At 37.6% G+C, this 288,358-nt stretch overlaps 1 protein-coding gene across 4 annotated transcripts; it reads left to right on the top strand.

Annotated features, from left to right (window-relative positions):
• The first annotated feature begins 68,377 nt into the window (after positions 1-68,377).
• On the top strand, positions 68,378-279,252 carry mdga2a (MAM domain containing glycosylphosphatidylinositol anchor 2a). Of its 4 annotated transcripts, none has more exons than XM_088648092.1 (18): positions 68,378-69,433; positions 135,804-135,943; positions 149,583-149,757; positions 164,292-164,488; positions 166,604-166,736; positions 169,311-169,580; positions 183,809-184,138; positions 194,085-194,378; positions 210,859-211,128; positions 221,181-221,329; positions 248,379-248,556; positions 253,519-253,536; positions 261,481-261,501; positions 263,124-263,279; positions 266,921-267,079; positions 273,212-273,342; positions 275,994-276,093; positions 276,993-279,252. In XM_088648092.1, the coding sequence occupies exons 1-18, from the start codon at positions 69,361-69,363 to the stop codon at positions 277,079-277,081; spliced, it is 2,883 nt and encodes a 960-aa protein (XP_088504218.1). In that variant the 5' UTR covers positions 68,378-69,360; the 3' UTR covers positions 277,082-279,252. The 4 variants fall into 4 exon arrangements, with proteins under 4 accessions (XP_088504218.1, XP_088504217.1, XP_088504219.1 ...); XM_088648091.1 differs by having other exon boundaries at positions 221,181-221,338; XM_088648093.1 differs by lacking the exon at positions 253,519-253,536 and having other exon boundaries at positions 221,181-221,338.
• Positions 279,253-288,358: the final 9,106 nt, after the last annotated feature.

The following is a 288,358-nucleotide window of genomic DNA, read 5'->3' as shown; positions in this document are numbered from 1 at the left end:
CACAGCCAAAAGTAATAAAACAAGTTATTTTCCATCAAGGTGTCATTGCAGTTTGTTTTGAATTGTCTAAATAATTCTATCTGCTTTTCTGAATTTCTGTGTCTTTCATTACCACCGATAGGCCGTTGTGAGCCTCGGCTGCAGATGAAGGTAGTAGCCCTTGGGCTTGCCTGTGGACTCTCTGTGAATGGCATGGGCTAATGAAAACATTAGATCGAACAGCACGGTGAGAGGCTCGCCTTATCACCAACCTGCTTATAATTTTAACAAGAGCGTTATTAGCAAAAACAAGATGTGCTTTGAAAACTTCAAAGTCTCACAGCTCCAGTTACATGACAGGACCACATTCCTTTTAGCAGCTCAGTCCATTGATTAATTAGTAGGAGCCTGAAATCGGCATCCTGTCAGTAGAGTGAAGGGAAGGAGTGCAAGTGGTGCAATTAGCCCTCCCCACAGAGCCCTGCAAGTGACAGTGTGCTGCATGCTAGCGTCTACAGAGAATCCTGTGTGCTTCATTATGCAGCTTTCTGCGCTCCTTTCATTCAACTCTGCTGCTTCTATGAACTACCTTTATAATGTTTTAACAGTTTAGGACTTTCATTAATTAGTTCAGACACTTTTCAAATAGTGCAGAACAGAAAGACTTAATGCTTTTGAACAAGGACCCAGACCTTTAAACTTTTTTAATAAAAGGTTCGAGGTAAGAGCAAAGACAGAAAAAGAAAACAACTGATTTCTAGTCCATTTTTAGGCTGTGGCCTCAGTGTAAGATAAGGAAGAAAATAAAGCTTGAAATCATAAGGTGAAGCCTCAATAACAAACACAAAGTAATTGAACATCTTCGTGCATTTTTGCTCATGGTTGCTCAGTAAAGTAGGGCTGCATCATTAAATCCACACAATATGATTTCATCAAACCTTAACACAATTTCCCATAAGTTCTGCTCGATACCCTTAAGTCACAAAAAACAGAAACACAACAGCCGGCAGCCAGGAGAGGGGAAAATTGTATTTCTCTGCAACAGAAAAACTGTTTAAAGAATAACGAGAATTAAATGTAATCATGGGCACTCCTGAAAGGCGTTGTGTGTATGTTAGAAAACTGCTGTGGCATCTGTAAGAATCAGCTGATGAAGAGTAATGTAGATTTCAATGCATCATGTCCCAGGCTCCATGTCTCTTAGCCTTCTATAAATATTACATATACTGTATCTCTTTTAAAGCACTGGGTAAACGTCATAGTGCCAGCTTTTCTAAAATAAGTAGGGGACTTTTTAACCTCTAACAGGTAATTTAAAATGGGCTGAAATCCAATGAAATGAAAAGTTTGTCAATTTTTTGTTTAAATGAATATTATACACAGTGATCTACAGCAGAAACAGAAGCACATGATGTTTTGCTTTCTTTCTCCTGTCACTGCTTGATTTCACAGATTCATTCACTCATTTATTTCAGAGTTTATGTGCTATTTTATGTTGTCACGCCAGGTGTCTGAGGCCATTATAATAATAATAATAATAATAATTGCTTACACTTATATAGCGCTTTTTCTGGACACTCCACTCAAAGCGCTTTACATGTAATGGGGACTCTCCTCCACCACCACCAATGTGTAGCATCCACCTGGATGATGCGACGGCAGCCATAGTGCGCCAGAACGCTCACCACACATCAGCTATCAGTGGGGAGGAGAGCAGAGTAATGTAGCCAATTCATAGAGGGGGAGTATTAGGAGGCCATGATTGGTAAGGGCCAATTGGAAATTTTGGCCAGGACACCGGGGTTACACCCCTACTCTTTTCGAGAAGCGCCCTGGGATTTTTAATGACCACAGAGAGTCAGGACCTCGGTTTTACGTCTCATCCGAAGGACGGCGCCTGTTTACAGTATAGTGTCCCCATCACTATACTGGGGCATTAGGACCCACATGGACCACAGGGTGAGCGCCCCCTACTGGCCCCACTAACACCTCTTCCAGCAGCAACCTAGTTTTTCCCAGGAGGTCTCCCATCCAGGTACTGACCAGGCTCACACCTGCTTAGCTTCAGTGGGTTGCCAGTTGTGAGTTGCAGGGTGATATGGCTGCTGGCTAATTATGTCAATCAAAGTTTCCATGGTTTGTTTCTTTCAATAACATGTATTATCTAGAATAAGATATGTTTGGATTCATGGTGACTGTCTATAATATTAAGCACAAGAGTTTATGAAATACACGATGAAATAACATTAAATAAATTAAATTTGAAAGAACTGTTTTTTTCTTTAATTTGATAGCATCAGTGTATTATACAAAACAAAACACAAAATACCATTAATAGAAAATGAAAGCAGAAGTGTTTATATTTCAAGTGTAACTCCCTGGTGAGCAGATTGCATGTTGATTATTCAGCTGATAAGCAGAAATCAGCACATTGCATTTTTTCCATACTGTACGTGTCATGAACAAATTGCATTTTGGTTAATTTATTTTGCTCAAAGAGCAAAATGAGCTGTCTCAGCTCTCATTCAGTCATTGTTTTATTCATTTTAAAAGGAATACCATAAAATAAAAATGAGCATTCTGAGATGGAAATACTGATTTTACAGTTTTATTACCACTGGGTTTATAGTAATCTGAAGATTATTTGTTTGAATAACCGCAATAACTCTGGAATTAGCTGAAACATATACTGTAGCATACAGTAATATACATACATTGTTGTATGAATGACAAATAACTGAAAAATTACTTGAACATTATGAAAATTGTTAGCAAAATAAAAATTAGAGTTATTTTCCCTTAACAACAGTTCCCATACGTTCCTTGTACTTACAGTATATTTTATTGTGAGAAACATAAAATAATTATATTGAGCACACCACATTGACACACAAAAACTTGATTGACCACAAGCATGACTATGCTGAAAAATATTGGTTTTATTTTCACATTGGAGTGAATGACAGATCCCAAAATGTGGTGAATACAGTAAGTTTGTTCGGCAACATTATCTTCAACAGCAACGTTCAAATCCTAGATGATACAGTAACTGGGGTCACAAATAAGATACAGAAAAACTGATCAAGTTAAATGTTTATTCCATGCTGAAAAGAGAGGAGAGAAAACACAACGTTTTGGCTGTGGAGCCCTTTTCGGGTATCTTTTTTATCCTTCTCTGAAGTAAGGAACTGGTAGAACTTAGAGTTGAGGGATCTTATGAGATTTGTTATTAAGGGAAGATGGTGTGGAGCTATTAGCCATAAAAAATCTTAGCTTCTTTGATGTTGTTGTCAGAAAGGGTAATCTGTTGTTTGAGGGAGAAAATGGTAGGGAGCATTAGTTTCTGTGAACATTGTTGTAGAAGTCTCTGAGTGTTACTCTGGATGGTGTCAGAGTCAAAGGAAAAAGTGTTAAATTTCCAAGGAACCAAGGAACAGGAGGTTGTTAGAAAGCCTGGTCTTGGAACAGATCGCTGTGAAGAGACGGAATGCTGGTTTAGTGAGAGAAGGGGGCAAGTAGCCCAGGGAGGAAGAGAAGGAATGATGAAGAATCTAGAAAAAGATTTAGAGGAATAACACTTTCATAGTATTTTATTCAAATAGGTTACTTTTTATTATCCTGCATACATTACAATTAATCCATTGTGAAAACAATGGATGCATTTCAAAAACGTTTCAGTATATCTGTATAAACCATTGGATGAGCTAACAATCTGAGTAGGGCAATGTTTTCCTCTCATGGTTAATGTGTTCTTCATTTTCTTCCATCTCTGGAAATGGTGCGTCTGCAAGATGTTCAGGACTGGTTACATTTATTTTTTTCATTACTCATTAATACACAGATATTATTGTGCTCTTTCAATATCTGCTATGTTTAAAATGAAAATCTTTCAGGTGCAATGCATTCCTACTGCATGTGATAAATTTCTGTAACCAGTAACTGGACGAGTTAATTAAAGCTCAGGGAGATAACATGCAGTCTTGCTCATAAGTATTCAGTGATTCAACAATACCCAATATTGCAGGTATGAAATTCTACAAAAGGGAACTATGGAAGAGAACAAAAAAGAGCTTATCTTTTTAAAAACAACTCAGAACATAAGACAAAATCCAGTTAAAAAAACAAGGAGGGGAGGAGAGAACAATATCACATTTGCTGGATCCTAAGCGGTTTCATACAGGTGGCTTTAATGTGATTCTGCTTCACATATTTTGAAGATTAGGTTTGTCAAAGTCTTCAGGGAGCACAGAGGCAAATAGCAGCCTGGCAAGAGAAACAACACAAACAAGGTTTGAAATGATTCACTGCAGAGCAGCTCCAATAGGGGCAAGAAAATAGGGAGCACAACATCAGAGCTACATGGAATATGATAAGGGAATAATGAAGTGAAGAAAATGGAAACAGGAAAGTCATCAGTTATACCTCCATTTATTTTTTGATAAGGTCTGAAGCATCCTGTGTGCTGCAGGTGCACTGTGATGTTCGTTTTTCTGCTGATAAATTTTCATTTCTCACCTGAAATGTACAACAGGGGAGCTATGAATGTTGGTTAGCATTAAATGTAGACATATCGCTAAACAGCAATTTCTTGTTAGCATCAGGTCAACGTACTTACAGTAGAAATACCTCACAACTTGACTTTGTCTTACAATAAAGCTATTAAACTGTAACATGTTACCATAACTGAATATGAAATTATATGATGCAATATCAGATTTATGTAAGATTTTACAGAGCTGTCAGATGTGTCAGTTTTGCTAGAAATCACACACTGGAACAGATTTTCCTCTCCAAGATCTCAAATTAGGATTTGTGAAGATTTTCATTACTAATGAATGCCACAGCTATACCCATGGGTGGTAATCATGGGACAAATTTAAACTTCTGGTTATGCAAATTTAATTCTGCTAGCGTGTCTGGTATGATTTGTGTGTTATAAACAGGAAAAAATGTCATCTTTTAAAATACGTCCTATGTTTACAAAAGAGGTAATTTTCACATTACTGGCAGATGAGCCATGGGCATATAAATAATTTGTCTGAGCCTCTTACTTTTATCTGGACATTTTACAACATGCATGCTTATGACAATGATTTATATACTGTACTGTACGTCAGTCAAATAACATGCATTCCTGAGCAGCATTAAAATGGTCTTTGTGTTTTTTCAGGAAATGTAACAGTTAGTTATAAAACTGAAAACAAATTACACAGGTTTTGGATCTCTTATGCCTAGAAAGCTGAAAACAAGAATATCTCCTCCACAATGCTTCACTTTAAAGCTGTGGCGTAAAAAAACAATTTAGATTGCTTTTAAGGCAGTGTTCCTGCAGGTTTAGCATTTGAAACTGCATTATCCCTGGCATTCTCTTCTCAAAACAATTAACTGCCTTCCTGAATCAAAGTGTGCAATAAACCATATTCCTGTACATATTTCAAACATCTCCTTTTTAACTCAATGTATTTATTTTCTTAATCAAGAATATGGATTCTATCCAAAGCAGGACTGAATTGGCCAGACACTACATAAAGCATAATCTGAGGAAAGCTGTTTAGTAAGAGAGCTAAGCCACAAAACTACAGTAAAATAAATTGGTCTTCTGAAATTTGTGAGATTTTTTTTTCATTTAGCCTCATTTACAAACATCTTCAAACCATAAGATCTGTCAGGGGTATAAAAAAAACCCATACACACCCAACAGTTCAAAAAGCATATAAGGGAAAAGTTCTAGTAGATGGCTAATGAAGTTAAGCTGCATTTATTTGCACACTAGAACATATTTACAATGTAATTTAAGTAACATTTCTGGGTCTACACCAACAGAAATAAAAAGGAAATAAAACAAACACGCACAATAATGAAAATGAAATGGCCATTATACTTTAACTACAGGCTGCCACTTTGTGCATTGCTAATACTTCATTGCCATCCTTGCTCCACTTGTTTTAGAAGTGAAGACATGTTTCACAGAACTGTGGCCCTCTGACCTTTATGCCATTCAGGTATTATGTAGAGTACAGCCTGACAACTTTGATAAGGGCAAGAGAAAAATTCTGCAGCAGATAACCCTTACGTTCGGTTTTCTCTTTACCTGGATGTTGTATTTGTTTCCTTTGTGTCTGAAAAAGAACATCTGAATGTGAATGACCACCTGTAGCTCGGGTGTTTGAGTCAGCTCGTCCTTTTGTTCTGCTCAGGTTTTCTTGTGAATGTCGAGGTCTTAGGGGCACACATCTTACGAGCATGTACACGTAGCTTTGTTAAAGGTCATGTCTTGAAACAAATGCTACAATAGCACACCTCAGCAGCATTCGTAAACAAGAATACAACTTCAGTGTTTAGTGTTACTAAGAATGAAAGAAAAGCTCATGTGAAAGTACAAGTGAGTTCTAAAGCAAACAAATAATCCTTACTGTGGCATTACAGGGGGGTGTGTGGGGGCGGGGCCCTGGATGAAGGGCAACACCTTGCCTTAGTAGTCACAGCTGTTCCAGCTGCTTGGGGATGAGCCCCAGCTGTGAGGGCTCTATAAAAGCACACTGGACAGCCCTCAAAGGATGAGCAGGGTTACGCAGCAGCCATATCACTCTGCAACTCACAACTGGCAACCCACTGGAGCTCAAGCAGGTGTGAGCCTGGTCAGTACCTGGATGGGAGACCTCCTGGGAAAAACTAAGGTTGCTGCTGGAAGAGGTGTTAGTGGGGCCAGCAGGGGGCGCTCACCCTGAGGTCTATGTAGGTCCTAATGCCCCAGTATAATGATGGGGACACTGTACTCTAAACAGGCGCCGTTCTTCGGATGAGACATAAAACTGAGGTCCTGACTCTTTGTGGTCATTAAAAAGTCCAGGACGTTTCTCGAAAAGAGTCGGGGTGTAACCCTGGCATCCTGGCCAAATTTCCCATTGGCCTCCTAATAATCCCATCTATGAACTGGCTTCATCACTCTGCTCTCCTCCCCACTGAGAGCTGGTGTGTGATGACCGTTCTGGCGCACTATGGCTGCTGTCGCATCATCCAGGTGGGGCTGCACATTGGTGGTGGTGGAGGGGAGTCCCCATAACCTGTAAAGCGCTTTGAGTGGAGTGTAAGGAATTATTATTATTATTATTATTATTATTATTATTATTATTATTATTATTAATACCCCTGGAAAGGGAGGAATTTTCACTGGCAGTCCCGAGGGGATTGTACCCACGTAAGGCCGTCGTTATTTTTCTTTTTCTTTTTGTCTGTCCTGTTACATATCTCTATTGGGGCAGGCTTACCCTTTTCACATGTTAGGTTCTTATTTTGTTTTGGCCTTGTGCTCCCTGCTCCTCCAGACTGGACCCTGTTGAATAGGGTCCAGTCTGGTCACCGCTGTGCTAAGCAGTTGTTTTCCTTCCACTTCCCTCCACCACCACCCATACAGTATGTAGCCCTCACCTGGATGATGCAAGCCAAAGTGCACCAGTCTGCTCACCACACACCAGCTATTAGTGGGGAGGAGAAATGGGGATTCTTAGAAGGCCATGATTAGTAAAGGCCAAGGTGAAATTTGTCCTGGACTTTGGGATCAACATCCCTACTCTTGAAGGGATGAGAAACATCCTAGGATGCTCAATGACCTCAGTTTTACATCTCACCTGATTACATCTCGCCTTTTTACATTACAGTGTCCCTATCACTATAATGGGGCATTAGGACCACACACAGACTGCAGTGTTCCCTACTGGTCCCATTAACTCTTCTTCCAGCAGCAACCTCTGCTTTCTCAGGAGGTCTCCCATCCAGGTACTGGCCAGGCTCACACCCACTGAGCTTCAGTGGGTTGCCAGTTGTGAGTTGCATATAGCTGCTGGCAAGTAATCAATAACGTAGTGTTCTGAGTGCTCTGCTCCCCTGAGACCTTGGACCATGCTGTTACCTCCTGACCTGCTTCCTGGCAGCTTCCCCTGCCTCACTGTAACCTACATAAGGGGTGCTGCTAGCTTCCTTCCTCTTTTGACTGCACGGCAATCTACAGGAGGCTGTATTCCCCCTTTCAATTCAATTCAAGGTGCTTTATTAGCATGACCGATGGGTACAATCAGTGTTGCCAAAGCAAATAAAAATAATAAAATTAACATAGAACAAAACAAAAAATAGAAGTAAAATAAAATCTACAGACATGTTACAGACATTTACAACAAAGACATATTATATAATATCGACATATACTGTAGGCGGCTGGAGCATTATTGGGAGACGGACTCACTGTTCCTCAGGCTGTGACAGGAGATCACATACTGGGCTGCCAGATCAACTGAGTTCCCTCCTCCCTCTCCCAGTAGGATTGGGACCTGTTGTGGTTTTGGCAGGTGTGGGAACTCTGGGATTAGATTTCTGAATTTCGGGAAGAATGTTTCTCTAATCCCAGAGTATCTGTCACAGTGCAGCAGGAAGTGCACCTCTGTCTCTATTTCTCCCTGCTGGCAGTGGGAGCACAGCCTGTCCTCTCTGGGCAGCCAGGTCTGCCTGTGTCGCCCAGTTTCTATGGCCAGGTTGTGGTCACTGAGCCTGTACTTCGTCAGGGTCTGTTTCTGTTTGTTATTTTTTATTTTGGTCAAATATTCAGCTAGTGTGTATTGTCTGTTTAAGGTTCTGTAGCATTCCAGTTTATGTTGTGTTTGTGTGTGTGTGTCCCAGTGTGTGAGATATTGCTGTTTGATCTGTGCTGTGATGTGGTTGAGTCTGGGTTGTGGTGCTCTAGCAGTGCTGTCCTGAGGCTGGTTAGTGTTGGTGTGGCTCAGGTCGGTGAGCCTCAGGACCAGCTGGTTCAGGGGGCTCTGTTTTGGGCTCAGCTCTTGGCTGAGCAGGGCTTTGTGGTGGTAGGAATTTTGGTCACTGTTTTTTAGGTGTAGCCAATACTTTAATACTCTCTTCTGTATGTTTATCAATAGTGGGTACTGGCCTAATTCGGCCCTGCACCCGTTGTTAGGAGTTTTTCTCTGCACACGGAGGATGTTTCTACAGATCTCCATGTGCAGAGTTTCTGTGGGGTGTTTGTCCCATTGGGTGTAATCCTGGTCTGTGAGGGGACCCCAAACTTCACTGCCGTATAGGGCAATGGGTTGGATTACACTTTCAAATATTTGGAGCCAGATTCTTGTTGGTGGGTTGATGTTGAAGAGCCTCCTTCTTATTGCGTAGAAAGCCCTGAGTGCCTTCTCCCTCAGTGCCTTCACTGCCAGGTCAAAACTCCCGGAAGAGCTGATGGTGAGACCGAGATATGTGTAGCTGGATGTGTGCTCCAATGTGTTGTTGTTCAGTGTGAATTTGTACCTGTTTCCCTGAGGTCTGGCTTTCTTCTGGAAAACCATAACTCTGGTCTTGTCCAGATTGACTGTCAGTGCCCAGGTCTGACAGTACTGCTCCAGCAGTGCCAGGTTCTGCTGCAGCCCCTGTTCTGTGGGCGACAGCAGGACCAGGTCATCTGCGTAGAGCAGGAACTTGATTTCTGTGTCATGTAGTGTAAGACCAGGAGCTGCAGACTGCTCCAACATTCCTGCTAATTCATTGATATAGATATTGAACAGTGTTGGGCTCAGGCTGCAGCCCTGTCTCACCCCGCGGCCTTGGGTGAAGAATTTAGTCCTTTTGTTTCCAATTTTCACTGCACATTTGCTCTCTGAATACATTGATTTAATTATGTCGTACACTTTGCCCCCTATGCCACTTTGGAGTAGTTTATAAAACAATCTCTCATGCCAAATCGAGTCAAATGCTTTTTTGAAATCGACAAAGCAGGCAAAAATTTTTCCTTTGTGTTTTTGGTGGACGTGTTTGTCTATCAGTGTGTGTAGGGTGTAAATGTGATCAGATGTGCGGTGATCTGGCAAGAAGCCAATCTGACTTTTACTCAGGACATTGTGTTCGGTAAGGAAGGCCAGTATTCGTGTATTTAGGATACTGCAGAATACCTTCCCCAGGTTACTGTTCACACAGATGCCCCGGTAGTTGTTGGGATCGAGTTTATCTCCACTCTTATAGATGGGCGTGATCAGTCCTTGGTTCCAGGCCTCGGGGAAACATCCGGCTGTCATGATGAGATTGAGGAGTTTGAGCAGGGCTTGTTGCAACTTTGGGCTGCTGTGTCTCAGCATCTCATTTATGACTCCATCATGGCCACAGGCTTTGCGTGGTCTGAGGGCCTGGAGTTTGTCCAGTAGCTCCTGCTCAGTGATTGGGGAGTCTAAGGGGTTTTGGTTGTCTTTGATAGCCAATTCCAAAATTTTGAGTTTTTCATAAATGGTGTTTTGGTCTGATTGATTTGTATTTGGGAGCTTTTCATAGAGATTTTCAAAGTATGTTTGCCAGATTGTTCCATTTTGGATGGCCAATTCTTCTGGTTTTGATTTGTTTAAGTTGTTCCACTTCTCCCAGAAACAATTCTGATTTAGTGACTCCTCAATTTCTGCAAGTTGTTTGTCTATGTATGTGTTTCTTTTCTTTTTCAGCGTGTGTTTGTAAAGTTTTACCATGTCACAGTACCTGAGTCGCAGATCTGTGTTGTGTGGTTGTCTGTGTTTTTCATTTGAGACTTTTCGTAGTGCATTTCTGATGTTTTTGCACTCCGTATCAAACCACTTTTCTTTTGCTTTTGTTTTTTGGTAGTTTTTTGATGTAGTTGTTTTTAGCTTAGATTTTGATGCTAGTTTGTGGAATAGGTGATTTAGTTTTTGTGTGGCCAAGTTTATGCCTAATTTGTTGGTTTGATACGGAGTGTTTAGGAATGTGTCCATCAGTGTCTGAATTTCGTCATGGCCCAGTGCAGTTTGGTATCTGTCTAGGCTGTCTGTGTCCCATCTGTATGCCTGGTTGAGGTCATACAGCTGGCTGGGCTGTGTCAGTGTGTCTCTGTGCTGGTGTGTTCTCTTCATGTAGAGTGTGATCTGGCTGTGGTCGGAGAGGGGAGTTTGTGGCCTGACAGTGAAGGCACTGATACAGGAGGGGTCCAGGTCGGTGATGGCGTAGTCCACCACACTGCTGCCCAGAGCTGAGCTGTAGGTGAACCTGCCTAGAGAGTCCCCTCTAGTCCTGCCGTTGACGATGTACAGGCCCAGCCCTTGACAGAGCTGCAGCAGCTCGCGCCCGGTGCTGTTGACCGTGGTGTCATGGCTGCACCTGTGTGAGGTGACCGGTGTGTGGTACAGAGGTGATTGTCCAAATATGTGAGTATTTCCCTGTGTGCTGGTGAAGTCTGCCAGTGTGCCTGTTCGTGCGTTGAGGTCACCACAGAGCAGCACGTTTCCCTGGCCCTGGAAGTGACCGATCTCCGTGTGGAGACTGTGGAGAATTCCCTCACTGTAGTAGGGGGATTCTGAGGGCGGGATGTAGACAGCACACAGGAAAACCTCGTTTTCTGTACAGATGGTATTTCTTTTGATTTTAAGCCAAACTCGTGACTCTTCTTTCTTTACTAATTGTATGGAGTGACTGAGCTCCGCTCTGTACCACACAATGATCCCCCCAGAGTCTCTGCCCCGGGTGATTTGGGGTTTTTTGACAGAGGGCACCATGATCTCCTTGTAGCCTGGGGGACAGTGGGTAGCCAAGTCTCCCCGACACCATGTCTCCTGTAGGATCATGATGTCTGTCTCCTTTACATCCTTGATAAATTCAGGATCAGTGCTCTTCAGCCCAAATGCTGACGAGCCCAGACCCTGAATGTTCCACATACTTATCTTTAGAGATCTCATTGTTATCGTTTGAATTATCTTTGCAATTTGTTATTGTTTTCTGGAACTGTATCAAATTTGTGTCGGACATTTACATCATCAACAGAAACAAGTATTGTGCTGGGTTTTTGTCTGTCGCTGTGGGTGATGGAAGTTCAGCTCATAAGCCGGGTGCAGATGAGGTTCAGGAGCTGCCGGATTTCTCCCAGCTCCAAACCACTCGGGACTGCTGGTCTGGCCAGGGCTGCGGCGTAGCTGTGCAGGAGGGGCTCGGTCCGGCTCTGTTGTTGTGCTGGGTGGGGAGGGGTTGTGGTTCTGGTCCGGTTCAGCTGCTGGTCTGGGTGAGGGGCATGGGGTGGGGCGCTGGTTCTGGTCCTGTTCGGTCGTTGGTCTGGGTTGGAGGGCTGTAGGGTGGTGCTGGTTCTGTTCTTTGTGGGTTGAGCTGGTCTGGGTTGGGGGTGTGGGTGCTGGGGCGTTCCTCTGGTAGTCCTCCTGTTTCTCTCTGGGATGCTGTTTGGGTGTCTGCCCAGTGTGGTGTCTTTTAGAGTTTTTGTGAAGAGTCCAATGGTCTGTTTTTTGAGGTGTTTATGGTCGTGTAGATGCTGTGGTCCAAGGGTGGAGTGATGGGCCAGATAGACGTTTGGGAGCAGGGCGCAGCACCGTGAGATCTCGGCATTGATTCTCTGGATGGTGTGGTGCTGCTCGTCCTGTCTCGGCAGCAGGGTGGAGATGACAATTCGGGCGCGAGGGAACTCCTGTATGGCCCTCTCTGCCACTCTCCTGATGGACTGGGCCACCTGCTCCCTCTGGGTCCTCAAGTCGTTGGTGCCGGTGTGGATGATGATGTGCTGAGGGGCTCCCAGTACCGACCTGGACAGCAGCTGCAGGGCCTTCTCTGTCGTCGGACACCAGAGCTTTGCTGTTTGTAATCCCGGGAAGAGCCTGTGCTCATCGATGTACCTCCCGTTGGAGTCGATGAGAAGGGCTACTTCCATGCGTCTGCCTCTGGTGTCCAGTCTGCTGGAGGGGCGCTGTGCTGCCGGGCGGGGGGCTGCTTGGGGGGGTGCAGTGTGTGAGGTGGAGGAGTTGGGTGGGGCCGGGTGTGTGTGTGGGTCACCCTGAGTGTTCGGCAAGGTGGGTGTGCTTTTGGGCAGTAGAGTTGTAAGGGGATTTGGGGTGCCGGGGGGTGCAGTGGGTGTGGTGTTTGCTACGGTGGGGGTACTGGGTAAGTGGGAGTTGGTGGTGGGGGTTGTAGGGGTGTCAGGTTGTGTGGAGGTGGGTGTGTCTTTGCGGGTTGGTGGTGGGTGTTGTGAGTTGTGTGTTCTGGGTCTCAGGGCTGTTCTGTTGCAGTCAGGGCTGCAGTGGGAAGTAGTGAGTTTCCTCAACTGGTCTTTGAGAGTCTTGCTTGTCCTCTCCGCGAGCTGCAGCTCCTCTCTCAGCTCTGCTACTTCCGACTGCAGCTTACTGTTGTCCCGCAGCAGCTCCTCCATCTGTACCCTGAGCTGTTTGTTGGAGGTTTTACATTCGTTCCTGTGTTTGTTAACCTCGTCTCTTAGCTGTTGTGCTGTCTGCCCCTCTATGAGTCTCCCCAGCATCAGCTCCTTGAACTCAGTGAAGTCCAGCTCCAGAGCAGAGAGTTTCTCTCTCAGGAGGCGCACTGTGCTGTGGTCACAGGGGGGTTGGTGTGGGCTGTGTGTGTCCGGGTGGTGTGTTTCCGTGTTGCCGAGGGCTACACTTTTGCTGGGCTGTTCTGTGGCTGAGGCTGTGTTTGTGGGCTCTGAGTCAGGTGGAGCTGAACTCTCCGGTGTGGCGGGCATCAGGCTGCTGGGTCTCTCTCCTGTTTCTGGGGGAGGTTTCTCCAGGTCGGCCTGTGTTTTAAGGTCTGTGAACTTTTCCTCGAAAAGCTCCAGAGCGGCCTCACTGCCCTGTATCATCACTGTACCATTGTGGTAGGTGTTGACAGTCAGGACAGTGTCTTCTACCTCGCTGTCGCCCCCTATGGAGATTTGCCTGCCTTTGCTGATGCCCCTTCTGGTGGTGTTTGTATAATTCTTACACACAGCTGTGTGCCAGGCATTCGGATGCTCAGTAAAAAAGAGCAGGTTGGTTTTTATGTGCTTTTCTCCTGCCTGGCAGTAGTCAGCAATGAGGGTCTCTGGGTTTTCTTTCATCCAGGAGTCTTTGTACTGTTTCCTGGTCTTAACGGTTTTCACGTCCTCAGGGTACTGGAGTACTGTGCTGAGGGGGCAGGGCTGGTCCAGTGGGGCTGTGTTCTGCTCTGTACTCATCTTGCTCTTTTAAATACAATGGGCCCAGGTGAGAAGAGCAAACAGACGGCCTGGCTCGGGCGTTTTGAATACAATCAGCCCCCTGTTGCTTGGGAACAGGTTCTTCAACTTTGGCCTTTTGAGTGTAGTGGGCCCAAGTGGTATTTTGTTTAATTTAAACTTTAAGGTACCTTTTTCTAAAGACTTTAAACTTTTATCTACAAAACAGTTCAATTTTTTAGAGGCTTCTTCAAGAAAGGAGAAGAAAGAACAGGGCTTACCAGGTGTTTTTCGTGTTGATGGCTGAGTTCTTGGCTTCTCTTGATGCTGCTTGTATTTTCCCTTTCCTTCTTGTTTCCTTTGGTGTACTTTTTCTCTTTCTTTCTTTCTTGTCTTCTTATTCTTATATCCTTGTTTTAATGATTCCTTTTCTGTTTGTTCCTCTTCATCTCTTGGGGATTTTTCTTTTTGGAGTTTTTCCTCAGGTCCTTTATCCTCAGGTGTAGCTGTGTCTTATAGTTGATCTTCAGTTTTTTAGATGTTCGCTTTGTTGATTTTTTTTTTTCCAATGGCAAATTATTTCTTTACTTCTGTAGTTTTCTTTAGTTTTGTTAGATGTTGCCTTATTCCTAGACTATTTGTTCAGTCCTTTCTCTCTCTGTCTCTAGTCTCCCTCCTTATCTCTCCCAAGTGAAGCACACTTTTATAACCTAAGGGGCAATAAACTCTCTGCCTTGTGAAGCTGCATACATGCATTCTGCCTTGTCTATGTGGCGATCCTCCGCCAAACCAGGTTTGGGGCTGAATTGCCACAATAGCTAAACAAGTCAGATCATTTGGCAAAGAGTAATGAAGAGTCTTTTTATCTTTCTCTGTTCTCGTCTTGTACAGTATCTCCTTTTCTTAAAACGCCACTGTGATGTTTTTGTGTGCTTGCAATATTAATAATACTGATTTAGTTTTGTGGGAAGTGCAGACAGTATTCCAAAACTCTCACTGGAATGGCTTGAAGGAGTGTCGAAGGGAATTTAAGAAATGCAAATGATAATCATGGGAATGCAAACAATAATCTGCAGCTACTATAACTGTTTATACAGTAAAATCTCACCCACCACTTTTCCATTTGTCAATGGAAAATATAGGGTTGGGGGAAACACATTATTTTCTCTTCACATTTCTTACGTTAGAGTTCTTCACACTAGATTTCCTACCAATAGAAGATGTGCCTTCGCTCTTCACTAATTTATCCAACTGCAAAACTTTCTCAGGTAAAGACATAATTTTACTCTCCACTTCATTTTCCACCACTACCATTTTTACTCTAAGGGACAGATTTAAGAAAATAAAAGTTTTGTATGTGTTGCATTTCAAAGCAATTAATATTGATGCTACCCCAAAAGGGAAAGCAAATGCCTTTTGATAATGATTTTAAAACTGCCTACTCATTTTGGCCAAACAAAACCTAAGAGTCACCTCTTCTAACTCCTTGTTGAACATTTTCTAGTATCATGTGTTTAATTACCATATACTGTACAGGTACTTCACTTTCTTATATGTGTTGTGTGCCAAAATGTAAAAAGAAAAAAACAGGAGAAACAAAAACGATATGCACTAGCTTGAAACTATCGAGTCTCACCTTTGGATTGACACAGATTTGCTGATAATGCTTGAAGTGCAAGAAAAGAACCATAAAATGCATTGCTGGTAAGCTTATAGAAATATAATGGAACAGGTAAAGGATTATTTGAAGCTGAAAAGAAGAGAGACACACCTGAAGGCTCCACAGCAGAAACATTTTATCTCTTGTTTTCAGCATGGACTAAACCTTTACCTGTTCCCTTGTAACCTACGCATCCTGACGCAGCTACCTGCTTGATCTTCTTATAAAAATGTAGATACAGTATCTTACTATACACACGATGTTAATCTTATTAATTTGCCACTCATATGAAAATAATAAATGAAAAATGTTTTGTTAGTGAATCTATGGAAGCCTACTCTATATGGATGACATTTCAAACTGAGGTACAACTGCCTCACAAGAGATACAGTACTCTAACTAACATTTTTCTCAAATATATAATCCCCAAAGGTAAGGCAGCTACAGTACATTGCCTCTTTTCAGGTTGGTCTGAAGATGCCTATTTCTACAATGTGTTCTCCATCACTCCTTCTAGCTGAAATCAAGAAAGAAATCCCTGAGGCACATTTTCATTTCCATTAAAGGCAAAACCAAGATTTTGCTCAGTTTTATTAGACATCAGAATTATCCACAGGAAGCTGATCAAATTCCTCTGGTGCCTGAATACTACCCTTCCATTTCCTATAATGGGTAGAAGGGTACGTTCTAAAAACAGGGCTTTTAATTTTAAGAAATATATACCACAGCATGATGTTTTTCTTATGCATTATATACATACATAATTCAATTTAATGCATCTCCCTTTCAGACTACAAACCATTAGCATTAATCCTGCTAAAAAAGTACATTGAAAATGTGACTATTTTATCTTATTTACTCTTTGGCTTCCTCTTACTGCTGCCCTAACAAAAGAATGAATTGAACAAAATAGACAGTATATCAGACTGACAACCTGTTGTGAATTGAGAAGGATGAGCAGTGGTAGCTCGAAACCTAGCTTTAACGACTATTTTAAACAAAACAGAAAGGATAAATTTGTTTGAATTTATGTTTCAGTCTGGAGGAAGTAGCTGCCAAGGGAGAATCTATTTCACTACGATAAATAAACAAGTGTTTTAAAGGTTTTCACCTGACAAAAAACAACAATAAAGAAACCTTATATATCTATATCCAGGCTTACCAGTTAGCATTTGTTCTGAATGTTGTCCCTGAAACAAATTCTTAAACTGATCATGACTACCATATTACAAATGTGTTATATCTTTCAGGCACTGCTAATATTTTTTCAACAGGTTTCTGTGAAGTACTGTAATTGACAATTTAAAAAAAGCTGAGGTACTGTGAAGATACACTGCACTGTATAAATAAATAATGTTTGGTATTTGCACTTGTGCGCATTAACTATATTATGCAATAGGTGGTCCAACAGCACGTTGTTAAAATGATCATTGGAATGAAAACAGTGATTCCATCCATCCATTATCAAAAAGCTTGTTATTCCCAGTAGGTCTTGCTGCAATCTGGAGCCCTTCCAGGAAGCAAAGGGATAAAGTGGGATTGCACATTGGATGGGATACCAGGCCATCACAGGGCACACACATATACTGTAGTTTAGACACTGAGTCCTGAATTTCAAGACATAAGCTCAGTGACTCACAGTGACTTTCCTATGAATTAAATTTTTTTTGCATTTTATTCATTAAAATTGTAATCATTTTTAAGGTAATTCAAATGTGATTGATCTCAAATTGTGATTTGACGGTGCCAGGAGCCATAGTATAAAGAGCCTTTCATGGGTTCATGTTCAGTACTGTGGCGTCTGGCAATCAGAGCGGTTTTTGCAGGGAGTCACTGAGGATATATCTGCCTGTTGTGTCCCCAGAAGGTTCAAATCAGAAATATAAAAGTCCCATTTCTGGTTATATTTAATGACCTCTGTTGCCAAAGGGGACAAAAAAAACTAGAGTGAACCACACATGTGAGAGCATTTTTAAGTTAAAAACTGCTTAACTTACCAAGCATTAGAAATTAGCTCAAAATTGGAAGCACTAAGGTCACTTTTGCAGTCGTTAACAACATTCCATTTTTCTTTTACTTGATTGTGAACTGATGTATCCCTCTAGTGCATATGACCTTGAGTGCTGCTACTTCTATCTACAGCCGGCCTTGGCACTGAGCCATTACCAGCTTTTTAGCACTTATAACTTTGCCTCTTCTGTACAACACTGACTTGCTGAATATTTCGGCTTCTCTTCCATGTGCTTACTGCACTATGCCTGCTTCACTCGCCACTTTTACCATTTACAAGCCATGATAGATTAACAAAAAATGAACTAACCTCATTTATAAAACTTTGAACTGATACAGCACAGGTTATAGTTGGTACCTTAGCTGAAGGGATGTGATTTCCTGGAGGACAATGTACCTCAAATGGAAATACCTGAGGTGGGATTAGCAGCAGCAAGGGGAAGTGCCAATATTCACCAGTGCCAACGGCTCAACATGCTTTTTTGCAGAACATTTCTAGTTACAGGTATGACTTAATAAGATTATCGACTGCTATTTCAAAAAGCATAACTGTTGGAACGTTTTCTTCCTTATATCTAAAGTAAATCCTAGATCAAGGACCCAATTAAAGGGTTGGGTTTAAGAACCTTTAAGTTAAACATTGTAATATTAGTTTATTTTGAACAAAGTTGTGAAAAACAATACATTTGTCTGAGAGGTGGCATGGTGCCTCAGTGGTTAGCATTGCTGCCTCACAGCATTGAGGCCCTGGGTTCAATCTGGAGATGGACTGCTATCTGTGTGGAGTTTGTATGTTCTCCATACACTTGCACCTGTTTCCTCTGGGTGCTCCAGTGTCCTCCCACAATCCCAAAACATACTGTCCTTACTGTAAGTTAGTTGGCTCCAGGGAAAATTAGCCCTGGTGTATGTGTCTGTGGTCGCAGGGATCTACAGAGTGGAGATACAGAAAAGAATAGAATCATATAATTCAGTCGTGAAATATTTGTTATTTATAACATTAGATAATAAAACATTATTTAATTTATTTACAAATAAACACAAAAACATTCATGCTCCGTGTATATTATGTACACAGAAGGAGTGATCAAGAAAGAAAAGGTATTCTAGGCAGTCCAGATAATACAAATATTTTCATAATTCAATAATAATTTATTATTATTGTTTGCCCAGATACATTTGAAAACTACACTTCACTCAATCAGTCTTCATTAATTTCCCATTTAGATGCTTTAACAGAATACTTTATGGGCGGTGACTCAACCGTGTTAGAAACCACTACAGCAGTGTCTTCACACCATATTAACAGTTTTGATCATTTTATTTTTTCTTGGGTTGCCGAATATCTCTAAATGCCTGGCAGATGCATCATAAGAGCTCAGTGACCTATTGCTGAAGGGGATGAAAATCTAAGCTGAAACACAAAGAAAGAATGTAAGACTGTATATGAGTAAAACACACTGCTTAACTTACCAAGTACTGGAAATCAGCCCTGGGCTCAAACATAGGGAAAATAACCAAAACAATTTGATATTCAGAGAAGCATAACTCATCTGTTGACTACAAATTTGTTCAGTCCTGCTGTTCAGCAATAAAGAAAAGCAAAGTAGAAGAATGTGACATTACAGGTGCAGTTTTAACAGGTGTTCTACGGATATTTATGGTAAAAAATAGAAGCGTGTACGACCTTGAATGTCACCATGAATCAGAAAGCATTTGTATGTCTTTATTTCAAGCTTCCAGTGCTAGTGTGCCCATCATATTGTCAGCTTATATCTTCATTTCTTTTGTTGAATTTGCTTTCCCGTTGACAAAAGTCCTTTGTTCATATGTGAGATTTTTTTCATTTCATCACAATACAAACATTCTGCAGTTCCTTCCTCCATAGTACTTGCTATGGCAGCCTCTTCCTATCTGTCTCCAATTCAGAATTGTACATTAGAGAGCTAGCCCCTCAGGGTACAGGCCACCGATTGGGATGGGGCTAGATGAGGCTGAATATTTTTTTATCTGTACCTAAAGGCTTCCATGCAGCTGGGATTACATTTTGACAGCAACATTCTTTTTTTTTACAATTACGCAAAGTGATCAGTCCAAAAAAAACCCCAACAAACACAGAAAAACAGAAAACAAGCATAAACGTATCTATCCAGGGATCTACCTACACTCTAGCAGCAGAATATAATAACCACTACTCCCCCATGACTGAAATATGTGTAGAACGTAATTTGTTTCCATCCTCTGAGGGTGAATGACCAGTATAAAATTGCCCCGCTAAACTGTGCTTCAGGATTTTTCCCCAAGCTTCACAGTGTTCATCCATCTTTTGCTGTATTCTGCTGCTTGTAAAAGGAACCATATGACCAATTGATTGATGGAATTTCTATTTCATGTACTATATATAAAGAGACATGTGTACATGTAGATCTTCTAATGCCTAATACCACCAAAATTAAGAAATGTATTTTTTATAATTGCATGCGTGAAGTTTATTCAATGATTTCAATGAAATTCAACACATTGTGCAGTATATGTGCAGTCCTTGAAGAACACATGTTGATCAACCATAAATTCAGAAAAAAAGAATGTCTGTTCCAGTGATGCCTCAATCATGTACTGTAGTGATGAGTGCAATCAAGTGCTGAGAGTGCTTTTAACTGGAATGTCCCAACAAGCTGTTGCAGACTGCTTCAGATTTCACAAAAACGGCATTGGCGCACCTCTGAGATTTTAAAATACCAATCGTAATCTTCACTGATAGGCCGTATTTAGGGCATCCATATGTACTTTCACTGGTAAAAAAAAGAACAGTTGGGATCACACAGCTCCATATCTGCCTTCAGACAGCAGTAGTGACAGCCATCACACACATGGAATAGCCAGGCTGCAGATTCCAAGCAGTCATTGACATTAATGGTGGCCATACCAGTACTGCTTTTCCATTTGTATTTAGTCCCCATTTCATTTTGGCAGAGGTAAAGATGTTGAACATGGCTTGTATGATTGAACTGTGTATCCTGTTTTGGGAACACTTGATTTGGTATTGATTAATTGTTTTATTAGACATCTTATACTGTACCTCTAGCATTATCATCTTATCATCTGGTAGCAGGGTATATTATGTTTAAATAAACATATACATTAATATAATATTAAATTGCAAAGTAACAAGTAATAGGTAATAGTAAGCCGAAATGTGTTTTCTTTCTTCTCTTTTCAGCATGGAATAAACCTATTACTTGTTCTTTTGCAGCCTACGTGTCACGAATCTCCCTCACGCAGGCAAGCACTCCCGCATTCCCACGAGCACTCCCCGTATCAAACGTGCACGAGTCAATCAGTCCTCTACTTAAACCCTCACTTGTCCCCTGGTCATTGATCAAGATTGAGATTCTCTCCCGGAGCTACCCTACGAACTACGCCTTTGCCTTACGACGACTTCTCTCCTGGACTTTGACCCTGCTTTTCTGACTACCGCTTTCGCCGCTCGATTTAGTACCTACGCCTGTTTTACGCTCTCTCGGATCCTGACCCCAGCCAGTCTCTTCGTTTACGCCTCTGCCTGCCGATTCCACACTGACGCCTCTTCTACGCCTTACTGGACCCCGACCCCAGCCTGTTTCCTCGACTACGCCTTCGCCTGCTGATTCAGTGTCTACGCCTCTACGGTGCCTTCCCGGACTTGGACCCCAGCCTGTTTACTCTGACTACGCCTACGCCTAGCGCCAACCCTACCAAGGGCACCGCATTGGATCTCCATCCTCCACAGTCAGTTTCCTCCCTTCCTCAGCCTCTCGTTTCCTACCCTCCCATAAATCCCATTCAGCCACCAGTCTCTCTTGCCTTCCCTGCTCCTCCTTGCCCTCTGCTCAACAAATGGCCACTCTCTTTGTACAGCACGTTTTTCATCTCCACGGGATCCTGGAGGACATCGTCTCTGATCGAGGTCCACAGTTTATCTCCCACTTCTGGAAGCCCTTCTGTTCTGCTTTGGGCTCCAACGTTTCTCTTACCTCTGGCTATCATCCAGAATCAAACGGTCAGACCGAAAGGCTTAACCAGGACCTCCTTACTTACCTGCGGGCTTACGTCTCAGCCACTCAGGACGACTGGACCTCCCTACTCCCGTGGGCTGAGTACGCTCACAACGCTCTATACTCTTCGGCTACTGGCATGTCTCCCTTTCTATGTTCCCTGGGTTATCAACCTTCGCTCCTCCGGAAACCCCCTTCGGACTTGGACCTCCCCTCTGTTCAAATATATATCTCTGCCTTAAGGAAACTCTGGAAGACTGCCTGCCGCGCCCTCCTAAAGGCCTCACACCGCTATACTGTAAATCTTTCGTGGATCGGCACAGACGCCCTTTTCCTCGACTTCGCAGAAGGCAATTTGTCTGGCTCTCCACCCATAACCCGCAACATCTCCTTCCATTAACCCTTCCGCAAGTTGGGCCCACGATTTATTGGTCCCTTCCGGGTCATTTCTCAGCTCACTCCTGTCACTTACCGCTTGGCTCTCCCCCCCACTCTTCACATTCACCCCACCTTTCATGTCTCCCTTCTCAAACCTTACCACAGGTCACCCCCTCCAGACCACAACCTCTTCCGCCTCCACCTCATTCCATTGCTGGATCCACCACCTATACGGTCAATAAGCTCCTCAAATGTCATTGGCATAGGGGTTCGAGACAGTTTTTGGTCGACTGGCTCGGCTATGGTCCTGAGGAAAGAACCTGGGTCCCTAAGACCCTAATCTCGGACTTTCTTCACTCCCGTGCTCCTCCTCTATCTATGGCGTCAGGAGCCTCCCCTGAAGGGGGGGGTACTGTCACAAATCTCCCTCACGCAGGCAAGCGCTCCCGCATTCCCATGAGCACTCCCCGTACCAAACATGCACGCATCAATCAGTCCTCTACTTAAACCCTCACCTGTCCCCTGGTCATTGCTCACGATTGAGATTCTCTCCCAGAGCTACCCTACGAACTACGCCTTTGCCTTACGACAAATTCTCTCCTGGACCTCGACCCTGCTTTTCCGACTACCGCTTTTGCCGATTTAGTACCTACGCCTGTTTTACGCTCTCTCGGATCCTGACCCCAGCCAGTCTCTTCGTTTACGCCTCTGCCTGCCGATTCCACACCGACGTCACTTCTACGCCTTACCGGACCCTGACCCCAGCCTGTTTCCTCAACTGCGCCTTCGCCTGCCAATTCAGTGCCTATGCCTCTACAACTCCTTCCCGGACTCGGACCCCAGCCTGTTTACTCCGACTACGCCTACGCCTAGCGCCAACCCTACCAAGGGCACCAGATCTCCATCCTCCGCAGTCAGTCCCAGCTGTCACGCCCGACATCCCTCCCTAGAGGGCGCTCCACTGCTCCCATTATTGTTCGTGTGATTAAGCTCTCCAGGTGTACCCTTTTAGTGTTATTATTTAAAGACCAGCTCCTCCAGTCCTCGGGGCTCATCATTAGGGTAAGATGCCGCGAGGCCCGCCTAGCACCAGGAAACCCTACGTCCGTCTCCTGAGGGCATAGGCCTCATCCCCAACACCTCCCACTTCCTGAGCCCGGGGTCTGGAGGATCTCGCCCCATCACCCTTGGACCTCCATGTTTTGCTTGTCCGTGTGCTCCCCCCTCCCAGGAATTTTAACTTTGTCGCGTCCCAGGATGGATTCCTTGTTGATGGACTCTTGGACTGTGTTTTGACCTGCCCTTGGACCCGTTTGGATTTGGATGCCGTTTTGTCTTCCCCGTACACTGCCTCACGGACTGTCACCATTATTTTGTGCACTATTAAACCCTTGTGTGTTCCCTTTTTGCCACGCCTCCTGTTTTCTCCAGCTCTTACCGCATCGCATAGGGTCTTCTATAAGATCTGACACGGAAATTCAGTCCGTGTCCGTGACACCAGCGTGATACTACGCATGCTGATGCAGCTACCCACCTGAACTAAATATCGTATTGTTGGGACAGAATTAAGATGTGCTTTTCCTATGAGACTGTTTTAGTTAAATTAATATCCAAAATGCAAATACTGTATAAATGTATTAAGCTAAAATGACAATTGATGTACAAAAGTAATTCAAAGTCAGAGAACAGGCTTCAAGGAAATAAGGTTTTCCTATTGTATTTTCCTTCCTAATTCTTTTTTAAGATGGAGACACATTTTTTTCCTGTTTACTAATTACAGTATGTCCCAAACTGTAGAATAAGTGTAAATTCTTGGCGCTGTAGGTGCATTCTACAAGTACTTCAATGTGAATACATTTGTACACTGTGTAATTGTCCAATAGATTTTACAATATATAGTAGTTTGACCAAATGCCTCACTTTTTAGTAAAGGAAGTGTAATCTTTAGCAATTTTAATGACCTTTGTTTATTCCTCCAATTTGCTTTGTACAGTATATTACACCATATGATTGCCCTTAATGCATTTTCTTGAATTTATTTTAAAACTCCCAAACGTCTTGACTGTGCAAAAAGCTCTAGTGCTTACAGGGTTGAGACAGATGGTGCTCTGGTAACTAGTAAAAGTCAAGACAGATGGTACTCTCAGCAAACTAAAGCTGATGACACACCAAATTAGCTAGTGGAAAAGCAAGGTTACAAGGACTGGCACTACACCTTCAGCTACATCATTTTATTTGTCATCAAGTTGACCTTGAGGGTATTAAAAGGAACAGAATGCAGAACAAAAAAAATGACTACTGCTTCACCGTGTCCATTTATTTCAAAGTATGAGATGTATTTTTTTTTAAGAAGAAGCATTTGATGAATTTCAGTGGTAAAAGGCAAAGGCTGAATAGGTTCTAACATATTTTGTATTTAAACATATTTTATTGATGTTTCTGTCCTGATTCCACACCTTCTGAAGTTATTTCGAACATGACGTTGCTTTGTGCCACACATCATGCTTAATTAGAGAATGGGTATGAAGAAACCTAATAAGCTTATCTTCAGATTTAATTCCAGTGAAATGTTTCTGAAATATAATGGATTAATTGATAAAGAACAGAAGTGTTATAATCATGTAACTTATAGTTGCAACATTTTCGTTTTGTTATGCATTGATTTTATTGCAGAACAATGATATCCCTAATTAAGGTTCCAGAATTAATTGGCTCATACTTACTAGGGTATATGTTGATTTTGGTTGCTAACAAATTAGAATTAAGCCTATGAAAAGTCTCAAATAAACACAAATCAAGTCGGAAATCAGACCACTCTTGTAAGAACAGAACTTAAAACACTTAGTTTTTCTGACTCCACCTTTTAATTTAAAAATTCTCTGACAAATTACTGTAGATTCTCATGCCTGGAAAGGTCCTGAAGTCTGTCTCAGTTTCAGGTTTTCAGATGAAACACAGCCACAATGACAACATGGGTCACTGAGAATTACTCAAGCTCAAATATTCGCATCTCCTTACTTCCAGTAAAAAGCACTATAACCTGTCTAAAAGCTATACAACTCACAGCACCTTTCAATTCATATTCCCCACTAATTAGGGGCATAGTATTAATTTGCTGTATTGTTGGAAGACTTGCACCAATGTACAGTAAATAAGGAACAAGTACAGGTGAATTCCACACTGCAAAGCAAAAAGAAAGGCCCTAAATCCCTGTAGAGACAATCCAGAAGATAAGGCTTGCTAGCTAGACAATGTCCTCTCAACCAGTGAGAGATGGCCAAGTCTCTACCAGAATATTTTATAAATGTAAACAGTATAGACATCTTGTGAAATTTTAAAAAATTATAAACAACAAAGCAAAAATATGGAAAAATCTGAATTGAGATAGTTATTGCTTTTGTTAATTCCTTGCAAACGACAGCAAGCTTGTTCTAAGATGGAATGTTTGAAATTACTCTTGTATTTTTTTTCTCTACACACAGAAAATTGATTTTACATTTCTTCAAGGTGCAAATGCTGTTTGACATTTGGAAAGCAGCATTGCCTCTGTAATCTGAAATACAAAATGACTCGAAGCTAATTTAAGAGCAGATATGCAATTTTGCCTCATTAAGTCAAGGCACATACAGTACCTTTCTCTGAAATGATTCTGTGCATACAAGAATGTCTACTGTATATGACAGCGTTCTAAAGACATTTGTGTTCAATCAGGTTCAATGAATGAAGAGTTAAAAGGAACATAGTGGATTCCTTTAAAGTCATTTTACACTTTTTGTTCCTTTCACACAAAAACAAAATGAAAGAAGAATTTCATTTGTTATCTTAACAAATAGTTGTAGTAGGATCAACGGTTAAGGAATGGCTTAAATTATGAAGCACGTACTGTATGATCTAAAAGAATTATATTAGACCACTACATTTTCACATTGCTGGCTAGCTGGTTTAAGGTTATTATCACACTGTTTCATACAAAAAGCAATAATATGGCTCTACTGTCCTTTAAAATGAAATTTAATAATAATAATTGCTTACACATATATAGCGCTTTTCTGGACACTCTACTCAAAGTGCTTTACAGGTAATGGGGATCCCCTTCACCACCACCAATGTGCAGCCCCACCTGGATGATGCGACAGCAGCCATAGTGCGCCAGAATGCTCAACACACATCAGCTATCAGTGGGGAGGAGAGCAGAGTAATGAAGCCGATTCATAGATTGGGATTATTAGGAGGCCATGGTTGGTAAGGGCCAATGGGAATTTTGGCCAGGACACCGGGGTTACACCCCTACTCTTTTCGAGAAAAGCCCTGGGATTTTTAATGACCATAGAGAGTCTGGACCTCGGTTTTACGCCTCATCTGAAGGACGGCGCCTGTTTACAGTATAGTGTCCCCGTCACTATACTGGGGCATTAGGATCTACATGGACCGCAGCGTGAGTGGCCCCTGCTGGCCCCACTAACGACTCTTCCAGCAGCAACCTCAGTTTTTCCCAGGAGTCTTCTATCTAGGTACTGACCAGGCTCACACCTGCTTGTGCTTCAGGCTTGTGCCAGTTGTGAGTTGCAGAGTTAAAATATGGTTCATTGCAAGTGGCAAGATTGGCTTACATTCCATGTAAGTGCATGAAGTTCTGAGACCTTTGCAGCCCAGTTCCATTCCACTCTTTTTAGTAGTGTCGCTTTCAGCAGAGGTGCACATTCACATTGAGTTGCACATTCACTGGATCAAGATCAGGGGATTGATTTGACCAAGGAAGGAGGAGGATAGTCTGCCACTAAGAGAATGGACCTTTTTTGACAGGGGTTTTGTAAATTTGTACCTGATGAGTATATTTTCTATTAAAATCTAATCTCAGTTTTTCTCCCTTAATGGTTTTTGATTCCTTCTCATTGACAATAGTAAGAGAGAATGGCTGCTCCAAGTTTTTTTGTTATATAGTTGTAGTCCAAATCTCGATAGGTCAGCACTTGAGGCATATCAAATCAAACCAAATCAAACTTTATTTATCAAATGCACAACAATACAGCGTGCAGCAGAAGTTGCTGGCAATGAAATGCCTTATCTGCGAGCTCACAAAAATCACAAGAATATTGCAAATTATGCAGTGCTGGGCTCTAAACTATTGTTTTCATCCCGATAACTCTTTACATTTAAAATGTTCTTCAAGTTTTTAGATCGTCGTTTAATACATGAATAGCACAGGGGACTAGAAGTTCCCAAAGAATAGTGTAATGAGTATTGTCACCAAGTTATGAGTTGTCTCTCCCTATTAAAATTAAAGGAACCATTTCAACACCTACTGTATGCCCAAGCAGCTAGAGGCATGGTTTAATGGGCTGCTGTGAAGAAATTGGCAGAAAAGGTCAAGTGTACTACGCACACGCATCTGGTCTCCTTTAATGTATTTTTTTTTATTTATTGTGTTTTTTGAGCTGTAATCAAAAATATTTGTCTCCATTTGATTTTAAAGTACCATTGCATTTTACTGACATCCACTTGCCTGCTGAATGAGACCATAAAGTATAAAAGGGATGTATTTTCTCCTAGAGCCTTGTGGTTTTAATCTTTATGGCCCATCCCATCAGTCATTCAGAGAGAGATGGTTCAGTTTTATAGCAGCATCCAATCTCTTTTTGAATGCCTCTCAGCAAACCTCTCTCAAAACTCGAGAGCAACGCCATGTCTAGAGATACATGACAATGTTGAGGATAAATGTTTATACAATTCAATTACCAAGCATCACGTTTAAGTCATATCACAGACAAGAAGACATGCCTTTAGCATACAGCAAAGAATGATCAATTATATTTCCTTTGGCAACCTTGCTATTTTAGTATGCTGTAGTTTATAGACAAATTAACTACATATAAATAATTGAAGCACAGACAACAAATGTGGTAAGGGGAGATAACCTTCATGTTTACAAGAGAGATCCAAGTGTTTTTACACTAGTGTGAAAACATCCAAGTGTTTGCAATCTAGGTGGGTAAACCAAAGTGGGTCCCTTTCTATGCTTACAGTATTCTGCAATTCTTTGTAATGAAAAGCACTATGCTACGCAAGTGCATTGCTGCCACCAACGAAAAAAAAAATGCCCCCTTGCCTCGGAATTGTGAAAAAATAATCTCGTAATTACAAGATAGCAATGATTACTTCAGTGTACAGCATGTACGACCTGTTAACGTTGTGCACTGAACGCATCTAGAAGCTGCTGTGAAGTTCACTGGCACTTTCGGTTTAATGGTCGTTTCAGTGTCCAGTGCTGCAGAATTTGTACGGATTTACTTTCGATTGGGGTTTAGTCATAATTAAGTCTTGCAATTTTTAGCAAATATGAACAGAATCATTATATGCATATGGACCATTTTTTGTGGGATTTAGAGATCAAAGCAATTATGGTTCCGTTATTAACAGTTATACAGCACATGCAATCAGTCCCACTGCACATAGCGATATAGGCACTAAACAGTATGACAATTGTGCTATCGCGTGATCACATAAAGCACGTGAGAATTACTATCTCGTAATTATGAGATAATTTTCTCATAGTTACGAGATAAGGGTGAGGATTTTTTTTCCTTGGTGGCAGCTATGTGCTTCCGTACTATGCCATTACAGATTAAGGATTTGTACAACATAATGAACTATTATGAACTATTAATATTGTTGTTCTCGTACCCAAACAGTTCTTCTAGATATAATTAATAAATGAAAATAATCACCCATGACTAAGGTTTCGTATCACCTTTAAATATCATATTTTTAGCGTGCATTTTATTTTGTAGTATTTTATTCCTCACTGTTTCTGGAACAGGAGCAGAGTTGATGACTGAACAGATTAACCCTATTGAAGCTGAAGCTGCACGATACTCTATTTATTAACGACAGATTAAACAATTGCCTTATGATATTTCAGTTTTCTGCTGTCCAGTATCTTTTTAAACTAATCTTTATTCTTTGATAACTGGCTTCGTACAGTATGCTTCTGTATATAGCATTTGGTGAATCATGCTAAGACAACTTCCTTTTAAAAAGGAAAATTTAAATACTTCCCTTGAAAGCAAGATACAGTACATCTCTTTTTCTTTCATGTAAAAGAAAGTCTTATTGTCCCCGAATATAATCTGGTCTCCATTACAGTATTTTGCACTGGAATATTTTTTTCAGATAAGTCATTCATCATCTATTACAACTGCAGTCTTTTTTGGTTTTTGTTTTAGTTATAAAGTGAAACATCCTGTAATTCGTATATTACTTAATGGACAGTGACAGTGTTTAAAATCGATACAGAGTTTATCACTCCCAATTCCGTCAGTGTCTGCTCCTTAGCACTTTGTAGATTGAATCCGACTGGAAGAACTTATGACACCAGTATCACTGTCTGATGCTTACAGTCTTTTTTTTTTTAAGAGGCTGTACAAAAAGGTTCCTGGTATTTTATTTAATACTCAATACTCCTGTCAAGAACATGCCGCCCCCCACCCCCACCTTTTTTTCTTAAGTTGAACACAAACCAATACTTATGCAGGCATGTGTTCATATTATTTTACATCATTTATTTAATTTTATTAATTGATGTTTATTTTTAATGGCCTAGATTCTGGTATAGTTAATGAACTGGTGAAGTTTCCTGATGATTGCAAAATAAGAGGATTGGCTAATTAGGGGATTTTCGTGCAAAAGATGCATCCGGCTCAAATTAGTTTCTGGCCTCTGCTGCAATGCATTTTATGACAAACACTGTATTGTGGACGATTCTGAAGAGCTTAGAATCAAGACAGTAGACCCACTTGCCATTGACATACTATTGGTAAGCTGACTCTAAGAGACCCGCTCTGAGCAAGTTCTGCTGGGAGGCTGAAGAGCCTGGTATCTGAAGTACCTGAAGATGCGAAGCTTTCCTCAAAGAGCCTTCAGAAACTTAGTGGTTTTGAAATAGTCCCTGTGGTACAAGCAATTCTCTCTTCAGAGTTGACGGGAGGTGATTTTTTTGTTGACAATGCATAGAGTTACTTTTTCCAAATGTCACATCTACTGTAGTCATACTGAGAGCCAAAACATACCCTTGGATTTCTAAAGATCTTTCCTTTTTCTAACCCATTTTAAGAAAAACATAAATACTAGAACAGTATTTTCAGTACATCACTTTATGATATTGCTTATTGTCTCTTGAAGACCTGCTTAAATGTCTTTGCATGTCTGGGTTTGTTTGCATTTATTGTCATGTTTATTGCAGTATGATTATTATATAAATTAATCTTGCAGTGTGATTATTTCAATAAATAAATCTTGTAGCAAGGAAGTCTTGAATTCTTCTCTTCAAACTTCAACTTCAACTTCAAACAAAAAGTTTTACAATGGAAAATGTGGTATGGCCAGACAAAGAGAATTTGTATGTGGTTTGTGACACATTTCCATTGTATTTACTGTATGTCCAGAGCTTTAAGTCTTATGTAAAAAATGAAACTGAAATTCTTAAAGAATGGATCCCCAATCGTTTTCCTGGAGGACCTAAGACCTCCAGATTTTTGTTCCAGCTAAGCTCTTAGTTAGTTAACTTAGTTAACTAATTGAGTAATTTGAAATTTTGACTCTTTTCAGCTGTCATGTATGTCTTAGGTTTTAACTACTGCTTGTTGCAAGTTAAATAAAATCCCAAAATGTTTGAATAAGGAAAAAACCTTGCAACCCATTGTCTTAAATAAGGCTTCACTTACTGTATGTAATTAAGCTAGGCTGGTGTGAGCCCTCACACCGGAAGAAGGCTCCGCAGCGGAAACATAGTGTTTTCTTTTCAGCATGGAATAAACCTATTACTTGTTCATGTGTAAATAATGATTTGAACATACAGTCTAAACAGTCTTAAATAATAAAATCCTTAAAATTTGATAATTTAAACTTTGAAAACCACTTTTAACTTAATTATGTCAGAGAGCTGTTTTGAGCACTTGTAATTTATTAGGAAAATAATGTTTTTGTACAAAAAAGGTCAGCTTTTGTTTAATGACGGATTAAAGCAAATATTCAGAAAAAACAATAAAATGCATACTTGCTACGTTATCATTATAATAGCTTGTTGAGGAGTGTATAATTGGTACTCACAGGGATTATAGTTTGCAATCATCTCTCAAATCTTTTTCTTCGTGCTCTGAAATTTAAAACTGCTCCTTGCCCAAAATGTACTGTTGCAAATTATAATTATGCTGTCCCACTCATTACATTGCTGCTGCCATCCACTGAGCTGAGTTTTAAGAGCTTAGGAGCTCATCAGTTACAGGCACAGAACTGCATCATATTGATCAGAGAAAATGAGTGCAGGAAGGTTTCTGGAAACAACCCATCTTGTTTGAGGATATACAGTATGTTTACGCCATCTCAAGAATAAGAGCCTTTATTTCTTTTAATCCGTTCACCACTGTGTAACATTAAACAAGAATTCTTTACAAACAGCTGTTTGTGAATTGCTTATATGAGCTTAGAGAGTCAATATAGAAAAGAGCTTGAAATTTAAGCTCCTTGAATTTCTTCATCATCTTCATTCAAAGCGGTCTGCAAAGTATTTATAATTCTTCAAAATACTGCATGTCACATGGCACAATTATTGCAATTAAAATACAAATAGTTTTCTTACTGTGTTACAATCTTATTGTATTTTTGCGCAAGCATCATGTGATTCATAATTGCAGCTTTTGCAATCAAATTGTTTTTGAGCCTTGTTTTTAAAGCTACTGTTGTTACTGCCAACTTTTATGAAAAATAGTTAATTTCTGTTTTTCAAAAATATAACTGTTTTGCAATGAAAAATAATGTCATAAATATCTTCATTCCAAGACTGGATTGTATGATAAAACCTGTTCTTCATATTCTTCATACATATCTGCCTTCACCAAGTAGCACTGAATTCTGCAGCAGATGAGGGAACTGAAGGGAGATAATGGAAATTGGTAAATGGAGGAGTTACGTAACAATGAATATACTTCAACTGTGAATAATGATATGAAACCAAAATAGTTGTCCAGAATAGCAATAGTAAGGGGTATTAAGAATTATTATCATTTTTATATACAGGCTTGATGATAATATACCTTGCAATGCTCAAAACATTGCAGGGAATACTGAAAGCCCTTGAAGTAAACAGCACTAGAAAAAATATGCTCACGGTACACAGTAGGGAAAGCCTCTGAAGCCGTGCCTGGTATACTTGTATACAGTATGTGGCTTTTTTAAAGGATAGCAGTACAGGGGCTACTACTGCAACAATATTAAAACAATTGCTCTATGGTAAATGAAAACACAAGGAAAGGAAAGATCATAAATAGGAAAGTAAAACTTTTACTTAGAAATCAGTTCTATCGCTGTTTCAGAACCACTCGTCATCAATTAAAATTATCCTATAATACATGTAGAGATCATTCAAAGAGTGTCAATAACTTTGTGGTTACAGATCCTTATTCATGATACATATTATGGTTATTAACTGAGATTAATTATTTGTTATTTATCAATGGCTACTTCACTGCAACAACTGTGCTTGTTACGTACAAGAGCGGCCTTGCACTTTTTCCAATTTCAGTGTTTTTTGTGAATATTTGTATAAACTAAAAAATGAAACTTGTTACTTTTACCCAAGGCTGCTTCACAACACAAACCAGAATGAATGACAAAAGCGCTTTGGTAAGGATGAAACACATAAAAAGGAAAACTAACAACTGCAGCAGCACTCTGAACAGCTGCACTCTGTACAAACCTACACTGAGAGCTTTTTTTCCCCTTACTTGAAAAGCAGGAACAAAAGCAGCTCCAATTAGTGAAACAAAGGTCAAAAAATATGTTTGGCATCAAACCACTCTGGTAATTGGAACATTTGGCTGGGAAACAAGACAACAAAGCCAAGACAAGTCATCTGAGTGCTGTAAATTTGATGGTTGTTGCTATTGTTTGTATTTTATTTCTGGCACCAGATTAAAAAAAAAAATTATATCATATGAACATTCACCTTTTCACATACAATGCACATGTGTACTTATGTTATCTGCAGGCACAGAAAACAAAACCGGGGGCTTATTTTCTTTCCTCTTCTAGGCCATTTTTATAAAACATTTGCCACCACATTATATTTAAAACTATTTTTCCCTACGAAGGAAGCATATCATTGTGGTTGCAAGGAATCAAATCACAAAAGCCACATAGCCTAATACTACTTTTAGAGTCCCAGGTGTTTTATTTTTTGGCTTTGCAGTACTGAGAACTGGCTTTTCCAGTTATACAATTGGCTGTAAATACGGTGCTGTGGAAAATAATTGATGAATATACCTCCCTGCGTCCAGTGCCCATGGTAAACGTTTAAGAACCATAGGCCCAGTGGATGTGTTTTGATTTTGTACAAGATTAAGAAAATCACTCAACAGTAAACAAAATGCAGTGACAAAGGTTATCAAATTTTAAACTTTTCATTTCCCGATAGTGGTTGCTGCTTCACAATTAACCTTTGAGCTGCAAGCTGCAAGAGGAAAATGGACCAAGAAAATAATTTCAGCACAAAACAGAGAATCCAAACCAAAGAAGAGGTAGAATATTATTATTCTGAGATCCCGGACAACTGAAAGAATTGTGTGATATTTTGGGAAATCTGTCAGTAATTTGGAAAGTACTGTAGTTTTTTGTTTATTTAATCTGTACATCGTAAAGTGTTGAAATAAGAACCAGATTAAGCATACATTTATTTATGACTCTAGCACATCTAGCATATTATTTTGCAGAATGTTTATGTATTTCATCCATATTTATGCATACACACATTCATTTCATACTGTGACCTATCCATTAAGCTATGATATGATTGTTATTGCTTTGTATACAATGAACAAACAGTTCTATGAACTATCCATATTTTATATGGGGAACCAAGTGAACTTCACATAATATGCAAAGAATGCTTAATCATAGCCTTTTCTGAATACATTATCATTGTTCATTATAAAAACCATTTTCACTTTCTTACACTGAGGAAGCCCTTATATGAGGTTACATTTCAGCAGATGTAATTTCTTCCCTAGGTCTTAATACATTTTGTTATTACTATTTTTAAGCAATGTTCAATGTAGTATTGAAGAGTGTTCAAAAATACAAACTAAAAATGAATATATTTAGTATACTGTACATATTTGAGCATGTTTTTTAATTTAATTTACTCTTCCAAAGACTGAACATTACAAATGCTAATATATGCATTTAATGCATGTAAAAGAAATGTGCTATGTATGCTAATGTACACACTTTCCAGATTTATTTTAAAAAGGCAATCTTAGCTTTGGGTTTTTGAAATGGCACAGTGGTCATGAGTAATATTATTAATTAATAATCTTTTTGTCTGGTGTCTGGCTTGTGAAAGCCTAGGTAATTTTTATTCATGAATACACAGCTACTGTCCCTAACCTTTTTTAACACTCAGGCTGCTTTAAATTCATTGGGTTTGTAAGAGTTCACTCTGGAATTTTCCACAAAGAAAATGCATTTTCAATACTTAAACTTCCTTGTTGATCATTTACGTACTGTAGAAGAAAAGCATGTTTTGAAAACACAGTGAAATGGTAAGCAAGCAAATTAATTATTCAAAGTGTTATGCTGTATATGTTTTATGGTTAGAAATGCTTTTCTTAATAAATCCTTCAGTGTTTCTTCCAATGTGACAAAGATACCTTGTTTTCACTGCCAATTATTTTTCTCTTATCATTTATTTCTTCTATTAAATTAAAATATTTTTTCTTTAACACTGTAAAACACCAAGTATTTATTCTTAGTAGACTGGATCACACATTTCTATAAATATGAAATAATATTTCATAATCACAGAATACAATATACATTACAATATATTATTGACTTGCATATATTTTTCAGGGATTGATGATGCAAGATCTTCGGTACTTTATACAGAAGATATCTTACAAGAAGCACACTTCAGGCTTCTTGAAGAGTAACTTTTAAAGAGTAAGTAGTTGCTATTGATTATAGGTATGACAATTAATTAAACCATAACTCAGTGCCTATATGATGGAACCATATTCCATCTTTTGTAGTGATGATGGTCAGAAGTTACTCAAATGATTAAAAAAAGTAAATTCCTAGAGTACTTTATGGCTACTAGGAATCAATAATAACAAAATGTGACACATACTAATTAATTCAAAGACTACAATACACAATTTTTCTTACTTCATTAATAAAATGTACAAAAAAGCAATAGAAAAGTGAATCCGTGATACATGTATACATGATCTGCCATGATACATACAAATTTCTGCTCAAATATATTTAATTGCTGATTATATTTAAATAAATATTTAATTACTATAGTGAATTAATCTTTTTATCACACTGTTTAGATGTAACAGCTTAATTCTTGAGTGTTACCATGTAAACACTGAATGTATAGTCATTCAAAGTAGACTCTGTCCAGGCACTTTGAACTGAAGAGATTTAAAAGACCTGCACGGAGAAGGAATGCTGGATCCAGTCACAGTCTTGCACCCCAAAGCTGCTCCACTGTATATCCATTGATAAGATACGGTACGATACGATACGATTGGGGGCTCGTCCAAAACATCTCTTTTTGTAGAGTAAGTCTTGGGTTCTGGTTTATGCACAGTATCTCTCAATCCACCACTTACTGTATAAAAAGCGTAATTTTTAAATCAATCACATTGATTGGTGTGATTGGTTGAAAAGTCATCAGGTGACTTGTTCTTCCCCACCCAATTGTTCTTCAATGTTGGATTATCCTAGCCCTGTCACAGTGCATTAATGACAGGTAAGCTCCAGCATTTGAGTTCAGATGCATCCATCTTGGAATTCTAGACATAAAGGCAGTGATGTGGACACTACATCACTGTAGGTGTCAAAATTGACCCAGTTAAAGATGTCCTAGTTTGTGTCAGAATCCCAACACATTCTGCTTATTGGAGGGCCATCTGACCAACATTCTTAAGAAACGACTCAAAGGTGTCACCAATGCAGCACGTCATTTTTCATACTAGACAACAAATGTTCTCTTTCTGAACATTTTAATTCAATCACTCAGTCTTGTATCCTTTCTGTTACAAAGTCCAATTCTGGCTGTTGTGTTGTACACAGGGTTTAAATTATCAAAAAAATCACTTGTTACAGGATGTATGGGACAAATGTCCTACTTGAGAAAGAAATGGAACCAGTGCACTAAATATGTTGTTATTCAAAACATTTGAGGATTATGCCGTCATGTCAGAATGCACTAGAATTTTCATTCCCAAAGGTCATTCCTTTTCAATATATCTTTTTTCTAGTGTGCATTGCCTTTTTCTAGTGTCTGCTTCTTTTTCTGGTGATTGCCTCCTTTTTATAGTGTGCACTTCACTTCAGGGCCACCGTACTATTTGGCTACCAGAAGCCAATTCATGATTCTGGGCTGTTTTAAATGATAATGGTTATTGTATCACTTATTCAGGGTGTTCCACAGGGTTCTGTGATAGGACCTTTACTTATTTGAATTTACATGCTACTGTTTGGTCAGACACCACTATGAAGCTGGGTTTCAAAGCTATGATGATAAGACTCACATGCATCTGCAAACCAAGAGTGATGCTATTGATGCAGTTTCTGTACTTTATAGTTGTCAGCCTGCTATTAAGATATGGATTCAACAGAACTTTCTTTTGCATACACTATAATAAGACTTGAGGTTCTGCTCTTAGGTTCCCAACACCAGCTTTGCAAAGCTGGTGACATCAGTGTTGTTAGTATTGCTACCACTCAAATCAAACCTTTGAATGACATACTGTAGAATGCTTTATTTAAATTAGGATTAGCCTACTATAATGGGCTACTAAATAGAATATCTGCTCAAACATGCTGTACATCCAAAATCCAATGGCATTTGCGCAAATAAAAAATAATACTGTACATCATCATCTAACTGCCATCATCTGTAACCTGCACTGGTTCTCAGTGAATTTTAGAGTGGCTTTTGAGGATCTATTGCTCACATATAAACCACCAAATAAACTAGCTAAAATGAACATTTCAAGGGCGTGTTACATGAGTATAGTCCTACTTCTGAATAACAAATGTGATTTGCTGATTCAGACTCACACTTCACATTCTGCTGAAGACCAGGGTCCACACAATGGACGAAAACAGCCTTTCACGAGAAGAACTACAGTACAGTATGTCTGTGAAAAATGTTTGCCTAAATCTGTGATTGTCTATGTTTTTTTAAAAAAATTAAAACAGTTTCCTTTTTACTTTGAGTTGATTGCTTTTAAAAGCATCATATAATAAAGTTTATTAGTATTGTGAATATTACTACCAATGATCATGATGGTATAATTTATGACACAGAGTCAGTCTATGTACAGTAGGTCCCCTCCCAACTTTCTGTTTCTGTTTTGCATTTTATACTGTATGTGCTATTGTAAAGTACATTGCGTTTGTTGAAAAGCACTCATAAATAAATTATTATTATTATAATAATACTTTCTGATTTTCTTTTCTCTTCCTAGAGTGTTCCACAGATTTACGGCATCTAAGACTTCCTTTCATGCACTAAAATCTGACAGGAACAGATTCTGAAATGAAGTAGTGTAGTTTATGACTAGTGAATGGAAGCAAAGGACTAAGCAGTCATTTTATTAAGGCTTTCACATTTTAATAGAAGAGATTATTATAGTGGCCAGCATTCTGGGAAAAGAAGAAAGGGGCTTCAAAATAATATATAGTAATATTTTCAATATTTTCAATTACCTTGACTGTGGCACACTAAAGGACGAAACTGCTTCTTAGGAAAAATCTTCAGTCACAATTTATTTCAAGTGATAACTTTTAACTTTTATCAGCTTAACCTACACAGTTGGAGTCTAAAGCCGTCTTTTTCCAGAGTTCACAAAAATCCTTCTTTTTTAAGTGCTGTCACTTTGAGACAAGGAAAAGCTGTTAATTGTGAAAAAGTTCTCCCAGGCTTTTACCAGCTAAAATAAAGAATTTCTGCTTTATTTTGCGTGTTTCTGACTAGATGAGCAGTGATGAGATCACAAGATGAATGGCCTCAGGACCCATCTTTGAATTGTTTCGTTCATGTAGAAAAAAATTACCTGGTGCTTAGAATGTTATACTGTATACAAGGGAGTTTAATTGAATGACATGTAGCTATTTGTTATTTTTTTATTTGTTCATGGCTGTTATATCGCAAATAATAATTTGTCTTATCTTCAAATCCATTCACATTGTGTTATTAATTCCTTGTAATGTTGACCTTTTGAAGTGTCATTTTTTATTTTTCTCAAATCCAGGCCTATAAAGTACCAAAACCTTCTGGTGTTAAATACCAGTTGAGGGAGAAGCCTTCTAATACACTGCCTGCTAAAGACACAGGCCAAGGTGAACTGTTGAAGAATGGAATTCTGTAGCTGTAATTAAATGTGGGATTGAAACTTTGATTGAAAGTTCATATCTCACTTAGTGGGAACAAATGCAGAAGTGCTGTCCACATGACAGATATTATTGTATTTTTTTAAATAAATTTTGTAAAGGAACTCTTTAACTGATGGTGTGGTCAAAAGCATTTTTATTCTATTCCATGAACATTTCAGTAGGATGTTTGATTTGGTGCTTTGATGTCTTTGCCTTTTCATAAAAATAATAGGACTTGTAGAAATAGTGACTGTGTGACCACCAAATGCTGAGAATACCGCATCTTAAAAGTAAATGAATGACATTCTTATCCATCTTAAAATGAAAAGAAACACTGGCAAAAGTCTTTCTGTGATAGCACAAGGATGGAACAGCGACTGCATATGGGCCCATTAAAATGATTATTGTCATGCATGATGCTAACCAGTGTACAGTACATCTACTGGAGAAAACAATATCAATACAGTGGAGTATGGCTGTGGGATATTATCACTTCTTATCCCTTTTTTCTAACACAATTGAATTTAGTTTACTGCAGCACCACTGAGCACCTCTTATGTGAATTTTTGAATGAAGCTCACTTTATAAATAAATGTAAACTATGGTCTTCTTTTACAATATGTAGTATAAACTACATGATTAATGGTAGCATAGTCTGCATCAAAAGTGTTAGGACACCCCTCAGGTCCTACGCTACAACATTACAGTATGAAAATTAAAATGCCTCTTTATGACCTAATCAAGCTTTATCTGGTTAAAAATGTTTTTCAAGTTTTTTTTAATGAAATCTGAATATTCTTGTGATTCTGTTTTTACTTTGCACAGCCTTCCTATAGTATACTGTACCTTCAAGAATAACAGGATTCAGAGCTGGTAATGCTAATCATAAAACATCAAGGTTTCAAAAATAGGAATTAAAAATAACTTTCAATGAGACCAGTAAAGCTAAGCATCTCCCTGAACCTACAATTCTGCCTTTCAGTTCTGGTGGACCAACTAGTGCCTTCAGCAAGAATCAGATAACTACTCTGTTTGACTTAGGGGTCATTAGGGGGTCATGTAATTGCCTGAGGTTCAACCAAAGATCATGCAGAGTGTCTATAACCTCCTCCTTCTCCATGGCAAAGGACATTTTATTGCTATTGCAGTTTTGCATTACATCCCAGAGATATCATTACTTTTTTTTTTTACTTGATCCTTCAAGCGAATACTGGATAAATCAGGAGCGTTACAAAATTGTCTTAATCTTGCCATCTTTTTTTAAAAATATAAATTCAAAACCCTTCAGTGACATCGATTACAAGCTCGGCAAAGTAGGAAGGGATTTATGAATTTAATGACAATGTCACACCACTTTATGAAATCATAACACTGTAAGAAATGACATCTGGTAAATACGTGGTGCATGTAATCTACGCTGAGCTTCAGTGACTCCTTGTACTTCCATTGTTGGAATAATATATGTATGGCAAAGTGCCACTGGAAACACACAGGAGAGAGGTCTGACTGCCGGGGATTTCAGAGTGGCAAGAGTTGTGCTCTACTGAATAGCCGGACATCAAGAGAATTAGTTCTTAAATTATTATTCCCTCACTGAAAAAGTTTCTCCCGTTGAAATGTGAATAAAATACCTAAAGTGAGGCACTAAAAACAGAACAAAAGAGTTTTAGACCCAGTAGCATCTGTTGCATTTTTTAATGTCTCTCAGCGTGTTTTATTAAAGAAGACGTTGTGCATAGCGGCATCAAGACACAAACTCTCCTTTATCTCTCTATTTCCCTTTTTTACAGGGCTCAGTATTTATTTATAGTGTTAAAGGCATGACCTACAACTAAGTGTCAGAAAAGGTATTTTCCCAATTAAATTGGCATTGAGAGCAGTGGAAGGTTATCCTGTAATAAACATTTGAATCTGAAACTCTTGGACACCAAGTCTTCAGAGGAGAAAATACTGTATTAGTGTTATTTTTAGATTTAATGAGTAACTTGAGTCTCCCTCAGTTCCAAAGGATAAATTGGTTCAGAGAGCATATAAGTCAATACTGTATGTACTATATATGCAGTAGCTGATGTGGTTTTCCAAATGTATACATACTGTATGTAACAGGTGGTTAATAAAGGAGCTACAAAGTGTTAATAAAACAGATTGGTCATAAATAAAAATAGAGTACTCTTACTCTTATAAGTGTTTTAAGAAGTAATACTATATTATGTATTCATAATGCTTGATTGCTACATTATAACCTTAGTATCCATTACATTTGCATAAAACATTAATAAAATGATTTAAGCACGATTTAATGTTTTTAATATAAAGTGCTACTGGTACCCAGTATATTATATTTTCATTAAGTAACATCCCACAAAATCTTCATTGTCATAATGCTGGACTCACTTGGCAAACCCAAACTGGGCAGATACATTCAACCTTGGAGCAGCACCAGAGAACAGGGATATTACACTCTTTAGCTGTGAGCTACAACTCTTCCACAATGTACCACACAGATGGCAAAGGAGAGCCCCTCCACCCTCCTACTCTCAGCTGGATGTTTGAGGAGGAATAAAGGGGGCAATTGAATCAGGATTGAATCCCTTTTTCCTGCAGCTAAAACAACAGAGCTGGAAAATTAGTAATCAGCTGTTAAATGCATCCATGAGACAGGCACATTACTTCACAGGGCAGGCACATTACAGTTCTGCTACTGTACTGCCTCTCCCTTCTGAACCTCTGACATCTCTTTTAAACTACAGTTGGTTATAAAAGTCATGAGACCCACCACTTTTGTGAGTTTGATTGTATGTGAAATGAAAGTGTATTTCTAAAATCTCCAAAGGGACATTTTCTCCAAAACACACTTTGTAGTTTTAAAAAGTGTGCTGTTGGATATCATAATGATCAGAAGTTTTTGACTTTTTCTGATTTGCCCAATGTTCAGCCACCATCGATGGTCATTCCTAAGTTACTGCACCTTAAAAGCTAAAGGTATCCAGTTTACCAACTGGGATGCACTCCACTTGTGTTCTTGACAGAAGCCTTGCACGCTTAAAAAGGCCTTGGGGATTTCTCATTTTCTGCAAAGTTCTAAACTTTGCTGAAGTGTTTGCAAGCAGTTCGATAAAATCTGACAATGGAGCCTCATCAACGTAAGCCCAGATTTCTGTTTTCAACTACTCTGTACCCATTAAGACCAGTCAGCAAGCTGAAAAAAACCAAGTATGATTTTGTCAGCAGATAATTACAGTTTCCTGCTTTGTGGTACTGCACTGAATTCCATTGGGAGCAGCTACTGTACTGTACTGTAGGTACTGTAGATACTGCCTAGCAAAACCAGTGGGGTTCTGTTGATCTTTCTGTTCTGAGAGAATACCCATTTGCCTCTATGCATTCAGCACAGATCCAAACATACACAGTCTCCCCAGAGAGAGCATTACTATCTTTCCATTCCTCACAGACATAGATTTCAAAAAGGTCTTACACCTCCCTAGTTTGTAATAGAAACAGCAGCTAATCAGCACAATGGCTTATTTTTTTCTGCAATCTTATTAAATAGTTTGTCTATTGATTTTCCATTTGCACTTCTTAATTATAGACATTTAACATTTCTTAAAATTCAATAGCTTTACAATCAGTTGCCTTTGATTTTTATTTATTTTTTCTAGAGAGCTATTTATAAATATATTAATTGTAAATGGCAGAAATGCTGGCATATAATATTGCTGCAGTTTTTATTTCAGATTTTGAAATTCATACTGTATTAAAGTGCACATTATGTAATACAAATCCAGTTGTGCTTTATCCAATTTATGCTTACTAAAGGTCATTGTTATGGTTGCAAGTTTTAAATATTCAAACAGAATGTTAATTAACTTTAAAATTCAATTTAAATTGTATAATTGTATTGTATGTAGTTCACTGATTAAACTGACATCATATGCCATAAAATGCTGCTTGCTATCTAGTCCCCCGGTTAAATTAGATGTACGTTTTTATTTTATTTTAGTTCTGCCTCTGCCTCTTCGGACCTTAGAAACATAATTTCCATTATTTCCTCACTTACTTAAGAATGCCAGTGAGATACTGTAGTTTTGACTATATATATATTTACACCCATTTATACAGCTTGGGTATTTTACTGACAAACCAATGCTGTAAGTGATAATAAATTCAATGCAGATAATTTTAAGCATTTTAAGGTTCCTGTGTATAAGTATTCGAGTAGTCTCGAATTGACTACTGCAATGCTCTGCTCCCTGGGGTATCTAAATCTACTCTGAACAAGCTGCAGTATGTCCAAAATTCAGCAGCCAGAATCCTGACCAGGTCTAGTGCAAGTGTTCACATTACTCCTATCCTGGAGTCCTTGCACTGGCTTCCGGTCAAATTCCGCGTAGACTTTAAAATCCTCATGCTCACCTACAAGGCTTTACATGGCTTGGCACCTCAATACCTGTCTGAACTTTTATCGCCCTACTCCCCACCTCGCAACCTCCGCTCTTCAAATTCTGCCCTCCTTACTGTCCCCCAAGCCCGTCTACATTGTATGGGCGACACGGCCTTCTCCTGCTATGCCCCCAAGCTCTGGAACTCTTTGCCCAAGGATATTAGAGAGTCACCTTCTCTAAACTCCTTCAAATCCAGACTCAAAACCCTCCTTTTCAGAAAAGCCTTTACTTAACTGGTTCCATTCTTCACCCCTCTGCTCTTCTTAATACCATCTTCCACGGTCTCCTCTATTGTTATTGTTGTATTGTTGTAATTATAATTGTGTCCTGTCTTGTGAAATTTTCTTATTTATTGTTGTAGTCTTCTTATTTATTGTTATTGTCATCCTGTAAAGCGCTTTGAGAAGCCACCTTTAAAGGCGCTATATAAAATAAAGTTTATTATTATAAGTATTACAAACTGTTGGAAAGTAAAAAAAAGAGCGTATTCCTCTGGTTATTCGTGTTGTCACCGTGTTGGCATCGTACATCATAAATCATCATACCTGGAACTCATGTTTTTATTGTCTGTTTTGATCACATTTGTCAATGTATTTCTGGGAATCTGGGAGCTTGCCTGCATTTTGTGCTTTATGAAAATGTGGTATAAGATAATAATTAAGTCCTCTATTTTTTAGTCATCTAAATCATATTTTCAATCTATTATATAAACATACAATGCACATTACTAACAGATCAATAACAGCAACTCATTTATTTTTGATTCACTTTATCCTTAACTAACAGATCAAAAAAGAACCACTACCTAACTTACAGTATAACACTGTGTTATGACACAAGTTACAATATATCACATCTGTATGAACCAGACAGCTTAAAAAATTGACTTTCACTCCTGCTTTTGCCTTACATGCATTCCTAAAACAACCTACTTTCTTTTTTAAAACTATTTATTTTTTGTGTTAACACATAAATTACAACCACTCTTCGACACTGGCTTACATTGCACTCATTTTGAAAGTTATTGAATCCATATTTCATATAATATATACCTTCTAATGCATACTGTGCATTGTTAAACATGGTGAGGTTAGAAATGTACAGTATTTGCTATAAATGCATGTGTTTTGCAAATTAAAACTGAGTTATGCATTAATATATTGCCACTAAGTCTTTGTTTTTTATAAGACTTACATTCTGTACAAGACAAGGGTTAATACTATTTCTCAACCCTGTCAGTCTGCCATTCACTACAGGACTTTCAAATTGCAAATCCCTCCTCTCTAAAAGCTTCTCAATTAACCCACGGATCATAAACCCCCAAATATGCGATTGATCTCCTTAAGTATTCCTGATGTTCTGCAGTTTGTTGCATGGAATTCAAGTGGTAGTCTCTGTCTTCATTGTTTTTTTTTTATTCATCACGATTGTAAAGCAGAGCTTTGCATAGTCTGTGTTGACAGAGTGTACAATCTGATAGGAACACTAATAGACTGTGTATGCGTGCATTTTGCTGACATAACACACACATGGATGCAAACCATAAGATGAATGAACTGCTGCAACACATTTAGATGCAAGGTACATCTTCAAGAGCTGCTAAGAGGATGCATGCACAGCTGCTGAAGTGAAAGCTTTGCTGACAAAGGTACAGTGTAAGGGATTCCTATGTCTAAGCATTCTACTGGGCAGCAGTAGTAGCAAAAATTTAGCATTCAGTGATGTTTTATCTAGAGAACGCAGATGATGTATTCAGTACAGGTCTATATTTAAAGAACAATGGAACCAAGCCCATATCATCTGACTGGCTAAAGCATGGCAAAAGGTTATAGATTGTAAAACCACTAAAAATATTCCTGGAAAAGTCCAACAACAATACAGAAAGCAGTTAAGGTTTAATGTATAAAATCTAGGCAAATACAAATACTAGTTGTATTTTCCTCAGCAATGGTATGTAATGTTGTGCTTTATCAGTTATTTAAAGTTCTATAATTTATCACCATGTAACATGTTGACAAAGCATTTATTTGTGGTTCTTTGAAAAGTAAAAAGAAAAAATGTTAAAAAGTATTGTTATTTCAAATAATTTGCATACATAATATTTTTTCCAAGATAAAAGTCTTGATTTTTGGACATCAAGCCTGAAGGGGTCATTTATATTTAACAGTAATCATCTTGGATTACATTTGTGTTGGTTAATGAGCACCTCTGAACTTGACATTGAGCCCTCTAAATTCTGTGTCACATCGTCTCTATCGAATAAAAGAATTGACCAAATTACTTCCTTCCTTGCACATCTTCATTGGTATCTACTGATGTTTCACTTTCAATTTAAAGGACTATTACTCACTGCAGAGGTGATTGTTTAGCTGAATGTTTCACTATGCAATCGAATGCTTCACTTCTTCAGGGGTACTTGCATCCACAGGATGTACTGTTTGTGAAACTAGACACAAGACAGCAAAGCAAAACAAAAATTTCAAGCCCAATCAGAAGAACTGATTTCATTTTTGTGCTTCTGCTGAGAGTTCTTCACCAGTGTATGCTACAGTGCATTTACTCAGTCAGGTTTAAAGGAACACAGCTATGAATTGAGCATTCATGAGCGTGTCATTCAAAACCTTGAGGTGTACCTAAGATTCAGGCAGCATGTCCTTCGAGTTGGTTATCATTTGTTAAAAAGAGGATGAAGGTGTGAGAGAGGGGGAAATCACAGCATCCTTTCAAAAGAAAAAAATATGTTGTGTCTATAAATATTGTAAATAAACGGACGTCTTTCTACAAGCTCTGGACGTATACTGTATACCTCTTTCCTTTCTTCAGTGCAGTATCTTTTCTGTCTGGATTCCATTATATATATTTTCCTACAGTACATCTCAAACAACAAACTCCTTTTTTTTCAATCCACGGCTAACCAATGCCACAGCACAGGCTATGATACTTGTAAGTTACAGTACACAGCAATAATAGTTTTCTGAGGCTTTCATCACAATTACACAGAGCTTCACAATTCACATGCAACATTTCTTTAGCTACAGCCATGGTCAGATCTAAACGAAGCTGTTTAACAACAGTCCAAATTGAGTTACCCAGAAGCAGGATTGGTTTTGTTGTGATTTTTAGTGACAGTGACCATATTCTGGTGGGTAGTCTATTTGAAAGTCATCTCACTGCTTGATTTCATTTACCCCTCTATAATGCTCTCAGGAGTTCACAATAAAAACTATGGCAGCAAAATATGATGTTTATTCTATTTTAATTGATTCAATAAGACAGATAATAAAAACAGCTCATTTGTCTCTATGAAAGACATTCTGTAATCTAAGATTGTTTGATAAATCTCCATCATGGACACCAACCACCATATTTACCTTTGAATTTTATCAGTTAGTGAACTGAAAGGCAAATTCCAGATTCTGTGACAGTGGAAGCATGAGCCTCTTGCTGATGGATAAAGAAGTGCATGATCTTTAAATGTCGGGCTGGTTAAGGGTGAAACTTGCTGGGGATTAATCTCTCTGGAGTTGAGGTGCACACCAAATTATAACCATTCATGAATAAAACTGAAAAAGAAATGGTATTCTACTAGTAATAATATAGTTATTCATTCTGAAATTCCTGCCACATTGGAACAAGAACAAAAGATGTAGGACCTCTACAGTACTTTACAGTACTTTCATCCTTTCTTGAATCTATATATTACAGATAAAAAAATAAAAAAAAAACAAAACAGGTGGTGGGTTCATTATTGAGACAGGATAATGGGATGTCAGCTTTGCTTACAAATCCAGCATAAAGCAACCTGCCAGAATAATCAATCTGATTTGATTGGTGTGACCCCTCTGTCTGGATTTAGAAGAGTAAGCTTGTTCGCAGTTCTGACATGCCATTGTTCAGGAAGCGGACGGGGAATTTAATGGAATTCTAGGTTTTTTATATCATTACTCAGGGGGATTATTGCGGGAATATTTGTTGAATTTGTTACTACACTTTGTTAACCTATATTTCATCAAACATATGTTTAAGAGTGACAATATAAAATAAAATCATTTGTGCAACCTGAAAATGAGAGGCTCAGTTGGATAGCAAGCTGCATCATTTAATAGAAAACAAAATATGGAAAAATCACTGTTCTCTGCATTTGAATTTGAATATATATACTGTATTGTATTTTTAAAAATGCATTTGCAGCATGGAAACCTGAAAGAAATACAGTTTGCTGTGGATAAAGCTATTTAAATAAATTTAGTAAATTATGCACCTAAAGTAGCTGCAATCCATCTTGTTTTATTTTTATCTGGCATTACACAGAAAATTCTCTCCATGGTGCTCATTGTTCATGAAGATTTACTGTATATCAGCCCATTTTCTTGTCTTTGACTAAATAGAAGAGAATTACTTTAATGATTTAAGTACAGAGCAGTGTCAAATATACATCAGTCAATTCCTTTGCAGTGTTCTACTTTGAATCATTTTTATAAAAGCAAGAGAACAATGGTATTGTTAGGCTTTCCTTTTTTAAATGTTCACACTTTAAAACTTATTCTACACTGGCAATGTTTACCACAGACATGCTGTAGTAGCCAATTACAATAACGCGTTGAAGATTTTCTTCAAGATAAAATCTAAAAGCTATCCAGTGCTATTCAGCTGTAAGTAAATGTTCCCCATTAAAAAGAGTCACTGCAACATGATGGGGTTAGAGGTTAAATGGTCCAAGTGAAAATCAACAGTGTGCAGTCAATACAAATAGTATTTTCAGAGGACAAATGAAAACTTTGTGCTGTGAATCGCTATTTGTTAGGCAACAGCTGGGTGGCCAGTAAAGCACATACTGTATAACTAACAATCGCACCTTAAGGTCATCAGATCTACATTATCTTTATGAACAAGCGCATTTGTGCTTTATGCACTAGTGCCTAAAATCTTAGGAAGAAAATTAAGGTCGGCATAAAAGAATATGCATAGACCTACTGAGCCAAAGGCATGGACCATTAAAACAGGAAATTAGATTTTTGTAGTGTGCTTGAAGACAATGGAGTTATTTGAGTTATTAAATATAATAGCAAAACTTGTCTTTTTCTGGATTCCAGATTTGCTGCAGATGGCTCTGGTGAGGACTGCAGCATGTCTATTGTCTGCTAGCAAGCTCCCCTGTCCTGTCCTGTCCTGGTAGCCTTAATTACCTTTCATTAAGGTAAAGCCTTGAGTTTTGAAAACGTATCCACCGTATCCAGACATGACTGAGTACCTACAATTCTGAATTGGCTTGACCCTGGGTGGTTTTTGGAAAGTGGAGTGGAGCAGTGCACATTGTTTTACTCCTCCTATAAAACCTACAGTATAATCACAATTACTGGGGCAAATTGTACACTCTCGAACGTTACAGTGCTTTAGAGAAAGGAGGAACAGAAGTGCTCATCTTCTTCTCAAAGCCATTTCAAGCATACTGTAGATAACTATATATGGAGTCTAATGAGAATGAAAGTCAATAGAAACCAGTATCGAACGAATGTAGGACAAAAATGAAAGCTACCTAGTTTTAAACATCCATAAAAAAATAAAGTTTAGCTTCAAAGTCCTGTTGATGCCATTAAAAGGAAAATGGTTCACAACAGTGACAGGAAAACCGTTGAATTCTACATCAAATTGGAAATTATGCCTGATGATGGATGGATGATTTTGACAAATGAGAGAAATGAAAGCAGTTTGAGAGATTGTGTCCGGCCATTGGTCAGTTATTTGAAAAGCGCATACTCTATTTACTGTGTTCATTACAACATTTTATAGCATTGACAAATCCCTCTAGGGTCATATCAGGCACTAATCCTTACACTAATAATTAAGGAACTGCTCCTAACAGTTGGAGGTTCAAGACTGTGCAGGGATTAAATAACATTCCAATAAAATTCGAAGTAGGAACAAGGTTACTTCTCTGACTTAATAATCAATCAAATCCTTGTTAGTATAGGTGTGGCATGCGCATGACAGCAGTGAGTTCTACTACTCCAAAAGGCTGACCTTGAATCCAGTTTCCTAGGATTTTATAATCTTGTAAAATGCTCAAGGTTGTCACACAGTTTTTTTCAAGACAATATAACTATCTACAAGCTAATTTTCCTTCTCTAGTGTATGTTTTCTATATACATTTTTGTAGGTCTGTAAAATGAGATACTGTACATCTTAAAAATAATTCTCAGTGTCTCTTTAAAATATCAAATAGTTAAATGTTTTTCTGATTGATGCCCATAATTTTTAGAGCCAATTTTCACATGTAGCTATTTGAAATAAATTGAAAAGGCTCACAGCCACCCCTATTCATGTCACTTATATTTTACCCGACTGCATCCTTCAGTGATGTCTTCTTGTGGTTTATGAAATCATTCCAGCATTGGACGTAGGTAATCCATACACAGCAAAAATGAAATATGACATCTTTACCCTGGCAGATGAACATAAAAAGTAGCCATAAAGATACCTGAAGAAAGAAACCAACAGGCATCTATCATGTCTGAGGCCAGACCACTGTAAAGAAGCAAACTGTATGAGCTTAGTAATGCTGCCCTTTAATGCATTTCATTGTAATAAAGTTAATAGCGAACACCATAATGTAGAAGATAAGAAAGACAGTAATTAATACATTGCAAACAGACATCAGCATTGACCCTAAGCTCATGATTAGATGTGTTAGAACACAATAGTTGCAACAGGGCTGAGGAAAATTGACTTTATTTTTCCCAAAGACTAATGCTGTTCATTTGGCTTGCAGCTTTTACTCAAATGATTAACCTTTCTTCTAAAACCTACTCTTCATTAACATTCCCCTCCATATTAAACAGCAGGAATACCTAGTCTCATCTTATCTCTTTAAGTTCTCAGCTTTAAAATATTTGTGGCTGTAGTATTGCAAGCCCTTGCTATACTGGAGGTACAGAAAAGATATTTTATGAAGGGCTGGAAAGATTCTACACAAATACATTTTTTTTTCCTTTAAAAGTGATTGTGATTTTCCCTGTAGCTGTTAAAGGTTTGGAAAAAAGAAGGAAATGGCTGTTGACATTTAATAAGCAGAGCTCACATGGACTTAATAAGAGATTAGGAGAGGAAATTTTCAGCTGGAAGAAGCATGTAAAGTATGACTAGTATTCAAGGAGGTGTAGGACCAGTAATGTAATCAAATAAGTGAGGAACATGATGTGAACTGCTGTATGAGCATTATGAATAATTTGATAAAGTAAAGATTTAAGATGTGCGGCATTTTACAAGGAACATAATTGAATTTAAAACCATAATGAGCACTGTTTTAATTAAATTTGGCAGTTCATTCTTTAGTGGAAAAACACATTAAAAACAATCCACGGGCACTTTAAAAAGATCTGTAAACCCTTTATGTTTTTGCCTTGTACAAATGAGTGAGACCAAAACTGTGTTGTCACATTAAGAGTACTATAAAGTAGTGAATAGTAGACATACATGAGGATAGTCTCCACACACCGTGGATAGGAGATTTAGGAACATTCTTAATCTACATACAATATGTCAGTACAGGTGCAATTTTTTAGCCTGACCTCATCAGCTCTCAGAAGCTAGATGAAGCTGGGCCTGGTCAGTACTGGGGTTGATCCTGTTTCCAGGGCCCCGAGGATATTAACTTTACTGCTGGAAATTATGTTGATGAACCAGTAAAATGCACTTTTTCCTCTGGACCACAATTTGCAAACCAATACCATAGCATGATGACCGGGGAGACTGTGTTGTATGAGGTGCCATCCCCTGGATGAGATGTAAAACTGAGATCCTCACTACTTGATCTTTATGTATTCCATGGCACGTTTTGAAAGACTAGGGGGCATTAACCCCAGTGTCCTAATTAAAGTGCACTCTAGGTTTGTACAATCTGATCATCCTATGGGCCCTCCAGTAACTATCAAAATGGCTAGATTGGCCAAAAAGCCAATTTCACTTCTCTGTCTGATCTTCTGTGTCTTGGCATTGTTAATCTTGTAATTAGAATTGTAATTCTTCAACTACCCATATGGGTGCTGCATTTCCAGAGGTGGATAAAGCAGATCCCCTACAATGCGCAAAGCACCTTGTAAGGAGTCATTGCCTACCAGTTGCATCTGCAGCTGCAGCTGCAGCGACTGATCAGATGGTTAGGTTGGCCCAAAACATTAATAGCCAGGATTTATCATTAATGTGAAAGCACAGGTGAACTTGTGAAAACAGTGAATTAATGATAAACAGATGGAATATATTTTTAGGAGCCTTATAACTCTGATTGCAGATGAACAGATAGTTCTGTGTTTAGACAAAATTATGCAAAATGGGGGCTGTGTGTACTCAAATTAAAAAATCTGAGACAACGTACCTCACACAACTTACTTTTTAATTTTGGAAAGCGAACGAGTGAAAAATAAAAACCATTATCTGAAATGCATTACACTCCTTTCTCTTAATTTAACGTTTGTGCAACATGAATTAAAAAAACGCAGAACCAAACTGTGGCAAGACGCGGAGGCATCCCAGCTGTCCCGGCACCTAGAAGATGAGCCACAGCTGGGCAGGTCCTACAAAGGCACACTGGACACACCCCGAAAGGACGAGCAGGGATACTGTCGGAAGGGGGGTTGTTTTTTTGGTAAACCGACAGTCCCGGAGGGGATTGTACCCGCGTAAGGAGTGCGTTTTATTTGTGTCTGTCCCGTCACGTATTCTCACCGGGGCAGGCACACCTTTTTTTCCACACACTAAGTTTTAATTTTGTTTTTGCCTCACGTGCCCTGCTCTTCCAGACTGGACCTCGCTAAATAGGGTAAGTCCAGCCTGGTCACCGCTGTGCTAGTGGTTCTTCTTTTCCCCAGGCTGGACCCCGTTAACTAGGGTAAGCCCAGCCTGGAGGTCGCGATGCACAGCGGTATACCTTTCTTTTTGCCTTTTTGTTTCATTTTCACCCTTTGTTATTTTTGGTTCTAACCTCACACAGGTGCTTCTGTCCCTCAGGTAGGGGGGTTGGCTTTTTGCCGGTGCTCGCCGCAGCTCCTCCCACTGCCTCACTGTCACATTCTCCAGAAATATGTTGCAATGTAATTATTATGTAATTTAACATTGCCAAAACAAAAGTAGCTTTTAATAAGAGAATAAGAGGCCTAGAAGGTCAGACAAATTCGCTTTTGGCACTTTTATCAGACTATTCTGCATTCAGTTAGTTTGCAATAAGTCTGTTCTGTGACTTTAGGTGAACATTTTATTTGTTTTTAGCTCTGTATCCTCTTTCCAATCTTCTTTATCATGTCTGCACTACCTATTTTCCTATATTGGTTCCAGAGAGATGATATTTCATAGCTTAGCTAGAGAGAGGCGGGGATTAATGTCTCCACAAGACAATGGTGAGAGTCGTAATAACATACTACAATGCCATCTAGTTTGGTTAGCAATCCTGTGGGCAGTGGTACACTGTCAAGTCTAAAAAAACTTAGTAAACTAATGATGAAACATTGCAGTATTTTTAGCCCATAAAAAAAGGGCTAAAGGGGAAAGCCTGTTTCTTCAAAATGAGCTACAAGGCTATGTATTGTAGTAGTGGTGCAGAAAGTAATAAATCTGGTCAATAAAATGTCCCAAAAACATTTGCCCACTGAAACTAAGAGAGGCTTTAGAGAAAGTTATATTTCTGTCTTCAGCAATGGAAACTCTCAGGGCTTTGTGACATGTTATAAACCAGAAGGTTTATGCAGGCATTACACTGGAATAGATTACCTTTATTATCCCTCTTGTCTACCTATCTGAGACCTGAGGCCAGCACTCAACAATACTGTACATTACAGGGCACAAACACTTTGTTAGATATTGTTGTACTGCATGTACTAAAGTGTGCACAGTCTTTTAAATAACTTATGAATAATTTCACTTTTTCTCTTTCATTTCCATTGGATGCTTTGCTGTTTTTATCCTTACCCGACAGCTTGATTGATTCATGGCTTAGCTTTGGCAAGCTACTCCAATGTAAAGTCAATAATGAAAACAGCTGGAAAATGCTTAGTTAGGACCCAGCACATTTGCATTGCTACAGCAAAGATCCCCAAAACTAATGTTAATCTTTAATAGACACCATCGTCCCAGCCATTCACAAATCAGAAATTGTAGAATTCCATTTACACACACATCTCCACAAGTTGAGCTTTGCCAAAATCATGCCTATTATTTAATAAATTGTCAGGATTTTATTGTTTTGCTGCTAAAACAATTATATTCACAGTATTTTTAAAAATGTTATCTGATACCGTAGGTTTGTACAATATAAGTATAAAGTAACCAGTTGTGTTTATGCAGTTTTATTTGTGCGTATTTTGCAGGATTTAAACACGGAGCCAAATGTTGATGTTAAGAAGAAAATATTAATAATCCTGCTGACACTGTTGAAAGAAAAAAGACCTAGGTGGTGAAGATACTCAGCTGACATGAAAGTTTAATTCTGTGAGCAGGTGACAGGGCTGCAGGGGAGCAGAGGCATAGTGCTGTGTTTTACAGTGGTGAGCTGTCTTTATAGATGAGGGAAAACTGGTGCCACTGGTCAAGGTCAACACTGCTAGAGTGATTAAGCCTAGTAAGGGAGAAACAGCTGTGGACAGCTGCTAACTTTGGCTAATACAGTACATGCAAAAAGGGTGGAATGAGAAGTCATTAGACGGCTCTGTGTTCTGTAATGCTGTGCTTGGATGGAGAGCTCATTAATATTCATACCATATTGCATACATGGACTGTGAAATAAACAATAACATAATTCATATGTAAAGATTTATCAACCTTAGAACACTGTACTGTACTTGTATTAAGAAGTGTATTATTATTATTAACACTTGTTATTAGAAGTGTTTCTATGCATCCCAGTGTATTATTAACTGTGATGCATAGAAACAACTTCCATGGACCCAAAATAGTGCTGACCACTAAATGTTCTGTAACGTAATGCAATTAAAATCTCATTTATAAACAGCTAAGCAATATGTTTCAATTGACTACTACCAAAATGAATGCCATAATTACCTACACCATAACTACTACTAACTGCTGCTACTGCTAACAAACATAATAAACTGTAACTGTACTGATGGATTGATTAACTCTGTGCTTCAGTGGATTCAGATAAAATGCTGATTATATATATTATGTAGACATGCGTCTAAAAACTGAAAGCAGTCTATTATTTCTTTTTCTCGGCACTAACACCATAGTGGGTTAAAATCAAATCAGCAGTACACTGCACTGCATTCTTCATCACTTCACTTTACCCAAGCTTTTTGTTACAGCTGAGAAGAAAGAGATTACTGCTTCAATAATTACATTTGCTCAGTCCAACAGAGTAATTTCTTATATCTGTGCATATAACTAGAATATCTGCGTCATTTTAAGGCTATCTCATTTGAAAGCTAATCTGCTGATAAAGAATATTAGCTTTGATGTTAACTCTGAGGTTTCCATTCAGTTGCTCATCACATTGAAGCTCTTTATATTCAGTTCCTTCTTAAAATTAGTTTCCACATAAAGAGGCTTTAAAAAAAAACTACAGAATACTAAAAAGCTGTTGGGTCAAAGATTCAGCTGGTAGAGTCTTTTAACAAGTGTAATCACAATGGGTGTTTATACAAATGTCAACATTTTATCATATTAATGTGTACAGCATTTATTTTTCTCTACCAATTTCCATAATTTACAGCCACGTTTTGATTACCCTTGAGTTGGCTTCAGTACTTCATTGGCTTTTTTATGCATCCAAAATATACTCGACCAAGCTCAAACAACACTCAAAATGGGGGATAAATATACTGTCCATGTGTACTATGTTAGTCAGATTTCTTTTTAAGGAGAAAGAGCTTACAGAGAACATCACAGTAAACTGTGCACTGCTATTTATGTAAAAGTGATAAAATGATTAAAGTTGCAATATGACCATTTGAAACTGCTGATAAAAGATTTAAATATGCATAGAAAATCCTTTCAATTGTATGTGGTATAATTAAACTGTTTTAAGTGAAGCATAACGTTCCTATAACATGAACAGGCAGAGATACTGTATAGTCTTTTATTGAGTCATGCTGTAGTAAATGGTAATGTTTAATTGTTGTTTTGTCAGATTTAAACAGTGGTTTAATCTGACAAATACAAAACAACTGATGTCGCCTACTTTCTTTACAGTTTGTGAATACAATTTTAGTAATTAACTTAAATTGTAGCTCAAAGTTTGGAAACCCATGACCCGAACACAATAACTACCGCCACGCTATTTTTTGTCATGACAAGGAGATTTACAAATACACTAAAACCTATTTGGGAACCCTTATGTCTATAACTGGACCCCTGCCCACTGCTTTTTCTTAACTGTACATGTCAGATTTTCTGCAGGTAATGACTAGCATTAAAACTTTAGACTTAACTTTAGTTTCAAAACAGGAATTCAAAAGAAATAAAAGTTGTTTATATATCTGCCAAATTCAGAATTGTCAGCTGTTTTAAACTCTGCTTTCTGGTCATGACTTCTTTACTCGCATCTGGAAAAAGAGGACCTGCAGACATTCTTCTCCAACACATCTAAATATGGGAGCCATTTGTCTTTTAACACAGTACAAGCTCCACAGTACCTGACAGGAAAGCTAGAGCTAATTAGAGGAGTGGTATGCCTCTCACTGATATTGCTGCAAGCCTGCACATGCCCAGCAAGTGCCAGGAATCACTGTCCTGCTGAGGGCCAACAGCTGTCTGTTCCAATCGAACCTGGCAGAGATCTGTCAACTGTGCACCTGAGGAATCCCAGTCACAGCTGACTAGTTCAAGCCTGGTTCATGTTATTAATGACATCTGGGCCAAAGAATTCAATGTGTGCTCCAAGGAATAGCCTTTATTTGTTGAACCATTTGGGAATCCCACAGCACATTAATCTATAATCTCCCACATGCCTGGCAGTTTACAAAAATAGCTGTTGCTCATCAACCCTGACAGCCCACCTAACTCTCTCATGTTCTGCTTTTGATCAAACCTAGACTGGACCTGGTGCAACCTGCAGCCCAAACATGAGTCTTTAGTGGTTAAACTGCTTAAGAAACCCCTACCTCTAACCTCTTATCTTGTCTGTGATTGTTTCTAAAACAAATTAGCTTCTGCAGTACCTTCACATATTATTTGATATGCCAGTTTTTAATTATTTGTTATCATAAACAAGCCCAATCTGGAATTGGCAATTGCATTTAAGGCTCAGCACTCTGCCAATACCTCTTATACCCACTTGTGATAGTAATAAGATTTGTCAAGGTGCTCCACCAACAGTCCTACCTCCACAGCCAACCTTTCTAGCTCCTCAGTGTATAACATGAGTGTCACATTATCAATAAAGTCGAGTCACAGGAGCCGTTGAAGGAGTCAAAGAGAGCGTAATACCACTAATCCTCTGGCGCTGAGATAATTTTGCACTGATGCATGGGGAATCTTGCTTGGCCAGTGACCTGTCTCAGGCTAGCAATGGTTGGGACATGCTGTTGAGCACATACTGTGCTCCTTATAGCCCTCTTATACTAGCTAATCAACCTGGGAACCCATTGTCTTCATTCTTCCCAGTATATACCATCATTATATGAAGACATACTTCATTTTTTTCCATTTCTTGTGTTCTGTAATACTTGTGTGAAAAGGTACTCATTACCAGATTTGAACAGATGGCTTGCGAAGGTTTGGGAATTTAGTTGAAAAGAAAGCTGCCCTTTTATACTTTAGCCTACTTCTTTTTCAATAGGTGAAAAGAAAATAAGTAAGTTTTTCTTTGATGAGAAACCATGGTAACATATTGGCTGTGATTGTAGACTACCTTGATTTCTATTATTCCTTTTATACAGCCTAAAATGTTCGCAAGTCAATTCCACATTGGAGTCCATTTCTGAAACAACATATCTATATATCCATTTAATTTTAGAGTACTTTAATTTAAAAAATAATTACAGCAAAATAATAGGACAATACAGCCCACAGATAAAAATCCAATCTCTTAATCTATAAATAACTAAATATCAAATAAAGTGTCATCCTTCATATACGCTGCAAATTATGTACATTATCCACCACAGGAAGTGAGCAGGATTTCATCCCATTTTTTGCAAAATTCTTTTGGGGCTTGATTAGTATTATATTTTTATAGTCTATACTGCACTGCTCTTTAAGAAAGCATGAATGAATCAACACGCATATGCAGAAATCATTTTCTGTGTTTACATTGTGCTGTTATGTTTTGTTAGTTCTTATCTATATCACCCTTACCATATTTAAACATTTATATAACAAAAGTTAAATCAATTAAGCAAACTTTTATTCTGTCGCCAATATTGGCTGTATGTTATACTATTGTACTACATGCAGTGCTGAAGCAGCTAGTGTGGTATATTTGTTGATTCACACTCTTGAATTACTATACTATGTGTGTGTTAAACGAAGAGGCATTCACAGGAGAATGGTACAAATAGTGCAACACAACCAGAATTAAAATGATCTTATACAGTATGATCAAGAGTGACGGACTGATTCATGAGTATGTGTATGTCTTGACAGCATATATAGCACTGTAGGCATGATTCATGTCTCACTGGTGCTCTAGAATCAAGTCCAGACAAAAATAACCACACATCTGCCCAGCTCAAAGTAAGGTTCTACAATGTCAGGTAAAAAGAACATAATCTTTTTGGATTGGAGCCGATAAGACGATGAGCGGACCTGATTCAAGTATTCAAAATGATCAAAGGCACTTACAAACGTAACCTCTAAGAGATATTCCACATTAATAGTGAAAACCGCAACCCACTGTCATTCTCCAATATGGTAATATGCATCTATGCATGGTTTGTGCAACTGGACCTGCAATTGGGTGCATTAAGGATCTTGGTTGTGAAATAATACACCATCTACCTTATATTCTGTGTCTCATGCCATTGAATTTCCATGTGTTTGGCTGTGAGAAGAAAGGTTTATGTGACGTGGGCACATCAGTAATGACATTATGACCATGTGGCAGTGCAAGAATGGCTTAAGGACTTCTAAGTCATGACTTTGTGTGGGTTTATAAGGGGACACTGCTGAAACACTGAAACAGTCCCCTGGTAGGTAAATCCACAGAGTCACTACATTTAGTGACTTTGCCTTTGTAACCTTTCACATTCTTACTATTTATCCAGTCAACTAGATTAAATATTTTCAAAGTTTAATTTTCTTAATGCCCAGTATGCATTTTAAAATATGTACTACGAGATCATATTCTTTTAATGTGTTTTTAACTTATTTCTAATGAGATATGGTGCTGAAATGTTTTAGACAGATGTTACCTAAGGCTATTTATATCAAGAAGAGGATAGATTTCACAGGTTTACATATTTTTAGAGGAAGGTGTGCATCTGTACTGTATATATCATCTTCATTTTCATGCTGAAACCTGTTTTATGTAAAGACAAACAACAGCACTGCAGTTTGAATGCACATATATAACAAGATGACAGCAATTGTATGTGTAACAGAAATCTTCACCTAAATGGATGTAACTGGTAATGAATTATGTATAATTTAATCATTGTACATCAAACTATGGTCATCACTCTTTCACATCTATAACACTTCAGTTTCAAGGCTAAAATGATCATTTACATATGTGCAACAATGGTGCAATTAACACTGAATCAGATTATTAATGCATGCACAAGATTTGCACTGGATTAGGCAACAATACCGTTTTAGGGAAATATACAGTAGTTAGAAGCTGGCTGTATTATAAACTGTTGCCAATTTTTATTTTTCTCTCTATAAAACAAGGTTCTTTGATATTTAGTCCTTTAATTTTTTTAAACTACTAGGTTTTTCTTTCATGAGTCAAAAACGCACCTAGGACACTGAGTTTCTAACACAATGCAGTGCAACACTAAGATCCTAAAATTGATATTTTGTAAAATTAGGTTTTTGGTTTTACATGTTTATTTTACATATCCTTTTCAGTAAATGTCTTCAAAAAGCCCAAAATTTAACAGTTTTGTTGTTATTTGTATGTATTTATTTTCAGTTCCCATATCCTTATAACCACTAATGTTAGACGCATACACCACATGGATTTAGCTTTTTCAGAAAGTAAAGATGCACCCGCTATGATTAGAGTGGGAAACTCTGACAGCAGTTTAATCCCATGATCAAAACATGCTTCCTTGTGGTTTTCAGTATGAAATTTACTCTGCCTGTTTGTATTCCCTGTGTTACACATTTATTACATTTCTTCATAAAAAAAAACTCAATTAGGTTCAAGTTGTCAGGTAACAAAAAAAGGTCTTTAATTCCTGTTGATATGGTATGTATGGCGTAAATGTTGGATCAATATTTATTGCATCTCCTGGAGATAACCTGCACACTACCTCTAATCATCGCACTCCTGCCAGTGCTGCAGCACATCTTATTTCCAGATTAGCAGTTTACTTCTGTCTTCAGAGCTTGACCACTTTGATTTGCGATCATAAATGAAAACACTTTAAAAGCTTGTGCATGAGTTCCTTTCCACATTTCAATCCGTAATGGCTTTCAGCCATGTGGGGAAACAATTTCCAGCTGATGAACCAGCCTCTGCCGCAGAATGAAAAAGTTCTCGCACAAAAAATACCACTTGATAGAAATGGCTCACAGCACTGCCATTGACACATCTGTGTGACTTGAAAGAAAAAGTTGGAAGAATTCGGAACAGCACTGTTTTGACATGTGTGATTCTTTAAAATGGTGACCATTTTTAAAGTGTTACCAAAAATAGTAGCCAGATTCTGTCCGTGTTTTTCAGTTATGTGGTACAAAGTGTCATGCAAAATGGAATAACTGTCTGGTATAGCAGTCTTCCTGTGCAGCAAAAAGCCAAGTTGTCCAGACAACTCTTGAGGATGTGCTTTAAGATAGTGGGGCTGTCACTTGAGTGGAACTGCGTACATTAAGAGAATGTAGCGACTAGCTGTTAGTATCTCCTCTGATCCCTCACATGTTCAGCATGAAGAAGACCAAATGTTGCCTTCAAATAGACATTTAAGATTCACTCAATGCAGACATAAAAAAAAGAGGAATTTCTTTATCCCACATTCAGTAGAACTACTCGGTAAATGAATTCACAATAAAGCAGTACTGGTTTAAGGGCAAGGGAAATCAGTTGTTGTGTGCAAAATGAAGGGGTGTTGTGAAATCATATGGGCTTAGTGTGATTATGGAGGTCTCTGGTCTCTAGCTCTGGCTCTATTAAGTTGTGTGGGTTCCTGTAGGAGTGGTGCTTAAAGACTATGAATGGGTTGATGTCTTTTACGTTATGTTATATTAATTTTTAATTTAATGTTTAGATAGATAGATAATACTTTATTAATCCCATAGGGAAATTGATGTATTGATGTTTATTTGTACTGTATGTTTTTTGTCTCTCCAAGTAAAACACACCTGCTTGAAAGAACATTTCTAGGAATCAGACAGTATAGTTGTACTATATCACATAAGCAAAAAGGTTCATAAACGTACAAGAAAAACAGTTTAAAAACATAAGAAAGGTTACAAATGAGAGTTTCCCATTCTGCCCATCTCTAGACAGTTTAGCAGTTAGTAGCTAATTGATCCAAGGACCTCATCCAGCTGTTTCTTGAAGGAAGATCGTAAATTTAATTAATTATTTAAATTAAGCAATTTGTTTAAATTACTGATGCATTGTGCAAGAAAAAATGCAGTGCAACAGAATACAGCACACATATTCCGTGGTGTCGTAAAACAATGTGGAAACTATACAGTAAAGGCAGTTTAACAGGAAATCAAATGTTCTGAATATTTTGCAAGTGTTCAGCGAAGCTGTGGAGAAAAACCAAGCTGATTCTTTGTTGTAATCCTTGCATTTACTAACATCTTGCATTTCTGAAAAAATAAAAAATGTCCTTTGTATTACGATGTACAGTATACAATAGAATAATAACCCATCATTAACCCAGGCAACAGTAGATACCTTCAATAATAATAGAAATGAGGAAATATACCTGTGTTCTGTTAACTGATAGTTAGCAAATGACTCCAATAGAAATTGCCAATACCCATTAAAAATACACGGCTCTGCAGGAAAAAAAGAAATGGAGTTTATTGGCAGCTTCACTAGAATTAAATGTTCTCATGAAAAGGATAACATCTATTGTGACATTTCAAAGACAAACTGAAAGTGAAATGCGTGATTTCTCCCTTATCTACAGCAAGCATGCAGGCCATCTAGATTTGTTACCATCTCTAATTGGATATTTGTTATACATCGAGGAAAGGCTCACAGCAATTATGATGATTAGTTTGAAAAATCCTAAATAATCAAAGATTGGATTCTGACTTAATTAATTCCAGCCATGAACTGCGATGATATTTTGAACCCTTAAGGGAAGCTTAGCATTACAATTACCACATATTAAAGTATAAAGTTTGTTTCATATCTGGCCACAAGGCATTTATCCATCTTTAATATACAAAATGCCCTTCAGCATTCAAGGGTCTTGCCTATGACTACAATCCACAAATAATTAGGGAATAATTATTTATTTAAATTTCTTTATAGATATCCATTGTTGAATTTGTCGACAGTATCTCAAGGCTTTTTGTCAAAGACATGATTTTCTATGCTAAGCCCTGACAATTTAGCGTCTAGAAGGTCATGTTAAATATTCACTTAAAACGGAGAAATATGTTTTATAAGAAAATAACAATCAAGGATACTCACAGAAAAAAATGTATTTCAGAAACTAACCTTTCATGTTCTTTCTTCATATTTAATAAACAGATGAAGTGAAAGTAATAGTATACGTAATATGCTGTATAACATTTTCTAGCTAATTATACAGATACTGAGAACATTCACAGCACTGTGACAACCCGTACTGAATTCTTATTTACCCATCACCCATTACAAAGGCCATTACAAAAAATTAAATGACCGCCTGAAGAATACATTTGATCGGCATTTCTTTCAGTCGCTGAAAACTACAAGACAAATGCAGTATCTCTGGTGAGAGCTATGTAGAGAAATTCTAAACCCATCACAGTGTCACATCACTTGTCTTTGAACTTTCTGGGATGTCTGTCTCAAGCATGTCAAGACTATGCATTACAAGCAAGATAACATGGGTAATGATTGGGGCAGGGCTTGTCAGTGTTGTTTTTGGACGTTTTAAAATGTTCCCCTTTTCTGTGTTTAGTGTAAGGAAAGAAATATTAAATGTGGGGGGTGTTCATTCTTGCAGAATATTGTGTATTTATGATTATTTACTTGTTTAACTATTAATACATTTACCAAGAAATACAGTATGTTGGTGCTATGCTGGTCAAAGGAGTACTGCCAGGACTTCAGAGTGCCTCAAGTAGTAAAGGCACAAGTTGAGTTCTATGGCACAGATACTGTAGTGTGAGACAAGTCACTATCAACTGTGACCAGAACTCCCCAAGCAGTAGCACAGAAAGGGTGGTTTTGGGATGAGTAAATCATGGCTCTCTGGGCTTAGTGCAAACACAGTGACTCCTGGGGCTTCCTGGATGCCTGCCTACTGTATGTACAGTAATTGCAGTAACAACCCTGAGAGATGTGCTTCGCCTCCAAACAGTGCTTACACTGCTGAGTGTCAAAAGACTTGGTGGGTGGCTAGGTTAAAGAAGCCTGTCTGCCCTTCTGGAGTAGACATGAGTGCCCAAAACTTTACAAACCATGATACACCAACAAAAGCAGTTGCTATTAAATTCTGTAGCAATGCAAAGTGTCATTCAGGTTTCTACAAAATGGATGCTAGTTATAAATGAAATGCAGATCTGAAGCTGGATTGGGTGTTCATGAATTATGCCAAGTTTCAGTTCAATTGGTGAAGCAATTCCCAACAAGAAGAGTTTGAGAGGTGTTTTTTTTTTTGCATATCAATGGCATTACTGTATGTTGATTTCAAAATTGATCTCAACAGCATCTGCTGTACTGGAGCAGGAGTGGTTGTCAAGTGTCAAATAAATTAGTTCACTGGTTTTGAAAAACACTGCTGAGGCTCAGGCCATTTGGGGTGCTGCTGCAGCAATATTATTGTCATATGTCAAATTGGGCAGATGGGGAAAAATTGAAGTAGAGTAGTTATACAGTGTAGTGTAGTGTGAATGTTCCATAAGATGGGTGCAAATTTGAATCGAGTTCAATCAGATTCAGATTCAGAAACCGGTATCCGTCTTCTGATGTTAAGACTTACATACAGTATGAAGTCTTACAACCTGAACTATACCCGAACCTAAAATACAAAATACCCAAACAATTGGACTGTGCATTTACTAGTCGAATGCTATCAGAATCAAATACTACAATAAAACAGGAATTGCATTCTACTGTAATTAAAACAAGTTTTACAAAGAAAGAACTTTCCTTCAATAAACAAAGATATTGGAAACAAATCTTTCTAGATTTATTCTAAAGGTAGAATACTGAAGTCTAGATTCTGCATGTTCCTGCTGTATATAAATGTATATGTCAAAAGTTGCTGAATTGCAACCATCCTGCCAGCAGTCTTTAATAAATAGAGTGAGTACCAAGGACTAACACGCTTTATAGTAGCATTTGACTTGCAAGCTTTGACAGTTTCGCAAAACCCATGCCTTTGGAAGCAATATTGTTCTATTTGATTTAAATAATGAAAGAAGAAAGAAGCTACTTAACCCTTCAGGGCTTGCACAGCAGCATCTGTACATGATCATCTCATTATATACCCCCTATTGATTGCAGATGTGTGAAGATTTCTGTATGTGTACTGCAATTGACCCTGGGGCTTGCTGTCATTTAGTAATGCTATTTTGTTATCCGTGGGTGATCAAAATGCTTGTTTGAGGTCCCAAGCAGAAAAGGGGAATGAAGACAGTAAGGGATATCTCAGGAGACTGGCTCTCCTTCTACCAGGAGATTGAAAACTGTGCTGTCTAAGAATTTATCCCAACTGAAGCATTGTGAACAGCAGAAAGGGGCTATTAACAGTGTAAATCCCAAGAAGGTGTTTTTACATTTTTAGGGATTATATACAGCATGCTGTGCTGTGTTTCAAAGGTTTTAATTTCCATTTTCAGTTAAAATAAAACAAGCCTTTTCTGTTATGTAACATCATTGTCTTTCAAAATAATGAACTGGATATAATGTAAAATTACAAGATTCCGCAGCGTAAATGATTGACACTAGACTGCAGTGTAAGATGAATTCCTGAACTGCCAATGTATTTCCATGTCAATAAAAATGTGGTAATGATATACACCACCAGACCCAGCTGCTCAACGAGTATATTAATGCTTGGCAAAGCCTGGAGGATGTGAAAATCATGGAGCTGATTGGTCCATTTTGTATTTGAAGAGAGAATGCTAGAAAACATGCAAAGTACTCCAAAGCCAAGGTAATGTGATTTGTGATTCAGAGGGGCTGAATACTGTCACAGATCAATTCATACTCCTAGGGTGAAGATAGTAATGCATTGTGAAAACAGCTATGGTATACTGATGCACAGTCTTGGAATAGACTAAGATGCATCAAGAAGGCAAATGAAAACAAGGGAGGGGGATGGAAGTGTTTTCTTACATTAAGGCACCCAAGATCTAGAGGTACCCCTGTCTCAAATCAGTCCACTGATGGCCTATTGGGGGCCCTGTTGTCATTAAAATATGAGATATCTCTTTCTTTTCAAACCAACACTGCCATCAGATAGTATGTCTAGGCACTCATCTGCAAAGAGATGAAAAATGTTATTTCTAATGTCCCAAGGTTCCTCATATTGGGAAGTGAAAAAAGAATTAAAAGATAAAAACCAAAGAAAACAAAAAAATAATACAGTACATAATCCTGTCCTACTGCCAATACTTGATCTGTTCATACTGAATGCAGCTACTGAACAATTTTCTTGTTTCACTGCTATTAAAAACATTCATTTTCCTGCCAGAGAGATGGGGATTTTAATATTACTTCAAGCTGGAAATGCATACCTGAATTCTTCCAATAATAAAAATGTTGTCAAGTTGTACTTCTATGCAATTATTAGTGCTTTATGTGCAAAAACTTAAAGATTTGAATGTGCATCATAATTATTAAAAACGTGTAGTCTTTGTAATCTTTTGCCAAGAAGTGTTTTAAAAATCAAGCCTCACTAGGTTATACAGTATATTAACCTTTTAAAAACCATTACTGTATGTTTTCGAGTTTAATTCTGTGCAACAAAAATGGAGTTTATAAAGAAGGTTTGGAATGAATGACAACAGCCAAGTTCACTCCTGATGTCATTTCCTCACCTAGAATATAATGAATCTGGTACATTATCCCCTCCCCCCTTGCGTGCATCTTTCTGAACCCATCTCCACAGCTACAGCTCCTGCTTGGTCACTCCCCCTTTTTACATGGGGGTCGCTGACTCCTGGTCCCCTCACTAGGAGGTCAGCCCTCAGCCAAGCCAAATTCACTAAACACTTCATAACCCTTTCAGTGCACTTACATCTTGGGTGTTGTTAATCCTAGTGAACTATACAGGACTTCATCAAAATATTTAACCTGTTTAAATATTATACCTCAGATGCTAGGATTATTGATCATGCAAATATTTTCACTTATCAGTATTATATCTAGCATATATTACCTATTATGAATAACCCAATCAGATCAATAATAACTTAATACAGTATAGTGTAACAAGCCTACACAATTGCAGCATGTTCCTTTACCAGATAATTATACCTGACATTTTTCATATTTGCCAGTAGAGCGCGCTCCAACCACAACTGCTACGTACTCAGCAATACACATCGCACCGCTTTCTCCTAGTAATAAGAGAGAAACATATTTAATATGTACTGACTGTTGTGAGCAGTCCTGGAACTTAATTGTTCCTCTGTCTGATGGAAAAAGAAGAGAGCTGTACCTCTGGGTTTTATTTATTCAGGGAAATAAACTCGGCAAGATCATGTTGCTTTAAAAATATCCACCCTCCCACTCCCCAAGATATATTTGCATAATGAAAAAGGGGCGAATTCATCAGGAAAGATTGCATTGTGCATTAACGCACTTAGCAACTTTTTTTTTTGCTGCAACGGCACTGTATGCCTTTCTAGTTTTGTATGTCAGCCTTATTGTAATAATGTAAAATGAGTATTGATGCACAATAACATACTGTAATGCTAATTTAAAAAATGTAAAGTAAGCACAATCCCCTAAAATCCTCAATGCATGCAGTATGCTAAATGTAACGGCCCATGACCTTGACACTCCAGCAGCGAACGTTTGGTATACCTGCAAGAAAAAAGGCGTATTTTTTAGCTAGTTTTTTTTCTTTTGCAAAATTTCGCAAATCTTTAAAGAAAACGTACAGAAAAATTGTAAAGAGAGGTACATGTCTTCGGTCTGAAAATAGTCTGTTTACATGTGGTTTTTAATTTCAGATTTGCGGATCGGTTAAATTAGGGGGACCACATTTCGTAACCTTCCACGGGGTCACGACAATTAACGACTTCTTTGAAATACTCATGTACTGCGGGCTTTGCGCTCCCTGCTCTTGCGGTCTGGGAAGGCGCCACCTAGTGGTTGAACGACAACACGTCCGGCTGCAAACCACTATTCTAATGTCTCCTCTTCCCAGCAGTGTTGAAGGCAAAGCTGGGCTGAGCCTATGAAAACATGGGGTTTCAATATGCTATCACTGACCATTGACAAAGAGTTTTGTTTTGCTTTAAAATTATTGCTTCTGAAGCATAATTGAAAGACTACTTTTTAAGCCATGCTTCTTCTTTTGATGTTGAAATGGTAATGGAGAGGAGTCAACATTGTTAGACTGGCTGCCATTGAGTGTGTAAGAGCCTTGGAGTGCTGGAGAAGCATGCAGCGAAACAAGAGCTGCAAGAGAAGACAGTTTATGTGTGGGTCTGGAAGACGGAAGATACACTGGATGTGTAAGAAATATTAAAGCTTAACTTCTATGGAAAGATTTTTCCAATTAAACTTTTCTTAGATTTTATTAAAATACAGTATGTTGTACAGTAAATACAGTATGTTGGTTTTCCGATGTATATTATATGAGGTGACGACCCACAAGATGTTAATGAAATTGTATAGTACTGTGAGAGGGGGGAAAAAGGTTCATTTATTGAACTTGATATAAAAGTAATGACAAAAAGGGTTTTGCAATGATTTATAGATTTATCCTTTTTTTTTCATTAAACGCTTAGTATTTTTAAAATTAAAAATAGAAGATTAACCACAGCAGCACGGCATCTGTTGCATATCGAATTCAAATACAATACATGTAACTCATTATAATTAATGACACGGTGACTTGGTGTGTTTAAAATTATGAATCACCCTTTTGAAGCTCAGCACTTGCTGACAAAATAATTTTGCCAGCCTGGTGATGTGTAACACGTTTACACAGTCGCTTTGCGCAACCTGATTCTGGGACAGAGGGCTTCCTGTTTAACAATGATTAACAAGAAGACCGCATTTTTTTTAATCCACAATATGCTCCTAAAAGAAAGATTCAGAGAAAAACAGGGAAATTCTAGATTTAAAACAATATTTGCACAGGTCTGGCAACATTTTATGTCTTAAGAGAGGCTACACTTTAGAATGTAATTAATTTGGAAAATGTTTTAGAAATATGTTCTGGTAACTACAGTACATATAAATAACTAAAACAACCAATGTCAGGGCAGGGATTTGACAGATCCAAAACACGACTGTAAAATGGCACAGTCTTACATTATACCTAAGTGTAGCAAGTGCAGCAAGACATCTCAGATAACAAACGTGTCCCTGGCAGTCACTTTTAATTGGAACACCTGCTAATAGTCGGAGTGTAACAACTCTGTTGTCCCTTATATTGCCACCAGACACGAACCCCCACTGACCATGAATGAGCCGTCCTTCACCGATCCATACAGTATACGATATACTGTACTCTCTGATGCAAGTGAACAGTAGGAGGCTGTTTAATAAGATCAGATGACCTACCTCAACATAAATCGAGAAATTAACCGAATGCAGAGGCTACTGTGTTCAGTGCAGAAAGAGTCAAAACGGAAAAGTGGAAGAGAGAGAGAGTCTGTTAGTGTGTGGGGTGGAGGTCATGTTTAGCATGCATTAAATATCTCGAGCCTTTCAAGGCGGCAGCGACTGAACTACCCATAAAATCAGAATGGGCTGGTCGATCTGAGAATTAAGTACGAAACGACTCTGGTTTTATAGTGTTCCTGCACTGTCTTAAAAAAATGATAAAAATCATTTCTCCTGAATGATAAATTACAGCCTTTTTTATGTTTATTTTTTTTTTGCCCACTCTCCTTTCCAACAGTTGCATTTTCACATGGTCTGCTTGACGCTGCGTGTTGCTTCCCATACAGATGAGATCTGAAGAGTCACGCACTCCTTGACGTCGACTGGCTGCGGCTCCGCGCTCCAGCTCCACAGCACGTATTGGGCAACGTGACTGTTCATCCCCTCAACCAATCCATCCGTCTTTTAATACATTCTGTGTGGAGGTAAAAAAAAAATACCACAACCACAAAACTCACCTCCACCTCCTCCTCTTCCTCCTCCTCCTCTCCACTCTCGACAAGGAACCGGGGGTTTTGTAGGAAATCAGGTGCATACTCGGTTTCTGCGTTACTGGACCTGTCCTCATTCACTGGAGATGACTCGTTCCCAGTCTTTGGATGCAGCGGTGTTGTAGCGGGGAGCGCATCCCATCTCCTCGCTCCCTCGTCTCGGAACTCCCTTGCGTTCCCCGTCCGCCGAGTTGCCGTGAGCAACGAAAAATATTAAGGCAAGGCAAAAGTCAAGCTCTGTTATGTGAGAGTTCAGCGGATCTTAAGACGGACTAAGGCTTGCAGGATCTGGATGGTTTTGCAATAGCAATGGCAGCTGATGGAATTGGTGAACAGGGATGCCAGTGGATATTGCGGGACTGCAATCTAGCGTGTTTGTTGAATTATCCTCCGGGGCGCTTCTAGAGTTACTTTTAATGCATCTGAACGAAAAGACCTTGTTTTTTCCCCCTGTTTCGATCTGCATTAAAAAGCCCACTCAGCTCTGCGATTGGTGTGCCACCCGCAAAATATTTTTTTCACTGTGAATTCTTCGCTTCTTTGCGAGCACACCTGCTTTTTTGATCGTTTTAAACAATTCAGAAATCCAAATTTCAGTTGACATCGGTTGGTGAGCATAATACTTGTTTCTTTTGCTTTTTGTACGTCTTTTTTTTAAAAAAAATCCGTTTACCTCTCTGCAGACAGAACCTTGATTTATCAGCGGAAGCTCGTTGTGATATAAGCCGGGATTCGAGTTCTGTCTCGCAGCCTCTTGCCTCAGGAAGGTTCCGTCATCATCGAGCTGGATATGTTGACATTAACGTAAAGATGGATTTAGTTTTCGGTCTCTTGTGGCTGCTCACGGTGTTTCTGGAAGGCATTTATTGCCAAGGAGTATATGGTAAGTGGATGCACACGGAGATTTTTTTATAACATTTTAATAAAAATGATCATGACCTTGTAAACAAAGAAAGAATAAATCATGATGCATAGTCACATCCCTTTATTTCCATCAACAGTATGGAGCATAGCTACCTATATTTTACACGGCGTGATTATTACAAGGGATATATGCATGTCAGCCGGAAATTTATGAGACACTGAGTTTCCATAAAGCATAAGTAACAAGCACTTGGGTTATAAATATATGTTTTTCTGTCTCCTGTAGCATTTTAAGGTTTTCTTTTGGTATCAGCTTTGGAACATAAAAGCCTCTTGTGGAATGCACACATCTCGCACTGCATTTTAAAAACGCATTACAGTCACCTCATGTAGAAAATTATTTGCAAGGCATCTATCCCGCTGAACTCGAAGGGTGAACTGAACTGCAGCTCGTCCTTTAATGGTGAGAGGAAACGGAATGCCCTCTCATTGTTATATCCAAACATTGTTTTTTTATTTATATTGCAAACTTGTAACTACTAATGACTGCCTTCATAGCCCAATCCTCTTCTTTGGTGAGGTCGTGCTACATCCTTTGCACCAGCTAGTTTGTTTTAACTGTTTGTATTCCTTTCTCTGAGACAAGTGGGGGTTGTTTTACTGGTAAACGTGAGTTTTTGCTCACGATACTTCACCGCTCTTCCGTGTCCAAGCAAGTATTTATTAACCAAATAAACATGAACGAAAACCACTGAGTAACAAAATTCGACAACACTGAAAAAACTAGTTTGTTTCCCCTAGATGTCCAGATACAATACAGGTAAGTCAAATCCATATAATATATGGAGAAAGTTACGACTGATAAGAAATCAAGTATTCAAAATCAGACTGGGTGACTCTGAAAATTTGACCACATAAGGCTGTCTAACGCACGAATAGGGATAATGCATGCAACCGGTGGGATTCGTTTTATGTGGCAAATGTATGGGGTAAATTAAGCAGTTTTGCCCTTAGAGTTCCGTAGACGTTATTTGCGATAAAGATGCGGCTAAAACGAAGCCATACGAGGGACGTTTTAATCAGGCATTTGATTTGGTTCTATGTGCTATGGGCTACTGAGCCGATCAGACAGGTTTGCCATTCTCTCCTCTAGGTCAGGTTGTCTTATAAAATCTGATGTTTACCTTAGCATTAGGATCGCTCTGTTTGGAGAGCACAGAGACACGGACCGCCTGTCGATTTTGCATTGTAGTTATGGAGTGAATGTGTATCGGAGTGTCAGTTAAAGGATGAAGTCATATCGAGCCTTAAGAAATAGTCAACGAGCTCAGTGACGCAAACATGGTTAGTAGGTAGGAAAGAGTCTGTGGACTAAGCAAGCTGTTTGCATTATACAGCGCTCCAGAACACATACGGGACTGTATTTTAAAGAAAAGCAGTGAACAGAATACATTTATTATCTTTTATCGTCATTCACTCTCCCTTGTTTTCTGACGGTATTAGTATCCGTGAGTGTCCTTTTGAAGTACGCCTAGTTGTTTAGAGTTGATCTCGAATGTATCAACGTTTTGTACATAGTGTTCCGTCTTTTATTTAAACAATTTAATGTATAACAAGAAGAATAGTTAAACCAAATGAACAGTTTCAGTTTTTATTTTTTGAAAGTTATTCAGTATTTTTGAAAAAAAATATCAGAGAAGATTAAAAACGTGCTAGTGTGAAGACAGGAATTCAGAACATCATTGTAGTTTCACGTTTTTACACTGTAACGCTGGATAACATCAGATACTTTCTGAAAACGGTAGTGTTTCACACTGTATGGCAAACTGTGCTGAAATAAAGTAATGGAAATCTTAAAAAAAACACAGGATTATTTAGTATATGGCATTGTGTACCACGCACAAAATGGATGTGTAATGGATGATCACAAATAAAGTGGAAACTTTTGTAGTGACGTCTCACCAAATCTGCCGTTATTTGGAACTGAATTTTTCGCTAGTGCTCTTGTTAAAGAAACTTAATGATACAGTAGGTTCATTGATCTAAGGAAATATGAGGAACATAAACGCAAAATAAACAAGTGACCAGTTTTCTCTCAGGCTTGCTATTTGACACACAAACGAAATTAATCACCATTAAAACAGGCTTAATCAACAATCACAGCGAGTATAGGTGCAGTTTTTGTTGTAGGCCATTTCAAAGTTACACATTGTGTTGTTAAGAGAAGGTTATTTCTCCAACAGAGCTTTACTACGTTTAAATATTGTTTGAAAATGTTTTTCTTGTGTTGATAATCTATTTAAAAAATCAGAGGAACAACAGGATGTCATTTGCATAAGAGGTACACAAGGTTACAGTACTGTACTGTGTGTCAGTTAAAGCAGATTACAAGTATTACACCAGCATGATTTGTGGATACCATAAGACTTTTTCTATGATCTAAAATGCACATACTCAAGAAAGTGCAAAGTGTCTGACATACTGTAAGTATGCTAGTAAAAGCCATAGTGTACTGGCTGGTAGAAAGAGTGTCAAAATCGGATGAAAAGTGCAAGTTATTTCGAGACATGCTGAATTTATTGCAAAACATTAGAACAACTGTACTGGAAACTTTCAGATCTTTGCCTGTTCACAGAGTTAAATACCTGCATAACACAGATTCAATGATTAATTGAGATTATGAATATGAAATATTAAAATCATTTTCATAGCGGGCATTATTGGTTTTAGGAAGGGGCCACCAAAAACTTTTCTAAAGTTATCGGTCTGCCTTTATGTTTATAGATGGTGAACATATTCTTGAGCACTGCTGAATAAGCCTTACATATTGTGCTTGTTTGGGTTTGTTGCATCTCATTCTAATTAAAATGTCAGCAGCAGTATTTGGAATACATTTTTGTAAATGAAGAGGATTTGATTAAGAGTAACTTTTCCATTTATGAGAGCTGCCTGTCATTACTAATGTATTGATGAAAAGCTGGTACAGTATGTAAAAATCCAGCTTTGAAATCCTGCATCTATTTAATAATTGCAGAGATGCTTATGTGCTGTTGATCTTTACCACTGTGTGGATGTGAAATGTTACACATCACAGTATAATGATGTTGTAACTGTTTTTCTTAGATAACATAAATGCTATAGAAAGGATTTGCTAAGTATTAGTTGTCCAAAAATTATCATTATCGTTAAGTTGTTTTTTCTTATGGTTTGTACAGTAGGTCATATTACCACACAAATTTAAGCACATTTCAATCATAACCTATAACGCATTCTAACACCCTAAAAACGTATCACGTAAAGAATGTACTTTGTTTTGTCCTTTGTCTCACGTTAATATATCAGGTCCTCATTTTCACTGTTCCAAAATAAGCACACTGTCCTCTGGTGAATAGATGATAAGATTCTCCAGCAATTATAACAATGTATTCAAGTATGATAGAACATTATACCGTACTGTGTAATTTGTAGATTTGTAAATGTGTAATTTTTGTAGATTATGGGATCATTTCTGGAAAACAGCAGTCTTAATCTTCAATAAATCTTCAACAAAATATCAAGAAAGAGTCTGCATGACAATTAACAAAATAGATTTTAGATAACAGATCTACATACTTTATAGTCCTATATCTTCATTAATTGTATTCTGCAATGTTAATGCAAAATAGCTTTGATCCATTACTACAGTTTGACACTGAAGTTCTGTGGTGGATTATTGTTATAGTGAAGCTTTTTATACTCTTATGAATAGTTTGAACTTAAAAGAAAGCACCTGGTCTGGTTTTACTGAACGTTTTCTAGTTTATCTTTATTCACTTGTGATTAACCTCTGATCAACATTTTACGCTTTATCTTTTAGTGTTGTTTAATTCAAGATCAAATGAGGAAATGGAAAAAAAGAGTAGCTATTCTTCACTGAGGAAAGCAGCAAAATTAACATTCAGGTCAATATGCAGCTGTCAAAGAGATATATAGTTGGAGGCAATGTAAGAGTAGATTAAAAAGCAACATCATTTCCTTTTGTACTAAATGCTCTTCCATATACAGTATGTAGTTTTTTTAAACCTTTTTATACAGTATATACAATTTATTAGCCATTAAAATGGCTGTTTTAAAAGTGTTTTTTATAACAATATATGGTGAAAAACAGAAGATTAAGCTATGTAGAAAAAAGATTTGCCATGTGCAGTCATGCTTTGTTTAATTTGTGCCTTCAGTAAGCATCAGTTGAATTTTAACTGCACGATTGGAAGAAATTAAAGTGGAGATGCTGTGTAGTATTTAAGTCTTATAGACGGGTTGATCTTTTCACTTGTTTGTATATCTGAAGAATAATTTCTTTTTTTAAAGATTAAAAGTTTTAATTTAAAATAAATTTTGAAAAGTTCCCGCCATGTGTTGAGATTTCTGGGCTCTAATCCTCCCCATAGTTGCAGATATGTTCATTGGTGATTGCCCTACACTCCCAATTGTTTAAAGGGAGAGGAGTCCCCTTTAAACATTTTCAAAAAGGGTTAAATTCTTTGAAAAAGAATGGAAACACATGACAGGCACAGCACATCTTCCTAATGGGTTTGATGTGGTGATCAAGTGACAAGAATAGCTTGTATTCATTTGCCAGGTAAGTTATTATTCTGGACTTGTTAATGAAACTATCAGACAATCAGAATTCACTTGAAACAGGTTGCATTAGCTGTATAATTGATGTACATTGCTTTAAAGCCTGCGCAGCTCTTTTTTCTAATTAATTTTGAACTCGTAATTAAGAAAAGGGGAAATAAGTTATGTAGCTATCAAGGTGACATGCATTACTGCCTTTTCTGATTGTTTCTAAATACAGTATATTACTTTGTTTGCACCCTGAAGGATACACATACAAATTCCAGTCTGCTACATGGTATTGGATATTTGACTATTATTCATATAGAGACATTTTCTTTGGGTTTTAGACATACTGTATATTGTCAGGTAAATAAGTAAATATCAGATAATGAACAGGTAATCAGTTTATTCCATGCTGAAAAGAGAAGAAATAAAACATGTTTCGGCTGTGGAGCCTTCTTTGGGTACATGGTACATGTACTGTACATGGTAAAATGACATCTTGTGCTTCGTCTGAATGGAATTACTGTACAGGGTATGTGTCAAATAGCATTAAACTTACGGCGCTTAGTGTATTCCAATATCAGATAATGATAACATTTCTATTTTCCTAAACATCCGATTAGCTGCTTGCACTTTAAATTGGAGTTATTTTGTATTTTTTATATCATCTTCTATTACTAAATTTGAACATTCTCTTGCTATCATGGTATTGTCAGATTAGTTAAGTGGCATTCATGAACATCTTATTAGTGACATCTATCGACATGTTAGCACTCTGACTCTGGTTTAGAAATGAGAAATCTTACCTACAACAGTTGGACTGCTTGTTTTGTAACTATTATAGTTTTACTTCTAAGAAAGTTTATGCACAAGTTAAAATTTTTCCCCCTTCTAAATGATCTTACTATTTTTTTTCTAAATTGGAACTTGTTTTTTTTTTAGACATTGTTGATTATTGTTGACCCTTCTAGATTCAAGATTTCTTTATTTGCCATATACTGTACAACACGTGTATTGGAGTACTTACTTGCTCATCTGTACCCAGTGACATTAGAGAAAAAAAAATAGGTACAATTGACAAACAAACCTGGACAATAAATTTAGACAATCTACAGAACATAACAGCAATTTGTCTGGGTCTCTTTCACATTTTTTCAGATACTCAACTTGTAAATGAAGTGAAATCCATTTCTTCGTGCAAAGCTGAAGTCCTCACAGCTCCCTTTTACAATTTGTTCGGAATACAGGACTCTTCTTCACATCACACCATACCAATGTTTTATTACAGTGATTTATTATAACCACCTGTATTCTATTCCAAATGTTTCCACACATCACCTTAGTACAAGCGCTAAGCTGTGGCCACAACTGACTTGAGATGAAAGTAAAACATTAAAATTGAATCTTTTATCCCCTCAAAGGCAGTCTGTTCAGTTCTTCTAGTGTTGGCAGCTTAAAATCATCACTGAGCAGATTGCAGTTGACTGTCCTTTAAGCATCAACGCGTCTTAGTTACTTATGACCACAGGAAGATGAGGAATTCCATGTCCTGCTATTAAATCCTCTGAACAATATTTCTGGTTTCTTGTACAAGGTAAAATGAAATCTTGTGCTTTGTCTGAATGAAATTATTGTACAGGGTATGTGTCAAATAGCATTAATCTTACAGTGCATAGTGTATTCCAAATAAAATTTATGCTTTTTATTGTGTAACTGTTAATATTACTAAGCAGTAGAGGGTCTTCTAGTATAAGGTAGCTAAAATGCTCAAGTTCATTGCCTGGTTCTTAAATGGAGCAGGAGAATGTACTTTGGCGTACAGTACGTTAGAGACACATATTACAGGGTGACCATTTCAGAAGTAGCTGTACGAACTGTACCCTCAATTGTAGAATTCCAGAATTGGAAAAGCTTCTAGTTTCTCCAGGGAATCCAGTTTTTGCCTTTGGCACCAATTTACAACCCTCCGCTGGAGAGAGTGACATCATCGCAAGACCTACTGTATTTCTATAACAGAGTCAGAATGCTCAAATGCTTCTGTGCGCCACTTTAAATTGGTGGGCTCATTGGCTGTTGCAGCCTTCCAAAGTGCAGCTGGTCTTTTGAACGGTTGCTGGCGTGAACTGGCTCTCTCAGCTCCCTCTGATAGGAAGAGGGACTCTGTGAAGGCTAGTGAAGTAAATGGTATTATTTCACTGTCCACATTTTGAACGATGTATTAGGCAGCTGACAAGGCTAAAGTACGACGTGTGGTTTCAGAATACTGCTAGATATGATTTATGGAAAAGCAAAGGTTCTATTTTCGCCAGTAGTGAAGGCTTTGGATACAAACTAGCCCGCGTGTCACATTGATAAATATGGTGCTAGACAACCAGTCATCACTTTTTCACAGGTAGGAAAAGCAAGGTCTTTGATTGTTTGCCCCTTTCTGCTCCTTCAGCTATTTTGGTATAATTGTAAAGTGCATACTGTATAATAGCCATTGATCATTTATAAAAACATGGAAGTACCGCAGCTTCAGGGTGAAATCCCTGTTGCCATAAGAGTTTAGTGCCTCAGAAATGATGACATTTCAATGGACTTGCTGTTAAAATAGGTGGTAAAAGATTGTTAAAAAAGTGCTTTTCCATTAAAGTGGAGACTGGATGAGTTGTATGGTAATGCCAAAGAGCAATTCCTGATCCATTTCCAGGCTGATATATTGTACAGTAATAAAGCTGATTGGACAGTGAGTTTTTAGAATGTCAGGAATAAATTAAATGGGCCTCTGAGGCCTTTCTGTATTGTTTTTTTCTATATGCTTGTAGATGCTGTAACATACTGTAAGTATTCATGAAATTAAACAGCCATGATGGCCAGTAAAGTATTTAATGAGAGATCATTACAGCTACGTGTACACCATTGGCAGGAGGAGATAGGACCATGCGACTGTAAAGTATTCAACCAATTCGATATAGAACATTTCAGATATTACAGTTATAGTACACTTTGTATCACGTCCAAAAGTAGTCATTGCTTGAATTGATCATGCGTACAATGATACAATCTAGACATTGTATCTAGATTTTGAAATGGTTTGCGATCCTATCCATCCACCAAGTGATGGCATTAATGCTATTAAACTGGATTTTTACTATAGTATCAAAAAGTTAACAAAATACTTCTGATGATCTCCCACATCTGTTTCAAATTTGGTGGCTTCTGAATAAAGTTATCAGTTAAGCTGACCATGAGAAGCCCTCACAGCTGTAGTTAAGACACATCCTTTGGAGTGACACTTTTGTTGTCATGGTGACAGTGTAAGATTCACGGAGGCTTAACCTACCACCTTTCCAACTCATATCTCAAAAACAAACAAATTACAGAAAAATAAGAAAAAAAAATGTTTGGCTTCAACAGTACCAAGTCTGTTGTGGTAAACAACATGTGAAATTCTCCATAAATGTGCAGGTGAAACTGTGTGGAATGAATAAAAGAATAAAGGAAAGTACAGTACATGTGTTGATGTGTTAAGTAATATATACACAAACATTCTTTTCCTGAAACAACACAGGAAAGCCACGCATGTCTCAGATAAGCAGCTTTGACAGGGAAGAGCCAGGCTGAGGAAATGCCTTGACAGTGATGCTTTCAGAAGTCAGAAAGCTTTAAAATCGAATGCTAAAAAGCCCATACATAAAAGCCTGAATAAATAACTATTGTTGTAGTCAGATGATGGTAGGGCAGTACTCTCTTACTTCACTCACATGGAGATATTCAAACTGAAATGTTATGGTTGTGTGTTGTTGGTCTAATTGTTTTAATGTTTGTTTAGATTCCTATACTGTACAGTTGTCTAGTCCAGGTATGCTAAATCATTTTTATTATTTCATTTCTATTAAGCAGAACTGTTTTTTTTTTTCACATTTGTTCACTGAACGATCTCTTTGGTTTTGTTTCATGACCCAGTGAACATGACTTGGTGAAGTTTCAGGGGTGGGAAATATTGATTTTGTTTTCCTTTTCAGCTTCGTATTGAATTTGCAGTCCTCGGCAAACCTACAGTATAAATGATTTGCCCATTTTGAATTCTTCTGCACAAAACGTCAGTGCGATAAGTTCTACTAGTATGGATTGAGAACAAAAATACATTTACAGTATAACTGTTCAACAAAAAAAAAAACACTAGAAAAGACCCAGAGATGGGTTTCTTTGAAGAGATACTTTTTGAAGCTGGTGCCTTTATGGGCTACACAGCTTTGCTGATCCATGTAATTATATTAATGACCATGCGCTCATTAAAATCTAGAGGAAACAAAATAAGACTTAAGTCCTCTTATGATTTAATGAGTACACTTCTTTACCATACTGTCTGTACAAATTTTGATCCATAGATTTGCTTACATGAATGGAACCAGGTAGAGTCACTGAAGTTGCTGACACTTTGTTTTATATATTTGTTTGCATATAGTTACTTTTACATGCTTACAATCCATATTCTTTTGAGTTCTCTCTAGTCACAGTTCAGCCAGGATCCATAGGTTCTAGTTGCATTCAAGAAGACATTGGCATTCATGGGCGTTACTGCAAATCAGTCCTTTTGCATATTCGTATTATTTTTGTAACTGTATTTTGGTGCTTTAGAGCACTTTTCTCTATGAAGAATGAAGAATAGTAATTTCTTGAAACAAATTAAATATTCTGAGACTGTTAATTTAAGAGTACTAATGAAGAATGCTTTATTTTGCACTGTGCAGATTAAATAAATGTGACAAATAGAAAAGCTATGAGTTTTTTACTGCTTCAATATTCAATGGATCATTGACATTTTTAATTACATGTTATGAATAAGGTTTTCTGCCCTGCCTAGGATGTTGTGAGAGATAGGCTCAAGTTGCTGTGACTCTTTACGGGAAATAAAAGACCACGTAAGAATGGTTGGATGGATGAGAAGCGTTTATGGTTTTTGACATTAATGTTTTGTGTTTTACATTATTTTCTCCTGATACACTTTGTAGGGTACCTTGAGGAACTTCATCTGATTAAAAACACAAAAGACCTGTAAATTACTCTGAAAGTCAGTGTGACAGAATGTTGGGGCATGGAATATATTTTAAATGAAGAGTTTTGAGAAGCCAATATAAACCTACCTGGTAAAGTTTGTATTTTCTGACCTGTTCCTGTCCAGAAAGACATGAATTACTGTGTTGATTAATTTTGTTTTGCTGCTGCTGAAAGGAGAGCCTTTTGGATTTGAAAGTAAGTTAGGGTATCCACAGCTTCAAAGGTGGAGCCAGGTTTCATTGTGTCTGCCTTTTGTAGGAACTGGAAGTCTAAATAGAAACAAAGTAGGAAGAAATTTTGTGAGGCTAGTGTTTCCATGCTTGATCGAAAGACAGCACTGTAAGATCCCGGCCAGTGGTGATGTGGCACCCCAGACTGTCACAGCAGTTAATTGCTTTTAACTTCTTGTCTCTATAAAACGGCTCTACTTTATTTGTCATTTGAAGCTCACAGACGATACTGTTTGCTAGTCGCCAATCCTATCTTACACTTCATTATTCATTGTTCAGAAATTCGCTGTGGCTAGAGCCATGTGCATTGTTCACACATCCAAAATGCAAGGTTTAAAATGTTATAATAGATAGTTATAATATCATTTATTATAGATTTATTTATTAAAAAACAACACTTATTATGGTTGAAAGGGAAACATACAGTTGTAAAAAATAAATCCAGAAAAAAAATTGATTATAGAAATGTTTAACTTAATGCTTCTGTTGATAAAGTATAGTAATGCAAAGTGCATATAAAAATTAAATATTTCATCAAGCATAAGATTGCCAAACATCTCTTTCATCTGTAGGCAGAAGTTCTACAGAAGCTAATATTTGTAATTAGGAACAAGCGTATGGGCCTCATCTACAGTAAGTAATGCTCAGAATGTCTGGCAAGGAGATTTGAGTGTTATCTTTGAATAATGCATGACAGTTCTAATAATTGTTTAAAGTGTCAGTTTAAACTCTACGACTTAAATCTACATTTATCTCTGTATAATAAACTCTCTGAATTAAATCTACATTTATCTCTGTATTACTCTTCCTTTATTTTGCCTCAGCACTATAAATCATAATCCCTCATGCTCCCAATAAGAAAATGCTCATTAAAAAAAAGAAAGACTTATTCTTTTGCAGTTTTTTGCTGTGATTCACTACAAGATACTGTGAACTTACTAAAAGTGGATGTGTTTATTTAGAAACTTGTAATGGTAGTGGGCAGAGAACAATGTGAGTTGTTTCACTCTGACCTTATATCTGCCATCAGTTTGATTATGATTCAGTTTGATTATGATTATCTACTGCCTTTTCTCCAATCAGTTCCGGCTGTTGGTGAAGGTGCTTTTTACCCAACACTCTGTGACTGTGACAGGTGATTCTTAGAAATCATGCACACAAAGCTGAGGAAACACCGGTCAGTTGCATATGACAAGCTAATTCTTTTCTGCCGCTGAGCCAGGCCAATCTGAAAGTGAGCAACTGCAACAGACAGTGCAAAGAGCAGTTAACAGTTGCATATGACACACATTCTCATTATTCTTAGCTTATGTCAGTCACTGAGGCTCGGTCTTGGTCTGTCTGCATGAGGCATGCAAGGCTGGGAATGCTTTCATAATTTAAAGATTATATCTGGAACAGGGCTGGCTAGAAGGACAGTCACCACGATGGAATCCCATTTCGTACAAAGCTGGGATCGAAATGCTGCATTCTCAAATGGATTTTACATCTGGCTGGCTGTTTGGCCTTCCTTATCCTGTTTCCTGAAAATCAGTGATTGCTTTCATTATGCATAATATCCTCTCAGCAGCACCTGTGGTTCAGAAAACATGGTGAAAAGATTGTAATGAGTGGGAATCTGATAGGTAAACACCTTAGTAGAGGTGTTTATAAATATATGATATCAGTTGAATGACGGGATCATACTTTGTTAATAAGTGTAGAATGTGTTCGGTTTATTGACTTCTTTCTGATAAATCCAGGTCCTTTATGTTCCTAGCTGATATGACATTGACAAACTACCGTAGTTCAAAGACTACAACACAGTCAAAAAAGAAATAGAAAGGTTTGAACAGTGGCTAACCAATATCTACAGTATGTACAGCATATATGTGCATATACATGCCTCACATGTCTTATTTTATGTATCAGTAAAAGACAACCTGAAGAAAAAAAAAACAGGAAATCAGTTTTGAAAAATCCTCTATGAACTTTAAAAATATATAGAAAGAATGTTGTAGGTTTAAAATGTAAAACTGAGGAAAAGAATCAGTCAGGTTTATATACATTACATTCATGCTAAAATCCAATATCGCCCTCCCGCCCACACATGAAATCAGCTCAGCCTGTATAATCATACCAGTTTAATTGAATAGATTTCAATTGGATGCTCAATTCATTAGATGTTGTATGTAATGCCATGTGTAATGTCAAGTCAGTGATGACGGTTTGAGAGAGCGCGTTAAGAATTATTTACGTGCATTGTAAATGTATTCATGACACAAAGCTTTATATTCTTGTCAGAATTATTTTAATGTTTTATTTGCTTGATAAGAAATAGCAAAGTGCTTTGACAAATCAAGGATTATTTAATAAAACACTGTTACAATCCACAATTGTATACAATAAACACCACACTATCTTAGGAACTATCTTAGGAACTTTATAAGCAATGGAATAAAGGCACTTTACAATTACAAAAACATGTTTTTTTATGTCACTTCATCATAATAAAAAAAAATCTTAATTCACCCATTCTGAACTAAGACATTATGAATGATGAATAAAGCATTAACTGAAAATAATAAACAAGTACTCAATTGAACATTGTTATGAACTGTGTTGTAAAAAATCTAGCCTAAAGTTTAAGTAATTCTTATCATGTAATGCTTTATTAAGTTTTAATAAAATACATGTATCAAGCAGCAAGCAAATCATATTATGACCTCTAATGACCTTAATACAGATATTTTGAACCTAGTGTAATGAGGTTTTATTTTCAAAGGGTTCTGCTTCATTTTTTCCTCAGTTTGTACGCTGTTATGAAACGGCACTTCTGCATGAAAAACATAAATCAAATCAAATTTAGCCTCTAGCATAGAATGTTCTGAAGTCTTCTTTGTTTGATATTAATTCATACGTGGAAGAACTTTTACCAGAAAATGGTCATGAGAAGAAGCTTGCTGTTTCCAGCGACATATTGGATGATATCCAGGGTAACCACAAAATCCATTACAAAAGCACTCTACAATTGGATTTTACTCAATAATGCACTCCTAAAAATCACTGCACTCTCAAGTCCATCAACGGTTTATATGGTATATATGCAGGTCCCAAAAAATCAATCACCAACAGAAGACAGATTTGCTTTCTACACCAAAAAGAAAAACAGGAAACCAAAATAAAGTACATTGTACAAAAAAACACAAGTAATAGGTTTATTCCATGCTGAAAAAAAGAAGAAAGAAAACACAACGTTTCGGCCGTGGAGCCTTCTTCAGGTGTGTCAAAAAAACTCAATGTTTAAATGACTAAATGAGCATAACTACAGATAGAAAAAAAACACGCTAGGCAATAACTACAATATAATAACTAGACAGGTACTGTATAAGAATGAGCAATCATTAATGAGTTAGCTTCACAGAAGATTCCACAGTAAAATCAGCATGAAAGCAATTTGTACAATAGTACAAGAATGCATAAATACTGCAATTTTGGTCATCCTTAGCCGTCAGTAATTGGTCACTAACAGCAAACCCTAAACAATACTCTATGAAAATACAAACACATTTTTTTGTGTATTTGTACCCTGCTGCAGGCCCTACGGGTGGGTAGGAGGGTTGTAGCAGGGCCATGTGGTCCGGGCCTCACCTCAGCCAAGGGTGCATCTCCTCCACTTGAACCCTTTGGCTGTGTTTCTCAACTTGAGTCGAATTTGGAACTTTTACCATGCACTGTGTTTCTCCACTAAGGTTCACGGCTGTATAAAAAGGTCCCCCTTTCAGCGCTTTTTCCCCGCGGAGTATTGGGTGTCACACGCATACAATTATGTAACCAATATGTGTTTTTTTTCTTTGCATAACGCATTCTCAAAAAAAAAGTAAATTACATGCCATTCTTTATATTAAAATATTTTTTACCCCTCTTCCCAAACAATAAGGGGGCCTCAAATTGTGAAATGGCCTGGGCCTCATCTGAGCTCTCAGAGGGCCTACTGTACCTTGCAGACTGGTCACCTCTCTGCCTACTTAACAAAGTTTTATAAGTGCACAGTTAAAATTTATTTTGCTTTTCAAATGATTCCAAAAAATTACAACTGAAAAAAATTTAAACACATGTTCACATCACAGCTAGTTAGCCTCCATCATCCACAAATGTTCATTTTTGGATTTGGATGAAAGCGTGTCTGAAACTGCTGTCGGCTAAGGTATTCCCCTGGGCTTCCTTTTGCTTTCCCAGTTTTGTAGATGTTAAATATGCTACTGGACTCTTGGCTTTTTGATCCTTTGCTTGGACTATGTTTTTAGTAAAAAGTTGTTAGTTAGGAAAAATGTAGGTCCTGCTGGCCGACTCTCAAAGCGATTTATCACAATTTCCCCTTATAACATTCAGTTTGGTGCCAATTTTCTCAACATGTGTGAAAAATCTGTGGATTAACATACTTTATGAGATTGACTACCTTTAAAAAAAATATTTACAATTTTATCTGTAACATCTTAATGACATGGTTAGAAGGTCAATGTTTGCTTGCCGAGCACTTGCTTGCTGTATAGAACTATTTGCGCTGTTTGTTAGACGTGACTGCCTGATTAAGGCCTGGTGGTTTTTGTGAGTAGCAAGTCATTATTGATACTTAAACATTTAAATAAACCCATCAGGGATATGAAACACCTGTGCCATTTGCATTTTAAGTATGGACTTAACGCTATACCATTTCCCCATATTTATTTTTACTTGTGCTTTGCCATTTTCTGCTCTTTGATTTATCCTTATCAATGATCGTAATGACTGTGAAGCTGTAATGGGAAGAGCAAGTTATAAAAATAAAGGTGTTTTCATGTATCTGAGCAATACAAATCCTCCTTTGCTTCCCTCAGTTGTAGTTTCGGCAGCCAGAAAGGCTTTCAAAGCTGTTTAGCCTGAAGCCACTGCGTCTATCTGTGGGCGTCCCACATATACTGTACTCCTGGTAGCGTCATTAAATCCTTAGAGAAAGGCTTTAATGAACACTGCATGGAACACACGCATAGAAATGGATAGATTGTAATTCCAGATTTTGAGTGATGCTGTTATAAAAATAACTAGTTCTGAATTTGTATCTTGCCTTGCAGGCACATGGTATTCTGTGTAGCCTTTTCAGTCTCAAGTATTGTGCAACAAAATACTGCATGGTATCTGAAGGTTATTTCAATAAATCATGTCAAAAAAATAATGAGATAATTGCAGGTCAAATGTGCATCCCAAAAGGCACAGTGGCCATGTTGTTAGTTAAATGGTAGTGTCACCTGTATGAAATTAAATAGAATACCCAATGCATTATTGATTTTAATATGAATTTTTTAATAGTGAAACAGCAATAAATGCAACTGATTTGTTCATAGTTTTTCTTACTTTCAAAAATGTATTGCTAGAAGAACTGCAAGACATGTAATAGGGATCAAGGAACATTTTATATTTTTCTAAAATTGAAACACATCATTTAAAAGGTCAGTAAAAGCATTTTGTAACTTGCTATAAAGAAGCCTTTACCCTGGGAGTAAAGACTAGGGACTGCTTACTTTACACATGAGGATTGTAATGCATTGAACTGTAATATTTGAAACTCATGACTATGTGGGAAAATGCATTTTTGTTAATAGCTTGTCCAATTCTTTGTCTTCTAAGAGCTTTTCAGCTTCTTGCAAGCACTCACCTACAGCTGAAAAACGTAAGTGATCCTGACTAATGCACCCTTACGAGAAAATGGAGGCTTGAGCCGCCTTTTTTTCATACATGTTGCATGTTGATTTTCATGACTTCGGTTTTCCGTTACGTAAACCCAGTCTTGGTGGAAGAAAAAGTGTCTTCCTTTTCTGGCTTCCGTTGTACATTGTACAGTATCTAATACCTGCTTGGTGGAAAACTTCAGACATGTACTGTAAAATACTTTTGATCAAACTGGAGGCCATGGCCCCATTGAAAAGGGTACAGAGGGAAGAATTAATGTGTCTAATACTTACATAGCTGCTGTACAGTGAATATGTTATCCTCTCAACTGTGAGGCAAATGTGGAAGCTCTATGGAGTCAGCCTGCCTGTGTGGTTTGTCATTAACAAGCTTGTTTTCCTTTTATTAGTCCATTAGTTATAGAATAGATAGAGAGATGACATGTTGAGGAGGATGGTGATATAACCAATGTCTGCTTAGCCCATGGGGAAGCAGCTCTGTGGGTTAGTGGAAGTGGAGAAGTTGCTTCATTCACTGTTGTTGCACTGTTCGGATTTCTGGATGCTAACAAGTTTGGATTTCTAGTCTCTGTAATTGTGTTGTCCTCAACAGGTAGTTGTATCAGACAAAACTCTCCAGCAGAAACATAAAAGGAGGCCTGAGCATCCGTGCATTCAGCATTTTAAGAATAAGAGATCAGCTGGACCATGCATTTCTACCTGCCTGTATACAGTACAGTATATACTGTATATACCACAGCGTAAGATTCTCTACAATAACTTTAGATCGGAATCTTTTGTTTCCTTTAAAGAAAATTCAAATCACAACAATGATGCTCACGGCAAAGTTATCTTGGTCCCTGCTAACATTTTATTTATTTCTGTTAATGACATGCCTCAGGCAGCCTTTAAAACCAGCAGTGATTTGTTTACTGATTCTGTTTGAAAATCAATTATTTAGACTTGAGCACAGTTACAAATCGAACTGTCACAAGAAACTTGTGGTTCTGTGTTACTACTTGTTATCTCTAAAATTAAACAACATCATCATCACCATCATCATCTAAGGCTCTTAAATGTAAAACACAGCTGCTTGCAGCACAACAAAATAACACTTATCTTAGCTGTAAGGTAATCAAGACACAGCAGTGATCTAAGTGCATGTATTATCTAAAAATAATCCATACTACAGAGTCTAGGGTGGAGATTCCTTAATGCCTTATATAGTACAGAAGGTAACTTTAAAGGATTTAGTAGAGGAAGCTGTGCAGTACCATATTACAGTGCCATTATATTGTTGTTGTAGTTTTGAACTTATAAATTGTATTAACTTGTATTACCTTCATACAAGAAATTGTGCATTGACTCACTTTACAACAGGGTAGGATTGAAGTAATCAAGGTGACAGGATTTGGTCAAGGTCAGGTTATACAGCGGACAAATGAAAAGGAAAGGCTTGTGTGTTGGTCCCTCAGTGGAACGGTGTACCTCAAGAGCAATTACCCACTGAAAATGATGCTGCATGCTGATTACAAATATTTGATTGTCTTGCAGGAGTGCAGAACACAGCATCTTGTTAGAATGAATCAGAGATAACTTTATTATCCTCCTTTACGCTGAACAGGCCAATTACTCAGCTCTATGTCTGTATCGATAACATAGAATCAGTTTGCACTTCTCAGTGGATTTAATGATCACAATTAACATTGCCATATTTAAACAAATCAGACACTAAAGCAGTCTAGTAGGCAGAGTCTATATTATGCTAGGTGACAAATAAAAGGGGTTAATGTCAAATGCTTAAATGAGCGCTATCTGGAAGTAAAACTGCAAAGTAAGTAATCTAATGATTGAATGATCAGTAATTCTGAGTATTAGGGGTGTGGAGCTTTTGCTCTGTAAATACCCTTTATCCTTCAGTCCATAGCCTTCATCATGACTAGTGTGAGAATCATTTATGAGTGGGCACTGACACATACTGTATGTGCTGTTGAAAACATGCCCAATTAACGTGAATGTCTCGCAAGAGGAGGACTCATAAATCTCATCCACCGAGGTCTCTTTTGCTGTTTTCAGATGAGGAATTGTTACTGCTGTCCACAGACATTTTAAAATAACCTTAAAATACCCATTTTTTAAACTGAGCCAACATCCATCCGCCCATCTGTCCCTTTTCAGTTCTCTTCCCCTGATGAGTGTTTGTGGTCTAAGCCAGCATTGTTTTGTGAATCTTCATGAGGGCTGATTGCACCTGTTGCCTACACCAGTGACCCTTATGCCTTGTAAGTGTCTTTCTAGTTTCAGTGACTGTCTCAGTGTTATTGAAGGCAGAAGCATTGGGCATTGGCTAGGGTTTTGCACCAGGATGTCATGAATCAGATCCACTCAGAGTGGGACACTGCTGATATAACTTCATCATAGTCTTCTACAGACTGCTCCGGCAAATGTCCTGCTGCTTACATAGGTCTTCACAACTTCATTGTACTGTAAATGAGAATTTGCTCTCAATTGTCTTGTACAATACAGCATAGCCAACGTGTCTCTAAAGTCTACAGATTCATTATCCATTGGTTTAGATGTAGTTTTTTATATTACAAAGCTGAGAAATGGATTTATTTTCCTGGAACTGGAAGTCAAAATACAAATTTGGCATGGGAGTGAAAATTAATTGATGTAAAGAACTACACAGCCAACAGATTTGTTTGGACTGCTGTCCTGGTTAAACTTTTAAAAGCCCAGGGAGTTAGTTACTTGATCTAAGAGGATTTTATTTTGGATGCACATCTTTTGGTATATTGCTTTATTTAAAGAATGGGTCAAAGGCAAAAATCTCTGCTCTTTTTTCAAAGTTAACTAGTTTTAACCCATGACAGACTCCAATACTCCAAATATGTCTGCTGCAAAGACCGGTATTGACTAGCTATTGATTATAAAGTACAATCTTAATTCTTTAATAGTATGGTCCTGTTTATGTTGATAAATGTTATAATGATATTTTTATTTTGTTTATATAAAGTAGGAGAAGAAACTAAAGGCAGATAAGTATTATTTTCAGTTGTGAAACTTAGCCATGACCTGATAATTTAAATCAATAATTTTGATTGTCTACATAATGCAGTTGAAAACAGTAATGTTCACACAGACCAAGCAATAAAGTGTGCTCTTTTATTCCCCAAAATGTTATCTGCTCATGCAAAATAGGAAAAAAAATACAATGCCACTTTTTTGCCAGCAATTTTCTCCACTTGAATTGCCACATTAATGGAAATGTTTAAAGTCATCCTTTTTTTAATAAGATACACTGATGAAAAATGTCAGGTTCACAGGGAGCATGGACCGAGGGAGACAGAAATCACAGGCGGGTACGCGTATGTAAAATGATAGAGCCTTTCTTTCAGATTCCAGCAGCAAATCCTAGGCCACTGGAGATCAGGCCTCCCTTGTCCACAGCCAGCTCTCCTCCGCTTTTCCATTACTCATTGAAAAGCACACCACCGCTACACTTAAAGCATCCTGAAACAACGAAGTACTCCAGCAGACCACTTAATCACTAAACACAGCAGTTGTTTGCTCTACAGAAGCTCCGATGGTGCCCTTTCATGCTGCAACCTGCCGAGTGCTGTCTGGAGAATTGGTACATGAGCAAGAGTGAAGATGAAGCTGAACTGGCTTGTCATGCTTAAATTCTCCAAAGCCCTCTTCTGCCCTTGCACAGGCGAGGTGATGTCAATGATGCAGATGAAAGTGCAAATCACTGTGTTCTTTAATGACTGCACCTTATCATCTTACTAGCACCATATACTCAGGTATCAGGGCAGAAACAATGTCATAGTGAACTGAGATGGAGACACTCCTCACAGAGATAGCAAAGCTTACGTTTTCAGTAGCAGGAGTTCATTCAGGAAAACATTTGTGGAAACAAGATGAAGTGGAGAACAAAGGGAACATGTATTCCCCTTTGAGGCATTGTCATCGCCGATCTTAAAAACCATTTCAGTAACTGTCACAGGTCTGTGGTTGCTGCATACAAATGCAAAAAGCACACAGTAATTAATCCCTCATTAATTTCTGAAAAGATTCCTGGAAAGTGAATGTCAAAATTCAGAACAGCCAGTAGAAATATTTGTGCTAAAAACTGCATGTCTTTGCTGTCAGATCATAAGAGTTTGTATTATGTTACACAATGCAACATGTTTTGGTGCTAAAGGATAGGAGAAAGGTCCTTTGCCATTGGTTTCAAGTTTCTGTTTTTCCTTGTGTTCTTTGACATCTTCAGGTCTAATTCTAAGTTGTTATTTTCTTATTATTTTAAGCAACAGTCATGCCTTTTCTCAATTTATGCTCAGTGCTATCTTGAGAGATATCAGCCTTCCATTGTTTAAAAGCATCCTCAAGCTGCAAAAGTGTGAAAAAGATTGGGAGTTGTATTTTAACTGCTGAGGAACAACTCAATAACTCAGTTCATGAATAATGATAAAATAGGCAGTCGTGACCAAAAAAATTGCACAAATTGTCTTCAAGATGCATTGTTTCTTACTTGACTTTGAATTTCTGTTTTGCATATTCTCTTTATATTCCTAGAAGACAGATAAGACAAATTTAAAAATTATATATTTGTTAATTATGTATATTTATTCAGGTGGGAAGCTGCGTCAGCATGCGTAGGCTGCAAAGGAACAAGTAATAGGTTTATTCCATGCTGAAAAAAAGAAGAAAGAGAACACAACGTTTCAGACATGGAGCCTTCTTCAGGTGTGCTTCTTCAGGTGTCCCATCTTTCTTTCAGCATGGAATAAACCTATTACTTGTTCCTATATATATTTATTAATTCAAGTTGTTGCTCTAAATTGGGTGTCTATTTAAAGCACTGCAAATCACAGCATTGACTTTGAATTAGTGCAGTGGGCCTGATAATCAATCATAACTGCTTAGCAGTCAGAAGCCTGTGTTTGATGCATCACCCTGCTTTCTCAGCCCTATAGCTATCCTTTGCGAACTAAATCCTGTCAACTGCAACTATTTCTAGGGCCTATAGGAACCATAGTTTCCATACCAATTGTGATGTAGGTAAAGGATTCTCTCTAGATTTGTAAGTACAAAATTGTTTATTAATTTCTTCACTGCAAGATAAATTAAAGTTCTTTTGAGACTTAGTGATTGCATTGGGTTGATACAGTATGCATGCTAACCTTTAATTAATTAGTCTCGCTGATTCTGTGTTCAGAAGATTCACCATGAGATGGTGACATTTTTGCTTTTGTTTGATTTTAAAAAAACATTTCTGGAGTTGTTAATTTTATGAATTGCAGAAAGTGTATGCTTTTTTATTTTGATCTTGACAGATGGTGTTCTTATATTCAACACATATCTCATGGAAATGTATCATCGGTCACAAAATATGGATCTCAATACATTCCCTTGTCCCTGTATTTTGTCGCATAACATTATAAATTTAAATTACATTTTTCAAGCAGTGTTTTTATATAATATTTTCTGTTCAGAGTGATCTCTTTTTTTTAAGTGAAGAAGCTCAGGGAATTTTCCTCTGTAACATGTCCTAGGAAATGGAGCACTAATGAACCTTGTGAAATGCCAGGTTAAATCAACAACAAAAGGGAAAAATTACTGTAGGGATCACTGCTTGTTCTGGAGCATGTATCTGTGAAGCAACATTGCAGATCCAAAGCAGAATTGAAACAATGCAGAGTATACTCTTTGCTACAAAATAGGATAAATGCCACAAACATGCTTAATTAATTGTAAATCTTGTAAGTATTGCACATAACATTTAATGATTTATGATTATTTTAATTTCTACTATTAAGCGTACCATGTAATCACAGCAAAATGGACCGATTATGTGTTACTGTACACTATATCCTACAGAATGGTTTACATGTTTGTTTTGGTATGTCATGATTTAAGGCTTAAAATACCTTTTGACTGTAAAAAGCATATTCAGTGTTAGGAAGAACATTGAGTGATCTAGACATTAGGCAAAATAAAAGCTTATCGTTCCGAAAATCACCAGTCATGAATCACAAAAAGGCTGAGGCTCAAAGCCACTTATGGTCATAAAGCATCCCCTGGCTCAGAAGAGATGAGTCATATTGTTTTTTTTTAGTAACCTATTTAAGTAAGGAAAAATCATTCCAGCTTTAAAAAATAGAAAGCTTTTTCACAATTAGTATCATTAATGTAATAATTCGTTACTACTGGCAGACAGAAAGAGAAACAAAACAGGTCTGTATGCTCGTAATGTTGAACATAAGGATAAATAGACCAAATAATATACTATCTCAACTAATACATCTACAGGATTCTCACCCTCACGCCTCAAGAAGGCTCCATGGGCGAAACGTTGTGTTTTCATTCTTCTCTTTTCAGCATGGAATAAACCTATTACTTGTTCATCTACAGTATACATAAATTTGTAAAGCAGAACAGTACAGTATGTGCTTATAGAACTTGACATGGGTGTTTTGTTTTCATTCGACTATTTCTGTTTGCAAAACATTCAGGGCAGTAAAGAAAATCTAAATACCATTTCTGTAGAACAGGACAGTACACGGGGGAAAGCTCAATTTTTAAGTGATATTAAACATAAATTATATGTAATTTGTATCTTTTATCATAGATGAGAGGGAATGCAAATGTGTCACTTGTCAGTTCAGACTCAAAGAAAGCATGCAGTATCTTTGACAAAATCACTATATTTTGTTTTGTGTTTGGCATTTTCTAAAAATGGTGTTTGAAACACATACTTTTCAACATTTTGTTCATCGATGAGAAAGGAAAAAATAGCTTTCCCACATCTGAAGTTCCTGTATTCTTTCTTTCGACGGTGTTGCACAATGCTGCATTTTCTTTGAAATCACTCTATATAGTTCCTAAAATCAATTTCACTTGTTGTTTCTATTTCTCCAATTTAGAGTTAATTACTGTGGGTGTGCACAAGATTGGAGTTCTCTCACAAGTGATTCATTTAAGCAGTTCAGACTGCTGAATTTGGAAATACTTTGAGTTTGCATTGGAATTTCACTCCCTAATAGTAGTGACAGCCTGCTAGAGTTACTGCTCTTTTTTATGGTAATGAGTCAGTGAGAGCTGTACTTGAAAAAAACGTATGTATTCTGTATGTAAAATATACATCTTACCTTTCCTTGACTTCCTGTTTTCCAGCTGGTACAAGCATCTGCTGGGTCTCTCTGCTGTTGTAGGAGAAACTCCTCACCTGAGGAAAAAGTTCATTTCAAGCCTTGATCTTTGCGTTCAAATTACTGATTTTGTTAAAGGTCGCGAATTTGTTTTGACCAATATGTTAGTGCATGTGTTATTGGGAAACAAAAGAGAATTTACAAATGAGAGGGGCCATTCAGCTCAGAAATTAAATCGTTTAGCAAGGATTAACAAATGCAGTTCTTTGAGTCCACTAATCATGTATAAGATACTGTTAGGTGAACACAATGTTACTGGTTTCTTCTAGAGACACATAACAAAAATACTAGACAATGAAGCAGGCTCATTAACTATGTCAAATAAATATTGACACACTGCGTGTGACACACTGCATATTGACACACTGCATGTGAGCCTAGCCCTTCTAGAGTTAAAATAACAACATATGATCTTTGCAAATATATATATCTTATCTCTGATACTTTTGGAGTAATGCTGTGATGTATTTTTAGTAGAGTTCAATCTACAATAAAATGTAATGCTCTATTTTTATTTTTGAGATATACAGTATAGCACCTACATATTTAGAGCTTTTAATTCAGATGTCATTTCAATTCTTTATTGCCAGCACTTCTTAGAGTCAGTTGAACTGAAATGTAATGTGGATTTGTATTATTAAAGCAACACAATACCTGCATTCATAAGGAAGAAACTGTAATACCATATCGTTTGCAAGGAGTTCTTACATATATTTGAGTAAAAAAAAAAGTTTTTTCCAAATTAACTTGATAGTTTTTTTAAGTGGCTTAACCTGATTTTGAACTCAGATTACATTAAATTAATCCTTGGCAAATTAAAACGACACTGAACGGTGATTTGTCAAAATAGCTGAGAGAATCAGGGGTGAAGAAACAGCCCCAAGCTATGTGTAAAAGATCAGAGGCAGAGTCCTTATGTAAGAATCCTTCCTTCAGAACAGAACTCACAGCTGCCCTCGGGTCTAACTTAAGAGGGTACCTCATTGCCTATGATTTTCAAAAGCTAGCCTGCCTTAGTAACATAGTAGAAAACAGACCTAACATACAGTACTGTTAACATATACAGTAACTTGAAATCCTGATATTTCGACAGCCTAATTAAATTCATTCAGTATGTTTTTTTCTGTGCCCTATTTCTTTGGTAGGACCACAAAAACTGTATTAGGAAGAGGTTGTTTGTAGGATGTGTAAGACAGTAATGAGTCTGTGTTGACCCTCTGAATCTCTGTCAGTTCATTAATCAGTATGGGGGAGAAAGGTGCACAGTACATGTGCCTCCCACAGGTGTCAGGCATGTTGTTTGCTTACCAGTGGGGATTACTTTTTATGTACTTGTGAAACCATTCTTAATTTGTCCTTTCATCCACACAGTGTACTGTACTGTATGTGTGTTCTCATGCTCATGGCTATTTCCTACTGTTCCACTCTGTTTAAAACAACAACTGTGGAAACAGAGAGAAAAATTAATAAAGTCTACATACTGTTCATAATGTCCTTAAGGGCCGATACAGTAAATGTCCTGTGATCATTCTGAATTCTTGATATTGATCATTTAGGGGGGTTCTTGTGTGAGTCTGTGTGCATCTTCATAACTGCTTTTAATTTGGGGAAATTTGCCTATACAGGTTGTAAATCTGTATGGACCCCTCATGACACTGCCCTCAGGTCTTATTAACTCACTTAGGTTTTACTAGCCTAAATCACACGTTACACAAAGTGTAACGTGTGATTTAGGTAGCAAAGGCTCAGTGCAGGGCTCAGTGTGTTATATTTTTTGTTAAGAACCAAACAGGCAGCATTGTGGAGAAGTGACTGGAGTTGTGGACTTGTATCTGGATCAGGTGAGAGGCTGCGGTTGTATCTTTCATCAAGATACAGTGCTTCACTGTAATTGTTCCAGTAAAATGTATGCAAAGGTGTTCTTAGAAAAAATAAATGCCACAGGTGGTGCTGTTGCTGAAATAGAACGTAAGGATCTGCGAAGCTGAAACTATGATGCTGGCATCTTCTAAGATAACAGGAAAACGATAAAGAAAACATTGCAATAAAAAATCTAGCACAATTGAAATCTGTCCATAAACTCGAGTCAATGGAAAACAAGCAAGCACTAGAAATGTGTCACAGATTTCAGGAAGTGCACTTAAATAATTTTGTAGCTGCTTCCAGAGTTGTTATCTCAACACAGCTGCACATTCATGGAATGTGTTCTGAATCTATCCACCCATTTTCTAACTCTCTCTTTCTCTTTCCTAGCGTTAATGCTGCATCAGCAGGGCCCGCTTGTTGGCACGTCCGTCTCCATTTGGTGGTTTGAACCAAATCTTTGAGCTGACGTTGCCATTAAATGCGACCGAGAATACTCCAACCGGCGCGTTGCTCCGCCTGCCGTCGGAGTGGGAGGGGAGTGGGAGGGGAGGAGAACAAAGTAATGTATTTTATTAGGGATTAATAATCCCTAGTAATGGCATTATTAGGAGGCCATGATCGATAAGGGCCAATGGGAAATTTGGCCAGGACACCGGGGTTATACTCCTACTCTTTTCGAGAAGCGCCCTGGGATTTTTAATGACCACAGAGTGTCAGGACCTCGGTTTTACATCTCAGCCGAAGGACGGCACTTATTTACAGTATAGTGTCCCCGTCACTATACTGGGGCATTAGGACCCACTTGGATCGCAGGGTGAGCGCCCCCTGCTGGCCCCACTAACACCTCTTCCAGCAGCAACCTTAGTTTTTCCCAGGAGGTCTCCTATCCAGGTACTGACCAGGCTCACACCTGCTTAGCTTCAGTGGGTTGCCAGTTGTGAGTTGCAGGCTGATATGGCTGCTGGCTCAGTGGGTTGCCAGTTGTGGAGTATTGGTTTTATTACTGCTTTATCCAATACAGGGTCACAGGGGAATCACAGCCTGTCCCAGCAAGCTGTGTACTGAACATTGGAGATGTTTTCAACAGCACCGTTACATTGTTGACATCTCCTGAGCCTGCAAGGTGTGTCCTCACACCCCCCCCCTCCCCGAAAAAAAAAAAAACACAAATAAATGTGATAGATTTTGTTGTTGAATGCAAACCAAAAAACATCAACTTTCACCCAACTTTGCTCTTAGTTTAAACCCCTGTCTGCCTGTAACATCCATTAATTATCACACTGTGTGGCTGCCTTTCCTGTTGTACTTGGAGGGCCCAGGAGCTGTAACCCACAGAGCAGCTTAATTTGGAGAGTCAGAAAAGCGAAGCCTTTCATTGCTTACTGCTGCCTTTGGCTCTCGTCACTTATTAAGGTCTTCTTCAGTCACGGATGATGTGCAAGCACCTATTAAACATTGCCTTTCAATGCAGCAGATTTCACAGCCCACGACTCTCGGGATCTTGGCGGTTGCACATGTGTAAATACCAATACATGTTTGCAGACAGAATCATTAAACCACCAAGTACATTTACATAGGCCGGAGTATTCAATTTTAAACGGCGTGCCAGATGAATAATGGGCATGAATAGGACAAATGAAGAGAAATATATTTACATACGCTGTTATGGACAGCAGCACTCAGTATCACTACTGGTATTGAACATTTTCTAATAAGAAGTTTCTCATTGTGATGAAGCTACGGTTGAGCTATGTGAAAAAATGGAAATAAACACAGCCCGGATGATTAAACTATGAATGTGTATGTTTCGACAAAAGGAAGATATGTATAGTAGAACAATTTTTGAGATTGGGCAGGAATAAGCAATACAGTAATAGTAATTCTAATATGGTATGCATTTGTAATTATGTTTTATTTGTTTTATTTAAATGGAAAGGAATCTTTGAGAGTCTTCATGTAAGATCATAATAGGTCAGCCCAAGGCTGTATTGTCTTTTGCTTCGTCCTTCTCTCTTTTTGGTCAGTGAATTAACATGGTTTGGATTCCTGACATTTGTACTGACAATTTCTATCGTAATCCAGTGCAGGGTATTGTTTTTGCCCCATTGAAAATTGTTTATTATATATACAGTATATCCTCAGTAAATATTTCTGAGAGTCCTGTATTCCAGTTGCTCCCAATCCTGGAGGCCCACACACCTGAAGGTCTTCTTCCAGCTGAGTTTAATTACTTAACTGAAACCTTAATTAAACTACTGTAGTTGCTTGATTGTAATATTTACAAGTTTGGGATTTTATATTATTCATGGAATGCAATACTTACAGTATAAGGCCACCTCAACAAGTTTAAGAGTCACAAGCTGTCAAACAGCTCAGATTAATCCTCTTATTAAGTCACTTAAAGGTTCAATAGTGTAATTGACAGCTTGGTTGGAAGGAAAACCAGCAACTGTGTGATCTCCCAGAAATTTTAAAAATATTTTTGTTCAGAAAGGTACTCTGATCTTTTATTGAACATATAGCACTGCACTGTAGATAAATCTGTTAATTTGATTAACATTTATCATTAACTGGGGTGATCAATAGAGTCTACTTTGAGTGTCATGGACTTATGGCATTTTTGGCCACTGCTGGAAACAGTACAAGCTGTGTATCTGTGACGCATGCTTTGCACCAGGTTGCAGTTGTTGTGTTGTTGAATTCTTTCCCATTCCTCTCTCTGATCTTGGACATACTCATGCCACTTTTCTGAGCCCTAGGGGCCACACATAGTCTCTGCTCATCCCACAAGTGTTCAGTGGGGCTCAGGTCTGGTGAAAAGGTCATTCACAGCACCACTGTCACATTCTGATCTCAGAACACAGTGTTTTTTACACAAGCTGTTCTTGGGAGGACATACGTTGTTGTACTGGAATGTTGTCAACTTAGGATGAGCACCAGATAAACAGCCAGTGAGGTCCCAGGACTTGATCAGTGAAGCTATGTGCAATCACAGTGCCTCATATTGTAATTGTGTTTTATCTTGTGTGTTCTTTTTATTTATTGTTGTTCTCATTCTGTAAAGAGCTTTGAGAAGCCACCTTTAAAGGCGCTACATAAAATTAAGTTTATTATTATTATTTTTCCATTGCTATGAGTGGTGCGCTGTAGTGACTAGTAACTCCTTCCCAGATCGTCACACTTGGACATTGGGAAATGTCTCATTGATCTTGGGAAAGCGTCGTGACTTGTGGTCTCCCAGATCACGATCTCTCATTGATAGGCTATGTTTGGCTGTAACATCTTGCTGGGTTATAATTTTCTGGCTGTAACGATCCCGGACAGTGAATGGCAGTGTGCAGATTTAGTCCAGACTGCCAACATACCAGTGGCACAAAGGCATTGTTCCGTTGATAAGTGGGTCAGATTGGTTAATTTATGTTTTTCTTCCTTCATTTTCACTAGGTTTGACACTCGACAGGATAAAACCCCTGATCATCTGCCCAGTCAGTTCTCTCACAATCGAGATGACACGTGGTCCGTCGTGAATGACCAATTAATCAAAAATTATACCAACATTTGATTGATTTCCAAACTCTGTTTATGTTTTTTGAAAACATGCTCATACACAGAGTAAACAGTTTATTTTAAGTCCAGCTATCCAGTTTTTAACTGCTTTATCCGATACAGACTCGCTGAGGAGCCAGAGCCTGTCCTGGCACGCAGCAGGCACAAACAAGGATACACCCTGAACGAGATGTTCCATAGCATTTTCTTTTGAATCTCAGTATAGAAAATCGGGGAAAACTAAAAAGGTTTCGATTGATTGCAAATGTCTTTTGAAGTCAAACGATCGGATCGACTAACCTTGATCACTGCTATAGGTTTGTAGAGCAGTTGTATAGGTCAGAACACTTTAAGTCTATTGTTTAGTGATGCACAATGAAATACAAAACATGGTAAATCACAGACAGTAAGTTAATGCATGGTAAAAGTTGTAAACATTGCAGGAATACTTTTCTTTCAATTACGATTATAATTCAGATATAGTAACTATCTTCAGAGCTGTGCAGAACATCAGCAAAATTGTTGATTGTTCTTTCTATTTTTGATCTTTCACTTTATTTTGAACAGATTTTGCCCAGAATAAATCTAAATGAAAAACAAAACAAGCATTGTGTGTTATCAGACAGTATGGGACCGCTTTTAATTTTTTTTTATTTAAATGTTTAAAGATAGAATTGTCTTGGATTCATTTATCCAATGCAGTCAGTTTACGGGACTTGAGGAACATCCAGTGATGAATGAAATTTTGAAATTGGGAAAGGAACTACACCATAATATACTGTACAGTACCCTTAAATAATGTGTGTTTCATAACCTGAATAACAATTCGTGTTAGGGATACCCCATTGACCTGTGCGATAATGAAAGAAAACAGATCAATGGTAAAGATGTCAAAGTGCCTTTTGAAGGTGAACCTTATTTGTACACCAACCTCAAAGCTCTTGAAGGTAGTGGTGGTGATTCAGATGTGTCAAAATCCCTTCTGTCTTTGGAATGCATGCTGTTCCCAATACGTCCCAATACTGTATAACATGGTAATAATACTATACCGCTAGTTTTTCGCAGTTCAAAAATATCTTATTGTTTTTTAAAATTGATAAAGCTAATGTATTTTGTAAACTCAGTTTTGTAAACTGCTAAGGGGAATGAACTTGGAGGGGTCTGGGGGACAAAGTCCTTTCCAACCCCCTTCTAGTGCCAATGCCCCAACTTTCTGCCCTTCTAGTGTTGAGAGGGAGTCTCCTGGAGTGCGTCTCTAATGGTGATTAATTGGTTTCAGCAATTGATTGGTTTTACCAGTAGGTGTAGCACTAGGGTGAGCATTGCGGTTTTGTAAAAAAGAAGTTCTTTAGGCCTGATAGCCTGGCTAAATCGAGGAATGCCTTACTGTGACTGGCAAGCGCAGCTCAGCGGGCACCCGCATGTTCTAACGGATGCACAGAAAATCGGTGGAAGCATGCTGTTCAGGAAATTAAGACTGCAGCGCTTGTGGAAGATAAATTTTGATGTGCATGCCGAGAACCAGGTAAGGAAGGCAGATTACTCAGCACTTGCCCTGGAATGCAATAAAAATAGAATAACAGCGAAAAGGAGGGCTGAAAAGAGTGTCTTCTCAAAGGGAATGGAGCAGAGATGACAAAAAGGAAATGGTAATAGCTTCATATACCATCTAATACTGAAAAATAAAAAAATAAAAAATAAAACCTCCATACTATTCACAATGTGCTTGCATAATGTCTAAAAAACCCTGAATGGCCAAATGGAAATTGAAGTGCTGCCTTGAGATTGGGTTTAGAGTTTTCTCTGATGTAAAGGATCAAGCACAACTACAATGGCCTTGGCACAAGACCATTCAAGACCTTGCTTAAAATAAAGAGAGATGCATCTTCCCTTATAGTATTAAATAACATCTTTAATTACATCTTTCTATTGGACAGTAAATCTAATGGCCTCTACTTTAGGATTTTTAGTGTGTGACTTGAATAACGTAATTTGGCAGGTCTATAGTAGTCTGGAGAGGAAGTAAAAAGTGCATGCATTATGCTGTCTTATTTCTGGAAGTTTGTCTCTGTCTTTATAGAGTTTATGTCATCTTTAAAAATGAGTTTATCAAGCTTTCTGGCCATGTCCAATTGCCGTACCTACCTTAATGCATAAAGTCAGTCATAATGTCATGGTTTATTATTATGCTTTTGAGATTTTTACATGTGCTTTTTCTAGTTAAACTCCTTCTTCACCTCAATGCCATATGAGTTGTGTTCATTAAAACGTTAATTGTGTGGGCAAACTCACAGAATATGCTGCAGTTTGTGTATTTGTTCTCTTCCAGCTCTTCACTCTTTACTGTTTTTCTCCCTATTATTCTTCCTTGGATTGCGGAGGGCCTCCATAGGCAATTTATTACTGCTTTGAACTGAGCATGGTTCAAAGTTAAACCGATTAAGCACGCAGATCGTTGCAAAATTAAATTACAATATACTGTAAAAAAACAGCGAAGGACTAAATCCAGTTTTCCTTTTGGGTCCGCAAGTTGTGGAGTTACTCTTATACATCCTGCCTTATACATCATTAGTGAATGCATCACTCCACCTCCGCACATTAGAGAAATATGGTTAGAACCAAATAGATATCTGCATTTAATTTTAATGCTAGGTCAGTTCATTCATTTTAATTTGATTTATTTGACATTTTACTTTACATTATTTTTATGTAATATTTTTGTTGCGCATTTGCTGTTTTATTTGTCTAATACTTGTCCTGTTCACCTTTAATGTTCTCTTCAAAATGTCCCTGCCAAACATGAGTCAAGTATTTAATAGGCTGCCTTTCCTGATATTGGTAGCTATTTTAATTTTCACTGTATTTGTGCATCTTAGCCTCTTCACTTAATATGTCATCGCTGCTGCAGCAGTTGCGCCTATTTATTTTTCTGTTATTTGCAAGCAAATTTTCTCCTGGCTGGGGGCTGCCTCCCTCTCCGCCTCCCTACAGCTGAGTGAAGATGTGCTCATACAGAAGCTGCCTGGCATTTTCACATTTCAGAAAAACCACTGTCGACTTGTCTACAAGTCCAGCAGGCAAAGTGCTGAACATCAGTGACTGAAATGTGTTTGTTTTTTTTTTTAAAAAAAGGAAATTACAAACAAACGCACGATAAAACCGGCTTAACGTTCCTTAAAGGCTGTCAAATTGTTTTTAAACCTGTGTTGGCTGCTAGGCTGTTGCAGAAAAGCAAGGCCTTGGAACGAGGCCATTCAAGGGCTATAGTGATCAACTGCTTGCTTTGTATGCAGTAAATGAACCTATTCTAATTATTTCAAAAGGGGGCCATCAGAAAGTGTCTTTGTAAGATGCTTTCAGTTGCTCAACAGAATCAGTGATGCTATAGAGATAGTGAGTTATTTTTTCTTCTTGAATTAAAGCATTTATTTTTAAAAAATTGCAGTTATTTCATTAACTTTTAATAAAGAAATATCATGGATATATTTTTCAATCTGTTTAGCAACTGTTTGCTGTAGGTAATTATTATGCCTCACTGCAAGGTACCTATTTGTCTGTCTATGTCTGTGTCTACCTGTCACTTATACTGTATATCTGCTCGTTCCTTTGTTTATTCAGTACATAGAGAACAATTTAGTCTTTTCTCCAGCAGACTTAGCTAAAAGAGTCCTCTTTGTTCATTCAGGACCAGTTTGATTCTGCTTTGTTTGCATTTGAACAATTTAATAGACGTCATGAGTTTTCGTGTGGTTTGTCAGACGTGAAAACAATTCATGGCACCAAAGTCCATTTGACAAACCCACTGAAAATGCATACAGACCAACAGATGAAAATCAAGCCAAGGTCACAGACAAGACCAAAGAATGCCATTAGGCCATTCTTGGTAGACATTCTGTCCATCGAAAGCACTTCATTACTTGGGTAAAGGAAAAAAGCATCCAATTAGGAGAAACTGAGTTTATAGATGAAAATTGTGACATCGTCAGTGATGTCCTTGGGAGCAGACTATGATACAGACAGGCTTCAGTACACTCTCCCTCCTGAAGAACAGCTCCCATCATAATCATTGACATTGATCAAGGAAGACTTTAAAACATTCACCTCTCTCTTATAGCATTTAACCTACATTGTTAGAGGAAATTCGTTCTCTTTTTAAAAATCTATTTATTATCAAGTTCTTATATGCCCAGTTCTTTTTACCCAATGCACAAGAAAGTTGTATACTGTACAATCTTTGAATATCTAACAAAAAATCAGAGCGTCCTCACTGTGCTGTAGGATAACGTCCATACTATTCGCAATTTGCTTGCATAATGCTTAAAAATATTGCAATGAATAGTCAAATGAAAATTGAATCGCTGCCCTCAGCATTTAAATTTTGCGGTATGAAGCTGGAAGAATCTTTTGTGCTCCTCCGATGCTTTCATTGGCAAGATGAAAGTGGCAAGTCTCCTGTTGAGGGAGTCTGTGGGAATCTCTCCCCTCGAGAAATATAAGACAATGTTTATCCCATATCTGCTCATTCTAGCGTGAATCAAATTTATTGATTAGCCTGCAACCTTGTTGAATCACCAATGTGTCACTCCTAGTTGATTTTTGTCCTTCAAGGAAGAAACAGTCTTCCGCCCAGAGCTGTCCTTTCACTGAAACAGCTGGGAAGGAAGGGGTCTGACATGTACTGCAGAGAGGTACTGTAGGCCTTAATGGAAGCTGTTGTAGCTCACCTTGTAGTACTGTGAAACTGTCCAGTGATATGTTATGTTTGATATATACAGTACATGTACAGTATGGCATATATTTTAACATTTTAACATTATAACATGGCATGGAAAAACAACAACCTCTGTTTGAATAAGTGTTTTTATAGAACTGTATTTTTCAGATAGAATACATGACTTCTGTGCAACACCTTAGTGGGTATTGCAATTCAGTTGAAGTGGGTCCTCTCCCTTATGTGAAGCCCCTTGGTATCTCTTGGGATGAAAACCACTATATAAAATGCAATTATTAAAATCATTGTTGTAGAAATCTGACTCTGGCCTGGGGTCATTACTCCTGACCTGGCTTGAGCGCGTTTTAAACAGACACCTGCTGTAGATGACATGTCAGAAACAAGGGCTGTACGTGACACCTCAGGAGTAACTGAAAGGCTAGGATAACATTATCAGGAATAGCCACTGTACCTACTGTAAGTGAAAGTATTTTCAGTGATTCCAATGGGATTGGTAATGGTCACTGACAAAACACCTATGCATGGTAATAGAAAAGGGTGACCACGGCTGGACTGAGATTATAAAACTACTGTATCTGTAACACCGCTGGAATTTAGGATATTCTGGGGGAACACTCTGAGTGTTCTCCAGAAATGGCCTTTTTCATCTCAACTTAAAACTCATCTCAAACCTTCACTGAACTGTTCTGGGACTGCTTGTATCGCTATTTTCTCTTTATTTATATTTTTATTATGAGGCCCAGAATTTATGTTAACAAATGAACATTTATTTTTCCTCTGACAGGCTAAAATGATTTGGTTTAGAATCCACCTTAAAGCCACCATGGCCTATTCATTTTGGGCAGCATGTGAAATATCCCATAATGATGCTTTATTTAGAGGCAACGCTCTCAAGTTCACTAACACTGAAAGGAGAAAGGATATTTAACTACATGTAAATACTGGAAGCTCTACAGTATTTAATATATATGTATATACAGTATGAAGCTTAAGATAAATAGCTTATCACCTAAATGCTGCTCAGTAAGATTTCTGTACACATGTGTTTCTTTTTCTTTCAGTGTGAGAAGCTCCAGACCATATTTTTAAAATGATCTCCAGCCTTTGTGATGATGAATCTCTGACGACCTTCCTCTACAAGTGTGGGACTGCAGTCTTTCACATGGGAAACATGTGCACTGTGCTGCACTTCCAGAATTTCTTTTCTCACTGTCCCAGTGTGTGAATGAGTAAATGAATGGCAGTTGGTGAAAAAACAATCTTATTTGAGGGGCGCACAGTACACACAGGCCCCTGAAGCCAGGCTAGGAAGCTAGAGGGCAGTCTCCAGTTTCCAACAATCTTGGAAACAGTGGCTAGAGAGCGCAAAATATGAACATGTGCAAGAAGGTGCAGGTAGTTACCTAAATGCAGTGCAGCTGTGTATGATTAAAGGTTTCTTTAAATACAGTGGGAGCTAAAAGGGAAAGAGTCTTTTGTGGGAGTCTTGAAAGGTTTTAGTCTGACAGGGGACTCTAAATAGAAAAGGTTATCTTTTCTGGCACGAAGTTTCCCTGTGAGTGAGATTGAAAACTTTTTAATCTTGCGTGAATCTATAAAGAATTCGATTTTGGCCAGAGAGCAAAAAAGGTTAGAGTCTTAAAGACTTGGTAGTGTGCACTTGGTGAGTGTGGTTTTTGCTTGCTCTAGATGGTTAAGGGAATAGGAGTGGCAGCTGTCATTGTACTCACTCTCTTTAGAGTCAGTTAGATCGGTTGGGATGGAGGACAGAGCTTCCTGGTGAATAGCCAACAGTTAACAACTGAGAAGTTCTAGAGATTTGGAATCTAGGGATTGGTAGATTTGGAGTCTTTCGAACATGTCACAAAACAAATTTATAATAATGGGAATGAACTGACCATGGGCCTCCCTGACCACACAACAGTAAAAATATGATGTTAAGCGCATGGAACACTAGGAATTTTCCACAGCTTCAAAGTATATCTATGGAGGCTTCCGACAGCCACACAGCATGAAGGATGTTCTACATAAGCTGACAGCTTTGGGATGGTGCTCACCCTTAGAGTCCCATGTCTAAGTCCTATAATAACAATGGAAGTTGTGGCAGTGTAAGGCTTTAGTAGTTTTGCCCAAAGTAGCTTAGTAGTAGTGTTAAACCGTCACAGCACTACTTATACCAGGACTGATAAGCCAACCCTTTGTTAGAGACTATAAAAGATTAACTAATCAATGTTCAATGTGAACAATTCAATTTGTAAAAAAAATCTCCAAAAAGCCCCAGACCTGTAAGCTACAACTCATATGTTCCAAAACAGAGTTAAATGAAAGACTTGGGGAGGGAGAAGGGGCAAATAAGGGCCACAGACAAAAGAGGCTCAATTGGCACACAGCTTGCAGAAAATGACAACTAAGCCTGTGCCATGAAGGTACTGTGGAGAGGCAAGATTGGCCTAAAGATCATAGGGCTGGAGGAGTCATTTCACATTTTTTCGAGAAACCCAAAAAACCTGTTGAGATCTAGAGACAGCAGATGCTTCAAAGCAGGTAGTATTCAGAAACAGAATATTGACATGATAAGTGCTTCCTACCATTTCTAGGTCACAAAGGTTTCAAGGTGTAAACAGCATGTACTGTCATAGTCTGGTCTCAAATCTTCGGTTTGATTGTGCCTTAAAAGTCCACTTTAATTCTTTCTAAAAGAGAAAGAATCTTAAGCAGGAGACTATGGAGGTCTAGTTTGACAGATGACTCCTAAAAGGAGACTTTTTAAAATTTTGGTAAGTGAGGTTCTTTCAGTTTTGGCCAATGATCAAAAAGGATGATGAATTATAGCTTATAGTCTTAATACTTGATTTTGTACAAGGGAGGGCTGTCTTGCTTCCCCTTGGTGGTTAAGAGAATAGATATAACTACTATTGGTATACTCACTTTCTCTGTAGCCAAGGAGTAGAGAGTTTCTTGGTGAACGTCCACCAGTAAAGGCTGAGAAATCCAAGAAGAATACTGGCTTGTGCTCCTTAGATGGTTGAGGGAAAAGAGGTAGATACTGTACTGAGGCTGAGAAGTTCCAGAGGCACATAAGAAAGAGCTAGTAGGATAAAAAACTGACAGTCAGGGTCCATAAAGAGTGTGGGAAAACTAATAACTAAGAACAAAAGAATGGCTGAATAACACTCATTTGTACCCAATCTAGCTCATTTTCTGTGGCTGTCTGGTACAAGGATCTGATCCATCTGTTTCTTGAACGAAGCCAGAGTATCGACATCAACAACATGGCTGGGCAGCTTGTTCCATTTTTAACACCTCCAGTTGCATAGAGAGGTGTCTTTTCTCGGTTGTAAGTACACCTTCACATAGTTTCAACTTGTGTTTCTGGTTTGTGTTTCAGTTATATCCTGCAGAAAGAAAACTTTCTCCAAGCCTTTGAGGATTTTTGAATTCTTAATCAAGTTCCCCTTGTAGTCTTTCATTCCTTTTAGCTTGGTGATGTGAATGATTGATCTTCTCTGCATTGATTCCAGACCAGCAATGTCTACATGAACACCTGTTTTTCTCATAAGAAGCCTCTCCAAGCTCTGTGTAGTTTGTTGTCTGTTGTCTGTGTAGTTGTAGCTTGTTTTTTCTGTTTGCATAATATTCTGCATGTCTTCATTAAATGTCATTTGCCAGGTGTTTGCCCAGTCTTGAATTTCTTTTTGAATTTGTTTTTAGCTTCTGCAGTGTTTTCTAATCTACCTAAACAACAACACATCTTACTAAATAATAGGGGCTAAACTGATAGTGAGCCACCCAGTCCATACATGGTAGTGAAATTACCATGGTTACCGCCTGGAAGACACAGTACAGATACAGTATGAGCCACATCTGCAAGGTTTATGTGTGGAGAACTTGTATAGCCACACTATTTGCAGGAAGGTCCACATTTTGTCCACATTTGACGTGAGGAAGTTTATTCCCTTCCATAAATATCTATATATATATAATATTATAAAACAAACTGTTTTTGATTTTTTTTTTAAAATATTGCAGTTACCTTTTCTTTAGCTGCATTGGAATGTATTCTAGCTTGAGGCTGCAGGGATAAAAAGCATGTAGAAATAGGCTTAAGGAGTAATGGCAAGTGAGTTTTGAGTTTGGTAGCTCAGACTGAACAGAGAACTCAAACTGAATGAATCTGCTGCCAAAGGTCTTCCAGTGGCTGAAAGTGCATCTAGCACCATGACAGTCAGACCTCCATATTTTTACATGTATGTACACTAGCTTGTGGATGGTTCAGTAAGAAGTACTGTAATGAAAAATGCAAAAATTATACCCAACCATAGTCTGAATATTGTGAAAATCTGTATTCATTCAAAAAGGGATGCAGGAGGGCATTGTTCCATGTACAGTATGATACCCTACGCACTAAATTACTGATATTGCGTGGGCTTAGAAACTGTTTACATTGAAAATAAATTATAACTGCCTTCTTAATAAGAACATTTTCTGCTGGTTTAATTCTAAGCATGTCTTTCTAAGTACTTTATTATTGACATTCAAAATGAAGTAAAGAGTTACCCATCAGCCCCAATCATGTCCTTGTCAAAATTCATTGCACAGCTGCTTGCTTTCATTACTGAGAGACAGTTTACACTGTTGCATTGAAAAACACCAAACATTTCTTTTAAAGCAAAGTGTAGAATTTAGAATTGTTTTCTGTACTTACCCCCATGGTTTGCAATCTCTAGTCGTTAGTCTTGATTTTACAGCTTTCCTCCAAAATGAGCATGAAACAGCCACCATTTTTTGCAAAGCAAAGCTCGCAGTGTCTCCAGCAGAGCTAGCATCAATTGGATGTTTGACGCAGCTTCTTGACAATGACAAACGCTGCAAGCTCACAGGCACTTGTGAAACTGGGGATATCCCTGTTACCTCAAGCCTACCTCTTTACCACCACTGGCGGAGTACCAGTCACAGTCAGCTAGACTCAACCTTCAGTTCAAACAAGAGCCTGTGGTAGATGAGCCATGCATGGTCTTGACCAAACTGAAGGGTGGCACTTATCAGAAAATCAATTAAATAAGGTTGGCATAGTCCAACCAAATTAATTTGAATCATTACGTTTAATATAATGTATGTAAATTGCACTCTCAGGTGTAGTGGGTGATTTCTTCTTGACAAACGTGTCCAAAGGTGTTGGAAATGTATTGAAGTACACAGGTGTTTGTTGTATCTCTGTTGGTTTCTCAAAACAAAATTAAAAAATGTACCTGCTGGGCAATTCACTAAGACAGCTTTGCTTCTTCCTAATTTGTGTCTCCATTAAAATGCAGCAAGGCCTTTTCAGTATTTATTTTTCAGTCTCCCTCAAAGGAAAAAAAAAAGCTGAGCCTTGAAATACACCAGAGGGGCAATCTATTCTACAAGAAAGTTGACCTTTGAGAAATACTCCCTGCGAACGCTGTCTCCTTGCCTCCTGTGGAAGCCACTTTAACAGCTCATAAAGTTTACAATGATGAGTGCAGTAATCATGCTACCGAATAAGACTGGCTGAATTGTTATACAAGGAAATAATTGAATCAACATCTCAGTATGTGTACCCTAATGCAGGTAATTTTTCTGTAATATAAAAAAGGAGTGATTCTATTCAGCACAGCGCTAAACTGGTCTCTCTCTCTTGCCCTGCATAAAGAAACAATCCTTTTAACATTATGTGTACATTTGTATTATGGTTGGCCTTTTCTGTGTAGACTCAGAACAAGATAAATTTTTCTTTATGCAATCCAAGGTTCTTTGATGTCTGTCTTCCCTTTGTTTACATTTAATATGAATGCCTTTTGGTGTACCATAATTTTCTTATGATTTTCAAAGCATCACTTCAAAACAGTCAGACCTTTTATTGCTTTGCTAGACATTTAAAACAACTGAGTTGATAAATAGCAGAGCATTCCCTAAGCCATCCTAAATTGTTCTGTCAATCTATGTATCTGGTAGCTATAAAATTGACTTTTTGCAACCACAGTTTGACCCATGGCTTTCCAGTAGCCATGAAGAAAACTAATGTGACATACTGTAGTAGTAACTGTGATACATTTTCTTAGATGGATGTTTAACTTTTATGTTAAGCTGCCCTGAAAGGATCATTTCAAATGGTGTAGTTGAAGTCTTTTAATATATGTGTATAAACTGCCCCAGATGTTTTTACAGGACTCTGAGGAAAAAGAAAATAGCATTATTTCTTGCTCCTTAATGCATTGAACTCTAAAACACTACTTACCAGTAAATGGTGTTGACCAGAATAAGCATTGTTCTACTGGAAATAAGTATTAATGCTGGCATATGAATGCAGTTGCTATCTGTAGATTTTGTAATGGGAGCCAGTCCAGCCTCCCGCGAAGCGTAGTTCAGGACCCTATGGAGATGTTACAATCCGGAAGTAAGTGGAGAAGGACATCCGGGGAAGGTACAGCAGGATAGAATGGGTAGACAGACAGGGGGGCATGATGACAGTGATCCGGTGCTCGGGGGGTGTGGCAAGGGCAAACAGGTCCAGACAGTCCAAAAGGGGGAATCTGGGGCACAGTCCAAAGTCCAAAACCGGGGGATCCATCCAAGATGAAACAAACACAGTTAAAATCCACAATGGGATCCGGAACAGGGACGGGGAATAAAACCAGGATGACGAGGCCAGGCTCTCCGATCCCCGGACTCACATGGTCAGGACGCCGTGATGAAGCCTGTGCCGTCGGGTCTCTCCTGGACCCGCTGGTAACCCCCAGAATAGCGAGAGCTCCAGGCTTAAATAAGGAGACAGAACAGGGGGCAGGTGCATGTAATCAGCTAAAATACAAAAGGGCCGGAGCACCCTTAAGAGGAGGGATTATGATCGGGACAGATTTGTGTCCTAAAGTTTGACAATAAAGTCATTTCTTTTCTCCGAGGTTTTCTAACCTGTTGATATTTGTGTTCCGAAAGAACAGTTGTGTTTACTGTAGATTAAATTAAGACAGAGGGAAGGGTCAGACAGTCAAAGTTCAGTCAGGTTGTATTACGTAGGTATGGCACCTTTGATTGGATCCTGCCTTTTCTGCTGAATGGCAATAAAGAAGATTTGCATTATACAATTAAGTGAATTGGAATTTCTCTATATCAGTAACGCTAAGATACTGTATATACTGAAGCAGTGCTTTCAGCTTTAACATATCCTTCAGCCACAGTAGGGGGATGTATGTCGCGTATGTAGCCTGCATTCTGCAAAAGTGATAAACTTTTTGCACACTTTTCGTCTTTATAGCAATTAGTCTTTTTGTAGAGCGCATTAAATTCTAAATCTATTTTCATGATTAAGCCCTGTCCCCTTGCTCTTTAAGCCAGTGATGTGAAACTGGTTGCAAGGGAAACAAACAGAAAGATGTTGAGTTTGATTATTTACAGTACAGCAGGTCCTAATCACAACATTCACTCTTTCTAAATACAGTCATCCTGCCTTCGTTGTTGAATGCCCAGGCTTTAGTAGAAGCTTCTTGCACAGTATGTACTGCAGTAATTACATCAGGCTCAGTGTGATGAAGTGTGATGTGAACCTCCTGATACAAAAGCATAATGTGTTAAGATCCTTTTCTGATGAATCACTCCACTCAGCTGTTTACCAGTTGCAGTGACTTCTCTTTGACCTCAGGAGATTAGCAGCTGCTGTGATTATTGACCCTCCTCTGCCATCCACACTGTAAATTTTGATAAGGTTGTGTGTGTTTTTTAATTAATGTGGGCTGTGTGTTATTTTGATTACTAGATATAACTAAAAAGATTCAGAAATATGTGAGTAACCTTGGAATTACATAGCTGTATTATTAGTATCATTAGCTTTTGCTGCTGCAGTTATGAAATCAAACCATGTTTGCATTCATTTGTACAGTATGCTGCTATGCAAGATGAATTTGACTAAATAAAATGAATAAAAATTAGGCATATAAACATGGTAGCATTCATTGTTTTGATTAGTCAAGACAAGTTAATGTTATGCATTATTTATTGTAATAGTATACTGTACATTTGTATGTTATACTCTGAGTCATCCTGTGCAATAACACTTTAGGGAAAAAATAGCTTTTCATCAGGTTTTGTAGTGGTCTCAAGAAAAGAGCTTTCCATACTGTAATGCAGGCCTGTGCATATCTTTTAATAGTACACAGTCATGACAACACCTAGTCTTTACCACAAATCTTAACTCAGTACTCTGGGAAGTATATGATCAATGTTTGTACTACGTTCTTCAAGCTTCAACACAGTTTGTTTGTCAAAAGAATGAGTACAAATAAAAGACTTCAAGTACATCAGTAAACCATTTCTGAATGTGAAAGAACTGTTACAACATGCACACAGAACGTTTTGGAATCTGTTTTTTGTAGATCGAATGGTACAGATTAAGCATTTTAAGATAACTTTCATTATAGTGCATTCATTCTATATAGTGCATTCATTATGGGTGTGTAAACTATTCTTTATCAAACTCATTTGTGTGTCAGGAACGTTAGTGAGATGAAGAACACTAAAAAATTTGTATTCCAAGGAAACGAATTGGGAATCCTGAACACCACAAATTAGTTTCTATGTGAATTATGAAAATCTTCTGATTTTATCTTTGTATAATTATCTTTTTGATCAAAAAATAATTAAGTCAAAATTACTGTATTTAGAAAGCAAGGAATGGTAACAGAAACAGTGTTAATATAATGATGAAAACAACTAGGCCTATAAAAATGATACGTACTGTAATTACCATGCATCTTAAAGTACCCTTTTCAGCATTTTCAGATTATTCTTTCCCTATTTAATTCACCAGTACAGCTTTAATTCATGCTAACAGTGCTAAAGTATTGACCCTGTGTCATCATTTGTAGCAGCAACACGTACTGTACTTGAAGAAACTTCCCTGCAGGTATAATGCCCAGCACCTACAAATTTGCCATTGGCAACCTCTCTGTAAATTAATTAGCTGTGAGGACTCAAAAAGGATAATGCGGTTTCCCATACTGTCATTCTTTCAAGATGATTAATACTGTTGTTATTAAGTGTTTCTTTCTATGGATTTAACAGCTACTCAATTTAAAGCTAACAACCTATATTGTACTTTAATCACAACCATACACAAGCAGATTCAAGTTATCCCAGGTATCTCACAATCAGGCACATTGTTTTACCCAAATAGAGATGCTGTAAAATGTTAAAAAAACATACAATACAAATCCGTAGGATACTTACATTCATAGCTGTATCACAGCTCCATGTATTTTACTGATCAAATGACATTTTGTCATGCAGGATTAATGAAATAATCTTACTGTCTCTTGTCAGGTGTTTCCTAGTGTTTATGCATGAACAGGAGCCTGAAATGTATCTTTGACAGAATTCATCTGCTGTATGAGAATGGTATGACAAGCATAAGATAATTTAAGCACATTTCTGAGACCAGTTTTATTGCATGACTTCAAAATCATTTTGGATTTTCTTATTCTTTTTAGGGCATTTGTGGAGCATCACTATTATCCACTTCTAAAATTGTCTGGATTTGAGGTACATGGTACTAAGTAATGGGTTTTAAATGGTAGCCAATGCTCCCAGAAGTATTCATCAGTGTACTCTTAACATTACTGCCACACAGTCTCTGTTTTTCTTCATTTTATCATGTTTATTGAAGGTTGATATTTTTACTGATAAATGGCTTGTCCATATCTCTGCTGTTAAGAACCGAGTACAATAAATAGATTTAATATTTTACCTGGCCTCATTAATTCACCTCTGCAAGAATACCAAAGTAAATGTGTTCATTTCTTTACCTCCTTTTTAGCTTGTACAGTAAATAGCAATTGTAATATTTCTGAAAGTGTTTGGACTGGTGTTATACAAAGTGTAGTTTCTTTAGTTAGCCCATTCAAAGTTCCCCTTAGAATGAATTTTTTTTCTAAGCTCCCTTCATAAAGAGGAAGAAAATGGGTTTAATTAACAGAAACAAGGAAAGTACTGCATAACGCTGTAATCCTTATTACTACTACCAAAGCTGTTACTACATCTAATAGGAAAACAGATAAAATTAATCTGGGAAGCACTTCTGTTGGATCAAATAAATGATGATGATTGTTTTTTTCTCTGGAGGAGGATCTTCTATCACCAAGCTGCCAAAATAAGAAGCAAAATTTTGTTCATACTGTAAGTAATAATGACACACAATCAGAATATGAGCCACAAACATACAGTAGATTGAAAACATAGGAATGATCCCTAAAGAGAGTAAAATTTATCAAGGTATACAGTAGCTGCACATGCAGGTTGAAAGAGGACTGGAGAAGAAACCTAATGTGAGGAAGAGAGGGTCTGACAGTGGATTTTTCTATCATTTCTTTAATTTCGGGGAGTGACGTCATGGAGGATTAAGGCAGTTTGAGAGGAGCAGAATAGAATTGGTTAGCGACAGTTCTCATGGACTTCCAATGCAAATGCCATTAAACACCTCTTAAGGATATTGGTAGATGAGGTTCACACACTGCATCCCTGAAAACTGTTATTTTTCAGTGACATCAGCCTTCATAGGAAATTGCTAACAGTTTTCCAAGAAAATACATTCTCAGAACTTTAGCAATTACACCTCACATTTTGTTATTTCTGTAATTTACATAGATTTGGCTATTTGTGGTTGGAGTCATCTCCTTTCAGTTTGTACATGGGAAACCTGAGTGTTTTTATATGTGGTTGTTTTACATTGAATGTTCTATGTCCTATAGTAGTATGCACTTCTAGCTGCTCTCCCAGTTTTCTGCAGATGGCTAAAGTGTTTTTCTGTGTCTATGGAATTCGAAAAGGGATTCATTTTTGATTAATAAAAACAGGTTCTGTTGCACCAGTTATAAATTTGATCAATTACAGGAAAATATTAAACTAACATGCCCCCTTTGTAATTACAGTATGTTGCTGTGTCTGTTTTAAATGCCCTAAGAAAACAATAACTGGCCTGTTATGTGTACCATTATGAATGTGTCGTTTAGGTTTTTTAATTTAACTTTGAATTATATGCTAATAACTATGAAGCTGGTTGAAGCTTATGTGCTCTGTACTCTACTAGAATTTCCAATTGTGCTAGTATTACTCTCTGTAGGCACATTTTAACTTGTGGAATTGAAATTCTTATGTCATATGTCATATGGATTTAATTATTTCTGTGTCTTGTATTGCTTTTATTTCAGATACTATAGCCCGTACCTTAAAGTCTATGATTTATCCTAGGATATTCTAGTATTGTAATAGTTCCTTGTTTTGTAGTACTGTATGTTGGGTTGTAGTATTGAATGTCTTTTGTTTATGCTAGTCTACAGTGTGGCTATTAGCATTGTTAAAGTTTTAGGGTTCATTGGTTAATTCCACATCTGACAAATGAAGTAAGAACATAGGGTTAAATTAGGGCTATTATAATTACCTCCTGGTGGGCTGGTTTTGCTTCAGGTCAGGGGACCATCAGCCAACTATGAAACTCCTTTAGCTATTCATATTGCAGAAGCTGGAGGGGCTTTTCTGAATTTGATTTTCCAGAGAAACATGGCTTATACCATAAACCTAATAAAGCTCTCACAATAAGTTATTAAAATGCTGATCCTTGCCCATGACCCCCCTGCTTGTTCTCCCATAACATCTGCTCCTGTTTCAATTGCTTTTGTGCAGATTAATTTTGTTTTTGGTGAAGAGGCCAGGTGCTTGTAAATTGTAGGCTGGAAAGAAAAAGTCACACGCAAGGACAAAGTTAAAACATTTCCCTTTGCTTATATTCTGTTTTCACTCCCAGTCTTGTTGCCCCAATTTGCTAATGCAGGGCAGACCCTTTTCAACTCTGCATGTTAAAAACACCCAAATACAACTTCACGGAGAGGAACTGGGAAGGACAAGCCTTCAGTATACTGTACTGTATATACAGGTATGAAAACATTTCCTTTCAGTAGACCAAGATTTGGATTTACACAGTACAGCATGAAGAGCTTTGATCTTATTCTTCTTGTCTGCAAAGAAATTCAAACACTGCCATATGAAGAAATATTGGTATCATCAATGACAATTTAAATAAAACTGAAAGGTAACCGTACACTTTTGAAAAAACATGCCTAAGAGGCTTTTAAAGGTATAAATAAAACTGAATAGAACAAAATAAAAATATATTTTTAGAATATACTACTACATAAAGAACTAGAATGTAGTCTCAGTATGCCCTATGACTTACTAATGTATTTGTTTATAGAAAAAGACCTTACCAAGTGTCTTATAATACTACATGGAAAAAGCAAACCAAATGAAATAATCCTAAGCCTCAAAATAGAGCAATAGTGTAAACAGATTTTGCGAACAGAGGGACCCAAGCAATTTTTGCTATCCGGGCTTATTTGTTTGTATCAAATTAATTCAGGTGAGAGCAGACCATCAGCTCTCATCTAATCATCACATTTATGTGTAGACAGTATAAAAGGATTATTTTGACTTATCTACAAGCCTGTTTTCTAAATGTCACTGTTTTGTTCATGGTCAGATATTTTCATAAAAGAAATTTCACAAAGTCCACATGCTGTAGCCCAGTATTTGACCGTAAAGTCTGGTGAGTGTTTGTTTTGGGGTAGAAAGGATTATCCTTTTATGTGTATCTCAATGTTGTTAACTGCTGTAAGTAATATTTTTTGATTGTATCACTTCAGGTAATACTATTTAGTTAAATCAATAGTATCACGTGTCAGCTATAATGAAGTGATAGAAGCCAGAGAAAAGGTTTGTTAACCAGAGCTGTAGTTCTCTTTATGGTATCAAAATTAAATTAAGGAATAGATGCCATGGATTGGAAGAAAACACTGCTTTCTGCAAAAAAAGTGATATGCATGAGTTAATTATAATAAGGTATGATCAGTATGCTGGGAAGAGACTTGAATGGAATCATTGTTGACAGCTAAACTCTCTCTGGTGATGAACATGACTTTTGTGAAAATGAGTCATTGACTGGTTGGCACAGTATGGCTGTGACTGCCAGCCTACAGTACAGAGAATTGGACCAGAGAAGAAGGGCTCTTGGGGTGGCTAATTTTTTTTACAACACCATCTAGCTGTTACACTTTTTTTTTTAAATCACAGATAGTTCACTGTCATGTATTGGTAGTGTTCAAAGACTATTGTAGAAATCTGTGAAACCACCTTCTAGCACAACCTACTGTAGGAACCAAGTTATATAAGTAGTTTTTGGGGAGTATTTTTATAGCAATGCCCACAAAAGGTCTACTATTGTATATACTATACGGTATATTTACTTAATGTTAACTGTTGTGTTACAACCCCAAGTGTCTAGGGGTAAAGGGGTGTAACATTTACGATGGATTTGGATGCAGGAGGATTTTCTAGTGAGGGACTTAGGAAGCATGACAACAAGTTTTGGTGCAAAAGTGATTTATTTTAAAGTGAATATGTGACTGGTACGTATCAGGACACAATAACACACAGGGAAAGGGAACTAGAGCGGTGCCAAAGAAAAGAAAAGACACCAAATGGAGCTGGCTAACAAAGTGAGGGAAAGCTGACCTAACTACCAAAACAAAACCGGAAACACTCGGTCTTCGGTGTCTTCTAACACCCTAGCTAAACCTTCACTAACTACCCAAAACCATACAAGACAAAAGGCACTCACCCGTTCTATTAGTGTTACATACAGGTACAAAGATCAACAATGTGTGTACAATGTACCCGACAACCTTAACTTACCCTATACACAAGTGAACTAAGAATACAAATAAAGGAAAACGAGAGTAGACACAATGAATAGGGTACAAAAGAGCACAGAGGTTGATTTAAGAAGTTTGGGCAAGCTAATGGCGAAATAAAGGATAAACGCAAACAAACAAACGAAAGCCAGAACCAAAGTCAAACGAAAGGCCCCTTCGTTCTGAAAGCCTCCAAGTTAAATACTTATGAACTTGAGTTCTGATTGGTCGAGAGTTGATTGACGATGATGTCACAAAGGCAAAGATGGTGTAGTGATGGACCAAGGGGGGGAGAGTAGCTGAATACAGAAAGTGGGAAAAAAAACAAAACATAAGGACACACACGGGTAGTAACAGTTGTCACTAATCAGACATTCTAAACAACATAAGTTCAACGTTAAAGCTGTGTTTTGCGTTTGCGTTTTGTGTTGTCCAGCACATTTTTGGCATTCCAGTAAAACTATGCTTAAAAAATTAATAAATAATGCAATGAATGAAAGTTCAAGATTAAAATAATATCCTAAAACAGAATCTCATAATATTTCAGTAAAAACAACCTTTATTTACTGTCACATGCATGGTCTCATTGCTAATACTACTGATTTATAAATTGAAAATAACTTGTGCTTTACCTAAAGGCATCCAATTGAATTGATAGCCAGTAGAATTTAATGCAGTGATGTCACGATTGTAGTCCCTCCCCCTTAAGGGCGCTCCGGCTCATTCACTTTTGAGTTGATTTTCTTCACCTGCTCCCTGTTCCAGTCCACCTTAAAAAGCCAGACGATCACTCTGTTCCGGGTTCTGCATTGGAACACGGACGCCCAGAGGCTCGCCTAGCACCGAGTCGGCCTACGTCCGCGGCTCGGGTGGCATTCGCCTCCTAGGTGTAATGAACCAGCCGAGCCTGGGACTTGGAGCGGCTGGTTCCGTTCCCCCTTTCTTCCCCCCGACCCTTCGCCGGATCCCGCTCCGGCTTTTAACTTTGTTTTGTTCGTTTTGGATTTATCACCTGGCTCTGGACCTTTGCCTGCACTGGACTTCCCTTTGGACTCCCTTTTGAACTGTTCACCTGGACCACACCCCCTGGAGCACCTTTGTCATGCCCCCCCCGGTTCCTCTACCAGCCCAGTTCCTCGTCTCCCCCCTGTGTGTGTTCACTCCCTTCCGGATTGTGTCGTCTGCATAGGGTCCTGAAAGACGCTTTGTAACAGTTGGTTGCAGCCCGAGTTTCATTTCACATTGACTGTTGTGCGTATCTTCTCCTACATATGCTTCTCCTGGAATAATTTCCATTGTGTTTGTAGTCTTACCATTTGTGTCACAACCGAGAAGTGTTCTAGTGCTGCGAAAATGTGCCATACATTTACTCTGTGAGAATACAGTTTCATTTTTAATATAATTATTAATTCAATATTAATATTACTGTTATAATAGTGTACTTTTGTATCAATACAGTACTGTAATAATGATAACAATTGTGAGTGCAAACGTAGAATACAAGAGTGCATTCCGACTTACAGAAATATTGACTTCTTTATATGGGACATAATCCTTACATAATGCCTCTACTTCACTTTAAAAAAATAGAGTTGGAAATTGTTTCTTGTCACAAGCCCATCTGGAAAAGCTGAAGTGTGTATTTTACACACTTCAGCTTGTATTCTTGTAGAATACAAGAATACTCTTGTATTCTACGTTTGCACTCACAATTGTTATCATTATTACAGTACTGTATTGATACAAAAGTACACTATTATAACAGTAATATTAATATTGAATTAATAATGATATCTATGAATTGGCTTCATTACTCTGCTCTCCTCCCCACTGATAGCTGATGTGTGGTGAGCGTTCTGGCGCTCTATGGCTGCCGTCGCATCATCCAGGTGGATGCTGCACATTAGTGGTGGTGGAGGGGAGTCCCCATTACCTGTAAAGCGCTTTGAGTGGAGTGTCCAGAAAAGCCCTATATAAGTGTAAGCAATTATTATTATTTTATTTTTTTCCACAATTCGTAGTTACGATGAACCCTGTTCTTTTAACATGTCACCGGGTGTGCAACCTGTCCCGGAGCTACAGTGCTGATTGCAGGGGTAGTATTCCAAAGTGCTCCATTGTGCCCATAGTGCTCTTGTGTTCTATTGTGCTCCATTGTGCTCCATTGTGCTGTATATTGTGCCATTGTGCTCTGTAGTGTCCAGTCGTGCACCATAGTCCTCCATACTGGTCTCCTTAATTTTCCATAGTGCCCCATTGCGCCCAATAGTGCTCTATAGTGATCCATAGTGCTTCATGCTCCTTGCACCGTGAACTGGCAGGATCCCAGCCACCTAATGAAGCTCGGCCTCTGCATGGGGGAGTGCCTTTACTGGATGAGCTCCAGTATCAGGAGTCCCCATACTTTACTTTTAGACAGCTGGCTAGAACAAGGAGAAAACAATTTATTTTATTGTTTTTCAGTCAGTTGGTCATGCCACTTTTTGTTCTAGGAACAGACGTTTTTATTGATTTTTCTTTAGGCAGGTATCGTTGGTATTGTTGACTGCACTTCTGGGGTGCCCATTAGCCTGTGATTGTAGAGAGAAGCTGGCGTGGGGAACTGCAGAGGGAAATGGCTGCCCTTCTCGGGATTTCTGCCTTCTAGGATATTTTTTAACTATACCAGCTGAAAGATGAATTCAACACACACTCTTGTAAACACCATGCTAGGGACAAGATGAATTACACAAATTGCATTTTGATTTTCCTGGCATCTTCTTTGCTTGTTCCCCTTGCTTTACTCATTTAAAATGTAAAAATGTGTAACAATATCTGGCGTGTTTTATGTTTCTTGTTCCTTCATGTTTCAAATAGCCTAGGGTAGGGGGACAGATTGGAAACATTACGAACAGCTGTCATGGAGGCTTTGTCTAAGTTCAGCCTTTAAGTTTTTGTTTAAGATTCCCCCATTTGTTCTTAACACATAATTGAGTTTAACGCCCAAATTAATCCAAGACTTTGATCCACCAGCTAATCTCATGTTACAAACCTGGCACTTGATGACAGCTTCCTGTTTGCCAAAGACATCTAGGCCCAGTGGAAGCCTGCCATCATACAATGAGTTTGTAATTTGCTATTAGCAGGTGGGATGAAGTTTTGATTCGATCCAGACCTTCAATTCAGATTAACAAAAAAAACTGTCATGCTCTTGTTTCTGCATTTCAGCAGTTCTGTTTCGTTGTGTTAAGCCCCCTTCACAACTAGAGGGTAAGAACAAGGCAGAACCGAGTGAAAGTACAGTATTTCCATGTATTGATACTCAATATAGAGGGCTCTGTTTTTAAACCACTGCAGTATCGTGGTAAATGAATAAAGACATGATGTTTTATGAATATGACAGAGAATGCTTTTTAGTTGTCTGAGCCAGTAGCTCTGTTTGACATAATAAATTCAAAGCTTATTTATTCTTAGGTCTGTATTAACTATAAAAACTATTGTACCTGATTTAATTAGTCTGATTTTTAAAAATGTGTTCTGAAAGTCATTATCCTCCTGTTCCACCCCATTTTTGGTCACGAAGGGTCATACTTAAACAGCTTGTTCTTGTAGGACTTGCATGTTTCAGATTTCACATCTGTGAGAAGTGAGATTTGAATTGGAAATACCACATTTATTTAATATTAATGCAATGCCTTTACACCAGCATCTGTTACCACCTGGTTACAGTCTGCCATTCTTCTTTATCTTCATCTTACTTTCAGTTAATTTATCTATTACCTAGAGTCGATCCCAGAACCATAGGACACACACTCAAGCACACAGTTCAGGACAATTTAGAGACACCTTTTGACCTAGTCTGCATGCCATTGGAAGTTGGGAGGAAGCTGGAACATCTGGACATAATCTCGATGGACAAGCAAAGAATGTACAAACTCCACAGAAGGTGATCAGGCCAGAATCAAAAAGCTGTGAGGCATCTGGACTAACCACCATGTCCCCATGGCAGCCATTTTATATATTCCGAAAATACATGCTTGATTGTCGTCTTCATTTATTATCGTCGTTCATAATGTCTCAGATAACTTAATGGGCAGTGTATAGATCTTTACAAGACTACAATACCACAAAGAGACAGTATTAATGTTGTTTTTTTTAGCAGAATCGAACTGCATACAAAACAGCTTTTTTATTGCTGTGCTTGTTTAATAAGGATATGGCTGGATGTTTCCATTGTTCATTGCTTGAATGATGGAACAGCTGAATAGCATTACAAGAATTTTGAATTCCAAAACTAATAAAATATGCTGTTAAAGGTGAGAGGAAATCAAACAAGCATAATAAAATGTTATCTCAGAGGTCAGGAACTGTCAGTCATGGGGTTATATATAGTATGCTTCATCTTATTATTATTTTCCAATAATTTTATTATTCACCAGCATACTGTAGAAACATCAGCATGGTCCACCTAAGCAAGTAAGAGACGTAACAGCAGGTACAGTATGTATATTCAGTTTAGAAAAGTTGGGAAAAGGACACAACAAAGCTGGAAACAATGTTTTTTAATGAAAAAATTAAGTTCTGAGACTGTAAAATGACTGACACTCAACATCGCTTAGACATTTCTCTATGAAGAATGTGTAAATAATTACTGTATGGCAAGGAAATACTATTGTATTCGTTTTGCATCTTGAAAATCTAAGATATCACTTCAAGGTTAAACTATGGCGAAACACAGTATGTACACTCTAGAGACTACAGTCTGCCTTGGATTACTAATCATAGTAATAGTTGGTCTGAAGATTTAGCATTATGCTCTCTCATGCTGCATTTGTTTGCCACCATCATAAATATCATGACATACGATATAAATATATTTATATATATAGAAATATCATATACTGTAAAAAAACAATGGCTTCTGATGTTCTTTCATAAGGAGAGATTAATTGATTAATCTTTAATAAGTGCTAAGTCTATTTTGTGCTCTATTCTTGGAGCTATTGACGGGTATAATACAGTGCATTGCTTTTGGCTGTTGACTAATTGGTGTGTTGGGAATAGCTGCAGCCCTGTACTAAGTTAACACACTCCATGACCTGCGCACCGTACTGCTCTCCTGCTTGTCCAGTTCGGGTTCATCCTGCAGCAAGAAATCATCCCTTTCTGCCCATCCATCATCTCCAAATGACCTGCCTGCAGAAGTTAAGTTTATACGTTGTCTATCAGAGCCTCAGAGGAGTTTCTGATTGAGACACATCTGTCTTTAATGCATTAGAGTGTTTCCATGTTATTGATTTATTGATTATACTGTATTATGCTGAAATATTATGATGGGTTTTTTTTCTAAAAGACTGGCTGATGTAAACAATGAATTCAGAAACAATCAAAAACTGTGCAGGTACTGTAGCTCAGAAAGTACTGCTATTCAGTATACACAATGCAAAAAAAGCAACATAGTTGTAACACTCTGATGCATTTGCTTTTTTGGAGTTATTAGAGTTGAATTATTTTATATTACACTGCAAAAAAGTAGGTTATTGCATTAGCAAAATTAACAGCTTACTAATTTGTAGATTCCCTGTTAAGTTATTACTAAAAATTTATTCCTGCACTGTATATAAAGTATTTACAGTATGTTTTGCGGTTGTTTAGAATCCTGCTAGTTTTGGAGGTTAATTCTTCACTTAACCTTCAAAACTGTAGGGTGATTTGTGATTTATGATTTATGATTTTTAAAGGACAGTTCAGGAGAAGGTCAAACCCTGATCATGCCCACCTCTGCTGAGCTGCATATAAACATTCACATGTCTTGCCGACTCGCATCCGTCCATCCCATCTTCGCAGTAGCAGCAGCTGGTTGTGACGCATTCCGCACCGGCATATCACCTTTCACTCCCGTCACTACGTAAACCCTGCTCTTTCTTTTCTTACCTTCGCTCACTTTTATGGATTCTCTCCTGGAGCTTCCTAGTGTACGTACCGGCTCCTCAAAATCGATCTATTCTCGCTTCCCGACTTTCGCTACTTCCTGATTACGTTTCTGTCATTGCGTTTTGGATTGGTTGCCTCGGTTGTGTTGTCTCTATCCGGTTTTGGTCTCGCATGCCCATTGGATTTTGGATTCTAGGATATGTTTTTCGTATCCTTTACTCTAAAGGCTTCCTGCTCCTATTCTGGGTATTTACCCACTGTACTGTACTTGAGCCTTGCACATGGTCTATATCTTTAGCATTAACAATTGCTAACGCTCGTTACAGTGGTGGCGTTTTCAATCTTATCCACACAGACGGATTGTCGTAGGCTCCAGCTACAGCTCCAGCTCTTTTTTTCCAATCATGTTTATTTTTTCTGACAGAACCAACATATGAAAGATACTTGTTATATATGTTCAAGTAAATTTGGTCTTTTTTAATAGAAAAAATAACCCTTTATCTGAAAATAACTTTCTGGTTAGCTTAACAGTTGCTCAAATGTCATAAGCTTCCCTGTTCTGTCTCTGGGATATGATCGCTACAGTACATAATACAAAGTGTGAACATTAAAATAAGCATTACTTATCTCTGTAGTGTCTATAAAGAGTTAATGAAGCTCTTAATGTAAAGACTCATCTTGCCAGTAAATGATTCATCTAGAAGCCATACACCTACTGTACTGTATACCTTATACTAGTAGATTGTCTCTCTTGGTTGAACAGCTGCTACAGATGCATTTTGAACCTCCCTGACTTCCCACTCGCTTTCATTTAACTTTGAATTGCTTGTCTGTCAGTGGGAAGTTTTACTGACTCACAACATCATTTAATGTATGTTTGTGCAAAGACTTGCCATAAAGGTTTAGGCTCAAATCAAGAGCTGAGTGGCAGAGAAAACATCAAGGAAGGACTTGTACTTTTGTCGCCAAAGAGTTTATAAAGCAAATCAAAGCTAATCAGATCGGTGGAAACTCCTTATAAAATGTGGGCAACCAAGCAATTATCGTAAGTCAATATCTACACATATGGCCATTGGTTAGCATTTCTATGGGACTCAGTTTAAAGATTATTTGAAATAAAAAATTGTTGCTCAGACTCAACACATACAGGACCCATTAAGTTAACCAGTATTTATCCAACTAGTATTTGCTATTCTTGTGATGCTTAGTTCTGTTGTTCCTATCTTAGGAAAGTTTCATCAATCATATTTTAGCAATTATTTACCTGCATTCAGTTTAGAGAAAATTGCAAAATCCTATGAAACATCCTTAAACATGGAAAAAGAAAAATTTAGCACCACCTGATTCCGGTTTCTGCACAAGCAAAGGTCCAAGGGCGTCTGTACATTACTTAAATATGAGGACAGATTGCTCAGATTAATTTAAAATTACAGTTCCTGTACATCACATGAGCATTTTTGTTGCCAATTAATTTTTTTCCCTAAAGAAAACCCACTCTCAGCTACTTGGTTTGTAATTTGTGATTGGCTGGTTAGTCATAGTTTTGATTATTTTGGGATTTTGCCTGGTATTAATTCCAGTAAAGGAACACTTCCTTTTACTAATAAAGAAATCTCTGTAGTATTTTGATGTTGTTGAAGGGTTCCTCAACCAACCCACAGAACAGATTGCTTGGTACTACGATCTGAGATCTCCCACTGCTCAGTTCACACTTGCTTCCCACCTCAGACCTTTCCCAAAGGGTGGGACAGTCGTTCTGTCTCCACAAAATTCCTCCTGTTCCCTCCAGAGGCACATGATCATTTGGAATTGCATGTGTGTGTGTTCTGAGACTACAAGAAAATGTCTTGGAGATATCATTTGAATTTTGAACTCGTCTTTCATCTTAGTGAATTAAGGCAAGAACGGCTCTTTGACGGAAACAACTGAACTTGTAGAAAAGCAGGAAGGACCAACAGACAAGTGTTCATTAAGCTGAAGTGCTGAGTGGTTATTTAGTTTGATGGCTGTGAGCCACCTTAATATTGGTTCTTCAGAATGTATTCACATTTTACGAATAGAATGCTTTTTTTCTAGTTATAAACTTAAAACACTGTACTGTTGGAGGTATCCTTCAGCTTTTCTGATATCCAGAAAGTACCTTTCTAGAGAGATAACTATTGTATATCTAATAAAATATTTTGATAAACTGGAAATAATCTTGCTGCTTCATAAACTTCATCTCCTAATATTACCAAAGATTCCCTCTTTATGCAAGTATAGAATTTTTATCATACTTTCTTTCATTAAGAGAGTACATTCCAAGATGTAGCCTGAAAGCCATTGCACAGCAGTTTGTTAATGAAAACAAATTCTATTGCAACGTTCGTGTCGGCTCAGAGCACACTATTGCTGTTAGAAATCTTATTGGGATCTGTCTTGTCACAGGTAAGATAAAGAGACTGCATACTCGTAGCATCATTCACTTTATTTCTGTTTAGTCTGGATCAACTAAAGCTCAAACAGGTATCTGGGGCTGTGGGGAATGACCAGTTTCTGTATGTAATAGTAAAATTAACGTTTTTAGAGAAGGCTTATAAGTCAATCGAAAAGACGGGACAATAATGATCAAAACAAATAGTGTTTCATTATCTGTTATAGAGTCATTTGAGACACTAAGCAATGAGCTACTGTATACTGTAATTTTATTTCAACTACTTTTTAAACTTTTATTTATCATAGTTTACCCATTTACTTGGCAAGGCTAATTTTTAAATTAAAAAAAAAAATCTTTTGCTTGCATCAACCATTTAATTTTTAGCAGAATATATCCTGCAGCCAACTAAATAAGAGGAGTTTTTCTTTTACCAAATTTAGGAATTTTTCATCGTGTATTCCAGGGTTTCACAGTCCTGGTCCTGGGAACTCACACTCCTGATGGTTTTAATTTCAGAGTTCAGCTGAGCTCTTTGCGTGAATGAATTCTTAAATGAAGCAACAGGTTACTCAGTTAGAATCTTTGCAAGTTTTTTTTTTTACCCAGAGCTGGGAGATATTACATTAATTATGAAACACAATAGGTAAACGTAATCTCACACTTTTAGGGACTGTCAGCAATTAAAAGGTTCAAATTAAACCTATTATTAGGTCTGTTAAGGTTTCAATTATTTAATTGAGTGCACAGGTGGAACAGAAAACAGCAGGAATGTGGGTCCCCAGGAATGGGGATTGTGAACCACTGGTATTTTCAATATGTAATTTTGTAATATGAAGCTATTTTTTAAACAGGCACTCCAATTTAACCTTGCTCTTAGAGTCATGCCATAACATCTAAGGCCAGTGCCAGGTTGAAGCCTTCTCTTTTACTAATTTATTTGCCTAACATTTTTATCCAGAACAACTTATAGTTTCACCCATTTATACAGCTTCTTATTTCACTGGAGCAATACTGGGGAAGTGCCTTCCTCAAGGGGTACAACAGAATTGTCTCAATTAGGATTTTAACAGTGCTCCACACTAAACTTCTGAGATTAGCCCGGGTTTCTGAGTGGATTCAGATTAGTGCATGAACAGTATTCTTTAATGGCAGTACTGGCATTTTTCCCTGCTAAAATGTTGTGAGTATCTCTTGTACACATAGTGTTCTGATTTATATGTTATGACCCAGTGAAGTATTCTATGAAATACTAATGGAAGAGCTGGAGACTAAGAGTGGATTTCTGACAAATGTGTTCAAGGTCCTCTATCACCCTCCCACTGGATTTTGGGCATTCTTTCCTTACTTTCTAACCTCATTAACAATGCAGATAAATTCACATTCACGTCTTTATCTTTAAACATAAAAGCCTTAACAAATCTTTAATTTTTACATGTAAAAATTACATGCAAACTGTGATTTATTCTGCAAATGAATAAGAAATGGTTAATACTGTATATGTGCACTGGTCCATTATTTCGCTGTTATAAAAAACACCAACATGTTAATGTCAACAAAAATGATGCTTAATATTGTGAATTGTTTGGGTGTGAAGAAGACCTCTTCGGCAGCTGCCCTTTGAAAATGCCCAGTGCCACCTATCTAGTGCTGAGCTATGCTGATTTAATAGTAGATAGGAATCAATGAAAGCACCTGAGATTTAGGTTTAAAAACGTTAAGTTAGAACACAATGTGACTTAAAAACTGACATTGAAGAAGAAATTTTCACAAAGCAATAAATAGGATATCAGCTGTGATTAATGTTGACTACTAAAAATTAAGGGACATTCAAAAAAGCGATTGCAAAGACATGCATTCACACAAAGTCTTTACAAAATTAACAGCAGAATAATGAAAGGTAATGGCTAATTTCACTCTGGTAATTTAATTGAAGCTATATAAATTAATGAAAAAGGACTGTGAAATCCTATCAACCATTTAAGGATCTCCTTGCGCTGTCTCAATGCTTGTTGCCTTGTGCTGTACATTTTTTAACATTCGCTATCATTTAGTTTTCATTATGCGTCACTGTGTGGACTCTGCCAGCTGAAAAACTCTGGGTCCAAAACTTAATGGTCTTTGCCTTGTTTGGCAACAGTACTGTACAAAATAAATGGCAGGAGATCTTGGCAATGTGTGTGAAATATAAATGGTCAAGTGGATTCATAACAGTTCCCAGAATTTCGGTCTTGCTATATTAAGAACTGGGAATATAATGTGCAATATATACTGTAGTATTGCATGAAGAAATAAAGCAAATAAATAAAGTGAAAGTATCTAAGGGTGTCATGTTTGCTCACCTTTTCTGACAGCAGGAGCCATGCATCTCATCTCACACCGTGTGTAGAACAGAGTTGACTGGAAGGTTCATCATGAGTTTCTACAGACAGTTATGCTTATTGTGCTACCAGCAGGTACAGTACTGTATGCGCTTTTGTCTCACAAAACCCAGTTGTAGCAGGGAATTACTGTGGCAACAGCCATCCCTGGACAACCCAATGCAATGGAAGATCCATGGAATTAATTTGACTTTACTGGAACACATATTTATTTTAAACTAAATGTCTGTCAGTGACATTTGTGACGTCTGTCAGTGACAGTGGTTGTGAGTTGTGGCATTCTTTTGATTCGCCATGCTTTTGCTTTGCTAATCATTCTTTTTGGATTAGTAAAAGAATTTTGTAATCCTGTCTTGGAAGCCATCCATCCATTTTCTAACCCTGGGCACACACAGGCCTCAAAGCGTTGTTCATTTTGTTTTTGTTTGTACACAAACATAGACACTCACACCAGGACCAGGTTTACAAGATGCCAATTAGTGTACCAGTATGAAATTGAACACTGGGAGGAAACTGGAGCACCTGGAAGAAACCCATGTGAACACTAACTATTGCACCACTTTGCCACTCCTGTCTAGGAAAAACATTAATCTCCATTGAATTGTTTATAAAATATCTCCAATACCTTTTGATGGCAATAAAGTTGTAATTGTATTGACCTCATGAGACATAACATAAATTAAGAATATTAAAATAAATAAGAGACAAAATGGTAAGCACTTAATAAGCATAATACAAATCTTTAAAAGATGAGTAAAGGGGCTGCTGAAAATGATTAGGTCTTCTTCCTCTTGTGTCTTTTTCATGGAATTATTTTCCCCTTCATTGAGAATGCCTTAGACTGACTTCCTTACTGTAAATTAAGCAATTTCTACTTTATTAATACTACTGATATTAACATGTAAAGAGTAAAATGTACAGTAGCAAAGCACACAGAGATGTCACAGTAAAAGCATGATCAGTGATGCAATAAGTGTTAATGTGTGTTTATATCAAAGCAAAACCATAGGAAAACTACAGTACAAAGAAATAGCTCAGATGCACCAGGGTATACGACAGATGTACAGGAAGTCTTTACCTGACTGTATACGACAGAGTCAGTTGGAGAATTGCTTGATTTAACTTGATTGCCTTGGAACTTCAGTCTTATATTTAAGCAATTGGAAATTGCAGAACCTTAGTGCTGTAAAACCTTCATTTTCCCTTTAATTGACAGAAAACCTAATTGCATTAGCAAGCTGAAATAACTAATCATATCACAAAGGGTGATATGAACTTAACTGTGCATTTCCAGCCCAGCAAAGGCAGCATTTAGGGCCAATATATTTCTTCACTTATAATTAGATTCATTCCTTACACAGGTTTTCATTTATTTATTAATTTTTTACTATTAAACTGAACATGTGATCTAAACCTCAGATATGTCTAACTGAAGAACAGTGCAATAAATGTTTCGCTGTCAGCAAGCCTGCCTTCCTATTTCTTGACATCTTCAGCAAATGACTTTGGCTCAGAGACAGTCCTTGGCCAGTGCTCCAGTGACTGTAGATATGCTTCTATATCTACATTATTAGTGCAACATGCGCCTTAACAGGAGGTTGGCCTCCTGAGTCTCAGAGTAATCCTCACGGCAGTGAGAGCAGGCAGGGGCTTTTGATTCCAACAGAAAACACAGAGAGTGCCTATTATTAGATGCCCATGTGAATCTTTTAACAAGGGTCCCCATCAGTCTGGTACTGTATAGTACGTGTCATTGTCTTAGTGTAGATTCTGGCTTCCTGCAGGTAACCAGGTCAGCTCTAATGAACAGCTCGAGATAGATTCTCTTTGGAAGGTAGCTTTCCTCTTTGGGAATGCTATCTGCTCAGAGCTGGATGATCTTTGTGTCTATGTGAATATTATAACAACAACTAGGACAGCATTATTATAGACATAATAAATGGCATTAATATAGTGCTTTTCAACTGCTTTTACGAACATGGCCATGGGATCTTTAACACAGAGTAGCGAAGACCTCAGTTTAACAACTCATAAGAAGGATACCACGTCATATAACATATTATCTGGGGGAAGAGTGCCACCTACAGGTACACATGTGTAACACACAGCAGCAACTTTGTGTACTATTACAGTATAATTATGATAATCCATCCATCCATTTTATTACCACGTTAATCAAATACAAGCAATGGGTGCTCACTTTTAAGATCTTGTCAGCATCAACTTCTGTTTTTTTAGCATTGGCAGATAATAGGGTTAACCTTGTTTAGTTAGAATGTTTTGAATTAAATTAGCATATTAAAGAAAGTATTATATAAAAGGTTTGGTACACTGCTAAAGAATGGGCTCTCTGAAGAAAACGGGATGTGATGGCTGGTTTAATAGTCACATACGTATGATTTATCTTTTTTTGTTAAATCTGGGAGTCAGAGCATAATTTTAACTGAATCTACTTTAAAGCCATGGCTTTAAAAGTACATTTCTATGTGGTTTGATCACAGAAATTGCACGACCTGACAATTTTAGCACCCTGAATTGTCCTAAAATGTTAGTAGCCATTCAGAATGTTTTTGCATGCAGTTGTCATTTTGGTATGAGACAGTTAGTGTCTTCCAGTTCTGGGCATGGGCATTTGGCGACTCTATTAGGAATTCCCTTAGAGGAAGCTGGTGATTGGCCGACCACTAGCTATACAGAATGCTGCTGCGTGGGTAAACTTGAGTTGGCCAGAGTATCCTCAGATTGTCATGCATCAGAAGCTCCTGTAACTTGCTTGTAACTCTTGTCTTGTGAGGAACATTTCACTCTTCCAGACTATACTAATTCTGCTGCAGGGACTAGTGATGGACTCTGACAGTGCATACTGTATGTCAGTGAAAACAAGATAGTTTCCTTTCACTGTGGGACATCTGTGCTAGTTCAAGGGTCGTACTGTAGCTGTAGAACCAAACTAATATCTAACAATTCTATTTGGTATAAGAAGAAAAATAAAGACGTCGTGTTTTTAAGGGACCATCACCAGAATCTTGGATTGCTGTCATGCGTTTTCTTTGAGCGTAAAAGGATCTCCTGATCTCCACCCTCCATCTAGTCTTCACAGGACTGTAATTTTTGTAATTCTGGTCTTTTAACTGAACTTCAAATATCGGTTTTGAGGTTGACAGTAGCCTTATTTAAGTTCTGCTTTATAATAACTGTATTCAGATGTAAGCCTAGGCCTAGGCAAATATCTAGTTACTGACATGTAGGCTTTCCTAATATTTATGGTGCATTAACAATGATGAGGAAATGTTCAATTGATTTCCTTTGAGACCAAAGAGGCTAGGGTGGAGAAACGGTGCTGTGTCTCTAAAGGTCATACAAACAGCTTTTAAAAGTCATCTCGCATGAGTGTTTTATATTAATTGAACCATAATATTGCATGAAAGATGTTATTGCTTTTTATTCACAGTTGCTAAAAGGTTTTTTTTTATATTTCTTCATTCAGAACTTTATAAGAATAGAAAATATAGTGTAAGAGCTGTTAAGGATTTTTATCCCCAGATTTCAAGTATTTTGAAACAATTCAGTCACATTTTATATGCATTTACAGGATATACGAAATGGATATACAGAGTATACTGCATGCACACACAAACCTTGTATGTTTGACACTATGGACTTTCAGTCATTTGCTAGAAAACTGCTGGCCCAAAATAAGAGATTTTTACCATGCACTGGATATAGTGTTTATTACATACTGGTAAAGCTGTTACCCTTCACTGATGTTGGCTGCTTTTAAACAGGAATACAAGCCCTTCAGACATAAAGAGTCGGTGTGGAATTGAGGAAGAGGTCAGCCTTCTCTGATCCTGCTAAACATCATAGCTGCCTCAGGGGGAGTCTCCGATTGATTCCCTGTAGTTTATGGGGATCACAGTCCATGTTCAGGAGCATAGCAGTGAATGCATAGTGCAGTTAGCACAATGAGAAGGCTAGTCAGCATTCATATCTGAGGTTACACTTGGTTTGCTTTATTGGATTGACATATAGCCTTAAGAGCACAACTCAGAGGGTTGCATGCTAAAAAAAACTGTCTTGCAGCGCACTAATGCTGCACTGAATACTGATCTGGAAAGGAAGATAGCAGACCAAAGCTCTGCGCTGAAACATACAGCAGGCTTGCATCTTCAGGAATTTGCAGCACAAAATGCATTGAGCATAAACAAATTAGTGTTGACTTTCTTATGCAGAATTAGGAGATGATCAATTTTTAACGTCTGTTATTATTATTAATCATCACTTTGCTTACCGTAGGTGGTGGGCTCCTCACTGTATTTGGACAAATAAATAATCCTTATTATCTGGCTGTTAGCCAACAAGAAATTGTTTACAATGGAAAAAGAGATTCTAGCATGTCTGCTATAATTACTCATTTGTTGGTCCTCTAATAATAATTCATAAATGTTTGATTATTCATTAAATGGATGTTCAATATAGGTATAGGTTATCTCTTAAAAGATAATTAGATTTTATTAATGAGTTTTAATAACGACTATTAAGCAATCCAGGCTTAATGCATTTCCCAGTTAAGAATCCTTAAAATATTACTGTCAGAGCTTGGCCTCCCTCTTGACTAATTGTAGGCTGCAGAGGTGTCAGACTGTAATTGTGTGTTGAGTCCTGGGGTTTTCAACAGTCACTTTCGTTCTATTTAAGTGAGCAATGTATGAAATAGAGTACTCTATTATGGTTTTTATTGATGTTTCTTTGTATATTTACTATATTTTATACTGTATATTTTCTATAGATTATAACCCTGTTCTTAAATGCAAAAAAATATTTTTTGATCCAGGATATAGCCAGGATTTCATCTTCAAAATTATACTGTAGGTTCTTCCAGAATTCCATTGCCTTCAAAGAAATGCCTCCTCAGAATCATTGTGTACACCCTCTTACAGGCTCTGACTTTTTCAATATCTCTGAGGGTTTTGAATACTAGATTTGTCTAGTGATGTGCAAACCTTTACACGGTATTCTATGCAAGATTTTATTAACATATGCACATTTATAATATTGGTTTAAATTCTATGTTTTTTCCTGCCTTGAAAAGGAAAATGATGCATCAACATAACATTGGGTGTTCCTATCTTACATTTACTGTATGCATTGCATTTTTGCTACCTGTGTATAATACTCTGCACTTAAACTACAATACTACACTAAATGTCTTCTTTGCCAGATTTTGGCAGAATCCAGAGATCTGCCAATTCCAGAATTTTGGCTACATGTTTTTTTTATTTCCTTTGCTGCTTCTGTAGTGTTTGCAACACTTTGACTAGAGTCAAGACAACAATCCATTCCCATAATAATAAGAGGCTTTTAGACATGTCAGGACTTTTCAACTTGCCTGAAAACCACTAATTAGTCTTTTGCGATCAATTAGTAAATGAAATGCGGATACCTTAGAACACTGATTTAATTTTTCTTATTCCCCAGAGAACAGATTAATTAAAATGCGATTAGTTTAACATTTCTGGGGCAAACAAATCATATTTTGGGGATAACTGCAATACTAATAACTTCGACATTCTGTATTCTTTCTTAACTCTTTAATAAACTGATTTTGGCACCACTAATGCAGGTGTCACTTTCGACACAACCTTGATTTAATATTTATTTTAGGATCTAGCCTTATTTCATAATAGTGAACCATCCTCTGTGTGGCGTATCTGTGGGGAGCTTCATTAAAGATACTGTACATCTTTGTGAAATCTTTCCCAACAATACTGGAACTCTTAATTGCTGACAGGGAGCATTCATAGTCTGTGCTTTTCTCATCACGCTCTGGGGGGTGATTAACAGGGAGAGTTTTTCTGAGCCTGTGGGGTGATCCTGTAAAGGAGAAGGGCAGTAAATAATGGAATATTACAATAATTGGGGGAAACCCATTTTCCATAAATAGAAAATGTAATTTTATGGAGGGTAAACAAGGCCATGCTTCATTGCAAGCATCTATTGTATGGTAGCACACAAGAGAAGGAAAAATAACACTACTGCAGGATTAATAAGTGTAGTATTATATTTTAGCACTTGCTGAATTTGTTTTTCTTACTGCTGAAAATGTTTGTAAGCTATTTTAACAACTCAAAGCAGACACTTTTTTTCTTCGATGTATTAAAATTTCAGCACCTTTTCGTAAATGTATATCTGCACTGATCATCATATTTCAGAAGCTAAGCAAGGCTGGGACTGCTCAGTATTGTATTAGGAGAGCTCTAAGGACAACCAGGATGTGGCCCTGAATAGAATGATCTTCCCACTGGATCGGAAATTTTGAAACCAGTGCCGCCCAAGTAAAGGGACTGGGGACACTGCATATCCTTCAGAAAAGATGACAAACCGAGGCCCTTAATGTTCGGTTGTAAAGATAGTTATGGATTCAGGATATTATGGATATATTGGTACAGGTGTTGGAGTGCTGACTAGATTCTTATCTGAGCTTTCACAGCTTGGTCTCCCCCTGCTCTGCGTTTCAGTGGGGCTGCTGCTGCAGAATTGCTATAGGTGTAAGCTAGATGGGTGCTGCACTTCAGTGTGGATTAAGTGGATTCTCTCCTATAAAGGGCAAAGTATACTGTCTGGTTATTGATTCACTATCGTATGTACAGTACTGTAAAACTGATAAGTCTTAAAATTGTAAAACCTTTTAGTGATAGGTCCTAATCGTATAGCAGGTACAACTTAATTTCCTGTGTGTATCTTCACCTGCTTCTCCTCTGAGTTGTAGCTACTGTATATTATTTTAAGTAAGTAGTCATGTAATTACAGAAGTGCAGTTTCATGAATTATAGATTATCCCTATTTCTTAGTGCCATTTAAGTGCATTTAAACTGAAATTGCAGAGCAATGTTCCACAGCACATGTAGTTTCTGTAAAGAAATCCTTAAGAACCAAAGCATTCAACACCACCGCACGTACTGTATTTGGTAATATTTTTATACTGCAGTATTTAATTTTAATCTTCCATTTGTCTAGAATATTCATATAATAGACTATTTTCCCTCCTGTATTAGATTGAGAGTAGATTTCAGAAATCGATTGGCTGCTTGTCTACTAGCACTGATATACAGTACTCATGGGGAGCCATATGCTCAAGGTTGCTTAATTGCAGCTATTTTCTGGAACAGATCCATTTCTGCTACAAAAAAAAAACTGGTCTCTTATGGAAGGGGAAGATCACTACTATTCAGGGAGAGCCTGAATGGGAGTATAAATTGTAATGAACCGCTATGAGTGGTGGCACTGTGTCTGGAAGGTTGCCAGTTCAAATCCCGCGGCCGGCAGAGAAATCCTTCTCCATTGGGCCCCTGAGCAAAGGCCCTTAACCCCAGCTGCTCCAGGGGTGCCATATAAATGGCTGACCCTGCGATCTGACCCCAATCTTCTCTCTCTCCATCTGTGTGCCTGTGTGTCTCATGGAGAAGCAAGCTGGGGTATGTGAAAAGACAAATTCCTAATGCAAGAAATTGTATATGGCTAATAAAGTGATCTTATCTTATCTAAAGTTGGAATTGCAGTAGCAGTCTGTGGGTTGGAAGTCGAGTCCTAGAGACGAAATAGCTTAGCTGGCGAGCAGCACGCAGGCGTTCGTAGACAGCAGACACTCCAGGAGTCAGGTGAATAACATGATCACTCACAGTTGAAGTAAACTTCCTGTCTAGTTGCGTTCTCGTGGCAACCAGCCCGATTGACAGGTGGAAGAGGCGTGACCAGCTGCCGCAGTAGAACATGTCTACTCCACAGCACCCTTGAGAGGATGAGTGTGACATAAACCATTGTTTTTTTTTCTCTTTTTGATTAAAAATCCGTCCTCCTGACTCTCTGTGGTCATTAAAAATCCCAGGGCATTTTTTTAAAAGAGTTGGGGTGCTACTTTACCAGTCATGGCCTCCTAATAATCCCCATCTATGAACTGGCTTCATCACTCTGTTCTCCTGCTCACTGAGAGCTGGTGTGTGGGGAGCATATTCTGCACTATGGCTGCCGTTGCATCATCCAGGTGGGGGTGCACATTGGTGGTGCTGGAAGAAAGTCCCCATTATCTGCAAAGAGCTTTAAATGGAGTGTCCTGAAAAGCATTATACAAGTGTGAGAAATTGTTATTAAAATACATTTTCTTTTACCTAGAAAAAAGAATGGCATAATTTATCATATCTGTGATAGAATTACTTACATATCATTACATTTTTTCAAAGGAGGTATAATTTCAGTAAAACACTCACAAGGTTGAAAAAAAAATGTTGTGCCTTTTGTGTTGACATCAGTTTTGAGAGCTGTCATGAAATGGAAGAAAGCCAGCAGTGGGACAGCTCTGCTTCTCTAGTCTCACACAATAAACTTATTCTTAAAAAACAATAAAATGGGGTTATGGTTTGGTATATCTCAAATGTGTAGGCTAATAATCTGCTTTAATTTATTTTATTAACTGTTGTTTACTGGAATCAACTTCAATTTACACCTGCCAGGGAAATAAATTTAATGGGCTGTTGCAATGAGATTCAATATATTGGGCACAGTCCTGGAGCACATTAAAGCAAATTAAATGAAGTTTACAGTTCATTCCTAAATTGTGTTTACTACTTTCCTAAAGTTATACTAAATGAAAGTACAGAAGCCTTGAACTGAGTAAATGTACAATGATTTTTACAGAAATGAAAATGTCAAGAAAATAATGTAAAAGGCGTTGTTGTTTTAATAAATTAAGAAACTTGGGTAATGGAAAACAACCCTTGCAGAATTCTCTCGTGGCTTTCCTTTATTTATTCAGTGCTGGATGTGAAGTGTAAAATGTAATGGTTTTTAAAAATCTGCTCCAAGCAGCTTTACAGTCAGTTTATTTCAGGTGTAGTTCAGTTTAATTTAGGAGAACTGCTTAAGAGATGTTGCTAATCTCGTGCCTTGTGAGCGAAGCAGCCTCTGCCTCCTCCTTGAGCCTTTATGCTCATTAAGTGGTCTTTTTCTCATTACAGCTCCCCCTACTGTTCGCATTATGCACTCTGGCCAGGCATGCAACATTGAGGAGGAGCGATACACAGAGAGGGTGTACACAATCCGAGAAGGGGAGACCCTGGAATTAACATGTTTGGTGACTGGCCATCCAAGACCACAGGTGAGTTAACCAATGATTGGCTACAGTTAGCTGCGGGTTACCAAGACGTGTTCAAATTTGGACTTGCCTAGGTTGTCCATCCGAGGCGTTGTGAGGACATTTCTCACCAGCTCTGTCTCAGTGCATGTACTCCATATCTTGAAAGTGAGCATCATAAGTGTTATTTTATTTCTGCAAATTGTCCACGCATCATTAAGGAACTAGGTGAGGCATAAGTCTGGAACAGGGTTTCATTAAAGGGACTTAAATTGAGGAGCCACTATCTAAGTTGAGTTAAAAACTGTACTGTAAGAACATTAGAAAAGAGAAGAGGCCAGTGTGCCACCTTCTTTAGATTGTTTGGTTTGTAGGCGATTGTAAGACCCATATTTATTTACACGTGTATAATTTTTCAGATCATTTGTCTAAGGTGATTATCTACCATAGGGAACCCCTTGCTGGCTCCTTAACAACATTCTTTGTAATCAGTTTTTCTCTCAGTGTTTACTTGACCCAGTTCAAAATTCTAAACTTCCACAAAATTCTTATTCCGGCCCCTTCGGTTTTCGACAATGAACTGCTCTGTTCTTTTAGATTAAATGAGCACAAACAACATTGCTAATTTTTTGAATGTTTCAACTGTTGCTGACAGAAAACTGCCCAAGTTGTGTTTTGCTTTGACAGTGTTCTGCCAAACACATATACTGTAGTTTGACTGAAAACAAAGGGTGACAGGGGTGATGTGACCAGTAACAGAGTGGGTTGTTTTTCTCTTCTGCTGGTGTTAAACAATGGTATATCAGATACATATGTCCGAAGCTTAAAAATGATATGGTTTACTTAAGGAGATTACGAGAAGCTCATGGACAGATCAATAAACAATTTTGAGCTTCCAGTTACATATCACTTTGAATGAGGTACAGAAGGACTGATAAAATGGCTTAATGTTTTGAGTTGATGAAAATGGGCTCAGAAATGGTTCAATACAGAATGTTATAAACAAGATTGTACTTCTTTTTTAACTGCAATCTATCAAGGTATCCTTCTGTCACCTGCTTATTAATACACAATGTGGTGGTGCATGCAGTGGTATTCAGTTAATCAGCGTGCTAGAAGTAATTCTTTTCTTCCATTCTTACATTTTATGGCAAAATGGAATTAAAAATATAATTGCTCACTGGTGCATGCTTAACAAACATTTTTTGCTATTCATTTAAAACCCCTGTCATGTTACTTTCTAGCAAATTCATAATTAAACATTTTGGCTTTAATACAGATACAGAGAAAATACAGATAGAAACGAATGAAAGCCACTTAGATGCCAATTGCAGGGGAATGCTGATACATATGACATTTTTTTACCTTAGACATGCATCCTGCCCAGAAATTGTCAAATTTTACTAAGCTTGTTAACAATCAGAGTGAGCTCAATGCATTAAAGTGATGATCCCAGCAAAGCTTTAGAAAAAAATCACTATAACCTGCTAATAATATCCTGGGATTTGAGTAGGTCATTGTATTCTTTAATATTTTCGACACTTTTGGCCACTCTGCAGTTCATTAATATACACACTGGTGCCTTGGATAATAATGTATAACCTGTAATGACTTCTCTATCTCAATCAGATTAAAGATGAGCATTTTTAATAATGTAAGGTTTTTTGATCTATTTGTTTTAATTTAAAGTATTCCAAATACGTTGTTGGAATTTTTATCAACAACATTGCTCACTAACCACACAGTGCAATCTGCAAAAAGCAGACGTTTGTGGGTGTTGTCCGTGTGCTGTGCTTTTCACTGCTTTATTAAACTGACTAGTTATTTATCAGTTAAACTAACAGCTGTTGATGGGCAGGCTGGTGGCGTGTTGGTCAGCACCGTTAGCTCTCTGCTCCAGGGCTGTGGAATTGATTGCAGCCTGTCTGGGTGGGTGCAGATCTGCGTGGGGATTGCGTGTTCTTCCTGTGTATGTGAGGATGCGCTCCAGGTTCTCCAGTTTCCTCCCACAGTCCAAAGACATGCGTGTAGGTTAATTGGCTTCTGGGAAAACTGGACCTGGTGTGAGTGCGTGCTTTTGTCTGTGTGTGCCCTGTGATGGGCTGGAGTCCCATCCAGGATGTACTGTATCCTGATTTCTGCCCAATGCTTGGCGGTATAGTCTCTGTCTCCCTCACAACCCTGTATTGGGTATAGTTCTTAGAAATGGATGGATATATAATGACACAAGATGACTAAAGTTGTAATGGACAAACACAGAGGCCTAACATTACTACCTGTAGATATATCCTCTAGTAAAAACAGGGGAAATGTCTTTTTGCACACCAGTTGAATAGTTTATATACTGTAGATACCAAATGTGATTACAGTGATTCAGCCAAACCCTCATTAAGGTGGGGAAAGGATTCAAAGTGATTCAAATAGTGAGCTTTACTGGAGTAATCTGCTTGGTTGTGGAGAATGACGGGACATCAGAAGCCCGCTTTTTTCAGCAGGATGGTCTAGGGAGCTGCTGTGAGGGCAGGGATGGGATGGTGGGAGAGGAGTGAAAACGAAACATGCAGGCGGGTCAGCAAGAAGCATTCTATTTATACTGTACACAGGGAGGTGGAAATGGGTGAGATTAGGGTTTAACCTCCTCCTGATCTTATGTTTAAAAATCCATTTACATTTTTGCAATTACAATTTTGCAGCACACAATACAATACAAATGTGAATTTTTCAAGTGTATTCAAAAGTACAAGCCTTAAATGCACAATGCATTTTTTCCTTTTCTCTCTATTATTCATAGAAAATCAGCATCCTGTTGAGGAGAACTGTTTCAATATTCAACTGCACTTTTAATTCAGACTGTATTGTTGTTGCCAGTTGTGCAGTTAACAATATTTCTATAGTTCCATAGTATAAATTGAGCCTAGAGGCTTATCTGTTCGGAGCTTACCCTGAAGTCTTTAAGAACGTAAGAAAGGTTACAAATGAGAATAGAGCTTTTGGCACGTACAGCTTGTTTGGGTGCTAGGAGAAGAGAATCTCATCAGGCTGTTTTTTGAAAAACGACAGGATATCAGCTTTAACAGGGCTGGGTATCTTGTTTCAGACAAGACCTTGTTTTCTCACAGCCCTTTGTGTTCAAAATGTAGCTTCTGCTCTCAGTTTTAAATGCACAACACTGTAGTGTTCTACAGTATTTGAATTCACCATTGCATGAAGTGAACTAACTATACAAAGGTCAGAAAAGCTTTCCTGGCAATGTATTTGTGACTGAAAATATATAAAAAAAACGTAATTTCATAGATTCACCCCTAAGTCATATACTGAATTATACAGTGGCAAAATGCCACACAAAAAAAATATTTATCACCTTTCGTGTGCTTTTGGCTGTCTGTTTCTACAGTATTAACTCTTCAAAGCTCAGTAATGTATCCCAATGCTTACCTAAAGGTTTGTTTCCTTAAAAAATGTTTCTTTTACAAATGCAGCAAAATGTTTCTATCTAGCAGGATAGTGGATACTGGTTCACTTGATGTGTTTCCATGACACAGTCTTAACTTTGGGACTAGACTGTTCAGAAAAAAAAAATCTGCTCAGCATGTGCTGAAAGATACTTACAGTCATACAGTTACACCAGTGATATTAATGGGTTGATTCAATGTTAAATTGTACAATAGTATTGATGATTTTGCCCATATTTTATGTATATTTAAGCTGCTGGAAATTAGTAGATTTTAAGCTTTCTTATAAAGACCCCCAAGAGAGAGAAAGTGGAGATCTGTAGCGGATGCTCAGTTTGGAATGAAACTAAGCCTCACATGAATTGTTTCATTGATGCCCTGTTATTGCATTTTTGTGACATTCACTAGTAATATTTCATAGGGTGCTCACTGCAAAAGTCTGCTGTGAAGGACTAATTGATAAACACTTTAAGACTGTACTGTGCATCCCTACTGTTTTCTGTACAGGGTTTCAGGTAGACCTGGTGAAAGTGTCTTGCACACAGCTTTTCAGCAAAGGTTTTGTACAGTAGGTGTTCAGCAATAAGATTAAAATCTTTGAAATATTATTTGACATCCCTGATGGGCTGGAACTCAGATACGGTAGGTGGTCAATCGTGATCCTGTAAATCTGGTTTCTGCAGATCTAGGTCTCTTTATTGCATCAGCACCTGAAACCTAATAGTGCTACAAAATGGTTCTGCGTTTTAAGCCAATATGACTAATTCAGAGCGTTAAGATCTGAGTTTGAATTCAAACCTTAGGGACACACCAGCTCTCCAGGACTAGGACTGACGACCCCTGATCTAGGCTCACATTTACATGCTTAGTACTCTCAAAATAATACAATGCTGCTGCTTTTAATAGAGATTTACAATCAGGCGCATGATTACCCACATAATTATGTGAATTGTCAGATTATCCCGCTGTTACTCAGTGTCTGTGCAGTTTCTGCATTGTGAGTGAGGGACATTTCTGACACTCTGAGTGCCTTCAGTTCACTCAGACAGGTAAGAAAGGTTGTCATGGAAAAATGATGATTTGCAATTCAGATGAAGATTAAAAATCTGATTTTATCAAATTAAAAATAACCTAGTATTTATCAATTATTTTAAAAAGTGATCTGATTTCTGTTTATTTTAGTGATTTTACTGTGTATACTGTGTTTTTTTGACAGAATGATACATCGCTCATCTAATTGGACTTCACTGTAGCTCCTCTGCAATAGAAGAGACCTCGTTCAAATAAAAAAAGAGAGGCCTTTTCCGCCCCCCTTCCCCAGCTTTTTAAGAGCTCAGAGCTAATTAATCCCATGATATGTTCATGTGGGAAATTCTGTTCATCACCCCCAAGTGACTTTGTGCCCAAGCAAGTACGTATTCTGAGCACAGGAGGCTTTTCCCAGTTACTCCTTATCTGTAAGGAACAAGGCATTCGGTTACTTTGAAGTCTCTGTACTGGAGCAGTAAAATGGCTTCTTGTCATATGAGTCTTCTCCAAGTTGGCCCAATGCTGTGTTTGTCAAGGATACATTTTCTGAGTACATCGTGCCTTGCTTCCAACTACAGCTGAGTAAATGTGGCCTTTTTTACATCTTCTAAGGTCAGGTTCAAAGTGATTTGTCCTAAAAATGTAGATGCATGGTGCCAGATTTATGGAACAGAAATTATTTCAGTCTAATTGGATTTCAGAAGAGAATGATACAGTACCAATTTAGGAACACCTACTGTACGTGCTATTGGTTGAACACAGTATGTCCAACATTTGTTATTTGTTTACTTGGAAATCGCCATGCAAGTGAACAATTTGCTTGGTAAAAATACCAAATGTTTGGTGTTAGGAAAATAAGGGGCAATTTTTTAAATTTAATTATCCATCTCAATCGCATTGATTGACTGTTTTTCTATAAAAAAGGCAGAAAAAATAGTTCGTGGAACAATGTGGAAGTTTCATTTAAAAATCTTTTGATGAGTTGTAATGGAAATTTGATAGGAAATGGAAATACTGTAATGGAACTCTATAATTCTCTGTTTTAAGAGATGATTTTCTAGATGTTGTGGTTTATAATATTAATGGACATGTCTTTCCAATGTTACTGCACACTGCTTGTCATTTGCAGACACATTATAAAGAATCTAAATTCTTAATGGAGTGTGTCTTAGCAACAAGTTCTGCAGGAAAAACACCTTGGCTTAGGAACTTGTATTTAATAACCCTTCATATTGACCCTTGAAAGCTGATTGCATGCAGTGGAATCTATTTGCAAAAATGAGTTTCGACTTTGTTGTCCCAATACCTTTGGGATGTAGAGTATCTTAGGTTGTGTTTTTTCCCCATGTTAAATCACTCTGCATGTGCCATAGCATGTACCATCTGGGGCTTGACTGTTGAAACCGTGTTTTTGATGGTGAAATAAAAGAAGATTTCACCCATCTTTCACATTGCAGTCAGAGGGAAAAATAAGACACATGCAAATCATTAAAAAAAAGATGTAGATGCAATTCCTTATATAGTATTTAGTTAACATCCATGGAGTCACTTTAGGGAGAAAATTTGTATCTGTTAAGTTTTATATCCTTCAATGTGTGTGCCCTTTGCTGAGTTTTAGAGTGAGTCTTATTCATATGATTGAGTAGATACAAGTGGAGAAGGAAATTTTCCAAAAGAATTCAATATCCTTTTCTCTGAGTGTTGTAACTGTAGTGAAATGCCCGGGGGTGTCATAATGGTTGCTTCTGAGCAGGGCTGAGTTTACAACCAGGAAAACAAACAGTTTACCAGTCAGACAGCAGTTCAGTTATTTTTAACACTAATAAATTTGTTCTCAGCTCTTCCACTAACTACAATAAATGGGCACTGTTGTTGCAGGTTGTTATTTTATGGAACTGCAACAGTACATTCAGAGCTCTTGATATATATAGCAAATAGTTAATGAAGTATACTTAAAGGACATGTACATCATTTATGTTGGCACATTACTTTCAAATTTGGACGTTTGGATGTTGCATCATCTGACAGATGTTGACTGAGCTGATTATTGTTGGACAAATAAAGATTGCACCAGACCACAGCTCTGAAAATCCTGGCAGCTGGTAGCACTGCTGTCAGCTAGATCCATCTGTGTGGTCCAGTAGCCTACATAGGATTCAAAAGACAAAGCTTTCTTTTGCAGTTCCATAATTTTCATCTTTGTTACCGGTAGGTGATTTTCCCCAATACCTAAAGTAATGCCAAGCACTTCATGTACAGAACACTAAACATACACTGTTATTACTTTGCCCTTTTCTTTTAGAGCACAATGTTTAAATCATTCAATACATGTGGTCAATTGCAGAGAGTGGTGACCTCTGTTCATGGAAAGATAATTGCTAAGAAACTTTTTCCATCAGAGTTGAGCTACTAAAGGTCTAATTTTACTTCCTATCTTATTTCCCTAAACATTTGAATGCATGAATCATCTTTTACTGATCAGACCAAACTCACCTTTGGTGTGAAAATGCGTTGTGGCCACTCTGTGCATAAAATAATGCTACTGCAGTCTACAGAAGTGTGTGTATTTTCATTCTGAGTCTCATTCTCAGTTTAATACTGAATCAGTAAACCCCCAAAACACTTTGAAGAACAAAGATCAAGAACATTGAGACTTACAGTACAATCTGAGTTAGCATATGGTAAACTGCAGAGGATGCTTCTATTAATAGAACTGTCAGCCATCACATTTACATTGGTTTTCCTCATCACAATGTGTTCCCCAATCCAGTCTGATGTCAAGCTGTAGCTTTTTTGATGTTCTGATCGCCTCGCCCCCTTGCAGAACACAGATGAAAAAGATGGACCTGCCAGTCCTTTGTACTCAGTATTAGAGATTGTGCGCCGTAGGCACACTATTAAGATATGATGCTGGAGGTCATATATTGGTATGAATGATGATGAAAAAAGATTTACAGTACAGTCTTTGAATAAATATACATAGATTTTTAAGCTCCAAATTAAATTGTACAGAGGACCACTCAGATTTTTCTTGTTGTCATGCCCACATTTCTCCAGGCTACCCTATAGTGTTTTGTCAACACAAATGACTTAAATAAAATTTAAGGGATTGAGGGATGTGTTTACTGTACTGTATGTTGTGTGGTCTAAAGAGTGCCTTGCCCTAGAAGCATTTTGCAGTGAGCTCATCTTCATGTATTGTATTTCCTGTCATTTTGATAAGAGTGGAGACCTACAGTACATGATCTTAACATTTGTCATAGCAGATCAAATGGAAATTCTCGTTGGAATAAGAAGCGGTCTTGCACATACTGTGAATTGCAATAATGTCCTTGCACATACTTTTTTGGTACATGCAAAAGGGTACACTGTGTGCATTTATTCACATTGTACAGAAAAATCTTAAAATTTGAACGTCATACTTTATACTTAAAATTAGAATTTTACTTAGTTTAGCAATCATGCTGTCTTTGTAGAACAGCAAAAGTGAGATGAATATTTTCCTGGACTATGGGTGAAAACTTCAAATTCAAAGTTAATTTAGCACTTGGTCTGAGAATCTGTGACATCACTGGTTCAGGATTGGGCCACACCTCTAGCCAAAACAGTGGTGTACAATTGGAAGAGTGCCACTGAGATAGTGTGGGCAAGCTTGCAGTGAAACATGCTGGAGTGTATCTGGTTGCTCTTCGCTGGACAGATTCCTGAGAAGCAATATATTTTCTATAGTATGTAATGTGGTGACTAAAAATTGGACATTCTAAATGAGCTAACTAGTACCTTATGCACTTTTAACATAACATCCCTTGATTTCAATTCTATGTTTCTATCTATACAGTATATCATAACATTTTGTTTGCCTTTTGAATTGCTTCACCTCATTGTCTAGCTCTAGCAGATATAAATGATCAGTCCACATAAACACCTATGCATTTCTAATTTTGAATTTATAGGTTATATTTTTACTACCTGCATACAAAAGCCAGTCTTGAAATGTATCTGCATAAATCCTTTTGATTTTCATCTGCTTCTTCTATAGTGTTTGCTAATGTATCTAATTTGGTATCATATACAAACTCAACTATTTTTTAACTAACCAGGTTCTAAATCTAATATATAAATTAAGAAATATAGAGGCCCTAGAACAGAACCCTGTGGTACTCCACTAATTACATCACCCTAGTTGTTCAATTATGTACAGTACACTACTCATCTACTGAGCATCGAAAGACACTAAACACTTATAACTGCAATACATTCACAATTTTAATATCAGGAAAATTACAAAATCATGTTGTGACGTGTACACTGAGATTCAATTGGCAATGATAGATTAATAATACTAATTAGCAATTGTAATTAAGAGGGCTGATCAATAGTAGATCTGGTAGTGTTAGTAGATCAATGTATGTGGCAACAGCTAGAACCAATATGTTGTAATCATTGATGATGCTTTGCACCAGGTGGCAGATTCTGTTTTTTGTGAGATGCTGTCCCGTTCCTGTACATCATACGTTCCTGTACATCATCCTATCAGCAAACAATAGATCCTATGTCTGGCAAATCAGGCAGCCACAGCAGAACTGCCACATTCTCATCTCACTACAAAGCCTTTGTTACATGAGTATCATGAGGACACGTGTTGTCCTGCTGGAATGTGGTCACGTCAGGATTAGCCCACAGGAAAAAGCAGCAAGTCAGGACTTATGGGAAAGGTAAACAGTGAAGCAAAACCCTTGAGTGTCACGGAGGAAAGGAGCATACTACTAAAATAGTATGATATGTAGCAAAATGTCTCAGCAACATGTATTTTTAATTTAAAAACAGAATAACAGACAATTCTGACCTCAGCTGTGACAGTTTAGAATTATTGTAGCTGGTTCATTATCTCGCTGTTGATTTAATTAGAACCAGAGCCCTGACATCCTGACATGGAGGAATAGAAAGAAAACAAGGTACAGAAAATACATAAAGCGAGGGAGGGAGAGAAAAAGGTTCCCACGTGCTTTACAATTCAGCCTGAAGAATAGTTCATAAGGATTAGGAATAGTTCTATAGAGCATCACCAAACCCTGCAAGAAATTCTGTCTCATAATCCTGCTTTATGACTTTATTTTAGTATTAGGGTGTATTGTTTGAAATTTTACTTAGCAGTGCCATTTCTTTGTTTTCCACCAAGGCAGTTTAATTCTGTCATTCCAGCTCCATCACTTTCATTTATTTATTCATTCCACTTTATGCTTCTGCTGGGTTTTATGTTTCCAGCCACCTGTGCCACCCCACAGGTGGTCTTTAAAGCCTCCCCACCTTCAAGATGAAGGACTTATCGTCCTTAATTTTGTGTTCGGCTGAACCCAGCGTGCCATGGAATTTATATCCCAACACAAAAAGAAATGGAAGTCCTGCCTGATTGTTGTTGAAATTCTCCAAATCCCATTAAAATAAAACAAGTAAAACAGTATAGCTGATTACACATGATGTACTGTAGTTCAGATCATTAAGAGGATACAATCAGCAGAATTGCTGTCTTAGATACATAAAATAAAATTGTCTATGCAAGGCAACATGATCTTTTAGCAATTTATAAGTATCTCCCTTTGATTAATATCATTTTCACGTTAGTAAAATAATGTAAACCCTATGACTTCCATTTGCCTGATTGTAGGAGTGATGTACTGTACTTATTAATTGCACAGGTGGCATGAATAAAACATTCTAGTAGTTCTGTATTGGAACCTGTAATTTTGCAGTTTCGACTTTTTAACCTTCTTAACATATTAAAACAAAATAATACCTGAATTATTTATTCTGAAATTAAATTTGTGGATTTTTGTCCTGATGGCTTTGCAGAAATAAGGCTTTCCTAAGGGCGTTTAGTTATTTTTAACAATTGTTTTTTATGCATAAAAAGTCACGAATTCGCAGTACTCAAAACCAGATTCCAACCATTTTGTAAAAAATGCCGCAGAGTACTGAGTTATGCAATGTTCAATTTTAAGAGTCTGAAACATTTGCAGGCTGAGGATGATGGCTCTCTTAAGTCAAAACCTTTTGTTAATTTTGATTTTTATTACTGGCTATTGCTATGCAGACTTTAAGGGTACATTAATTTGATAATGCAGATCATTTGTTATCAATCTAACTTACAATACTGCAAATATAATCAGGAAAGGCAGAGTTAACTGCTCATACCACTGAGGACACCATGTACTGTATGTGCTCTGAATTCCTCTTTTAGGGTGTATTACACCATACAGTATGATGGTGGAAATAATACACACTTAACTGTGTCTTATATAAATGTATGTATTCGTTCAGCTTACGATTTTGTCAATGCTCAGTCCCTCTACCACACTTGATTGGTTGAAGCTGTCTTGTTTAATTGATCTGTCAAATAAATTCAATCAATCAAAATCTGGTTGGAAAGATAAACATTCCCTTCAACATCTTAATATATATGTAATAAATACAGGCATTTATAGTTTCAAGACGCCTTTGAAGGGAATAACGAAGTGTCTTTGTTAAAAAAAAGTCAGGAGTTTGGTGAAGTGAAACGGTCGGGTTAATTAGAAATACTGCTCAGTGTCTTCCTAGCTGGTGTATTTTCTTCTGCTGCTCATCATGGAGAAAGCCACGTGTTTGAAAACACGGCCGACACGGTAGGTATAAATCCTGTGGCCCAACTTGCACGTCAGCAAGGCAAGGACACCCCACGTTTAGTTTGACGCTACTGAAGGGCTTGAAGGTTAACATGGGAAGGCAAAGCACCTCGGAGCCCCTAGAGAGTGGGAAATAAGATAAACCCCTGAATTCCAATGCAGCGTTATTCTCAACCAGCAGAAATATGCATGTAAACAAAGCCATTTTGCATCCAACTTCAGCAAAGCGTGAAATGGATTTCCCTGTGCTCCCTGCAATGTTAGGGCAGCCATCTACTTCAGTGTGCCTGCGTCTGTGGGTGCTGCTTCCCAGGCATTTTTTGCTTTCTTCTAAACCAGCATTTTTTTTCTTTACGCCACACAGATAATGTTGCCTTCAGCTTGGTAAGGAATAACAAACAAAGCATTTAAAATGTGTGTGTATGTGGGGGGGGCTGGAAGAAAAGTAAAAAAAAAAACTGTGACGATTAGAGATAGAAATTTTTTTTTTGCTCTGGTGGCACACACAGTATTCCTAATGCACGTTTCCTGGAATATTGCAGATCTGAACAACTCCAGGCTCCCCTTGTTTCTAAAGAGTGTAATGATAAAGGAGAGGCTTGTTGCAATGTAGGTCATCTACACAGGAAGCCTCAGACAAGCAAAGCAAGTATATACCAGAGCTGAATGAGTGATTTTCTCCGCTCTTCAGCTATGCTGGCACAGGGACACATGGCAGGGACTGTAGTAACACTCTTCAGTTGGCATTATCAATTCACAGACTACTACATATCAGAAGTGAGAATACGACTAATGAAGAACGTTTTTTCTTTGCGTGTTTCCGCACAAATGTTTGCAGGCATCATCTAATTGGTAATTTGCAGCTTTAAATATGTTTAGCCCTGTTGTTGAAGTGGTGTGCGTGTGTGGTTTTCATCATGTTAGGCCCAGTTTTTTTAATTGCTTCAGAGAGAGCTGATGCTATAGTCACATGACAGAGTATGCAAGACTGAATCCCATACTGTAGCACCCACGGTCTTTTCACTTTCAAAATCACATTAGCATAAGAGAATAAGAGCTTAAGTTTGTTATTTCAGCTTGAAAGACAGAATAACAGAACGTGGAAAATAACAAATCAAGACACGCTGTGATGTGTGTTATTTCTTAGCACTCTAAGGAAACTACAGTATAAAGATACATTAATATAACATAAAAGAGAATGCATTCTGTAAATATTGGGGGCTAACACCAGAATCAAACACATAAAACAGGGGGTTAATTAAACAGGATTTTAAGACAGGAAAAGCAACTGAACTTTCTGTATTATACTTTTATATTATATAAGTGTAACCCAGTTTCTTTCCATAGAAAGAAATGTTAATACAACCAAGGGTGATCTAAGGCTGACCCTGCCTTGCCTCGTAGAGCTGATTTCTTAGTTAAAGCCCCATTAGTCAACATGCTATGAAAACTCCTGTATATATTTGTGACTGCCTTACGTTTTATTCCCTGTTGTTGACATGTCTATGTCTTCAAAGTAGGTAGAAAATTAATTTCCCGAAGTCAGGGATACAGACAGCCCTACAAATTACTTTGAGACTTAGCCAGGAGGGCTTCTGTAAAACAGTGCTACCTGCAGTAATCCCCCATGCACCTCTTCAGCAGTTATGAGGGCAGTTTGGCAAAATTATAGTAGGTGGCAGTGAGCTGTCATAAGGGACTAGACATTTAAGGAGTGTGAAAATGTTTTAAAATCATTAAAAATATCATTCTTCACAGATCCATTCTTTGTGCTTCATTTGTAATGGCACTCCAGAGTCTTCTGGAATTTATAGTCACTCTGGTCAATCTAATTACAGAGAATTATGTTATTTTTGCTGAAAGTGTACATTTAATGTAATGTCCTGAGAAAACTGCAGTTCTTTAACTTTAGCTATTACCCCTATCAATAATTTGTCTCTGTAACTGGTCTGAGAGACCTATGAATACTGTACACTAATATTCATTTTTTTTATTTTGAAAGGGAAGGAATTTGTTCATCTTTAACATACTGTATTGCTTGTTTAAGGTGGTTTGATTTGTTGGTGTTTTTTAATGCTTCAATTTGGAATGCTTCAGTGCTGGAACGTTTCTGTGCAATGCTTGTATCCCATGTTATTTTTTTCACCAAGCATATTGTCATTCATTCCCTTTGAAGAGCTATTTCTTCATGTTTTTAAGTTTAAACAAGACCACATTTAGCGTACATGGCCGCAATAAATAATGTTTGGAGTAAAACAGCTGTCTCTCAGCATTGTTTTCTAACTGTAGTTTGTGAATGTAACTGGAGGTGGCAGATTTTGCTGGCAAGGACCTGGCTAGCTGGATGACACACATCAGCACCCCTGGGGGGTGGCCTAAGGAAAGTGGACACACGTTGCATCATGAGGGGCCGTCTCGAGCATGTACTGTTTCAGACTGACATATGCTGACATACACTATGGTGACTTTCCCTTGCTGTGTAGGCCATATTGAATAAATCTCTTGTCTGTGTTGTTTGCTCAGATCAGATGGACCAAAACAGCAGGAAGTGCCTCCGATCGGTTCCAGGACTCCAGCGTCTTCAACGAGACTTTGCGCATCACCAAAATCCTGAGGCACCAGGGGGGGCGCTATTACTGCAAGGCAGAAAACGGGCTGGGTTCACCGGCTATTAAGTCCATCCGGGTTGATGTCTACTGTAAGTTGATTGCTCCTTAGCCACCATGATGCTCCCTGTTCTACACCACTCTACAAGTGTGTTTTTTTCCAAGCTCAAAGGGGAAGTGATGCGGTTTTCTGGGTTTTTGCGAAAAAGAAAACATTTTAATATAAATCAACATTGAATATATAGACTACAGCCTTCTAACACCCTGCTAGAGATTCTAGATACTTTATAAAGCAGATTTTAATTTTTGTGATACAGAGGAGTCTGTTCTGTCGATCTGGAGTAGATCAGTGTATCTGTGTGTCCATACGGACTCCTCATTTTAGAGGAGAAAGAGGAGTGAAGGAGTTAGCCCATTGAGCTTTCAGAAAGGAGAGGCAAGCCTTGCTTTGGAAGTACTGACATAAGCTGTTATTAACTGTGGCTTGCTGGCAAGGCTTTTAATGGAGGGCGTGATTGATCAGTGCTGATTTTAGAGTCTCTTTGGGTAGCCATGGTGTTTATGAGTTCTATAAACAGACAGTCTTGTGCAGCTTTTATAGCTCATCACTATGTGAGAAAAAACAGCACATCCCCAGAATAAGAGAACGAAAGCAAAAACACCTACTGTATAAACTTTAACTGGAAGGTAACACATTTACCAACCCTATAAACACTTTTGTTTACCCTTCAAAGAATGCCCACCACTAGGTATTGTAGAAAGCAGGGTTAGTCACCAATCTGAATTTCCGGAAACAGGGCTCAACGGCTCTTTATCAGAACGTCTTGTAATTGCTGTTGTGAATCTGATTAGTGTGTACATGACATTGACGAAATGCCTATATAGGGATATTAGAGGAAGACCTGGAGAATTATCTGTGTGTAAAGTCATGTTGTACAGTATAACCCACAACAGAAAATCAATCATTAGTCTCCAAAGGTACTTCTGAGTAGAAGCAGGTTCCGATTTAACTTTTTATATATTGGGAAACAATTTGACAAAAGGAAACTAAGTTTTAATGAAGCACTTTTGATTCATATCCTTTGATTTACATTACCTGCATGGTATAAAAGAGCTTTGCCAGGCAGAACAAGACAGACAGTTTCAAAACACAATTGTGACAATAGGGCAAGCTGGAAATGGCCGACCACAGAGAATCGTGTTCATCAATTGATTTTATTTCATGTAGCACAGCCAGCAGAACATTTTTTCTAATATGGGTATGCCAACACCTTTTTTATTTCTTTTCTAAAGAACAGTTTCAGCAATTCCCTCTGGGATGCCATAATTGATCTCTCTTTTACAGCTCTTGCTATATTTAGTGGCTGCAGCTTTGTCTTTTAATTAGCATGGAGATTGCTGTTTTGGAAGCTGTGGCTTGAAACACTTTTTAACTCAGCTACTTGAAGTATTGTAATAAATTTGCTTTATTATACAATAAAAAGGATCCTACCCTGTTGTTATCTCAAAAATGCTGTCGTTATTAGACATGGTCAGCTGCTGTCAAAACATGTTAATCATTTGGATAACAAAAAAAGAGGAGAGTGTGTCTGAGAGAGAGAGACAGCGAATTTGCATTCTGGGGCTTGTTGGGATGCATCTACAGTACAAAGACAATGGAAAGCAAGGGTTTTCTTTAAAAATTTGTCTTTCTTGATCAGCTTCTTCAATCTTGTGTCACATAAAGGAGAACTGTCAGCTGTCAGTATTTTATATCCCTCATTGATGAGAATAAAAATGGGATATGAGGGCAGAGAGATGTTTTAATATAGACAGCTGATGACATACCTCCATTTATCCCGTGTACCTCATTCGCTTTAAAAAAAAATGACAACAAAGAGCCTGTACGAAGCAAAGGTGTTGAATTGCAGTGAAGACTAATATGGGATGTGACACATTTTGGAGAAGCTATTAAGCACAGTTCTGGAATTGAGATGTGGGCTGCAAGCTCCTGCTTTTCCCAGCTCCTCCTAGGGGCTGTGTTTCTGAGGAAGGAGCGGCAGGAGAGGACTACAATACAACTGTATGTTCAAAGGATTTTAAAACAAAAGTTTAGGAGGAGGTCAAATCCTAATCTCTCCCACTTCTGCGAACCTAGCTTCCGACATCCCCTTCCTTACAGAGGGGTTGCCGTTCTCCTCAGCCAGATGAGTTACAGTACCTCAGTAACAGTTACAGTACTATTCAATTCAAGGCTCTACTCCACCTTAATTAGGGTCTGACTGGACATCTGAAATGAAGGAAAGAAGCCTGGGGAGGAAGAAACACTGTATTCCTCTGATACAATACACAGGTGGGTTTCAGGACCTTTTAAACTCAGTAGTGCTGACTTTATGCACAACACAAGCAGCAGCCAGCATGAGTAATGAATATTAATTGGTTCAGTGCTTTTTCTGGAACTGAGGGACTTGCAGATTCTACATTTTTAAACTTCAAAAAAGTACAAATTAGAGGTTTTTGAGCACATTTTTAATTTACTTGTTTGTGGTATGCTTGTATTGGATTGTTTCATCCCTGCAGGCATTTAAAGCAGGCCGATCTGTTTGAGACTTCCCGTCTGTTACTTTGTTTTCAGACTTCAAAATAGCTTTGAGATTAATGGTTGCGAAGAAAGGCTAAATTGATTCTGATTCAAGAAAAAAACAGAGACAAAATAAGGCCAGCATAAGGATCTCCACTATTTAACTCCATTCTCCATGTGAGCACTTCTGAACAGAAAGATAATAATTCTTGTTGTGTATGCTTTAAACCACCATAGTTTTCAGTAACTGTTTAAATAAGCTTTGTCAACATGATAACAGGTTGAATGGCTATGTGTGAAACACATAAAAGCCGCCATAGAGTGTGTTTGGTTTTTCAGTATTGTCTCAATCTTATAATTAGGAGGTGCGAATAAGCAGCCCTTATTTTCTGTACCCTTCCTGTCACTGTCAGACGTCTGTGTTCCACCCACCAAATTCTCACCTTTCTTAACTTTAATTACTACACTATGTTGACAAGAGCCCTAGTTTATAGAGCACAGTCCTTCCTGTCATACTGTAGCACTTTGTATAGCCTCCCACCTACCTGCTCACATAGAAATCAAATTAGTCTTGCTATCCATAGGTTTCTGTAGCAATTGTTTTGTCTTGAATTTAATGTTTGCTGGCCTTATTTTTTATGCATGAAAACAAGATTACTCATTTCAATGCATTAAAATAAGAGACTTGCTGTGTTTTCAACCGTGATGTGTATTCCTAGTTAGCCGACTTCATGAAAAACGCAACTGAAGCCAAGAGGCTCACCATAACAATGATCTCTTTATGAAAAGGCAGCAAGGTTACCTGGTTTTTAACAAATGGGATATCACTGTTAGCTCAAATTCTGGAAAAAAAAGTTCCGGATTTGAGTTGTAGTATCACGTGGGCAAGTTTTAACGCCCATGTATTTGAAGAATGCAAGATGAAATGTGACAAGGGATTCAGAGAAAACAGAATTAAGTGAACGGCTGGGTATTTCAGTCTGTTTATGAAGCATGGCAATCATAAATAAGGAATGCAAGGATATTAATAGCGATGGTGAAAGAATGCGGGAGACTTTCCAGGGACTGAAACACATTTGGAATCAATCACTTGTGCGGCACCTCAGTAGGGCTCTGCCACTGTAGATAGACTCAAATGAGACATTATGTAGATGGCTGTAGTTTGTGGGCTTTCAAATGATTGATGTCTGCGCTGTTCAGTATGGGGGCTAAAATGTGACTTCAAGTCTTTCATTAGAAACAATAAATAATTTTCCTGAGAGGCATTCAAAACACAACAAATGAGTATTGGAACCCATGGCATTTGTTGCATTTTTTAATGCCTCTCAGTGTGCAATATCATGAAAATACACTTTTAGCCCATTCAATATAAATATGAGCATATTTGTATGCACAGCAAGGGTTGGAGAGAGGGAATTACAAGACTTTCATGAAGATGAAATAAAAATCTCGAAATTAATTTACAGACACTTCATTGAAAATGGAGTATAGGCCCATCTTCTCTACTGTCACATGAGGTACTGTACGAGTAGGAAGTAGTACATTGCTGTTCTCCTAGGATTCAGACATACTATATGATCCTGATTTATAGAACTGGGATAGTCTTTAACTGGCTGAGCATAACTTCAGTACAGCTACTTTCAGGATATGGTCACAGCTAATCCCTAAGCCCTTTGATTTTCTTATTGGTTTAATGGGTTTTTAATTTGGATTAATGATTGGAACGCAAATGGAAATTAATATTATCAGATGCATTTGCTGGTTTAAAGCCAGTTCTATTGGCGTCATGGTGCACAGTGACTTATAGTGTATTTAATATGGAAATATCCATGGCTAATTTGAAGATTAGGACATTTTACAATTTGAAATAGTGATAATGTTCTGTGGATTTTATTTTTTAAGATGGTTTAAGTTCTATTAAGAGCCAAGAGAGAGCCAGTAGTCTTTAGATATTGCTAAAAATATGTTATTATTACAATTATTAATACTAGTATCAACATGTGAGTTATATTCATTCTAAAATTAAAAATTCAAAGTATAACAGAAGTCTCAATATTAAAAAGCATTCTAGGATTTGGGCCAAAGATTAATAGATAAAGTGAATCCAATCACAGAATCTCTGAGTATTCTTGTGCCTCCTGAAAATCCTGTCTGTACTGAGCTGTATTATATATTTTACAAGAAGGGAGTGTTGTCTCACCTGTCAATGGACGATAGTGGAAAAAAAACAACTGTAGATGTTTGGTTTATATGAACACATAAATACAAAAAATATGTACATGCTTTAGCAAATCAAATCTTTTTTAGGCTCTGTGATGTCTAGTAAAATGCAATTTCATTAAACAAATATTAATTTTACTAGAGGACAGAAGAATCAGATTGTTCCATTGGAATGCCCTTAATATTTCTTTGTGTTGCATAAATGCATCAGTGGAAGCTAACCTCATAAACATAAACATATTTCCTGCTTGCATTTCTGTGAAAAGTGGGGTAAAAATACAGGAATGCTCCATTAATGAATTTACAATTTCAATCTTTTGTTTCGCATGAGCAGATTTGAGATTTTTTGACATAATGATTTGGTTTGGTTTTGCCACACTGTTCATATCATTATCTTTTTCTCTTTCAGAAACTATTACAATCTCATTTAATTCAAATAATATAACTATGGGCCAAGCTACATGAAGTTTAGAATAACTTGGAGTGCTACTGTGTTCTAAGTTATGAGTTACAGTAAGTGACAGCTGTGTGCATTAATGTAATTGTTCATATGGTTTTAATACAATGCTTCTCAACAAATTGTGGCACACCAACCCCTGCCCACACATGTACAAATCACTTTAGCACACTACCGTATTATCAAGATTATAAATAGGTCTTAACAGGGTGGCAAGAGTGGTTTGCATTACTGCCTCACAGCTCTGGGGACCTGGGCTCAAATATGAACCTGAGGTGCTACAGTATCTGTGTGGAATTTGTATGTTTTTCCCAGGTTCATGTGGGTTTTTGCCAGGTGCTCCAGTTTTTCTCCCACAGTCCAAAGATATAGTGGTAGGTTGGCTTCTGAGAAAATTGGCCCTTATGTGAGTGTGTGCGTGGCTGTGTCTGTGTGTGCCCTGGCTGTACTGACGTATCCTGCCTTGTGCCCGTTGCTTGCCAGGATAGGTGCCGGCTGCCACCTGTCACCCTGTATTGGAAAAAGTAGTTATGAAATAGAGGGGTGGATAAGTCTTAATTCGGTGCTTAATCTGAGTTTTCCACAAAGTGCATACTGTAGTTGCTTCATCCTGACAGGAATTGATGACAGTGAAACACGGAGCTCGTGCTCAGCAACTCTCAGTAGTTTTGCTGTCCATCAAACTTGAATAACTTAACAGCAATGCATGCAATTTCCCAAGCTTACAAACTAAGACCACAGCCTCTGTCATGTTTGAGTATACTGAATGTGCAACGCAATATTTTCCTTACTTTACAGCACTAATATGTACTGTATATAAACAATATTTAATTGATTCATTTTTTCTTTTTCAAAATTCTGTGGCACATCTGTTAATGATTGAGGGCACACTACTTTGCCGCAGTGAGCTGGTTGACTAAACCAGTGCTCAGAAGATATTTGATATATTCATAAAGTAGAAAAGAAGCCTGAACTTTTCTTTCATTACTTCCAGTCTGACAAAAATAAACGTTCGTTTTTAAGATCCAGAGCGATTGATCAGCTTGAATGTACATACTGAGCCCAGAGGAGAACTACTGTACGTGATTGAGTACAACTGATAATTACAGTATAAACCCAGATATTGCCAATATGTCCCTGCTTTCTTTGCAGGATGTTTTAAGTCTTGTAATGTGCAGTGCTGATTTTGTCATCAGCCTTGTCATCATCTTTGACCACCTTCAATTCCTAAAGTGTGAGGGTGCAGTTTTCTGATCCAAGGACAGCCCATTACAGCACTCTACGCTGTACGCTTTACAGTTTTAAATGTTCTGGCAATTATTCTGTGCTTGTTAAAAGAGAAAGGTTAACAGCACTTGAAACAGAAACACTAGTTTAGTTGTGATTGTATCATTCTCACCTGAACTCAATGTAGTGTTTCAAATGGTTAACACACTAAACTTCCTGTAACACTTCAAACTAAAGGGTGCTCACTCATGATGAAATCCTAGTGGATTCCAGGACAATGCCATTCTGTTATATACCGGATGTCAATATCTTCCGTACTTCAGATAATGGGAAAACGCAAAAAGCTTATTGTGATTTTAGAGTTTCTAAAAACAGGCCAAATGATAATAAATCCTTCTGTGTTCTTTGAACTGAATGCAAACTTCATCTGTCTGCTAATAATCTAAATTGCCTTTACTGCTGGTAACCACTCACACATTTCTGAAAAAGATGACAGATTTTAACTTTCAATCTTTCAAATGTCATCAGACATTAAAGTTTTTATTCACTTGGAGGAATTGTCTTCCCATTTCTGTGTGTTAGTCATGAAATAAACATAACAGTATCATACACAATATGTACTGTACACATAAATTTATGCTACAGTATATTGTAACATGACCAGATCACAGGGAAATATTTTTTACATTGCTTAATAGTCACAACATCCCATTCGCATGGTAATAAATGCTCAGAAAGTAGTTCTGAACAGATCTGATTTCAGGGGCGGTTTGCCAGAAGACTGTAATTGCATTTTTCAAGATCGATCATTTCACCTGTTTAGCAAGATTAGTGTAAGCATCATTTAATTGTGTTTACTTTGTCCTTGTAGCATCATGCAGCTTATCACATCAGCAATCACATTATTATGCAAGTAATATACATGCACAGTAGCAGATAACTGGAGCAGTGGTTTTGGAATGTCGATCAGTACTCCTTGCTTACCCTAATTTTTTCTTGCTTTATGTTAGATGAGGTCATAATCTTCCCTAGAGGCAAATTCTTTGTCCTCACTATAAATGTCATGGTGAGTCGTGAGAGATCCACCTCTCAGCCCTCTGTAACTGGCTATCCTTTCTAGATGTAGTAAATAAATAACACTCTTCACACTCTCATCTTTTTTTGGAGAAAATTGCAGAAAACCTCTTCCCTGAGGAGATAGCCCATTTCGCTAATCGAGACTGCAAAAGAACAATAATAATGTGTAAAACCTTTACCTCCACTGGATATTTCAGCTTCCTCTTTCATTTATTTTAATATCAAAACATTGAATAAATGCACCTAAATGTAAAGTATATATACAGTAGCTGAATGTTTCTTCATAGAAAACATATTGAAAAGACTCAAAGTTTGTTTGTGGTCAGGGTGAAATCCTCTATAAGAAATAAAAACATGATAATTTTGCTATGCTTTTCACTTTTCACATTTGGTCCATCTAGCTTGTTTAATAGTAGCTAATTGACCGAAACACTGTTTTCACTGTCCAAAACACTGTTTCACTAGGAACAACAACTTACAAGAATGGAATGCTTTGTGTATCTGTGGAATACTTGGTGAGAATAGTTTGGCTTAACTTGCTGGGTAGCCTCCTGGCCATAGGACGAGGTGGATCAAACCCCATTAACCAAGGGATATCTGCAAGGTGGAGGAGGCTGCCTGAGACAAATGTATTTCTGTTCAGTATATAGTACTGTATTGCCCCGACTAGCTCAGTTGGTAGGACATGAGACTCATAATCTCAGGGTAATGGGTTTGTGTCCCATGTCGGGCGCCAGGTCCTCCATGTTGGAGGTTGGGCACATGGATAACAACCCTGTCTTGTAAAAAACAAATGTTACGGAAACACCAACAGGATGTTGCTGCCCCTACAGTACATGGTGGAAAGCATAATGGGCAAACATCCATCCATATAGTACTGTATGTAATGTAGCTAGTTGTGTAATGATGGTGATTAGGTACAGCTGTTGTTTAGATTGACTTGTCATCGTTATCTCTCCCGACCTTCAGATAACAACTTCCATTTCTTGAAAGAAGTCAGGTTATCGACTTCAACAACACAGCCGGTACACTTTTCTCCAGACTCACACAACCCTCTGGGGTACACTTGATCCAAAGATTACTACTCAATTGCTGAGGAGTTACTAGCTTTTTATTGTTCTACATGTTATCAATTCAAAAGCCTAGTTTTAAATCTTTGATAAAAAGAGCGAGTCCTGTCACATATTTATGTTAAAGTAGTGGGAGTAGCTCATGCACAACATTATCACTTTATACAATGGCTGTACAGATAGACTGACCAACAAAATTACTTTGCTGACATCAATGTTCCCTCTAATTTTTCATACACTGAGCAAAACATGTCTCATGAGCATAAACTTCACATTGATCATTCTGCCAGGATAAGTTTAATCTACAATATGTCATGCTCACTCTTCAAAATAGGGGTAATGTGGATTTTGTGTTAAATGGACATCATAGAAGTCAATTTTCTGTAGTGAAAGAATTCATAGCACCATGAAGAATGTTATATTTTGCAGTTGAGAAAAAGAAATATTTCAAAAAAGTATTTAGATTTTTTTCTCAAATGTACTGTCTCTTTTGGGCTTGTGCTGCTAAGTGTGCAAACCCAGCGGCTGTTTTAGATTAAGCTGGTGTGCATAACTCAACCTGAGAGGAAAACTTCCTGAAATTATAGAGCGAGAATCAATCATTGAAGCCCATGAAACACCTGTGTATTTATCATTCTAATTGCACACAGCTTTATGTAGAATAAATGTATACTGAACCTGAGCTGAAAAAGTCGTCACAAAAAATTAGCATTAATTCAATAATGGTGAAAATTAACACGTAGCTTTCCCCTTACATGATAATGCGTATCATCCTTTACTTCTCTTCTCACAGAATGTTAACTGATTTATTATCTTGGGTATAATGGGTTATTATATTTGGAAAAACTGAAACATACAGTAATTGTTAGTCCGTTCCACTGCACTTTAACCACTTTAGTATATTCATTAGTCCCTCCCTGCAGGTACAATATAACATTAATGTAGCATGCATGCACTCACATACAGTATGTATTTCAAATTACTGTCACAGAAATTGGAGGATTAGGAATATTCCTATTATTCTTAATACATTTACAAAAAAAAGGTTGTGATCATTTGATTGCTAGTATTTTCCTCCATATATCAAGTGCAGGGTTTTGCAGTTTGACCACTGTATCAGTGTTTGTAAGACCATTCCCTGTGACGATCAGGGACTGAATCACCACATCAGTACAGCTGCTTTTCATTGTTATTGAGTGAGTGGAAACTACAGTATGAAGCCACTATCTAGCTTCTGCCCCTCGTAACAGTGGTGTTTCTCCTTTGTCTTATTGTGCCAGGCCAGCTGTGCTGAGGAAAGCAGTTGCAGCTGAGATGCCACTAGAGGCTGTTAAAGTCTCTGTTGTCTGTACATGTACTGTATATACAGTAGGCTCACGTACTGCATTGTTTAATTATCTTGTGGAGGGCGAAGAGCTACGTTTTTACATGGGGTCCATTTAAAACATTTGGCATATAAAGGGGCTCACATGGGCTGTTGGTGTCATGTGGTTTAGAACAGGCCTTTCTGCCAAATAAAGTCTCCTTGCTCTATGTTTTGCATTCCATGATGAGTTATGTGTGCTCAGGTCTCATGAGCCACCTGTTTAGAAGGATGACTGGCATATTTATGGAAGCAATGCGGTCACAAAGGAGTGAAGGATAAATATAAATACAGCATTGTGTGGCATATCCTAATATTAAAACATAACTCCTGAGACCGCATTACAGTAAGAGCAAATTGCACAGGAGGAATGCTGCTGGTCTTGAAAAGTGTTAGACGTTTACAGTAATATTTGCATTTATGAGTGCAATTTTTTTGTCTGTCTTTCTTTGAGTGTATGACTGTTGTGATGAAGCTCAAGTGTAAGAGCTTTGATACAGGCCTGTGTCTATCAGCTATTTCTGCCCTGTCAGAGTAATTGTTAGGAACAGTAAGAAAAAAGCTCTTTGTTCCTGGTACCTTGGTACCTTGGTACCTCTTATACTGTACACTAGCTACCTTGAACAAAGAGCCCATTGACTTACTGTAGTTTTTTTTTTCACATTATTTTCTAATTGCTCTCAGTAAAGATACTTTGCGGGGCTGTGAAAGGATGTGTTGATGATCAGTACATTCTAATCAAGAGACCTTGGCACAGAGAGGGTAGGAATGAAACAAATGATGAAGTGGTTTACCTCCTGAAATGGTGCTGTCTTCTCACAAATCCCATGACCTCAATCTTTATTCTCATTCTTGTGTTTTTCAGTGCAAAAATGGATAGTCTTATTGATTTTTCGCTCCTGTTTGATCTGTTGGCCAGCATGCCTACTGCCTCTCCTTTCTTATTTGCTCCACAACATTAACTTTTGATGCATAAATCTATTTGAGTTGTAATTTGAACAGTGCCGGAATTTAATAGAGTGAACGTAATGGGCTTCTTCAGTGTTAGCTACACAATGTAGACACGTGTAGAAATGTGTAGGTGGAGAGACAAAAGGGAGAAGGGATACACAAACTGAAGCATTATTGAAAGTACTTGACGTAGTCAAATTGTCATAGGTGTCTTTCTGCTGAGAGTGTCTTTTTATTTGTGTACATTGGGTTACCATTTAGTTTTTCTGGCGGGGGTACCTTTACCCTGTTAGTGAGTGTTTTTGCAGCTTCCATTTAATTAAAAAATTGTTATGCTGAATTTATCCACTAAGGCATTGACAGAGGCAAAAGAGGGAAAGAAGGCTATTTGTTAGAATGACTTTTTAAGGAAATCGTTTTAAACTTTAAGGATTTAAGGAAATCTTTCTCCTTAAAATAATGTTTTACTGTTCATGCTCTGTATATTGAATGTCAGTTCACAATTTGTTTATGAAGTCCACAGGATATCAAGGGATAAAATGGCAATGTCCTGGTTGTATTTATTTAACTGTTGTTTTTTGCTCTAAATATTTTACTTTGTTGAATTTTGCAGTTTCCCGTCCTTACAAATACAAAGAAAAGACTGTGGCTAAGATTTTTTAATTGTCTTAATGAGTAGAATTTTTGGTTCAGAAAGAAATTTACTACAATCCCCAAAGCTGTTTTAAAGTGCAAAATCTATCAAGTGTCTAAAAAAAATACATTTGTACCTGTTAGATACCCAATAAAAAAGCCAGAGGTTACTGTTCTCTGAAGAGCACATACTATAATGTTGCCATTATGTAGTAGGCTCATTATCCAGTTACATTAACCATTGTAGAGTTTTGAATCTGTATTTTTTGTGCAAACACTCTAAACATCTGAACATGAGTTCTTTGTGCATTTTAACTTAATGAACAAAATACATTGATGTTTTACTGTATAGACTGAAAAGCTGCTGATCTTCAAATTTCTTAGCAGAAGTGAATAATACCAATGAAATTTCTGAATCACTCATATTCATTTTTAACATATAGTAAGAGAGAGAGGAACATTTTCTTGTTTTCTTTGAAGTGAAATACTTAGTGAAACAATAATGGGAAAGAAATAAAAGTGAAGATTTAAATAAATACTGTAGATTACCTTTAAGCACACTCTTCATCTACTGTAAGACATAACTATTTTCTACCATCAAGACACCTCTTCTGTGCCTACTGTATGTCCAGAGAAGTTTCAAGACATTCAAAAGGAAACTGAGATGTTCTTTCTTTGCCTATGAAATGATGTTCATGAAGAACTATTTTTCTCCTGGGCTGTTATGTAACTTTGGTTCATATCCCACACATTCATTGTCATATCCACATGGTGACCCTACTGATTCTATGTGGAATAAAGCTGGCAGATGGTCTAATTAAGGTTCACATAATAAACACTTATATTTGTGTAGTGACCTGGATAAAAATGCAGCTTCCATGATGTTGTTTCTCTCCAGAGTGTTTTGGTCCCAGTATGTTTTCTCCTCAGCTGAGTTTTCCCAAGGTTCTTTGTTGCCTTTCACCTTTGACCTTTCACAGGTCCACATTCTCAAATTTCTTCTCTTGTGTGAAGAAAAATGAGAAAGATGAGACATGGCAGTGGAAGTGCCAAGGGTAACTTGCCATGTGTTCAGATAGAAAAAACATTTCATTGCATACAACATAATAATAATAAATTCTTACACTTATACTGTATGTAGGGTTTTTTGGACGCTCCACTCCAAGTGTTTTAAAGGTAATCTGGACTCTCCTTCACCCCCACCAATGCATAGCGATGGAGGATGCGACGGCAGCCAAAGTGCACCAGTACACTCCCCACACACCAGCTATCAGTGGGGAGGAGAACAGAGTAATGAAGCATATTCAAAGATGAGGAGTTTAAGAAGGTGATGATTGATAAAGGCCAGGGAGAAATTTGGCCAGGACACCCGCGTTACCCCACTATACTTTTTTGAGAAACACCCTGGGATTCTTAATGACCACAGAGAGTCAGGACCTCAGTTTTATGTCTCATCCAAAACATGGCTTCTTTTTTTCAGGTGATAGAGTTGGTATTAATAAACACAAGTAATTTCTGATAATTATTCATAATAGACACATACTACTTGTATTAGGTCTTAATACAAACCTAAATATCTTGGTATTCTGAGAGGCATTAAAACCAAAACATAGGCTCATGAACCCAGTATTTATTTGTTGCATTTTAATGCCACTCACTATATAATCTAAACTTAATTTCTAGGCAGTAGGCTCTTACATTAGTAACAGCCAGCTTTGTTATTTCAGGCACAGCCTTGGTACATTACTTTAAGCGGGTAGCTGCTGTTTGAATACAGAAGCTATGTATCACATAATTTATATTAAATAGCAGTTTATTTTCAAAATGAGTTGAACTCCTCTCCTCCCACACTAATGTCATTAACCATGAAAATTCTCTTCTGTTTTAGCTTAAAGAAGCAAGCTTTGTCAAGCTACTATACAAGAGACATATTTGTTGTTAGCTTACTGTAAATTAACAATATTTAGCTAAAGTACTTAATGGTTTATACTTATTGAAGCACATTGTATGCTTATAGAATCCTTGCATTCATCATTTAAATTCTTTTAACTCAATTTTGTGGTTAGACTTATTTGTTTCTTTTAATGGTAAATGTAAACTGCGTATATTTCATGATTCTTTCCCCAACTATTTTTGGTTTGAGTGTGTTCTTCAGCTCAGTGGAAAGCCATTATCAAGTACTGGTCTTGTAATTTAGTGAGCTGAAATTCTGATACTCCAAGGTAATGTTTGACTTACTGGCATTAGTTGTATTCTGTATGAAACCAGTTTACAATTTGTGTGCTATTGATGTGTATCAACATAGTGAAGATTTAGTAAAGAGACAGTAAAGTCACAGTCAGGATAATCAGCTGCAAGTATTTGTCATGAATAGAAGAAACACTCTAATTGTAATTAAACTGCATTACCTACGTACATTGAATAAAAGCAGTAGACTCAATTAGGTTCATCTGCTTCCAGATTTTCAGATACACAGATGTCCTTTGATGCATGAACTGTTTAATTTCTTCAGCTTGTTTTGATGCAGAGAATTTTGAACGATTTCTTTCATGAGATTATAGTTTTTTTCTCTGAATGTGAGTCACTCTGTTTATCAAGAATAAATTTGAAGGACAACCAGAGGTCTATGTGCTCAAATGTGTGTCTGCACATCAGAGCGCAGTTCAGTTGAAGGTCCACCATCAAATAATTATCTTTTTTCCACCTGATTTTTACGGTCCTTTTCTTTAGTTATGAAATACTTTGAGGAACAACTTTGGGTTGGCTTTGAATAATCTGGGTCATACAAAATATAATAACTTGGGGAGGTTGCAGTTTTAAACAGTACTGATACCTATCTTTAGAGTAGCACATGAAATTGTTCTTTGGCTCTCAAGGATCAGACTGGTAAATCTTTAACTATTCTCATATAAATCTGGGAATCGGTCTGGATGACAATTTGTGTCTAAGTGAATCGGTTCTGTTGCTATTCATGCACTAGTAGGAGAAGAAGCTTTAATGGCCTACCTGCCTGTTCTTAAGATACAGTGTGCTCTTTTACTCCAATGATATTCCTGTACGTTTTGCAGACTTGGATGATCCTGTTGTGACAGTGCACCAGAGCATTGGGGAAGCAAAGGAGCAATTCTACTATGAGCGGACTGTATTCCTGCGCTGTGTGGCCAACTCCAACCCTCCTGTGCGTTACAGCTGGCGTCGGGGACGAGAGATCCTGTCACAGGGCTCAGACAAGGGTGTGGAGATCTACGAGCCTTTTTTCACCCAGGTAACTCAGCAATGATGCAGGCTTTTGAGCCATACAGTAGGTAGTTTCTGGCCGCGGTGGTGAGAAATCTGAATCTCTCTTACTGAAACACTCAACGTTTATTTTTTATTTTTCTTTTACGTCCCTGGAGCTTCTTAACTTGAATTCCCCTCTGTTAGACAGAATAATCCTGTTTTCCTTATTCATATTTGTTCTGAAGATCAACCATTTAAAATAGCAAAGGATTTCTGAAAACTGTTTTTAAATACATACAGTATGTGAATTCATGCCTGATTCGTGGGCTTACGTGTAATAGAAGGCTTAATTTAATAGACTTCTAAGAACACAGTGAATATTCTGCATTTATACCTACCACTGAAAAACATTTATATGAATAAATAAATATTTAATAAATAAATATTTGCCTCTGAAAAGCAGACATGTTTTCTCCCTTCTGTTCCTTCAATCAGCAGTATTATGGTAATGACCTAAAAAAACATTAAATTTGTTGTGCTAAAATAAGCTTTTACTTTGTGTTAAATTATTTGCAATATCCCCTCAGAGGTGTGAAATGTAAGATCTGGCTACAGTGGACTTCAAATGAGATATCAATTTGCTGACTCATGGATGAAAGACATATTCTTGTTCATGAGCTGATTTAGCCTGGGACTGACTGTAGCTTCTACTGTACATCATCTTAAAAAAGATATTTCAGTAATACAAGTTCTAAAAAATGAGGCACAGCCCAGTTGCACAAGTGGAAATTCACACCCCTGCCAGTAAATGTGTTTGTAATTAGCAGCAACAGTATTGACATGCAGGTTTATTTTGTGTTCTTTTTTGATTCCCTGTGGAGAGTGTTAAACAACAGAAACGAGATGGCTGCATTTTAATATGTTTCATCATTAAATATCAGTTTACAATTAAACATATCAAAAATACAAAACACGGGTAATGAGTTATACAGTACCCACATCTGAGTTAAAGGTTTTCTAAATGATCAAAAGTACTGGAACCTATACAATATCAGCTATGGTAGACTTTCCTATGCTGAGTATACAGTACACAAACAGCAAAGTCGAGATATTCTAGATTGCCTTGTTTATTTTGTATTGTTTGCCTTTTAGAGGTAGAACATAATGGATGCTGGAAAATTCATGCATTGTGGTGTCGTTCTTCCATGTTCCTGAACACTGAGCCAGCCAAAGGAATTCATGGAAAGTGTACTCTGGTGTCAACAATTCAATCAATACATACTGTAATGCCAGAGGTTTTGATTTTCAGCATTCATTCTGATCTGCCTGCTTTCATACGGGCAACAGCATATCAGACATGAAGTTACAAACTGTAGAATAAGTGGTCTTCTCACATTGATGGCTTGCAATACAGAAGACTGTCGAGGCCACAGATAAAATGGCTGTTGTTCTTTTAAGGTATCAGAATAGGGACTTGACAATATCAACAAATAATTGGCAACAATACAGAAGGATAAATTATCCTGCTGAGAGACCAGAAAAGGCAGACGTGTGAAAAAAGGACCATAAATCCTTGACTAATCAAATTATGTTTGACTAATAAAATGGAATTTGATAAATGACAGTGACTAAGGTCTATTACAATAGAAACTCTGTAATGTCCTATTTTTTTTGTTAGGTTAAAGCTTTAAATTAAATGTTGTAGGTTTGGCTTACAGCCATTATCATTATTGTGTTTATGCCTTGTTTCAAATCACCAGAGTTTACCTTATGTTCTTCTTCTTTATTCCATACTCTGAACACTAAACAGCAGTACCCATACCACTGACCAAATCTCCTTTTATTGTGAAGCTTATCTGTTATATCAGAGTTATACTGTAATTCTTGTCTGGAAAGAATATACAGTATGCATTGTAGTATCACCACTTGCTAACAGTCTGTGTTATAAATAGAACATTTAATGATATTAGGCAAGCTACTACTACAAGCTGAGTTATTTCTTCTTTATATCCCACGTGTTCAAAATCTGACCTACACTGGACAAGAGAATACTTGTTAGGTTGATACTACTTCCCATTACATCATTCGGTTGTCCAAAAGCAAGAGAAGAACATACTATAGAATGCTCTGGCTCTAAAACGGTTTTGGTTTTGATTTCCAGGGGGAAACCAAGATCTTAAAGTTGAAGAATCTTCGGCCTCAGGATTATGCAAACTACAGCTGCATTGCCTCTGTGCGAAATGTGTGTGGAATCCCAGACAAGATGGTCTTGTTTAGGCTCTCAAACAGAACAGGTAAATTTGCAGGGCACAGCTGAACCCAAATGTGAACACGATGCTAAGATTCAGCCATTTCCTGCTCATGTCTACAGTTTTATTAGATCTGGTGTGAGTTTAATACATACTGTATCAAATATGGCTTTAGAAATCTGATGGAACCCTGATGGACATCTTGATGTGTTTTTTGGGGTTGGCACAAGTCTTTCAAAAAGCCTTGAAATTTTAAACTGCAAATCTAAGGTCCTTAAAGTATGTGACACTGAGAAATCGATGCAGTTGTCCACGTTAAGTCAAATAGTGTAATACAGAGATCAAGAGTGTTGATTCATTGATACAGTGAAAACCTGAGAGTGTAATGATGAACTAGGACCATGTGGAATGAACATTACAGGAAGTTCAAAGTAGAATAATCTGAATAACTTTAGTTTTTTACTGGAACCATGATAGTAAAGGCAAATTTGAAGAATCTCTGCAGAATAGCTGAATAATAATTTAAGGAGGAAGATGAAGAAACTCACAGATAGATCAGTTCTAGATTTTGAACTAGAATTATGAGCGCGATGGCAAGCAGAACTGACAGAGGCAGTCTTAAACCTAAAATAGTTCACTGACAAAACTAATTTTAGAGTGAACATGGTAATATACTGAATAAAGTGGAAATAAGTAACTTTTGCAAAAACAGTGATTGGGAAGTCAGTGTCTCACTATTCTGTGGTGAATGACTCAAATGTGAATGAAAAGAAAACAATCAAATATAGTTCTTCTGTATCTTTAGTGTTTGCAGTTGGAGATTTTTTTTACATTCAGTGCATGAAACCTGTTTTTTTATGCAGAGTACCAAACGAGTTTTACTTCTCGTGAGTTCAGTGCAGGCCATGTGCAATTTCTCATGCCTCTCAATTCTAATGCTTTTCTCAAAATGAAGGTCGTTGTGTTCATTCATTACACAAAAGGAATTGCGCCGAGTTTTAGTCCTGGGGAAATCAAATCTATCACTTTAAACTTGCATTTTCATTTCCGTGCTGTTCCTGCAGCCTGGGCCTTTTTAGCTTCAAGGTATACGTGACCCCACAACTGATCACAGGGAACCCAAGGACATGTCTTCATGTAATGACAGCCTTTCTCTTCATCTTTAAAGACATTTAAGTAAACTAATTTCTAAGGAAATGGTGTGTAACCCTAAATGTTATTTATTAGCCCTTGCATTCAGCTGTAGTGTAGTGAAGTGGCCTTTAGTGTGAAACATCAAGAGTAGGGCCAGGCATGTACAGAAAATCATTCTGAATACACTTTGGCCATTACTTTGGTCTACCGGTCTACCCATTTCTCTCTAGACTGGTGCTGCCCTTTCCCCAGCATAATGTTAATATCACTCCATCCACAACACGTGGTGTAACTGCAACCCTCATCAGCCAATTGGCTGTGGCTGTTAGCTTGACGTGGGCCAAACAATCTGTTCATATAATATGCTTTTTCTTAACCAATAGGATGAAACAGTGGCGGTCACACTTTACACTCACAAAGTATTATGCAGGTTGTTGAAGCCCTTGCCCTGGCTTCCCTAACTTAAACAGCTGGATAGGACCCTGGGATCAATTTACTACTAACTACCATAAACGCTCGATGGGCTGAATGGGCTCTTTTCTTTTGTAATCTTTCTTATGTTCTAATATTCTGCAGTTTGCTTCCCTCTGCTAGGATTTTCACATGATATTCAGACACCTGTGTGTTTGCTATTTGCTTTCATATGGTAATTTTCTATGAAGGAGTGTCCTGTAAAATCAGTTATGTTCATCCTCATATTTTCTGGACATATTTCCTTGCCGTAATGTGCCAATTTTTTTTAACTTTTTAACCATTTCAAAGTTGCTTTTTTTTTTGTATTTGTGAGGGTTAAGTAAGACTGGAAGTACTTATCTGTGTTCTCCTTAGTTATTCTAAAAAAAAACGGTTTCCAAGTCTATTGAGTTCACAAGAAAGAATCGGCAAGGAAAACTAAAAAAAAAACATGGGGATTAACTGAGCTTCTGCTTAAAGAAGGAGACTCAGAGTTGCCATGTTTAGGATTTCCTACTCACCCCTGCACGTTTTACACTCCGTAATCCCTTCAGTAGTGCTGTGAAGTTGCAGCACTTAACCCCGCTTTTGGCAGTGATTTCAAGATGCATTACGAAAGAGGTGTATGAAAGCCTGGGAAGCTGTAGGCTAGGAGCCTTAAAAACACAGTTAAATGCTGATGGATCATTTTTAATACGAGGTGGCACATTTATTAGCATTTCTTGTGCATTTTGCCTGGTCTGTGACCCACCTTAGTGTTGATTTTAAATATGGACTAAGTGCTCCGTGCCAGAGATAATACAGCAGCTCGGATAAAAATTGAGTGCTGCCCAGCAGGTTGAGCCACCCGCACTACCGAGTGTGTTTAAACACCAGTCAATATATTGAGTATTAATGTAGAAAGGATGTTATTCCTCTGAGACACGGTGCAGTCATACCCCCCAAGGTTTTTCTTTCCCTTTCAGTCAGCCTGAAGCTGCTGTTCAAAATGCTCGGTATTCAACGTCAGCCCCTCACTGGCATCTCTTTCAGCCTCGCCAACGATCAAACTGCTGGTGGACGACCCCATCGTGGTGAACCCGGGCCAGACGGTCACCCTGGTGTGCACCACCTCAGGCGGGGAGCCTGCCCCCGCGCTGTCCTGGGTGCGAGGCACCGGCGCCCTGCCGGAGAAAAGCGTGTTAAATGTGGGAACCCTCACCCTGCCGGCTGTCACCTCTGAGGATGCAGGAGTCTACAGCTGCGTTGCCAACAATAACGTGGGGAACCCCGCCAAGAAATCCACCACTATCATCGTTCGAGGTATCTCCTTTAAGTAAAGCTTGTCCAAAGTCCGTTCTGAAAGTACGGTTTCATAGAGTGCATTGGCTTTTTTTTTTTAAACTAGCAATGTAGAAATGTTCTCCTCGCATACCAAACATCTGTGATGTAGTGTATATGGAAAGCTGACTGACTTCTTTGGCCACATTCCTAGTTGCTATTATTTTATTTAGAATTGCAAACTAGCAAAATCACATGCTACTATACACTGGGAGCAATCCACTACTATATCATTATAAAAGACAATCTGGAACAGAATTATTTTAGTCTTTAATATATTTATCACAGAAATACCCATGATAGGTTTACATGTAAAGACGGTTAGCTTTTAGAAATGTGTCTGCAGAATAATCAGCAGCATCTGTCACAAGGTAATCCATGAGCAGTCGTGATCATTAAGGCAACTGTGTAAACATACAAGGATACATCATTACCAGGGAGTCAAAGACTTCACAACAAGTTTCCAAGTGAAGACTTGAGGAGGAGTTTGATCCTCAGTACCAGGGAGAACTGCAAAAAAATGTATTGGCAAGTTTACAACAGTCAAACGGAAGGCAAATGCACTGACTATATTCCTATTTTTAGTACATATTTTATTACAACTCAGTGGCATGGTGGCGCAGAGGTTGGCATTGTTAGATCCAGCACTGGGGCCGTACGTTCAGTTCCTGGGGCTGCTAGCTGCAAGCAGGTTGTATGTTCTCCCCGTGTTTGTCTGAGTTTCCCCTGGTGCTCTGGTTTTCCCACAGTCCAAACACACACTGGTAGGTTAATTGACTTCTAGGAAAACTGGCCCTGGTGTAAGTGTATCTGTGTCTGGCATCCTGCCTGGGGTGTATCCTACCTGGAGCCTCTTGCTTGCCAGAATAATCCCCTTGTCCCCCACAATCCTGTGTTGAAGAAAGTGGTCAGAAAACGGATGGGTGGATTTTATTAAAACCAGACACCGGGAATATCTACACACTATGTGGGCATAGAGGGCCATGCAGCAAGAGAAAGTGCTCTCTATGCATTTCTTTAAAACAGGGCCATGTGCGTACCTGCACACTACTCATTTTAAGCACTGGGGAACTGGCCATTAATAAAAAGATTTGTACAAAACAAAACATCAATCAGTAAAGCATGCAGTACACTCTCCTACAGGAATAATGTAAGTCTTTAAAAGTGAAGTAAAAAAAAGTGCAGTTTCAGTGGGATACACGCGAGAAAGTGTAATAAAACACTTAAAAGAATTCCATAGAATTATTTATATTTGAAAATTCAGGTGCAAATAAAGTCTGAATTTTATTTTGTATCTTTCCGTCTTCTTGAAATTCACACACTGTCTATCATCTACCTCTGACTGTTTTTTGGCTTGTCACTTGTTACTTGACGAACAAGCTGTGGTATAGATCAAACTAATACATTCAGTGAAGTACTCTGATCCTGAAAAATAAAGTTTCATATGATTCTTTGAAAAACGAGTTGGCAAGAACTAAAATCTAATCAATTGAATTTATCTGATACTGCCACATACCATGCAGTATCTATTCACTGCATAGAGCTGGTGTTGATTTCTTTTTTTTCTGATTATCATCATCTGCCTCTATCCACAGTCTGCTGCATTAAAAGAGCTTAGTTCCAAGTTTAGCATCATGATGTTCAAGCTAAACTAGTACAAAGCCACTAGATCCCATTTCACAGTTCCCTTGCAGGTTTAAAATCAGATCCTTCATGTGCACAGAAAGCTGTTTTCATAGCTAGAGGGTAAACCTAGTTCGTCCAGATGTTTTTTTCTTATCCATGGTTTTACTGTAAGCTAGTCAGATAAAACAGGAAACAGATTTGCATATGATATCCTTCCCACACTGAGAAAGTGAGTAAGACATTTACCAAACTTAGAAATACAGATACTAAACAGTGAAAGCTCCACCACAGAAGCACTTTATCATAAAATATGTTGCATTCATGCATTAACAGTAGTGTGTTTTGGTCTGATCTAAATTCTATAACGAGTTCTTTTTTACAGTCATACTGTATAGAACCAATATATTTGTTTGGTTTTTCCTGTGTATTTTCATTAAACATTAGTCATATTATGATGTATGGAAAAAGAGAGATGAAGAATGTGGTTTGATACTTTCTCCCCAGATGTTGATGCGTTTTCTCTAAAAACATTCCCTTCCCTTTAATGCACATGGAGTGTTAGGTTCTGTCACTAAGCATCAGTTGTTTTAAGTCAGTTCTTTGTATGAAACGTACAAATTTCCAACACACCCCAAAAAGGAAGATAGAGTATGTATCTTTCTTAAAGAAAATAAAAGTCAGTCTGACTGTATTTTCTTATAAAAGCTTTACCAAAATATTCACTAGAGAGACATGAAAGGCTTTTTGAAAGGTTTTCTTTAGCACTTGTGTTTCTAAGCAAGAGTTGCTACAGTATGTTTCTGATACATAATCTCAGTGGTAAGGTAGTTTAAAATAATCAGTGTGCTGTTATGTGGTATTTGTTTATCCGCATTTGGCAGCAAAGACTGGTTTTATTTTTTACATATAAGTAAATATATTAAAGAAAGGTAAGGTTTATCTAGGGGAGCATACATTTTCAATCAAATACATATTAGCACTTACTGTATATGAAAATGTACAAGTTGTAAAGGCTTTTGAAAGTTTTTTTTATGGATTGTAACATTTTAAGTGCATTTACTGCACTGATTATGTTGGTGGGATACATTTTATACTCTGTGTCCATTGTGTCAACAGAATGAGATCAGTGCAATACAGTATGACCTCATTATATACAGTACCTACTAAGAGCAGAAAGGCAAACGTACAAGTACAAAACAACTACCCATTCCTGGCCGTTATGCTTAATACAGGAAAAAAAGCAAAAGGAACATGTTTCTCTCACTTATTCTGATTTCTCACTCTGCTAACCTCATGTAAATTGCACTTTTGAAAACAAACATGATTGCTGATATTGCTACAGATGATCTGCAGATCAGTTCTATTTATTTCCGTGTGGCTTTCTTTGTTGCATTCACCAAAAATCACACTGCGTCACAAAGTATTTTGGATTCAGTCCACGTTTTTGCTCCTAATAATTTAGGAGAGGAAAAAAGCTGCTGGAATAATGTGAAGGTTAACTGGAATTTTGCTACAAGGCTTAATTTACCTGGATATCACACTTGCTGATGTGTGATCAGGCTCTTGAGAGAAGCCAGAAATCAAATTTAAATGAAAAATTCAAAGAGCTCACTTCACAGCCTTCCTAAGTCTGGCTCTTATGGCTTTTGGTTTGCAACAGATGCTAGGTGAAAGTGGGGAATGTCCAATACAAAAGGTTTCTAAGCAGAAATAGTTCAACTAAAATAACCCATGTGGGCTGTAGGTACACTTGCAGCTGAGGAAAGTATTTCTTGAACAGAAGCAGAGGAAAGAATTCATTATCGCCAATGTGGGTGAATGTACAGTAAAGATATGTAAGAGTTTCTTGAGCTGTCGATCATCTATGAAGCATCTCAGCAGGTCCCCATGTACTGTACAACCACCTGTTTCTTTGTGGGTAATAAAGCAACTTTTCACTGAATGTAAGTGGAAGAGCCACCATACTTTGTATGTGAACACTTTTGTATTGATTTAATGACTTACACTGTATGTGCTATATTTTAACAGGCACTCATTTTCAACATTGTGGAGCTCATTATCTACCAGCATGAGTCATAGCTGATGTACAGTAGGAGCAGAAAAAGAAAACTCTGGACAGAAAATTGATGTCTGATTTATTTTTTTTAAATATCCCAATGTTACCATTAAGTTACTACCTACTAACAACTGCCTTACATGAAAGCAAGTATTGCATTTGTTGTATCATTTGCATTTAGAGTGTCTGTATACTTAAGATGCCAACAGAAATTCATTCATATGAGAATAAATAACACATTGCTAACACTGGTTATATTCATGTCACCGAGACAGACATCCAGAACAAGATTTGAAATGCTCAGTTGTTCATGCACCTATTCTGTCCTCTTTGTGCTTTCTGAAGCTGTATGATTGATTAGAGACAGAAAGAAAGAGCATTTTCCTATTTGGAATTGAATGGAAAGTACAAGTATGCCTTGGCTCAAGCAAAGCCTGTAATTATTCTGAAGTTGAAACGGAAAAAAAGTTTCAAGGCCTCCTAGTAGGAAATGCTTGATAATTGCTCTGACATTTATTTTTAAGTGGAGCTGAAAGCAAACGCTGAGGGGAGCTTGGTAATAATAGAATTGTAGAAAACCTACACCAAGTCTGTACAACCTCAGAATTACACTTTAGCAAAGGGCCGCAGAAGGAATCATGTGATGGCAGCATTTAATCCAGTCCCTTGTAATTGTGGAGGATTACAGCTTTCCCAGAGTTACCCATGCTTGAACATTCTAATGACATAACTTCCAGAACTGCAGAATCTAAATTGTACATTCAATTGAGAAGCTTAATAATATTCTGTACTATGTATTTTTAATGCAAGCATTTTTTTAAAACATTTGTATAGGTATTAGCATAGCTGTAATGTACTGTCTACATTGTGTGGTGTTGTCTGTTTTATACTGTATCATCTGCTGTACTGTTATTGTCTTGAGAGAGCGACATGAATAAGAATTCCAATGTACGGTACATGTACATTAGGCAGTAAACTCCTCTACTCTATTCTAGCAGAGAGGGTCTCCGGGTTCATGCCTGGGGGGTTGTACCTGGAGCGAGGTACTTTTCCAGTGCATCATGCTGCATAAATTGGGAGCCAGCATTGCTGGTGGTAGGCTCTACAGTGGACTAGTGTCCCATTCACTGGGGGAGTCATACGCTTTCTGTTTGCTTAACACCATGGAAACCAATGCTAAGCCCTGGAATTAGGCTGTTGTGGCTTCAATGGGGAACTACGTACCTAATAAGATAAAATCACTTCATTGGCCATATACAATTCTTGCATTAGGAATTCGTCTTTTCGCATACCCCAGCTTGCTCTCCATGAGACACAAAGACGGGGAGAGAGAAGCTTGGGGTCAGAGTGCAGGGTCAGCCATTTATACAGCACCCCTGGAGCAGCTGGGGTTAAGGGCCTTGCTCAGGGGCCCAACAGAGTAGGATCCCTCTGCTAGCTGTGGGTTTTGAACCAGCAACAGGCACAGATTCTTAGCCACAGTGCCACCACTCCGCCTTTTGAATGTATATAGTGGTACCAGCAGTCAAATATGTAATGTTATTACACTTTATATGGGATGACTTTTCATAGGCAGCAGCACCTAAAAGCTCTTTACACTGTTTGGGCATCTCAAGGTCTTTTGGAAAAGAGGGAAGTATATAATGGCAAATATATTACAACCAATTATCAGGTTTAAATTTAAAAAAATGTAAATAAAAAAAGATAAGCCAGGGACATTACAATTACAAATTAGAGAATCAGTGGATATCAGCATATAACAGATACAAAATAAATATCACAAGCTATACATGATAGAGACAAAAGGTGAAGCAATTGCTTGAGATAATAGATCTATATCATCCATTAGGATGTGATCTAGGACAGGGTGGGAGGGGGGTCTGTTGTGTAATGACCTCTGGCAGAGCAATGATGAGATGTTTCTGCAGAAGTTTCTCCTAGTTTCTCCTAGCTCCTAGCTATCCTAGGTAGGAAAGTAAACCTTTTCAAATTATTCTTGTTGCTCTGTAGACATACAGTACAGAAGGGCAGGTGAAACAATCAGACCCAGTGGAGTGCAGTTTTCACTGGAACTGGATCAATGTGGCTTTTTAAGGCAGTCACTAATGGTGATCATGCCAGCAAATCACAATTATGCATGGGTTGTGTTCTAAAATTGTTCTATTTAAACTGTCTGGAATTTGTTTGATTCTACTGAAGGCTCTAATTTTTGGATGCTGTATAAAAATATAACCACAGATTAAACTTTTACATATATTGTCCAAAAGGTATGTTTATTGTATGTTGGACATCCTGAAGTGCATGCCAGCTGCATATAGACCAGCACTGCTCTGCAAAATTTATAGACATCTTAGACATATTAGATAGATAAGACTTTATTGATCCCGTAGGGAAATTGATTATATTCAGGATTTACAATATACAGTAGGTATGTTTTAAGCATCAGCAGTGTACTCAAAGCCTCCAATATTTTGTTATTAATATTGCTTAGTTTCGGTAAAAAAGAATTAAAGCATGTCATTTAGTAATCTTAAATTCACATGGATTAAAATATTCAAAACCATGTTAGAACTACTCAGGGTAAACTGTACATTAACTGCCAATATCAAGTGTCATAGGAGTTGATCCATCACATTTGCCAATCAAGTCTAATTGATTCACTGTCAGGTGTTCCTCATCATGAACACCATTTGTTCCTCTCTATGTATCTATAAAGCTAAAAGGATACATTATAGAATTCAGCTCTGTGAGGACTGTTAGCTTCAGACAGAGCAGCCTAAATAACTGTTGGAAATTGCCTTAGAATTGTTTCTGCATAAAAAGATAAATTTGTCAGGACTAACTGTTATCTTAAGACAAAATGTCTAAAACTACAATAGAAAATGCCTTTGAATTGTGTCTCTGCATAAAGAAGTAAATTGAGTGAAAACAGTAAACAATGCAAAACACAAAAGTGTCAAATACTTTTGCAACGCAATCTTCGAGAAAGACAATTTCATGTCGATCTTTCCCTGCTGCCTGTATGGTTCATTTTGTTTGCTTATAGCAGAATTTCCAGGAGTGGTTTCCCATGCAGGTGGTGATGGAAGGATCAGGTGGGTTCCATATGAATTTATTTGTGGATCTCTGCCAAAACTGGTCTGGGGTGGACAGCTTTGTGCAAGACAGATAATCAGACCCGCTTCAAGCAGAAGAACAGGATTTTACAAGCTGCACTCCGTGGCTCTGAAGGATAGACAGATTAATTAAATTCCTTATTCCCCATGTGGAAGAATAAACAACTTTTCTGAAAAGAGTGGGGCTGCATTGCAAATATTAGCACAGAGAATTGAGATTTCTTAATGTCATACTTTTTATGCTGTGTACGCTGGCAGTAAAAAAAACTACTGAAAATTAAGTTTAGAGGGAACTGAAGGAAAAGGGCTATAGAAACGTAAGCTGGAATGAATGGTGTTATTACCTGAAAGAAACATAATTAACTGGCAGATAGCAGTTTCACTCTCAGTATCTCGAGGTTACCTAGCTGACTGATCTAAAGTTGTTTCATTTGTTCTTATTTCTCAATACTTAGTACCGTGAAACTTTTTTTTTCTTTTATTTCTGGCTGTTTCATTTAATTTGCAAACCCTGGCAGGTTGTAAAAAACAAATTAAATGAGCACTTTGTCAGCGCTCTAAATAAATAGAGAGATTACAGTGTTAATGATGACATTATTGAATGTGAGTGTGTTTTCTTTTTCTTGCCTACAAAACAACACAGTTTTTAAAGTTAAGAAAAACTGAGCTGTTTAAAAAGATCTTGCCAACTTTATTAGTCATTAATGGGAAATGTCTGGAATTCCAAAATCATTGGAATTTTTTAAAATAAATTTCTGCTTTATATACTGTAGTTGTTTCAGAAAACAAAAAGACAACATTTTCTGTGTTATCCATCAATTTGTTATTCATCTCAGCATTATGCAGTAAGCTTTAAAAGCTTTGTTATGTAAGAAGATATGAGCACAGATTTGTTTTCCCCCTAAAGCTTAAAAAAGCTAAACAATTATATTGCCAAACTCTGATATATCAGAACCCAGTACATATCTGTTGTAAGACAGCATCGTACATAATCTAAAAGTGATTATTTTTAATTTCGGATTATGAATATACTGTAGTTGTGCCTATGAAGGGACTTCCATATAAAGATCTACTGAACAGCTTCTTTGATAGCCATCGCAGTGGACAAGTCCCAGTCTCCACTGCATGACCCAACCAAACGGGGATACCAGAAAGACTGAGTATTACAAGCTGGCCATTTCATCGAAATTAAGCAAGAACCTTATTCAGTTTTACTGGCACAGTTTGTGGACTCCGCTGTATGCTTGAAGATGATATTGAATGCGTGACATATTGAACAATGCTGTGAAATAGGGCATTCATTTACAGCGTTTCAGGATAGTTCACATGGTCATTTGTCACGTCTCATGCTAAATATTTAAATGTTATCACCTTGTGTAATGGTCAAATAATTAAAAAAAATATCTAAATATTCAAGAATTAAATATTCAACGAATTTCCATTGTTGCTCATTTGAAAACCACATATGCTTAGATGTTGTTAATGTAGAACTAATGCAATAATGTTTTTATATATATATATTAAATTGTACCATAAAAAAGTGTAATAAAGCACAACATAATCATGGTAAGAGCATGGTAAAGCAATAAAGACTGGTATTAACAAACAGGAAACATGGTACGGCAAAGGTAATCCATGGGATAAGTACCTGTATGTAAACCATACAGTACATATTTACTGGAGTACATGTTCAGAAGATAAGCTTACTAAAGGCTCTTGGTTTTACTCTTCATCCCCAGTGCAGAGATGTTACTGGAGGTTATTTTTATATTTTTCTTTTTTCTCCCAGATTTTCCTCAGCAGGTCTGTCTGACAGTTTTAGCTCTTACCATGGCAACACCATAAATAAAATAAATGTTGCACACTTGAGTTATGATTTGGAAACGTGCAATAAAAGCATCAAGCATCTCATGAAGATGATTCAAAATGCTAAAGCATCTGGGAATTGACCGGGAGAAATAACCCAACTGTGTAGTGTATACTTTATTTATGAGCAGGGTTAGTTGCTGAGTTTGCAAACTGACACAGTATGCGTACCTTTATTTTTCATAGATGTTTCTCAATTGGCATATTTTTATGGAGAAATCACTACAAGCAGTTGCAATATACTTTATAATGAATAATTTGTCTCAAGTAGGTTGTAGACTCCACACTACGACATTATATCTGTCCAGCTGTTTAGGTTTCTCGGCCTAGAATTATCACTCCAAGAGTCACCTTCATCGCAACTTTTAGGAATAAACATATATTGAGTAAAATAAAGTTTAAAATGAAGGCTAAATAAATGTTAACTGATTAACAACAATTATGGAAAAGAATCTCCAAGTATGAATCAGTAGAAACGTTTAATTGCAGGACTGCCAATAATGATATTCCACTTCTCAGGATGAAAGTGTTTGCCCGTAAGGTGTGTGCAGGTCTATCCCTAAAATAAATTAGAGGGAGTTTTTGTACACATTTTTTAAGGTCAAACATCACCTAAACAGACAACTTGTTCACCGCTCTCAGAAAAGAACATACTGGCACGTTGGACTCAAAGCTGAAGGTATCTGTGTCCGCTAAAGGCTTTGGGTGTCTGGAAGTCACACAGCCACAGTAGTGTAGCTGTATTCAGGATAAAAGATTTTCAGATCTAGAAGAAGCTAGAAACCATGGGGGGATGGGTCAAAAGACCTTCTCTCCTTTTTAATATTACTAATGTTTTTAAAGAATTGTCAATATGAAGTCAATGTCTTACAGCCAACTTTCTTTTGGCTGTAGGTTATCTATCTTGCAGTGATTCCACCATGAGCAGTTGTTTAGTCCATGTCCATGTGCACAGCTCATTGTGTTCCTCAGAGATGGCTGCTTGGATCGTGTCTACTGTGTCATCATATTTCATTTGCTAGAGATGGGGCTATGCAAGCCATTCTTCAGAGTTTTTCAGATCAAAACAAAGGATTACACAAAAGCCTCTAAAAATAGTCACAGATGCAGGCCAGCTTCCTGCCAATCAAGCCTTGTTAGTCTGTTTTCAGCTTGTCAGTCCACAGGTCTAGAACAGACACACATGGCTTTTTGTTCTTTCCCAGAGGGCAGTGCAAGTAAATTAAACAGAAAGAGGCTATACACATCCCCCGTCTGCTAGGATCTCTTGGTTCCCAAGCAAAGCACTATAGAGTCCATCTGAAATCAATTCTCCATTTTGGCAGAAGCAACTGGCTTTTTGTGACATGGAGGGGAATGTGTGCATTAAGCTATGCTCGACCTTGTTTGGTTTATTCCATTGACAGACGGTGATTTAATAACACCATGTAGTATCTCCAGTGATTCACTGTTGATGGGCACACAAACACAGTTATTTATATGATTCCTGGCTTTCTCTGTCTGTTGTGGTAAACTCAGTGTTATTTTTTAGATATGTGTTTGTCATGGCCCATGTGGCTGTCCATCAACAATAAGGTTTTGCCGAATAGTCCTTGCGCTGTTTTCAAAGACTTTTGGAAAAACCCATTCACATACCTGTAGGTTTTATTTCTGAAGTATTTTTGTACCTTTTCCAAAATAAAATGTATATTAGACAGACATTAGATCTAAGCAAGTTAGCAATACAGTAACGGAAATGGCTTGTATTTCTATATGAATTTTGGTGTGTGTGTTTTTGTGTTTTAACATTGCCAGTAAAAGCAGAAGAAAACACATTTACTAATACAACTGGAAATAGGCTGCTCAAATCACATTACCTGCACAGCACGACAAATAATACTGGGTTAAAAAAGGTTATAATCAGAACAATATGTTCAGTATGTCAAAAACATGAACAATTTTGGATTTCCATCATTTCATTAAATTTACTTTTCTACTGCATCGCAGTCCTTAATGGTGTGGTTAGTAAGAGAATGCATTAATACTCTTACCAAGTGAGATATGAGCAATTCTTGTCAGGTTACTGACTGTTGGGCAATTTGACTAATAATTGTGTTACCAAGGAGAAAATAGCCAACTTGCACCCCTTGTGCATCAGCTCTCCAAAGGCACCTTTTGTTACTTACATGGCAATAAATGGCAGCCTAGTGTAGGTAACTGTGAATTTTATTGCATTTCCTGTAGCTGTTGTTTAGCTTTAAAAAAAAAATACAAGAATTTTCAATGTGAGTTGTAAAACCCGCTTTCTGCATGTAAATCAAGATGTAAATCAGCTCTTATCAAATTTGTTTTTAAATAATTTATAGGTTCTCCCGAATAACATTTCCATTAATGAATGATAGATGAACTTTCTGGGTTATCGGCAGCATCTAAGCGAGGCATTCCTGCCTTCAAAAGATGCGGCTGTCTTCCTGGGATCCACAAACTCAGTGACCCTGACTGGGCTAGTGGCTAACGAGTCTGCTTGGGGTGGGGGGCTGTGCATCACACAGATCAAAGGTCAAGTCTCGGTCTCGGAGCAGCAATTCAAATTAAAAACTTGCTGCCATCCCAACTGAAAAGGGCTTGACAAGATTTCCTATGCAGAAATACATACCTACAGTACCTTACAGAGAGAAAATGGGTCAGAGTGAAAAAGGAAGAGTCATTTAGTCTGCTGAATGTGTCAGTGTTTTCCATTATGGAAAGCACTGAATCCTCCTTCAGTGAAACCGTCTTCACAGATCTTTCAGTTTTTTTTACAATCCTTTAGTTCATCATCCCCCTCAGGAATCAATGAGAGGCCTTTTCAGACTGTGAACTGTATTTATTACTCATCTCGTCAGAATGCCTGTTGCAATGTATGGGTAGCATGAGTTAATAAACGTGTGGGGCGCATGTGTTTCATCAAGTGACCAGCAGGGGGACACAAACCTATCAAAAGATGCCATCATGGTTTTTCTCATAAAATAGCCTGGCACAGATTAATAGAGTTAATGTGTAATGTGACATCCCTGTCATGTTTCCTGCATTTTTTTTTACTTGGAGTTTGTGATCACCAGAGTCCATGTGGCTGCCAAATCTCAAAGTACTATTATGAATGATCCCTACAGCTGAACGTAAAACTCTTAAGGTTAAACTCAAAAAGGATTATTTTTAGGATTGGAAGGGGAAGCCTGATGCAGTAACATCTCTGAAAATACCCAACTGAAGGAAGCTTGATTGTATGAGATTAGTGGGCTGATAAACTTGCTCTTCTGATCCAGGGATACGTTTTTATGCAGTGTGAGAACATCAACTTCATGTGTGGCTACTTAGCATAAACAATGTCATTTTATGAGGGAGATGCTGTGCCAGAAAAAGTATCCTGCAATCATGTCATAAATAAAATAGGAAATGCAATTCCAGATTAAAATATTCAGTACTTACTTGAGTTCATCTCTGTTAAGCATTGTAACATTTATATAACTGAATAGGTATATATACTTAACATTATCATCTGTGGCCCCTGTTTATTGTGTGTAATGTGCCATGACCTCCTTGTAAGCTTATGAAGAGTCTGCTGGAAATTAACTGTGTTTGTGCATGTGTTTCAGTGTTTGCTTTAGAAGCTTCTGAAACACATTTTTCCCTAAAGCAGACATGGTTTTAAACTTTTGAATGAAGGATATATAGTAGATTGATTTTTAACTATGTGCTATTCTTTTTTCCAACAAGTTATTTTACAATGGAAATGAGAACCTTGAGAACTTGTTCACTACAGCTCTGCATTTGGTTGAGTTTAATCTCGCACAACAGCCCCGATAATTGCTGAGCTTTTTTTGATTCTGAGTTTTTCTGATTCTCTTAATACATTTAAGAAGCACTGTAGTAGCAGGTCTGATAGCTGGTATGAAAGCTTTCAAATTCAGGAACTGGTAGAAAAAAAAATAGCCACGTTAAGAGATGAAAAAACTTGCAGTGATACCACATTGGAAGCGTTATGAGTAAATGGGAAAGTGCTGTTTTTGGTTAGTGCCTGCTAAAAAATTGAAGAGGCTTTCAGTGAGGAGATTGTTTTGCTTGGTTTTGTGTGTAAAGCATGTGGGATAGGATTGGATGGTTAGGTTTAGGGTTACTGGGTGCATTGGAGAGTGGTTTTGAAAGCATACTGATCATTTTTAGAGCTTCAGATTTTTATAATATCATTCTATGTGTGCTGTGTGCTACTCCCAAAACTTTAACTTGTTGCCTGTGTGACTAGCAGGAAGTGTCTTGCGTAATAGGGGGTTACAGAAAAAAAGTTTCATTAGTTTATAATCAACAATTGCAAAATTATTTTGATTTGTTGCAGGACATCAAAATTATTTTGATTTGTTGCAGGACATATGTGGCAATATGAGGACAACACTGCTGTGTCTGGCTGCTATTTGGTTCTGTTTTGCCAGGTGGTTTGAGATTGAATTTTCCAAGGGGGAGAAAAGAGAGTTATTTTCACAATTCTCTGTTATTATACTCTGGCCCTGTGATGAATAATCCATTGTATTAGGATGTCTATAATGTAACAATTATGCATTTTGAAGGATGCCCTATCATTTTTTATTTTGTTTTGACATTAATCCATGTAAGATAAGGGGAATTTATGCCCATACTGTACCTATTTAGTAGTCAATAGTTCAGTCAATATTCAATAGTTTCTGTCTACCTTGAACGTACTGTACAGTAACAACAATATATTTTGAACTGTGATTTCAACCAGGCTCTCAGAAATGTATTCCTTGAGTAAGCACAAATAATGAGGAACCACTAGGCTATCGCTTTGCTCCTGCAGTAATTGCAAGTTTTCCCTGTTACATTATTTCAAGTAATTGATCCGCTGTGCCCTCTTATGGAATTTATGAAACTTATGAAATTGCTGACTGCTTCAGAGGGCTGAGCGCTTTGGGAGTTTATTATCTGGTATTCTGCTCCTGTTTACAGGAAGAAACTTCGAGATGTAAGTCAATCAACTAGGAGAAATAGAAATGAGTGAAACTGCTTATCAGGATAAAAAAAAATTCCCTGTACCACTGGACACAGCGTCTACCTAAATTGTGATAAAGAACAGCTTTATTTGCAATAGATGTTAACTTAGTGAGAATTAGTTTCTGACCATTCCATACCTTTAATACTGTTTTGTCTTGAACACCCTTTGCTTTTTGTTGGTGTTATTGGTGTTTTGGTGGACCCTATAAATTGGAGAATTACCCAGCAGCTGCTAATTCTTTACAGTCTCTAATATCTATATTTTAATATATTATTTTCTGGAGAGGGTGGGATGAGGTCATCTACTGTACATCTTCCAATGCTCCACTATACAGTGAGATCTGTTGAAAACAAAACTAAACTATTTGTGTAAAAAATGGACAAACAAAAACCATTTTGACCTCTGTGTCAATACTTGAGCTGCATCATTTTTTTGTGTGCTACAGTGGGTTTCAACTTCTGTTTTCGTTTCCTAACCTGGCTGACGCTGTGATTCCTCTGTTCCCTGTGCTTTTTGTTCCCAGCCCTGAAGAAGGGAAGGTTCTGGATCACTCCGGATCCGTACCACAACGACGACAACATCCAGATCGGCCGCGAGGTAAAGATCTCTTGCCAGGTGGAGGCCACACCCCCAGAGGAGCTGATGTTCAGCTGGCTGAAGAACGGCCGGGCACTGCGGAGCTCTGAGCGCATGGTGATCACCCAGACAGACCCCGACGTCTCCCCGGGCACGACCAACCTCGACATCATCGACCTCAAATTCACCGACTTCGGCACCTATACCTGCATGGCGTCCCTGAAGGGCGGGGGCATCCCGGAGATCAGTATTGATGTGAATATCTCCTCCACCACAGGTGAGTACCAATTCAGAGCACCTCCTAAAGGGATGTTCACTGCTTTATCTGAGGGGCATCCTGATCACTGAATATCAGTTCCACACAGCTGAGCCTTATCTGCCAAACACAAGCAGCTACATTTCACTGCCCTTGGCCTGCTGATCGCCATTTCACCCCCTTTAAAAGAGCTGTTGAGTTGCACCACTGAGTTTAAAGGAGGGTGACATTTTATTGAAAAAAAGACAGATAATAATGTCAAATTTAATTTGTCAGATAGCTCAGAGAGTATTTGCTCCTGATAATTAACATTGAACACAAGTTTCTATTTATAAAAGGGTGTTGTATCAAAAATGAGGTAGACAGTGCTTATCTGTGGTGAGGGTAGCAAAAAAAACAGTTTATTTTTATCAAAGTACAGTATGTGTTTTTCAGAAAAATACACAACTTTGGCAAGTCAATACTTTTGTGATTAGGTTCCTCTTCCAGATTGTTCTCATTTTTCTCATTCTCTTTCTAACATGTTGATACATTATTCCTTGAGGCATTCATTTCGCAGACCTTTCTGTTTTAGACCTACAGTACTGATATAAATTTAATATGTATTCGTCTATGTCTAAATGATTTCGAATTTTGAGAAAGGGAAAATATCACCGCAAATTATATTTAACATTTATATTATAATTCATGTTTATATCAAAGCAACAATGAATTATAGAAAACTGCCAATATCATGGACTTGTTGTTTTAACATAAGGTAAGGTAAGACAAGTTTAAAACAATGATTTAGTAAATAACTGAATCAAGGGTGTCACCACCTTGTAAAATCCATATAAAATCCATCAGTGTATACAGTGTGTGTATATACTGTATAATGATCCAAAGCAACCATCCAAATTGACAAATTGTAGGTATGTGTACACACATATGTTCTCATCTGGCCATCTCAATCTTCAGACCTCAATTCAATTAAACATTTGTGTTTCAAACACAAGAAGGCAGTCCACTAAGTGCCACCGAATGGTCTGAAGGATCTGGAGAAATTCTGCCTGCAGGAATGTTGAGTAATTCTCCCTCAAAAGGGCCAGGGAACCTCAAAGCACACTACTGAATGAATGTGACCCTTCTATTTCCCAGTCTTAAATCAATTATTTATGAGAAATATGATTTTGCTCTGTGTGACGTTAATTACAATTATAGTAGAACACTTTTCGATTTTTTTTTTAAATGAGGCCCATCTTCCAGTCTGCAGCATTTCCTGTTGTGTAATGGTTGTGGTTCCCTTTTGTTAGGGGGTATGAATAAATCTGGAGAGAGCTGTGCAGTATATGGTATACTGTATAGTGATGCTTTGGGATGCCAGGTCACCAGGTCACACATGTGTTGTCTAGTGTAAGGAACCAACTACAATTACAGCAACATTTGTTTTACGTTTTTCAAAGTTTCACAAAGTGCTAGAATGTTGAAGTCTTATGAAAAAGAGACCTTTCTTCAAAACCCTGAGTAAATGTAAATGTAAGTGTCCTCTTCTTTTTCTTCTCAGTCTCTCTCTCTTTGACATACAACTTCTTTTTGTTGGCAAACACAAAGAAAGGTCCTTAATAAAATTAAAGCCTTGTTTGTCACACCAAATTATATACTCTCAAAACACCACCTAATGAACAACAGCTGTCCATCCTAACCCCTGGAAATTAACGCTCTTCCCACTGCTCACTGGGAAATGTAGTTTGGGAAGACGGGCTTTATCAGAATTATTGAGAGTAGAGGTTCTTAATACTTTTGGTCCATAATACAGTGCCCTCTATAAAACTGAATCATGTTTTGTCACAGTATATATTTTATTACAAGGAACAGCCTTGCATGTTAGCATGTCTTTGAAGAGCATGCAGTATGAATATAATTATGGGTATGAATATTAATTAGCTCTCATGCAATGCTAGAGAAGGCAAGACTACTGTACATATTGCCCTTCACCATTGAAAGTTTCAGCAATTTTTAATGTAGAAAAACAAACATATTCCATAAATGATAGGCCAGGGTGTGGGCGACTGCAGATCACAACGCCATGCCAGACGCCATTTTTATGATTTTCACAGTGCAACAGTAGTTCCACTACATCAAAAACAATTGGTCGCAACAAGGGATTGAAGGCACAGCTTGACTACATGTCATCAACCGTACTCTAGGACGTCATCCAGTGCTCTTCCTGCATACTCACCTCATCCTGCTGCTGAAATGTTGTTCTCTTGTGAGATGAGAATAATGCACTTTCTGTATGTCTGTATGTTGTGCATGTTCTACTTTCCAGATTTTAGGCCCATTGGACATTTGTGGCATGAGCTGGGTGGACATGTGCCATCTAGGTCTCAGAGATTAGTGGGCAGTAACATGTTTGTTCAGGCTCTAGGAGAGGAACAGGACAAAATCCCACAAAACAGCATCTGTGCATGCTAAAGCAGATGTACAGCTTGTATTGCTTCCAATGGTAGATACACACACATTATTAGCCTGTGAATTTCGCAGTAGACCCCTGTTGATTAACCCTGCTGATGACAAATGTTAATCAGCATAATGAATTTGCCTGTGTCAGGTCTGCTCAATGAAATGTTAGTGCACCTGCTGGAGAAAAGTGATTCAATGTCTATATTTCTTTCTCCTGGCCGGGTGCACTCAACTGAAGCATTCAAGTCTTGAGAGCAGCTGAACTAACGTCATTAATTGGACTGGGATTGCAGTATTCTGGAACCTGTTTTCAGTGCATGTTTCAATGGGATTATTTATAAGATTTAAAAATAAAGAGTACAAAAAATAAAATTACGTTTTACAAATATTTTATTGGTGTGGGCCAAGAATTCACTTTTTCTCTTCCTTTTAAAAAGTTCACAAGGCAAAGTGAAAATAAGAATTACTGAAGTGTCAAGCTTTTTAGAGAGGAGTAAACAATTCAAATATTATATTACGTTAATACTCACCTCTGCATACATTACTACTTAGCATTTAATTGAAATGGACACATTATGAATGCTTTGATACTTTAACACACCAAGACAAATAATAAACAGACATTCTTTCATAGTAATGCAGTCCTCTCCTTTGCTTTGAGTAGATTTTCACCTCTGCCTACTGTATATTCACAAACCTGGAACTGAGAATTCTCCCATAGGGTTTGCTTTCTTAATACAATTTTCTCCAATTTGGGCTCTGAAAAGAATTCATTCTTTCTACGGTTTGTAAGGGGAATGTACTGTTGGCATCATATTTATGTTACATAAAGACAAAATCCCCACAGGCCCATGAACCTTTGACTGCCAGTGGGATCACTCTAATTTGCTGTATTTTACTGTGGGTTTGAAAGGGCAGATAGACGAAAATGAGTAATTGGAGTCTGTGTAGTCCAACAGATTAGAAAGGTACTGTAGGTGAAAAAAAACTGCCGTTTGGAATGAAAAGACGATGGGTCATTCAAATACAGAGATTTCCCAGACAGGTGATTGGAGTAGGCAGAAACAGAAAGAAAGAGGAAAGACTTTCAAGTGTAGAAGAGAGAGACGGAGAGCTGCAGAGGAGAAGGATCGTGTGAGAGAATGTGATTTGAAAAGGCTAGCACGGTTACAGAATTGGCTTTAATCTGTAGCCTGCTGATTGATTTTTCATTTGATGCTATGAAATATTATTAGTTTAACCAATGAATCCCTATTTCATGCCTTCAGTGGAATATTCAAATTCTGTTCTCCAGATTTGATTTTCGTCTGTCAGTTACTGTATGTACTGAATTGCACTATGGGATAAAATCCTTGGTGTAGCTGCATTCACTCCAAAAAATAATAATGGGAAAAAATCTGGCTGATTTGGGCTCATTTTGTGTGTCCTCGGTATGACAGCAAATGTAAGCTATGCATTGTCCATGTCGTTTCTAATTAAATAAGGTATCGTTTCTATAACTTTAGGGTTTCTCTGAATGCACTAATGTGCTTCATAAATCTCACTATGAACTGCGTTTCTCTAATCTAAGTACAGGTCAGAGTTGTACATTTTGGTTTGCTGTGGGGTGGTCCTTAGTTACATTAGTGTCATTTTTTGTCAGGATGCTGCTACAGCTTACTCCTTTAGCTGTGGTTCACAACCATGCCTCTGCTGCCCCACCTGAAGAGTTCAGTTCTTTCGCAGTGTTGCTGAGGTCTCTTGGGTAGAGCCTGCATATTTTCAGTCATCTTCAAGCTTCATCCAGATACCTTGGCTGTCTAGTGGCTAGCTTGCCTGCCCACTTCAGGAAAAGTTAAAAATGCTTGGCGCTTGAACATGCTGGCTATTCTGCCTATTTTCATTTCATAGACAAGAACCAAAGGTTAATTAATTCATGTTAGTATATTTGTATGCAGTGAAAAATTTCTGTGCCTTTTTACTCCCATCTTTTATTATGGTCTTTCAGCAGCTAAAGACCCTTTGAAGTGACTATGTGAATAAGGCAGCAAATGTGAGCATTTGATTTACTGATTCTCTTTTGTTTTTTATCACAGTTTTTCTCAAGTTGTATAAGGGACATAATAAAAAAAATGTTGTTTTTACTTTATAGTTGTTTGTTTACAGTAAGTGCAGCAGTGGAGTTCACTGGTGAACGATTAACAACAAAAATCGAGATGACCACAAAAGAGTTTCACTTGCTTTCGAATGATGTAATTGATCATCGAGTTGGAATGTAGGATGCTCACATCTTTGTTTGTAGTAAAGGTAATGTCCCACAGTGGTTGTGATAGAGTGAGCAGGAGGGGTAGTGGTAGCCTCTTTCCTTGCAAGTCTGTGGTTCAGTGTTACATTTATTTTTGTTTCCTGCTGTTCACCTGAAGAAGTCTTTGGGGTTTCATGTTTATATTTGTGTCAGAATAAAACCAAGAACGTGTTTTTTTCTCTGGTGCAAAAGCGTTGGATCTTGGATCAACAGCCTGTAAAAAATAAAAAATGTCACGTTTGGATTTCACCCAGCATTATCATCGTGTGTGAGCAATGTACAGTATGACCCATTTTTGCTGATGCGTACGGTTTGGGGAGATGTTTAGTTACTGTATGTAAATATCCTCAACCTTTAACACGTTTGGAACTAATTCCTTAACATGGTGTTACAACCTAACAAGTATAGTTCATTTAACTATAACTATTTCATTGTAGGATTGATTTCAGTTCTGGAACATTAATGATAAACCGAAGGAGACACAAAAGAAGCTGTAGTTTATGGCTGTAACAGTATTGAAAAATTACAGTTGCAGTGCTGCACCCACTATTGTGAAAACTGCAGTAGGTAATATTTCTATCTTTATGTCAGTTTTCTTTTACATACTGTAAAGAGTAATCAAGCCATCAATGTAGTGTTATTATACAGTAGGCTTAATTAAATTCTTTGTCGTACTGTGGTAAAATCTTATTAGCACCTCACCTTTTCTTTTCCATGTAAAAATGTTTTACTCTAGGTTGTCCTCCATCCTTTTAAGACTTTATTTTAAATCACAGCATGCTACATTTCTTGTCAAGGATTACTGGAGTGGTAATTAGTAGTATTAATAAGACACTGATAATAAAGATCCACCTTTCTGCAATGTCAGTTTTTTTGGCAGAATAATTTATGAGTAGGTTGCAAGTCAATATTATTTGCTATGGACTTAATGTTACAATTAAATTATTACAGTGAGTAACTGCTCTTTTCTGAAAAGCAGGGAATAGCATTTTGCAATGCTGTTTACTTAAAAAAATAAAATAATACAAAGGGCAAAGCTACAGGGCAAAAACTTTTAGATTAGGGCTACTGTACTTCTGGAGCTTGAAATAACTAGCTTGCTGTACATAAGTATCAGTGCACGCATTTATTATGCATTATACATTATTGTAATGAAATTACAGACATTCTGTTCCAAAATAGAAATATTCCTGAAGTATACCCAATCATATTTTATTGACTTCAAATTTTAATCACATTTTAGTGGCTACCATATATTATCTTCTACCACAGTCAGATTTTTAAACCAAATCCATTTCTTCTAACTTAAAAAAATAAAATCTAAGTAAGATTTCTTTAAAGTATACGTGGTCTTGAGAGATACGGTAACTGACAAATGACGTATTACTGTATATAACATCATGTTATATTATAGCATTTTGTTAATTTCTTACTTAATCCAACCAAAACAGATAAAAACATTTCTATTGCAGCATTTCAGTGTTTTAATTAACAAAAGTAGGTTGAAATGTTTATATTGCGCACTTGATGTTTTATTCATCATCAATATTAGGATGTGTGCGATGATATGCTACATGATACTAACAGGATTAAATAGTGTACAAGACATTCTACCATGGAATTCATAGCAAGGCTGTTTTTGTGCTACTGGGTAAAAATGCAATTAATCTTCATATTAGGCACCATGTTAAATGTGGCAACGGATATAAGGATTCCCAAATTGCTGATTGCACAAAAGCAGAGACACTGTCAGAGATAGCTACTGTGTCACAGATAACATTTAATTAATATATAACAAGATGTAATTTATCAAAGAAAGAGAATGTATAATCGAGTTTTGCCAAGGAGGAGTTGCTGGGTATTTGTTCATCTGTCAGGAATTAATTCAGGAGTATGTAGGGTAGCTGAGTGTGTGAAGCATTGATTAACAGAGCTCTGAAGTTCTAGGCTCCGTGTTTTGTCTGCAGTTACCCCCGTCTCACCAAGATTATAGATAACCCTTGTATTTCACTGGAAATTACTGCAGCAGCACATCATGTGTTATGTTTCGTGGCAGAGATACTTGAACAGTACTGTATACTGTATATATCTGCCTTACCGGTGCTTCTAGAATGTCTTCTGGAATTAAAAATTCGAATGAGAATGAAATTTTGTTAATGGCATTGAGCTCTAAGTAATATTTGATATTTGTCGACATGAAAGAGTGAAAAGGAATTTTCATTCACATTGTATACGGTGTGTGCATAAAGCCTTTTTTTAGGTTTACATGCAGTAAACTATATAGTAAATTATATCATAAGAACCGAATGTAATGTACTTACATATTTTCAGTGTGCGCTGTAGTCATTTCAATTAAATTAAATGAGAGGCAGTCCACAATGAGTAAATTCCAAAGTTTTGTGAATACTGTACGTCTCCTTTACAGACTTAAAAATTGCTCGTTTGAAAGTTTTTGCCGAGTTCTAACTCCATTGCATTGAGCTGAATTAATAGAGCATACATTGAATTGTAATGAATTCTTATGTCAGGATTTGAATTCTAATTATTCATTAAAAGATTCATTTATGCAGTGATATATTTAAAAGTAATTATCTTATCTGCATCTCCTGCTTGCGCAATTATTATTAATGTAATGCTTTCTTAATTAAAAGTGAATATCCTTAAAATACTGATAATCTTAGAGTCTACATGTCAATTTAATTGAATTCCATAAGGCACACCTTCTTACTACAGCTCTCTAGGGCATGGGTGAAATCCACATTGCTGTTCCCACTGCATAGTGCTGCTGTAAGATTGCCATGTAATTAACTGAATTTAGATTCCCTGAAAGTAATAGGCTGGGGTGAGTCTTGAACTTGAAGATGAATTATCCCAGGGTATAAACAGGTTTGTTCTTTACTGCCCTGAGTATTTTTACACTTCTTTGGACACTCCACATCAGAACAGACTTCACCCATTACTTTCACTGTACAGTATTTCTCCAATGTGCAAATATTATACCAGCAGCTAAATCACCCTGCAACTCACTGCCAACCCACTGAAGCTCAGCAGGTGTGAGCCCGGTCAGTACCTGGATGGGAGACCTCCTGGGAAAGGTTGCTGCTGGAAGAGGCGTTAGTGGGGCCAGTAGGTGGCGCTCACCTCATGATCTAGGTGGATCCATATCCCCTATACTGGAACACTTTACTGTAAAAAAGGTGTCGTCCTTTAGATGAGACGTAAAACTGAGGTCCTGACTCTATGTGTTCATTTAAAATCCCAGGGTTTTTCTTGAAAAAAGTAGTACTGTACTGTAACACCACCTTGGTGATGTAGAGCAGCCCCAATAAACAGCGAGGTAGGCAAATATGTTTGAAATAAAAAGTTAAAAATTGTCATGACAAGTTTTGAGGGGAGGCACTTTCCCCTGTAGCATGTTATGTAGCATGCATAAATCTCGAATGTATTGTAATTAAAGGGTACACAAAATAGTGATGTGCAGCAATGATGGGTGTCTTGGTCTTATCTTGTACTATGTAGCCTACTGTATGTAATGCTGTCAGATTTAAGGGGGATTTTCAAACCCCATCCTCCCTTCCTAATAAAGAAACGGGAACAAGAAAACAAAATGAGCAAAAGCCTTTCCTGTTTTGCAGAGCTGAAGACAGGATCAGTGTGATGCCGACTGGAGTGTGTTGATTTCAGCAGTGGCTGTCAGGGGGTAATCTGTATTCAGTCCTCAGAGTCCCTGTATCTCAGCAGGGTCCAGCTCAGGTCACTCTCCTCCAGTGTGAGGAGATTACTGTGCTCCCGGGGGGGAAGGATGAGGGTGCTTGAAGGTTCTTCACTGACTCTGTTTGCCAATAGCTCTGCGAGTCAAGAGTGCTGCTCCTCGGCAGCCTTTGGGCAACAGGAGGATCCTTGCTTTGCCAAAGACATCTGCATGTGATTCACAGAAACATTCTCTGCTGTTGGAGTGGGGGACTGGTGTAGGCATCCCAGGGTGCACAGCGGCCAACTTGAAACTCACTGTTCATACCAATCAGTGTTAGAGAATGTGCCATGTCTTAAGGTAGAAAGACCAGCTTACATGGTCTTTCCAAAAGGGTTGTTGAAGTGTGTGACAGAGGGGAATCAGAGTTTGTGTTGCTAGTATGAAGTATTAACTTTTGGGGGTCTGATTTGCTGATTTGCCATGTCAGACCACAGCCTGTTATTCCTTGTTAAACATTTGTTTATTGGTATGCTTTTATGTGATTCTCTTTGACTCAAGGTAATCCAGTAGCAAAAGTTGTAGATCCATGTTTTTTTAAAGACGTCTCTGTTTGAGAAATTGTGTTTATTCTGTATACTGTATAACTAGGAAGTTCTAAAATCTATACTTCATAAAACTTAAAGCTGTGATATATGAATTTTGTGGAAGGGAAGCAGTGATAGTGTTTGGCCTTCAGGCTCAGGCTGAGAGCACAGTGGTGTGGAGCAGCAGGGAGCATCAAAATCAGGAGACAAGTTGCACAGCAAGAACATCTTCTGTGCCAGGAGCCTGAATCTTTACCCTAAGCCATTACATTTTTTCATGATGGGTTTCTGAATGTATTAATGTATTTTAATTTGATTTAATTCTCCTTTTAATTTTTGTTGGTATCCTTTGGGTTTGTAAAGATTTTGCCACAGTTAGTTACAAACAGACCATTATCTTATTTTTAAATAAACACAGCTTTTAAAATCACACCTTAGAGACAAAGCCAAGTTATAGTGTTATTGCAAATGGAAAATTCATGATTGAATCAGGCAATGGTGCTAGAGGTATTCCTGCCTTAAACTCTACTGCTTTGAGATTTTGCACTTTCAGTATCTAAGTGAATGCAAAATTATTTTCCCATTTTTTTAAAGACATTATTTACAGTATCATTAGAAGACTTTTGGATTACTGCTGCAGTAAGATGGAATTTACCAGTTTCTTATTGCAGTGTTCTGAAATATTCATAGAGTACATGCCACTGTTAGTCAGGAAATAACATGTTCAGTTAAATACAGTACATAAATTAAGTTTCTTTCTGGTGATGCTTGAGTACATATTATGACCAACAAATTCTCAACATCAGTGATGGATGATGAGATGGGTTGGGGTTTTTTTCTGTTTTGCAGCAAAACCTTTCACGCATTCCCACAGAAAGGGTGGAAAAAACCCATTGAAACTACCCCTTGTTATGAATTGCTAGAACCCCATATCAGTTCCTCCTCTGTTTTTCTCTTTCTTAGTTCCTCCGAACCTGACAGTCCCCAGAGGAAAGTCACCTTTGGTGGCCCAGGAAGGAGAGACAGTGGAGCTTCAGTGCCTTGTTTCAGGGAAACCCAAGCCCATCATCCTCTGGTCCAGGGCGGACAAGGAGGTGCCCATGCCTGATGGCACCATGCAGATGGAGAGCTATGATGGGATCCTGCGCATCGTCAACGTGTCCAGGGAGATGACGGGCTCTTATCGCTGTCAAACCAGCCAGTACAATGGATTTAACGTCAAGCCTAGGGAAGCCATAGTGGAACTCATTGTTCAGTGTGAGTGCATTTTATCTTTGTGTATCTAAAAAACTTTCTAATTGCACTGTTCTCAGTTTATTTAATTTCATATGAACACACTCAGCACATTTATCCTTCAGATTAGCAGTTCCCAAATAATAGAAATCTCCTTTCACTACTCATTAGCAGACGATTTCTGGGGAAAGACCAACTATGAAACTGGGTAACATGCAGCATGGATTTGGGATGTTAGAACAAATAATAGTCACTTGGAGGTACTGTAAGTCTGAGTTGTCTGAGTCCCACACTCCCTTGCTACGCTATCCAGTGGCCTCTGCAATTCTGACCTTATGACCTAGAAAACTATTCCACAGAAAAATGCATGTACTGTATTGTATCAAGATTACATACATTTGTTTTTTCCAGATGGTCTTAACAGCTAGGCCAGTGAATCAGCCTAATTTTGGACAGTGCTTTTAGTGGTTGCAATCACATAGCGATACTGTACCACTTTTAAATTCCTGAAGATGGGATGAGCCTTTATCTTTCCAGCTTAGGCCATGCTATCAATTTTCATTGGGGTTGGTATTCTTGATGTCTCAATTGTTAACCCATGTTACATAAGTAGCTCTTGCAGTTCTCTAATGACTCCACTCTCTGATTGTGTTGTTGCACAAGGTTTCAGGTTGCCAGTATGGTGGAATTTTTCATATGTCTGTTGATAACATTCATTGCTTCTAATGAAAATGGTAAACAGTTTTACTGCTTCTGAAATTTTGAATCAGAGATCAGACACTACCATGTATAAAGATGAACTGACTTCTTTGAAGTTACCCTGTATGTTTTGCATCAATAGGTATTACACTGTCATTGTCCAGCCTGTACAGCTGTAGCTTGTTTTTTCTTTATTTTTTCTTTATTCCTTTATTTCAAGGAGAATGAATTCTCATTTACAATGACAACTTAAAGACCCATTTATAAAAAACATACTGTACAGTATATACTGAGTTATGTTTGCTCAAGAATACAACAGTAGCATCCATATCCATGGGCCTGTGGTCTTCCAGTCTGCTGTCCAGAGTTTCATATCCTTATGTTATATATAGTCGAATTTGACTGAGTAATTTATCATAAAGAAACCCCCTTCTAATACCCTCACGTCCTTCAGCACTCATGGCTACTCTACAGATGCCATAAAAGATTCAGCATAAAAAATGAGAGTTCATGGACTTGTTCCAGTAATTGTGTTTTATAGAACACTAATTAAAATGAAGCAGGTCAGGAGTCTTTGTTCGTGCTATAGACCTGTTCTAGCATGTAACTATGAACACAAGAGACAGCACAGTGAGCAAAAGTCACAGAGAGTAAGGAAGTATCCTGTGGACTCACTTGCCGTTGTCTGTTGACATTTGGAATTGTCAGAGATTTTGCTTTGCTTGTTTTGATGATGTTGTTGTTTTTGTTTTAAACAGCAACCCGCAACAAGAAATAAAGTTTAAGAATAGCTAGATCTATGAAGGGCCTATTGTGTATCACAGAGGTAGATGCAGTCCAGTGAACTAATGACATCTTTTGTAATTTTAATTGGGAACTTAGAGAGGAGAATTCCCACAGGGTTGAGTAATGGAGCTTTCATCCACGTCTTGTATTAAATACGGAGTGGGTATTGATTAGGTCTAGCTTTCATAAGCCACAGCCTGGTATTTATTCCAAAGCTTGATATAAGTGTTCCCTCTCCTACTCTCAAATCTACATACCATGTTTTAATTAAACGGTCTTACAGAACCCCTATTGTGGAGACCTTTGGCTGATAGCTGGGAACTTCAGAATGGGGTTTAGTAGAGGTCATGCATTTATGTGAACAAGTAGGATCTTGATGTTCCCTGTGGCATTTCCACTGAAGGAGCTGTGTGTTGCGAAACACCGGGGCTGTGAAATATTGGTGTGAAGACCTTGTTCTGCTTCTAAGTGTTAAAACATCAGTCCAGTGTGGTAAAGAGGCTGTGTGTCAGTAGTCTCAGGCATGAGCAAAAGCAACAGATGCCACTAGAAGACAACAGTGTACATTCTGAGGAACAAAAGAGTGATGAATATAAAGGTACATATTCTTGTGTGGACACACAAAAACTCATTCTCTCACACTTCTGTTAGGAATGGCAGAACTTCCCAAATAAAATGTGAAATTTAGATTGAATGTCTTTTCTTGGAAAGCTTCTTCTCACTCCGAATGCAACATCCAAAGCATGTTATGTTTTTGAAGTGATGGTGGGCTTTTAACGTAGTGAAGAAATGAAGTGAGTAGCAGTTTTCTTCAACCTAAGACAACATCTCAGAGTGTCCTAGAAAAGACAGGACAAATGATGAACGTGTAACTCTTTAGAGAGCTCAGTTTCCTCTTTTAAATTTATCATATTATTTCAAATAAAAGTGAATAACTATGGATTACTTCTGTAAGAACAAAAAGATTATCCCATGGTTATTAAACATTTGTTTTAAGGTCAAAACATTACTTTTATTTGCTGCTGTAGTTTTGGAATGATATTTCTTTACTCGGATATTCTTTACTGTCTTTACTTGGATATCATGTATGTTTATTTCACATCAAGATTCAAATATTCTAGAAAAGTATTGTTTGAATTCTACTTTTTTCTAGTAGAAGAAAGAGGCTAGAAGGCATAAACTGATTGGGAATCATGGTTGACCATTGAAAGTTTTCTTTAAATAAAAGATCTTCTTTCAGAAACTGTTTTTTATCGTGTCCTTTTAAAGGAAAAAGTTTGTTGTGCCATGAGGTTTGGCATAATCCTGCTCTTAAATCATTAACTTTCATAGGATCTGGAGATCCTCAGTATGCATACTGAAGGATAATGCCTGTGCTTATTTCTATGACTGCTGACCTCTGCTGCCTCTATTAACAGAAAAGGACACAGGCTCAGAGAGAGGAGAGATTGCATGTAGGTCTTCCCTATGTCATACCCTGAATTAACACTACCCTGTTAGATTGGTGGGGAAATGAAAAAGCACTTTTCAGAGCGTCTCCTACTCAGTAGCAGTACTAATTCTTAAGCACCATCTGTTAACTCTTTTCCTTTGCTTTTTTTTCCATATATGCACTTTAATCGTTTTTGTATTTCACCATTTAGCATGGGTTCTTTTCTCCAACAGTACAGAAAATAGCATAATATGTTAATAAACCAGCCACTTTAAATTCACACAACTGTAACTAAATGTGTTGTAGATGCTTGCATATATTTAATTTCAGCCTGGTAGATTTTTTTTTTTTTTAAGTGGAGCTCAACAGGAGAAATTATTTTCTTAAATATTCTTTGATAGTGCCTTTTCCAAAACAGACATAGACATACAGGTGCAATAAAAATTAATCTGTTATATTGAGTAAAAAAATAGTTTTTCTATTGAGTAAAGTCATTACGATTGAATGTCGGAAAATCAATTTTCAAATACACAGAATCATGTACAATATTAAACAAAAGAGCAAAATGCATCATTTAAGAATTCATTAAATCCCATCAATTAGCTACTCAGGCATTAACTGGCCAATGGCTAATTTCATATAATGAGGCTTGTAATTCATTTATAGATACATACTAATTTATTATTTGTGATCCAGCTTGTACGTGCAGGCCAAGAAACAGATCTTTATAGATCTTTATTTTGTCCAAATTAAAACTTATTTTGACAATTTAGAGGTACTGTTGTTTTGGAGGAGTTATTTTTGTATATTACCAACTGAAAGTCTAAAGATGATTTAAAATGGTGACTCTTCTTACTTAATAAATGCAACCTTTTCCTCCTCTTGATTTTCCACTGAAATGTAAATAGGCTGTTAATTGTAGGCATATGTCAATTACAAGTATATGTTGAATTGATTAAGATAGTGTACAGTGCACTCTGTAACCAGCTGTTTATGCAACAAGCATTTTGTGGATCATATTTGTTTATTCACAGGATATATCTGGTTTCCCTCTCTTTTAACAATCATTGGATATTTACAGTTCATATTTACAGTTAATTTCAGATTTTTTCAGTTAATTTATCCCTGAACCTGTAAACCTTGAAGGAAGACTAAAAGTAAGCTGATACATCTGCTTAAAACAGAAATGCCCCCTCCAGCCCCCTGTGTTACTGGTAAGTTGTAGACTATTTTAAGATTTTTGCCTCTGGCTTTCTTGCTGAATTTTACAAAGACTAAAGTTTAAATTCTAGTCCTTACTTACAGGTTTTCCCTTTTCTTGAGTGTCTCTTCATTGTGGATATTATATTCCAAATAACATGAGAGAGAAAATAAATACATGTATGAATATATAAAATATGCACATGAAACTTTGTAGTATGCAATGTTGGGAGACATTTACGTGTTGATTTTATTGTAACTGATCTCAATAAAGAATGCATGTCTGGGATGAACTAAAACAAAGAAATATTTCTAATTGTTGTGTAGCTATTTTAGCAAGTGAATTCATATAAAAAAAGGGATAAAAAAGACAATCATGAAAACTGCTCACTTGGAATGAGGCCAGCCTCCTAAAACATGGATCTCTGTGTTCTTAAGATCAATAAGGTTGTATTTATTAATGTGTGTGAATGGAGAATGCATTGCGATTTAGAAAAAAAGAAAATAAACTACAGCTTACATGAATGAAAAGACACAGATACAAAGAATGTTAATGGCAGAGTACTTAAAACATACTCTGTGTGACTATAAGCTATTTGGAAACTGTACCCAATTAATGCAGTTTCACTGCATTTATTTTATCTAGGCTGAAACATGTTGAGTAACACACTCGACAGGTGGAAGGGTTAATGACATTTATTGGCACCATAAGTCACTCCAAAAACCACAGGATATTCAATTATGTAGACTGTGATTCAGCTGGATCTACAGTCTGCATGAGAGGCAGTGAAGGATTACAGGAAGCTGCAGGATTTGTCAAAAGATCACAACCTAATCAGATGCAGAGGTTGATGAGAGACTTAATGACATTTAGAAAGGTCAAGTGCTATACATGCCATTCACACCTGCTGCTGCTGACAAGTGTGCGAACATGACTAAGTCAGGAAAGCAATATTGGAAAAAGATCAATGCTTTGCTAAAGCTCAGAGTATGCTCTGTAGTTATATGATCCTGTGATGAAATTGCTTGTGTTGTGGTGATCTACAGTACCTATAAAAAAAGAACTTTCTGCTTGCAGACTGGTGTTTCAAGGACTTAGGACTCCTGGTTCAGTGTCAGTGCTGAATACTGTACGTTATCCTGTAATAGTGGGGGAAAATGTAGATCAATTAAATGAGTTCCTCCTGAAACATAAGGGTCGCTGTTCCACCTAGCGCTCGATAGATTCAGATTGTCTGCTGTTGCTTCTTTAGTAATTTGATGTGTCAGTCATTGTTGAGTGCAAAAATCAAGCAACATGCAATTAGCATTAACACAAAGACACTGCGTTCAATAGAAAATAGCATACTGGAACAAGAAATGCTTAGAAACTTGCTCAATTCACAGGTATGTCCTTTAGTTCTAGCACAAAGTTACCCATTTAAAAACACAAAAATGTTAATACTGTACTTTAATTCAGCACATTTAATCAGTTTGACATTCTCTCTTTGCAAAGCCTATGTTATGAATAACAAGAAAGCCTGTCCCTGTCTGCAGTGGGAGACAGAGCGACACAAGCATTTTGGAAGGCAGAAACGAGCATCGGTGTCTAGTACGATTCACTCAGCTAAAGCACACTGATTCATGTGTGGCTTCTAGAGCAAATCTTTATTTGCAAAGGGATATAAAAACGTGTGTTCTTCTCCTTTCCTAAATTTAAAAGCTAATAAGCATGGTGAGCCCTCTAAACCTGAGGTGGCTCAGGTGCAGGATCAAGAAATATTCTCAGAAACCTCAGTCCAATAACATATTGGAAGTATCTGTAAACCTATGCAGATGCTTTTTTTATATTAAACATCGCTCAGATTGCCATTTTTCTTGTTGACCAGATACTTTTAATAAATTCCACACACAGGGCAGTCAAAATGTTATTATTATTTCATGTGGTGGGTTTAAAAGTTTTTGCATATTGTAAATAAACAGAAGTCTTTTAACATGTCAAAGGCAGCAAAGGAGGCACAACAATTAGAGTACAGGCACGTCCACTGACAGAGCCAAAAATGCCCTGGATGATAATCCCACACTACCTTCCGAACCAGGACTGTGATTCCCCTAGCAGCGGTGCTCAGTCAAATCCCAGCTACAACTGGCTAGTGACGGGACCCCGGCTCGAACCTGTGTTTTTTAACTTAACCTGCGTCTGGTTGAGCATCTTGACCCGCTGAGCTCTGCAGCGGACAGTTTTGGCATTCATGGTGAAAAACCTCCTAGGTCATCTCTTCTTGTTGCAAGTCAAAGGATGAAGAACCACTTTACAGTTGATGATGGCGTTCAAGCAAGCAACCATCTTTGAACGCTGTCATCAGTCCTCTACTTCAGGAGAAATTCAACGGCGATCACTGTTGATGAAAGGGGAAATGAGGTTAAAAAAACACCCTAAAATTCGCAGTTAAGTCATGTTGTGTGTGTTTGCGCATCTGTGTGGAGAGTGGGAGAAAGTGGGTGGTCTTAATGGTAGAATAATGTTAGGTTGTATTTGTGGAGTTTAGATTTATCCTGGATTTCATGGAATGTTCACACATCCATATGTTAGGCTGATGACCGATTCATTATGCTTATTTTTGATGCACGGTAAATTGATAACAGATATGAATCTGCTATTAAATTTTAATAAAGACATAATTGTAATCCTACTGTGACATTTCATAAAAGCCCTGAGATCAAATGCGCGTGCTGGCACACCACTTACAGCGGTAGAGTGTTTTTTCCTGCCTAACTCCTCCCAGGAGGGGAGGGAGAACTCAGCCCAGCAGAGAGATGACTTCTTTGAAAGGGAGCAATTAGGTTCAGCAGCTTGTCCTGTACAAAGAATTTCTAAATTAATAAGTAATTAAAAGGCTTTTGGAGCGCACTGATTTAAGCACTTCGGCAGTGTCACTACACAGTTTAATGAGCACTGCAGCATGGTGCTTGAAAAAAAATAAAAGCAAAAATGTATATGAGCAGGAAGAAATTACATCAAATACAAAATCTTTTTAACCTTCCGTGCCATGGATGATAAATAACCTCATTTTGCAATACAAAAGTAAAAATAACAAACCAATAATTATCCTCTTTGTGATTAGTCAGAATGAAGCAGCATATGCTTCTGATGACAAGAATGCTTGTCTTAAGTATCAAGTTCTGTCAGGAATGTGTATTTAAATGCTGCTGTTAGTTAAGCATTTCATTCAAAGCCAGTTCCCCTTGTAATTAGTATAGAGCTAATTTATCCCCACTAGTATTCATTAGAGATTCATTTATGTAGATTTGACAAGAACAGTTCTTAAAAATGCTGGAATTCAAAGTACTTCTCTCATACTTTCCCTGGAATGAGAATTCTTGTTTTTCAAAAACAAATTGCCAAACTAAATTTTAGCATTGCTCTAGTCAGTGTAGTACCACTGTTTAGAGGTACAGTAGTTCAGTTTGTTCAAAACTATACAATAAGATTTCGTAGTTGTTTAAGTGAATAAAAGGATACTGTAGTGCATGAACACTGGAAGTTGCTGTCGAAAAGCTGTTTCATGAATCATTTCAAAAGCTTTGATGATTTTATGGTTGAGCTGTGCAGTTATAAAGTGTGGTGATGTTCTTGTATGAAACAAGGAATTAAGTGGAAATTAAAAAATTGCACGTACTATATACTGTGTAAGTACTATACATACTGTATCAATACACATATCAATGTTTACACTCCCTCCTGTAGACTCTGTTCAGTTGAGGCTGGTTCTTTGCTCACTGTACCTAGGATCCAAATCTTGATTTGAATTTGGACTTGACTCTATCTTCAAATCCAAACTCAAAACTCACACTTTTGCCAGGGCCTTTTTACATTGGCCTTCTATCCTATCAGAATAAACCTGTAAGCTCTTTTTCTTTTACTGTTTATTGTACTTTATGTTTTTTCTTTATCACTATGTACAGTGCTTTGGGCTTGGAAAGGCACTTTATACAGTTATTAAAATATCGTATGTTCAATTAAGACTCTTTAAAAACAGCACATTTTCTCTTCTCTGGCTAGACCTCAGTCTTGTTCTCTTTCCACTAAAAAGAAAAGTAAGGACTGTATCTAGAAGACTACAGCTCTAAGACACTCAACAGTAGTATAATGTGTTGCATTGTGTTGTCTTGGTTCAGCAGGTCCCTCATTTCTGCACCTGTGCTTAGAAACACTGATGTTCTCTCTCACCCCCTCCCTCCCCCCATCCACCACCACTATCAACTGAGATGGGAAACATTTGCTTAACCCACCTGTGCAGAAACAGCTTTTCCCATTATTTTAGCTGCTGGAATTCAGCGGGCACAACTGCTACAGAAAAAAAAAGAGCTCTGGCTTAATCTACAAAGAAAAGTACATTAGAAATATTACAAAGATAATAGAAAGGGGTCCAGTGGTGTAACCAAATAATCATTTCCTGGATGGGGGGCTCGTATAACAAGTATGTTTTAACCTGTGAATACCATGTACTTATCTTATTTAACTGTAATCCACATGTCTACATCTGTAGGTTTGCTTCAAAGATAGCCAAATGAAATTGTACATTACAGTCAAATGCCAAAGAGTCTCTGGAATACATTATGTGGATATCTTTACATTATTTGCAACCTGTGAACTTCTGTATATACAAACTGTGCCTCATTTTCTACTCTCCAGGAAAGAAACTCTACACGTGGCACATACTGTAACAAAACTGCTGTCACTTTCAAGCTGTTTAATTCACATTTAAATTAAAATGTAAGATATTTTATCAAAATTTAATCAAATTAAGATCAAAATCATTAGTACACCCAGTCTTGTTCAAGATCAAGCAGAAAAAAATCACAGATTCATGACCAGGTGTTTCATCCCCTTATAGCAAATACCTTGTTGCTGATGCCTTATTGCTTTGATCAGAGCTCAAATCTGGGCACAAGGAATGGCATTTCATGTTCTGATGAAGTTCCAGTCAGACTCAGATAGTGTTTGGGGTGGGCTTGTAAATGCTTTTGTCTAATTATCAATGATGTCCCGGGGATATGAGGTCCCAGATGGTTGATGGTACTTTAATCTTGATTCTGGGAAAAGCACAAAAAATCCATTCCAGTGTTTATATTAGTTTATATTGGAAGCTTAAATTGGTCTAGGAGCAGAACTGAGGCTGAACTGATTAATAATTATGTATTCCCTTTACCCTTAGACACCCCTGAATCATACTGGCACTACAATGATAGTTTGTAAATGATTGCCGAGATACTGTACATCTTTTGGATGAAACAGAAGGTGTTGAAACTCTCAGCCATTCTACTTTGTGGAATATAATACCAGTATTTTCTAAGATCATAAGTGATCTGTCTTTGTTCATTGAAAAGCGGCGTGACATAATGTACAGTTCAAAATTAATGAGCCTGCTTTGTGGTGTCCTAGGGTTCGATTAGTCCAGGTTTCTGACAACCACACTGTCATGGTGAAATGGCCAATAATTTCCCTTTTCCCTTCTGGCAGCCATGATTAACCTTTTTGTCTGCATCCTTTCACAGGGATTCTAGGACTCTTAATCCAGAAAGATTTTAGAAGCCAAAACCTATCCTTAAGCTATGCTCACATCCTCCTCCAGTTCTCAGTAATCAACTAATTGCTTCCTAAGTCTCTCTATTGACAGATTTCAGACTTTCAAACTTCCTTTGGAACACACCTCAGAGAATTCCACTTTTCAGCTCACTCTTTCCCATCTCTTATATACATTATCACATTCTCTTTTTTTGCCCTCCATAACCACTACTAAACCTCATATTCCTGCTTCCTTCCTCATTCTCCCTCTCTCCCAAACAGGAAATGGGATTTTCTGTTTTCCAGCATGAAATTAACATTTATTTGTTCCAGCATTGGGCTTTTTTAGCAGTTTTCCTAGCTTCTGCGCCTCTGCTAATATATATACACTGTTCAACTTCCTGAAATTATTTGCACTTTTAACCTCTGGAACTCTTTTATGGATCTTTTGTCTTATAAGCAATAAATTGATCTTGTTAGGCAGTGGACAAGATTGCATTTGCAGTACAGTACTATGCCTAGATTAAGTCTTGAACCTCTTCGTTTCTTGCTGTGTAGCAGATTTATCTAACAAGATGCTTATGTTTCTTGTGGGGGGATTTCTTTAGCAGGTACACAGCTTTTGGATTAAGAATTCACAGGCTTACCTTGCGTGTACATAAGTAACACTGTTAAAGAAGCTGATTCCTGTGATTCTCTTTGAAGTTAAGCCTTTTTTGAAGATGGCAGATTAAAAAGAAGGAAGCATAAGATGTTTACTACTCCTGGGACTCACAAGAACTCATCTGAACACTAGTATGTAAGGAGTATCATCCCAGAGCAGAAACTTAGAACTAGGCGATCTGATATTTTTCACTTTTCAAGATTATTAAATTTTTGTAGAGTTGAAATTGATGAAAGTCAAACTTATTGAAAATGTACACATGTATTTGGGATACTTTTGTTACAGTTATCATTTGTTGGAAGAAAACCAACGTTAAGGTGCTTTTCCGAAGCCTTTTCCTCCAGAGCAAAATTTTGGTTTAATTTGCTGAAAGTAATTATGAAAGTACAAAGATTTTGTAATGGAGCTGGAGATAAAACCATTGTGGGTAGTAAAAGTAAAATTAATATTTTCCACATAAACACAACTCTGCTATTTTCATTATAACAATAAATAATAATTCCTTGCATTTACAGTATTTAGCATTTTTCCTCTTAAGAATACTTGTGTTCTTTACATGTAGTACAGTCACCATTCTATCCATCACAGAAGTGCAGTGCACACCTGGATAATGCACAGAAACAACTGTACACTACCTGCCTGACCACAATGGCTGATAAGGTGAAGAAATCAGAAATTTCTTTACTATGTGACTTAAGGGGGGACTTTAAGCAGGCCAGATTGTACAAGCCTAGAGTGGAGTTTAACAAGGACACTGGGGTTCAGGGCTGTGATTTTTCATGACCAGGGATATCAGTCCAATATCCCTGGTCACAATACACAGGCTTTTTTGGAAATTATTGTCCAGTGATGATTAGATGATTAGAGAACAGATGTGCTCTCTTTTAAGAGCTTTTTTTTGCCATTGGCCTTCTGTAAATGCCACAATGTGGAAAGACAGTGAAGGAAAGCAGGGAGTTGACGAGATTGCTCAAATATTGTGCTTAGGCCACTGACTGTATGTCTAGTTGTTTAGAATACCCTTTTATGGTGTATACTGTATACAGTACAGTTTCATTCATGGAGCTTTCAAATATGTATTGTAATGCCCTCAGATATACTGTATAGTCCAAGGGGTACAGTATTGTAATTGATAATTTCGGTCCTGCTGTAGTCTCTACTTCAGAATGCGTTTGTTGGCACTCCTTCATTATTTAAGATAATATAAAAACACAAGAAAACTAAAAATGAGAACAGCGTGCTTGACTTATTCTTTTCTTAAGTACTGTATGCAACTCTTCTAAAGAGGATTTAAAGCTCAGTTATTCACTTATTTAGGAAATAAAGGTCTGTTTCATGCCAACTGTTGTGATGTTATCAGTCGGGCTTTTGTGTTTTTAAAGATGCAGTTTTGGAAACTGATTGGAGACACATGTAGTTGACACATGTCTTCGAATGTGGTTTGATTAAAAGGTAGCATCATTAGATGAAGGTGTATGTTACAAGGACTCAGCATGAGTCAGGGAGCCAAGCATTTCAAAGTGGTTCCAAGGTTTGAAACACGTTTATTAGGGTAGCCAGGCTGCAGTGGTTGACTACTGACACCATGTGATTGGATATTCCCAAGGTTTCCCATCAGAAGAGATCTGTGACCATGGTGCCGTCAGTGTTAGGGAACAGATTTGTGAGGGGTGTGAGATTGCATGCTTGTGTCTGAACCAGTGAAGGTGAGGTGATGGGAGGTAAGGACAGGTTCTATTTTCTCTACTCACTGTAAGTCAAGCAGATGAGGAGCAGGAGTTTGTATAATTTCTGTGGAACTTTGACAGTATTGAACTATGCTGTATATCGAACTATAATTATGACAGCAGGAGACAGTTAATCATGTAGAATAAGTAGTATATAAATGTTTAATTTTTAGAGACACTGAAATGACTGGGGCAAAATGCTTGTCTTTTAAAGTTCAAGCTTTCATTTAAGCTCCCTCTGACACCTGTTAATTACATTATCAGTCTGATCAGAGATCAAGTAGCTTATCTGTCTAAAGTGATAATTTAAAAATAATTAGCATTTTTGTCTGATTAAAGGTTTTAACACTAAAACTATTATGGCCTTACATAATGATCACTGTTAACTATTCAGTGTAAGTGTTAGAGAGATATGTTAGAGAGAAACCTATAACTTATATGCTTTTTACAGTTATACAAAAATTTAAATTATTATTTCTTATTATTAAATCCAGTATTTACATTTTAAGAATGTATTTAATTTGCTAGGGTTATGTGACACCATTGTATTTTTTCATGCAGTCAAATGTGCTTTATATTTAACCAGTTAAATTAAAAAGTTAACATAAACCTTAGATTAAAAAAAACAGTTATATTATAAAACTATATATAAATATACAGTACTGTATTACAGTAAACAAGTAATATATACCATCTCTGTAGCACCAACACAATTCCCAATCTAATTTCCTTTCATGAAATCATTTTAGAAACTGGTTTTGGGCCACTGACTGCACTCTGAGAAATTCTGACCTTCCAGAACAGCCTTTGAAAATAATGCTTTTTATTCAGTTATGCCTTAATGATTGACATCTAGCAATCTTTGTTTGAATTTAAAGAGGAAAACACTGACATTTCATATGTCACTGCTTATAAAGTTCCATAAACATATAGAAGTATTTGGAAAATGTTACATCCATCCTGTTATATCACACATTTAATCTTATTTCTGCAACTATGTTCAGTATAACAGAAACCAAGCTAAAGATATTTTTTGCCTTGGTTATTTAAGGTTCTTGCCACATGTCTCTGCCTGCCACATATATCAAATCCATTATACAGTACCTTACCAATGGAACTCTCAATGTGAAAAAATACATGAGAACAATTGGTGTACATGAATTATCCCAAGATAAAGAGATTTCTTTACATATTTTTCAAAAGTAAGTCTTCTTACATTCTTCACCCTGATGAAAAAAGATGCTGAATTAAAGGCGGTAGATTTTGACATTAACAACTAGAGAGAATGCAGGCACCACAATACAGTATGTCCTTTTCAGTTTGTTGTTCATGGATGCTTGACATTTGATAATTCTTAGAAACATATTTTTTTTCCCTTATAATTTAGGAGATTCCTTTCTCTTCCTATCTATTTTGTCCTTACTTTCACAACCCTTCTTATATCTTTCAACTTTGTTTAATCCTAATCTCTTCAGATCTCAGAAACTAAGCAAGGCTGAGCCTAGTCAGTAGTGGCTTACTGTACATAATGTGGTGGACCGGTAGGTGGCACTCTTCTCTCTGACCCAGTATTTCTAATCCAATGTCACCGTATGGTGAGGAGTGCTTTAGGAGGTATCATCATTTGAATGAGACATTAAACTGAGGTTCTGACTTATCTAGACATGAATGATCCTGTGGCACTATTTGTTAAGAGTAACGGTGTTCACCCTGATGACCTGACTAAATTACGCTTTAGGCTTGTACAATCTGTCCTCCTTAATGTCCATCCTTAATTCAATTAGTGAAGTAATTTCTCACTTCTATACCTGATCTGCTTTGCGGTGGGCTTGCTAGTGAATAACAGGTCCTGCACTTCGGTGGTGGATAAAATGGGTTGCCTCTTATAGGTTAAGTGCTTTTTGTAGCCTTTGGGATTAAACAGAATGTACAAAGGCACTTATTGTCATTATTAAATATGGTGTATTTTCTCCTATCTAATTGAACTCTTGCATATAACACTACATTCTAGGTGAGAGCTGCTTCGGACCTTGCATCATAACAACAGCTTCTCACCTAAGCTTTATTTCAAGATTGGATGTCCAGATTTTTTGTTGGTTTTTTTTTCCCAACAGTGTGTCTGTTTCTAGCTTAGAGAAATATTGGATTGGGAACCCATCAGCATAAAGAACTACCTCAGCTGCAGAATAATAGATGGTGCTACTGTATGCTTTGTATAGTTTTTTTTAAACACATTTATCACTGTCACGTTAACAAAATAGCATTTCATCCAAATCAACATCCCCAGGCATGTGTCATATTGTGCCTCCAACCCAACAGAATACATCCCTTACTCTAGCATACAAGTGTAGTAACTTTGGACTCAAATGTAATAAATAGTTTACACAGCAGTATGGAATGATCAACCATGTTGAACGCTTTGGAAAGGTCAACCAACCCAGTTGCTGTAAATAAAAGCTCGAGACAAGCTGCATGAGTATAATTTGTACCGCAAGCAATAACTGACACAAGAACACATCCTTGGCAAAAGATCAAATCGCATATTATTTCATGCATTTTTGTATTGAAAAGCACCAACTGTATTTTAATTTGGTGCAAAATGGCTATAAATGGTGGTTTTAAAATAACAGTGTAACATCTAAAGCTAAAATATGGATCGCTATGATGCAGTAGTGCTTTATAATGCTAAACTGCACTAATGCTTCAGAAGGCACAGATTTGTAAGCAACATTAAAGCTGCTAGTCTGGTACATTTTGTCAGTTTTTTTCTAATACCTTTACCCTAATGGAGAAAGCTAAAATGTCAACACAAAGCAAATGCACAAGTTACTTGCTTATTGTATTCTGACTTACATTGCTATTCATCAAAGTATTTGTGTTAAAGAAAAACAGAATTGAAAACATATCCCAGAGTCTAACAGTGAAGTAAAGTAAAGAGAGTTGAAGAGACTTTTTGAAGGTGTTTAAAAGTTTTATGCTGTTTAAATACTGTTTGATATCAACTCATTTTATCATTTTTTTTGGCTAACACTATGGTTTACAATGATAAAAAAATACAGTACATACAGCATATACAGTACTGTGTATTATTTAAATATCTAGATGTAAAAAATATGATAATTTATAGACCCGCCTGTAGGTTATACCAATATCCAGAGCTCAAATACCGTTTTTTTTTCTCCAAACCAAGGATAGAAAACACAATGTGAATACAAGAACCTATAATTTTACAGTTAAAGTGATTGTGCAATGTCCAGGTAATTTGCCTGTGAAGAGCCATTCTGAACCTGATAGAAACTCACACAGGAACTTGTTTCTGATTTGTTGTTGATATGTGTCAAGGCTGTGTGGTGCCTTTTGTCTGAGAGTGCATCACGGCTTTGATTTCAACGCTTAGAATGTGTACTCGGCACCTGTCTTCTGAAAGAGCAGTATGTGTTCTGTTGTTCTACAGTTAGTTCATATGGCATAGTGCCACTTGGAAGAGCTATGAACGTGGAGTTCTTGAGTAAGTGAGGCACAAAGCTTTTACACTTGGCTTTGAAATTACTTTCTTTATTTTGCACAACATGATCTTGTGTCATATGGGATAACAAAGAGGCTACTTTTCCCACTTAGTCTATAAAGTTAAAAAAGTTTTCATAAATGTTTTACAGAACATCACACAGGGATGCATTTAACATACACTGTGAGGTAGACTAAATACATGCACTCTGCGTGACAGAAGATTAAATGAAAGTCACTGATATGTGAAGTTATAAATTGCCTGCAATGAAACTTCTCATTTCTCAGCATTGCTTTCATTAAAACTCTAGTGTATCTTTCATACAGGCTGCTCTTACTAAAGCTTTGCAAAAGTATATTTTCCACGATCCTACTGTAGCTGCATCTTAAAAATGATGTCATAAGCATGAGATCTGTAATGAACAAAAAGTGAAAAAATGAACAGTGAAACATGAAGCAGAGAGCACAAGAGGAAACGACTTATACAGGAAGTGCATCTAAAAGCGAGAATTGGCCGTACTTCTTTACCCAAAGGGTTGTGAAAGTATGGAACAAGCTTCAGGAAATAGCTGGACAAGATTCTTAGGTCAGTTAACTACTAACTACCAAAGAGGCTAGACAGACAGAATGGCCTCCTCTCAACTGACACCTTCCTCATATTCTTATACTAAATATACTATTGAGGGCAATGCTTCTTTTTAAGATTTTCAGTTCATCTGCAGTATTTAATGGGTTGAATTCTGATTTTCTAAATGTGGAAGATGCCTTATGATCATTGGTATCTAGGCAGATGGACAGATGTTTCTTATTCCAGAAATGTAAAAAATAGGGGGAAATGCTCATCAGCTTTGCTCAAGAACAGGCAATGGGAGAGTCAGGTGATACATTGTTATCAGTCGAGGCTGCAGAGCAGGCTTTTCTAAACTGTGGTTTCCCCCCCTCAGACCCCCCCACCGTGGAGCCGGTGTTCACCGAGATCCGTCAAGGCCTGAGCCGGAATATTGTGATGAACTGCAGGGTGCTGCGCGCTTACCCTTCTCGGGTTCTCAAGTACGAGTGGAGGCTGGGCTCCCGGCTGCTGACCTCAAGCCAGTTTGACTCGCGGGATGACACCGAGTACATCTTGAGGAACCTGCAGCGGGAGAGCTACGGGGAGTACACCTGTGACATCATTAACGAGGCCGGTGCGGGGAGGTGCAGCTTCCTGGTCACAGGTAACACTCTGCCGTCCGCCAAGGTGCTCTTTCTCCAGACTGATTCTGATTTCTGTTCAGGTTTTGCATCCTGCAATGGCAAGTCAGAATTCAGATAGTCCGCTCTTGTTAAGTGGGTTAAGTTACGCAGGTTTTCCTGAGTGTTGCTCTCATTCTTGGTTGAATCAATCCGGTGGTTGAATTTAATGGAAAAACTTTTCACGGTTGTAGATCAGTTTCCATATCTTCTGTAGTTCAAGAGAAAATATCTAGTTCTGGTAGGTAAGGACGGTCATTACACTGCTCAGTCGTAATCGTTTTAAGAGATGTGTTTGCACACTCGAATATCTTGCTAAGAGTGTGTATATGTTATTCCATGGCTATGTATCAATACATTTTGGACTTTCACTCTTATATGCATATAATAGACCTGATTACACAACCCATTTGGGAACATGATTTTCAAATGATTCTGTTAATTCTCAAGTGCTAGATACATGATGGTTAATTGCACAATTATTATATTTTTATTTGCTGAGAACAAAAGCCATTTGGAACTAAATTTGGATTTATGGATTTAATGTATCCCAATTTTTTTAAAGTGCAAGTATTTCCAAAATAAAATGCATGTTGTTTTATGCTGAGGATATAATCTAAAATAAGGAAAACAGGCAGCTAGCCTGTTTTGTGAAACTTATAATGAATAAAATGCTTGTTAGTACCAATAGACCAAAGCATTTATCAACAAAGTATAGTCCTATGTCATTAAATAACAAAAACATGCTTATTTGTGCAGCTCATGAATTATTTAAGAGGAGTTATAAATGAGCCTTTTCAAGAGGCTGTAAATTTAGATAGAAAAAAAAAAGATGACCCGATTCAAATCTAATTGCCTTTCTGGGTATTTTTATTCTGAGTTTGTGTGTGCATCAAAGCAAAAAGAGAGCACTTGTATAACACAGTGTACTATTGACAGCATTGCATTTCTTGTCAGCTAGATTTCCAGTTTTGACAGGACACACTGGGATCATCCACACACTCCAGAAAATGGCATAAATAAGTAGTTTAGCTACTGTGTCCTGAACAGTTAGTTGAGTGTATAGAAGCTGGATGATTTGTTGCTTTGATTTTGTTCCACTTTGTAACTAACCCATTCTCTCTAGATAATAATTTTAGAAAGGAAACGTCTATCCCTTTAATATTCATACATTCACACTCTCATGAGTCCCGAATGCATTATCAAGCTCATGAGGAAGACAGTGATATGAGATTTTGTCTTCTGATACAGTATATAGACTGTAAAAAGAGATGTACTGTAAAATACTCTCATGTTCTGTATCACACAGTATGAAGTAGGAATGTATGTCACTCATAGGCAGTCATCATCTCTGACTCATCCAGTCAAGCTGAAAGCCACAGGTTTGTACACTTCTTTTCCTGAAGCTTCAGATAAAAACATTTGGTTCATATTTAAATATAACAAATGAAACACTACATACTGTACAGTGATTTTTCTGCAGACCTCTGAGTAACACCACAAGATAGTTTTTCCATATTTGCTATTATGTAGTCAAAAATGAAATAAAAGCAAACAAGAATGTAAATATTAAAACTATACTGCTATTGCTATTGATAATGTGAGGGTTTTTAAAGTATCAACAATGCACTATTTAGGCTTGAAAGCTCACTTTACGGAGCACAGTTATTTGTGTGTTTAAAAGATGTGGTGAGTGAAAGAATTCTAAGATGGGCAGATCTCATATTCCTATATCAGTTCCGTGTTTTTATTTATACCATATTAAGAGCTTGATGTAGCTTTTGGATGTGTCTAGCTGCCCTTGAAAGATAGTAAAGCCACTGAGCTGCTTTGGGTGAGGGTATGCTTTAAGACTAAATCATTGAGCCAAGGACAATACTTGCAATGGAGAGGAAGGTGGTATGATATCTGATTAAATGCCCTTACTTCTGTAGTTAATGTCCCTTAAAATTCTAGTGAAACTGTATTGAGGAAGTTTATTTGAAATATTCAAAATGCATGTTTGCTCTAGGGCAACCTTGATGTCCTCTAGAGAGACTAACTGGCAGTGGCATTGCATACTTAATTAAAGATAGTACTATACAATGAATTAGCCCATTGGTGGAAAAGTTTGCATGGTCTTTAGTGACCTTCTGGTGCTCCCCTTCCATAAATTATAGTCTTCTCTGGAGTAAAATTATATTGTTTTAAAAATTCTTGCATATGATTAAGAAGTAATTGAGTGAATATAAGAAACAATGGAATCTTTAATTCATTATAATTATGAGATTACATTAAACATAGATTATAAAACCATATAGGCTGTAGTAAATATGCAGGTTGATTAGAAAGTTACTTCATGCATTTCAGAGCTTACAACTCCCAAAACATTAACATATTCAGCCTGCTGGAGGAATTAAGTTAATTAAGCATGCAAGGCACATTTTCAATGCTCACAGATGTTGAGGCTTTATTTACTGCTGTAAAAAATTTAAAAGTATGATGTAAGCTTTTACACAAACTGTTTGCGAGCTTCTCTGAAGGCACACAGACAATTCTGACAGCTCCGTACACATACAGTACAGTGCATACAGGGATAAGACAATATCAGGGGAGACTGTAAAACATATGTGGTGCCCATCATGTATGCAGTTAGAGGCACAATGCACTACTGTGTAATTTAAAAGTAGTCATAATATATTTTTTTATCTTGTTTCTGATGTGAATGAGGGGCTTATATTCCTGACCAGGGAAATTAGATTATATCAATACGCTTTACTGCTGTAACAGCATACTGTAGGTTTTTACACAATGAACAAACCCAAAATAAACAGACTGGTCAGATTTTAGTTGAATTCATATACAGGCTTCCATCAGGTTTAGCTTTGGAGATAGATCACAGCAAAAGTCTGTGGCAGAATTATCAGAAGTGTTTTCTAACCTGAGCTACAGTATTGTTAGTACCTTACATTGTGTCTTGCATATGAAATGTTAAATATTATTGACTGGGATGCTTAAAGGCTAGGTGACCACATGGGACTGTTCATCAGTGTAACAAAGCTGTCCTGAAAGTCTTATTTTGTAAAAATTGTGCCTTTCCTGATACAAACTTTGGGGCTTAATGCTTGTGTGTTGTAGACATGTAATACGTTATTTACTATCCCTGCCAATGATTAGACTGTCTGAACAGCTGAACAGTCATACTAATTTCTTTGAAAGAGTCATTTCAGGTCTGGTTTTATAGTGAACAGCTGATCTGAGTTACATGCTTACTGCGCACGGGCATTAAGCACCAATTTTCATCTCAGAGTCATATGGTCACCCTATTAGAGGTTCAGAATAACTTGATTCACATTTGTTATTTAATCAGCAGTTAAATAACAGCAGTCCTGTTCATTTACATTTTTCTTTAATTCTGCCCAGAATGACCAAAACACGGGCAACTACAAAATGCATTTATCAATGTAGGGGTGTGCTGTTCCATTATTATAATACGCACATTATAGTAGAAGGGGGTAAAGGAGAGAACACATTTATATATATTCAATTAAATGAATACTTCTTAGTTCTGTAGTCATGTTTCTGTGTTTATAAATGGTTAGTGCAAACTTATATGACGTTGGTACTTTTTGTGCATTAGGCATATTGCATCCTCTTAGATTTAATGAATATTCAAGTGAGTATTCTGTACAGTATGAATACTGTATTCTTTTCAGAATTAAAGTTTGACATCCTGAAATTGTTTAATGATCAGTGTGAGTGATCCCAGTCTGCATACTGTATCTAAAAGTGTGTTGTCCCTCATCACGAGAGGTAATGTCTGACTTCAGAGCCTGAAGTTTGAAACCTCCTCCCATGGCCAGTGTACAACGGCAAACACAGGAAAGGGGAATCTTACCAGTCTTGTACCTACAGTATGGGCAACATCCTGTCTCAAACTATTCCTGAGGAGCACAGAGTAAAGGATGTGATAATATACAGTATATTCAGGCATAGATCTACAGTAGAACTGAATGCACTTTATACAAAAGTTCAGGGTTATATATGCTCCCTTATTCGCCTAATGAATGGCAATGGACTTTTTAGAGTCCAATCAGCAGATACCAAAGTCTTTTTGTGTGTAAGTTTTTTCGTTGCTTTTAAGCTATGGTTTTAATATCCAAAGTGATTTTTACAAAGGCAGATCTGTGTATCTCATTTCTTTGACTTGCATGCTCTCTTACTGTATGTTAACATTAAAAAGTTAAATGTATTCATTGGTGTTAAGAAATATTTACAGAAAGAAAGTTAAATTCCCCCCTCTCGACACCTGCTTTATACTCTGAGAAAAAAAAAAGAAAAACAGTCATCTTAAAAAATATAGAGTTTCATCCCACACCCCTGAAGGGATTTACAGTAAAGGAACAAGATACAATAAGATGTATGGTATGAAATATGAGTAAAAACCCCTTAGCAGCCAAAACAGCTAGTAATGAATGAATTAGTTTGTAAAGATCAGAGGGGATTTCTATGAGAAATATACCTGCTCTATACAGTATGTGTTTGTGCTCTGGCGATTTCCTCCTACTGCTGGGGAATGAGGTTCTGGAGAATGAATCCCTCTGTGAGAGAAACTCCCTTACTCCACAGATCATTATCTGGGGATCGTCCTCCTCCCACCATCAAGAGATAATAACACTTTTCAGCATCATCCAAGATTGGCAGATAAATGAATTGCAGCCATAATTTGCAATATATTTGGCTCAGGCAACTGGAAGATTAATGGAAATACAAGAAAAAGCAATATTGAATCCGTGGGGCCGTGAACTTGAAAATTTCATATTTTTCATCAATTATATATGAGGCTGGAACTGGGCTTTGGCAGCCAACGATTGTCTTTAATGGGTTTACTTGGAAGAGAATAATGTGTAGTGGAGTGTGCTGCAAATGTTTTACTGGCCTGCAGAAACACCCGAGGCATTGGAATATTAACCAGGCTTAGGGAATGACTGGAGTGTGAGAGTGGACACTCAGGGCTGGTCACCTGTTGCGCTTAAAGCTGGAATGCGTGTAGCCAGCAGGTGAATCTCACAATTGTTGTGCACTGTCCACTTGTGAGGCCCTTTTTACAGTTGCTAGAACCTGTGTAACCTGGTCCAGAAATGTTCTCTTCTGCAGGTGGTAAAATGTAACTCTAGTTGCATTCTGAATACAAACATATTTCATATAATTTTTTTTTAGTTTTCTTAATTGACAATCCCCACTGCCTAGGTATGGCTAAAGTGCAGCGTGAACTAAAAACACAGTAAAAAGGTTTGAATTAGCTTTTAAAGAACTACAGTATGTTAAAAATGCTGTGTGTAATTATTGTAAAATACTTTGGAGGTACCCTGGACCATCATCAGATATTAACATCAAACATTACCTGAGTATTACCATCATGCCATTGGAATTTACAAGCAACGTTGTGATGGAAACTGGGAAACTCGCAGAGTGCATAAAAATTAAAGCATTAATTGAGAGGAATTTGGACAAAGTGATGCAATATGAAGGGGTGGTCTGGTTATTTTCAACTCTCACACTCTGTACCAAACACTTTCTTTTAACCCACAGAAAAGGGATACAGTCATCAAATTGAGATTTATATTTTTTTTGCTTTTTATTCTCTCACTCCAATGATATCCCACAATAGTCTTTACATGTAGCACACCACATTTGGTAAACGTATATAAGAATAGCGGGATATAAATAATCCATTTTTATTTATCTGCATCCCACTTCCATGGTTATTAGCTAGAATGTAGAAACACTATAATGTAGATAAAGGTCGAATGACATGTACACCACTGAACGTTTAAAATTCACGTGAAGAAAATGGGATCAAAACAAGATTAAATTGCACTGAATTGTTGCAACCAGTGTTTTATTAAGCTTTAATTAAACACAAATGAAACTGTGTTTTGTTGGTATCCTGTACATTGCTGTCTATTATCTACTAATTTAATGACCCGAAAAACCTGCCCTGGCAGTAGAATTAGAAACTTGTGAAAAATAAAAAAGAAGGGAAAGCATAAGGTGTATTTTCCCCATAGCGGCTGTTAGACCAGCATTATAAATTAGCTGGGCGTTCTTCCAAGTTTAGTAAAGCCTTTTCCACAAAAGCACATCAATATGTAGATACAGCCCCTCCCCCCCTCCATTTTCAGTTCAATAGAAGAAAACTATTGATCACACCCTCAGGTTGTTAATGAGTCCCTCCCATTTAATTTGTTTATTTTCATGTGTTCATTCGCTTAAATTGTACTCACCGATTGTGATTGTGTCTGGTGTTCAAGATTGAGGATAAGAGTTGGTAGGGATTCCCTGAGGAAAATGACCTTGAGGGGGGCTGAGACCCGTAGGTCTCCAGAGGAACTACATTGCTATGCAGGCGGATGGAGTAGAAGGAGCAGGAAAGAAATGAGATTCATGTTGTACTGTAGGTTTATCTTCGGTATCATATTTGGTACACTTTGCCAATAATGACAGAAAGTTAGCATCCTACTGACTCCTGAATGTGTAACCATGCCTAGTCATCTAACACAGATGGATGTCCTGTGAAAGAACAACAGACCATCGAGACTTTCATCCAGGCAGACATCTTTGTTCTCTTCATAAACAAAAAACAAAATAAATTCAAATAGCATTGAAACTTTTGTGGACATTATACAGTAGGTACATGCAAAAATCAGGATTTTCAGATCTCCAGTTTTAGCTGTAGCTTTTAAAAAGATGTTTTGTTAATATGAATGCTTCAGGTTTTTGTTTTGTATCTAATGTCAGGCATTCTTAAATTATTAGTGATAAAACTTTAACGCAGCAAGATATTAACAAAAACATCCAGTGTAACTCTGCATGTCCCTTGATAGCATCTTATTTGAAAATCTAATAATTTTTATGAAAACAATAATGAAATAGATTTTACACAGGAGTGAAGACCCTTCAGCCCATCTATCTCAATTGATTGTTAATAGATAATTGATCCAAGAATTTCATCCATTTGTTTCTAGAAAGTATCAGCTTTGACAGCATGGGTGGGTAGCGATGTGCCCTCAGTGTGAAAATGTGCCTCCTGCTCTCAGATTTAAATGCATGTCCCCTGAGTTCCCACCTGTGCCCTCTGGTTTCTTTCCATGATAATTCAGAACAGGTCCATTATTTTGACTTTGTTGACCCCTCAGGTTTATGGATACTTGAATCAGGTCCCTTTCATATTCACAACTAAAAGCATGCAGTTCTTGTAGCCTGGAACGGCTGTCAGAGTGGGACATTCCTTTAAGCTTGAAAATGTATCCAGTCACTCTTCTCTAGACTGATTCTAGAGCAACATTCTTTTAAATGTGCTTATTGCTCCTATGCATCTTCTAATTGCAATCTTCACATTGTATCTGGAAGATGTAAATGATGTGTCTGCAAAAAAAAACTTTTTAGAAACTCTGTGTTGTCCATCTTGTTTTTTGCTGGTTTCTTCCACCAGCATGTAATGCTGTGCAAACGGAACAAGATTATTGACTCTACCAGAATCTGGATCATTTATATAACTAAGAGCAGAAGTTATCCTAATACAGATCCCTGTGGTACTCCGTTCATTAAAGTACATCACCCTAATTTGAGCATTCACCCCTTAAATCTGCTCATGATTTCTATCACTTAACCAACTCTCAATCTAAAAGCAAGCATCGCCTTCAATGCTTACCACTTGCAGTCTGAGTTTAAATTTTTTAGCAGGCTTTCAAACCTCCTCTGAAACTTTATTGTAAATATACCATGTTCTTTGATCCATTACTTCAACTGCTTGTTCAAAGAACCATTAACAAATTAGTTCAGATGTGCCTTTTCTAAATTTGTGTTGATGGTTACCTGGAATCCTATTGCCATACAGATGATCCTTTTAGTGTGGTTCTAATTATTGAAACGGAAAACCTAACATGTAATAGAATTAACAAAATAAATGGCAATAGTAGTGACACTTTTGTGGACATTACATGCAAAGATAATTAGCTATAATTACTGCTCTATGGATGGCTGCAACATTTTCAGTTTTCCAGTCAATGGATATTGCGTTGTCTTGACTGTTGGAAGAGTTTTGTTAATGGTCTATTAATAGTTTGTTTCCTTTAACTTCATTTAGTAGAATACCATCAGGCCCTGGAGATTTGTTTATCGTAAATGCTTCTAATACCTATAAAACTTCCTCCTCTTCTATACTAATAATATTTATTATAGTATTTTGTCTTTGACAGCCTGAGGCATATTGACATTTTTTTTCCTGGGCAAGCACCTGAATGAAATATTAATTTAGCATATGCATATTTAATATATTTCTGTTTCATTGTCTAAAGGTTTCCAATTATAATCTCTAAATCACTATATTTCATCCTTTATTATTCTTTTGTTGTTCCTTTCTTTATTTTTTTTGTTATCCACTTGAGTCTTATCTCAAATATACTGGGCTCTAAATACCCCAGACAGGGCTGTTAAATGAAAAATGGGCCCAACTCCTACTGCGATTTAGGATAGCCAATCGACCTGCTAGCATGTCTTTGGGAGACAGAAGAAAATGGTAGTTCTACATGTGGAGAAAACCCGCGTGAACACAAAACAAATTTGCAAACACCTTACAGAGTGTCTCATCTTGAAAGTGGTCCTAGTCACTTCTCATATTTGCATTATCCAAGAATGTACAGTATATTAAAAAGACAGCAAATAATAATACACCCTCTTTTTGTTGGCTTCACAGATTCTTTTGATTCTGAATTATTTTGAATTCTTTACTTTTGATTGGACTATGTACTGTATGCTACTGTATATATTACATACTGTATACTCCACAGCCAGTGTTATTTTTCACATAGTGTATTGTATGATGTAAAAAGTCACATATATGTAAGAATTCTGGAAGTTCAGGTACTCTACCTAAAGGCCGTTTTACCTGAAACATTATTTGCAAATGTTAAAGGATATCTTGATACTACATGTACATGGCACAATAGTATTGCAATGAAATTTTGTACATTGTAGATTGTAACTCATGAATTTAAAACAAATAGACTGTTATATTTCATTTTTAGAAAAACAAAATGTTACTGTTTAGGACTCTTCTGTTCTAATTTTGCAATCTCAATCTGACGTGAACTCCTGTAGAACATACTGTAATTGTTGTTATTTTACATTTGGCCTGTTAAACACCTTGTTTCTTTTTAATGTATAGCATAGTTATTTGCAGCAATTGACGTTTAATTGAACAGTGATGTTTTTCACTCATAGGAATGACTTGGCTGTTTTTATTGTTCTTCGGATTTCTTTCATCATTATGTTAATGTTATAGTTTTCGAACCCTGGTTCCTTGGACCTCTTGAGGTCTGTTTTAATGTTTTAAGTTTAACAGGTGTGTTTTAAATAATGATAGGCATTATTCGGATCAGTTTCATGTTTTGTTTTCAAGGGGATTTTCCTGAAGTGGGGTTAACCGTTCATAAAAAGGTTGAAATTTCCCTGATTTAGGTGTTTTAAACTAAACTTTAAACTAAACAATATACATTTAGTATTACTACAGTATATACAGTATGCTTCAGTTGTAGTGTATTGAAATTACCAGGAGCGTGTCTAAAAGACATTTATACAAGAGTACCAGGGAAGGTCTTGGGCTGACAAATTTAGATACACGCGTTTAAGAAAATGCTTTGCAACTACAGAACCCAGATTATGTGTTCTTATATAAAAAAAACAACATTTTACTTAAAACAGGAGGTGGATAGATGTTTTATAAATGAATCCCTAGGCAATGAAAAGCTTTCAGATGTACTTTACACCAGGTTAATGCCAAGGTTAGTCAAATATTGCACATTCCCATGCAGTGCTGGTGGGGTTTTTGGTATCATGAGCTCTTTAATTATGCTACTGAATTATTAGCTAAGCAAAGATCTGGTGTTAAACTCCTGTGGATGAAGGAACTGGATGGTGGATTATCGCACTGCAAACTGGGGTGAGTTGTAATGAGAGGACTGTGTGAGAGTAAAACTGCTGGTTTGTTTTACAGGCAAGGCCTACCCTCCCGAGTTTTACTACGACACCTACAACCCACTCTGGCAAAACCGACCTCGCGTGTACGCCTACAAACTCCAGTGGACTCAGATGAACCCTAATGCAGTGGACCGCATCATTGCCTATCGTCTGGGAATCAGGCAGGTGAGAGAGGTGAACCACATTTCAATACCGACTTTCTTCAAAATACTATCTTTTTTTTGCACAAGTGACCTCAAAGTTGTAGTTTGATTTTCGCTTGATCCGAAAGCTATTTTTCACATTTGCGATGTGTGTATGTGAAGGCTGTATTTCACCATTACAGGAACCATCAGAAACCATTTACTCTCTGAAGTATTTTCCTTCATTTAAAAAAAACTGTTTCTTCAAGTTGTGGACTACCCTTTTATTTTTCCCACTGATTCAAGGTTTTAGCAACAAGAAAAAGGCAATTACTGTTTAATGTTTTGCGTAAACGTATTCTTACTTTTATTACTATTGGCATCTTTGTCATTTGCAGATCAGTTCACGTTTGATCATTTTGCTGTAGGTCTATCATTTGAATGGAGGTCAGATTCGAATACTTTAAGATTCAACTACGATTGTAGCCTTCTGGAGTGGCCTTTTTCTGTAGCTTAGTTTTGTGCTGAAAAAGTACAAAACCATTCAGACGTCTTGGCTGTGCCAGTCTTTAATCCTTTTCTCTGCATAGACAACCTTTTGACATTACCACAGAGGAAAGCTAACAAATGGCATCTGACATTTTTGACAGGCATGGCTGTGTCTCTGTGGAAGATGCCCGGAGGAAGTTAGACTCAATCCTCTTTAGTGTGCTTGTTCGTACCCCCCTGAGAGTACAGTTTCACTGATAATGAGCAGGACTTGCTCTCTTGTTCCAGCTGTCACCATAATCTTTTCCTGACTGGCCAGCTTTAGGGACAGTTTCTCTGTGAAGTTCTTTATATTGCCCTTATCCAAAATATAAATTATTTCGGACTTTGTTCTTGTTTTTACTAAAATACTCGAAGTGAATTGTTACGTGGCTTGTGTGTGTGTGTTTTTTAAGAGTGTTCTTCATTTTCATGCTGGCATTTTACATTAGATGAATGAGAATATACCAATAGGCTGAAGATACCTCAACTGTGAAGCAGTTTACTTACAAAGTCCTGTGAATTCCTTGAGATGAAAGAGTATTGCAATTTAAATGCAGGGTACTACAAAATTTAAAATAAGCAGTTAAGTTTAATTTTAATCTTGTTAACAACAATCGTTGTTAACTAAATTGTAGTTTGTCCTGCCTTTTTCTTCCCATCAGTGCACAGATGTCACACTTCTCTCAACAAAGATTGATTGTTTTTGTTGGCAGTGAAATAGAGTTAGTAGGACTTATACCAGAAGTACAGCCTTTTTATTAAGACAGTTGACAAAAAGCCAAACCTAAAATTAGGACAAAAACCGTTGTGATTTGTCCTTATTCTCTCTGAGAACATTGTATTGAAAATCCAACTTGTTCAACAAGCTGAATTGTACTTTGACTGATATGGTCTTTTGTAGGAGCACAATAAAGGATATATTTAGTTCACAAAAAATCCCTTAAAAAGCAAGCAACAATGTTTTACAAATTAATTGCTCTATTGTATTATATCCATTTAATGTGATATTGGATTGCTTTCATTCATTCTGGATTTTTCCTGATTTTCAGATTTCTTTTGTGGCAGTTTACTGTAGTTCATTTTTGCTTTCTTTTAACTCTGGCCTTGAACCAGCCCAGACCAGATCTTTTTCTTCTGTCACAACAGGAGGCATAATTCTTTGGCAAGCACTGTGTCAGTGTCAGCATTTGTTCGTGCCTACAGTATCTATAGCAGCCCTGTCACTTACAGCATTGCCTGGTGCGCTGTGTTTGAGCAATTGAGGTGTGGTTATGGGCACGTTAGTGCCCATAAAAAAGAAACTTCTGATCACTTGGTCTGAAGTTGTTTGCCCCAAAGAAAGATCATCCTGATTGTAACAGCTTGAGCTCTCAGGCTGTAACATTTTCCAATGCTTGTTTTTCTAGATGAGAAGTAATCCTTACTGGGTGGGACAGTGGCGCAGTGGTTAGCATTGATGCCTTGTAGGACTGGGGCCCTGGGGTGCTGTCTGTGTTCTCCTTGTGATAGTTTCAGTTTCCTCCCGGTGCTCTGGTTCCCACCCACAGTCCCAAGACATACTGGTACTGTAGGTTGATTGGCTTCTAGAAAAATTGGCCCTGGTGTGTGTGTTTCTGCCTTGTGATGGACTGGTGCCCTTCAAGGGCCCTTCAACCCATTTCTTGCCAGGACAGGCTTTGGCTCTTCCGCAACCAGTATTGGATAGAGCAGTGGTTCTCAAACTTTTTGGACCAAGTACCACCCCTAATCCAACCAAAGCATCCAAGTACCACCTACAAGTCATCATCTCATAGGAACCCCAGAAATTATCAATGACCAACATGAACGCATGTGCACACACACTCACACATACATATAATAAATATTATAATAATAAACTTTGTTTGATATATTAAAATGTGGCTTCTCAAAGTGTTTTACAGAAAAAAAACAACATAAAAATAAAAAAGCACCATTTCAGTGAGAGGGGTGAGCCTGTTTAGTCGAGCAAAGCAGATGTGAATTAATTTTTCGAGCCTTGATACAATTCACAACAGTTTAATAGATTTTAAATCGTCAGGCATTTTCTTGACGGCAAAGGTCTCGCGGTGGATGTTGCAATGAAACCATTAATTTCTGGAGCAACCTCTCTAATTCGTGCAACTACACCGCTGTGTCGGCTTGTCATTGCTCTAGCACCGTCTGTACAAACTCCGAAACATTTTATCCAGTCGATGCCATTCTCTTCGATAAATTCATTCAGAAGCTGAAATACGTGCTCTCCTGTAGTTCCTGTTGGTAGCGTCTTACAGAACAGAAAGTCCTCACGGGATGTACCCTCAAACTCGTATCTAACGTAAACGAGCAAATTGGCCAAATCGACTACAGACTCATCTAATTGCAGTGAAAAACATCTGCTCATCTTAACACGCACTGTCAGCGTACTTTTGATATAATATTTCATTTCAATAATTCTATGAATGACTGTGTCTTTCGGGGGGGGGGCAGCAGGTCGAGCTTTTCAGCAGCTTTTTCTCCACACATAATAGTGTGGGGCTTACCTGCTTTAGCCATCCGCAAGCACGCATTTTATTTTAAGTATTTATTTCATGCGCATGGGAGAGAAACACAGAGACGCTCTGTGTATTTTTCTCAAATTAACTTAGAACAGTTCTTAAATATTTTTCTGTTATTTTTCACGCTTTCCTGTGCTCACAAGATTACCAGCGTTCGTAGCACCCATTTCTATGCATTCCTGTGTTTACAACGTTGGCATTGTTCCAAAATCACGCACCTTCTCCTTTCTCCCTATTTGCTGGAGATACAGTAGCTTTTTTAAATACAATTGGTCACTTGCGTCCGTAGCAAGCATTCCTATAGAGTGGTATAGAATTACAGAGTATCTCTTGTGTCTACTGAAGTATTAGCGCGCACTGTATCGTAGTACGTAGGCTGCGTATTCGACACGTATAAAAATACAAAATATGAAAACCCGTCCCGATTTTTTCAGCGCACACAACACAGTTCCAGGGTCAATTGGTGTACCACCTGGCGGCACGCCACCTACCACTGCCGGTACGTGTACCACAGTTTGAGAACCACTGGGATAGAGGATAGTAAATGGTTCAATGAATTAATCTTTACCATACTCAACCTTGCAATTTGAGAGGAGGAATTTCCGTCTGAATGCCACCACATTTATGATAAAACCTCACACAGCTCAAGTGGTAAATATTGTGTACGTGTGAAAGTAAATGCATGCAGATACAGTATACAGTATACAGTATATACAGTATTTGCTTTTTACATCTTAACTTGATAAGTAGAAAACGCAGAACAGGCACTTTAGAGTTGATGGTGTTCAATTGTCCATTCTTCTTTCATTTCTTTTGTACTGTATATTGTCTTGCGCAGCCATATTGCTCAGTTATTTTGCTATATCAAAGTGTTGTGTCATAATCAAGATCCAACTCCCGAGATGTTCTGTCCCCCTGGAGACACTTCAATGGTCAAGGGCTTTGCCAGCGGTGTGTGGAAATATGGAAATTTGCGTAGGTAAAATTAATTAACTTCATTAGTTCTAACTCCCTTTGTTTCCTAGTCAAACCACCCTAACATCCAGCATAATATGAGAGCACAACAAATACCAAAATAACATAAGATGTGCTGATAAATGCTTATTTAGAAGTGACAAGGTACATTGAACACACTGAATTCAGTCAGCCAGCTCAAGTGTAGAATTGAATTGGACAACTGCTGCATGTCTTAAATTAATATGAACTGCATTTCTCAGAAGAACTATGTGAAGGCAAAAACCTGAAACAAGCTGTAGTAAGAAAAAAGTTAAAATATTTTAGCACTTCTGCATGCATGTAACTGTGTCTCAAACCCTGATTTAATCTCCTTAAGTAAATGTGATGTAAAATTGTCAGATAGAAATTGAAGGCAATATTATCTGCATGATACATAAGTATATAATGGTATGAAAGACACAAGTAAGGAATTATTTTTCTTAGAAAGATAATTAAACCTTGTAAATATGCAATCCACATCTTATTATTACTTGTGTTTTCCCCCTGTGTCTTACTCCATACCTTCTAATAACTTTTGGAGAAACCACAGGAGAGCTCCGTGTCTCTGTGTCTACTTAATAAGAATCTGTAGAAATTGTCTGTAGAAAGAGTTTAGTATTGAAAGTATCTGGTAACTGTTTCTTTGTATTGCTGTGTTGCATTCTGTGGTCACATATGTAAGAATGGCAGAGCATAGTCCTGCTTTCAAGAAAGAAAGTGTGAAGAAGATCACTCAAAATCAAAAGACACCTTATACTGATAAAACACAGTTGGGGAAGGTGAGAAAACACCTTCCTGCTACCTTAATCAATGTCTTTTGTCTGTTATGATATTTGAGCTGATTCCTTAACTTTGTGTTAGCCATGTTCTTTAAGAGACCTAATGTTCTGGAGAGGCAAACCCCTTTCCACCTACTTTGTTTAGTACAAACCATTGTAGCTCTGCTGTAGCAGGGGATCTTGTTCTGACTGCACTCCCTAAAAGCCTACTGCATGACATCACCAGCAGCTTTTGGCAATTTAGCTGGGTCAGGTGACTCTGTAAACCATGTATAACATGGCAGCCCACACTATTGTTGGACTAGTCAGATAAAAGCATTGCTTCTGGGGAGTGTAGTGTGAGCACGATCTGCCAACTTCCCCTTGTCCTACTGCAATGCCACACCATCCACTGAGCTGAAATAGCACAGGGCTTTCACTAAGGCAGCCAGGGTCGCATACCAGCGGACTTGGTATCTGTTGTTACTATGCAAGAGAGAAACCAACGAAAGACAGTCATTTGAAAATCAGTCTCCTGATTGTCCCGATTGTACCTAATGGTGATTTACTGAGGATACATTTAAAAATATACAGGTAGGTTGTTCTCATTTGGACCTCTGCCTGGTACGCCCCGGTGTTTTTTATGTTAAGCCTCATGTTAAAAGTAACAATACCTGTTCTTACTAAAATTAAATTCTGACTCTTTTCATTGCCAATTCTTTTCTTCAAAGGTAATAATGAAAATGTTTTAGTCTCCCAAGCCTTTTCTCTTAATGAAATGGTTTGTGTCTGAGGAAAAAAAAATGCATGAAGTGGGCTTCTTTTAGCAGTCCTCAACTGGCAATCACCAGAATAATTCTAAACAGAGTATGCAATTGATTGCAATCATCATGTATTCATATTTCCATGTGTTTGATTCTGCTTTGCTTTCTCTCTGTAGTCAGTCCGCTTTCAGTCAGGGTCTTACCCATTTTGAAATGACAACCTTCCCCAGTTTTGCTTAACAGAAGGCCTCATTGGTTAAGCTGTCAGCAGCCATATGGTTTGATTTATATGTTGCCAGGCTTCTGAATGCTGGTGGCCACCCATTGAAGCTGAAAGTCATTGATAAAGGTAAAAGGCTGCAGTGTTTTTTATGAGCTTTTATTATTTTATCTTTTTATTTCAAATGAAATAATTAATTACACTTGAGTTTTGACCTCTTGCTGGTCATCATTACGAGAAAATCATTTTTAGAAAACACAATGAATTCTGTACCATGACAACATCCTTATAGTAAAGTGAGGCAGAGCCACTGGCAATTTGCAGCACAGTGACTGCCAGTAAGCTGCAGTGAGCCCTGCTGTGCTGAAAATGAGCTTGAGTACTATTTTTCTCATTGTGCTTTTGGGCTAAATGAATATCCAGAGACTTGAACTCTGTGCCACAACAAGAGAGTACTTTCAGCAGCCACATAGTTTTTGTGCAGATTTTTTTCTCATTATATTGGAAAGAAAATGGAAGACTTGTCGATGGAGAAGCATGCCAAGTTGCCTCTAAGGTATACATCACACAAATGTCATTTGCATAATATTAGTTTCTTACTTGTTTATTATCCCATTATGTGTGCTTCTGAAAATGATTCTTTATTGCTATGCGGGCACCTGTCGATCTGAGGCTGATGTTTAATACAATACAGCGGTGAAAATTAAACCATAAAGATCTTTGTGGGGCCTTAAACAAATCATTAGGAGGAAATAGAAAATTACATATGATTTACTGCAGTAGACTTGTGAAATCTGGCTGTTTCTTTGGCCCTTGCTGCACTGGAGAAATACAATGCCAAAGAGGTACAGTATATATACTGTATATAATTTAATGATGATCCCTGATGTATTTGGAATGTCGCCCTGGACAGAATTCTCTTGACAGTCTCAAAGGATGTTGAAACAGAAAGAGCATAGTGTGCTTGTCTGGGAATATGAGCACTGGGAAGGTAATACATATAAGCACAGTTTTGATCGCAGGTGATGGCAAAATAAAAAAGTCTGTTTCATCCTTCAAGGGAAGCAGAGAATATACCTGGTTTAAAAAAAAAAACTCATTTACAATGGTGCCCTGAGGTTAAGAACTGTACAAATAAGATAAAAATCCAGGAGAATTCACATATGGGACCAGCCAGTGTAAGCTACTGTATGATGATTAAAAATTGTTGGCAGTTGCTTTCCTTATTACCTCCAAGGTCTACTTACCATCTGCACTTTTGTTTGTAATGAATAGTGTGATGGAAATAATGTTCTAGAAGGACTGACAGCTTTACAATTTGAGCTTGTGTCTCTCCACCAAGCACAGGTGACAGAAAAGCAGAAGAAATTGACCCATTCTAACCCATCTTGTACAGAAATCAAATCAAGTACAAAATTCATATACTGTAATTTTTCAAGGCCCTTTGTCCTGTTATTTATATTTCTCTATGAGTGCTTTGAACACGGGACACAAATGAGAGTCAGAATATACAAAAACGAACTTACTGACTACTGCAGAGTAGGGAAAACATACAGGTACAGTATACACAATAATGTTAGAATAACATGATAGTATTAGGATTTAGGGCTGTTGCTTATCAAATACCTAGACATGATGTGTTTCTGGTTTGTGGCATGATGAATGTTAATCATTATTTTTCCTACTTTACATATGATATAGGTTTATAGGATATAGAATGTATACTGATATGACTTAAGCTGTATTGTAAATAATTTGAGAAACTAGTTATATTCACAGATGATACTAACATAAAAAGAGTTCGCCGACCCCAATCCAAACCAGAGGCAACCTAGCAGACTTAACAATCAACAGTGAAAAATGAACTAGAGGACTCAAGTGGAAATTACAGGGCAGTGCGTTAAAAACTGAGAACTGGGTGCACTTTTTATACAAAGGTTTATGGCAATCTGGATCAAGATACCCAGCCATGTTGCTGAAGCTTATACCTGGTTTCTTTCAAGATGAGACTTAATGAGCTACTAGCAACTAAACAAGCTATCTTATCTACAGTAGGCATCCTTAACAGACTGACATGTTTTTTAAAATAAGACATGCTTTTTAAAATAAGAGGAACTAATTATTACAGTCATTTTAAAGACTGTTTTACAGCAATATACTGTATACAGTGATGTGTAACAGTTTGTGGTACAGTATTGGAGACCCCCTGCACAGTACTGTAGCATTCTTCAGCTGCTTTAAACCACTTTCACAGTGGACTTGTGAAATTGAGCTGTTTCTTCAGCCCTTGCTTCACTAATAAACTCAGACACTTTATAGTATGTTTAAATTGTCTTTAGCATACTATAGAACACATTGTAGGATTTATTTTATAGATTATTATATTTTCATTGTGGAAGTGATTTTAAAGTACAGTTTATAGTTGACGTGTGTTTAGTAACTCTTTAAAACCTTTTCTTTTTAAAAGCAAGCTTTCGAAAAGCATGCTTTAATGAAGATGCAAGTTATAAGGATTTGCAAATTGCACAAAATCCCAAAATGAATGCAAAAAACAAAGCAGATTTGTGCTTTTGCAAATGATAAACTAAATCTAATCAAAATTCATTTACCGTTCCAAGCATGGAAAATTGGGCTATTGTTTTTGCAAAGCCTTTTTCAAATGTTCTGCTTTAGCTCAGAAATCCAATTAAAAGAGATAATTGGTTTAAAGTTGTATTTGTTTTTGTTGGCGAGAGGTGTGAGGCCTTTTCTGGCCTGTTTTTGGTTTGTTTTGTTTTTCAACTAGGCAGTTAAATTTAGAGATCCTAAATTACAATAAATGAATAACATGCCCTGACTCCTTTTTTTTTCTGCTGAAGAAGGCAATTAATTGCTTAATGTTGCTATTGCCATCATGGCGAAAGACTAATGGAAAAGTAAAAGAAATAAGTAGCAATGTTTTGCATTTGTGCATAGCTAAGTATCCTTAAAAATGGAATTCAACAGTCAAATTGGTTGCATAAAAAAGTGCTGTTGCAGCTGACTGCCAGCCTACTTCTTTTGTGCGATTGTTCTTTTGCTGCTGTCTGGCTTAGAAGCATGGCATCATCTCGCCTACTCAGCCTACCAGAGTCACACAGCTTGTGACACATGCCTGGCCCTATTCACTGATCAACAAGACACCTCATATAACTGCATTCCATGTGGCCTGGTATTTTAACCTCTTTAGAATTTGTAGCCGTGTGCTGTTTATCCTCTGAGTTTCTTATATGTTGACTGTCTGTATGCAGTTACCCATACAGAGTGTTTGCTCTTTATTGTCAGACACTTTAACAGACTTAGATCTGCAGTCTGTGACACAGACCGTACAGTACATGCTGCCAAGATATTTTTTAAAGCATCCCCTGGGACTCCATTCTGATAATGCAACTCTGTCTGTTGTACATACAAGACTGAAGTGTAACAGCTCGTGAGGAAGTGGTAATTATCATTTAAAGCAAGTAAAGAACCCGTAAGAGCTGGTGCACCAGCAAGTATCACTTTCAAGGCTTGGGAGAGCCTTTAGAAAGATATAGATATATTGAAATATTCAAGAGATGATGAAACTATGATAGGCAATAATACCTAATTGATTAACAATAAAACATTCTTGGCATATACAGTATGGTGTAGTGCTCCTTTTTTGCTGTTAAAATGTAACATTCTGATAAAAATGAAGCAAGGAAGACAGAATTCATTTTATAGCAAAATTTGTAGCTCACTACTCTTCATTGGGAAGACAAGGATGTCAAAGGTCTGGTGTGTTTGTATATAGGATTCCTGTTGTGATTCCATAAAGCTTTGTTTGGCTAAGGTCATGATATTGTAATAATTGTCTGGGGAGCAGCGAGTCTGTGCAGATTAGATACTGCTCACTCGTGACCTCCCAGAACAACATGAGCTTTCCTATCTTCTAAACCAGTGCATTTGGTAATAAAAGTCATACATCACAGATAGCCTAGTCCTGCTCTTGACTTCCTAAAGGACAATTTAAATACATGCTAATAACGGTGAGGGTTGTTCATTCTTCCTAAAATCCCTGCTATCACACTTCTCATCGATTTATTCCTTTATGTTAATTGGCTGTTTAAGCTAACTTACTGGGATGCAATGCAGAAACGTGGAAGGAGATTTGTAAGCAGTGTTGCTACAGGATGCCTGTAGTAAAAGCCCTGGACAGTTAAACAAAGTGAGCTTCACAATAATGGGCTCTTCTTCTACCATCCTTTCTGACAGCTACATAGTCAACTATGACATATGGATAAAAACGATGTCCAGTAAATACATTTTCACTGCCTGAAAAGCAGGTAAAGGACCCAGGAGCTTGGGCTTCATTACATTAAGCTAGAATGTAATGTATTTTGTTACATTAAGGTGGAATATTTGTCTCTACCTATGTACTGACCCTGTCTGTTTTGTGATGAGATTCAACACCATTGAAGACGAACTCTGTAACACGACGAGCACTGTAGCTCTGTGCCTATTGCCCTCTGCCTCAGGAGACAGGAAAACATTGTGCTCATCCTTAATATTTCTGTGACCATATTTATCCCTAGAGAAATTTCAAGTGTTTTCTAGGTCCAAATTAAAGATCTTTGATTGCCAAAGCCTCATCGTGTCTTTGCAAGAAGCCTCATAGAAAAAAGAATAGTGATTTTAATGATTTGAGTGTTTGAGAGGAAATTTGTTATTGACATTAGAGGCTGAGAAGAATATGGTTTAAGGGCCTGATGCATTCCTGAAGCACAGAAGAAGTGGGTAGGGAAGAATTTGCATTAACAAAATGTTTTTTTTTTCACTGAGATCTGCGGGATGATGACATGAATGAGACGAGAGAGTTGGTTGCCAAGGTAACAAACAAGGCATTTTACATCAGAACAGCATCACGAAATTAAAATAAAGCTAGAACAAAACAGCAAAAATATTCAGGCAAGAAAGTCCAGCTGTGAAGTTCTGTTTTTTTTCTCTCTAATGCAGTTATCCTTTCGGTTCTGAAAATATAAACCAATCGCTCATGAATTTACATTGAAATTCTCCAATGTGACTTTGATCTTTAACTTAGTTTCCTATTTCAAAGGGAAGGCTCATGCCCCAAGCTAGAAGTTTATTTCTAACAAGACAGGCAATGCATTTTAAAGCCAGTAATTGGATTATCATGTATCTGGTTAAAGTGCCTTGGTTTGTGTTTCTTATTGAGTTTTTACGGAAACAGAGATGGTTTTTAAGTCTTATCAGAAAAACTGGGTGTTCAATGCTTTTAATTTACCAAAGTCTTTCTTAATACCTCCCAGTTTTTTATTAACATAAGTTTCAAACAGAAAGAGAATATTCAGGATAATTAGGCCATTTACTAGTTAGTAGTTAATTGATTCACAGAAATCCTCTAAGCATTTCATGAAAGAAACCAGGGTATTCCTACACCATACTCCCATGGCCTTTTGCAAAAAGGGTGTCTCATTTTCTTGGCTTTAAATGCACTTTCATGTGATTTCCTCTTGTGTCCTTTGGTTCATGTCTCACAGCTGATTCTGAAGAAGTCTTCTGGGTTGACTTTGTCAGTGCCTTTGAGGAGTTTGAAGACTTGAGTCAGGGTCTCTCGTAGACTCTTATGATAATCTGAACTGGACACAGTATTCTAATGAGGTCTTGCTAGTGCATTGTGATTATAACATAACCTAACATCCCTTGATTTAAAGCTCTGGATCCTATGCTTTTAGTTGTATATCCTATTTTTTCTTTTTTATTGCTTCTCCACATTGACTAGCTGTCTAGTTGATGTAGGTGATTGACAATCTTTTTCATAAGTTCTGGAACTACGTCAAGCTCAGCATTTCCCATTTTGTATTTATAGTTTATGCTTTTGCTACTTGTATGTACAATAATACTCAGCACTTGTCTCCATCAAGCATTATCTGCCATGTGTTTTCCCAGTTTAGAATTGTATCTGAATCTTTTTGAATTTCATTTGCCGTTTTTCCAGTGCTTGCTTATCCTCCAATGGTGGTATCAAATGCATACTTTACTAGTTTACTACCTGTACTAGTATCAGGTATCAGATCATTGATATAAATGGGGAAGAGCGGTGGCCCTAGGAAAGATCCCAGTAGTACTCCACGAATTATATCGCCCCAATCCGTGCATTCACCCATTATCTCTAATTTGTTTTCTGTCGGCATACTTTTCCCATGATGGTTTGGATTCACTGTGACAGATTTTTTAGAAATAAACCTGCAAAAATTCCAAGACAATGGTATTTAAATAAAGGTCATTTGAGAAGGACTGAAATGTCAATACTCATCTGCACTATTACTACAGTTCAAAAGAGGAAGGACCCCACCATAAAAATATCATCAGACCTCATGTAATAATTGAATGTATCATGAAAATAATTACAGGGAATTTGTCTTTTAGTGTTTTACAAGAGGACAGTTTTTTCTGCTTATGATTCTGAAGATCTTTAATGGATGTGTTTTTAACCTACAAGATAGTCTTTCACTGGTTTGCAATTAGACAAGACAGAAATGAACTCAGAGGGGTCATAAAATGTCACCCTTAGTGCAGTTGTTGAACGCTAAAGTTATATATTTAACTGTTATATAAAGTTATATATTTAACAATATTTAACCAGAGCCACTGTCGAGACCTTTTAACATACTGTATAGTGATCTATACAGAACCCACACAGACTGTAAAAGCAATATAAACATAATATTTAGAAGATAGGACCAAGGTTAAATAAACCAGAGTTTCAAATGATAAAGAAAATATTTTGACATTTAGAATTATGCTTTTTACAATGTAATGTATGTCAAAGTATATTTATGATTATGAGACATTGATCTATTTATATTTTTAAATAAGTACTAAAATAAAATATAGACAAGCATATATTATTAGTGGGCATCACGGTGGCACATTGGTTAACATTGCTGGCTCACAGCACTGGGGCCCTGAGGTCAATTCCTGGGATGCTATCTGAATAGTACCCTTGTTTATATGGCTTTTCTCCTCCATTCTGGTAGGTTAAAAGACTTCTGGGAAAACTGGTGCTGGTGTCAGTGTCTGTGTGCAGTTTGATGGACTGGCCTCCTATCCAGGGTGTATCCTACCCTAAACAGGCGCCGTCCTTCGGATGAGACGTAAAACCGTGGTCCTGACTCTCTGTGGTCATTAAAAATCCCACGGTGTTTCTCGAAAAGAGTAGGTGTGTAACCCCGGCGTCCTGGCCAAATTTCCCATTGGCCCTTACCAATCATGGCCTCCTAATAATCCCCCTCTATGAATTGGCTACATTACTCTGCTCTCCTCCCCCACTGATGTGTGGTGAGCGTTCTGGCGCACTATAGCTGCCGTCGCATCATCCAGGTGGGGCTGCACATTGGTGGTGGTGGAGGGGAGTCCCCATTACCTGTAAAGCACTTTGAGTGGAGTGTCCAGAAAAGCGCTATATAAGTGTAAGCAATTATTATTATTATTATTATTATTATTATTATTATTATTATTATTATTATTATTATTATTATTACCCTGTGCCTGTTACTTGCCAGGTTGGGCTTCAGCTCTCCTGCGATCTTGTGTTGTATAAAGCTGTTAGAAAATGGATGGAACTTGACACACATCTTACTTATTACCTTATTGTTGGTCACTAGCTATCTGTGACCTCAAAAAAAGGCAGCTCACAAATGGCACAGCACTACAGGGGTAGGGTTAGGATGAGCTGGCCAGTGGCCTTCTGGTAAACAGTGACTCCTGAGATGTGCCAGGCACCTGCGGACTTATAGTGACATAGGGATGGATGGACCACTCCTCCAGCTGTGTATCAGTGGAGCAGGGTGACTGCATGTCTCATTCTCTCCTGAACTTGTGAACAGGTTGCTGATGGAGAGCTGAGTCAACAATTGGCTATTACTACATTCTGGAATATTGGATATAAAAAATTATCTTTAGTAGGAAAAGGAACCGAACCCAGAGTATAAGGTGCCGACCCTAATTATTAACCTGGAGAGCTCAGTTTACTGTACATCACCAAATGGGTAGCAGTGCCCTTTTGGCTATAATGTAGTTTACTTGAATGTACATTTACAAACATCAGAAAATAAGAGCTAACAAACATTTTTTTTTAAAGAAGGTGTACAAAACCTAAGCATTAATTGATTCTCCTGTCAACATTTTTATTTTTTACCTCACAGTTTTCTTACCTGTCCAGGTTCTGATTTCTGTTTTTCTAACTCTAACACACATCTAGCCTCCCAAGAGATGATGCTGAAGAGTCGGTTCTTCAAAGCAGCTCACCCGAGGCTCTGTGGCTTGTTATCACTGGGCCCCTCAGAGGATAACTGGCCTGGTGGGGAGCAACAAACTACTCTGCTCAGTTTGTCTAATGCGATTGCTTTGGAGCCAGTAAATGTTAATTGGGGATCTGCTGTATGTCATGTTGATTCATGCTATAAGAGCTCTCATAAGATTAAGGGCTGTTGCCTTTCTTTATCAAATGATGTACTACGTTAGTCCAGTTAGCAGTGCACTGAGGCACAAACCTTAGGTTCAGTGTTTTCTTTCCCAGCTCTTAGATGTGGCGTTTTCAACATTTTGAAAGAGTAATGCAGAGTTGTGCTTTTGGCATAGTATAAAGCAGGGCTTTATCTACATGTTGACTTATTTTCCTTGTGCTTGACATTGTAACAAGCTGGAGTCTCCCTTACAATCTTCATGACTCTTCCATTATAAAGCAAACTGGTTCATTTAGTTTATATTTGCATTTTTTTATTGTCTTGACATTGGAGTCTTGCTACTGGTTTCTCTGCCATCTAATAGCATTGACAGGTAAATGGATGGTATTTTTTTACAATTTATGATCAAGTAAAATTAATAGCCAATTTTGTAACCAGACGTCTGTAGTTTAGGATAATACGGTAGAGCTGGGGCTGTAAAGGTACAAATTGATTTAACAGGCATAATATTGTGTTGCTTTTCCAAACAACTTCAGCATGGATGCAAATAACTATTGGATGGTTCTAATCACCACATTGCACTATATTCAGTGTACAGTAGATGTACTGTATACTAAAGCTGCCTATGACTCCAGCTATCTCTCAGATCAGGTATAAAGGACCTGTGGCTTAACTGTGTTCAAACACTTACCTCTGTACTAAATTTTTTTTTGTCAAAAATGTATAGCTGGTAGTGAAGAATACTAAGAAATAAGCCCTGTATAAACCAGAGCCTGTGCTACTGCCTGTCTGATGTCAAATGGCATAAATGTCTAATCGACTGTATAATCACCATGTTTATGAGTGTGCAATCAAATCGTTTCTTTTCAACTGCCCTTCTCTGTTTACAGATTCATGACTGTAATTACGCACTAATGTTCCTCCAGGGATCCTGGCTAAAAACTCTATCTGTCTGAGTTCTCCACAGCATTCTTAATTATTTTTGCTTAAAAAATGACAACGTTTTGTTCGAATGCTTGTTTTATCAATTTATATCTGGGTTAAGCATTCTCAGAATATCAGCGTGTCTCAAATTAAGAAGGCAAGTGGAGACTCTTAATCACAGCTGCCCTCCAAGACTAGTAAGTCAACAGTGAAAGAAAGAACATGCAGTTTACACCCAGTAGAACCCAGGAATAATTGTTTGGCCATTGTTGAACCTTTGGCTTTTTAATTAGTTCACGCTCTTTTAAGAAATTTTAATTTTAAATGAAGAAAAGCAGAATTACCAATACTCATACACTTGGAATCACTGTGGAAACCACTGAATTGGAGCATGAAATTTCAGCCTAGTTTTTTAGCATCCCCAAAGCACAAAAGAGACAGCCTTATTCTATTCCATCTGAACAGCTGTTACCTATGGTATTCTCAGGAGGTTATGAGTTTTCTCCAGCCTAACCGAACTGTAGACAGTAACTTGAACACCCTACAGCATATACAATATCATTCAGATAGGTAAAAAGTAGCTGTGCTTGTACAGTATATTGAACATAGAACATCATACAGTGCTGAAATATTGATAAACAAGAGCAAAATAGCCTATATACCATAGAAGCTGTGGTGAGGTCTCTGGCATGCAAAAACAAGCAAACTGAGAGACTAAAACATCTTTATGCATCTGTGTTGTTGGTCTCCTAGGCAGAAAGGAAGTCTACAATCAGCTTTTCTACAGCCTTGAGATATACTGTATAAAAGCCTCTTCCAATGCTTTTACCAGCTAGCAGAACAGAAGAGTGACAGCCAACTGCCTGTCTTTCAGTTTACATTCCACTATCTGAATAGATGCAAATGTGGTCAGCTTGCTGACTCTGGCAATGTCACCATGGTCTCCTGCACAGCTTTCACTTCCAAAAGGATTCAATGTTATGCCTGCAGCTCTCAAGTTAATTTGTGTCCCATTCAGATGGAAATAAGCCTCATTGTAACACTCCATTTAAAAAGCTAGGTGAGTTTGGCTGGCGAATGGAACAAGGAAGCATGGTTGCAATATGTTGCATGGAGCATTAAATACATTTCTGAATCTTCATATTATTGCCCTAAAAGAAAAAGAAAGAATGCTGGGCATTCAGGCAGGAGCAACACAGAGAGTGAAAAGGAGAGGAAGACAATGGGAGCTGGCACATGATTATTTTTCTGCATCTCCCCATTTGTCTTGTGTTAAACATGCCATGCTGTTTCAATTACTTACTGTTCTTCCTTTTATCTCAGCTGACGAGAAAATAATTACAGTACATCACTTGGGTTCTTGCCATCATTTTTGTGGGTCTTTTTGTCTCTTTTTCTCTGCTAGTCTCTTCTACAATTAGATTTATATTCATTAGATTGCAAGGGTTTGCAAAAATATGTATGGCCTGTAACTCTGAACGTTTTTAATTTAAAATCTAATTTTTCTGCCTGAATTAACTTTCTTCAGCCTTTTAACTTCTGGTGTATTTGATTTTGAAATTTAACAAAACCGTTAAAAGAAACAAAACACTTTACAGTGGTTCTCATAAATGGTCACTTGTGGTTTCAGGCTTTCGTTTCATGTTAGAAATGACAGCAATAGCTCTGTTTTTATTAAGATCTACCTGGGATCTGTTGAGAGCTATGAAAGTTGTTCATCATGCTCCGCAATTTATGATTTTGAACCTGCCTGAGCTTCTAGAGTACGTTTGCATATAATGTTTCACTCTTCTTCACTGTAAACCCTCGTAGATCGCACAGCAGACAGAGCTTTATTTTCCTCTCTATTTTTCTTCAGAAATCAGTTTAGCTGTAGAAGACAAGCTGAGCTCCACTTCTGAGATGCTGATTGACAGCTGTGCTGCAATCCTTCTGTCAATCCCCTTCACAGAGCTTTCATTGATCCCTCTGCTTTCCTGGTACTGACAGTCTCACTTTTCAGCAAAAGCGTTGACAAAATAGTCTCCTTTATCCCATAGAGAAAGGTATCAAAACAAGAAAAGATTTCTGTCCAAAAAGAAATGTATTTAACGGATGGGAACAAAAGGGCATTAACTTTTGGAATTCAAATTGTCATTGCCAAAAAGGAGAAAAAACAGAAAGAGGGAGGAAAAGCTTTTCAAATTGAGCAATAATGAACAATTTTCTTGTCCTACATCTTTTTTTTTAATAAAAAAGGATTTGTTCTCTCTCTGCACAAACTCAAGTTATTTCACATCAAGGCGTTAAAAGATCTTGTATAAAAAATGAAATTACTTTTGTGACCGAGCTCTGAGCCTTCAGTAGCTCCCACTCAGTGATGATTTCTACATTGCAATCAATCCTCAGGCCCAACGTCTTGGGTTTGTTGGTGTTACAACCAAACCATTTTACAGGGCTGGATGGAGACTGAAATACCTGGAAATTCTCCTTGGTCGCTGTTGTTATGGAAAGTAGCATGGCAATATTACATTTTTATACAAGCTGTGACAGTGTAGTGGGGTGCTTTTTGTCATTTTGGGGGTTTGTTTAACTAGCCTCCATTTCCCCATGGTTGTTGGGTTTTTTTGATTTTGTTCTTAAAAATTGAGTACAGCATTCTCACATACTTCTCTATACAGTAGGTGCATAGGAAAATAAAAAATGAAAATATTCTACACACAGCTATAGCATTTATGTTGTTAAAAAATAAAAACATGATGAAATGAAATACCAATAAATGAAGAGTCTAATTTTTCGCTACTGACATGTGTGAAGGGTGGCATACCCTACGTCTCGGAGGATCACTGATTTTTTGGACTTGAGTTGGCAGCTGAGCTGTAATGCATTTTGGAAGAAGTTTTGAAGTCTGCAGTACCATTTGTTTGTGGCTCCAGTGATAGTGGGAAAGGTTTATTTTGTAGGTGAGTGGGCACTCAACCAGATGCCATTGAAAGAGGTGCCGTAATGCACGTTTTCACAGTGTAGGGATCTTCCCTTGCCTCTATCCAATGGGTTTTAAAGGTTGCAGTCTCCCAGGAGGCCAGATTTTGATTAAGCAGCAATATAGTTCTAGCTCACCTCCAGAACTGCACCGTGCATGAACAGCATTGATTCAGAACGGCAAGTGTGTGTCGAGGGGTGAGTGCGTGTGCATGGCTACTTTTTCCTTCATTGTGTTCAGCTCACAGTGTACATTAACATACAGTAGGTGCTATGCTAATAAGAGGTAATGTTTTCCAGTTTTAGGAAAAGTTCATAAATCATAATTTATCAAATACTGCAGACACAAACATAATTTAGAGCTCAGAAAAACCACACTCCACTGCAAATACTCTTAAGCTCAGTATACTGTATATTGATATTCTGTAATAACTATAGTTTATGCTCAGTGGGCATCTTACATAGTCGATGGAATGCCATAAGAATGATGAAAAATAAAAACGAATGCCATTTTCATTTCTGTTGTGAAGAAATGAAGCAGAAGTCGTGAAAAAATGGAACAATTACACAGAGAAATACAACTGTAGTATCTCCTGGAAAAGTGATGGAGAGAATCCACCCCAACTTTGCTTTTATTGAACCTGTTTTAATACAATTAAACACACAGTACATTAAAAATGCAGTGAACTCGAGCTACTGTAGGATGTCATGCTTCGCCAAATGCTTTAGAGTTGCATTAGTTAAAAGGCTTTCTGCATAAGACTGATTCTACAAATTGTGGGCTCTCCCATCAACAGAGATGAGTCCTGGCTGTGCCGTGCATCAATTTCTCCTGTGAGAAATGTAAAACAAAAAAAAACACTCTCTGGATTTTTCCTTTGTTTCATAACTGCCAGACTGGCCTGAAATGACATTGAGAAACACTCAGGGCCCAAAGTAGTCAGCTGTGACTTACAGGTGAACAAAGCAATCAGAACTGCAACCTGGGGAACTCCCAAGTGGCCTCTCTGTTAGAAACCTCTGTGCGGAGTGCAGAATGAGTTTTATATATTTGGGTTCATCGGTTCAGATTCAAGCTATACAACTTGCTGAATGCAGCTGTGAGTTGGGAGTGTTGTTTCAAATGTGGCCAAAATAATATGACAGACAGTGGAGTGGATCCAGTCAGCTGGAGTAATTTTTATTGCGCAGAACAACAAAGCCAAATGGCTTTGCTGCTCTGCCCAGAAGTTTCTAGCAGCATGGTGCAGTTAGTGGGAGTACAGGACAATTGTATTAGCATGGCTGTGTCACGCTTTCACCAATGGGAGGGGGTGGAGGAGTGGAATTCAATAACCCAGCTATTATAGTTACTGTGGCATGAATTAACTACATAAAGCATCCATTTCATTTCTGCAGAACTCAAGATATTTAATCATATCTCTGAAATACCTACGGATGGCGAAATGCCCTTGTTCCTTTGTTTGGGGTTGGTCCTTTGCCCTGGTGTCTTTGCAGATGGGGGATGCCATTATTGGCTTTGCCTGTCTGTCCTCCTTATAGCCGAGCCACCTCCAAGAAAAGGGTAGGGCTGCAGAAAGTGGAAGATTTGATCTTGAGATATGAATATGAAAATAAGTCATCAAACCTAGAACCTCACAATCTAGAATCTGAAACACTATGATGGGGGTCATCACATTCCATGGAAGACCATGTGGTCAGCCAGGCAGACTTAGAGGTGACAAGAGTGTGAAAGAAGGTACTCAGGCTTGCAGTCTGAATTCCAGAAAGCCTGTAAGAAGAGCTGTGAGTGTAAATCTGTTACACACAGGAGATGAATTTTCTTCCCAGGAAGAGCATCCAACATACTGTACCTTTTGGAGGCAGACTGGAGTAAAAACAGATCCCAGTGACCAGAAAGCACCATGCAGTTAAAAAGAAGAAGACAGACACAGAGAGATATCCAGGTTGTGCAGAGCAGAAATGAAAGAAAGAAGCTGGGTCCTACAGTACCTGATACTATTACAATACTCACACCACACCAGTGGTCACAACCTGTCACCGCTTCAGCTTATTTCTGAGACTTATAAGTCTATTCTTTCCACATGTTTTCAAGCCCCTTCCTGAATTCCCTTTAATTAAATAGGGTTTTGGTTTACTTTTCAATTTTGGCAGCATGCTGAGAAGGAGGTGATTGTATCTATTTTCTTTGTATTTTTGACTGTCATGGCCAGCGATCTACCCTCAAGCGAAACATATTGTAGTGTTACAAAACAAAATTGTAGTGTTAGTATGTGGTCCCAAGCTGAGCCTGAATGATATTTAATGACCTTTTAAAGCACTTTCAGGCTGCAGTACTATTTCCCTTAAGACCAGAACAATATGGTGTTAACGGTGCAGTGCTGCCTTTCCTCCTGCATTACTCAGTAAGCAATGCCGTGTGCAAGTAAAACTTTCATTAGAAATTAGGTTTTTACCCACAGCCCCCCTTTATTCTTTCTTTCTCAGCTACAGTCTTTTGCCTTCTAGGTTACACCTGACATTTTTTTTTATTCTTACTTAATGCTAAAATGATCATCAGGGAAGGAAGCAGCTTTCGTCTTCATAGGGGTGTGTAGCTATGAAATTAGAAAAATTGTGGAAACAATAAACTGTAATTGAGTTTGGTGATGGGAATCTTGTTATTGACTCGGGGAGAATCCTTATGTGAACAATATGAACGCTGCAGGCTTGCTGACATTAGACAAGCTCTGTTTTCTCACTTGGTTTAACCAATCAGCTTTCATTTATCCCAGGTGAGGCGCTGGGTTCTTGCACTATTCTGAATGTTTATTGCTGGCAGTGTCGAGATCAGCTGTAGCCCCAGCCAGTTATTTATCTAACATTAAGAACAGTGGAGTGGTGCATGTCTCTGGTTCTCTTTCTCTGACTTTGACCCGCCAGTTTCACTAGCCAGTAACACTGTATTTGCAGTTTGTGGCAATTATTTTCTTTCTTCCATTCTTACTTCCATTTTTTTGCCTTTCTAGTAACTTTTACAGTAGGAAGTAAACTTATTGCCAGTGCTTTGCGGGGAGCTTGTCAAATTGTATATTCATCAACATTTCAGTTATCTAACATCCAAGACATGAAACAACTGATTTGTATTTTAATTAGTCTTGAGACTAATACAGATAGTAACTGGCATACTAGGAGATCACCTCATGTAAATGGGCATTTCCACTTGAGAGGAGCCTGGGAGAAGATACATACTGTATTATTCACCTTGTGAAACAACCGACAGTTTTCACGAACGCAATTAGCAGTAGTCCCAAGCTCATTTACCTAAATAAACAATAAGTAGTCCAAGGTTAAACCTAAGCGTGGTTAGTGAATCTTTGTAGTGAAGGAAACGCTGCAGCTGACCAAGAAATCCATCCATCTCAGTCGGAGCCTATCCCAGCAAGCAACAGGCGAACGGTGGGGTACACCCTGGATGGGACACTACCCAAAACAGTTTTTTGTCTTTTTAATGTTGTGATGAAGCTGGATTTATATGGGACTAAATTAATTGATTACCAGATAATCTTGTAAATCCGCCGTTGGTAAATCTGTTGGTTCTGTCACCCGTTCTCAGATTAACATTTGCGCTTGGTCTGCTTTTTTCTCCTTCTGCTTTCCAAGTGTAATCCTGCAATTTATTTTGCTGCGCTGCACAATATATTGCTCTGTTTAACTTATTGCATTAGCTTTGTGCTGCATCCTGCTCTTTGTGAGACCACTCTGCTTAGTGTTTCGCAGTACAGTATAACTTATTTATAGTTACCTGCAGGTTCATAATGTTCCATCGTATGTAATGCAGCTGTGTTATTAACTATAAGTTACCGTTGATAAAAACATCAGACATGAATAATGATGATATATAAATTGCTTGCTCATATTTGCACCCTCCCTGGCTGGTGAGGAATGCTGTATTGTGCAGTAGTTTTTTCAATGTCATCTGTGTAGAAGTCCACAGGTTGCTATGATACAACAGCGCCAGCAGGAAGTGCAATTCAAGCAGACCATTTGACTTAGCACAGAAAGTTACATCTGGGATATTAACCACTGCTACACAGCACATCTCAGCCCGCAATTTAATTAAACAGGTGTACAGAAAAAGTAAGGAAAAGAATCTCCTAAAATGTTTCAATCTTAAAACTGTGTTGTGAATGAAAACAAAGTAAGTTCAAATTTAAAAAAAGTAATTGTCTTTTTTTTTATCCAAACCTCCGTATGTACTTAAAACATGCATCCAACACAAACACTAATACAACAAATTACAATTCACTCAGCTGGGTTTCTTTACAGCAATGGTATTCATGTCCTGTTATGTGGAGAATTTCAGGATACAATTGGTGGTGTTGTATTTTAATTAGCTGTTCTTGCACTTCTAGGACAGTACTCACAAGCATCCCCAAGCCTATTTATTTTTAAAAGTGTTTAATTTAGAGGCGGCCTGGTTGGAAAGATAAATTGACTTTCCTCTCAGTTAGAGCTGTTAGACTTGCCTTCTGCACAATTTAACAGGTTAATTGGAGGGTCAAAGTGCTAAAATACTTCGGAAGTAATTTGATTGCTTTAAAACTAATGAAAAACCTGTTCAAATCCTGCATCGGATTTGTAATGATAATGACATTTGGAATTCTTTTCCTCCAATTATGTTTTTGTCTAGTAGTATTTTTTTTATTTCTGAAAGTTGAAAATATTGCTTTATTTATTTCTGTTGGCATCATTTAGGAGAACTGCTCATCAAAGCACTGCCTTCAGTTTCAGCCTTACAATTTATGTGTAATAATAACATCCCTCCTGGGTTAATGATGTACAGTTTGGTCATTTTCTACCTTGGTTTTGCACATAGTGTCATCTGTACAGGTTGCTGTAATGTGGTTTGTTTTCCTGTCTCTACCTTTGGAACATTATAGCATTCCATTTGTCACCGTGAAGCCACATTTGACATGAGCCAAATTTTCATCTCACATTTTGCCTATTGCAAGTTCATCATCTTAACTGAGTTACAAGCTGAATATTTTTTTTTCTCTTCATTGTTGTGACACTAAAGGAAACTGGTTTTGACACCACTTTTTTCAATCCTACTTGCAGAGCGTGTTCAATATGAAACTAATAATGCACCTTAGGAACTGTAGTTCTGTTCAGAAAGAGTAAATGTTCTTAACAGTATGTGTTCTTTCAGCAAAAATGCATCGCAATCAGAATGAATGCATGTTTGACTTCAGTCATTGTGTTGATTGCAATTATTCCTTTGAATTATGCACTTCGACAAAACTTTCCATTTTCTGCTTTTTCTTCTGTGCCATTGTGTGTTGCCTTTTGTGCTCCATCCATTTTCTTTTTTCATTTTTTTTCTTTTAATTGTCTTCCGACTTTTCTTCATGTGAGGTACTGTACCCACTCAGAAAAAAAAAAACATCATAAAGTGGCTCTGACTGGAAGATTTCTTACAGCAGGTGGAATCCAGATACCGTAGGTGGCAGGTTGACTGGAGATTGGTTGCATCTGGTGTGCTTCTATTGACCCAGTAAATATTCAATATTGACCAGCTCCATATTACTTTTGTCCCCATTGAATGACCTGTTTTCACATAAAGGAATGGTCAGGTCAGTCTTTTTATGTCTTTCTATTCTGTATCTTTTTAAGTATGTTACATACACTTACTGTATACTGTAGATGTTATACAGTATATGAATTCTATACTGGCCTGCTAGTACAGGAGCAGATTTTAGGCTGATGAAATTAATTTGTCCATAAAAATTTTTGGGCCCATGTGAGCCCACTGCTTACTGGTCTACTCTAGATACTTAAGCTCCTTAATTATGATTTACTTAAAGCTTCACTATGTATACAGTATATGGATTCGAAATGGAAACAGAATTTCTTCCGTTTTCAAAAGCGAAAACACTGTACTTGTTTTGGTTACGTATGTTTGCTAAAAACCTTCCACTGCAAAGAAAATGTCTTTCTCATTTTGTTTTCTTAAAAAAACACACCTGCTGCAAATATATTTTTTTATCAGCAATCAGCTGATCTTTTTCTTTTGTTAAGCTCAATGAGAGTCGTTAATTGGTAATGAAAGAATGGCTAACTAAAGGTGTTCCTACAGTATATAAATAATTAAATGTCATCCATAGCCAGGGATACAGTTGTATAAGTGGTAATGAGTGTTCTGTGCATGGACAGCTCAGCTCAATATACTGTACCTATTTATAGACATGCCCGCTCCTCACAAATACCCTCACAATCACAATGATTTCTCTCTGCAGCTGTCTTAGAATTAAGGCCGAGGGGCAGTATTTTTTCCCAATAATGAATCAATTTCTGTTTAAGGCTCAGGATTGGTATGGGGAGATTTGAAAATGAATGGCTTATAGAGACACTTGAGCTGCATTCTGTAAGTGGGAATTACCTCTGCCTGATGCAGATATGAGTATTGACTGTTGGTTAGGCATCTCTTTCATCGCTTAGTGTCCGTGTGAGAGTTTGCCTTCACCAGGCCTAGCACTGCAGCAAGCAGTAGGAACATGTACAGCTTTCAGAATTAGTGGAACATCCAGCTGTCTGCTGAATTTATTTTTCTATTCTTCTCTTAGCTGTTTTGCAGTATTAGTAAGCTGGGGCAGCCCTTACTGGTTTTCTTCTAAACTCACCAGACCTGTGAATGATTTGCAGTATTTGCAACACAATTTCACATGTTCTTCCTTCGTATATTGTCCACTGTTTTAACCTTTTCCTTTGCACAGAATGGATTTTGTAGTGTACTGTATCAGTTGTATCTTTGAAATAATTTTATCAAATGTATCTTGAGTGTACTGCTTAATGCCCATGTGAGCAATGTCTTTGGTGCTACAATGTGTCCATTATTCATCACTTATTTTAAGTAGATATGCACAGTTGAACATTTTACATAAGGCAAGTGAATTGTCTTGCCTTGCTCAAGGGCACAACAGCAGTGTCCCAACTGGGATTTGAATGCATAAGCATCTGGTTACAAGTCCTAACCATTACACCCCACTTCTGTCTGCTTCCTCCTGCTTCCTGCTTCTAATGCAAAATATCTTAGAATAGAGCTTCTTTTAAAGGAGGTGGATAATTGTTGTTATGAGTTGTCATAGTAGATTTCAAGCACTAAACATTAACTGTATGGTAGAGGAATGTCATGACACTCAATAAAGGCAGAATCTTCATTGTGTCTTCAAGGACGGTCAATAGGTTGTATGGAGCCAGTATACGGTCCGTGGTATTCAATGATTTAGGCTGTTAATTATGAAGGAGTGACAAATGCAAACAAATAACTAAATGATTCTCTGTGGCAGCAGACAAATAACCCACCTTTTAAAATGACTGTAATTTTTTAATTACAATCATCCTTCATGCAGTTTTTGATTGCAATAATTATAATGCTACAGCTACTGGATCTCACCACTTGATAGTTTCCAGTTCTGTAGTCACATCTTTTCTTGCATTTATGGAAATGAATGAAATGTTTATTGGCATACAACAGGACTAGTAAAGTGTAATTAAATTAACCATGGCTTTGACATTATAAATGTACACTGACAAAATCTATAGTGACACCACACATGGCTATTACAGCAGCCTCAGTTAAGAAAATTGTAAATAATATATTGGTCCTGAAAAAATACATTTAAATCAGCATGTTGGCATGGCATTAGTGCAACTTCATGAGCCCGGTTTCAATTACATCCTTCAACATCAGTTTTTGTGTAGATTCCATGTTCTCTGTGTGTTCATGGGTTTCCTGTTCAGGGTGAGAGAAGTCCTGTGCTCTCAGTCCCACATAGCACTCTATGTGTCAGTAATGAGGTCTGGCTTCCTGTAACCTGTTTAAGAGTAGATAGATATAAGAATATTTTTATTCACAATATATAAAATGTTATCAATGTTGTCCTCTAGTTAACAGATAATAAAGTTCCAGATTATACCAGATAATGTTTTGGCAACTTGCAAAGCATGTTCCTTTTATTTTTAATAAAGCTATATACTGTCTGAAATGTAGTACAGTGGTCCATTAAAGTAATGTTGGTTCAGTCAGAAGAACATATTGCTTGAAAAAAAAAGCTTGATCCTTTGAGGTGCTCCTGCCCTTGAGATTAACACGAGTCATATATTGTTACTTCCCTACTGGACAAACACAAGAAAGCAGGTGGAGGCCGGTGGAGAAAGTGGGGTGAAGAGCCCGGGCATGAGCTTTTCACCCCACTGCCCTCAGGCAAGAGATATAAGAGCATACGGACACTTACCACTAGATTCTTCAATAGCTTCTATCCACAAGCAGTGAGACTGGCGAACACATTTAGCCATCCCCCTCGGACCACACCTACACCATCACCATCTACCTCTTTATGATTTCTTATCTATTGCACATCTCCAGTCATTGTTTACACGTCTGTATTGTTTACATTCAAACTGTCTACATGTTTACTTGCACATTGTCTATTGTTTGTTTGTACATTGTCTTGATGCACTGTTTGCACTTTGTTTTGTTTTTTACACTTGTTTTACAATCGAGAGACTTTCTGTAAGTAAGAATTCCATTGTACCAGTACCGGTTACATATGGCAATAAAGTTCAAGTTCAAGGCTGAGTAGAAGGAGGAATCCAAAATCTTCAACACTACTGATTACTTGAGGAAATTAGAAACAGTATACCTTGCCCCTTTTATGTATAACAAGAATGGAGATGGGACGACAGTCACAAGGGTTATCATTTCTAGAAACAAGAGAAAAAACACCCTACAGCCTCCACTAAAAAAGCTGAACCTTTTTCCTAAACAGAGGTCGGATCAAAGGCCGGTACCTTTGCCGGGCTGGTGTTCTGCTGTCATGCCCCCTGGAAGGACCCCCTTACAAAACCAGCCTGTTTGTCCCCTGTTCTGACAGGCTGGGCAACAGCGGTGGTGGGAGCAGGAGATCCCGATCTCAGGGATGATCCAGAAGGGAGAGCTGCTCACCTACAACCTGACGGAGCTGATCAAGCCCGAGGCCTACGAAGTTCGGCTTACCCCCATCACCAAATTTGGAGAGGGAGACTCCACCATCAGGATTGTAAAGTACAGTGGTAAGTGCCGCTCTTCGCTCAGACCTAACTGGGGGCCTGACCCACAGGGAAAGGGAAATCGGGGCTCTTTCATGGGCTGTGACTTTGTCACCGTTGCACCTGACAGTTTGTCCATGTTACCTTGATCTTTAGTTGGGATTTACACTGCCTCTGTAAAATGTATTATCTTAACATTTAAAAAGGATAAACATACCCAGTCACGAGACAGGTTTGTTGTTAAAACCTGTGACCAGGGATTCTTTAAACCCATTCAAGCTTTTATAAACCGAATTATGAATGGTTTCAGTTGTTAAACAGTTCCTAAATGTGATAACATGTTTACTGCATGTCTATAAAGTACTATAATTGCAAAACATAATGTGATATGTGGGTTAATGTGTGCTTATTATTGGACCTCATCTTCACAAGGTTCAGTATGGGGCCACCGCATAAAGTTGTTCAGGTTATGCAACTCACAAGGGCGCCACATTTAAGTGGGCGCCATTCACATCGTAGATATCTTTATTATTTTGATTTTTTTGTAGTTTATAAACTTTGTTGACTCAAAAGATGGGCAATTTGTATGTTCATTATGACAATTTTCTGGTAGATCGCAGTGAAGTCTCGTTCTAACAAAATCAGTATATTACGGCAATTGTCCGACAGATGGAAGTAAAGTGTCTTGTTCTAAGAGGGCCGATATATATCGTTCCGTTTCGAACAAGTTCGATAATCAAAAGACCTTGTTGATTTAACAACATCTATATATATATACTGTATATTGAAAACACATTTACCAAACATAAATTTGAAACCATTGTCGAATATGCGATGGGAAAGTCGAGTTGATGCCATCATGTCACTATAAAACTCAATTAGATGCAGTATGCAATGCTCTTTCTGAAATTTTTGATGATATTAATAAAGATGTAGATTCTAGAACATAAGCCAAAGGTATAGTTAAAAAATATCGGCTTTTAAATTTATTTGCTCAGTACTAATTTGGCATGATGTTTTAAATAAAATGTTGTAATGTTGCAAGCAAAATGATGCAGGAACCAAAATTCAATGTATATAATACCCTTGAAAGCATCGAAGGGATTAAGAAATTCTTTGAAGAAAAACTAAGTGATGATGTTTCCGAAAAATATATTATTGATGCTAAACAAATCGCAGATTCTCTTGACATTGAAGCCAACTTCTCACATGTAGAAAATACAAGAAAAAGGAGGAAGAAGATTCAGTTCAACTACGAATCCCACGATCAGCCCATCTATGATCCAAAACTAAATTTCTTTTTTTTTTCTATTTTGAATACAACAATATCATCTTTAAAAGAAAGGTTTATAATACTGAAAGAATATCATGGCCTTTTCAGTGTTCTTGATGACATATGTAATTTGAAGAATTACAGTGAACGTGAAATACTGCAACAATGTAAAAATGTATAATTGAAATTGAATGATGAACACAGTAAGGAATGTGATATTGATGGGACACCGATGAAGGAACTAAAAACCTTAAGTTGTTTTTTAAAATCTAGTATGACTCCCGTTGAAGTATTGCAATATATTTGCAGCATTAATTTACCAGACACATTTTAGTTCTCAGGATATATTTAACTTTGCCAGTACTGGTCGCCAGTGGAGAACGTAGCTTCTCCAAATTAAAATGTAGTAAACACTACTTAAGGCCTAAAATGTCACAAGAAAGACAAATCTAGTCAAATCTAGCAACCATTTCTATAGAAAACAAGATATTGCAGCAAGTAAGCATTGAAACTGTCATAAAGAATTTTGTTTCCACGAAAGCAAGATGTGTAACTATTTCATAACAAATTATTATATACTAGTGACTTTGAGTTCCTAATTATTCTGATTAAAAAATTGAATTGTATTATTTTATGTTCAATAATTAGACTTGTATAATGTATACAGAATGACTTTATGTTTGTTATAATTGTTGTTATTGAGAAATAAATAATATACTAACTTAAAAAAAATTCCTTGAGGAAGGGGTGCCTTTTTCTATTTTGCACAAAGGCACCATATCGGCTAATGGCGGCCCTGGTTCAGTACAGTCTAATTTATTACCTCCCGCCATTACACACAGTACAAAACCCTAAAATGTAAGGGCACACTTACAGTTGTTATTTGTTTTATTTTGTTTGAAACATCATACAATCTTAAAATCAGTTGTACCATACAGTTGAATCACAAGAGAAACAAAAATACTATTGACTAATTCCAGATCTAACTAACACTTCTACCTCCAATGATCCTTGAATTTATTAATGACTTTATCTTGAGATAACTTTTAGTTCCACTGTCCTAATGTAAAGAAAAAGGCATTTGAAGACAATATGCTAGTATTATCTTTGTTTGTAATGACCCATAACATACATTATTTTTTTCATAACGTAATCAAATGTTTTTTTTTCAGAATTGCTTTTCAAAATTCCTCCTTACCTCCTTTCCACCAAGAAAATAAAAAACAATATTCATCATTCATTACTGTTAATATACAGTAGTGGGAATAGGGAAAAAAAAGAACCCCCTCTTTTAAGACTTAAGTAATAAACACTATATGATTGGATCAGATTGTACAGGAAAGCATTTCATTTTTTTCATTTTTAATGTACATAGCAAAGCAAAGGGTAGATGACTACTCACTTAAGAGCAGGAACAGCCTTTTGTTGGCAGCTATGACTTTTTTTTTACTTTATTGTCCCAGATGGGAAATTTGCTTTGTAGCTAGGAAAAAAGACATACAGTAACACATTACACAATACGTTTAACATAAACACTTTATTTTTACATACACTATTTTCTCAGTCATTGCCATATTTAACACTCGGCAAACCTATATCAAACACGTGTTGCCATTTAAAATTTAAAATTGTAATTGTAATTCAGTTTATAGGAGAGCAAAAGGAGTTGTAATGCCTTTGAGTGTTGGCGAGGTTCTTCAGACTTGAGTGATCCCAAAGAGGAACATCATGTGACTTCCACAGAACTTTTTTTGATGAAACTCTTGATCTTCATTTAATTTCCAAACACATACTGAGAAGGCTCCTGCTTACGATCATTATGCAGCACAATTCAGCACAGCAGTTGAGGGTATTGTGATCTTACTGCTTTCCCATGCATATTGGTTCTTCCATAATCAAAGCAGGCTGACTGACTCATAACCCTTCAGCCTACATTAATGCATGAATCGTCAGTGTTTATGAAGTGGTTAATGGTTATCAATTCAAATCTGATTCAACTATGAAATACGCAGATGGATATGTATTGTATTATTTGCTGCTCATTTAAATTTAATTAGGCATTTTAAAAACATTGACTTCCAAATTCAACAAATACCGCTACAAATGAGGAAAAAGGTCTTGTCAAATGCCACACTGAATGTCATGTGCATGTACAATATACTATACTTCACATTACAGTATATTATACAGTGTCTAGATACTACCACCTAAAATGTTGGTTAAGGAACTGAATGAATGGGTTTTTTCTAAGGAGAGGATTTCTATCCTCTCCTTAGAAGTCATTGGGTATCCACTGGGTTTCTTAGAGTCAGGCCTTTTATTGTTAATCTGTACTGTTATAAAAAACTGCTACTGGGATGAAAGAATCATTGACTAGCCATTGATGGCACTGGGCATTGTTAAGTTTTGTGGTTGTTCAGATGTGTTGTCAGAAACCATAAAGAATATTAGTGCTTTACATCCAAATGCATTCCATGATTTTTGGATGCCTGTCTGAAAATCAGTGATATGATTGTACAGTATGTTTGAAAGCCTTTGAGCAGGATGATAATGATTCTTCCATGGCTCAGCTCATTTTATAGATGAAATAACAGTAAAGTCCATGGGAAGTAAAGCATAAGATGCTCTAACTCTAAATATAAATACGATTCTAAATTCCTGCAGGGTTTTCTCATGTAATTGAAGGAACAGCAGGTAGTCAGAAAAGGTAGAAGCACCACCAAGTTGGTTTTTAATGTAACAGGGACACCTGCTGGCTGTGGGAAAAGATGCTATGAGTTCACTGGTGAATTTTGAATTAACTTGGCAGCATCCAAAATTACTGCATTCAGTAAACAATTAATGGAACAGCAAAGGTGCCTTTCAATAGGACTATACTGCAGAGTATGCTTTGAAACACATGGGCTGTAGATTTGCATTCATAAGTGTGGAGAGGGATAATCAAAGATATTAATGGGGGATACATGGCAGTATGGGGGTGGAATTGCTAAATGGCTAACTAATAAAACTAAAGGAGTCAAAAGGAAAATAAAAAAAAATTAAAAGACATAATTCTGTTTCAGGGATCTCTCTGCAGAGGGTTATAAGAACATTCAGTGTTGAAAGCACATTGCCATCTGCCTTTGGCGGCTGATGTTTAAAGAGACTCAGACAACCTACTTCCTTTTGTCTCAAGGTGTTATATAATGCCAAGCTTCTGAAAGATGGTGATTCTGACAATTGTGTTGTTTTTTAAGCTGTGTAAAATGTTGAGATAGTCAGTCTGAATATGCTGCTGACCTGATGGCAGTTAAAAGATCGTTTTTCCTATAATCAGTACCAGTACTGCTAACCCATCAGTGGCATCAGGAATGTGCTATGGCTGCCTCTTCCACAGAAGAAACAGAGCCATAGATAAAGATACAAACTGCATTTCAACTGTAAAACCACAAGAGGTAATTGGTTCCAGTGTTTTTTTTCATTGACACAAAGGTCATTTTAAAGGGAGGTTTGAAAGTAGAAAACCCCAATGGTCACTTTTTAAAGATGATTTACATGCTGACATAAACCAGCTTTACGTTATGTGTGAGTATCTTACAACCTCTGTGTATTGCAATTTGCATGATTTCATTTGTACATTAATTATCTGCCTGTTTGCTTGTGTTATTTTGTGGGTCAATCACTCAATTTTCAATTTTAATTTCAATGTCATTTTTCTATTTTCTTTAACCAAGGGGGCAGAAGAACATCAGGTAAAACGTTCAAGCCAACTTCACAGCCTTGTGATACTAACACTTACATTATCTTGCGAGGAACCAGACAATGGCATTTGTGTTTCTGAAGAACTGTCATTGATTTTGTCTGTATAACTCTATCTTTAAAAAATGTGTGTTCCGTTAATGAACACATGTACCGCAGCACAAAATGTAAGCTAGTACTTACAGTATGTAAAGAGATGCATTTTAATGACCTATAGGAAACATCTAAGGGCAGTACTTACTGTAATAACACACTTGTGCCATTTTCTGAATTCTTGCTGCTTAAACAAAGCTATCTGTTTCATGAAAGTCAACCCGAGGTAGCTCATTTGCCTCATTACTAACATAAACATGTTTTTTTTTAGTAAATCATAGTATGTGTGCCATACCAAAGCCAGCCAGACATCCCTACGAAACTCCACTATGTCAGCTGTTGAAGAATTAGTTCCATGATGTCCAACAATGATGTACAGTATCCTGTTAAAAAAGTGATTAGTTACATGTTGCTGTACAGTACCTGAATCAAGTCCAATGCGTCTACTAAAAACAGTTATCAGAAAATTTCTGTTCACTGCTGATAAACAGTACATTAAACTTTAACTTTCTGGTTTTGACTAGATATTGTAATAGTTTAGTACTGTTTAGCTTGTTACAAAGCAGTATACAAGGTTGGTTTATCACTTTGAGTTAAATATCAGTGGAATATCAAGGACCCCCAGTTTTACCAGGGGTCTGTTAAAACAACAAACTGTCCTTTGATTGAACATTTTTTGGACACAACTTGCTCTTTTCGCAATACAAAATATTTTCTCTTATTGAGTGGTCCCATTTGAGTGGTCTGAAAGGCATTGTTTAAAATTAATCTTCCAATTTATTGGATATTTTAATTATCCTAAGTGTTCCATTATGATGTACAAATGACAAAGCAACAGTACTGTATATCCCATCTAGAAGTGGTGATCATATTCAACAATACGATATGAATCAAGGGTCTTAAAAGATTAGGGAAAAACAAACGCTACACCCTACATATTAGGCTTTCCATCTGCATAAATGACTTTTGTTATTTTGCATAAATGACCTTTGTTTGTTTGTTTTTTTGCAAAGCTTTGCATCCTGGAGTGATATGTTGAATGATTTATAAATACGCAAATGCATCCGTCTCAATCACCACACTGAGACAGATTGTACCATAGTTGCACAGAGCTGAACTGACCTCCAGCACAGACTCACAAGCAATTCATGTTTCTAATCCAAATCCTTACAGGCACGTATATATCCTAAATTGAAATGAAAAACTCTGGCAATGACAGTGCAGCATACCACACACAGTAACTAGACAATCTGTCCTAAAGATTTCTTTCTCTTCCTTTCACTCTTCTGTTGAACAAAAGTCAGCTGGCATCGCCATAATTAAACAGACAGCCCATGAAAGCAGAACCTATTGAGAACACTAAATATTAATCTAAAATTATCATTATTGAAGGGAAATAGGCCCCTTTTATCAGAATGTGAATCTCTCATGAGTCAGTGCTGAAGATTGAGGCCTTTGATATCAGCAGAACACTGCTAGAGCTCTGCTTCGTAGACTAGTGGTTGAGACAGTCACCACTGCATACTTATAAATCTTTCAGGATGGCACTCAGTTTCAAAATTTGCAGAGGTGGAAAGGCATAATGAAACGAACCTGGGAACCTGATATGTTAGAATTTGTGTGTAATATTTGGTTTCTACTTTGCCTTAAGACTTGGAAGAGCGATCTGTCAAAGTGTTCTGTGCATTTGTACATTTTCCCCTTTCTTGGGAAATTCTTTGAATTTAGAGATTTTTACTGCTTTCAAACAATATTTAAATACAATGTTCCTTAGAGAAACAAACGACCAATACACTCTGCAAAATGACAGGACTGTGGTACATATTTGTATATTACTTCATTGTGTATTTCATTTTGCTCGTCTTAAAATTATATAAAGAGAGCCCACATGGTATAAGTGCGTTTCTAGTAGCATGTACTGTATGAGCACTACTGAATTATTATTCTGCTTCCCGTATTTCATATGAAGCGAACCTATCTTGTGCATTAAGCCAACTCTGTGAGGCATTCTTTGTTCTAATTAACTATTTCACATTCTCTGTGAATTCTAGAAGACTGCAGGGGCATTCTGAATTATGGTGCATTGCCTTTTGACCATTATTATTCTGTTGAATGCATCCTCCATCAATAAACAATGGAAGTTTTGATACTAAAGAAGTTAATACTCCTATGAAAAATATGGACAAAATAATACCATATCTTCTTATTAAACTTAACCTTGATTACATTGAATTTATGTAATTTGTTACATCGCATTGATTATTTGTTCATTATTTGGCAGATGCAGAGCTTATAATAGTCTACAGACTGGAATACAATTAGAAAAAACTGTAAAGGACTTAATTATATTTTGTTGCATTCATGATATTACTGTTTGTGTACAGAATGTATCATAAATCCTTTAAAGTATACCGTCTGTTGACAAGGCAGGCATAAAATAACCATGATGCCTTTTCATCGATGTAACTGATAAATGCAGGATTTAATTCTGAAGCTCGTTACAGCCTTTTCATTTGAATCAACTGTCTGTCCTCAGCATAGGGAGGTGTGAGCAAATGTGCTGTATATGTGTGACAAATGTTTTTATGTCATGATTAGACTAAAATGACATCTGGAATGGAACTGCATGTGGCTGTGTTGCCCTGTTCTAATAAAGCATTTACCTTGTGCCAGGTAAAAGCAGGCAATCTGTGTAAAAGCAAGTTAATTGCTCTCTCACAAATAGCTTGATTCCGCATTTAACTGCATAACTTACAGTTTATGCATACATTTAGTTTTGAATAGATACTAATATTCAACTTGTGTTGTATACTAAAGTTGATTTGGAATGAGGTGTAGGTATATTTGTACATAGATTTACAATCCTAGTCTGCAAGTTCCCTGCCTGTTTTGAGAAAGGTAAAGTTTCCTGGAAGTAAACAGATTGGGGTGCGTTTCAAGTTATCAGTTGAGGGGGACTTGTGTGCAGGCAAAAGGGTTCATATCTACTGCCTGAGCAGGCCTTGGCAGGGCCTGTAATGGCCTTGCAGTTGCAACTATTTGATATGGGGAGTTGTGTGAACTGCTTGGTGGTCATAGCTGATTTTCAGCAAAGGAGTTGTTTCTTCAGCCCAGTGGATGCGCACATAACCTTTGTTCTGTAGCCAGAAACAGAAACTATTCCTGCACAGCAGACCCCTACCTTGTTCTCCTGGTCCAGTTATTCAGATATGGCAGTAATTGCATTTGACTGGACTGACTCAGTTAGGGGAATATTAGATGTTATTTTGATTAAATGTTTGCAGCTCTGCTGGAATCCCTGCAATTATGAAACAAAATTAAATGTCTCTCTATCACACACAAAAAAAAAAATGTACCGGAGCAAGGATGAAAAAAAAATGTACAGGGGCTAAGTAAGAATTCAGTGTTCGTCAGCCTTAATAACGTTCCTCAACAGTGCTGTAATTGGAAGGTCAGCCTTGGAGTACATCAGTTTGTCAGCTTTTTTAGTTCCTATGACAAGGCTGTGTGACCTCTCACTATGCTGTTTCAAAGCAAAACTGAAAGGAAAATAAAGAAATTGTGCATTGTTTCCTTTTGTAGTTATGTTTCTATGTTTTATACTGCTACTGCTTTAGGGCCTGCAGGGACTACAACAGAAATACATGGCTCTGGATGTTTTGCATTTGTTACAGGGCTGTGATTAAAATGTATTCAAAAATAGGTTGACATCAGTTATACTGTATAGTCATTTTAGATTGATTGATATTCATTCTTTTACTATTTTATTTTAAATGTAATTATTAATCGGCATCTTTCCAATTTTAACATCCTCTTAGCTGAACACAAAACAATCTGAATGAGTTAAAAACCAGAGTTTTCCAGATATGTCTTAGTGAATAAGGTTTCTATCATCACAGGCTGTAGATTAACAAATAAAGATCGTTATATAACAGTTTCAGCTACGTGCGCATATACAGAATATAAACTCAAGGTTAACAGCTGTCATGTTTCGATAATCCGGGTTCAGTCATCCCCGACATGATGCAACCACAACAGACCTTCACAATCTTGGTTTCAGACGTGATGTTTCTGCTGTATTTGGATAGTGCATGGAAATCAGCACCCAGAGAGTAACACTCTGTCATCGGGCTAGGAACATGAAGATGAATGGATAAATGGCAAAGACTTTGTTTTAGGAAGTGCTCGTTGCTTGTTATTTAGTCAGAACAAATGCAGTCATGAAAGTCTAAGAGAACCTGTGGTTGCAAGAAAGTCCCTGGGGCATAATGTGTGGAAATCAAAATACTTTTTTTTTTTTAAATGACTCCGTAGTACAGTCCTGGAAAATAAACACATTTTAAAAAGGTGAGGATCAAGTTATTGACCTAGAAATAGAAGTCTGCAATTGCCCTTGCCTTTGTAGAGAGCTACAGATTACTCTTAACACTTTCCTTCTACATTGCACTAATTGTAAACACCCAGGCACAGAGTTCAGGGAGACCTATTAATTAGACTCTACCTGATCATGCTGCAGGCTTTGCCAAATATAAAACAGCTGTTATTTTTGCAGTTGCAGCAGTTAATTTTTCTTGCGTTTGAAACCTGTTACAGGAATTGAAAAAAATGTATTTTTTCCCTACATTTCACCTCAGTTATGCTGAGGTATCTAAAACTGACCTTATTTTTTTCTTTTAATTAATGGGAAGAACATAATACTGTACCTTCAATTGATATCTAGAGAGAAAATGATAGATAAAAAAAATTATCTGTTTAAAAATTATCTCCAAACAAAAAAATGTTTGGAGATGTTGATCGTTTTTGGCTGATTCCCAACATTAATCTTGTAATTTTTATTCACTGAAATTAAAATATTTTTTGTTGTGAAGCTTGAAATGGTTTTCTTTCAAAACATTTTTTGAATGGTGTTGTCAAATATTTACATCAAAGGATATGAAATAGATATTTTTTTATTTTTACACAGTTTGGAGGAGATAGTCTATGTGGTTATGTCAGCATTACAGAGGGGTCAAGGCAGCTATAATATCATAAGCGGTAAATTTGAGAGAGAACAAAACTCATTAATTTCAATTAGTTCTAATAAATGAGTAAACTGGTTGCTTGCACAAAGAAAGCACTGTAAAAGTGTGGAGAGGAAAGAAAAATATCTCATTCCCCTGTTCTGCATCACTGGCCACTGATGTATAAACATACTGTTACAAATGGGGGATAACGAAATTAGAGAAATATCAGGAAACTGAGCTGATTAATCAATAAGTAAATTAAATAATCATAACACCTGCTTGTAAAGATTTCTTTCAAGAATATACCTGAGCAGTTGGTATACAGTAGTTAGTGACACATTCATTCTTTGTTCTCTAGTACAGTTTTGGTGAAAAGAGTAATAATTCAGGCACAATTGGTTAAACAACAATGACGATACACACACTACACTACACACAAAATAAACATACAATACACACATTTTCCTATGTACAGTAGAGGTTTACAGAGAAGGTGTCCCAGAGGCCTAACCTCCTAACCCAGGCTCTTACCAAGTATTCAATTCTTAACACCTACAAAATCCAGAATAAGAGACAGACTGCCTTCTAAACTAAATACTCTAGAATACAACCTGCAGTTAAATCTCTCTCTCTTTACAAACCCAGATACCACAAAATAAATAGGAGCCTATCTCCCTATTCTAGAATGAACCCACTAAGCAGGAGAGGCCATTTTTAACCAAGGGATTCTTCACTCAGGAAATCCCCAAAACTACAGAATAGCAAGCTGTCTTAGCAAGGTTCAAATACCTAGCACCAATCGGGTCTTTTAGATTATCTCGGGCAAGGACCTCTTGCCTGGCCCATGTTTTATGTCCTCCTCTTGTCTTTATTCGTCTTCTCTCCTGTTATATCCTGAGCTGATCCTATATGGTGTCTTTCTGGACTGTTGATTTACACTTAATCATTTACCCAGAGCTTAATTAACTAAGGTACACCAAGGTAAAATGTACAATTGCTTTGATCACTGAATCTTAACCCCCTACATCTCAGCAAACATCCCCCTTGCTTTGAAGCAGGAAATGTTGATACTAGCTAGGCATTACCCAATGTTTCTAGATTCTTTTGAGACACATCTATAGTCACCTTCACCTGTAACAATACAGTAAATATAAATTAATGATAGCAACATTTAGTTGTTTTCTAATTCTAATTCTTTCTAAATGAAAGGTGTATTCATGAAGGACATGGATATCCAACAGTATGAAAGGTATTTTCTGTGGGAGCTTGCATCCCTAAACTGTCCTATGTTTTTCTCTTTCCCTGCACTTTGAAACATGACTTGTCCATCTGGAATGTAGCCTTGTGTGGCTACTGCTCACTGGATTTTTATCACCATTTGCATTTCAAGGTTTTGTTTTGTCTTTAAAGATAGATGGATTATAATAATAATAATTAATAATTGCTTACACTTATATAGCGCTTTTCTGGACACTCCACTCAAAGCGTTTTACAGGTAATGGGGACTCCCCTCCACCACCACCAATGTGTAGCATCCACCTGGATGATGCGACGGCAGCCATAGTGCGCCAGAACGCTCACCACACATCAGCTATCAGTGGGGAGGAGAGCAGAGTGATGTAGCCAATTCATAGAGGGGGATTATTAGGAGGCCATGATTGGTAAGGGCCAATTGGAAATTTGGCCAGGACACCGGGATTACACCCCTACTCTTTTCGAGAAGCGCCCTGGGATTTTTAATGACCACAGAGAGTCAGGACCTCGGTTTTACGTCTCATCCGAAGGACGGCGCCTGTTTACGGTATAGTGTCCCGATCACTATACTGGGGCATTAGGACCCACATGGACCACAGGGTGAGCGCCCCCTGCTGGCCCCACTAACACCTCTTCCAGCAGCAACCTTAGTTTTTCCCAGGAGGTCTCCCATCCAGGTACTGACCAGGCTCACACCTGCTTAGCTTCAGTGGGTTGCCAGTTGTGAGTTGCAGGGTGATATGGCTGCTGGCCATGATTGGATTGGTGGTGGTCACAGAGGTACTGCTTAGGTTAAATAAGAACTGGTCAGGTCTGAGAAGATAAGCAAGGATAGGCCTGGTCCAACTAGACTGAAGGATCTCCAGGGAACGTTATTCTATAAGCGGTGTTGGTGGACCAGTAGGTGGCACTCTTCGCTGTGGACCATAATTTTTGAACTTTCTTCACTGACTTTTTTTTGTGTAGCTGAGTAAAATTGCTGCCAAATATGAGTGAATTTTCTTCTCTAGTTAATCCTTTTTCACACTATGCAGAAGTACCCACTGTTTTGTTTTTGTGTAAACATCAGCACTTACAGTACATTAACCGGCATCCAGAAGATGGCTTTTGAAAAATGATCAAGCTAAAGATTTTCACATCAGTCTCCAGCTGCAATAGTAGAGAAGATAAACCAAATATGTTTCCGGCTCTGTTGATGGAAGGTGTCTTGCTGCTGACAGAACGTGTCGGCCTGTGATAATTAGTGGGTTAAATAACGGGCGTCAGACTGCAAGGACTTCTCAGCATCTTTTACAGACTTTCCCGAATTCCTGTAAACGCATCACACATTCAAGTAGTGTCTTTAAAAGTTAATTATGTGCTGTAATTCAGAATGTTAACAGCAATCTCCAGCATGCACATTATATAGATGTGTGCAGTTCATAATATACTTCAGAGTACAAAGCATAATGCTAGTGTACATACTGTATTTTGATGTAAAGTTTTGGAAATTTTACAGTATGTTGATCAATAAGAATTATCATATTTTAAATGGATTTAAATAATTGGTCAGGTTTTAACCTTGTCTCTCTGTGTTTTATTTTACAGCTCCCACAAATCCACACTTAAGTGAGTATCCATTATTAATTCACAGACTCTTATATTTTTACATTTGTTATTAAACTTATTTCTGTTGTTCACTAGCTATGAGCTAGTATGTTTCAATAAGATAATTATTGAATATGATCATTCAATAAGATCTAAAATTAGTTGTTTGAGTTGTTTTTATCAAGGGCTTTGATAATAGGAAACCTCCATCTTTCTAATAATACTATAAAAAATCAATGTTATTTTATTTTCTATCTAAATGGTCTTCAAGTTGTTCCAGTCTTGATCCCTGTGAATATAGTATCTTATTATTTTCATTCCATCTGAGCTTTATGTTGCTTAAGTAAAACCTACAGTATATTCGACTGATAATGTGGTTGATTAAAACTTTTCACCATTTTCAGATTCTAAAACATCACAGATTTTCAGTTACATAAGAAATGTTGTTGAAAAAATTGGAATTTAAGTGCCAGGAACAATTAAACAATACCAATAAATCCAATAAATACATATGTAAATTCAATAAGTGAATAAAATGTGTATGAAAATGTGACTGATTTCATTTTAGTTTAGAGGTCAATAATAATGAGGGGTTTTTTAGTTAATTCTCAGACCTAGTTTGTGTACAGTATTTTAAACAGACACATAGAAATGTGATAGAATTGTGTACATTCTCTTTAATAAAAGATACATGACTTAGTTTGAACGTGTCTACTGAATCATCCAAAACATTTTCTAAATATCATAGATTTATCATTTCTACACATCATGCCAGTAAAGGTCTATATAGTCACACCATCCACACATGATAAATGATTTGCCTTTTGCCAGGGAATTAATGTCAAATACTCGATTTGAGCACACTGAGCATAAAAAATAAAGAAATCTGCCTATGGGCAACACAACAGGCAACAGCTCTACATTTGCAAGCTCTGTGGTAACTGCAAATGACAACATCTTTCTTTTCATAGGAAAACACATCTCTGAGATGTACTTCCATCTGAGCTTATTAAGGAACCTAATTGACTAACATGGCACTGGTGTGAAACACATTCAAAACCACAAAACTTGCTGAGGATAAAAGAGGAGAAGCCTGGCTTCACAACATGTCTTGGCAGTGCTTTATGATTTCATAGCATATGCGTTCTTCCTTTTAAAACAAACAGCACTACCTTTCTCCAGGCTCTTTGCACAAAATACAATTCAGTTTTTGTATAGTCTCTGGGCTCTTCATCAGAATTTAGATTGTGTCTGGTTATAGAATAGTGTAGAATCACAGTTTATTTATTCTTAATGGAAGGTGACTGTGCACACTGACACAAATACAATAGTGTACTGAATGGTTTGTAACACTAAGAGAACATATGCATATTTCTAATAAAATACACATTCTACTACTTTAAATAGATTTCAAAGGTTTGATATGATAAAACCATTTTTTGGCCTTCAAGTTAAGAAAAATCTTTAGTGTCCTTTAACCAAAGTTTCTCAGGTTTAGTCAGGTAATGGACAAAGTATCCTACCGCTTAGCTTACTGGACTTAACCTTAGTTAATATGTGAATGGCTATGTATGCCTCATTAAGAAAAGCTATCCAAAACTGCAATGCATTTCTAACAAGAAATCTTCTTGACTTCTTACCAGGAGAATTCCACTGTAGCTTTGAGGAAGAATCAATCTGTATGTTCACTCAAGACAAGAGTGATGATTTTGACTGGACGAGGCATAATGCAGCAACAAGGCAAATAATGTACACCCCCAACACTGGTCCCAGCAGTGACAGGACTGGATCCAAGCAGGGTGAGTCCTCCTACTGTAGCTTTGAAGTGCAAATGTGTTGGTCACACTGGTGATATGCAAAACCTACTGTATGAGGCCATAATCGTGAAACATGTATTCCTCACTAATTGTACACCTGTGTTTTTAAATGAGAAGGCAATGCAGTGATCCTGAAGTGTGCACACATTTGTCCACACAAATGGTTTCTGGATATGACCATTTATAGGGCCATGTTTCCCCTTCTGGTTGAGTGGACTATTTTGAGCAAACAGTGATTTTTGCTCAGTCTCAGTCAATGACATATGGTACCTGTGCACAGCTTCCCTTTGGAGGAATGTGTATGGTCAACTTAAAAAAAATCCCAGTAAATATTCAGGTCTTTCTTGGCACTAGAATTGTGAAGATGAAAGGTGCTGGTTGCATTAGCAGCTTGGTCTGAGCTGCTGTGTGCTAAGGTCAGCACTCAGGTGGGTAGTACTTGACAGCTTCTGAAACAGGCTGGTGCTCCATACTGCCTCATACTGTGGGGTTCTTCAGGTTTTTAGAAAAAAAAAACATTTTTGATGTAATAATGAGAGCAAGGTCTTGATCACATGTATGATGTACCTTTTAGAAACCAATTTGGTCACAGGTCACAGCTTGCTCTAAGATCTTCCAGACAATAGGGAGATTGGTCAGTAGTGGGCTGCCAGAGGGATGTGTTTTCCAGGTTTGGAGCTGATGATTCCTGTGTAGAACTGGGATAGCCAGATACGATCCTGGGGGATCGTGTTGTGTCTCAGAAATTCTGGTGCTGTTCTTCCAGGGGAAGACATAGAAAACCAGCTGGATTCTGAGAACTAGAGATACTGTAGGTAATCCTGGTTTATGACATTAACATCATCAAGTAACAATAACATGACAAAAGGAGGGACAGATGTTATATTACAAGCAGATGCCTTTGTGAACATTACTTTTATTTGTAAACCCTTTCTCTGAATAACAATTTTTATTTGTGAATGCAAAGGAAATATTAAGGAGGTTCTCACATGCAGCTTGATGTAATTCATATAACCTTCCATGTTACTCTCTGAGGTGGAACAGATGTTGTAATCTCTACTCTATTCAAGTCTTTACCACTAAAAAGCACAAAACAGCAAAGAAAAGTAGAATGCAAATCAACCCCCAGCAGCAAGATGTTATCTCACAATATGTAGATATAGTGTAATCCAATGTAATTGAATATTCAGACAACACATTGTGGGGTCTGCAGTTTCAACTCTCACTAAGAAAATCGCTTTAAATAGGTGGTTATATTCTGAGTCTGGAATCACCAAAGAAAGCTTTAGACAGAGACAAAACACCTGACCTTGACCTGCTTTAAAATGACTTTAAGGCTCTTTGTTTCACGCTGTCAGTGTCTTGCTGTCTCACAGCCCTCTGCACAGCACAGCACAGCACAGCACAGTCAGTTAGCCAAGGCAAGCATTTGTCACACAAGATGTTACAGGACTTAAGCAACTATGCTACAGTGCACACTAATGCAACCAATCAAGTTTCATTTAAAAAAAAAGAAATCTGAATATGGATAGTGAACATTTACTGGATTTTCACTATATGTTAGCTCCAGAAAGCAATAAATTGCTCTACATACAGTACAGTACATAACTGTTACACATCTCTTGCTCATGTGGGTGCTGGAGTTAATTGCTCCAAGGATTTCATCCAGCTGTACTAGGAGACAGGGTATCAGCATGGCTGGGTAGCTCATTGCTGCCTTTGTATACCATTTTGTGGAGAGATATACCTCCTGTCAGTTTTTTTTCCCCTGGTTTCCACTTAGTGTAGGTCCTCTGGTTTGTGTCTCACTGCCGATCCAGAGGAAGTCCATAGAGTTGACTTTGCCCATTCTTTTGGTTATGTTTAATACTTGAATTAGAGCTGTTGAATGACAGAGAGAATACACCATATTGTAATGAAAGCAATTACTAAACTGCAAAAACAGTAAAAAAATGTAGACGGTATAATACAATAACATATACTGTACAATATGAATTTGTTGATTAAAATGAACACATTTTGGCATTGTTGGTGGTACTGTTTCAATATCAAGAATTTTTGTTGTTCATTTAATTTAGGAAATTGCTAAAGACAAGATAAGAATATACTGTAGGATTGTTTCTGTTTTATGTTAATGCAGGACATGAGCTTTCAACATTCATATTTGTTAGATACAGTGTATACTGTATATGTATATAACAAATGAAATTAGCTTGAATTAAAAACATTTTAAAAACTGAAACTGAAAAGATGTGTAGCCTTTCTTTTCATATGACAGTATACTGTAATATAGAAGCTTTCCAGAAAATGTTAGAAGCCATGGATACTGTAAGAATGGTCTGTATGAAATCCTTTGCACAATGAAAAATGAATCCTTGTCAGTCTCTGGCCTTTTAAAGACATTCCAAAGGGGAAAAAGGCAACATCAGGTAAAATTATAAAGGGACTAGAAGAGATTCACATCATTTTCCTTTCATAAAATTTTAAAATAACCCTTTAAAAGAACGAATTAATGAGGTGCTTTCCCAAGGCAGTAATTGGTTTAAACAATCTTGTTTTCTACAATTTGCAGCAAAAAAGTGGTAAATAATGCATTTTTTAATTTCCCAAGGTTATACAGTAAAACTGGTACTGTCCAGTGTTTCATTTGATTTCATCTGCACGATGCTTGTGTTGTTCAGTGCAATCAAGGTGAAATCATTCCCATTTGGGTTTAATAATGCAAAACTTCCTTTAACTACAGCAGATACGGGTTTTTACAGCTCTTAAAAAGAAGGTTCTGTACAGTACTGTAAGTGAAGGGATTGATGCTTTGTTAATGATTATGGTACAGTCTTAAAGGGTATATTGTAAGATACACAACTGTTTTTATATAATAAAATCTGACATTTAAATAATTTCAATTGTCTGTTGGTACAGTATACTCCGCCCGGTTTAGTAGTACTTTGCTACACTTTAGTTGTATTAAGCTCAGTCGAGGAAAATGAAGGAATTGTCATTTATTTATGCAGAAAGAAATGCTGCGGAGCCTTTTCTCCCTCTCAGTTTTATTTCTGCTACACTGAAGAAATAGTTTATGTAAGCGAAATATAAGATTTGGAACACAGCTTAAAAATATCCAACAGATGTTGGTTCTGCCGATTTCTTCAAAGCCGTGCCGAAGCCAAGGCTGCCTTGGAGGCTAGCATTGCGTGGAGTAATTCACTGATAGTAGACATCTCAGCTTGTGCAGGAAGTGCGTCTGGGATTTAAGGTTACAGGTTGTAACGATTGCTTGGGATTATCTATTCGCAATAAGTCTGCAAAGTTGCCAAGGAGCTTTCTGGTGGGGAAAAAAAACAACACACAGTTTCTGGAGATCCTGGGTTTAACAGGGCTGTTTTAAATACATTGCGTGTGTTTTTTTAAAGGCCTGCAGAGAAGTTAAAGAAATATGTGCAAAAGCCATAGCCTTGACAGGATTTATGGAAGTGTTCTACTTCCAAGATCAAGTCAAATGTCCAATGTCTTACCAGTCCCTCAGAACGTGCTAGAAAACATCAACCTAAACAATAATTACTACGGTACCTACCAAGGCAGCTAGGTTTGTGACAGTTCAGTTTGTGCTTTTTGCTGTCCTGCAGGTTTCTACATGTACATTGAGACCTCTCGCCCTCGACGGGAGGGGGAGAAGGCACGGCTGCTGACCCCCATCTTTAACGTGGCCCCAAAAAATCCATATGGAGCCACCAATTCAGCCTACTGTTTCAGCTTCTATTATCACATGTATGGAAGACATATAGGTAAGTAAGATTCTGACCAGATATATGATGTTAAAACAGCAATTCTAACTGTATTAAGAAAATTACATGAATTTGGATGCACATAAAATAAGCATTTTTCTGTGTGTATATATATATATCTGTGTGTATTTTTGATATCATTGTACAGCGTTATTTGGTGTAAATAGGTTCCTTTAAAAAGCTCCAGAGTCTCATGAGGGAGAAGAGTAGATTCTTCTTATTCTTTTTGGAAAGTGCAGTGCCCTCCACCATCTACTGTACGTTATTAGTCTTCTTCCCTGGCAGCTACTGAGATTTTTTTCAGTGGATGAGGCAGGAAGCACAACTCTCTTTAGATTGTCCTGCATGGATGTCTGGTCAGAGGGGAGAGGAAATCATTTTCTCCCGAAGATCTGCCGCTAGTCTGCATGACGTGAGAATCTGAGTAGCCAGTGTGCTTCTTTGGCCCCGTAAAAGACGGTTTCGCTGAAATGCTTTTTTCTGCGCACTTGGAAGTCTAGAGAAGAGTTTGTGTTTCAGCACTGGCTTGCGGTGATTGGCGTGAGTGCTGGGTAAATTGCTGTGCTGTTACGTGCATGGGGAGAAAATAGTTTTCAGCAGCAGCTAAAGACTGCACAGACTAAAAGTGTCTGCAACTGATGTCCAAAAAGCACTCAAGTCATGCTAGCAAAGATAAACTTATAAGGATATATTATATTATAGGCAAAGTCGTCCTGTGCTGGGAAATTTGACTCTCCACAGCGAATGTGGTATTCTGCATATTATCCATTCCATGTTGCTAATCCAGAAGGAGGTATATTGACAAGGAAAATCAGTTGCGGATAAACAGTAATGGTTAGTTGTGCTAGCAGAGCAGGCTAAGAATCTGACACTTCCTGGTAAAGGTTAGAGGTCCTGACATTTCTAATTTGTTTAGATTGATTGCACTTGCTAGTTCAGGCTGTATCCTTTGCCTTGCCGATGATGGGAGTCTGGAAATGCCTCTGGGCAGATTTCGATACACTTGACAGAATGCAAGGTTATATTTTGTTGTTTCTCAGTATGGACGCTTAAACTTAAGAACATAAGAAAGGTTACAACTGAGAGAAGGCCAATTTTGCTCCATGTAGTTTGTTTGGTTGCTAGCAGATAATCGATCTGAGCATCTCACCCAATGCTACGTACTTAATTCTTTGTGACATTTCTGTTAAAATACATTTTATTCTGTTTTTGTGTTATATATTCACTATGCATTAATAAGCACTTTAAAAGATCTACTATTTTTGCAGAGTCTGCTAATAGTATAGAATAGTTGAAACTACTGCTCTTAGAATGTCTTTTTCCTAGCAGGTTATGTTAGTTTGCAGGAACTCCGAGTTTAGAATCACCAATTATTTTTAATTATATACCCACTGATCTAGAAGACTCTACTTCCCTGGCAGCAACTTCTGTATGCTCAGAAGAGAATGAGACATGTAAACTGGCTCCTCCAGTACTCATTTCTATACAGTTATTCATCATTTTACACACAGTCACAGTTGCTCCCTGAGCTGCAAGAGCACTAGTAAAGTTACTGTACCCTTACCTTACCCCAGTACCGTATCCGGGCCATTAGGTTCCACTTGAAATCTACCATGCAATCATGAAATACATAAAATGTACAGTATATGTGTTTTTCTTCGATTTTTTCCTGTTAATAATTATTTTTGTATTGCATTAAAAAGGTCTCCAAGTGAATTACATACTGTACATTTTTTTTCCTTTCCTGAGAATATGCTGCTCATATTAAGCATCTCCTTCCTTCTATGCAAATCTGAAGAATCTTATCAAGCTTTGGAAAGAGTTTTGTGTTTTTCATAGGCATTTTTGTTTTTTTTAAGGCACTAACATACCGTCTATTTACAGTTATTTATTGAAGTAATTCGTGAAAACAGACTGGTCCTTGATTTAGGAAATCAAATGAACACCCTTGATAATTTACGCAAGAATGTAATAAAAAGTATTGGGCACAAATGCATAGATATATATTTCATATTTAGCTTACCATCCCTCTGGGCCTTGGCTTATAATATATTATCTTTTATTTTATTCATTTTAATACCACCATAAATATTCAAGTTAGATGCATAGCAAACTATTCCCCAGTTTCAAGCTTGCTACCCCTTTGTGTTCCAGGCAGGGGAATCTGAATTGGTTTTTTGTTTTCTTTCATCATTGAGATTCAAGAGATAATTGACCCACAAGAGCAGGCTTGTGATTTGAGTTTCAAGACTTTTTGCAAAGTTCGCTGCAAGAGTTCCCGTTCCATTTGTTTATAGTGTCATACCTGACAAGACTTTGGAAATGGAACCATCCAGATAAGGCCAAACCTCTCTGTTACTCCTAATAAGTGTTGCTTCATGCTGGCCTAATGCCAAGGGAGCATTCAAAGAGTCATTTTAACTTTTATTATCCACAGTATTACTGCAGTTCCTTTTTCATCGGTCATGCCTGAATTTCTTCTTTAGTGCTTTGTTTCCACAAACAGTATAATTTATTGAAGTAGAAAAAAACATTATTAGTTGCGTTTCGTCTGACTGATGAATTCACTTAATATTCTGCTTGATACAGAATTAAAATTAAATAAGTATCAATATTTAAAAATACATGTAAAGAAAAATAAATACATTCAATAAATTAAAATCTTTTTTGTTTCGGATTTTTGATGCAACAATTCACAATCTTCACAATTCATTCATTAACAAAAACCTGTGGAATTATCTTAGGAACATTATGTTACAATTAATAACAAAGATCTCTATTTCATAATGTGTCTGTTGTCAAAAAAAAAACGGGATTTGTCATCATGACTTTTGTCATGTGTGATTTATTTTTAGGAAATGATGAATAAAAACACATACTGGAGTTGAAGAGATGGGTATTATTGTCTGCTTCAAAATTTCTCTTTCATCTTTAGACTTCTATAGCTTATAGAGAAAGACACTGATTAATTCAGAAAAAATGTCCCTTTCTAAGTTAGGAAACCTGTGATGTAATTCGCTGTAGATGATTTTTTCCTAGAGACAATTTTCAGTCTGTATGTGCTGAACTTGAATATCCCACCCATTATTCACCTTTATATACAGTATCTGCTCTGGACAGGCAGCAGCACTTGAGTGATTGTGGTGGCCCCATGACCTGTACTACAGGCTCATTGTTGTAATTTTCTGCCTCACAAAGCTGTTTGATCCTGCCTGAATAGAAAATGTCAGTGTAATCCAGCTTGGTCCTTATGTACAATTCCAGCACTCAACACAATCTGTTTATTTCTTTGGAAAGACATACTGTACACAGTTCCTGGTTCAAGTGCAGGCACATCTAAAGGGAAGCCTCTTTTTAAAGCGCTGTACTGTACATGTTGACTTTGAATTTATTTCCCTCCACTCACTGTCTTCTTTTCATTGCCATAAAATAAAGTTGAAAATACTTAGGATATGGCATTACATTGATGGATGTGCTTAGTACACAATTTTCATTCTGCATGTACAGAGGAGCTTCACTTGCTGAAAGTGGAATCATCTATAATCGTTTGGAACTGTTTTTTTTTTCTGTTGTGCAGTGTTATCCTTGACTCTGAGAGTATTAAGCAAAGGAGGCCAACTGATTTTTGTTTCGTATTAAAGTATAGATAATAGTATAAAGTAAAGACTTTGTGCTTATGGAACCAAAGTTTTTTAACTGTATAGGTTTATTGCAGCACTACCCCCTTGTTTGCTCGTGCCTGTCTGATCTAAGAAGCTAAGATAATGCTAGATCTTGTCAGTACTGGAAGGGGAGGTCTCCAGGTCCTGACAACTAGCTTGTGTTACAATAGGTGGTGCTCTTCCCTCGGAACCAGAATTCCCAAACCAGCGCTACAGAATTGAATGGTGGCCAGGGAACACATTGCTGTAGGATGTGCCATTCTCCTGATGAAGCATTTAGGTCCTGATTATGTGGACATTAATGATCCCTTGGCACATGTAAGAATAGGAGAGTTAACCCAAGTGGGCATATATAGTTTGACCTCCCTAAATATCTCTCTTAATTCTCACTAAGTCTTCTGTGTAATGGAACTGCTGGCTTGTATTGACAGTGGTGAATGTAGTGGGCCCCCCTCTTGTATTCAACTTTGCTATTATACTGTATACGGAAGCTGACTTTGGAATCCCTAGGATGAAAAGTTACTATTTCAGTAGTTCAGTTAAGTGCTAATTACAATACAACTAGTCAACAAATATAAAGGGATAGCATATTTAATACTGAAGGGTTTGGCACTAACTCTCCTGAGGCTAAGGTCATGTCTAAGAAAACCCCCTCAGTTACGAGGAATGAACCAGGGAGCCAGCTTCAAGGGTTCGGTTGGGGTAAAGGAATGAATGCTAGAACAGAAGGGCGCCAGCAGGTATTTATGCACAGAGAGCGAAAGTGTGAGATGTTTTGATTGATACTTTGTATAATTTTCAAAAATATGTGGGCCTCAGTCTGTTGCACATTAATTGTGCAAGCTTAAACATTCGCAGCAGACCTCAAAAAAGTATATCTACTTTTTGAGGCTTTCCTAACTTGTATATGGCCTGTTTTAAGTGCATAAAGGTACAAATAATTAGATTTCTCTGTTGGAAGTTGAAACCCACAGCTTGTTAGACTAGAACACAAGGTAAATTTGTATTGCAGAGGGATGCATCTGTTTATCAGTGTTCCTTTGTAGTCGAGTGTTCACCCACACTGACTGATGTCAGTCCTGCGAGACTTAGCTTTACTTCCAGACTACAGTGCTTTTTGTTTGATTTCCAAATATTCGCTTTGGTGTCTCTTCAAGTGCAAGAGACACAGTCAGCTGGAGATTTGAAACATCCCAGGTGCAGAGAAACAAATAAGACAATCACATATTTGAAATGCAACACCCAAAGTGCATTTTGCCTGCCCATGTTAACCTCCTGTATACGCTGGGAGTTTACAAGTGTGTACTCTGAGATAATTACCCCTGCTCAACACAGACAACATCTCAGGATTAGCAAGTTTTTTTGCCATTTATCTGCTACATGCTATTTTTCATAAACAAGTTTGACAATGCACTTATTGATGTTAGCTGACTTATTATAAAAAAAACAAAAGGAAATCAGATGCATATGCATTTAAATCCCTCAATAGTACAAGCTACATAAATCTGAACTTGCTGAAATAAATGGTCAAAGAATGCGGAATGCTCAAATGTGGTTTGATGGGTGAGCTATTTTTTATTTTAATATAAATTGTAAACCATTATTTTATAAATAACTTATGGCATTCTGATTTAGTGAAAGCTCAGTGTTTAGGTGATGAGTTTGGTGAGGTTTGCTTTGTTTTGTGAATGCGTGGGCGGTAATTGAGGTGATCCAAACGCTCAAATAGAATTGTTAGGGAAAGTGATGACCACTGGGTTCAACACTAACACATTTCGCCAAGGGCTGTTTCACACCTTGGAAGTATATATAGAATTGAGGTGTCAAGTGGTGAAGAAACAGCAATGGGCTCAGCAAAAAGGAGGACATAGCATCTAATATGAGCTGGAGAAAACACCAAGCAAAGCAAAAATCCAAGCTAGCACACTGAGATCAATAGCACACTTATTAAATGGTTTACACTTGCCTTGTCAGGATTCTGAATGCCTTCTCACACAGCCACATGACACTCTAAGGCAATGGGGAAATGTTATTTTCCAGTACTTTTCCAAGTTACTGCCCTCTGATAGTCATGCTGAACTACTTGCAATGTACTCTAGATGCTTTCCACAGTGATGCTTCTTGGTAATCCTGATAATAAGTGTGATGCTCTGGGATCTAATTGTGTACCATATGTCTAACTGAAGACATCGGTTTTATAGGAAGTAGTTTTATTTTCATGAGAATATAAGGTTATATTTCATCATCTCTAAGGAAAATGAGTTACAGCTTTCTTTAGAAACAATTGAAGTGATTGCACACAAATGCCGGATTAAAAGGTAATGCAGTAAAACCAAGAAATTACTAAATAGCCATTTTCCAGACTTACAATGAATTGAAAACTTTACAAGATTATCTAAAACATAAAAGAAAGTAGAAGCAATTAATATGTTAAACTTCCCCCTTCCCCCGAAATTTGTGTCCTGTGTAGGCACACTGAATGCATATCTACGACTGAAAGGCCAAACGTCTTTAGAGAGCCCCATGTGGACATTAAGTGGAAATCAAGGGGAACGCTGGTGGCAGGCCAGAGTAAACATTCACCCCACAAGTTCCTTCCAGGTGAGTTCCTTCTGGATATTCTTTCGGGGATGGACCTTGCCCACTTCAGAATGTGGCCTTGACTATAACGTGACACATAGTGGTGGTACTCACTGCCCTTATTATGTTTAACTAGTATGCTATGAAAAAGTGTTTGAAGTGTTGTAAAATAGTGTAGCTGTTGTAATGTGTGTTAAAGGGGAACTGCAGTTCCGATTTCTCAGACCGGTTATTAAACATAGGTAACAAAATAAATTCCTAATTGGCGTAATAGAAAAAAAAAACACAAATGTCATATTAAGCACAAAATTGTGAACTTTGTGAAAGTACTGTAAGTCGCCATGTTGTTGCAAACTCACACTTGGGATCCCACAAATGGCAAAGGGATGCGACCCGCTAACTAGTCCCCCAAACGACTAATATAATGTGATGTACAAGCGAATAAATACAGGTTGTGCAGCAGACATTTCACCACAGAAATGTTCCAATGTGATCTGCATGTGGAGTTAACAAGTAAGTAGCATTTGTCGGCAAAACGCTCTCGAAATTGAAAGCAATATTTCTATTAGACTGAAAGAGATGTGTGCACAAGCCTGCTTGTTTACAGTGTCATAGGGCCGCACACTTCACCGGACATTTTGCCTCATTTTGAATTGGAAATTTGGTCTTTTTTGTGATGTCAATTGGAGGTTTTACAAAGTACTGTGTACTGTACATTTTACTTCCATTGTGGTTTGAAATGCGCTCATCAGTGCTGATTCCTTCTACCCCTGAAATACGAAAAAGTGTTGCAGTTCCCCTTTAAAACAGAACGAACACCATGGGAGGACATGTGAAAAAACAAGTAAATCTGTGACAAAACTTTTCCAATAAAAAAAAACTATTAGAAATTATAGAAAACGAGTCAAAATATCTGCGGTAAGCATTTCATAATCTGCATAATCTGCATAATTTGCAACCACCCAAAATGAAAGGTTGCCATTTCTGCACACTAACAAATATTAATATATATAATATATATATTTTAATATATTAAATATATATTATATAAATATAATGTCTTTAAGGCGATAATACTGCAAAGATTGTTTTTAAAACAGGCATAAGAACAGTGAAACTTGACTTTGCTTTATAGAAATTCCATCAAAACAAGTAAAATATCTTAATCTTCATCCTTGCATCTGAATGTTGGCAGAGCATTAGAGATACTGGGAAAGGCATCATTTTAGTTTCTCTCAGCCTATTGAAAGGATATCAGCGGATATTCTGCTGAGGATCTTGTGCACAGTTACTGTTCAGAAATACTAAGAACATCACAGGGCACATAAACATTTGTCACCCTCACTTCCAAGAAGTGGGAGGTTGGGGTGCATTTGTTTCGTCTTGCTTGGTAGCTTGGTCTTATCTGTCTACGCATGTTTTGACATGTGAAAAGAGACTTGACTTGATGATAAGATCATTTTGGCCTTCCTCCTTATCAGGAAAGGAAGATGGTGTGGAAAATGTAAAACAAATCAAAATCTTTGAACTACAGAAAGAAGAAAACACGGAAATTGCAAGTGTTTTCATGTAGCTTTTCTGACAATGAGAGTATTGAAGCTAATTTTTTTATGAGACATTTTAATTTGCACACTGGAAAGCTACAGTATGCTCTTGTCCTGCTTTTTTGCTTTTTTTCTTAGCTTAAGTTTCATAACGTACAGGTAAATGGCTCCCTACAGCCCTTGTGATTCTGAAGTGACTGTATAGTGTACTCAATAAATTTTAGGTAATAAACATTTAACATAGTAACCAGTAAAATCTTATTTATGAAACTGAAATAGCTAAAATGTATTCTTAGATAGAACTTCAGTTAGAGTATTGATTCCTTGATATTGGTTCTGCTGAGCGTAGCAAAAGATAGCCTATTTTGTTTTTTCCTTTCTCAGGGAAAAGTTTCATATTGCAGGAACACAAAATTCAATGTGACCTGTCACAGTCAATACAATTAGGTTAATCAAATGGGGCACTGTTACGAAGGGCATTTTCCTTTTAAAACCAGCCATCCATATAATGTGAGCTTTTCATTCAGAATTCAATATTTGTGCAAGCTTGCCTCAAAATTCACGGGAAACAGGAGTAAAAAGCTTAAGGTTTTACATCCCTCTACTCATTTTTGAAGGTGTCAATGTCAATGGATGAGCTATTCCCAGAGGCAATGATGGGGGTTACTGGTCTATCACCAGAAAGAGTAATAGTTAATCCTCTGCGACTGGTCAGAAGGGAAAAGACAAGCTTTTTAACTCTGTTTTCCCAGAATGTTCTAGCAACAAGAAAGTGAATAATAACCCTGGTTATTAGAGATGTTGCTAGAAGCAGCACCGGAGGGAAATTAGTGTTCACACATCTCTGTGAAAGACAGCAATCACACAGCTGATTGAATTTAGATTGTGTCGGCCTGCAGTGGGGTGCAGTGGACCCATAAATCAGTAAGCCACATTTCCCCACAAACGTAGCCAACTTGACTTTAGCTTTGAGGATCCCACTAAAAAGAAGTATAAAACAAAGGAAATTTTGGTTGTTGAAAATTCGATTAGTACAGATTTAACTTCAGAATTCTTTGTTAGAGTGTTAGAGAGGGAATGCGTGGGGTGAAATGAAAACCGTTCATGGCTCTGTTCCCCTTCGTTCAGATGATGCTTGAAGGTATTCGAGGCCCAGGAATGGAAGGAGATATTGCCATTGATGATGTCTCCATTGATGAAGGAGAGTGTGGAGATCCCCCACCTAACAGTGAGTAGCTCCCTCATTACTGTATGTCTCTACGTCTCAGCCCTCTGTAATGAACAGCATTTTTTTCCCGATTTATTCACAAATGTATTGGCTCAATACTTATACCTTGATTTGGTTTCTGTTGCGCTGATCCAATGCTCCAATGATCAAGTTACAGTATAAGGCAGTTTTTGGTGCATCCAACATTAAAACATGGAGCTGCTTTATATTGCATTGTAAACACATCATTTTAACTTGATTGTAATAGTGTGATGGATATATTGCTCTACAAAATTCAGAAGTATGCACTGTACAGTGTAAATCATTATTTATAGTGTAAGACCTTTAATACTCATTAAATATTATAAATATAGAGACAATGAGGGAGAATTTCAGTAAGCTACAGTAAACTTTTCTGTGCAGTGTTACTGGAGGAAAATACCAAAGTACTTACTATGCAAGTGTGTGGTCTGTATTTCCAGAACCTAATTAATCCTTTAGGGGGAAATTGATTTGTTGTCCTCTGATTTGCTACAATTTTGTAGCGGTGTAATTTTTAATAACGAGATCCCTATGTGTGATGGGAGGTGACTGTACAGTACATCATATGTAGGGTCTTTTCAGACTAATTTAATACCTTTACCAACTTCACATTCTTTGCAATATGGCTGTTTATACATGATGTTGCAAACGTTCTTTTGGGGGTTTTATTAGGTAGTAACAACACTGGATTTAGCACTAAGAAACAGAAGTGAGACTTTATAATAAACTATGACAACATGAGTAAACAGTCAATACTGTACATACTGTACATATCCATGATGGATTCTGCATTTTCTTTCCCAGAGCACCTTGACTTGTGCATCTGAAATCGATACAGTGCAATCCAAATTTATATTGTGCTCTTTGTCTTCCCACAGATCTGAGGTCATTGGCCCCTCCCAAAGGAGCACATATATGGCAGCTTTGTGTCACTCTGCTCCTGGCTCTTTTCAGCCATCGGAGGTGACCTTTCACTGGCAGAGGCTACAGAAAGATCTATCAGGCATTGGCACGAAGAAGGAGTCTGTGTACTTGGACCTTCAATATTAAATTACCAAAGATTCATCCAACTGGACTGCTATGAGGAACGCAACACACCTAGGGCTCCCAGGGGAGAAAAAAAAAGAGAAAAAACAAAATGAAAAAAAGTAATAAAGGAAGACTCAATTATTTTTTAAAGAAATATATGCATAAATGCTCCCAAGGGCAGAATGGAGAGCTCTTGTCGTCTACTGAGTTGTCGTTCGAACACTACAAGACAGTAAGAAATGGATCCTTTTTCTACCACGGAGAAAGACTGAAATAAGAACATTCAAGGTTAGAAAGTCTGTGTAAAGCACAAAGACATGGATTGGTTTTCTTCTGTAAAGTCAAAGGTACTTTTTTTGCCAAGGAATCATAATGGATTGCAGAAAAAAAGAAAGTTCACTCTAAACAGGGTATAGTAGTAGCGTGTTGGCAGTGACTCCTCAATGCAAAGGCATTGCCACAGATAAATCAGACAGGCTCTTACGCCTTTGGCTGTCAGCTTTTCACTAACTGCCCGAACTCCAAGCGTTCTTATATTATTTTGTTTTTGTCTCTGTTTCGCTGCTACTGACACCATTTACGCTTTTCACAAAGAATCACAAATACAAGCTTTCATTTTCGCATGCCTCGTTTAGAACAATAAAAAAGAAAACAAAAAAATATTTAACGTAGGCTGTTTCTTCCTGCATGAACGGCTGCCCATTATCCCCAAAGCTGACCGCACGCAATATTGTAGTGGTCTTTCAGAAATCTGCTTGTGAGTTGTGGAAGGGAGTTGTCCTCTGTATATTGTATTTCTACAACCAGTCCAACACAGGAATGTGAGCCACTTTCTGCCATGAAACCAAGTGCCTTCAAATTTTAACTAAGCCTGAAAGAAATAAAACATATTGATGATGTTTCCATCGTTAATGGTGGGGCTATTTTTTTACACAATCCACAGCCTGCCAGTGTAGTTTATAGGCATTTAATATTATCGAAAACACCATTAGTGATAACAGTAATAATATAAAAAATGTTCATAATGACCCGGCTTCTGAAGATGAATAGAAAACAAATAAATCACTACCCACACCCTTCTGGTTGCAAAATAGGTAACAGCCATCAAGACAGCCATGGCCTTTGAGCATGCAGTCCCCCTTGGAATTTATAAACAGGAAAAATAAACTTTCACTGCTTTGACTGGAGGTCGGACCTGGTGCTTTGTGCAGAGTTATTGAAGCAGGAGTGGAAGGACCACCGCAAATGTCTCCTGGGATGCGAAGAAAGCAGAGGGCAGCGATTCCGATGATCGATTGCCCTGATTTCCAAGAGTAATCTCCATTCCAAATCAAGTGGGCCCTAGGTGTGCCAAAAAAAAATAAAGCGGAAGAAGGAAATTCTTCAACATGCTGGAAGTGCAGTGAAAAGAAAATGCGTTTCAGCATTAAGAACTATCGGACACAGGATGACGCTGAGAACACGCATTATCAAGGATGAAATATAGGCTCCTTGCCTCTGCCATTTATCTCCAACTGTGTGGATTCTGACAAAATATTTTATTACTTTAGTGGGAGTGTAATAATACTTTTACACAAACTGGAAAAAAAAATGACTTGGAACTACCTGAGATCATACATTATCTTAACCAGCTGGTTTTTGAAATGTATTGTAAAATCTCCCTTATATTGTTGGTTATGATGACATTTAAAACCTTATGTTATTTTATTTGTTCCTTTTAATTTGTTGGCCTAAATGATCTGACCTTTTAACTTCATATAACAGACGTTTTCTGTTTTGTTTTTTTTCTTTTGACACATACATGTCTTTTCTTGATACCCTTGCATTTAAAAAAAAAATCAAAACAAACAAAAAATGATATGCAAATAAAATTGGTGAACAAATGATAAAAAAATGAAAGGTGAAAGTTCTATTACATAAACTTTGTGACTATTGATACAAAAAAGCACAAGATGTAATAATAATAAAAATAAAATGCAGAGGCTTCATTTTTGCTTTATTCTGTAGATTTCTTGCCCAGATTTGAGACGTTTGAGACCCAGAAACCTACAAAAACAAAATATATATATATATTTTACATCTGTGTTCAATAAAGCTCTTTTCAGGTAAGATATGACTTATTGCATGTGTGTTTGCTGTTATAAAAAACCCTATTAGCCATTTAACTACAGATCATTCCCAAAAGACTCCCAATTTCATGTTTGATTGCCCTTGTTTATCCCTGATTCGTGACAGCTTGTGCAGCTCTCCTGAGACATCTTGTCTAAAGTTCAAAGGAATGGAGAAAAAGGACAAATTCATCTTTTGTGTCTTGCAAATTGTTCCTTTTACAGACAGCTTTTGAGACTTGAAGTGCAGTCACGCAAAATTAGAACAGACAAACCCCTCACTTCCCTCAATTCATTGCTGATTGCATGTAAATGATATGAATAACCCAGTCATCTGCTGAAAAGCCATTGCTTTTAACTGGAACTTTATCATCTTTAAGACAAGATAGCTATTTCATAAAGATATACATTATATACAGTAAATTATACAGTTTTAAGGTATATAATAAATAATATATGGCTTGTTAGCTACAAATTAATTGGGGCATAATCGTTGAAGTGCTGTGTTAATAAAAGAAAACCAAGATCACATCATATAATTCAATTGTGTCATTTTAATTTTCTTTTATAAACAGTAATAACCTCTATAGCCATATCTAGGCTTTTTTGGCTCAAAGGGAATTACAGTCACCAGCTGGGACACTTAAATGCTGTGTTCTGTTAAAGTTAAGCACAACCTTTTAAACGTAGTCTTACTTGATGCCCCGTTAATATCTTTTAAGTCCCAGTACCTTCATTCGCAAAGATTACTGGAGCTGCCATTTGAAGTGAAGGTCAAAGTAATAACACAATCAAGATGTGGCTGCACCACACTGGTGGGCCTCATTCGAGTTGGAACAGTTCTGTAGTTGCTGAAGGTATGTACAGTACTGGTTGTTTTTTTACGAAGTTATTGAAAAGATGCTGCGATTTCAATTTTCATTCATGCAGTGCCTTGCAGAAGCATACAATAATTTCTCATTGTCATGAAATACAAGCAAGTTTTATTCAAAACTGTAATATGTGAAGGAGGGTGAATGTCGGTAACACCTGAAAAGAAGATGTGCAAAATGAAATGTGTTTATTGCACAATTATTTATCCCCCTAATTTAATACTTCCGTTGTTCGGTCATATGGTAGAAATTACAAAACGAGTTGACAAATATAAAGCGATAGCATGCTTAATACTCACAGGCTGAGGCACTGACCGTGCTGGTCGGACGTTAGCACTGTCACATTCTACCTCACTTATGGGGCACAGGCCAGATGAGATAATGCTACAGTGGAGATGTTAGGGTGTAGGGAGAGGTGCACTGCGCCATCTGCAGCCAAGGTTTTTATACATATCAGAAAGTTGGAAATGCAATATCAGAATGAGACCTCTGCCGAAATTCTGTTCAATAACACCAGGTGGTGAAAGCGCTTTTGATCATTACTCTTGTCACTCTGTTCATATACAGTAGGTCTCTACCAGCTTTGCACAGTGGGATGGTATGATTTCACTTACCAGTTATTGATGATGTATGAATAGTGACTCACATCTCAGAGACAGTACTTTTGCACATCCAAGTGGCATCCAAAACCAGTCTCTTGGCTCCCGAGTTCACAAGTGTGAGTTCATCTACAGTAGGTAGAGTCTGGGTGGTATGATGAACATTCTCAGTGTACTCAAAGGTATAAGTGACCTTGTCCTGATCTGTGCCTCTCTAACTGTAACCGTGATTTGGTTTGAAAGATCCTTGGTCTTCATGGTGGATTTATCCTGGGACTGTGTGAGCTGTGGCATGAAATTCAATATCTGTCTGAGGAAACAGAGACAGAAGCATTTGCTCAGCCAAATTAAATCACTTTGATTACACACACACAGAGACCAGTGCACTAATTTTTTGAAATTTCAAACTGTTCTTTTGCACCTGAACTGATTTATGGTTCATATAGCAAAAAGGTTGAATACAAAGTCAACTGAGAATCATCTGATTTAAAAACTGAATTCATTTACAGATTGTCAGTATTTTTTAACTTTATTATTTTGGAGTGAATTACAGTGGACTAGGATTGTCAATAATGTTAAGAAAACAGCATAACAAATACAGTATAATTGTATTTCATAATAATTTAAAATAAATAATTCAGAAGAAAAACACAGATTATTGTTATATTAACAATCCTCCTCGATGAATAATAACAACAAACAATTTAATGTTTTTTCAGATGTGAACTTGATCTGGTCACCATGTCCTCTGTCTCCTTCTGAATAGCTTGTAAAATGAGAGAGAGACCTTTCAATACATTCTTCAGCTGCCAAGAAGTAAAGTATTAAAGTAGAAGTAAAATACCCACTTCACCTAACAGGCCAGGAGAATAACATCTTTTAAACAGGTAATCATTGTGAAAAGAGCATGCAGAAAAAAACATGGGGTCATTTATCATTACTGCCTTTTTTCAGTTGGCTGCTGGTTTATATAAATTATATTTCTACAGTGAAGAAGAGTTTCAGAATGAAAAGTAACAATTTGCTTTTTACACAGCATCTTCTACAAAAGTAAAAGATTAAAAACAATTTTCTTATCTACTGTATATAATATTTAATTGGGGTTTTCTTTGAACTATATTGAGCCCTAATATCCAATTGCTGCTGTTAAAACAGCTAAGCTTTTGCTCTCTTCTACAGTATATTGATGCTAAATATTTTGTTCTATTTGGTTGCTGCTAAAGAAATTAGCTTCAACCTATGGGCATCTCATTTAGAACATTTTGAAATGTCCAATACAAACTGCCATATAAATTATTAAATTAACAAAATAATAAATAGTTTATCAGGCAGCAATTAAAAGTCCCAAGTTGCTGGAAATCTAACCTCTCTGTGCCATGTTTGCAGCTTTTGCTGAAAAAAACCCACTAAGCCTATAATCTGATTAGCTGCACTATTCAAATGGAAATCAGAAACATTTTTTAATATTACTTTACATTGCTTCTCTGCCAGCGAATGAGCCTTTAGCCACGGGCATCTTTTGTATTCTTTGCAGAACTCGTCAAAAAGCAATCTCTTCTAGCTCAAACAATCTTTTATTATAGATAATGGTTAGTAAAGTATTTCTGTGGCTTTTGCTTTGGTACAATTAAAGTCTGATTTAAATTTTATTATGTTTTGTACAAATATCTATCCCTGGATAACAATATGCACCATTTTATAAGAATGTATTGTGTACTCTTTAGGGGTGTCTGTCATTCCAAGATGATTCCAGTCTTAGCGCAGATTTGCATTTTGTTACTGTCTGATGTTATTTTGTCATGTGTAAGACGGGCTTTGCCAAGTGAAAGCGAACAATATCACAGCATAGTCTGGCGAAATCAAATGGAGGGCAGCAGGTCCTTACAGTAAACGTTCAGTAAACCTGTGTGACGTGAGCTGTTGGAATTGAAGAGGATTGTATTTCCAAGGATTTTGCAATGGATGGTTTAAAAGATGCGCAGAAAACAGTATAGGAACTGTGTGATATTTTAAAAGGCTGGATGCAAGTGTGTTGACTGCCATTTGGGCCAATAAACTTTAGAGTTTAATTTAACTACCCTGCATTAAAGTGGCATAAATATGTCCATTACTTATGAAACAGATGATTTAGCTATGTAATTGAGAGCTTGATCCAGGAGAAAGAAGACAAGGTTTCTGTAACCCTCCAGGATCATTCGTCACCACCAACACTGTGCACAAAAGGATTTTGGGGTGCAATTCTAAGAAACAAAATACCAGGGTGAGTACAGTATATACTATCTTATTTGGTGTATAGTACTGTACTTTATGTTTGGTTAACTCCCCAATGCTTCTGTATGGCTTATGCACAAACCCTGTGTATATACAGTACTGTACCGTATGCAAGCACAACAGAAATGTAATGAATCACATCGATTTTTATACTGGAACTGTCACGACTATAGTCCCCCCTCCTTAAGGGTGCTCCAGCCCTTTCACTAAAGACTTCATTCTCTGCACCTGTTTCCCATTCCCTGCCCACCTTAAAAGCCAGGCGCTGACGCTCTTCCGGGCTCTGCATCTGATTTCCATATCGTGCGAGTCCGGGACCAGGAAGCGCCTGGTCCCGTTCCTGTTCCCCGTCCGCCGGTTCCGACCCGGCCTTCGTGGTTTTTAATTCTTTCCTCTGATGGATCTCCTGGTTTTGGACTTTCTCGTGTGTTTTTGGATACTCTATGGATTACTCTCGGATTGTTCGCCTCGGCCACACCTCCCCCGTGCACCAGCGCACTTTGGACACGCCCCCCTGTCTTCAGCCCTGTTTTCCTGCATGACGTTTCCCCAGTGTTCCCCCCACTTCGTCGGATTGTGTCGTCCGCATAGGGTCCGGAAAGAACTGTTCGTTACAGGAACGTTGTAAAACCCTACACTTAATTTTATGTAACCGTAACTCATCCTTGAAGAAACTGAATGTAATTTGTTATAACACAAATATTCTGAAAAGACCAATAAAGAGTTGGAACAGCAGTATATGAAGCCTGTTTTCACAAGCAGACATCAGTATTTTGTTTTCCATATACAGTACATAACTGTGTTACGATCAGAAAAAATGCCTAAAAAGAATTTCTCCAAACATGCAAAAAGAAATGAATAAAAATCAATTCAAGAAAGTTTCAAGGCAATGTGATGACCTCGTTTTGATTGACTTCTGAAGCCTGTACAGCCTTCAAGACATTTAAAACTTGACTGTAACTGAGACAATTCCTAATCCAGAGGTGTCAAATCCCAGTGTGTACTGTATGTAGGTTTTCATACCAACTTGGCACTTAACAAGCTAAACCACCTGATTCCTGTTTTAACAGCTTCTCCCAGCTCTTTGGGTGCTGCTGCTTTAAAGAGATCTTGAAAACCCTCCGACACACTGGCCATTTACAGTAGGACCAAGACTGGAGACCTCTGTTCTGTTTTCAGACTGTTCAACTAGTTTTAAGATTGTGTTCCCCCAGGTGACCAAAGGGGAACCTGCCATTTTAACACCTTTACCAAAATAAAAAAGCATGTATTAACTCAACCAAGCTCACCTCTTCCTGTTATTCTTATGCTTTGTAGTGGATAAGAACTGGTGAGTTTGATGGGGTTTGAATGGAAGGAATTTGCTAGAGGACTGATTGGTAGGTCTAATCTTAAAATAGTTCAAGTAGGGAGCTGTGTCAGCTGCCAAGGAACAAGTAAAGGTTTATTCCATGCTGAAAAGAGATGAAAAGAAACAACGTCTCAGCTGTGGAGCCTTCTTCAGCTGTGTCTGACACCCAAATAAGGCTCCACAGCCGAAACATTGTGGTTTTTCTTCTCTTTTCAGCATGGAATAAACCTGGACTTAATTTTTAAATAGTCAACAGTGTTTGCAAATGCATTTGATCCCAGCTGTGATCTCTTAAGCGCGTAGGATACAAATGCTTTAGTGTAAGGGTGAATCCCTTAAAAGAGGGATTCCCTGTACTGCTGCTTCTTAATTAGCTGTACTGTGATGACATGCATGGCGGGGTGATAAAACAAGACCAGGTAAATAAAAGCTAATTAGTTTAGAATGTCGCTGGCGCTTTGGTTAACGAGAAAGAGGTGTACACAAACTGGTGCCCCTTCAGGGAGGGAGAGGTATCAGAATGTGTTGTCTCCTAGAGCTATACAGTATACCCAGGTAAGGTCAATGATTATCAGTTTGTGTTGCTATTGAAAGCTAGATATGACTAGTTTTAAAGGAATCATTCTACTTTTATCAAACTTTTGAATTAAAAAAAAGATTTTTAAACAGTGGGTGTATGTATTAAATATCTGACTGCTACTTATAGACAAAAAATGGACAGCTATAAGTATGAGCCTACTGCATTATACAAACCAGAGGGCAGCTTATTCATCTACTCTAGATGTGACTTATGTGTGCAGTAAAAGCTGCTATATTTAGAAGTTGGAAAACTCCAAAAACTTGCTGCATCAAAATCACAACATTAGCTAAACCGTTTTCCAATTGCACTGACAGACTAAAGAGAATTAGTCTATTGCAGAGGGGTGTGTACAACACACTAGAAAGAAGGTAACAAAATATGTAATAAGACTTATTTTATTATTTATTTTATTTCCGGTATTCCTGGAGGGGGGCTGTGCCACTGTGTATGAAGGTATAATAGATCAACTTTAAGTATAGAACCATTTTCCCCCCATCATGTTCTTTCTAGCAAGCATTTCACACAGATCTTCTTGTGCACACAAAAGCAGTGCTTTGCAAAGCAGGTAGTTAAAAAGTTACAACTTTTAACAAGTTACAACAGTGAACCAAAAGTACATTATTGAAACAATTTCTCCTTTTATTTTAAGCTTGTAACATTTTATATGCTGTCAACATAATCAAATGCCTTAGCTTTTGAAGTCACATTGACTATTTAAATATACCCACTTTGTAAGCTAAGTGCTCTAAGTGAGTTTTAAGCTGTAAATAGGATGGCAATAAGGGAATTAAGAACTGTGTAATATTAAGAAATGTGAATGATTGCCTTGGGTATACCATGAGGACTTTTTATACAAAAGAGTGTTATTTGCTTCTACTATACTGACACTGGTTGTTTGCTGCTTCCATTGAAATGCATATGGTGTTACAGAGAACAATGAACGAAAAGACAGAAGCTTATCATAGGCAGAATGGAATTTTGTGCACAACAAAATAGTGGCACCACTGTGCATAGAGTGTTACTGCCGACCCGCACACTTGTGCATTTTCTGGACTTGTTGTTATAATCTGAGAAAGCAGAGGTATATATGGAAAGTTTGCTTCCTTCCAGTTGTATTAAAGTTAGACACTAGGATAAGAGCTATTCAATATTTCATTTTTAGTTTATCCAGCCTTACTAAATTATCATTCTAAGTGTGAAAGCTCAGTGTATAAAGTGGTATCCAGATTTTTTTTCCGCCATGAGTGGCAATAGATTAGTATAAAATCTTCTTTTTTTCTGCACCACTGTCTGAAAAGACATCGGAAGACCTCATAGATTGCATAGAATGACTATGATGAGTGCCTTTTAAATAAGCCAAACAAACCACAGTATCATGTCTTGCCGTCTTGTCTTTGGTCATTACCTGTTAAATAACCCAATTCACAAAAAGGAGCTGAAAGACTTATATTGTTGTATAGTTTCCTTTAAGAACACAGGGACTTTATTTTTTCATGACATGCAGGTGTTTCCAGTGAAGTGTCCTCTAGCGATCAAGCAATTCTCTGGCTCCCTCTTTTTTCAAAATCAAGCAGAGCAGCTAGAGTGATCTACAGCGCGCATCTGGCCAAACAGGCCCATCTGTCATTTTATTCTCTGCATCTGCAATGAGCCGGCAGTCCCATGACACCTGCTTTCCTGCAGATTATTAATTAAACATATGCTTTTCTTAACATCAGGGTTCAAGGTGTCTATAAATGTATTTGAAAAGTTTGCACAAGGGAGGATTGTGAATTTTTTATGCATATCTTTAATTGTGAAACAAAGGCTTAAGCAAATTATATTTATATACACTGTTTTATATCTAGAATGCTAAATCATCACATTGGATTTTGAGACCGGCACATGCTTTACCAAATTTTAACATAAAGAAAAGTTCACTTTGGAAACCTCTTTTGGTTTTCGACAAGGTTTGGTCGCTGTGAATGCGCATCTCTAAAATGTGGAATGTGCTGTCTCAGTTGTTAATGTGTTACAGACATACCCAGCATCTAGAACCTTTAGTGTACTCAGATGAGAGCCTGTCAATCCTCAGCCGAGCCTCATATGGTCATCCACTTAACAGATGGTAGTTCACGTCTCAATCCCCTGAAAGCTGATTGGCTACAGATGTGCTGTTGTCTTGAATTCGGCCAAATGTACCAATGGCGCACCTGTAACTTTGTTTTGGACTTTTGAGCTGGGCTTGTAATGCTCTCCTCGAGATGTTTTTTTTAGAATAATGTCTAACTAATCAGTGGGCAAGGCTTATTTTGCTATTGAATGCCTCCAGTTGTTCACAGTGGTTCAACATTGTTCACAGTCGGCAACTTTCAAGAAACATAACCCAGAGGCAACATTTTGTATAACACCCACTTATCCCTCCCTCACCTGTACCAAGAGATGCATTTTAGTGCATATGGCATATCATTTCAAGAATATTTATGAATTGATCAGAGCATGGAGACAAAATAAGAATATTAGAAGGATCCTTTTTTTATGAAGACTTTACATGTGTCTCTTAGTGGCAGAGACCCATTTAGCCAATGTCCGCCTGGAATTTCCACCCCTTAAACATTTTGTTATATCTCTGCAGCAGAACATAGCAGGAGCCTGGTTCAGCAGGCAGAAATGTTGTTTTAGTCTTCAGAGATCCGAATTTTCAATTCTAGGCCTGTGGATATCCTTGGAATGATTTGAAAACCTTGTTCTAGGTGACAACTAGCTTGGATAAAAATCTGGGACAAATTGATCAATTAGAAAAAATTCTACATAATGTTTTGTGAAGACTGGATCTGGAATGAAATTCCACGCATATAATAAAAAATCATAAAAAAATTGAAAATTATAACAATACAAACCATTGCAATTGCTATAAAAACCTTTAGACACTGTTAGAGAGCCTTTATCTGCTGTTATGCAATGGGAAAAAAACCTCAGAGTTGCCTTCTGGTGTGAAAAAAGGAGCACTGGTAAGAAACTGATTAAAAAATGATTGATTACCTCTTCTGGGTCAATGATTGACAGCTAAAAGGCAGGCAGAATGCAGCCTGAGGCTTCTAGAGGAAGTCTTACCCCCTTAGGGCTCTGAATGGCTGAAAATACAATGAATGACAGCGCTTTTTACCAATCAGATCGCCTTATTTCTGGCGGTCCTGCTTCAAACATTTACTACAAAGTCAATAACGTTCAGTAGCCTCCAGATTTGGAGATATGCTAGTCTAGGCTTCTGTGGATATGTATCGTGCTTCAGAATAAGGTAAAAACATGGGATATATATATATTGCTAGTTTTTGCTTTTGCGGTCTTGTTTTGCTGGCTTTTGATTACCTAATCGATGCATTTTGGAAGTTTGGAAGTGCATCATCAGGTAAAAAGTGATTTTGTGATCGATCGTCTTGGTTTTTTAAAAAAAA

Source organism: Lepisosteus platostomus, chromosome 10 (genome assembly GCF_059453375.1).
Source record: "Lepisosteus platostomus isolate fLepPlt1 chromosome 10, fLepPlt1.hap1, whole genome shotgun sequence".
Taxonomy (NCBI): domain Eukaryota; kingdom Metazoa; phylum Chordata; class Actinopteri; order Semionotiformes; family Lepisosteidae; genus Lepisosteus; species Lepisosteus platostomus.
Note: the sequence above shows the minus strand (reverse complement) of the source record. Positions and strands in the feature narration are given on the sequence as shown.

What these genes read in the sequence shown, in the direction of transcription:
- mdga2a (XM_088648091.1), top strand. Translation starts at nt 69,361, where the DNA reads ATGGATTTAGTTTTCGGTCTCTTGTGGCTGCTCACGGTGTTTCTGGAA. An exon ending in CAGGACTGGATCCAAGCAGG is followed by an intron (nt 263,280 to 266,920) that starts GTGAGTCCTCCT and finishes GCTGTCCTGCAG; the next exon opens with GTTTCTACATGTACATTGAG. An exon ending in CATGTATGGAAGACATATAG is followed by an intron (nt 267,080 to 273,211) that starts GTAAGTAAGATT and finishes TGTCCTGTGTAG; the next exon opens with GCACACTGAATGCATATCTA.